General features: G+C 41.8%; 1 protein-coding gene, 1 long non-coding RNA gene and 1 other non-coding gene across 4 annotated transcripts; 1 reads left to right on the top strand and 2 right to left on the bottom strand.

The window, feature by feature from the left end:
* Positions 1-66,721: 66,721 nt before the first annotated feature.
* On the bottom strand, positions 66,722-72,900 carry LOC130143839 (uncharacterized). Of its 2 annotated transcripts, XR_008819896.1 has the most exons (3): positions 72,693-72,889; positions 70,876-71,169; positions 66,722-67,089 (listed from the first exon to the last, which is right to left on the bottom strand). It is a non-coding gene; the product is annotated as an uncharacterized LOC130143839 (long non-coding RNA). The 2 variants fall into 2 exon arrangements; XR_008819895.1 differs by lacking the exon at positions 66,722-67,089 and having other exon boundaries at positions 67,431-71,169; positions 72,693-72,900.
* A 57,759-nt stretch (positions 72,901-130,659) lies between these two features.
* FAT4 (FAT atypical cadherin 4) lies at positions 130,660-281,872 on the top strand. The gene is given in 19 exon segments (XM_056325024.1): positions 130,660-131,734; positions 131,736-136,370; positions 209,927-210,058; positions 214,129-214,390; positions 216,899-217,249; positions 221,433-222,355; positions 223,112-223,286; positions 240,211-240,391; positions 244,715-244,965; positions 247,879-252,228; positions 259,487-259,591; positions 261,288-261,595; positions 265,419-265,504; positions 266,643-266,822; positions 267,709-267,833; positions 268,966-269,183; positions 273,886-274,147; positions 278,380-279,995; positions 279,997-281,872. Coding segments are annotated over 19 exon segments (15,084 nt in total). The 5' UTR covers positions 130,660-131,077; the 3' UTR covers positions 280,264-281,872.
* On the bottom strand, positions 146,093-146,164 carry TRNAE-UUC (transfer RNA glutamic acid (anticodon UUC)). The gene has a single exon. It is a non-coding gene; the product is annotated as a tRNA-Glu (tRNA).
* Positions 281,873-288,358: the final 6,486 nt, after the last annotated feature.

The raw sequence follows: 288,358 nt of genomic DNA, 5'->3' as shown, positions 1-288,358 counted from the left end.
AGTAGAGCAGTTTGTTGGAAACCACCTTTCTGAGGATGGGGACTAAAGAGGAAGCTGGCCGAGAGCCTCTGTGACTTTAGGAAAGAAGCAGAGGGCCATCTGCCACAGCCACCAGCTGGCTGGCAGCCTCCCGAGGTCATGGGGACAAAGGGGGAGTCCTCTCCTCTCCCTGGGACTGAAAGGGGAGAGGTGGTCCTCTCCCACCATAATGGGGGAGTATTGATTGTTGGCTGGTGGGGGTGGGATCACCTTCTATCGAAGTGCCTTGCCATGCAGGAGGGTTACATAAATCAGGGCAGAATCCCGAAGATGTTTAAGGACATGTAATAGCTTTGCTTTCCCCTGGCACACAGAGATTTAGCTCTTGTCCTAGACACGGCAAATTTAGAGTGGCGGCAGCCAGAGATGCTGCGGCAGTGTTTTGTCAGGCGTGTCAACCCCCAGCCTTCAAAGCACTGGCAGAAATGGATGCTGTCAAACCAGGTATGTTTTGACATCAGAGAGCTGCCCCTGGCTGCTGTTTGCAGAGGGAAGACGTTGACCTTTTGATGAACAGCTTTGATATTGAGTCTATGAAGAGCAATACCTCTTTCTTTCTATAGGGAGATTTCTCCCAAACCCAGTGCTTGGACTTACTTCTCACTGAACAAAATTGCACCCATACAACAAGCAAAAGGGCAAGGCCCTCTTGTGAGGACAACCTTGATTTATGATTATGTTCCCAAATTAAAATTATGAGTGATTCAGGCATGCTGCCATTTCTCTGTGAGGACTCTAATCATCAGGTGTTTGTGAAACCTGAATGTTTCAGGGATTGCACGATGAGTTATTATCAGTCAAACAGTTTCTATCAGAAAGTATAATTTATAATCAGAGCTCTCTGTTCCTTCTTCAGATGCTTCAGTCATGCAGGTGGGACAAAAACAGCACATGAGGTCAATGGCTAATCACACAGCCACCCATGAGGCAATCTTTTATTATTCATCCAAACTGTTCTGAGCATATTTATTAACAAATACCTGCTATCATGATCAGCTCACCAATGAGTCACTTCCAGTCTGGATAATTTTCAGAAGAAAGGGAAAGGACAGTGGAAGAATTGTAATTGCAATATGATGAGAGTACCTCCCACCTTCCCCTCCCTTGCCACTACGGGAGCTCAAAGGGGTAATTGGATATTCATGTAGGAATAGCTTTTTTGAAGAGGCGTCACAGTTACTGAGGTGGTTCAGAAACGTTACAGATAAACATGAAGAGGAGGGAGTCTTTGGAAGAAACAATTATCGGCACAGGACGTAACAGTGCAAGGGAAATTTGTCCGTGCATAGCATAAGGAAAGTAAAATTACATAGCAGGAACAGGTGACAAGAAGCACATGAAATCAAAAGCTACCTCCATGGGTGATAAAATTTGGCATTACTATCAATGTGAGCTATGTAGCCAGTTAATTGCCATAATAGGCTAATATGGGGGTTAGCTACCCCTGTCAAACATACAAGTTACTCAAAAGAATGAGCAATTACCTCAAAGATTTAGGTGTCTTTCTGAGGTCCCTGTCAATCCTTTATTTGTGAATATATTTTTGATGTAAAAGTTAACCCTTTTCTTTGTAGAATGTCAAATGAGAAAGTGATTCCTATTGTATACGGTATGCAAGAAGTACTGCAAATATTTATTTCAATGTTAAAACATGATTTCCTGTGTTTCCACTGTGATTAACTGAAAATACACTAGGATTTAAAAAAAAATTGAGCTCATAGTACCAGCATGATTTTTGTTGTCCATGTCTGCATTTCCTTGTTTCACATTACAGGTTTTGTGCAGTCATTTCCAGAGTTTCCTAATGGCAATTTTTCTTCCTGGAAGACCACGGTACCTCAGTGAGTTGAGTTGCATGACAATATTCCTTAATTTTAGATCTGATCAGATCTGATCAATTGTTTCTGATACAGAAATAAGTCTTTTCTATGACCAGTAAGAAAGAAAGACCAGGTAGAATCATTGGCTGCATTAGAGTGCATCACAGAAATTAACTGAAGCAAGAAGCTAGAGAGAAGAAAAGGTATATTGGGCAAGCCAATTGTCTCTGTGCCACCTTCCTTTCCCTTTTTATCCCTGATAACCCTGAAAAGTTGTTTCTCCGTCTAAGCACCAGCCAGGTACAGCATAAGCAGAAATCGGATGAAGTGTGCAGCACCTGGCGACATTTCTGAACCTTGAGCTGAAATGACAACTGCAAAAGGACCAGAAGGGAAGTGCAATTTCTACAAGAGAATCCCTGTCACGCTGGCTAATTAATGCCTCCAGCACGTGGACCCCTGTCCCTATCTCACTGGGCAGGAGCTGAAGTTGTCAGCTCATTTGGGGCAAGTCGCTGCGAGGGTTATGAGGCTGTTATATCCTCTGCAGTTTTGTCATGTCATTTGCAACCCAGGACAGTATTGTCAGCGCATGGGGGCAGGGGGAAGTGTTGGAAAACAAGAGAACAGAAAAGCAAAATCACATAGCAGTGAGAGGTAACAAGAAACATATGAAAATGAAAACTACCTCCATGTATGTCAATATTTGCCATCTCCAGCAGTATGACCTCCAGAACAAAGGCGACGGGTTCCCTGCTGCTTAGTGACAGAAACGAAAACAAACATTTCCTACAACCCAAGCCTGGCTGCAGTGCTTGCAAGTAATCTCTTATTTATATATTCTGCTCAGAGGATAACCTTAGCTCTAGAAACGCCTGGCATTTCAGCAGAACAAGCCCCTCTTTGGGAGGCGCACAATAGCCAGGCACCAGGCATGGAGCTCCCTGCTGTGTGCTGCAGGAAGGGCTGTGATTTCCCTTCTTGCTTTTTCTGCATTTGCAGGGGTATTACTCCTTATTCATGAAAACAAAAGAAGGAATACAGTGCATATGTTTCCATCTTCTTCTCCCCTACTTCAGCGTATTTAGCAATTCCCGTGAGATCCCATGCTGGGGAGATGACTTCTCGCCTTCATTCTCCTATGGAAAATGCATTTGTAGGATCATTCCCAGCAAATTAGTCAAATCAATGACTTGGTTGTCATTAGATGAGAATGTAAGACAAAATCTCATCTTTTACATTGCGTCCCCCGAAAGCACAACTGCCTGATGAAAATGCTTTCAATCAAATAGTACCTGAGGGTGAGATCTGGTGGTACTTCCAATGGACCCTCATCCCCCACTCCACAGTCCCTCTCTTCCCTGTCACACGTGCCCACTCCCCCATGAGCACTCATGCCCTGAGCAGCTACAAACCTGTGTCTCTTCTTGGAAAAGGTTTTGGCTGCTTTAGCTCCCTAACCTGCCTCAAACCTAGCCACGTGAGTTGTAGGGACATGTGGCCAAGGGACAGAGGAATGTGGGACAGCAGCGGCCCTGCCTTGCCCTGCCCCACAGCACTGGGAAGCAGCACCTCATGCTCCATCCACATCTCTGCCCGCATGTCCCCGAGCAGACTGCTTGGCCTCTGGCAGCAGTGATGAAATTCAGGAGAAGGGTTGCTCCCCAGCCTGCGTGGGAGCCACTGCTGTCACGCTGAACATCACGCAACAATTATGCAGGCTCCTGCTCGCTCACTGCTCCCGACGTGGAGCCTCCCCCTTATTTTGCTGCCTCCCCCTTATTTTGCTGCCGTGCTACGCACAGAGATAAAGTCTTTCGGCATGTGTTTCCTAAGTGCTCTTCAAGGCTGGGTATTAGGGATTGGAATAAATAACAATGGTGTATAAAAAGTGGGTGGCAGGGTGAGAAATGAAAGAAAAATACTTCATTTCCCCACTGCCCCAGTTTCTGATTTCCGAGCAGCCCCTGCAGCGTGTCCCCAGCGTGGGAGCGATGTGGATGTGGGAGATGTTTGAAGAAAGCTGGTCTCCGTGCATCAGCTTTTTTCTGTGCACCTGCCTGGGGTTGCCGAGTGGGTTAGGCTAACTTCTCCATTTGGGATCAGTTCAACCAGAGGACAGCCCCATTGGTATTCTTGTCACCGAGGCATTTATTCCTCCACCTCTCGGGGTGAGGGACACCTCGACTAGGGGCAGTTGCTGCCCTAGGCTGGCCGTGCACAGGGTGATGGAGAGGATGCCACACACCCAGTGTTCCTGCACACCCAGTGTCCCTCAGCTTTCTGCGAAAGGGCAGTGCGGGAAGATGGATTCATTTGCAAATGTAAATACTGGCTGTCAGAGAGGGCAAGGGATTAGCTTTACATATGAAGAGAGAGGTGGCACTGCATGCTGTCAGGCTCATTAGGGAAGCAGGGCCCGTGTAGCTGGGCCTTTGGTAATGATCTACCCACTCCATCCTTCCTTTGTCTCTTTAACAGCCCTCCCGCTCAAGCCAGACTCCCTGGGTTTTGACGCTTTCCTTTCAAAAAATTACAGCTCTGATTCATTTTAAGACAGGTCAAGAAATCAAATACGCATGCAAGGATCTGTACAATATGAGTTGTACTTCTTTTTACGGTAAATCTAGATGCCTGTCAAGCCACTTCAACACCGAAAGGAAAATAGCATGGGTGAGGGTGCTCACCGTGTGCACACCACAGCCACCACCCATCATGGGTCATCCCGTGGTGCGTGGCACTGACACATGGAGGATCTGTGCATAGTCTGGCACATCCCTCAGCCAAAGCAAGAGCAAGCGAGGTAAAATGCATGGAATCAAGCCTCTTCCTCACATCCCTCACCTAGGTCCAGGCTCTCAGGGAAAAGCAATTCAGATAGGAGATAAGACGGCCCTAAAGGCACAGTTTCATAGCTCAAGCAATCAGAGATTGCTGCTGCTGAAAGATGCCCCCCCGTGCTCCTCTCTAACCCTGGCCATTCCCTTCCATCCCCAGCCTTGGATCAGCCACTGCACTTGCATGTTTGTGCAACAGACGGGATCAGCTCACAGACCCAGCCAAAAATCAGACCTGTGGATTTCAGCAGGATCAACGGGCTGATTGCATTCCTAGTACAGCCACCTGATTGAACGCAGAATACTCAGTGTGAGCACGCAGCAGGAGGTGCGAGAGTGCCGGTGGGAATGGATGGAGAGTCTGCATTCAGCATCAGGTGACTGCATCCTGAGACATAACAGCAAAAGCTAAATTACCTTGACAGGAACTCACATCTTGGGCTCAGCGGGTGCTTCAGGGCCAGAACAGCCGTGGTACAGAAACACACCTGGGAATTTCACCATCTGACTCCTGAATCAAGCCCATAACTTTAGCCAAACCCCAATACAATATTTAAACAAAAAACCAGTATCATACTAATTACCACTAGAGCTGTGGAACACTGGATTCCCCTGCTCTGCAGTTTCTTTCTCATTCAAATTCCTTACTTCTCCACTGGTATTTACACTAATGTAAAACCAAAATTCTCTTTTTAGAAGTCTTCTGTAAAAATTAGCTGAAAGCTGGCCAAGATTCAAATACTTTTGGATGGCACACATGCACGCCATGCCGTGCTTGCATTCCCCCTTGTCACGAGTGCACACCAGGAAGCCACACTGGAGAGCGGCTTTGCTTTAGAGCTCGTTGGATCCTGCCATGGGCTCAGGGGAGGCTCCAGCCTTCTCCATCAGACTCTACTGTTTCCACCTCAGCCCTGGCGGGGCTTGAATGCCAGTTTCCAAGTACTAAAAATAATATTTATGCCATACCTTAGCACCTTGCAAGCCTTTCTAGAGAAGCATGGGTACACACACTGCTAACATAGTAACAGTCTCACTAATATAGTGACTAAGAAAGTCACCAACTTTCTGTCTTTTACTCTCTATGTTTGATATTGGAAGAGTTTATATTGAGCATGCAGTATGTGTTGTGCTTACTAGGCAGGGAAATGGGTGCTGGATGAGCTTCTGTTCTCCTTTCCCTATGTACCGGGAGGAGATTGCACTCCAGGCTTCTTTGCAAACCTTTGATTTTTAACAGAGACTAGGCTCTTCATAGTGGGAATGAGAGGAAGAGAATTAAAATCTTTTTTCTAGCCTTTCAATAAATGTGTGCAGAAGGTTTTCTATTAAAAGTCCCTTTTCACATTCACAGAGGAATTTGCATTTGCATGCTTCCACGCTCAGGAAGCCCGTGGTTTCATCACCTCATCTTTCTGACTGTGAGAGTGGGGTCATGATGCCAGGTTTAACTAACTGTAGCTTCTCATCCCATAAGAGAGAAAGTTTCATTATTTTTGTTAACAACAGCACATTTGCGTGCAAATACCACATTCAGGCGCAAACAATAGTATGTAGCAGAATATAAATTTTCTATAACAAGTCATGCAAACAAGACATCATTCACATTAGAGCTCAGACAAGAATACATTAAAATACAGGCAAAATAACCAAGTGACTTGTAGATTGCTATATTGATGGGTTTATTTTATTTATTATTCCTTCCACTCTGGCTTTGAGCTCATAAAGCTCTTTTATGCACCTCCCTGCACTGAGAAAGAAAATAATTGTATTTACTAGGAGAAAAGGATACTATATTACATCCCAGACCACCTAAGACATTTTCTTGTTTCTGGAGGTTCTATAAATTGACTTTATATCACCTTGAAAATATTTTAATAGATAAATGCATTAAAATTATTCTTCCACCTGCAGCAAACAACATGGCAAAAAAAAATAATATATCTGCATTCAATAGCAGTGCTCTCTGAAGACTGCTAAGAGTCTGGATAGTGCCATTGCTTTTGTGAGAGGAGACAAGCAATAAAAAGGTCAGAACTGTGCAAAGAGTACAAAATAAACGGAAAGCACAGCAGTTCAAGGTTTTATCTAATTTTCATTTAGTTTTTCCTAGAAAGGGTAAGAGCTTCAAAATACAATGGAAGTTTGTCCAAGACTTGAATTTAGCTAATCTTTTACAACATATGATTATCTTTTCTTAATTCAATGACTTTTCACTCTCGTGCCCTTTTGTTCTTCTGGTCCTTGGTGTTCAGCATGCTCCGTTACCATGAGGAAATACAGAAGCAGGAAATATGAGGAACTTAATTGAATTGCAAACCTCCTTAGAAATCCATGCAATCTACCCTTGCAATCCAAAAGTCATTCAGGACTCTGCCAACCAGCTTTTGGATCCATATCTCAAATGGACACTGCCATTTTCATCTGCTAGGTTTTTTTCTCCCTTTCCAATCTTCCTTTCCTGTAAGAGGAGCTAGGCTTTCCATAGTGTACAAGTAGATTTTCTTGGCCAGTAAAATGCAGCCTGGGTTTGGTTTAATTTTGGTTGTCCTGAAAAAGTGTCTGTTTTACTCAGCTGAAGAGAGATGGAGAATTTTTCCAGCATCCTGTCTTTTAAATTCAGGAAGTCTGCTAGAAATTAAAAATTGCAAAACCTGAGCTAAGTGGTAAATTACTGGAGTTGATTCCTATCTCATGGAAAACCGAGCAGCATTTTGGTTTGGTTTGGATGAATTTGGCCATCTTTGCTGGGTTTTGTATTGCTTCACAAAAACCCCCTTCTGTTTTGGGAAAGCACTCTGCACCAGGGCTGTGATGGGTACCTCCAGTCTGTGCCAGCATGGCAGTTGCCACCACTGTGCCAGCACAACACTGGAAGAAGCTGTCCATCTCCCATCACCTGGGCTGCCTCCCCCACTCTCCTTTCAGTGTTTTTCTGCCAGTCACTGTCCCAAATTTAATGGAAACCATCTCCTCTTCACTAGCCACTGCAGTGAAAAAGGGGAGAACTTGGTCAAACTGTGGACACAAGAGCTGCTGCTCTCCAGCGACGTGCCCTCCCACAGCCAGCACCGTGCTGTCCCATACCATGGCTACTATTTCATCTCACCCTTCAGAGGTATATAAAAACAAGGCATATCTTTCAAGCTTTGAACTTTAATTAAACAGGTGTGGGCTACACAGTGCAAATATTTCCTTTCACCCAGGCCACTAGCTGGAAGAAAGTGAAATCTAGAGCAGGTGTTATTTGTGCTCTCCTCCCTTTAGGGCTTTGCTGCAACTGTTCGGTTTATCCCATCCACTCTCTGTTCTGCTATCCATAGCTACAGTTAAATGTAATTTTTCAAGATTGAGAAGGAAGCCTTTTGCACTGGGGAGGCTGGTAGCCTCGCTGGAAAAACAAATTGATTTGGTGAAACTAACGTTTGCTAAATATCTTGCTGCTGTAAGGCTATGTGATCATGAAATCTTAATAAAAGCATGAATTACTGTCAATAATGCAAAAATGTCTCTGGGGTGTCCTCTGAACCAGTGTGTGTGATAGGCATCCAAAGCCAGAAATGATCAGTTTTAATGATGACATGGCTTGTTAGACTTACATTTCACATGAACATCCCTGAGGAAAATAAAGAAGCAGGTAACTGCTTTTGTGGAGCATCCTGGGGCAGCACACCATATATCCCAGCAAAACCCACATCGTTCACATGTGGCATTTCAGCTCAATCTGAGGCAAATAGGCATCTTTAACGCACCTGACCCTGCCCAGCACACCTGAGTAAATCTAGCCTGCAGGTCTCTGCATCCTGCTTCAATCAGGCCAGACTCATTCAGGGCCAGATCCTCAAGAGGAAGAGATATTTCAGCAGGAATTAAAGACTTTCTGCGCCTCTTAAATACAAACTTTGTTCCTGTTCTTATATCTACCTGCTCTTACAGTTTTGGAGGGTGCCTGGGGGCAGGGGGTGGTTTTTCAGTGTTGAACAGTGGCATAATTTCTATTTGTTTTGTGAGAGATGGTAAAGATAAGTATCAAAAGCCAGAGCTGACACTATCCCTGTTTAATCATACATGATGCTTATCTCACTCTGCATCAAAATGATGCAGATTCCCTTGTACAAATGCCTTTTGAAATGAACCGTAATCTAGCCCTCCTTGACTTTTAAGCAAAAAAGATAAGACTGGGAATCCAAGACCATCCAGGGTTTCTGAAAATCCCAAGTATTGATAAAAATCACCTTTTTATTTTATTAATTTGGCATTTCAAACAACAACGTTTGAGAGCCGACCCCTATGTTTCGTTATTCACCAGTTTTCAAAAGGAAATAACTTTAAACTTATTCCCTGTTAAATAAAAGTTAATCCTACACAAAGAATAAAGACTTGGCTGTGAAAGTGGGTTTTGCCCTGCTTATCCGTCTCCTGGGGGGAAAAATGTAATATAAATGCATCAAGAACTCAATATAAGAGTCTAAGTCTGCAAATACCTGCACCAGCATTTATATGTGAAAAGTAAGATTCTGGCCCAGCAAAAATTGGTGGGATTTCTCCCCTCAGCTCCAACAAGGTCATTGTTTCTCCCTGTGAACAGTCACGCTAAATGAGAAGGACTGTGCATAATCAGCTACTCCACAAATGCAACTATTTGCAAGGGATTGTGCCCATGTTTTTAATTCTCTCCTAAATTAAAGATTAATTATTTCCAAGTGTCAATTTTATTATCTTGTTAATTTGTCTGTGTATGAATCACCATGCCAGCTGGGCACATGATAATGTAAGCACCACTCATTTTAAAAAGGGCTCAACCAAGCAAAATGCTGAACATCCTTTGCGGAGATTAAGTTCTTTGAAGGAGTAGAGGCGGCTCAGCAGCAGCAGCAGCCGGCGGGGCAGCCAGCGTTGAATCCCCAGCCATCCCCAGCACAGGGCTGCATTAGCAAAGCTGCAAGAGCGATCTCCTGGTGTGAAATTCTGAGCAAGTTTCTGGCTGAAACATTAAGAGCAAAAGGAGGAGGATACCATGAAGGTTTTCCAGGTTACGTTGAAAGGGGATTGTGTTTTCTTGTTTCATAAGCAGGTAATAAAGTGTTTGCAGAGTCAGGAGGGAAGATCGCAGGCAGTCTGCTTTCTTTGCATGAAGTCCAACCTACGTTCTGCCCCACATCTTTATCATTCACACACTATGTCAGAAAAAAGAGTGGTTATTGACTTAAGCACATGCAGCATTTAAAGCCAGAACTGGAAACCAGTGCCATCCAGTCATGCTCTGCTGTTTCCCAGATGGAAACTGGCAGGAACATAATGCCTTCAGCTTCAGGTGAGCTGCAAAATGTGGAACAAGACAGGCTTTGAGGGAACTATCATCATTCCCGTTTGTGGCAGAAGCACCGAGCAGTCTGGCAAAATGAATCTTAATTTAGACAGAACAAATCCAACCTGGCTTTAAGAAGAGAAAAACTAGATTCATGACAGTTTAAGTTTATTTTAAGCCATTGCCAGGCCACATCTCAGCATTTTCCTTAAAACTTTCGTATGAAATGGCATGTCATGTGCTGTGCCTCACAAACAGCTGCAGCTTCCCTGTAAATATTTTATATGACTTCGATTAAACATCTGTTTTGTTGGCACGCTGCAGCCCATGCTTGACCTTGACTCCTGTCAGAACAATGTGCACCTCAGGGCATTTCAGTTTCTGAAATCGCGTTCAAATAAATCACTAACTTCATAAACGGGGACATCTCACCATCGGATATAAATGTTAAATGGATCTTCTCCAGGAAGGGCAGTCTGGTGGAGTAAGACTTCCCTTTACACGTACTCGTGTTCAGCTTCAACAAACACGTGCAACACATACGACAGCAATATGCAGGAACAGAAGGTGTCCATCTTCTTGAAGAAGCAAGGCCTGAATGGGAACTGACTGGTGCAGGTCTCTTCCCAAGGAAATCAAAACAAGCATCCAGAATGTGAGAGCTTCAGAAATAGCATCTTTCTGCTGCTCGGTAGGGAGTGAAGTTATTTGCTGCCCCCATTAAAATTATCTTATACTCTCACTGTAATGGTTTTGATGTTGTTCTGCCCAGGTGAAGATAAAGTGGATTCCTCACCCCCGCCCCCCCCCCGACTTTGATTTAATACCAGACAAAATACTTAAAAGTGGCGACACTCATGCTGTGTGTATCAAAATGGAAACAGAGGAAGAAGTGACGAGCTCTGTTAGAGAAGAGCAAAAGATTACAAGAGGAGAGTTATGAAAATGAAGAGAAATAAATGGGATGCAGACACAGTTTGCCACAATAGGCAAATCAAGCTGCCAGCCTCCACAGCACTTGGCATTTGTCTGACCAAATTTTCCCAATAATTCAAATTACGGATCTGGATTCTTACTTCAGGACTCAACACCTCTGTTAGGTCAGCAGAGAAGATGGAAACTGTGGATCAAGGATCAGAGCCAGCTCTGCCTGTGTCTCGAGATGCCTGACAGCAGACACATTTACAGGGCTGGTTCACAGCCCGCGCACAGAGTCAGCAGGCAAGTCGCAAAGAGTTAGGTGTCAAGAACTGAAAATCTGTAAACTTCAGAAAATAATCACGTGCTTAACAGCAATCCTGAATATGCTTAAAAATAGATGTTTCTCTGACCTGGAAGCTGATGAGCCCCATGTCTGTCGCTCGGAGACTTCCGAACGCATTCCTGATGAAAACTGCTGTTAGCAGCAATGCAAGTGCAGGGGCAGGCGTTCCGTGAAATTGGACCAATGACACTGTTTTTCTTATGACGATGAATCCTCATTAACTCTTGCTGATTGTGATGGAGAGCCAGCAGAAAACTTCACTGAACTTAGGGGGAAAAAAAGACAAAGAATGAAAAGGAGGCATATTTGATAGTCTCTGGTAGTGAAACCCGGTGGTTCAGCTTTGGTGCCTTGGATGGAGGAGGAATTAGCCTAGTAACTTACATAAAATCTTAATGCGCTGCTAACAAGCAGAGGTAAGTTGAAAAAGATGACATGGAAAGGTCTTTTGCCTTGTGTTTTATCTCTAAATCCCATCACATCTAATGCGTGGAATGAAGCCTGGTGCTACCACACAGCTGGTTGGCTTTAGCCGTGCCCAGCCACTGCTCGTGTTTCCTTACCGCACCGCCCTGCGCTGCTGCGCCCAGCCCTTACTGCAAGCCTGGCACCTGCTCAAAAACTGCTTTTGTGTTTGCATGTGAGGCGCATCCAGTAACACGGCTGATGGCTGTGGTCTGGGAAAGTAATTACAGCTATTATGTGACATCACCAGTTAAGATTCCTGGTCATTAAAGTCTAATAATAAAGGCCAGGTTGTTCTAGTAGTGGATTTTGCCTAAATCAATACAGACATTATTTGTGACCTCTCCTTCAGCTTCCAGGCAACCTGTTTCACCTATTTAAATCTAGTCAACAAAGTGATGGCAAGGGAGGTCACGAACCTCACGGGCCTCAGCTCTCCTTTCTCTGCCCAAGCCCTCCTGGGGAAATAAACGCTGCAAATGCCGATGGAAACAGCAAAAGATTCACTCGTATGGAAAAGATCCCTCCCTCCAAAGAAAAATATGCTTATTCAAAGGGAAATTCTGCTATGGGACTTCTCAGAACAGGAGGTGCTAAGTGCAAGGTGAGCAGTGTGAATTCAGTGAGGCTGGCAGGTCAAAAATTTGAGTTATCCAAGAACAGAGAAACAGTTTTGGGAAATAATCCAGCGTCTCTCTTTTACTTAGCCTTCAGGCAACTAAGCTTTCTGATCCTAGTGGGCCTAGCCAGGTCCACACATGAAACTCATAAAACACCAGGCAAGGGATGTTGCAGGCAGGACTCCCTGAGGTTTGGTGGTGGTGGGGTGGCAGAAGTCTCCAGGTGGTCCTTTACCTTTATGGGAAGGTGCTGGTGCTGGGGCTGTTCATGTAGCTGAGCATCTGGCTGTCCATGGCCATCCCTGTCAGCTGTCTTCCTCCTGCGTTTCAACACTCAGGAGTTCATATCTGCCCTGCTTGCGTGTGCAGAAGAATGAAGAGAGCACTAAGTCTTAAGAGCTAAAATGAAAAGGAGGAGAAACCACCTTCCCTATGGAAAGCAGCCAGGAGAAACTGAAATTACTGGTTTCTGCAGTGCTGGAGAGCTCGAGCAGCCTCTCGTTTGTGGTCGTTCTTCACAGTTTCTGAGAACTGGAGGCAGGTGGTGCTGGGCGATGCTCTGCTTGCCATGTTCTTCTCCCATGGATGGTTTCTGGGTGTCTCCCCGTGTCACACTGTGCTCTGGCCCTCTTTCACCAGCCAGGTGACCATTGCCCCAGAAAAATGGATGGCCACTGAAACACTTCATCTTAGTCCCTTGGAGAAGTGTTGATGGGCTGTCTGAAAGGTTTTACCACAGAGCAACACGGGCTAAAAAGTCAAAGGTTGCCCAGGCACACGCTAAGCTTTACCCGCGTGATGTTACTGCTTCCCATTGCCCCGCCTGCATCTTTAGGCTGCCTGGGTGGTGGGCTCAGGGGCTGCTGCCTGCTGGCTCAGATGCCTGCAGAGCCTACGGCTTGTCAGCCTCCTCAGCCTGCCTTTGGCTTGCAACAAATCATCGGGTTCATGACTTCATGAAATGGGTCACACACTTCAGCAGGTCAGAGGAGACAGAGCCTTGGCAGGGCTCTGCAGGGGAAAATTTTGGGCTGCCTGCCTGACTCTTTGGGACCTGGCTTATCTTGCTGTTCGTCTTCATCTCCTTCAGAAGCTTAGGAGGAAACTACTAGAACATCTTCTCCCACACCGCTCTATATTTTTTTTTTTTTACTTTTTTTTTTTAACTCTTTTATTTTTTATTATTTATTTTATAATCAGAAATTCCTCCATGGACATGTTGAATATTTTTACTGGGGGAGCACCTTTTATATTTTTGGTATAAGGAAGAGAGGTCATGCCTCTCATTCCTAGTCTGGTAATGGGTACAACCACCCCATTGGGCAAGTCTTCCTACAGTCCTTGGGCACTGACAGGACACATTCTTTAGCTTTCGTATAGCAGGTTAGAAGCATTTCAAGTGCTGTGCTTCCTACTTGTCATAAATTTGGAAGGTATAAGGTCCTGAGTAGATGAGCATTTGCATACTGAGTCCTCAGCGCTTGCTGCAGCTTCAAATCCCCAGGAGGGCAAAGCCCTGCACCACAACAGGGGCTTTATGTGTGAAACAGCTAGGGGGGTTTCAGGTGATGAAAGGAGAGATGTGCGTACTTGCCCCTGATGTTATATGGTTATACACACACTTGCTAAGAAAGCTAGATCTGTGTTAGACCTGTTAGCAGATTTATGGCTTGCTTTGCAATGCTGTAGGTTATTCGGAGCACAGCACAGTAGCTTCCTGTGCTGTTATTTTGAAGCAGATTTTCTTTTACCATCGATCACAGAAGCCGTCTGTAAGCTGAGATCTTTCCATGGCTTAAGTCTTGATGTGAGGGCTCAGCCGGACCCCTACATCCAAGGAAAGATATGTGCTCTGCTCTGTGGGGGGGTGGTAAAAATAAAGTCAACATAAGCTGTTTGTCCTTGAACAACTTCAACAGTTTCAATTTCCTAGCAACAGAAAACTTTGCCCATGACACAAATGACAGTTGCCCTTCAATTTAGTGAGGAAATGGTTCCTCCATGCTCCAAATAAGATTTGTATGCCTGTGCCCTACATTCCTATAGGGTGCAATATACCACTTTAGGGATGCTCTTGCTAATCAGTGTGCAGCTGCGAGTAGAAGTGCTTTCACCTGGTATCTTGGAAAACATATTGTACATGTAAAATGTATACTCAGTTTATAACCTAGAAATGCATCTCTGCCTTCAAATGTATATCTTAAAAAAGAAAAAAAAAAGAGAATGAACCTTAGTATAAAACTTCAAGTCCTGGTTAAAATCTCTTAGAAAGATACAGAGGAATGGCAGCATCAGAAACTGCTACAAAGACAGGGTGAATCTTTGCATCTAAGTGTTTGTCCCTTTCATTTTTTTGGCGGCAGAGCCTACATTGCCAGAGTAGGGAATGAATTCTTTCCTCATGGCTGGTTGAGTGGGCCCAGATACTTTTTAAAAATTATTTGTAAGTCAGCAAGTCCAAAATCAGTTCCTCCTAATAATCTGCCTCTGTCCTTTGCTTAACACAGGACAAATGGATGTTCCCAGTTCCTACACATCACATTTTATAAGGGATTATTATGAGAAAAGCTTATTAATCTTGTCAAGTTGTTCAGAACAGTGTTTGAAGGATTATTTAACAGCAGGTTCTTTCTTTTCCCCCCCTCTTATCTATTTTATGCCTTTTCTGTTTGCTCAGCAGTTTACAACCTTAGTCATGGTACGTTGCACCTCCCATAGAAATAACGGTGCTTTCAGTGACAAGCATTTGACATGCTACACGGAGCAAATATAGGAAAAGGTAGGGCTAACAGGGTACCAGGGCAAAGATAGGGACAGCTTTGCTTTTCTTCACATGCTAGGAGAGTGAACAGAGAATTTTAATTACCTGAAGTTTTTGCAAATGAGGTTTGGATTAGTTTTGGTGGCAGTTTTATTAAGGTAAGTATTTTTCTTTCTTTTTTTTTTTTATATATATATATATATGTATATCTATATAGGCTGTATATATGTATCTTTCCGCAGGTTTCTGTCCTTTCTCAGCTCTTTGGCTGTCCTATGTATCTTGCAGTCTGCCTTACCAGTAATCCATCTTTCTTCTTTCAAAAACACCCTCCACCTGGGCCTTCTCCCAAACTACTTATAGTCTGTCATGGGAATCGCATCTAATAATTTCTCACCTTTATAATGTGCCAGTTTGAGAGGGTTCATTTCTCATATGCTTGATAAAGCTGGTTTCAACTAGAAAAAAACAGAGATTGCGGGTTCACAGATACCGAAAGGAGATGTCATTAGGTGTGCTAGAACTGAGATTTATCAAAAACAACTGGAATTTGTAACCACACTCAGTTATGATCTATGAGGATCCATAATATTTTTTACCAGCAAGAAAACATATGTCCTGTAAATGAGCCACCTCAAAGTCAGAAATAGTTGAATATCTGAGTGTAGAGTAGCATTAATTTCACTGTTTTATTAATTAAAGACTAACTGCTATCACCCCGTGCTCAGGAAGGTGCTTTGATCTAACTGTATGTCTGAGATATGAAAGTTAAATGATAAATGGCATTTAACACATCTGATAGGTATGTTTTACAGAGAAGAACTACAAAGAGATTATAGCAATAATTTGTGTTTCCTTTCTGGTGTGGTCTGAAATATCTTTTATCGTGGGAGGTGTATGGTAATGGAGAAGGGCTAAGTACTGCCATCAATTCATCATCAGGTGTCCTTCCTGTCTGTCAATCACAAACCTTTGTCAAGAAACTGAAGAAACAAAAGGAGTTGATAATTGTGGAAAAAAAAAACAACCCACAACTATCATGATGAAATAAAGCTTTAAAACAGCATAGGTATCAGTGATGGGTAATTTGATTCTGTGTCAGAATGTGATCTGATCATGCTATAGAAAATCAAAATCTATCCTGGTGAGCATAGATGGTTGCGTTTCAGGTGGCTTGGCTGGCCAGATCACATTTCATCCCAAGCCTAATCAATATGGCTGTGTGTTTACACATGTATGTACATATGCATGCACATCTGTATGCGTGTGTGTGTGTTTACATACATATACACTCCGTAGACAGAACTCCAGCTCCTTAAGTGGTGAGTTTGTTACCCATTGCCTTCCTCCTGATGATTTCTTCTTCCTCGCCCATTGCACAGAGGCACCAGCCTGCCAGGTCCAAGAAGAGGCAGTGGGGAAACCAGGTGTCCACAGGTCCTGCCCTAGCAGTTCTCCCCCACTTCCATCAGCCCAGCCCCTCTGCGATCACCCTGCTGTACCCAAGCCACGACTGCCTGCAGCTCCCCAAAATACCGAAATTAACTGTGGGGAAAACCACATATATCCCTAATTCACAAGACACTGAGTTACTGATTTGAGAGCAGCTTTCTGATACCACCTTTATGGAAGGGAAAGAACAAAAAAAAAGGTTGCAGATTGTTTTGGCCTCAAGAAATAAATCTGATGCTTTATAGATTTTCATGAGGTCTCCCGTTGTTCTCTTTTTGCAAATTACTCTGTTTCTGCTTTCTGTGGAGCTGTACGTACATTTTTCCCTTAAGATAGCCAGCTTTTTCTTTAGTGGAACTAAGGGGTCATAACTCTAGCTATGTGGCAAAGAAGCAGACAAATATCTGAAGTCCTCTGATTAATATACATATATCACTGAGTTTCAGGCCAGAAAGAGCATTATTCAAAATTACAAGCCTCCAGCTTAAAGAATAGCTAACAGAAATGCTGACAGAAACTAAAGCTGCTCTAATAGCAAGAGAGTGCAAACAACCAAAAATTTGTATGCCCGTGAACTATTAATTATTCTGCCTTGGAAGGATTAAAAAGGACTTCTAACTGACCCAAGTTCTGCTTTGAAAACAGAGAGAGAAATACAGTATCCCCTGAGTCCCTGACTAGTTTAAGTACGTATTTGTTAAATTTAAGACCTGCCAAAAACCAGCTATTATTTTCTAGCTGCTTTGTACCCAGCAGCTTCTTATAAGAAGTGACTTATGGAACATTTCAGGGCTTTTATACCAGCAACAATAACCATCATAAAACTTGTGGAATATGATATTAGGCTGAAATATCCGCAGCATATGTTCTGACAACATTTTGTATAACAGCAGAAGTCCTATTAAGGGTTTTGATACAATTAATAATGCCATTAAAAATCCCTGAAATAGCATTAAATTTGATAGACATTCTGTGAATACAAATAATGTAAGGTATTGTTAGCTTTCATTATTAAAGTCAAGAATTATTTAAAACACTTGTGCAGACTTTTCTGGTAACACAAGAACTGCATATAAAGAGTTCAATGTCAGAGAAGTATTAGGCTCCTTTTAATCTTTACAACAATTGAAATAATTAATTTACTAACTCATTTGGACTATGACAATTCCAGCTATTAATCTCACTCTGCTTTTCATCTGGCTTTGAGTAGACATTTAGCAATTTCCACCCCAGAAAAAAAATACTAATTTAAAAAAAAAAACCTGTCTCAAGGAGGGGGTTTGGTAACAAAGCCCACGCTGGCTTAGGGGACTGTATCTGAAATCTGTCAGGGAGGAAGCCCCACCTTAACACGGTGCAACCACTACAGCTGCTGCCACAGACCAGTTTGCAATGGGTTTGGAAGGATTTGGGCTGGCTGACTGGTGGCTGCACTTGTGCTCTCTGAATCTCCCACCAACTGTGAACAAAATCATGGTAGGAAGAGCTGGACTTCTTGTGGAAGAAATGCAGAGACCATCTTTGTAGCTGCGATGACGGAGAGTTGCCATCAATCACAAATCAGTATTTGTATGTCCTGAAAGGAGTTAGTTAGCGTGCTCAATCAGGGCTGCGATGGACAGGAAGGAAGATTTATGCAGCTCTTCTTTGGCATGTGGAATTCAAACAAAGCAAACAGGCAGAAATTGATTTCTGAGACTGACAAGCAGTCTGGAACACTGTTTAAATAAATCAGTGCATTAGTGATACAAATCGATTCATCAGCACAAGTAAAAACAGGTCCAATCTTCAGCCTTCTGCAATTCCTTTTTTTGTTTGCTTGTTTCTTTGGTGTTTTTTTGTTTTGTTTTGTTTTGTTTTTTGTTTGTTTGTTTTTTAATCCAGGCATTTTCTGAAAACTAATTTTTGGCCAGAAAACTAGAGATGATATTACTTTTGATATGGGCTACATTTTAATTTTATTTCTTTATTTCTTTCTTTTACACCTAGTGCTTCAGCACTTACGCAGTGGTGGCAGTAAAATGAATAGCTGTGCTTGGGAGCATCTGCCCCTATCCTCAGGCAGGGCAGCCCTTCCCCAGGCAGCAGCAAGGCGTGCGGGTGGGCACCTGCCTCCCACCGGGCAGGAGAGACCCTCAGCCTGGCTCCAGCTCCCCATCTGTGGATACTAAGGCAAGGAACTCCCACGACAGAAATGGGGAGAGTGTCGGAGCCAGGAGCCACCACAAGCCAGAAGTGGGGGCAGATGTGCCGAGGCTTTGTGAAGCTCAGTCTGGAAACAAGCTATTTCTTGACCCATCGAGAATCCAGAAGAAAGCTAGTCTGTTAGAAGGGAACCGCTGAAATTATTCCTCATCTGGTACAAGGTTTTGCTATTTAGATGGGAGCCAGCTAGAGGGACACGATTGCAACTGCTTGAGTAGGCCTACACATTTGGCATGGCATGGCATGAGACTGAGTTTCAGCAGTGGGTGGCTGGGAGGAGAAGGGAGCCTGGCTTCATGAAGATGGTCCACAGCCTAACTGCAATGGCAGCTACCGAGTGATCTTGAAGAAAAGATGATCTCCGCTGGATGTCTGTCCCCACCACAGCAGCTACCAGGGCTGGTGCTGGAAGCCTCATCGCCATTGAGGGTCATACTCAACTATCAACCAAAGATGTTTCCTCTTGGCAAACGCTCTCCGCAGCCTAGCTTTGAGGCCCATGAATAACTAGATTAGGACAAAACAGCAAAACAACGAAACCCTCCAGGTCTTCTATTCACCAGCAATAGCACAGCTGCTCAGGCCGTAACAGCTGCGTGGGCAGCGCTGTCAATGAGGGTCCAACATTCTGCCAAACCATTGTAAACAATAGATGAGATGTATACTGCTGCACTCGGACTGACACCGCCTTGGCATCAGCACAGCTGGAGGAGGGAGGCAGTGGTTTTGCCTGCCATATCGCACCTCTGAGGTGCAAGAACACTTCAGCTTTCACAAAAGTAAGATGCGCCTCCTTCCAAAGAAGTAATTTTTTAGTGGTACAGTCCTCTCGAACCTTATTTTTCTCAAATGCTTCTATGTTCACCCTCTTTTTGCTCTTCCCAGGCAATGTGAAGCTGTTCTAAAAGAAAATGGCATTTTTCCCCCACTGCTCTGAAATTCTGGGAAGTGTTTTCTGTTTCAAAAATTGCTTGTTGGGATTGTAAATTCAAATTATTGCCATACATTATGGCTTTTTTTGGCAGCGGAGCAGAACCACAGAGCCCAGTAACGTATTTCATCCCGGGGAACATATCAAACATATATATGTACAGTAAGCTAGCTGTGAGAAAAATTGAGCCTCTGTGTGCCACTAATCACAATGAGCATTGATATGCAAAAAGAAGACCTTTTCAGAGGCTCACCGGAGTGAAGAGCAGTGGTAGAATGGTATTGTGGAGAAGAGAGAAGTTTACTTTCCATAGATCCTATAAGTAACCCTAACCAGCTAGATGAAACATGCTATATCACATACCATGAAGGAGACAAATCAATGGTAGAAGCCCTGATCAGCATGAGCTGCTTGCAAAGACATTTAAAGCAAATGCAAAGGGAAGGCTTCAGCTTTCGGGAGGTTTGCTCCGTGGGAGGTACCGTATTTGAACAAATTATTAAGGGCCCAAGTAACGAGGGATAAGGCTGTGCTCAGGAAGCTATGTCTGGAGGCTTTTAAAGGGGGCACACAGGGAGCTCATCAGCCCTCAGCTATGCCCAGGGTAAGTGCAAATTGAGGGCCTTGAGGGTACCTTTGCAGAGAGAATGGTTCAAATAACGTGAAGGGCAAGAGGAGAAACCAATAACTTATGAGCCACTGGCACTAATAAAACCTGAAAGAATTCAAATCGAAAAGGAGCCTTTGGCCTGAGTCCACGGATCTCATGTCTTTATTTATGAGAGGTCATTGCTAACTGAAACTCACCATAAAACACCCCCTGCCATGGCCAAAAAGGGTCTAGCAAATCTCTTTCTCTCTTCACAGCCTGGAGCACAGAGATAATCTCTCTACAGACACACTGGAGACCATTTACCCTGATCACATTCCCTGCATTTTTATCCCTTTCCTTCAGATTTGGTTAATGGCTTTCTCTCTGTGGATGTTCTGAGCAGATGTTCTGCATACCTGTCTGTCGTGTGGATATGCTACCAGCAATTATTTGGAAGCAATAGTAGCATTCTTTTTCTGTTCTAGATGCTCAGAAAGCCAGCCCTGCAAATCCCTTGAATGCATGTCACTGGGGTGATTTATCCCTATCAGAGTTAGATGAGACCATTTTCATAAAACCACTGGCCAAAATCACGGGTGACCTAGTTTTAACTAAGGAAACCTAGATTGCAGGAGAACAAGCACAGTTGCCTGTGATTACAGTGCTTTGTCCTCTGCTTGTGGTTCTTTTTTGAATAGTGAAACCAGCTTTATAGGAAACAGTTCATTATTTCTTATCAACAGCAAGAATTCAAAGGGAAATCAAAGGATGGAAAGTGGCCAGCAGGTTTACTAGGTTCATCCTCTTTGTTTGAGTGAAACAGCCCTTTTGCAGCCTCATCTTCCCAGGCTACCGCTCCCTGCAGCATGTGGGGGTGATGAATGTGTGCTGCACACATCAGCACCAGGTAGCACCTGGAGAGAGGTGCAAGGGAACCCAAGGAGATGCCCTCACCTCCCCAGCCAGGGGGTTGCCATCTCCAGCTGTTCTCCACCACCAGTAAGGGGTCAGGAAGATGAAATAAAGCCATTCTTTGGCTATAGTTTAGGTGATGCCCTTACTTGGCAGATGTGGTCCTTTATTACACAGGAGCCATGCCCATCCTTATTCCATTTCTTGTTATTCATAGCTGCCCTGGGCATAGTTAAGGGGCAATTTTCACACTCTAGTAAATGGAGAAACACTAAGTGTCCCCAGGAATCACTGAGGTCACAGAAAAGTTTTTAAGTTGCCAGGACAGAAAATTGGATGGGGAGGAGAAAATGTGCTCTGACTCTTCCCTTCACCATCAAGACTAGGCATAATTTAGGCTGCCTGTTTTTTTCAGGTATGATGCAGTCATTGGTCTCACGTGATTTATCCCACACAGGATGACAGAATGGATCACAAGAAGAATGGCTTCAAGTCAGGATCCCAGCCCAACTGTTTTTCTAATTCAGTTATCAAAGCATTTTATTCTTCTGGGCTTTCAAGTCTTCCATAGCTAAGAGCTCCAAATCACACTTGGGGTGCAAAATGCACTCATTTTGCATCTTTGTAGGTGAAACGCTGAACTACCATTGAGCTCTCACTTTGATTTTTCTAATCCCAGAATCTACAGAGTGATGGGATCCAAGCGTGGAGACTGGGGCTGCCCCACACGTGGTCTTATAGGCTCCAGGAATTAGAAACGTGCAGAACAAAATGGAAGTCATTACTGCTACAGTGTTTTGCTACTCAAACACCTTAGGGAAAGGCATGGCCAGAAGGCAGCATGGCCATTTCACAAAAGCCTTGGCCATGGACTGCTGCCCATCAGTCCTGTGCGTCTGAAGAAGACCTGACCAACAGCAGTGCGACCTGTGCATTGGAATATAATATCCAGTGTTATCTACTCATTTTGGATATATTTCATTAATCCCCTAGTAATGCTTTGCAGCGTGACTATTCTTAATAAGAAACCTTAATTCTGGTGTGGGAACGAAATACTAGCGGAGGGAGACATATGTGACTACAGCTCCAGCAAGCTGGGCAACATACTGTGCCATATTGCAGAAAGTATCTGCTGAAGTAAAACTATTTCTACTTGCAAGATCAAACAAACCAACTCTTTTCAAATGGCCCACACAAATATGGAAGAGTTTATTTTATGATATTTTGAGGCTTATGAAATCAAATTGGTATCAAAGGAACTGGCTTGATATTAATGAAGAAAAACAGAAAAATGAGATCTACAGTATCATACATAAACTAGGTAGACCTATTGTATATGCTGCTATACGTGTACGTGCATCTTTAAAGAAGCAGTCACAAATTCACTGAACCAGCACAATACAAAGCACTGGCACCTCCATTTTATACAGAAAGAGTGAAACTGAGGCAGAAGGGCAGTGACATCTTCAGTGTCACTCTGCCGCGCAGCTAGTAATAAGGATAAAACCTCCTCTCATAATTCCCTCTCTCACATGGGGAGTGCTTTCTTGTCGCAGCACTATCCAAACTAGTCATCTGCACCAAGGCTTTTACCACCCCAGACCAGGTTAACTTCAATAAGTAGATCCCGCCCCTCGCCCCAGCACAGCCACCAACCCCCCACAAGGTTTCAACAGTCCATCTACTGTCCGTGCTGTTTCTTCATACCCTTCAGGCCACTCCACCCTGCTTCTTGCCTCTGCTGCATCCTTCTCCTTCTCCTTCTCCCTCCCTCTCCCCCCCTCCCTCCCCCCTCTTGCTTGTGAAGCCAACCCACAGCTGTATATTATCAATGTTAATTAACCTGCCTTCATTCCTCTATAATTCCTCTAGACTTTCTCATGCCTTTTCCTCAAATATTTGATTAATCAAGTTCTGCTGCAGCTCTGGCTTTATTAGCCTATAAAGAGCATCTTTATAGGTTCTGGAATACCTTTGCAGCTCTTCAGTCAGGAAGGATTATTCATTCTTACGGCAAGGGAGCGGACTTGTCGTTCCTCCAGCTCATCAAGACTGCTACAGCCACCGCTCTCCCAGTTATGGGTGAGAACAGTAATAAGAATAAATTTTTTTTTAATCCTGTCATGGATTCAAATGCCCCTTATCCAGTCTAAGCAGAAACAGTGATAGCTTCCAAGTTACATACTTAAATAGACGCATTTTGTATATTTAAGAGATAAATTTGCTTTCCGCTGCGGGGGGACAGGACTTAATATCACTTTATGCTTCTCAGGGGAAAGTAAGTTAACCTCCATTAGAAACAGATCTGGTCCGTCATGGCTACATGCATGGTCCACCAAGTTACACAAGAGGAACCAAATGGCACAGTTGTCTCTAGATCCTATGAAACTGTCAGAACAACTAGCAAAGTACAATTATTCATGATTTGCAGTTTTTTTATTTACAATAATATTTTGCATAACAAATAAATGAGAATTTTTAAATCTGCTTGTGGACAAATGCATGGGTATGAAAACTGGGCAGGCTCATCCAGTAAATAATTTAGTTGATGAATTAAATGTTCATCACCAGTACTAGAAAGCAAGATAAGTCTTTGTTTGCAATCCTCGTATTATTTTTGGTTTTTAATGATGGTTCCAAGCCATAAGCGTATGTGTAGACTTTAAACATCTGTGAGGGATTGTTTTCACCCCTTGAATTTTACTTCAATCTATGACAAAAATAGGAAGTACTTTGCAAAGTATACATCTAAACACACAGACTGAGGACACTCGATGTTTCAGTGACTTGGATCTTGGACTTTGATCAAAAAAATCAGATCAGGAAAACATTTATGGGGAACAGGTTTGGATCTGTGCAAATCGTGTCGAAAATGTAAAACAATATATTATTATTGATAGTAGTATTATTGATATTATTATTATTGATATTATTATTGTTGTTATCATCATATCATCATCATCTCTTTTGAATAATGGGCAAAAAATGTATGCTCAAAATCACCAGTTTGTTGCTACAGGTCATTAAAAGCAAAGCATGTTTGCAGGTTACTTCTTTATCGTAATGCAAGAAGCTGAAGTTCCTGGGCAGCACTGCTCCTGAGGAATAATGACTCATTTGCCAGAGGAAAAAAGGTCAGAAGAAAAAGCTGTTCTGTGAGGCCCTGTGGGACACTACCACTAAAAGAAAGGACCACCCCAAACCTCACCTCCGGCAAGTGAGTGTGATGCTTTTTTGATTTGCCTCCTTGGTATCAACACATAACAGCACGTGCATTTAAAAACTTACTTCTGCCAAAGCAGAGTACTGTCCTGCGTCCACAGTTCTGGCCTCAGAGGACAAAAGGGGTAACAACCCCCCCTCATCTGACAGTTGTTAATGATGTAGTTTAAATGAGCCGTTGGAAAAGATGAGTTTACACCATCGGAGGGCCAGGTAAGACCTGGGGTAGTCAGGAAGCTCCAGAAGTTCAGGCTGAGGACTTCATGAACACCTCGCTTGAACACAGACCCGCCAGACACAGGGTGCTGCTGACGGGGAGCAGAGCCAGGGTTAGCTGTGCCTTCCAGCTGCTCAGACAACGATGCTGTTTTCATAAGCCATGCAGGAGAAATCGCCCCCATTTATCCAAGATGGAAAAGTGTACACACAAAAAAAAGGCTCCTGGCAGAGTTATCCAAAGCCTGAAATCTTGATTTTGTGATTTGCTGCAAGATTTCTGAAATTTCAAAGAAGTCAATAGTTTAACCCAGGTCAAGTGACTTTGTTTTTATTTACTGTTACACAAGAGCTTCTTTTTGGAGAGCAATACAGATTTTTACAAATATTTTGTCCAGGCAAACATTTGATGATAATTACTAAGAAAAAAAAAATATTATCAGAAATAATTTTCCCTCTCCAGGGGAGGAAAAAAAAAGCATTTTATTTTTGTGGGAAATAGTTGAAACATGAGGCAAAAGTGTTAAGCATTTTGTTTTGTAAAGCTGTCAGAAATGTGGTGTTTTATTGCTTTTGGCCCTAGCATACATTGTTTTCCATCTCCACTGCTCATGTTTCAGCACATACAACCTTACACAATATGATATGTGTGTAACTTTGGTATCTTATGTAATATGAAATTCCAGAGAACGAGGATGGGATGACTCAGGGAGATGAACCACAGCCAGGAGAACACAAGAGGACAAGACAGCCACAGCTGGCCAGGAGAAGACAAGCTCTCCTACTTCTAAAGCGTGGTGCGCTGTAACACTCCACGGGACTACCAAGGAACAAAGCCCATGAGATGTATGGTGGCTTCTGCTCACCACAAACCTCCTGCAGGACTGCAAAGAGGCATTAGAAGTTTACGTGTTTTGCAGCAGTTGCTCTCTGCAGCATCCTAAAGGTGGGCTTTCTGAGGAGGACCGCACAAATCTTGCAGCTTTCGATGTGAACAGCAGCGATCAGCTGTCACCCCTGACCACCGCCTCTGAAGTAGCCGAGGCTCAAAGAAGTATTCACGTGTTTCATAGGCAGCAGCTTATTCCTGGGTCAGCCGTAACCTTTTCCTGCTTGTAACAATGCCGGCTGCTCTGCGGTCATCTCCAGCTGAAGAGGGCTTGTGTGTATTTTGCTTCAGTCCATCACCATATGAATAGGAAATGCAGTCTGCAAGTACAGAGCAAAAACCTGTGTGTTGGGTGATCTGGTGGAAATCGGGCCAGCTCTGGTATTGGCTTTGTTATTGGTGTTCTAGTTCAAGAACAGAATCTTACTTGTTGGGGCTGATTTTCATAAAATATTTTTTTTAAGGATTTATATTCCTTCTTCAGGTATTGATTTAAAGGACTGAGAGAGGTTTGGGCCATTGCATTAAATATATTAACATGTAGTTTTGAGAATATTTCTGGGCACGTATGCTAAATTTGAATATTCAACGTACTTGCAAAATTGCAAGTATAAATCAAATAACAATGAAAGTGTTTCCTCAGGCCAATGGTTTTAAGTGCTCTCAACAGCTGGAAAAAGTGCAGACTCTTTGCTATGCAGAATTGGCGTGTATAGATTTGGAGCATAGACAGACCTTTGCTAAACTACAGTGATCTGTCATGTTTAAATGTGTTTGCTGTTAGCAGGGCACGAGCATGCTTTGATTACCACCGTGTTCTGAAAAAAAGAAAACTGCTCATATTGGGAAAGGCAAGAAGAAAAGCTCTTAGGAACCAGCTTAAGTTAGAAGGAGGAGTTACGGTGTCATCTCCGGTATTTTCTGGTTTGACATTTCAGAGCTTTTTTTTAGAGAACTGGACAAGAAATTAGCAAAATATTTAAGAATTCACGAAAGCGCATGACGTTCAGAGTGAAATTTAGGACTGCAGCACATGAAGCTTTTTAAATTATTTATTTAGTTCATTATCAATCTTAGCAGTTAAAAATAACTTTTTCAACATAAATACTGCTGCCCCACCAGGCTTGGATCCCCACAGGTGCTGGGCTGTGGCTGCAGCCCATGGGCATGGTAGGAGCCAGTCCCCACCTCCCTGTGTCCCTGGAGGTGCCATAGCCCCATGGCACTCCACCGGGGGGTGGGCTGAGGGGGAGCTGGGCTGCCGGGGGGATAAAGCTCCCCCGGGTGGGGAAGACAGAATCATAGAATCATTTAGGTTGGAAAAGACATTTAAGATCATCAAGGACTGCCAAATCGGCTGCTAAACCATGTCCTTAAGCACCAGAGTTTTAAACATTTCCAGGGATGATTCCACCACCTCCCTGGGCTGCCTGTTCCAGTGCTTGACCACCACATGGAACAAAATACAAGAAGCTGTGAACTACCAGGCCATTACCAACCCTACTTCGAGTCTCCAGGGTATCTCATGTGGCTGGCTAGATGAGAAATCCAGCCAGATTGCAGAATGAATTAGACTAAGGCTTGCTAATTTTACGGCGCAGTACATAGTCTGAGGGTCACTCTCCGGAACATCTAGCTCCTACAGCTTGACTTGCATATTTCACCTTCTGTGAAGCAAGACGTTTGCGCTACTTCCACCAGAAACATTCCTTAAGGCGTGCCACTCCAAAAAAACTTTTGAGTTCAAATGATCATAGTTTTGCAAGTATCTGTTCAGTCGCCGGCGTGTGAGGAGAGGACCGGGGTGCCGTGTGGAGACAGCCCCCGTGCAGACCCCCTTCACCAACGAGGTGCAGCGCCTAGGCAGAGAAAGGCACACACCTGCCGCACGCCGAACCTCTGCTGGAGGTATGATGCTGTGGAACGTTTAGCAATTGTCCTGAAGCCAGAGAAATCAGCATGTGACCATCAGTAAAAGGACCCGAAGAGCACAATGGCACAGCCAAATGGGTCTCTGGTGTTTCCCAGGCTGTGCGGAGAGTGCGGTGAGTCCTGGGGGAGGAGCTGGGTCAGTAAAAAGCAACAGGACACAACTATTTCTGCCAAAGGGAGTGGGGAGAAGAGGGGGACATGGGCACAGACTTTTAGTGAACTCTTGGATATTAAAGCTGCCGAGGTTTTCTCTTGACAGAAAGTGAGAATGGCTGTCGACTTCCTTACAGGGCAGAGATGCCCGTGAGCAGAGCTCTGCACAGGACCAGCATCACAACCACTTCGTGTACAGGCAGGATGGCACTGCAGTGTACTTACTTCGGGTTTAAAATAATGATGGCTACTTCATTAGCTGCCATAGCCACATATCTCATCTTCACACAGTGGTCATTGTACTTGAATTTAAGAGACACTTTAATAACACAGATTAATTCATTATCAGTGGGTTTACACCCTGCTTTAAAAAGTGAAAGCGTATGTGCTTTCTGCTCATAAACAAACATGTTCGTAATGGGCAGACGGTTGCAGGAGATGAAAGTAGATACTAAGTCAAAGATATTTTTCTTTGGTTATAATGCACATGGGAATTAGGAATAATGAATATGTCCTGGCACTTTGATAGGAGTCTGGGGAGAAAAACTGCCAAATGCAGTACTGAAAAACAACGGCAAAATATTTATCATTTTCAGCAACATGCATATGCTCAGTTTAACTATGTAAATAGCCTTAAATACAAAAGTCTTACATAATAAGTCAAAATAATTCCTGTATTCTTATTGTCAACACAAACAAAAACCAGATTGTGAGCAGTTCTGTTCCTTTCTTTATTCTAATGATGTTTCTAAGTGCTACAGGTATTCATTATCTAAACTTAGGGGGCAAAAAAAAAAAATGAGCTGGTAGGCAGAATCCAAGTAATATCTTCATTTTCTCATAATTTTTCTTTCCTTTGAACCTTGACAGTCATTTGTTTTCCTTTCCAACATGTAGCTGTAAACCGGTTTAGCAGATACAAAAAAAATTTTCTTAAATTTAGCAGAGGACAATAATGAATTGGTTTTATATGCCTATAAAACAACTTGAGTCTGTGGGCATCTTGAAATAATGGTGTCAATTAGGATCTATAATGTATTCTGGGAGATATCATGAGAAATGTGGCAGCAAAATCATTTTTTCCTTTCAAAATTATCACCTGCAATATGCAATAAAATGCTAGGATGTACTCATAAAGGAGCCATTGCAGTATCCTCCCTAATATATATGCAAATATTTCATCACTTTGAAACTTTGAGGCACACAAGAAAGCTGTTAGAAATTAACATCAGCTTCCAGTTGCCATATAAATCAAAGCAACAGCTCTCCTCTAAATAAAGTACCTGCTTAGGGAAGTAAGCTACTTGATTAAATGCTGATGGGAATCGGCCCTGCTCGGCACCATTGCCGTTGACAGGCAGAGGCTGGCTCTCATCCTTCTTTGCAAATGTCGTGATGTCTGCCATCGCTGCTAGAATGCCTTGCCATGTTCTCACCTTGAGACTTTCACCTTTGCAAGGTGAGAACTTTTGCAGTTTAAAGGACATTATCGCCCTCTTTGGCCACTGCACTAAACCAAGTACATTGTTCTGGGGGAAACCCAGAAGGTGGGAATGGATTAAAATACCCCGGTTAAAGCCCTTTCTGAAAACCTCTGAAATCATGGGCAGTGATTCTGCTCTTTGTACCAAAAAGCATAATAATTCTGCAGGAGACTTCACCTTTCACAGCAGCAGGAGGCAGCAGGATGCCTACCCACAGTAACGCATTTCTGAAATAAAGCAGCCTGAAGGAAGTGATCAATGTTTTTCCAAAGTTTGTTTAAGTTGGAAAAAATTACCTATTTTTTTCACAACAAAATGATTAGAGAGAAGGTTGTGCAGAAAGTCAGGAAAGTCAAATTACGTTGGTGTTCAATGTGGTGCTGCAATGGGCAGCGTCCATTCAGGAGCAGCAGTTGCTCAAGTAGCAGCTTATTTTTCAAGGTGCATAAAGTATTCTTGCCCTCAGAGGATGGAGAAAATGACCATTAAATCTCTGAGGGAGGACTGTAAATGAGAAATCATTTGTTCCCAACCAGATGGGAAAGCATAGAAAAATGGGACATTCATTTTAACAGGTGGCAAGCACCAAAATATAGAGATTGTGCATAAAACTCATTTTCAGTTGTCCTCCCGTGTATGCATACTTTTCTATGCATAAGCAGCCTTTTTATCCATCCCTTCCAGATGAATGTTGAAAACAACGTCTAGTTCTGTACGGAACTCAGAAACTCCAGCCAGCTAATGAACAAAGTGGTTTTGCAGCCTGCAGTTTGTCCTGCCTGCTGTCTGGTGTTGCCTTGCCACCCTCTGTTTCTTAAAAAAACCCTAAATGGCATTGTGGGCATAGAAATGGACACTACAACAGCTCATCTGAGCTCCTGCCCCGCTAACGCAGACGTGCTCCCTATTGACAAGCAAGTGTATTCTCCTTCTAGTCTAACTTTAAATGTGTCAAGTAGTGAGGCTCTGGTTTATTTCACAGGATAATTGATTTCACTGTCAGAAACAGAGCTGAGAAAATAACTCGTGGCAAATAATGCATTCAATGAATAAGGTTTCTTCCCTTGCCTGTGCTCATCCTGCTAGCAGATCATGAGTCCCTTGACTGTATTCGGTCTTCGGCGTGTTTTGTACACTGGTTTGCCAACAGGCAGACCACCGCTTATTGCAGGTGCGTTCTTCCAGGGCTGCTTTCGCTGGTTATTCACAAAATTTCCTTGCTGGACACAAAACGCGTATTCAGCAGGAGGATCTGAGCAAACCACCAAGGCTCATGATCTGTCAGGTAAAGAAAAAAGAGGAGGAAATGTGAGTGAAGAGCCAAAGGCAGGAAGAGTCTTATTGATGAGAACACACATGGGATATAAGCTGTTCTCCAATGCCTCCCTCGGCTGTATGTTCACCACCATGAAGACAGGTGGTTTGCTGAGGCAGCCTTCTTGACATCCAGCAAGGGTTCTTACTGAACCCCTGTCACTGTGCATCATCATCACTCCTCTGTTCATGTGAACACTGTATAGAGCCCAGAATTCTGTACTACTTCACATCTATTTAAGACAGGGACTCTAATTACTAGACCCTGGATTTGACTCTCAGATCTTTTGGCCCATAGTATCTCTGAAAATGTTCAAAAGCACAACATGTTAAGCAAAAAAAAACCCCAAACAACAAAAACAAAAAAAAAAACAAAAACCACCAACTTCTGCATACTGTGACATTTCGGAAAAGGAACCATTTTTGCAAATAAATGTTGAACATTTTAAAGCTAAACTCCAAGGAAAGTTGCACCATGTGCTGAAGTTCTACTCTGCTTTCCAAAAAAGATTAAAAGCAGAGATCTGCTTTGCACTGGGGAGTATGTTTACATATTCTCTGTGAGTTATATAGCATAGAAAATGTTTCCCATTAAGCAACTGTCATTGAAAGATCACAACTGCTCTCCAAGATCTAACGTTTCTTTGCTTTGCCTCTCTGGGAAAAAATTTATGATGTGCGCGCTCCCCACACAAGCCACGATGTTGCCGATTCCTCAGATGAGATACCTTATTCTTGGGCAGACGTAAGGGGGAAATGGTAGGAGAGCAGCAAGGTTACCAGTACTGAGGAGCAGTGTCTTCAGCTTTAACTTGGTCTTATGAAAAGCAAAACATGCAGGAGAGGAAAGAAAGAAGAAATGCAGGTTTGGCTTCAGCCAGACAAGCATACATGGTTTATTAGCCAGTGCAGAGCCACAGCAATAGGAAGGAATAGCTGCTCCTACCAGCAGCATGGAAAGTCTGGCAGTGTGGTGGCTGGCATTAACTGCTTTTATATTCCTTCATGGGAACAGCTCCTATCTCAGTCCTGCTGACTGCAAACAATTGCAGGGAATTTCATGCTTTGAAGAACTATAATAATGCCTTTGTATGTGCTTATACTATGGGGGGGGAAAAAGGAGAAGCAAGCTCCTTGCTTTCAAGTTAGGGATGAGTGCTGGGTAACAGTAGAAATGGACCCTGTGGAAATAATTCAGGTGATATATTTTGTTCCCACAAGGATGCCTCGTTTAGAAATTACTTCCAGATCCTGCACTGCTGTGGTGAATTACCTACTCCCCCAGAAAGCCCCCAGAAACATGACTGATTGGTAGGAGCAAGCTCCACTGTGGTCTTCAGCTCTCTGCTTCGCTCCCCACCTCCCATGTCCACCTCTGGTGACACAGCCTTGCTGCTTGGCAGGGAAGCACCAGGCACAGGCCACAGGCTACACTGGCTGGAATTCCTAGCAGGGAGGCAGAATCCATGGAAAGGGCTTTTGGGGTTTTTGGTTTAAGCGCTGAAGTATTTTAGAGTATTTCCATAAAGTGGAAAAAGCTAATGTACGCAACAAAAAGCAGGTACCACCAGCCCATTAGCGGGCAGCAGCTGGCATTGTTTAGTTATGTCCCCAGTATTTATTACCTACAGTAGCACCCAACATGCACATCCCTCTTACCAGGCAGTCCTTGCTGTGTGCAGCTCATAACCAGACTGGCAGATCGATATGCAGACTCTGAGAAGAGAAATTATTACAGGGTCCCAAGTGTGGGACAGAGGTAGCTCCCCCTGCACAAGAACAGGGGAAACACGAAGTGCTGGTTCTCAGGCTTGTGGAGACTTTAAGAACCAAAAGGACGACAGCGTAGCAATGAATTTGCAGGACAGTTTCACATCTTTTGTTCTGCTTCCCTTTTATTAGATAAGTGTCAAGCATTTGAAGAAAGATTTTTGAGTAGGCACAGCTTTTTCTCTGTATACCCACCAGGGCTTGTGCTGGCACAACACATTAAGTGTGCATACAGACTGTAACGTGGTGCGCAGAGTGGAAGAAAGAAAAAATCTATTCCTTCCATGACATTTCCCCATTGTAAAAGCTCCCAGACTTTTATCATACTTTTTGATACCAGTAAAAACCACCAGTCTGGATGACAAAATCAGAATGTCCTCACTTCTTCCCCTGCGCTTGAACGCTACCAAGTCCTTGACAGGACAGGGTACGGAGTAACAGTGCAATATAACTGCCCTGTATGGATGTTGGTAAGGCGGCTATGCCAGAGCCAAAGCTTCGTAGCAGTCCCAAAAGGATCTGTGAGCAAGTGCAGGCTTTTGTATCTGTAGCCTTTTGCAACCTGCACAGGCAAAATTCCACTCGAGTGATTCCTTCTGAAGACCTGCTGTTTGTAAAATCCATTCAGAGCTATGAATTTCAATGAGAACATTTTGTTGTGTGCTAGGCAGCCAACACCTCACCTGGCTTTTCAGGGATAATTAAGCCAGTTAGCTTACCTAATGGGATGGCTGAACCTAGAGAGTTTAAAGGGTATGTTTGGATAAGCATATAAAGCTTATTCCAGCTCCTGAGCCAACAAGAAATTGCACTCCCAGCCTTGCTAGAATGATTGTTTCTAGCTCCTGGGGGCTGGGCACATTTTCCTCAGCATCATCTTTTGTCCGGCTATCCTCTAAACAAAATATGACTGTAAACCCCTGCAGAAAGTCTAAATCTAGCACATCTGAAAATTACTAGCACTCTAGTTTGTCCCTAACTACCTCTTTCACCACTAATCACTAACCTTTGACTAAGTACAAAAAGTTCTTCAGTGTTACCCACTGTGCTTTCTGCCCCTGCCCTGTCTTGCCACTCAAATGTTATTTCCATTGCAGTGGATCAAAACAATCAAGGTAATGGGAAGAAGTGGTTTATTAATGTGGTACCCATGGCATTTAAAAAAAAAATAAACAACAGCCTGAACAAAAATCAAAAGGTGGAAAAAATAACAAATTTTTTATTGCAGGAAGCACACAGATGAGGGAAATAGCTCTGGAGGAAGCATAAAGACATATCATTTTTAGAGAAAAGAAGAGACATGCAATCTGCTACATGATTTGAGGCTTTTTGTTTGAATGACGCTGAGCAACCCTTCTTTTTAGCTGATGCCTAGGAATACAAATTGTCTACTAAATATCTGCAGCTGCAGTCTGTTCTGCTATTGAAACGGTTGCAGAATGTCACTGCTATTTGCTTTGTATAGATGAGCGAAGGGGGAAGGGTTCAAAGGCAGACAAAGACCACGGTAGCGTTGCTGAGACCTGTGTATCAAGCCTGTGGTTTTTAACATTTCCTTTTCAGTTTACCTGCCCCTCATGGTTTATTCAATAAGAGGAAGAGAAGTGGCAGCACAAGGATAACTGAACCGCCTGGGCTTGGTCAGACCCGTACTCATTTTAAGATAATTATTATTTACTACTTGCAATATAGTAGGATGTAGAAGCTCTGGTCATGGCCCAAGATCATCTTTTTCAGGGGACAAATGCAGACTAAGGCAATGTAACCTTTTAAAGGACTAAAGATTTATTGATTTTTTTAAGAATGTCTGTAGTATGCAAAGTGTATTCCATAATGCAGCAGATCACATTATAAATAACACACAAATAGCATACTGGAAGCCAAACAGAATGCAAAGCACAGCTTTATCAAAAGCTAGAAAGCGTCATAGCACGCAAAAAAGATCACACTGAGCCTCAAGATACAGAACTCATATGACCCTCTGGGATTAGGTATGACGTGCATCTTTCACCTTCAAATATCAGTGGTTAGCAAGAGGAGTAAGGGAGTCATAGCAAGGTTATATGCTGTCACGTTGCCAAAGTTAGGGCTTTCCTTTGAGTCCATCTTATCTGTAATTCATGGTTGCTGGGAAACCAAAATCACTTCTTTTTGAAAAGAGTGAATCAATTATAATACAATGTTAGACAACAAGGCAAAGATCAAACAGTCGCATTTTTAACATTTTTCTATAGTGATTTAAAATGCAATAGCTGTGTTGGGCCACACAGAGGAATACTGTTCCTTTAGGATCGTGTATGCCATGTGTGTGTGGAAATCTCAAAACACACAATGTTCCTCTTCAGCTCTGATTTCCTTCATTTAATATCAAATAATATTACCACTGTTCAGCCCTGAAGAGTGTGAATTCCACTGTCTTCCCACTGCCTTCATGAGGGACAAGGGCTTTGTTCTGTCTGACTTTGAGGGACACACTTCCCCACAGTACCTAGTTGTCTGAATAGATGGATGAGAAGGCAAGGTGAACGACTTCAGGAAACAGAAACTTTGAATCATTTTAGCTACCTGTATTTATCAGAAAAAAATCTAAATAACAAACTGAACCTGCAGCTAACAAAAATCTCTCCAATTCAAGGCACTCTTTAGTCACATTTTAAAATCTAGATATTATGTTACTCAGACACACTTGGAACAATTTGGGTTGTGTTTTGAACAGCTAATCAACTAAATTATTATACTTGAGTTCTACAAATCAGACCTAGAGTCACAAAAAAATACTCCCCAGTTGCATCATGCATGTGTAACACTTTGAGTTGGTGATATTATGATTAATAATAGATTTGAATGTTCATTTCCTTTATTTTTCATAGTAAACATATTATTGAAATATAGCTTATCAGCTACATGTAGTACCATGAGTACAGATTTTTGTAATAAAAATGACAGCTGAAGTGCTATTGCCAGAAATGTGCAGTTCCATGAAAATAACGGTATGTTTCAGACTCTTGTGTTTCACAGCAGGAGAGGGATGGGAGTAAAGAAGTAAAAAAGAGGGATGGATCAAATCAGAGGCAAAAAAGACACACAAAGATGCTGAAAGGTGGGTAAATATGTTAAAAGAAAACCGCAATGGCTTGGTAAACATTAGACTAGTCTCTTGCTTTTGAATGTAACATGCACAGAAACAGGTTGAAATGAATGCCCATTTCCTGAAGGTTTTTCTGGTTTAGGTGAGTCTTTGTGGATATACTAACAGCATGACAGGGTCAGGGTGGTGTCATATCTGAGCATTAAGTGCAGTCACTGATACGTGTGCTCCTTTATGCTGACAGAACAGGGCTTGACAAGTTTCACTGCATTTCGGCTCTGTTGGTTGATTAAGACATCTTTGCAGGAGGAATCATCTCCACAGTGTTTGATTGAGTGTGATTTGCCCTTATGCCACAGTACTGCAGTCAGTATGAAACCGCCGTTGTCTTCCATTAAAGCGCTCATCTCCATCCCTGCCCTGTCTGACCTGAAGGGAATAAGGTGAAGTTCTGAGAGTTTCTCTCTTTACAGAGATTTCATCATCCTCTGTATTACCGCACATGAGAGAAGTTCAACAAAGACAAGGGAGCCCTGGAATAATTTACTGAAGAAAGCATGTAATAACAGCAAGAGTTACAAGTTTTCTCTATTTTTAAATATATTGCTTGTTGCCAGTAATATTTCTTATGGTAATATTAGGAACAATTCTTAAGCCAGTGTAATTTTTTAAAATGCAGCTGTGAGCTGTTTTTTCTCTCTCCTGCAACTGATATTTCTTTTTACTATTAATAGTATTTTGCCTTCTTTTAAGCCCATGAGAACTGCAGAGCCATTCATAAGTATCAATGACCTGATTTCTGAGAGCAGTTACTGAAATTGTGCATAATTTGGGGTTCTGTGCCCACATGTGTCTGAAAGCCATCTTCAGCCATGCAAAACTCAGGTCTGCAGCTGCAACCACCTCTGAGAGTCCTCTGCAACCAAGTGAAAGAGTTGGGCACCTCTAAATGCCAGTGCAACGTATAAAATATACCCGTAAGTGATACACTGAAGGTGCTTACCTCTCCTTGTGACTACAGAGAAGGCTAGGATATGAGTGACACAGAGCCTAGGCAGCTGACTTGGACTAAATGTTTATTTTTTTAGTGCTTTTAATGTTAGAGGTAGGTGAGGAGTCACATCCTGATTCACCATATGTTCACTTATTCCGAGACTGTATAAAAGGCGATCTGGCTGGAATAATAGTTCTGCTTTCCCATCTTGTGTATGTGGAAATCTGCACTTAAATTTAACTTATTTAAATTTAACTTAAACTAATTTATTGCTTCTAGTGTTTTATTTCAAATATAATCACACTTATATCAGACAGGTGCCAAGCATTTTATTAAACCTCATATGGAAACAGTTCAAAGTGGTTATAGGTGACACACTGAAAATTGATTTTTCCTTAGCTGAAGGAAAGCAAAACAATTACTGTTGTAACTATTGAATGTTTGAACATTAGCATGTTTTTAAAAACATATAGTTAGTTTATGGTGTTGCTACTTATCTCAGAAAGGCAGTTCTGCTGGCAATTTGGCTATTAGGAGCTGCTGAAAAGAAATTAAGATTTGGTTTCAGCAACGTTGAAACAAAACCATCTGAAGGGATTAATTGATTCCACACTGTAACATAACTGTTCATTCAGCAGCTCTTTTTTATATCATTTCTTTAAAATTAAGACCGAATTTCAGCTGTCAAAATGAACAGCTCACAAGGACTGCAGAATGGCCTGCCTGGGACTGCAGGGACCACCCCAGCATCAGGGATTAAACTCACCTCTAGTTTAGCAGGGATTTGTATGGGCTCCCAGAGTGCAGGGCAGTGCCAGCATGTTTAGGGCAACAAGCTGCTGATGATGCTGGGATGCTGGGGAATAGCTGGGGCTGCCGCTGCCAGTGGACCCTGTCAAGGAAATAGCTTCTTTTTATTTGAAATAAACCCTGGTGTTACGTTCCTTCACAGTCATATACTTTGGTTGAAGTTAGAGGGCACTTCACGTATCCGTGGGTGCTGTTTACAGGTCTTTGATTATGTGTGGTTCCCAAAATAACCTGTACAAAATGCTCTCTTACAGAACCTGGCCCCATCAAATCTGCTGAATGGGGATTTCTATCAAGCATAGCTATATCTTTGCTTCATGCAACAAGCAATTCTCGTTATTTTACCCATCCTAAATAGACATATTTCACATATGAAATGCGAAACTGCTCAGAGCAACAGCATCCTCCCGTTGTATGAAGTACTTGGATATTTATTTACTTACAGTAAAAGCATGGAATGGGTAAAAAGTCTGGATCTGGCTTATGAAAAGTTTTTGACTGCAGAGAAGATATCTGTAAATATGACACTTGATGGTTTCACTTAAATAAAAAAATATTTAACAATGATTAATGAATTCTGACCCATCTATTATACCTATATTATTTAAGTATTTTATAAATTAACCAGAAAACCTCACCACGTAACATAAAAACAAGTCAGATAATTAAACCTGCGAGAAACTGGTCAGTCTGAATGTGTAAACAACTTTGATGTTACTGACAAGCATACCAAAGGTGCTTTTTCAGTTGAAAATAATAGTTTAATTGAAAGAGTGACTTTCTGAAAAGATATAATTTCTCTTGAGAAAAAAAAAAAAAAAAAAGCATATTCTGATAAACCTTCATAACCGTTTTTGTTTGCAGATTTTTTTACAGAGGTGCTCTGGGGCTGCTGCTCACCAGACCCCACTGCTGGCCACCCCCTCCCCCCCTTCCCCCCCACCGCTAAGGTGTATATCCATGTTAAACCTGGTGCTTTAAATCTGGGTTTCCTTCTCTTTGCCACTTTTTTTCTGCAGGTGTTTTTCCCTAGTATTCGAAGAACTTCTGTTTATTTCCCTTTTGGATTTTAAACCAGCACTTTGGAGCAGTAACCGTATTATTTGCTCCACTGATTGGCTGCATGAAGCTGTTACAGACATTTTATTCAGTAAAGGCAGCTGGCTAGGCAAAGGCAACGTTAACTACTATCATAGCTATAAAAATAAAACAGAGTTTAAGATCATAACTGTAGCAATAACCTTGCCCTAATAGTATAAAACAAAATAGGACCCATTATGGATTTTTTGGTTTTATTACCATCTGTCACAATTTCCATTTTGGATGATTCTGGAACAGTTTCATAATCTCTTCACACTAAACAAGCTTGGAATAAAATGCAAGTCAGAAGGAAAGGAGGTAGTGTTAAACCAACTTGTCCTAGCAAGTGCAAACATTGGCATCATGGTCTTGGTTTATTTCTTCCTGTCCTTTAGGACAATGGCATACGGTCTCCATTCCAGCGACAGTGTATGAGTCGGGAAGCAGGGAACAGCACAGAGGCACAGAGCATTTCTGTTTGAGTAAAACTTGGAATCACACCAAAACAGAAGTACAGAAAGTAAATCATCTTACCTCTGTCCAATGCCAACAGGCATTTCTGAAGAGTTTTGGGTTATTCTTCCTATTACCTAGGATTTGTCTTTTACCTTATCCTTCCTATTACCTAATTTGTCTTATTGTCCCAATATTTACTGATCACCAGAGGAGATCTCTGTCCTCTTTCTTCCCTCTATGCCACTTTCTTTCCATAGTGAGAAGGTCCTTCAGGTAGCAGGGCTCAGCAATAGGATCTCCACAACATGTCAAAACTACTTTTAGTGTCACTGTGAAGGTCCTAGCAGAGAATCTAGGATCTCCTATGGGCAACTAGGGAAGGTACTCTGACTCTGGACCAGGATAAGCAGAGGTATCAAAAAACATTATGCCTGAAGAAACTTACTTTTCTAGAGCTCTGCATTTTATACCAGAGGTAGCTAGAAGGGATGTGATAAAAAGACCGTATTATTCTATAAGAAACAATATACTTTTGCTTTTTAAATGCCAATACTATTCAAAAGAACTACATGAAAACTAGTGAAAGGATCATAATATGATATGTGGGAAGAAGCCAGCCTAGCTTTTGCAAATGGCAAGTGTGAACCACGTGTCTACCTGAGTTTTGGAGAGGGTGGTTGACAATGTCACTGACTATATTGAGATGAATGATCTGGCCAGAAGAAAAGCAAAGGGACAGCTTCCACAGCAGAAGAGGTCCTCCCGGATGTGATGCTTTGTTGTATCCCCATTGTGATTTTGGGGATATCATTTCCCAATTGATACACCAGCACTGCATCCCACCTGGCCGCTGCTCTGGCTGCACCAAAAAACTACCATCTGCAGCTGCTTTGTGAAGCAGTCCAGATCACACCAGGGACTGACCCATCCTCTTTATTATCTACTGCTTCATCAGTCTTTGGGCCACCTGGAGACTAGATTTGCCATGCTTTTAAGGTTTGCTGTCCAGGACACTGTTACATGGCACACAGCCATGTACATTCTGGCCATGCTCGGGCTGCCCACTGTGAAGACCTACCAGAAATCCTGCCGCTAGCGAAGGGACCCAGCTTGTAATTAAAGAGCTGTATCATACCTATCAATACTGACCCCACTTAAGCCAAGGCCACTGTATAAATTTCTGCCATCAAATCTATATCCATTAGGAGTATGCAAAACTGTGGGTTGTGATTTACCCTTACACCAGCTGAAGAGCCCAGCATAGATGGAATTATACTCCTCTCTCTCTCCTCTCTCTCTCTTTCTCTCTCTCTCTCCATATATATATATATATAAGTTTGAATCTATCTGGTTTCTACCTACAAGAGACTGCAAGCTGCTGTGGGAAAAGCATAGCTGGAATAATCTAACTACAGATACAGAGATTTTTGATAGCATGGCTAGGTAGTTCTAGCTATGCTGGCATTAATTTTTTGGTGTGTTGGTACAGAAAGGCTGTCACAGAATGTGAAAACAGTCCTTAGCAATCCCCCAAAATAGGAAACTAAAGGTTTTTAGTATAAGCATTTGTCACCAGACTAAAATGTCCTCATCTGGACAGGTCCCTGCAAAATTTGTTTATTTCTGTTGAAATTATTTTAACATTACAAGGTTTGTTTTTGAGAAATTATTTTAAATGTGAGATCACTTAGTTGCTGGCAAACTGAGCTATAGTAATTTTTTATTTATTTTTTTTTACATATATTTTTAATTCATGTTTTCACTGATTCTTCTTTCCCAAAGAAAGGAATTAATATACTGTAACTGTAGAGAATTACCTTGACTTTATCTTTTCCTTTTCTAACAAAATCAATCTGGAATTGGAGAACTTGTTATCACCAGGAGGAGTTTTCAAGTACCACTAAATGTAGGAGTGAAACAGAGCATTTGGGCAGAGGTCCCTGAAACAAAGTAAGGCAGCTGCTGACCTGTCAGTATAAAATATCCTACAAATGCGTAAATGTGTGACATATGTTCATTGGAACATTTTTGACATCATTTTGGCTCAGCATACTGTGCATATCTTTCCCTAAATGCTACATATAAAGTCTTGTTTAATATTCACAGAATTGTGTATCATATCCCAAAAGCATAAATTAAAGAGACAATATTTCTCTGTCATTAAATGTTTATGTCTTAAAATATGGATTCAAGGTTAAAATCATTTCCCAATTGACACACCAAAAACATCACAGAAAATATACATACATGTATATTTAAAAAGTCAGTTAAATGCTGTATGTTGCAGTGGCAGAAGAAAATTAATCATTTTTGTAGCAACTGAGAAAACTTGGTGCTCAGTTTGCAGCAGTTGTAGAAGTTGAGGGAAATCTGGCTGTTCTTTCTCTTAAATGATTAATTGAGCAGCATTGTCAGCATTACATCTAGCACACAGTGCTTTCTGAAGAAGGCTTGAAATTCACTTCTTCCTGCAGCAAAACTCTTATTATTGAATAATTTATCTCCTTCTCTCCAAGTTCCAGTTTGCCCACTCAAAACAGAAAAACGCTCTGAAGAACCAGGTATTTCCATCCAGTGACCACCTCCTTCCAAAGACGTTGGCAGATCACAGCTATCCCCAAAGAAACCCAAACAAATCCCCAAAGTATGAGGCAGCCCACAAGCTGCCAGTACGCAAAGGGGCAGGGCGGGGGCAGAGGGGGAGAGGATGGGAATTCGGAGAAGCCTGACCCGGAGCGGAGCACACTAGCAAAGCTTTTCCAAGGTGTGCACCCCATGCCTGGCAGAGGGGGCAAGCGTTGCTCACATCCATCACAAGGAGAGTCCCCTCGCTGAGGTTGACACTTCTCGCTTGGCTTTGACCATGCTTTAGTGCTATCACCCAAGCCATGAGCATCTTTCTCCTACCAGCGTTTGCAATGGGTTTGTTCATAGAAGGAAAATGGCTGGCAGGGGCCAAGAGGTGCTTGGTGGTGGGGTGTGGGGTCACACAGACTCTCTGCCTTACACTGGGGGATGGAAGCATAACCTTTGTCTGATGGCTGCATTTGGTTGCACCCAAAAAGCCGCCTCTCCGAGGTCTGCTGGCAACACTTGCTCCCGACTGGGAGCAGGGGCTCCATCCACCCCATACTATGCTTCCCCTCTGCTGCTGCCACCGGGTCAGGGCTCTCGGGCTGCCCACCAATTACCCCTGACAAGGCATAAATAATGCATTATTAACATAGCGAGAAAATTATTTGCATGCTGTATGCCAAATTTTATTTGTTTACCTTTCCAGACTCGAGCTGAATTTTAACAATCCACTTCACTTTGGACCAGGAAGCCTTGTCAGAAAAGTAGCAAGATACATAGCGTGGGTCTTCAGAGGGAAGAAATATAAATTTTGTTTGGCATTTTTTTTTATGTTCTAAAGATCTTAATGTTTTACAAAGAGATAAATTACATACTATTTTTTTTTATATGAGTCATGATATTGTATTTGTATGATCTATACTGCTAAATAAGTTTATGTCCAGAAACTATTTCTGAATCTACTGTTATTTATCCAGTATGATGTTATTTCAGCCAGGAACAAAGCTGCTACACAGTACACTATCGTCATCAATAAGTTGAATCAATATGTTTCCAAAAATTATTTCAGAAGCTGCAGTTCCCATTGCAATTTTCTGTGGATGTTTTGGTACAAATTCCACTAGCAGAAACAGTTGCACAAATTGTGAGAGCCAGCGGGTGAGTTCTGGATCCATCTTGTGGGTTTGGTTTCTGTGCTTACTCCCAGACCATGGCGGGGACATGGGAGAGTGACATTTGCCGCAGTGAGAATCATCCCCGGAGCATCAGCACCTTCACCTGATCAAGAATATAGCCTTATCTACGTGGAAAAAAGATAAATGAAACCCTTAATTCAAGCAATAACTGGCTTTTTCAATCAGGCCACACATTTGTGATTTAATTTGATACAGCTGCAAAGTTCTCTTGTCATTTATTAGTTGTGGAACTTCCAAAAAAATGTACAGAATGAGAAAGATACTAAAAATTGCTTACAGTGAGTAGAAATACAATTTAATTCTATATTGGTATCGGCTGTATGTGTCACTCAGTGCCAATGGAAAATGTTATATCTTTTCTTTTCATGCTTATTATTAAGAAAAGTCAGACAAGAGACATTATTCACAAAGTCTCATTCAGCTCATACTGCCGTGAAAAGCAAGATGACAGCAATTAAACCAGGTTGATGCTGTAAGCCCCCTTCTGCTTCACTGTATGAACAGCCAGCCAGAAAAGTCGCTCCTGGACAGTACATGCTCCAGAGGGCAAACCTGGAGAAGGACAGCTACACCATGAATATCTTGTGTAAGTAAATGAAATAAAAGGAACAAACAAACAAACAAAATTGAGCCTTCCCAAAGCCCTCTGAAAATAAGAACGCAAAATTACTCTGAAAGTCAATTTCAAGCACTTTGGAAAGAACTAGAAGGAAGGTAAAATCCTCTGCAGCCTTCATTTGGTCAGCATTTATTTACCTTGACATTTAATTGCTATATATTTTGTATATTTATTACTCGGCTAAGCTAACCAGTAGCACTTCTATACAGCAGCCTCCAGACGCTGCAGTCTTCATTGTTCTCAGTACAGTAGGAAGAGCTGGTGACAATCTCTGCCCATTCATAGAGAACAACATGGGTGTTTATTTGTTTCCTTAAGAATTTAAGAATTATTTTCTCCTTAAGAATAAGCTTTCTTCACAGCAGGGTATATGTTATATGCTGGAAGCAGTTGCAAATCACCCATTTCCATAATATTTAGAATTGTACATACTATGTTATACAGTTGACTGCTAATAGTAAAAAGTAACTAAAATTTCTTAGTGTAGGCAGAGGGCTAAAGCTAATAAGACAACAGAATTCCTAAGCTCTTTTAAAGGAAAAAAGAGTGTGCAGGGTGCCAAGGGAAGAGTTAAAGGATGTATGGTCTCTACCTTACTGCAAAAGGAATGAGATAAATTCTGATTTTTGAAGTTTGCCTAAATAGCTATGAAGGTTTACCCATTCTTTTCTTAAGGTTTACTTCTGTAGAAAAACTGACTTTTAAGGACAAGGTCTTGCTGGAGAAATTGCAGGGCAAAAGCAGAGAGCCCTTCTTATGTAGCAGGTCACATTCTGTGATCATTATAGTCCTTTCTGCTACTAAAATAAAGCAGTTAAATGTACTCAGATTTAGCAGGCAGTTTATGAAGTGCTTTGACTGCCTCATGTAGCAAAAGCTGTAATGAAGATTATCCGATATTATCTTAACAGAGACAGACAGTGATACGGCCGCATGTACACTGAGAGCTGAGGGTGTGTATTGCACAAATACGTGCTAATGAGGCTCCTCGGGCTTCCTTTGCCCTTTGCCTTCTCAGTGCCCAGCATTTCTCCTTCTCACCCGGAAATCATCCCTGAAAAATTCAAGGCCAAGGGGAACTAATAACCTAATTGAAAACAAAGCCCCATTGAGGAAAAGGATCAGTACATTTTACTCAATTAGAGTCTATGCTTGACACTGTGAGCCATAATTTATCTGGGAAAAATGTGCCTGTAGTTACCCAGCAGCCCTTCAAACTGACCTGCATCCTTGGGGAATGAATTTTGTTCTTGCATTCCTTTGAATCTATCTGCTGAACGTTGCTGATGGCACGAAGGCGAAGTTTGGGGACTGCAGCTCTTTTCATTTGTCTCGATGTTGTCTGCCATAAATATTGTTGCCTACGTGGTGGCTGTGAGGCCACTAACCTCAGGAGAGGTCCCACAGCCACATGAGAACAAATCATAACAGTGACTGTTAATGAACTGACTTCTCAGCATCTGTGGGCTATAAGGTCAACTTAACAGAAAAAAGGGAATCAGCAAAACATTCCGTAACACCTAAATATAGATTTGTTATTTGAGGTCAGCTCATTGTCAAAGCACCGCTTGTTAGGTCACCACTTCATCCTCTGGCTGATGGAGATGGTCAGGACCTCTTCTGAAGCTATTACTTTCTCCGGTCCCACTCTTTACAGTATTTAACACCCCTAAATCTCTAAAAAGCACACTTAGGAATACTGCTGCTTTTCTACCGATAGCCTGTCTCTGTGGTTGCTTGGAACTAGACACCTTTGGGCATCTGGCCTTTGTAATACCAGTTATATCAGTCACAGAGGGACACCCGCACCTGACACGGGCTTACAGTGCATGCAGGGACACCTCTAGACGATGAGCTGTCAAGCTCCTCGGTGCCTGAGGGATATCACCTATGCCACCAGTACAGGAGCTGCATATATAAGTGTCAGTTTTTAGCAGCTGAATTAAAGGCACTTCACCGGTTAAATGACAACAATGTGTGGACAGAAGTTTCAGGATTAGTACAGAAGAAAATTTCATCCTCAAGATCCAGGTACATGGCAGAACAAGTGTACACAGTTACTGGGCAGGGTGGGTGTGAAGAGTTACATTTTTGCTTTGTAAAGAAATTTTAAAGAGTTTTCAAAATGTCATTCAAAGTTCAGCTATACCTTAGAAAAACTACAGCTTGAATTCATTCATGAGCAATCACTTTGGTCAGTTTTTTGTTAATATAAAACTCTTCCCAAGCACATACATTTCCAGTACGGGACAAAGATCAGAGGCTGAAGTTGTTTAGGTGGCAGAGAGCAAAAGTTTAACCATTTCTTAACTTGTCACATACATGGCATGAAGGCTTACAAAGCTCTTTAGCACATCACTGTTTTGGTTTTCATCTCACGTTCATTGTTTCTGGGTTTTTTTTTTTTTCCCTCTAATTACGTTTTTTTAGATGAGGGTGATATTCTGCCATTTAGCCTACACATTGTTCCAATTGATGTCCTACTTATCAGGAAGGGACAGTGTATTTAAGAGTTAAACATCTGAGCTAACCGTTATTCACATATCCTTCCTGTGTGTTGGCTACCTCCACACCCATACATAATTTTCCCCTTCCCCGTACCCTTTCCTCTCTCTTGTCCTTTCTCCCCAGTTTTCCTGTTTGATTCCCTTTATTGTCCCATTTACCGCGTCTCTCTGACTCACTCTCAGGCTCCTTTTGTGTCACTGAATAGTGAAAAAACATTTGCTCCTCACACCATCACCTTCACAGAGCCCTTCACTGTTAGTGTCCACTTGGAGGCAAAACAGACTTTTACTGTAAGAAGCTGCGAAGCCCTGTAACCAAACCAGCACTCAGCCCACACGGCCACTGCCTCCTTGTATCGGGGTATATTCAGGCTTAGAGTTTAGTAAAATACTTTACTTTGGAGGATTCGAAGTTTTGCTGGGCTGGGAGTTCTGCGAGGGCAAGAAGCTTTGGGTTATCAGGGAGAGTCTCATTAAAAAAACAAACAAACAAAAAAACAAAACAACCATGAACGCTTCACTAAATGGGTGGTCAAGCACTAGAACAGTCTGCCCACAGATGTGGTGAAATCTCCATCCCTGGAAGTGTTCAAAAAACATATAGATGTGGTGCTTAGGGACATGGTTTAGTGGTGGACTTGGCAGTCCTGGGTTAATGGTTGAACTTGGTGATCTTAAAGGTCTTTTCCAACCTAAATGATTTTCTGATCTTATGATTCTGTAAAGCATATTTACACATCCTCATCCTGCTCCTTGGGGTTGGCTACGGCAACTGGGAATTATCTCCATGTGTTCTAGCTAATATGGCAGTAATTTCTTCACTGAGTGGTGGAGAATAGACAACTGTAACTTATACATCAACGGATCTGAGGATTTAAGTCATGGATCTTAGAAGAAGGGATGGATTGTTTTGGCCAAGCATTTTTAGCAAAAAAAGTAGGCATCTGTAGCCACAGTAAAATACTCAGTGACCTTGCACTTGATGTATGTGCTCTTTCAAAAAGAAAGACAAAACCCCTCAAAACATGGAAAAAATAAAATGCTTCACTTAAATATAGTATCAACACACCTGTATGCCTTTCACTTTTTACTAGGTAAAGGCTGAAAAATTTCTTATGTTTCTTTTTAAAAAATCCTTTATATGGTACGTGGGGTGCCACTGCTGCTGGTGCTGGTGACAGAAATCACAAATATGGCCTGTTCAGAAGAAAAACAAACCAGCTTTATTCCTTGCAAAAGTTATGGCAACCACCAGGATCCCACCACCGCTGTCCATGCCATGTGCTTCTCTGCTTTCACGGGGAAGGATTTCTTTTCCTGTTCTTCTCATCCATTAGCAGGTACATCAGCTGTTGCTCATTGCCATCTTCTCCTGTGAAGTCATACCACAAAAAGCAGCTTGTACGTCCCTTCGAGGCTTCCTGCCAGACTCTGCCTCCTTCACCTGGTGTACCCATCCTGTTCACTCCTTTCCCTTCCTTCACCCAGGCAATATCCCTCCCTGTACCGAATGATCTCCAAACTCTGCTTTGCAGCAACAGAAGCAAAACTAGCTAACATTCAGCAAAGATGAAGAAACCCTAGCAAGGGATCACACTACCACAGGTGCTCTGTGTGCTCCACCCTCCTGTAGGTCTCTCCTGGGATTCAGTCACAAGAGGCAAAAGGTCGAAGCTTAGTTTGTGTGAATCATTACGGTCCAGACCTGAACTTCGTAAGCCTACCAGTAAAAGAGAAAATTCTCCAAAGATAACATGTTTTCTTTTCCTGCTTATGAGTCTGCTAAGGTCTTGTAGGACAACCTGCGGACATGTGGCTCTCGAGGGGACCTGCTCCCTGTCAGGTTCTAGTGGGCTGGTAGAGAATCCAACTCCCCTGCTACGCTGCCTGCCAAAGGCTGCCCGAGGTAGAGTGTCAGGTGAAGTGCTCGCCATAGGATGAAAAGAAGATAAATGTGCTCTATCACTCCATTGTGTTTATTGATCACACTCAGGTTGTGCTGCCTTGAAGACAAATAGCCCAGAAACCTAAGACAAGAACAATCTTTATATGTCTCTGTATATATATGAAATATAGATTTGCAGACTTCACGCATATAATGAAAACTTTATGCAGGTTGGACAGTATTATTCCTAGTCTTGTGAATTGCTCTTGTACTGTAAACAGCTGCATCCCTTGCTGTGTCTCTGAGAGTAAATCACACAACCCTCAAGATGATTTCATATTTTAACAATCCTCTTTTCCTGTTGTATGGCTGGGAGGGACTTCCTACATTTCATGTAATCAACATGCAAATTTGAGCGCTTCCCATAAAATCCTGCAGTAAACAGGATATGTTTGCTCTAAACAGATTTCAACCAGTAACAATTCACTATAAATTCAGCTAGCATCAACAAACTGTTATTTTCCCTCATGTTCCTCTAACATCTCTTTCATGGTGCAGAACAACAGGAGAAAATTGCTGCTATTTGTCCCCAGATTGAAGTGTTTAAGCAAAGCTAAAGACACTGTCTACCAATAATGAGAGTACTCTGGGAGTCAACTACATTCTTTTCCATTGTAAATGTAAAGTAGTAAATGGAATTACAACTGGAATCAATTGGATTCAGTAAGAGTTGTTCATAGGTATTGCAGAAAACTGAAATGGGAATAACTTATTAGAAGTTTACTACTTGAGATAAAAAGCAATTTCACAGAAGCTATGTTTGCTGAAGTGTACTAATGGAGTATAGATAATACAGATGTTTAGCACGTCATTTAAATAATTGTCCCAAAGGTTGACCCTGCCACTATGTAAGAAAGGAAAAGTAAATTAAAGGGGAATTTCCAATTTTACACATGCTGAAATTCCTACCTGCTAGTTCTCAGTGATGAAGATAGGGATAATAACACAATAAAGAAGCCATAAACACAGCAAAAGAATCTTCACACAACAGATTTAATACTGTGTAAGGCTGGGACATGGCAATAAATCTCACTAGGCATTTACACAATGCAGATTAAAATACATACTGTCCTGATTCATAAGCTGCTGTTTTGAGAGAAATACTTCCAGACACACAGTTTTTTTAGTTTCTAAGTGGTCTTACCATGGGCTAAAAGAACAAAGTAGATGCTCTAAGAAAATGTCAACAGTAACTTGGGCACCAAACCGGCGCCACATTAAGATGGTTTGAGACACTGATCAACAGTTGGCAGAGCAATAAGAGGGTGACAAAATGGGTTGATTTATTTTAAAGAGAACCTAAACATTGTGTTAATGTTGACAGTTGACAGTGAAAACACTGCTGAAAATTGAGTGTGAGACAGAGGTTTTCTCGATAGCCACAGGATGTCCTTGGAACGGAGTCTGCATCTCAATGAGCTGGATGCCACTCGCAGTACATTAGAAAGAAATTACTTAGGATTGAATGTAATTATAATGTCAGGGTAGTTTCTAGTTGGAGATCCATTGTTGCGGTTGGGACCCATGTCATACTGAGGAAAAATTAGCTTGCTTACAAATGCACAGCAGATCATTTCCAGACCAAACATGAGGATTTTCTCCACCTTTCTTCTTCCTCCCACTGTTTCTTTTTGTTTAAAGCACAGCTATAAAGACTCACATCTCATCACAGCTGCTTTTGTGAGGACAGCTAATGAGCTGGGGCTGGATGAGAAAAAAACACGGTGGAAATGGGGTCACGGAGAGGTTAAACTTCATGAATTTATTCATTGGGATTCAGCTCACACCCTCCTGAAATGAGATGTCATCATTAAAATTGTGGATGGCACCCTTGCACAATGATGCTTCGTGACAAGCTGTTAGAAAGACATGAAGGAAATAGTTTTCATTTAGACTTTAATACATCACTGTGATAAGAAAACAAGCCCAAATTGAACAAACAATGTCAGAAAAGTCCTGAAAACAATCTATCTATGTAAGATGTTTGTAGGGAAGAAATGTTCCAATTTCATTTTAAAAAGATTAAAAAAGCAAAGAACTTGACATTATTTTCTTTTCTACTTTTCTGGAATTACAGCTGTGAGACATGAATAACACAGCTATCCTGGAAATAAAAATATTTTTTTATTTCATCCCAGTACCTTTGATAGAGCAGAAATGTTGGGTGGGTGTTTTTAACAGAAGCAAATAACCTAATTGTTTGAAATGGATAAAAAACAGAGTTACAATCAATTGTGATGGAGTCTGAAAGGTACAGACTAATTGGAGGTATGACCCGGAGCTGAGCTAGCCTGTTTCAACGCATGGTCTCACAGCAGTGGATGGTGACTCAAAGGACCATCCTGTCCTCTGACCCAAGGCAGAAATCAGCCAAATCTGGGTCAGTTCTGACAGGTGCTGTCCTGGCTTCTTCATAAAGGCTCATCATCTTCCCCCAAAAAACTGGTTTAGTGCATTATTTTCTTCTGCTATTAGATGCTTTTCAAGTGGTTAAATGAAACCTTCCTTGCTGTAGCCTTGCTGAGACCATTACTTCAAGTCTAATCCATAATAACCCCTTTCCTCTTTTGGCTTCTGTATATAGAAACTGTTGTCTTATCCCACCCTCAGTTTTCTGTCCCTGTAGCTTGCCACATGTCTCTCTCAGGCACATTTCAGGGTCTCTTCTGGCTCCCATTCCCCTCTGAATTTGCCCTTGGTTCCCATCTATCTCAAAGCCACCACTGCAGGCATAGTTTCTAGCCGGACCTCACCAGAGGAGAGGAAAGGTTACCTGTCTCACAGCCTAAACCCCTATTTGTACAACTGAGGATAGTGTTTGCACCTTGTGAAACAACACACTATTCACCTCTGGTTTACCATCAAACAGGAAACATTTCTGCCACACTGCTGCCTACCAGCATGCTCCTGACTCGCATTTGCACAGCTGGCCGCTAGCTTGCTTCATGGGTTAACTACCACTTGTCCCTGTTGAATATCCTCTTATTTGCTGCAAAACCAGACCTGCATTGTGGGAAGATCATTCTGAATTTGAATCCCATCACTTCCAGCCCTTCCTGGCTGGGAAGTGCACTCTGCAAATCTAATTAGCCTACTCTTTATTCATATACCCAGGTTACTATAACTGGATGTCTCAGTTATGAATGGTATTTTTCCAACCATCCTTGAAGGCTGCCTTTTTTTTAGAGAATTTATGGGACTCTGACTCTAACCAAGTTGATCACAGAAATGTTGTTAGCTCATTGGTGAGATTTACAGCCTGCTAACTACTCCATAACATGGTAAATACAGTACTGCTGGGCTACCGAGGAGTCCACCACAGCAGAAAACTGACAGCAGTTTCTGTTCCTTTCTCAAGCCTCTTTTCTCTGGCTGTGAAAAAAAACCAAACCAAACCAAACCAAACCAAAACACAAAACAAAAAAAAAAAAAACCAGCTTGGTCTGCGATCTAAAAAGAGAGTCAAGTTTTAATAAAATGGAAATTTTCCATTTAAAGGTAAAGCTCAAACCTCTAGTGCTATGCTTTAAACATATAAAGGAAGTCAGGTCTGAATAAATACTGTGGAATGCTAAACAGGATTTCTATCAAACAATAACAAAATGCCCTACAGGAGAGTCTACTTGCTGATTATTCTCCAGTGCTGTATAATTACCATCCATTTTATCATAACTCTCCAATTTGGAACAGCCTTGATTTTACAACTGAGAAAACAACATATAGGAGAAGACAAAGTCCCATGAGATACTGATTTTATTGGCAAGGAAGGGATGCATGCACATGTCCAGTAGATAAACTACGCTAAAAATTTATTTTAATGAAACTGAGATTTCCTGGAAAAAAAATCTTATCATTTTCTAGCAGAACCTATGGCACTTTCTCTGCTTCTCATTGGTGATGTTTCTGCTTCCATTTTGCATTACTCTAGAATAGATTGACTTTCTGGATAGCCCTTGCCACCACATTTCATTGTGTCACAGCATTTTTGTACTCCTAAGCTTTTGAAGACATTGCTATACACTTACTGTTGGATCCTTTCTTTTCTAATCAGCTACCTAGGGAAAGATATACAGACTGTAAACCAAATCCTCTTTTCTCATCTTAGAGTCAAAACATAAATCCTGAGATGATGAAAAACCCCCATAATCGTCTGTGACATTAGCTGTAAGTGATAATATATCTGAATACAAGAAACTTTTTAAGCAGAGCATATTAGCAGAGCTCCAATACTGAGAAGTACAAAGTACCAGACGGACTGTTCCTGCCTTTGGAAAAAACACCTTACACACTGAGAAGAAGCTATTTCTCTCTCATCTCAGTACATTTACTGACTATAACTGCATAACTTTAAGTAAGATGGCCACAAAATGCAGGTTCTTTTAGTAGTACTTTGGCTTATGTGACTTTTTTCAGAATACCGTATGAGCTGGGTTTCTTTAGGCTCAAGCAAACAGATCAAAAAATTTGGTGCAGAGGCAGAAGTAAAAACTGACCTAGAAAATATTACATAAATGGAGCTGCAAACACTGATCTTAGTGAAAACCTGGAGGGAAATGCCAGCCACAATTACACATTACCCTGAAAAGAACAAAGCAAACATTTTTTCCCTAGAGCTACCACAGTATCTATTCTGCATCTATAGGAATATGGTATGGTTTATATTCCAGGTGTCCTCAGTTCAGTCACTTCACTCCTGAACTTCAGACATTCAATCCACAATTTGTTCCATACAGGTGGACAAGTGCAAGTGACAGAGTTACGCTGATTGTGACAAATTAGTTCATTTGCTTGCAGTTGCTGTCAAGTATTACTTGGAGGCTGAGGTGAATGGAAAGTTGAACAACTAAGATTTTCCAAGTAAATAGCAAAAACTTGCAGACATAAGCCCGCAAAAGCTCAACTGCATGATGGCAGCAGGGGACAAACTGCTATCCAAAATACTGAAAACAACTAGGGCAAGGAAAAGGTCATGTATCAAAGAAGAAAATTTTGGGGAAAGTTATGGCTGAGATTCTCCTGGAAGACCTAGTTCTGCCAAGGGCTCTGTTTGAAGTGGGCAGCTGGTAAGTAGCACACGAAGTGAGGTACAGGAATGTCATAAAATCACTTCTTTATTTTGAATAATTGCACTTTTCCCACAAAAAATTATGTTGTTTTTAATGCAGCAGGCACTCCTACATGCCAAACTAGAGCAAGTCAAAACCAGCAAAAGCCCATATGCCACTTCGTCTAAGAAAGGCAAGATAAGGCTTTTCATAACCTCATTGACATCATCCAGTCCCTCTGAAGGCACTGCTTGTGGTTTTTTGCGTTTGAAACCCTGTCCTTATTTCAGGCACAGCCTGTAGGGACAGAAGGAAGGTAGCTGTGCTATGTGGCTGTGGTGCGATGCCAAGGTGAGGCTTTCTGTTCTGCTGCTTGATAGTTCAGTCCCTCGCTGCTGTATGCTGATACTAGGCACAGAACACGTACGTTGATGTTTAAGCATTTCACAACGATGCCTTTCATACTTTGGTAGAAGTTACCTCTGCATTAAGGCTCCTGACCCAAATCCATAATCCTGATCTGTGTTTCCTCCAAGAGGAAAAAAAAATGTTTGCATAATAAAGATATGCCTGACCTCAGATCTTAATCTGGAGAGACAAGAATCAGAAGGCAGGGCTCTGGAATGACAAGAACTAGTTCATATTCTCATTTCTGGCCACAGCTCTGTGACTGGAGGGAGTAGTTTTGTCCCTGTGTGCCTTGCTTTCTCCGTGTAAATAGAGGTAATAATGCTTACCCTGGCAAAGGTAATTTGAGGTCTATCACCAAAGGCTGCTATAAACATTTATAATTGCCTGGGAAGGCCTGTGTTTTGTTTCCTAGAGAATAGCCAGGATACGCAGCTTCTACATAGCTTTCAGATGTTTACACATGGCTGTCCAAATTAGCCCATTGTTAGTACAAATCTTATGAGGTCGTTGGGAACGTCCATATATTTTTTGTCCTTTAGTGTGCACTGTAATTAAACTGCAAATACAGGCAGAAGCCCCTGTTTGGAGTTCCTGCCACTGTTTCTCTGTTACAGTGAATTTCTACACCAGGTGCCCTGTTGCAGCATAGGGGACCTGCGTGGGAAAAGCAAAGAGGGAAAGAGGCACCTGAGCAAAGACAGAATTTCTTACAGCCCTGCTACATCTCTCCGGGAGCCGGGCCCCTAGGGGCAGACCCTTCTCTCCATGCCCAGCTCTCCTAAAGGGAGCCCGAGACCCTTGTGGGCTACATGGTGCCTCTGCATGATGCCACCTGGGTACCGGCTTGCTGTCACCACTACCTGCTCTTCAGCTCAGCCTTGCTCTCTACTGTGTGAATCTGAACTTTTTATCTCAAAGAAAACCCCACACATCTTTATCCAGGGGAATATTATTTACCTGGCAGAGGAGTGGGCTGATGTCTGTGGCAGCCCTTTGTGGGTTGGCTGCTGGTGGCGATTCCTTTCTCAGCTGCTGCAGTTGGTACGGCTAGCCCTGCCTGAGTCACTAACCCCCGGCTGGATACACAGGATGCAAACCCTGCATTACAGGAACTTTGTCAGCTAGGTACACAGTCTTTCTTCTTTCTCGAACTTTGAAGTGGTTTTGCGGTCATACAAAACCTCTTTAGTCAGCACAGCTTCCCTGCCAAGCAGCAAAGTAGTTTTGGGGATCAGGGATGGAGTATCAAGAAAGACAGAAACTGCACTTTTGCATTCATTTGGGAATTACATGTTCATCTGTTCATATTCCTGCAAAGTGGGAAGTGTCTCAAAATTCACTTAGAAGAGCCACCATCTTCGGCTGTTTCCATCTCAGACTGCACTGACTCCAGCCTCTGTGCCCACAGCTGTAACACAGAGCTGAGTCAAGAAGCTGCAGCTGGGGGTACAGACTGCCAGCACACACCACAGAGGCTGGTTCCTTATTGCCCTCCTTCTTCTCTACAATATAAAAGATCCCACATGCCAATTTCTGAGTCCCAAAAACTGGTTCTGCTTGTGGAAATTACCTAATCCTAGGTCTCACTAAACTGGGAAGCCCACTGCTTCCCATTTGGGGGCTCTCTGACAAGGCAAGCAAATAGGACACTCTGCAATGGCTTTGCTACGTACAGACACTTCTATCAAAGTCAAAAGGCATATGCAGATTAAGAAAAAGTAACAAAGCCTGCCTGGAAAAGCATTTTACTAACCCTGAACACCCATTGAGTTTAGAGCAGTCATTTCAGGGGATCCATTTGGTAGACTTCCTTACTCAGTCTCACCTTTTGTTTATCTCTTATATTGAGATAGATCCCCTCTTTCTAAATTTGCAGTGCCTTTCATCAAACAAGGCACAGTCACTTCAAGTCCCTTTAAGGGATCCGTACCTTGGTTGCTGGGGAGAAAAAGAGAAGAAAATAAAAATGGAAAAGCTTTCTTGGGTAGATGTATTGAGCAATACTGGTGCATTTGACTATGTGGTCTTCCAGGTTCGTAACACTTGATCTCAAATTCCAGTTCACTTTTGTAAACGTTTGTGAGAAGTGTAGTCCAACAAGAAGAGGGGGAGGGAAAAAAAAAAAAAAAAAGAAAGAAAAAAATAGAGCTGCCCACGTAGCCCACTGCTTGCAGAGTAATATGGAACTTTAACCTAAGGAAAGTCTCCAAATTCCTGGCTCTTCATCTAAACATAAAGTACCACCTCTATCTTTAAAATTACTATTTATTTTTATTACTGTATTACTTAAGGATTGATTCATGGACCTGAAATGCTGTGTAGTTCTTTAGGAAATACATGCAGAACAACAGAGCTAGTTGTTGCAGCAAAGAGATGATCTTAAAGGCTCAGAGAAAAAAGGTTAAAATGCAAAAACTTTATTCCCAGTCTCTTTTAACTCAATCATTTTTCTCATTTCAAATGTTCAAGAAACAGTCTCTTGTTTTATGTAGCTGATTAGTCGATGTTTCTGTCACATTATAATCTGTGATGTGATATAGATTTATATATGAGAAAGCTGTCCATATGCAATCTATGTGTGTGAAAGCTCTGAGTAGATTCATTTACCTTCAGAAGATTGCATTGGCCTAACAAGTTCACACTGACAAGAAATTCATTCTGCTTGATTTTCAGGACAGCCAGATTTTTACACATCATGAAATACAACAGGGAGCAGCTGCTTTTTCTGCTACTTCTGATGGTACAAATAGAAGAAAAAGGGTGATGAGGCTTCAAATAACAGCCACAAGTGCCTGTAAGTTGATCTTTCTTTTTATTTTTTTATTTCATCTCTCTTGATTTGGAATTCAAAGGAAATCAAACACCCAGTGCCTCACCTGAGGTACACTCACCCACGTGCACAAGGCCGCAAGGCAAACAGGGGTATGTCCTGTTCCATGGAGACAAGCAGTGTCGTGTCCTCAGGGTCGGGCAAGGCCTGAGCAGGGTCCCGTGCCCTGTTCAGGCAGAGGGCTCTGCTCCCATCCCACTGCACCCTCCCAGTGGCCGTGGTGCCATCTGCTTCACATTACCCACTTCTTTAGAGTTATAAATAAAAACCTCTGCTGAAAAGCAGATAGAAGTCATAACCAGGTTTTCAGTGCTAGAGGTGAGGACGTACGATAGCTGCTGTGCCATTTGATACCTGCATGATACTGAGCATAGCCATGGTGGGACAGCTGGTGGGATAGCCCCCACCATAAGAAGGACATGGACCTGTTGCGGCGAGTCCAGAGGGGGCCGGGAAGGTGACCAGGGGCTGGAGCCCCCTCCGATGAGCACAGGGAGGGAGCTGGGGCTGTTCAGCCCGGACAAGAGAGGGCTCCGGGGAGGCCTTACAGCGGCCTGCCGGTGCCTAAAGGGCCTACAGGAGAGCTGGAGGGGGCTTTTGGCAGGGGCCTGTGGCGACAGGACAAGGGGGAATGGCTTCAAGCTGAAAGAGGGCGGATTTAGATTAGATACTGGGAAGAAATTCTTTGCTGTGAGGGTGGTGAGGCACTGGCCCAGGCTGCCCAGAGCAGCTGTGGGTGCCCCATCCCTGGCAGTGCCCAAGGCCAGGCTGGATGGGGCTGGGAGCAACCTGGTCTGGTGGGAGGTGTCCCTGCCCATGGCAGGAGGTTGGAACTAGATGGTCTTTAAGGTCCTTTCCAACCCAAACCGCTTTATGATTCTATGATAGCACTTACTAGCTCCAAAAGCTTAAGCTGCCTTCCTCATCTTAGAAGACTTCTCGTGAGGCGTATATCTTCTTAGCAATAGTGTTTCTTCTGCTATCAAACCTACTCATTATTATTACTCCTGCTCCTCTGATTTGAATGGATTTACACCAAAGAATAAAATCCCTCAAAGTTTTAAAGCACTAAACACACTAAAAGACAAAAAAAAGCTTCCTAAAGAAACAAAAATGTGATTCTCTGAATATTTTGTCCTGCCATACAAAAGAACATAGTGGTTGTTAAAAATCAACATCCTGGAGACTAAAGCCAGCTTGCCAAGTGGTGGCAAGAGGTGTCAGCTTGGAAAGTCTCTCACGTGGCTCCACCAATACTCTTGGCCTTCAGCAAGAAGAGAACACCTCTGAACATGGCAAAGCTGGTTGACAAGATGACCCAGCATGGCTATATCTGTCTTCAAACAGCAGCAGGCCTGAAACAGTGCTCTGGTTGAGAGCTAATGTCCACCCGGTCAAGAGTTGAGGTCCATTTTTATAAGGCAGAGCCTGGTGCCCCTGCTGCTACCATACCTGCCTGTCCTCCCAATTCATAGGGTGAGGAGGTTTGGTTCAGTGTTAGCTCTGCTTTCAACAGCTGATTTCAGCAACATCTCCTCACTGGTCTTGTTTTTAATCCGTCTGAAGGCAGCTACTTTTGTTTTCCCCTGTACTGCAGACAGGATGCTCAAACCAATGGTGCAGCACATAAAAGGGATGTATTTGGACATTAACCCAGGCCCCTGCCAGGGTACCACTCTTCCTTGGCTTGTCCCAGGGCACAGACCTTTGGCCATCCTGGCTGGTTGACCTCCGTGCAGATGCACCATGTGAGAATTGACCCATGGCCCAGCCGGGGCTTGCCTCTGACAGGCAAATGCTTCTGGGGTTGACAGCATCTCTGCCCCTGCAGCTGATCTTCTGATGGCAGCCAGCTGCTCGGCGCCAGCTGTCCTGGCACAGCTGTGGGGAATTATTTCATACAAAACTGCACTTTGGAAGTGCTCTGGATACATTTTTTTCAAGCCAAGGAGAATACTCTCCTTCAAACAGGACTTTGAATTCTAAGTAATGTCACTTGCCTTTATAGCAAAAGATGACAGTTAATAGGATGGCAAAGTTCATACGCTACCCTATAATTAAAAAACAAGGGGGAAGACAGACCACTTAAAAGGGTTTCCCACTGTGACAAATACTGTGGATAATAACATTTTCGCACTGCTGTAAAATGCTACTACTTTGGTTGTAAATTCTCCAGCAAGGGTAATGAGTAGTATAGTTAAGTCTTTCATTTGTTTTGTTTTCTGATGCCCAGTCTTTCCTGAAAATGAGAGCACAATGTGTGCATTGCTTGATCAATTGATCCAAAATATATCTTAAAGAAACAGCTTTGCTTCCCCTCCACTGTGTAATTTCAGTTGCTTAATTAAAGCAATATCATTTGCATTTCTGAGGTATGTGACTTTTGGTCTTCACAAATGAATACCATGTCCGTGATTTAATTCTAGTCTTCTTTCTCTAGCATCTCGCTTTCCAGATCTTTCTTTACATTGGCTTCAATTCATTTCAAATTTTATGTTATTTTTATTTTCAATTGAGTGTCTCAAACACTCCCATCCTCTCCTTCCACCATAAATTTTTGTGGCAGTGACCAACAACTTTCCTCATCTGCCAGCAGTCTCTTAGCACAAAACCCTAGGTGAAGCCCACTTCAAAGGAGATAGCATTTCAAACCATAATGGGTTCAACCTTCATATTCCTCTTGCACCTATGTTAACCTCAGAGTATAGCAAATTCACGGCTTGTTTCTTTTTTTTTGTCCAAAGTATAATGAAAGGGGCCCCTCCTCCCATCCTCCTATTTCCCCCTGAGATTAATTGAAATGCAGCCCTCTAAACCTCCACTAATTTGTTTTGAAGCCAGCTATTTCCTCAAACAGTTGCAGAAGATGAAAGCTGTTGATAGGAGCTGCAATTTGTTTTTTTTTTTCTGTTCCATTGCTACATGCCACTGAAATCCCTGGCTTTGCTCCCGTATCTCTTGACACATGTATCTGAGGTACCATGGATAAAAACCACAAGGCTCAAATACACATTCATTTGACCTGCAAGGTTTGCTTTGCTTTCCGCTGAAGAGTTCAGTAATGGGCCGTGAATGCAGCAGCAGAGGAGGTGGGAGCGAGGAGCAGGGGTTTTAACGTTTAAGGTTATCATTTCACATGCCACTTCAGGGGTCGGATTTTTCCACCCTTTCCTGAGCACCTGGAAAGCAGGCAGCTGCTGAGTCAACGCTCGCAGAGCCCGGCTGCGGTGGTGTCCACATGCGAGGCAGGCAGGACAGAGGGCTCTCTGCTTCAACTTGCAAAAAGACCCCAATTACAAGACACATCTGGAATTCAGGGTAGAATAGGGAATAATCTTACCAAGTCATTGATTGGGAGATTAAAACTCCCCTTTAATATGTGCGTGGTAGTATTCTCTACACATGACTGGGTTGCTTGGACAAAGCTCTTGCTCCTTTTCTTTTTGTCACTGCAGTTAGCTTGATTTCACCTGAGTCATTCTCATTCTTTGCATGGTATGTTCTGCTTATGCTTGCTGCCAAATTTACATCCTAAGTCGGTTGTGTCAAACATTTCTGTGCAATTTTATTTTTTTTTCCTTCTCAAATGTAGATGTTTTCTTTCTGGGACTGAATCCCAATTTCCAATTTCCTTCTGTTTATTGTTGTCCTCAGTTTTTGGCTTGTTTGGGGTGAGGGATTTCCACAGTCCTGTTGGTGCTGGGGGAAGCTGAACTGAAACTGATCTAGTATTTAATGGATGTACTATGGTTTTTTTCATCAGCTTTCTACACAGCCGACATTTAAAAACTACATTAAACCTACATTTCTAAAACCTTTCAGAGGTCTGTAAAAATTACCCATTGCACTCATTTATTTGCTGCATGAGGTTTTTATTTTATTTGTTTTTTTGTGTGCTGGTCTAGTACTTTGCATCTCAATGCTCCTGTTAGTGAAAGATAAAGGGGGCATCTATGGGCCACATAAGCAGGGAGACATGTAGCCACCAGGCTCTGTCTGAATCATGGGGGGTTTTTTTCCTGCTTTTGTTTCCACTGGCCTTGGCAGTGTTCATAGCCCAAGAGAGTCTGTAAGAAAATGTCTTCAAAGTGCTATTCGGTTGCTGCTTGGCTGCATTTGTCTATGGGGTTTTTGGCCATCACTGATGCCTTGACTTAAGAATTACTGAAAACTACCATCAATTTCTAATGAGTAAGACTTTACCAAGCAGGTTTTTTAACAAAGAACAACAAAACCCACTTTTCTCTCTACCCCAGCTGCTTTTGATCCCATTGAATGCTGTCAAATGGGTTAGAGTCATGCATGAAGTTTGTCACTTCTGAGTTGCTGACAGTACCTACCTCAATGTACTACACACTATGAATTTTAAACGATTTTATTGAAAAAAACCAAAATTATTGAAGTATTGCCATCTGTTATGTAGTACTATTCTTCCCACTGGCAACTGGAAAAAACAAGACAAAGTGGCTGCATCTTGCCATTAGAATTTTTATTTCTGGGAAGTACAAACATTTCAGTTGCTGAATAAAAGTAGTCACTATACTATATTCAGCCCATCTATTCCAGCACAAATTTGATACTAAAATGCAGCTTCCCATTTATGGCTGGCTGTGCTTTTACATACATAAATATGTGAGAGGAATAATTTTTCTGTAGACTCACCATCATATAAAAACTTCTTAGCAGACAAACCCATCCTCCTTGTCTTCCAGCTTTCTCAAGGACACTGTTCATTGTACATGTGCCCTCTCGTTTCTCAGCATGTTTCCATCAATACTGAAGGACCATACACAATGACTGTTCCACATTATACGATCCATCAAGGACCTATCCATGGGTCCACACCAACGGGAGGTATAACATCTCACTTAGGGATTCCTTCAGTATCCAGATGACTCCTCAAGGTTATATTTAGTGTGGTACTGAAGGCTTTTTCCAAGATATCTTTTCCTTAGAGGAGAATAATCAAGCAAAATATTAGATCTCTTGGCAAAAGTCAAGTCTGAGTATCAGAAATGTCTTTACCACTTACTGTGAAGAACACTTACAATAAAATAACCACCCCAAGCCCAACAGCAGCACATCACACGCTTTAGACCATTTTTCCAAAAGCCATAAGTAAGAAAATATACTCATTGGGGATGGCATCTGTGTGTTAAGATACTAAAAGAAGTTACTTTTTGTTTTGGTTTTAACCTTCAAACCCACTACAAATTAGGGTACCATATGAAGTGGTAAAATGGAGAAGGTCCATTTTAATTTAGTCTCTCTGCCTGATCCACACTAGAACGCTGAGTTATTTTCTTAGGAGACCAATTCTTTGAGAATTGTACTCAACTGCCTGCTAAGCTGGGAAATAGAGAGCCAATGTCACCTTTTATTTTATTTACTTATTTATCTGTCAGTGGTGCAGGGATCTGGGGATACAGTCACTCCAAACTTTTCAGAATATTTTCTTAGCCATGATTTAGAAATCAAATCCTCAAATACCTCTTTTTTTTTTTTTTTTTTTTTTTTAATCACAAACTAAGTATGATTTTTTGAAAGGAAAAAAAATATTTACAAATGTTTAAAATTTTTAAAAGCTGTAAATCATACCTCCTAGAGATACCTTTCGGCATTTGTAGTCCAGATCACAAGGTTTTGCCATGACTCTTCAGAGGCCACCTGTGCTGTGCTGGCCTAGCGTTTGGACTAGATGAGTAATAAAATGGTAGATTGTTAAAACATTAACCTGACTGACAAGCAGTTCTTAATTCCGCATAAATCAGTAGTTACCTTTCATGCTTGTAACAAAATTTTGTGTGAAACACCTTGGATTGGGATTTTGAGATGCAGTTGTTCCCAGTCTTTATATTTTGATCTGTCCACCTGACTGTGTTTTAACATTTAATGCTTTGTTTCAACATTCAGGCTTGCTATTTCAGAACCAAATGGCCTGAAAAGATTATTTAAATTAATAATGAACAGTTATTTCTTCTTATTATTCAAGGAGACTGCAACATAGTATGTATTTTAACACCAAGGGGGTTTATTTAATGAAATTACTGTGCTAGTAGTATAATTATGACAAAATCACAGTTTGGGGATACTTAATTATTTTTGTTACTGTATATGTATATAATGCAAGGCTTTGCACTGACCTTCCGTGTGGCTTTTATATGCTCTGAATTGACCACATCTTCCTTCCCCTGATTAATGCACATTGATTTGCAAGTCTGTCTATCATTTTTAAGATTTAACTTTAAAAAGGTTGCCTGGCATCACTGTGAGCAAGCCCACTCCATGCCTTTTTATCAGAGAGAATCATCACGAAGGAGGAATTGCAGGAATCCCACTCTGGGCTCTGCTAGCCATTAAAGCTTGACCTGTGACTCCACGGCATTCCTCATGTCTCCTCTGCAGTCATTCCTTTGCTGCTACAGAAACTCCCAGGTATTGCTGGTAGCAATGGCCAGCTGCTTTGATCACCTGCCTTGCAAGGCACACTTGCTATAGAGGAAAATTATGTACACTGTTCCACACAGCTACAAAAGCAAAACTATGTGTTTTCTTCAGCTTCTTCCTAAGTCAATAGTCCCTAAAATACAAGTACAAGAAGTTCAGGCATTATTTGGAGTATATCTACATGGTGGGGAAGATGCTCAGCTGGTAGGATTGCTTTAGAGGCACGATGACTGTGAGAAAAATTAGGATCTGCCCCATCCCTTCTTGCAGGGGATTTCTCTGTGCTGTGTTACTACTGCAGTTTAGTTATCATGGGAAAGGTGGCAAAGATTTCTTTTTCCTTAAACACTGGAAACAAAAATACTTATTTCCCTTCCTGAACTAACATCTTCTAGTGAATAAATCAACTTCATTTCAAAGGCTTATCCCCAAGCTTGTTGCATATCTTCTATTAGATTTTTCACATACTCATTTTTTTTTAGGTTTTGTATCCTTTATATAGCTGCATGGATATTTACATAACCATATGATAATTTTTTTTTTTTATACTCTTTAATTATTTTTTTTAAACTTGGTTTGGTACTTCATTCTGTGAACATAACCTTATAAATGCTACTGAGAAATAAACCAAAACAAATTACATGGGGAACAGAGCCTTAGTAGTGCCAAGATTTTCTTTTCTGCATTGCACATGCAGTTTTTCTAGTTAATTAAGAACAAACACGCACATAGCACAACTAGCTCCTGCAACATGAATTTCATTTCCTTGAAGCTAAATAAAGCCCAAACAAAACTGTTCTTGTTACAATTCTGATCTTCAAAGGAGTTTATTTATTTCCTTTTATAGGTCTGGACAGCCTTGAGCTCTCTGTGTTTAGATTAAATCAGCTCAAGAAAGAATCCTCCTGTCCCTCTTATCTCTAAACAATGCTGAAATGGGAACGATACCTCAGGATTAAAGCTGAAATCAGTGGGATTAAATGGAAAGAGGTTGCCAAGAAGCAAGACTAGCCCTGGCCTAGACTCCCACGCCTGGAGCCCCTGCAGGTCTCTGGCACTGGGCAAGCAGCTGGGAACAATGTCATTGTTCCCTGTTTATTTACTGGAAGGGGCATCTGTTCAAAACATGCTAACAAGCAAGTAACACTTCAACACACATGAACGTTGTTGGATCTGTATGATGCATTCAATAACCTTCTTCGTCTTCTCTTTCTTTGTCTTAAAACTGCACATCCAAATTACAAAATTGAGACCATTTTTGTCCACTACATTCTCATTTGTAGAGAGTTTATATCCCCTGCAGATTACTAAAACACAAATCACAGCATCAAGTCTAACTTTTTGATGAGCCACAGATAGGCCTAAGTTTTTCTTCCCAGTATTGAAAAAAGTTTGTTAAACCTGTAAGCTGCCCACAGTGTAAGAAAATATTATCATTTCTTTTCCCTAAAAATTGGGTTTGTTATGTTGATGGTGGAGAAATGAAGCCAGCTCAGGGGTGAGGAATGGTGGGTGTCTGGTGGAGCTGTGCTGGTGTAAGGACGCCAGAGGTAACATACGGAGGGGCACTACAGTCAAAGAGGTCACCTGGCATGTATTTCCCGCTTCAGCATAGCAATGATGTATTTGGGATACTTTGGCATGACGAAACTTTGCCTCTAATAGCTCAGGTGAGGACAGGCAATTGTGTGAAGGCTAGAATGAAAGAGTAAGGGAACACGTATTTCAAAGCATGGTATCTTCCTGTTGCCTACTGGGATTGTTCAATCATTTTTATATGCATTTTAAAATAGAATGGTATGTGGAAAGTTCAGTTTTCATTGCAAGATATAGTCTGTGTAGAATGAACTTCAGTTCAGACAAAGGGTCCCTGAAACTTAATAGCCTTTGCCCTCTGTCCTGTAGCTCCTGGCTAACACCAGAGTGCTCTTTTCTATCACCACTAAAAGCTCAACTGCTCACCTAAAGCAGACCATCTGGCTAGACTGCTTGTAAACTCAATTTTCATGATTGGATAGAAAACGTTACTCATAATAATGCTATTTACAAAGCCCTTTATTACATTCTGGTTCTTTCTATGCTGTCAGTTAAGAGACTAGCTGAGATTGTCTTTGATGGATGAGCTGTAGTTTATAATCCAGGGTCTACCTTCCCTCTAAGGTTTGAAAATGTCAGTTGCGAAATCACCCTGGAAGCCAGGGGAGACACCACATATAAATATTAGAAAGGAAATTACAGTATAACACAATATTGCAATAACCCCACATTACCAGTGCTTATTCCTAGTATGCTGCCATTGCTGTTTCTTCCAGTGAGGAGCAATTGTGTGGACCAAGCTGCTGCCTTGTCTCCTGTGTAAAACACCGACTGCGAGATCTCCCTTGCCTAATCCTAGAGTTTTCCAGCCTGCTCCCTGGCTTTCATAATTTTCCATGAACAATTCTCCAGTAAATACCTGCTCTAGGAGAACCTGCTTTAGCAGAGGGTTGAAGTAGATGATCCCCAGATGTTCTCTTCAACCCTGGCCATCTTGTGATTTTGTGAAAACTGAAGTGTTGAATACTCATGGAAAGCAATCACTGTAAGGGTGTAAGCATGACTGAGAGAAAATTGCTATAACTTGAACTAATAAAAGGAGGAATTTACACCTGTGTCCATTGTCAAGACTGTGCACAACACTCAAACTGACATGGTGTATGTGCACCATATCTTGGCTTATCTGGGGAAAACCCACCCTATGCATGAAAGAAATGCTGCACTGGTTCTCAGTGCTCAGGTAAAAATAACAATTTTTAGTGTCTGAGCAACACTCATTCTCCTTCTGATATACTAGATACTGATTCTTAAAATCAGAAGAACAAGATCTCCTGAAAAAAATAAAAGAGAGTGGTTATGAAAATGTGGTCAGACTGCTCACTTATAGGAGTATGCACTCAGATGAGTGTATACGAGCATATACAGCAGAATATACGCCCTCTGGCACATATGGCAGCTGGTGTCTCATACCCTCGGCTTCTCTCTGAGCAGTTCCTGCAGTGGCTGCTGGTGCTAGACCAGCAGTGTGTGAGCAACCACTGCCTTCGCACGAGGTGAGGCTCAAAATTTTTTCCCTTGCCAGTAAGAGGAAGAAAATAAACTAGTTTAAATAATTCTCTGATAGGATGCAGGTCATGCTGCTGGCATACTTACACTGAACTGCTTTTTATGCAATTAAAATAAGTAAATAATAAATAAATTGGATTGCTAGTAGTAAACAAAGTAAAACAATGTTTACCAAGAAAATTATGATTACTTATTCTCTGAATTCTGTTTAGGAGGAAGAACCCTGCAAAGAAGACAATGATAATTTTATTTGAAATGAAGATTGGCTATAATTGTATTTTAATATTTTTGGAACTGGTTTGGGTAGATAGAAGATTGCCTACATTAACTTATACTGGATAAATTTTCAATTGTTAAAATAAACATTTGAATTAAAATAATATGAAGTATGGTGAAAACATGCTACACAAAAACTGTATGTACAGCCCAATATTTTTTTCCCCCTTGTTGAACAGGGAACTATATCTGCCACTGCTCTGTGATGAGCACTGGCCAGGAGAAACAGAAAACTGGCATCAGGACAGTGCTGTGTTGAAAGGGCTGTGCTTAAAAGAACAGGAGGTTAATGAGATCCTTGATATTTTAGTACCTGAGAAGAACATACTACTCACAGAAAACCTGTTAAGTTATTTGTAAGGTATGTAGAAAAGGGACTCATTCTCCTCAGACTACACCTGTATGTGAGGAATTCTGTTCTGAAAAAGCCAAAAGTCATTTCTTTTAACGAAAGCAATGCTTAATTTATATAGATAGAGTATTTCTAAACCACTTTCATTTCCATTTATCATTATTATTGTCACAGGTTAGCTGATCTTCGGTAGTATTGAAAAGCCAGTAAAAATGAACATCTCTACCAAGCCTGTCACTAATTTATACCATCCTACTGGGCATGTTTTGCAGGTTGTCTGCCTCTTAATCTCTTCTTATAATTGCAGAAATAATTGTACTTTCCCTCCTTTGCACAGTACTTTCAGATCCAGAGGTGAAAGTACTATAAAAGCATTAAGTGTTATCTTACCAGTGGCAAGTATATTAAAAATTACTTTAAAACTTGCATGGAGAAAATGTTGCCAAACCTGAATGTACTTTTTATTGCATCCTTTTCATATTACACAGGCAATAATGTATCTGTAATAAAGCTGAAACACATTACTTCTTTTTTTATTGATGTAGTTTTGCAATTAGTTCCACGATATAGCTCGGGAGACAAATGGCACTGATAAAAGTATTTAGCTGTTTCATCTTCAGCATGCATGACAGTTCAAACATTACTGAATTTACAACCGTCCTCTGGGAATACAGATTGGCCACGAGCTGCTGGTGTGGTGCACCTTCCTGGAGAAGTCATTCTTGTTTTGCTCTGGGCTGTCCCAGCACCACCAGCACCACCACCACAACCACCCTCCACTACCCACCCACCCCCCGCCCCACTCTGGAGGCTGTGAAAGCCACATAACCCACCCATGAAATGGACCGCTTGTTTTTCTACTGCTGAAAAGCAGGAAAAGTCAGATGTGGACGGGAAACATTTCCAAAAGACAAAGTTAGTCACAAGGAAGGTTTGAGCGTGATAACCCAGAGGAGGAAATCCTATCAGTGTGAGCAAAAGCTAGAATAAACAAGTCACTGCAAATACTTCTTTCCCCTTTAATAAATATTTGCCTGAGGCCATCAACCTTGCTTGAACTGGACCCATATTTGATAGCGCAGACCATTCCTCTGTCTTAAAGCTGAAAAGTGGTTTTGCTTGTTTTAGAAGTCAGAGCTTGCAAACCTGTTTGCACACAGGCTTTTCTGCCCTGTAAATCAGCAAGAAATCAACAGTTATCACTCAGGTATATTATCAAAATCTAATTACATGGTCTCTATTCTTTTTAATTGAAGCTAGTTAGTGAATATTTATTCTTTGTCCCTCTGTCCCAGCCCACCACTCAAAATAGTTTCTGAAAAGTGATGCTGATCGCAGCACCCAGAGCCATGTGCCCCTGAGGGGACAGACAAGCCAGCCTTTGGCAGTTTACAGCCATACCACCATGCCATGCTCATCACTGATGATTCAAAAGAGTTTAGGTGACATGTTCCTCCACTTTATTTGTCTTAAAGACACTGTTTGCTCTATAGGGAAGAAATAAGTCAAATATTCCTCTGGCCCAAATTTCTCATTTAATGTTTAGGCACGTTCAGTTTTATTGTGCTTAGGTACACAGGATGAAGAGTGGGAACAAACCTGAGAAGCACTGAGAACGGTTATTACCAGTCGCAATGTATCCTCATTCACCTTTGCTTTCTGAGCTTTCTACCCAAATACCAGACCCCATCCTATGGGATCCTGACTACTTGGTGTTGCAAAAGATCTCTGGCCAGCAGAAAGCATTGGGATATTTCCAGCCTGCACTTGGCTTTGGAGTATTTTCAGAGACATCAGCTTCTTTGGCATCTGCTGCAAGATTATTTCCTTGTACCATGTATCTGTAACTACGTGGTCTCAATGTACAAATGTACAAGTTATCAGTATTTGAAGCCCCAAAGCGACAGTAGCCATCATCTCAAGTTTGGAGAAGGGTCCGTTTGACTTCAGAAACAAGCATGGCAATTCTTTCTCAGCTCCTGCAAGGTAACATCGCAATTGCACAGAACGTGCTTCCCTTTGTGCTGTAAAACACAAAGTAGCTGATAGCTTGCAAGGAAACTGCCTGGATTGCTGATAAACAGAAACTACAACAGTCATGTTTTCCCTACACTGATGCTGCTGGAGCACTGACTTTTAAAAAATGTAGTGCTCCTATTTGTAATGCAGTGTTTCACACAACCAAATATTACACAGAAAACGCAGCAAAGGTGTTATAACTCTATGTGAGAGATTCAGTAAAACATATTATGTCCTAAAGGCTAAAGAAAACATGGCACAAATTGCCTGGCTGTCTGAGAGCCAAGGTGTTTAGTAATTTTCTTATCTCGAACTGTGTCCTGTACATGGGGCGTAAAAAAGACTCGGTCACCAACAGAGTTTGCAGCTTAAAATGCCACCACCATCTATTGTAGCTGAGGAAAGGGTGTTACAGGCTTGTGCTTCACAAGGAACCCAAGGGGGAAATTCTCAGGTCCCAAAACTTTGAGTGCTGTCACATCTGCTACCTGACTGTACACAGCAATTCCCAAAGTCTTTGGCTTTGCTATGAGTGTTGGTGTTCACGTATCTCCATCTCCCTTGGACCACTCACAGGAGCAGAGTAGGCAAGCTCCCCAAACATGAAAGAATGTCTGCAAATAGACAACTGCAAACTTTCACTAAGTCATGCATACCCTAACCACTGACATATCCGTATGCTTTGGCCTCCTCCAAGCCATGGCAGGATGCCCACAGCTGTGCTCGTTTGATACTTGAGCCACCAGGAATAAAAATACTGAAAACAGAACACCTGTATGTTCATATAGAGGTATGGATCTAGCTTTCTTTTCACTAAACTCAAAATAAACATCAGCTTTGACTTCCACAGTGTGTGGCACAGGTATAGATCTGGATGTTTAAGAGGAACAAGCTTTCTTTAGCATTTTTCCACTGCTGTATTACTTACTATTTTAATCTGTTTCTTAGTGAGCTCCCAGTGCATCCAAAAAGCAAGAACAGTCTTTCTGTGGCTAATCTAGTGACCATAAATTCTCAGACCGTAGTGAAATCTTGTGTGACCTCATGGATAAAGTGTTTGCTTCATATTTTGAAGGTCATAAATTCAAATCCTGTTAATAGTCTTCTTTTATTAAATGTCTCATAGCTTATTTTCAGCAGTATAATTACACACTAGGTCAGTTAATTATTACTGAATTCCTCCAGCAACAACAAAAAGGGCAAACTACCCACTAAAAAAAACCTTATAAAGTAATACTTACAAAATGATTAGCAATTTAAACAATCCAATTAAATGAGACAATTAAGTTTAAGTAGATTCCTCATTAGAGTAATTTTCTGTACTCATAACTGTACAGAAGTCTTATAGGGCTTTTTGGGAACTGGGGAGTTTGATGCATTTCCATGGATGTAAGTGTGCCATGACTGGGGCTCATATGTATGTATCTGATGAAAGAATTTGGCTGGGGAAATTTATAAACACACGTGTGGGAGCTCTGGGTCAGAGAGAGAGATCTATTTAATAGAATCTTGTTTAACTTATTGAAAGACATACCACAGGCCTTTCCTGAGTTTTTTGGGAAGTACAGCCCTATTCCATACTATAAGAGCAAATGACACCTTGTTTGGAATCTAAGTTTCTTTAAGATGTGAGAACATAATACAGATAAAAATTGCTTTCTGGGGAACTTTATGGTTGTACATCAAAATTAATGTGCTGCTTCATTAACTAGCTGTAACATTTTGCATGGAAACACCTTGTCTTTCCTGACTTGGGGGAGCATCCATTCGTTTTTCAGGGCTCAGCAGCAATGCTTTTGCTTACATTGAATAATGCTTGGCAGAATGAATAATAACCCAGGGAAAATGCTTGTGACGTAAAGTACAGCCATGCGTTAGAAAGCCAGTCTGCATCTTTTTAGGTGTTAAAGAGATTTCTGATTATTACTTGTGCTTTATTTCCTGGTACCCTCTTTCTTTGTAAGTGTTGGATAATTGCGGTGATGCCAGACAGCGTGGAAATGACAAATTATTCAAGCCACCCCTTGGGCAAGCTTGCTCAGGGAAGGCAAGCCCGACATGCCCACTGCTGGCTGTGGTTTCTGGGGGGACACAGATGAGACCATAAGAGCTCTGCGTTCACCTTCAGGCATGTGCCAAGAGAAAAGTACAAAGCTGGGGAGAACAATTTGTCATTGCCCCGGAGGATCGCAGCTCTGCCAGCAAAGCGCAGTGTGGGAGGGCTGAGGCACTTCTTCCCAAAGGAAGGAAGCCTGCAAAAAGGCAGACTAGCCCTGAAGGGGCTTTTGTACCTGTATAAAAGTGGACAGTTTTATATTTAAAGAGTAGGTTTGGATGTGACAATTTTATCTTAACGTGTCAGAATTTTAAAAGAAATAGAGTGGCATGAATAAGAAAACAAATGCATTCCTTCCAGAGGTGACTTTCAAACTAAAGCCAGGACCATTTGTCTTGAAGCTCATTTCACATTAGGAAGTGTTTCTCACGATATGTTAAACCCTAAGGGGATGCTAAGATGAAAAATGTGTTTTAATTATTTTGTATGGGTTAAACAAAGGAACTTGAAATGTTATCTCTGCTTTCTACAGCAATCCATGCATGAAATGAAGAGAATTTTACAATACACAGCAAGAGAGCTAGAGTACCAGCAGTACAATGAGGTTCAAATCCAGCACAGCCCTCAGCACTGGGGGAAGAGGGCAGCCACTTTTCTGTGTAAGAATAATCCCACGAGATTCCCTGGTAAGGTTTATGTACAAGACATACATGTATCTTTGCAGATAGGTTGCCTTGTAAATTAAAGATGGAATAAATTGTAAATAGCAGATATGAATGTATGAGAGCAAGTCGAATTTACCAATTGTAACACCACATTGTTCCACAGGTGAGAGTTTACCTTCCCTATCTATGATATATTAAAATACTTCGTTATACCCACCACGTGGAACATAATGCCTGAGGCAGGGAAAGATGTGCTGTGAGGTAGCCTCATGTGTGCTTTCCTTCTCTGGGGCAAAAATGAACCTCTGTTGTAGTCTTAAGTTTATCCTCCTGCATGGCTGCAGCCAAAGAAACTGAATATTTCCTTCTTCCAGACAGCTGGCTAGTTTGGCAGTCGGGATTGACCTTATGCATACAGCAGAGGATGAAATAACACTTGAAAAGTGTTCAGTGATGAAGAACTCATCATGCTGAGCTGTGCTACAGAGGCTCTGAGGTCTTGATTTGAGATCTGGAGATAATAGGAAAGAAATACCGATAAGCTGAGGATAGTAAATGACACTTCAGTGTGCTCTCTTGGAAGACAAGAGCTATTTTTGCACACCTCTATACTGCCATACACAAATCTGCAATCAGTAAAGGTAACCTTAATGCTGTATTTTCATTGCAAACTTAAAAACACCTGTTATATCCCAGAGGTATAGAACACAGCCCATGTATTTAATGAAGATTTATTTAGCTTGTGCACTGAGACGATTTCTGATCTTTTCAACTTAATCAAAATGTAGATTTATCAGTTACTAACTTATTCATAAAATCTACTGTCAGAAATTTTAATTTGCAGCATGCTACTTAAAGAAATCTTCTTTGTTACTTACATGATTGAATGCAAAGCGCTCACTCTTTAGTTTCCAGAGTTTTTTTTCTTATTCTTATTGTAATTAAGAAATTAGGGATGATAGTCCAATAGCTAAATAGTGCTCATGAGTAACTAGAAACCAAGATTGCCCATTAGAATAGAACCCAGGAAAATTATTCATCCAGCTATTTTATTGGACATTCAATTAAGAAAACCATATGATAATATTTTTTTTTGTTCCTATGTTTTATTTCTCATTTCTTGTTTCTGTTCCCTAAACCATAATTGACAAAGGCTGAAAGGAAGAAAGTTTAGTAAAATCGGTGCACAAGCATATTATATCCAGAAATGCTTTTAAACTCATCTGGGTTTCTTTAGTCTTGGCTTAATCTTGACTGAGGTTTTAGGATATATTATCTACTGCCAAAAAAGAGTCCTAAACACTGTAAACGGAAAATGGCATTCTGCCCTTCTCCCAGCTCCAGAAAACCCAAGTGAAATCTAGAGCAGCCATATAGTCTTACAAAGCAAAAGTCTGAATAATGGTCTTATCAAAATCAATGATTATACTCCTCTGTCAAACTGTGACCACGATTATGGCTCCCTGAGAATAAATTTGTTTTCAATTTTCAATGATCTGTGTTTATTTTTTAATACAGTTTGAATTCGATGAATGGTTTCAAAGAAATGAAAAAGTAATGAAAAGTTAATTAGCCCAAGCAGCGCAGAAGAGCAATTAGCACTCCATTGCTCCTTGCAGAACGACAGTGCATCTTTGGAAAACTTCAGAAAAATAGCAGCAAATGGCATTTCCAGCCTTTTTGCTATATAAGGAAAGAAAGCATACTAAAAAAAAAATACTAATGTTGCAATTTAAAGAATGATTGCATTAGGCTTTCAGACATTAGGCCTTTATGAAAGATGTTATTTACTCTGTATCCACTAGTGCTTTTGCTCATCATAGTAAGATGCAGAGATCAAAGATAGCAGGCTGATGTGGGATGCAATAGATGTCAGCAAGGAAAAAAACATACCAGGAGAACAGGAGCAGTCAGCTTTACTGTACTTGCATGAATAAAGTTAGATACACATGTGTGCAGGTTTGGGCCCAGATACATACACGGGTTTAAAAACATTGAATTAAAGGCATAAAAGGAGTTAATAAAGCCACTTACTGTGCACTGAGTAGAGGTTTGCTCATGATAGGTAGTTCATAGGTTGCAAGCATTTGAAAAGCCTCACAAATGCCTGTCATTAGTCATCTACCTTTAGACAGCCCTTAGCACTGGGTGTATTTTTGTTTATTTGGTTTGAGCTTTGTTTACATGCTCTGTTTTGCTACTGTGCCACCCATAGAAATCTCTCATCTGCTATCCCCAAAGAACAAATAGCACAGCAAAGTAAATATGTAACGTGAGAGGGGAAAAATAAAAATGGGAGAGGCCACAGATACATTTGATATGACAAAAAAGGGATCATGAGCTGAATTTCAGCTCAGCAAGAGCACTGCTTGCTTAATAATTACCTCTGACCTACTGCATTGGATTTCCAGCCTAAAAGCTGCCACCTTTCAGATAAACCAACCTCAGAATGTCATCAAGCAATGCAAAAGTGAACTATACAGGAAAACTTAAGAATTTGTCTCAACAAATGAAAAAGTAGGACTGAAGCATGCAAAATAGGTGAGGAGCACACAGAAATGGGAAAATCAAGCTGTTCTATGTCTCGAATCAGGGCTGCATGCTGGACTCTAGGTTTCAGAAACAGCCAGAGACTTTTGGAAGGATTTGTACTGTGTCAGGCAAGACTCCCCACATGGACGCCTGTTCCCCACATCCTTTACCAAAACTCCCAGCAGTTTCTATAGATGTTTCAGCAGTAAGGAAACAACAGGAACAGCTGCTCGGGAAATGAGAAACTTTTGTTCTCAGGAAAATGCTTCAGGATGCCAAACTGGAGGATACTGAGCATTGGCTTTTTTGCTAGCCTCAGAGGTGCAGTGAAATGTGCCTTCTGATAGAAAAAAATAATGCAGGCAAAGCACTTACATAAATGGGCCCTAGGAATGGGATAAAACCTCGCTCCTGCTAAAATCAATGGGCACAGGGCCACTGACTGCCCTTTGGATGGAGTTCTGCTGCTGGGACAAGGGAAGTCAATTCACTTATTGACACAAAGAATAACTTTCTATTATATTGGTCTTCAATGGACTATTTATAGATATAAAGCGTTTCAGATAGTATTAATGTCATTCATAACCAGTGTGTCCTAAAGCTCCCTAGAAACTCACAGCCCTAAACTGTTTAAATCAGCAGCAGTCTTTAAATGCAACAGAGTTCTCCCTGGCTTACAAGTACGGAAGATGGAAGTTTGTAGCAGAAAACAGGATTGACATTTTGTAGTCACTGCATGAAAACCTTCAGTAATGGCAAATAACAGAAATTAGGGTAAACAAAAGTGTGTGCATTTGTAGAGGTATGTACAACACGCCTCAGGGGTGCTGTGAGCACAGAAATGAAGTCCAAGTGACTCAGCATCCAAGACAAGCACATTTATCTCTGGTACTGCACACATGTTCATTGTTCTACCTGTACAATGGCATATTATATTGTGACCAGAGTATTAGGGTAGAAGCGTTTACATGTCTTTAATATATACAGCCCATTTGTGTAGCGAGTATTTCATTGTTTTCGTGTCAATAGCATATACAGTTACTCTGTTAGTATCGTTATTTCTCTCTGTGGTGATCTGCAACTGGTTTCAGAGTTTCAGCGTACATCTCATACAGTGACTGCAGACAGAAGTATAACCAGCTTCTTTGACTCCTTCATTAACTTTCAACCTTCAGTTTCCTATTTCCTATGTGACTGTCACAAAATAAATACCAACTCCATGGCCACTGGTATGCAATAATCCTGGAACCCTTTGGTGTGCCCTACTACAGGAAAAAAGGAAACGGGTTTTTAACTCCTTGAGAACTGAATCATCACCAGCTTGTGAAAGCGTAAACAGCGGTAAGCACAAAGGAAGAGCAAAAATGAAAAACAAGTTTGTGGAGACAGAAAAGCCCATACTGCAAAGCAATGAACGCATTTCAGAGGTGAGAGAATCTAGGAAGACTCACGTCTGAAGGCGGTGTTAAAACAACAGCATGAACAAGGGCATAGGAAGGGAAACCCCAAACAAACCCAGTATTTTAGATTTTGGCTTTCTTTTAATCCAGTAACATGCCAATTGTTAACAACAGTTTTTAAAACACTGCTTTACTCAGGAAAACCCTTAAAACCTGGTGAGCTTTGATAGGCAACATTCTTTTAAAGCAAACCTGAGCTAACAGTTTGAAGTGAAATAACAGAAGCCTGAATTAAAATTCTGGAAAGGTTGCAGGTTAGGTCAGTGGGCTTACTGTCCCCTAGAAAATAAGTGTTGCTTTCAGATATCTACTGCAACAGAGTAAGCATGACCTCAGCTTATGATAGGATATTCTCCCAGTAAATTGAAGATGAGGCTTCCAGACCATCCTCCACATGCTTTCAGATGTTTTTCTTGCGATATGGCTGAAAAATCTTACGAAGAAGAGATTTTCCTCTAGGGCTGTGACCTAGAAACTAAGATACAAAGTCATCTTCCTATTTGCTTCCTTTCTAGGCAAGGGAGCCCTGGGAACAGAGCTAGGGAACAGGCTGTTGTGGCTACTAGGTTTCCCTTATCGTTATTAGAGCTGCTTTGACAAGAGGAGTCATGCTCTTCTGAAGTTTCTGAAGCCTTTCAGTGCTTTCTCCCATAGTGCTGCTTCTCCACATCAGCCTAGAAGCCTACAGGAAATTTAGAGTCTGCTCCAAATATGAGGGACTTGAATCCAAGTTTATTACAAAGAACAGTCTAATCAGAGCATCTGACTGACTGCCTACAAGTACCACTTCTAGGTCCTTGATACACTTTCCTGCAGGTACACCCTGCCACACAGCCTTACTGTGACTACAACAGAAAACACTTAGCTGTAACTAAAATGTTAGAACAAAACCCTTTACACCAGGCTTTAAAACAAAAAAAGTATCACAAACACAACTAAATACAAACAAGTTAAAGACATAGTCATTACCAAAAATAAGCCTAATAGCTGCTAGGAACCAATAGCCCCACTATTATAAGAGACTCCTCACCAGCAGCTAACAAAAAACCCCAAACCTAAAAACATTTCTTGCCCTGAACTCCTCTTTTAAGGATTTTCAGCCCCTGAGCTCCACCCACCATCCCAGGTGAAAGGCATAAGTTCTTGAATCACAGTATAGATGTTGTGATATATAAATAGTGCACCTGGGGCAGAGAAGAAAAAAAGGTAACATTTGTGTCTGAAGATGTGTTAACAGCAGAGAAGATCTAGTATATAGTGATGCACCTGAGACTGGATGAAGAAAGGGAGAAGGTGAGTTTATTATATTTCCATAAGAAAACAGGAAAAAGCATAGGATATGTAAAATTAATTACTTTAACCTACTTTTTCTTGTGGGAGTGAATTCTAGTACTAGGATAAGAGGGCCTTCTGTATTTCTTGATTTGATATAGCATTAAATATTTAGTGAGACTAAAGGTGTTTTACATGGTGAGCGGTAACTCCTGTGATTGCTTTTGAGGAAAAAAGAAAGAAGAGCTAAGGAATAGTAGTAGTAATAGAACGGTGAGAAGTATTTTATGCAACTTTCTAAGCTTTTTTATAAACTTATGCTATGAGGTGTCTGAAGACTATGTTTTACAGATCCATTCAACATTTGCTTAACCCACTGTGATTCTTAGGCTATATAACAACTTTTAAAGATGCAGCCAAAACTAAATACAGAATTTCACTGATACAGTGAAAGATGTACTGCTTCTTCACGGTTTTGCTGCTCATTCCAATGTCCCTTGACCTTATGGTATTAAGCTGTAAAACAGCTTTTACAAAGATGCAGACTTAAAGAAATATTACAAAGCCCTCATTGTAAATGTAAATATCTGAGGTTTATGTTCTATGCATAAATGGTATTTTTGTTATGATCCAAAAATGTATAAAAATAAAAGATGATTATGAGAAGTGACTAGGCTATTAAAGCCATATTTCTGCAGTAAAGTATTTGCATAAACATGCTAGAAATTCACTGGAGTTCAAATACAGCGTGATCATGACCAGTGTAATTAAATTACAAATTAAAATATGTGAACCATCTGCACTGCAATGTGAATCATAGTACTACATTGGGAATATCGATGATGAGCTTTGTATTATGTAGTAAAATAAAATCTACCAAAGCTCTACCTATTTTCCAGTCCCTTCAACAGTTGCAATCAGTAGAGCATTCCCCTTGGCCTTGTCTAACTTATTACTGAGTGTTACACTTCTGTGGCTCTATAATTCCCTTAAAGGCTTTGCAAAAGGACAGGTGGTTTTCAATGGTTTATTAAAAGGCTTTTTGAAAGGGAAGGGGAAAAAAAAACCCTGAGTTGGCATCGTTTGAATATTGGATGCCACCTAATTTTGAAAATAGAGATGACAAAGGGTCAGGACTCTGGAGAAGCACACTAGGGAAGTCAACTAGGCTAATACAGGAGTCAGAATGCTATTTTGTCCAATATTGCTTAGATGTGCCTGTAAACTTTTTTCAGGCCTAAGTTACCTTATAGATACAAAGGAAATTTGAACCATGCTGCATGGGCACACGATCTTTTCTTGTCACCCCATCCAAAAGACACCAAAACTATCCTGGAGACGTGCTGCTATGTCCAGCAGGACTCCTCTTCCTGACCCTTCTTGAGACGGAAAAAGAAAAGAGGTTTTACAGGCAATCTCTTTGTAAAACTTTTAATTTAAAAACCAACAAAGCATTGGAAGCTGGTGCAGAATTAATTGATACTGCATCAGATATCCCTATGTCATGCAATAACATTACAGGACAATCTTGGTGAACCAAGAAACTAAACACCAAAGGTGTGACAGCAGTCCTAGATGACTAATTCAGCTGTGGAGACTGTATCTAGATCAAAACTTTATTTCCATTCAAAACCTGTGCAAAAGATAAATGATATACTAGCTAACTTCCAGTAACTTGAGTGAACTGGGTAAAATCAGTTATGAGCAGAATCTCACTAAAGCAATAAATTGCTGTAAGATGCTGCAGATCTAAAAAATCCATTAACAGTGATGCATGTCTAGTTCCTGCAGCACATCACTGACAATTGACAGCTCCAGTATCGCACCCTCTGAGGGGATTCCTGTTACCTATACTAGCTGGGAACTGTGGTCCTATGTGGCCAGTTAGCTCGAGGAACACCACAGCCAAGGCCATCCATGAAGAGTACTTTTGGATTGGATCTGTAAAACACGCATGTGTCTCACAGAGAAAGTCTAAAATACACTTGTATTGAAAATCCCAGTTGATAACTTCCTTTTCATAATCAATACAGCAAATTACACAGAAGTTGTTAAAAGGAATATAATAGTTATTGCTTCCTACTACCTGTAGAGTAGTATGCTGGTACGAGAGTGTGGTTTTAGTAGTTTAATCAGTTATTTGCACCTGATGTTCATCCTTTTGGATGCATTTAGAAATATTTGCCATGGGACAATTTCTTTACACCTAAATGGTCCTATTTTGGTTGACTAAATATTTTCTATAGGACTAGGAGTGTAGAGTATATCCCACTAATGTTTCTTTTGCTATGACAAACTTACCTGCATTTTTATCAATTCTTAAACATAAGTCACAGGCTATTTATTATTCTTAACTTGAGAACATTAAAAAACATCAACCTGGTCTACATCCTTCTTTCTATTTTACATGAAGAATAAGAAAACTTAAACGTGTGTCTTCAGTGTGAAATATGAAGGTATTAGACCAATTTTATTAAAAATTTATTGTTTGTTTGGAACAATTATACTTGCCATAGCTCATTGACATTATCATGCATGATTTGCATCTCTAATAAATAATGTATATTCCAACTAGTCTGAAACTCCTGAACAAAGATGATGAACTCCCAAAGGACTGCTGGCAGATAGAAATTTAATATAAAAAAATATATAAATGTCTTAACTTACTAGTTTATACTTTAATGAGGGTATCTGAACAAGGTCCCTATGTGCCATACTTCTTCCTGTTGTTCAGATCTTGCCTTTCAATAGCTCTCTGAGCTAAAGTAGCGATGCAATATAGCTTTGCTTGATAGAAACAATCTTTCAGAATTATTACAGTCTGGTTTTGCTACATTTAATATTCAGCTTTATATTAAATCATGTAATGATGTCATTATCAGTTTGTTAAAAATAAAAAAGAGCTGTCATGAAACAGTCTTATGAACTGATTCCAGCCACAAGCTTTTGTTTTTCACCTCTGGGATATGAACCTCCAAAAACCACAAAGAGCAGGCGATTGTAAGTACTGGGCCTCCCGGGTAGGTCTAAAAGCACCTTCCCTATTCTGGGGAGGTTTTCATATGCATGTTCATATTGTGTCTTCCTGCAAAGCCAAATCAGAGCTGGCACATTCAGTTATAATGCAGTGCTCTTATACAATTTTTTTGACCAAGGCTGTTATTGCACCTGTGTAGGAAGGCTGCAACATCAAAGGCAACACATGAAAGGGAGGAAGAAAAACCCAATAAATTTAGGGATTTGATTATTTGTGTAAATCATCATAGATACGGCATCTTTCTTTGATGTAGCCAGCACAGAAAAGGTTGGAAGGTCATACTTAAATGTAAACTGCTTTCCAGCTTCTGCATTGGTCCTCCTTCAGAGCAAGATTTTGGTGTGATCTGGTGTGAAAGCTCCCCCCTTTCATCCTTCCCTGCTTTCATCATTTCCATGCAGAGGGATTGCTCGCTCATTGCTTATGCAGCTGCTGGAGAGAGCAGTACCTAAAGATGTTGGTGTATAGTCCAGTCTACCTTTTGGTACACTGAGATCTTCAAACTAGCCCTCCAAATACAGATTATGAAAGGATGTTCCAATAAAACTGAAATCTGCCTGCTGAAATGTCTTGAAAACTGAGCTAGAAGCACCACAATGAAGTGATGGTTCTTGCGAAACCAGGCTCCTGCTGGAGACAGGCAGGTTGTGAAGGTGCTCTGAACCTGGGAGATGCAGTCTGGGCTCCTCTTTCTGCTGAGAAGCAGCCTAATCCTGAATGTCACTGCAGTGCCTCTAATCCCCAATCTCGCCTGTATCAGAGTGGGAATATCGCTTTTGCATCAATAAACAGTACATTAAAAAGCTTAATAGTGTTCAGAATCTTATATAAAAACCATTTGGTGTTTTAATCCTACTTGATCAAGATAACTATAGCTCACTTGCTTAAGCTAATTAGCTGGGAGAGTGTTATCAATGTCTGCCAAATAGCATGGAGTTTTACGCAGACTAAGGTCTCAATTAAAAGAACTATGTAAAATCTCACATTTCTGGCCCATGCCAAAATAGCATTGCCTGACTTTACAAGTTTGGTGCAGCTAGGTTTACATGAGCTGTGATGCTTCTCTTTGATGTCATGTGTGACATTACAATCTGCAAGGCAAGTTTTCTACAGGAGCCCTAGAAAGCCGTGATTTCAGATTGCAACTCGGGCATACTTTGGACTCACTGCTGCAAACTTCCGCTTGTGAAAGAAATGTCAATGAAGTCAAGGTGAATTGAGTGAAACAGATTTTACAATCACACTTTTAAAAGTCTGATCCTGTTCTTGCATCTGAGTAATTTCTTATGCTGCAAAACATCAGTCTTCCTGATGTTTTTAGTTTTTAACTAAAAGGCATCTTTCAAATACAGAATTTCAAGGCTGTTTCTCTCCTCAGTTTAATGAGGAGGGGATTTTAGGGCTGTGAACTTGAAGGAATGAAGATGTTTCTAAAGTGGAACTTTCTAGCCTCTTTGTCGTTATTATTCTATAGGTATGGCTGAAGTGTCAGTCACTTTGGGGAAGCAGTATGTCCAAGCTCAAGTCAAATTGTTTCTGTGAATTGGGCAGATAATTAGAGAAAAGCATAGAAGTACTGGCAAATTACCCATAGGATATCACAGTCATCTATCCCATGGGGCTGTTGAGTGGATTAACTAGTAATGCTTGGAGAAATAGTCACAATTAATGTATTTTATTAGCTTGATTTTTTAAAATTATTTTTCCCCCATGAAATTGCCTAAGAGAAGCCTATGGATTTTTAAAAGTGCATGTAAGTGGGATAAGAGTCTGCATTTCAAGTGCTTACCTACCTAAGCAACCTTCCTGTCTGCCCTGTCGCATAGAAATTGTGCAGACTACCGTCCCAAAATGATGTTGGAAATCATAGAATGACTTGCATTGGAAGGGAACTCAAGATCATCTTGTTCTAATCCCCCTGCCGTGGGCACATATCCCCCTCTTCCCTCACCTGCCTTCTGAATCCGACAGCAAATGGGGGGAGCTGGCTCTCACCTACCTGAGACTATAACATCCCCAGTCCTGCCCAGCTCTTGGACATGTATATGGGTCTTGCTATCAGAGAGGATGGTTGTTTGCTCACCCTGCAGAGTTTGTTGTGTAATACTCCATTCCATAATTCTTTCCAACAGAGAACAGTGATGTCTTTCAGTAGCTTGTGTGTCAAGAGACTGAATTTTGCCTTTAACATGTTAGTGATAAGCTGCTGCAGGCAATGACCTATCCACTTAACTCAATGAAGATGACTTGGAAAAAAAATAAAATACCAGAGGTGATGACTTCAGGACAAAAAAAAAAAAACAAACAAAAAAACACACACATACATTCTTAGAGTAGTATTTGAGCCTATACTATGGGGGGAAACAGATGATATTTCAGATCAGACTAGCAGTGACTTATAGATACTGTAATGTTTCAATCCAGAATTCCAGGCAGCTGTGAAAGGAAACTGCTGTTTCCTATCCCATAATAATGCATTATTACCTTAAAAATACTTCAAATGCACCCAGAGGCAAAGAAAATTGCCCTACATCTTGAATATGGGTTATGCACAGAGTACATAAAGAACACTTTTCCTGGTTTATCTTAATAAGTATGTTTCATATAGGTTTGGTTCATTGAGAAAAAAGGACTTTCTGCCCTTTTACATCAATTTTAATTGTGCTGATCCATATGGACTGGAATGCATGTGGAAGCCTCTGGTATGGCAGAGAAAAATGCATTATGTTTTCCTTGTATGCATGTGACCTTCTAAAGCACAGTAATAGGAAAGAAATTACATCTGCATCACAGGTTTTGTATTCCATAGCAATACATAGAAACTGCACATAAGTCTCATGTGGTGGAGCAAGGGATTAAATAATATGCGTGAAAACAGATCAGTCACTATCACTTTGGAGAAAATACCCCTTGGTTTCAGAAGGAATCGGGCTCTTTAACACCTATGGGAGGGCAGTGTGTTGGGGAGGGGGATTACAGTTCTTGAGTCAATTGCCCAGGATTAATTTTTTGATTCCTTGAAAATTGCATCTAGGAAAAATGTGATATGGCATGTTTGTTTGGTTTTATTTCTGGCAAAGCTGTTTATTCTCATGTGAACGTCTCATTAAAGGTAAGATCCAGGTGTAATTCCCAGAGGACTGAAACGGAACCCACGGCAAGGAAACTGCCTCACGCATACACTCTTTCCCAGCCCTGGGAAACGGCAGCGGGGCACTGAGTGCACACATTTGGAATCCTTCTCGCTCTCATCAAAAAACATCTGATGAGCTCCATCGTGGGATTAAGAGAACACGTTAAGAAAGCCTATCGTAATATGAAAGCGATGAAGCCTTTCTCTGAACATCTGTATGCATAGTGCGAGTGTCGTTACTCAGCAGCAGGCGTGTAGAAGGGAAGGGGAGCTAACCTCCCCATGAGCCCAGCTGCGGCATTTATTCCAGCACAGACCCTGGGCTCCTGTGCAGGGATCCTTCATATCTCAGCACAGCTTAAGTTAGCAGTGCTAATTGTGACAAGGTTCCCAAACCTTGGAAGGGGATGCTGCTCCAGTGGACAGGTCTCCAAGCGCTCTCGGAGAAAGCGCCGCCTTGGAGATTGCCAGTCTGCCCCTGTTCTACTGCACATTGCTTACACTGATTAGTTTTGATGGATGAATTGCTTTGGAAATAGTATTAGGCATCAGTGCATTCAAAGTGAGGCTTTCATTCCCTTATGGACGTGATTATCCTCATCCTCCTTTTGGCAGCATTTTGTCAGAGTGGCGGCTCGCGCAGAAGGGCAGGAGGGGGGAAGCTGGACGCTCAGCCCTCGTGAGCCAGCACAGTCGGAGCTGGGGCTGTTCACCATATTGTGCAAATCCGAGAGGGCTGACAACATCAAATAAAGTATTGCAAATTACATTAGCAGTACTCCAGGTAGCAGGTTTTGAAATATCCGGTGACTGATGCATATGAATGACTAAAACCATTAGCTTTTCCTACTAATATTTCCACTAATGATTTCCAATTGGTTTCTCTAACAAGGAAAGCCACGCTAGGGAAGTGAAAACAAAACCGTTTGGTCTGTGCTGGGTAAAGCTCTTCAGCTGGAGAAAATGGTACAGTGTTAGTAATTGGATCTTTTCTCTTTCCTTTTTTTTTCCCTGAAAGCATACAGGAAAATTGACAAAAGCAGCCGACTAATAATTGGCTTTGTGTCAATGTTCTGTATGTAGCACTGAAGAGACAAAATCCTTCTTGAAAGCCCTAAGGCAAGCTGCAGGGATGCAGCATGGCCACTTTGTGTCTGCTCCTTCAGCCGCTGGGCTGCCACAGCAGCTGTTACCTTCTGCATCTCCGAAGAAGCCTTTCCCAGCTAATTGTTTTGCATAAACACAAAGGGACTTTTCCCTCAAATCTCCCCTCAAAGGCAGCCTTTTAAAAGCTGGCAAGAAGCCTACCTCTCCACTCACTAAGCAGGGCTTTTTGTGGGACCCCTTTCTGCTCTGCTGCAGATTTGCTTTTACAGCCCCACCACCTTGCACTGGTTCTCTGTGTGGGGTAAATTCAGTCAGGTAGTTCGGCTGTGACATCTTTTTTGTGTGTGCATATGTCTCTGTGTCTGCGTAACACTGCCGGCTTCAGCAAAATGGCTTGATCATAGGTAGGTCTGTATGTGACAGCTAACATCCAGATTTTTTTTCTGTCCGACAGCCCTCCCCTGAGCATCTTCCCACCTTTGGGTGAACCTCTGCAGTCTGCTCTGCTGTGGCAGCTCCTAGGTGCACAAACAGTTTCAGAAGTAGGTATGGATGTAGTCATGTCAAAAAAGCTGGTTTTCCAAAGACTGTTTTATATTTGTGCTTAACGTTATCAGAAACCAAACCTTCTCTTTATGCCTTGCCCATATGGATGTACAATAAAGCTGTATCCACTTCCTTTCTTCTTACACACATATAACTGAAAACCAAATCAGGATTTAATCTGCCTGGTGTAATGCCTGCTTTCTGATATAGTAGGCATCAAGTTATTTTTAAGTTCTCTGCAAAATTCTCTTGAACCTGCAGTTTTCCCCTTGATAAGCTTCTGGCTCATCCAAAGGCATCATGTGGGTTAAGCTGTGGTCTGTGCTGCTGCCTCAAACATCGGTGCCATCGGGTTAACTGGCTCTTCCTTCCAAGTGATGCTCTTTGCCTGCACCTCCCCGGTTTGCTGCTTCCTCCAGCTTTTGTAGGGGTCTGTGACTCTTCTCTGCAGACCCTTTGCTGGTCAGGGCTGCTCTCATCACAAATGAAAAAATGAAATATATCCATTGCATTTTTTTTCTGAGCTCTCCATTCCAAAGCATCCCAACCGAACAGGAAGTGCTATTAAGCACCTTGTCCCTGTTAGAGCAAAAGTTGAAATGCTGCTGTTTTCAGTAGAGCTGATGTTTTGATTTTTCCACCAGCTGTACAGCATTGACCAGATTAGCACTCCTTTGTAATCAATACACTGAATTCTAAATTTTGTGCCTCTCTGATCAGATCCCCATATCGCTCCAGGCTTCATGGATTTGCTTCCCCTGTGGCTCCTGCACAGACGAAGTAGCCAGATCTATTAGCCACGCACAGCAAAAATGAAGATGCTCCTGTTCATGCCATGAAGTAAGACTGTTCAGCAATTAGCTAAAGGGGACCAGGTGGGGCACGATTAAAGTGGATGGGCTAGAAGCAGTGTCCTGTTGGGGTGGCGTTGATCTGTGTGTATGACAGGCACGCAGGTCAGCAGGGTGGGAGCACGGGTTTTCTGTCTCACTGATGGTTTCTCTCTTTGCACTTGCACAAGCTAGCCGCTGGGAGAAGGGAGGAGTGCTGCGGCTTCTTCAAACCCTGTCCTGTACAGGTAACAATCTACCTTCAGTAGTTTCACTGCTCTTGTGGGCTCCTTCTCTTCTCAGCCTATTTGGCAAGCCATTTAGTTTTGCCTCACAAGCCAATAGCTGGCCTCTGGGCTGTCACTTGGACCCTGAAACAGCTCATGATACTTCTCTCAGGACCATTTAACCGAAACGTGTTAACCATGTCCTGGGTTGAGAAATCACATCTGCTTATGTGTATGTAAAACTGTCGCCATCCCTGAAATGACTAACTATACATTTCTGCTGTTCCTAAAGGTGCTGTGCAGTGCTCCTGGCTCAGGTCAGCTGCCTCATCAGGACAGAGGAGGCTGAACATCACCATTACTCAGGTACTCTACAGAGGAGAACAGCACTGGATAAATACAAAATTATCATTTGGGTGTTCATGTAATGGGTTTAATTATCAGAGTTCATCACTGGGCCCTGTAGATGGATGTTGCTTTAAAGTTGCAACTTCTCAGACTTGAAAGAAACCTTGGGAACAACGTTGATTCACCCAAGGAGGGAACACGATGGTGAGTGTGGAAGTGCCAAAGGCCAGACCCTGGGAGTTACAGCCGTGATGCTTTGTGCCCCGAGGCTGGGAAGGCACAGGGGAGGCAGCACGGATCCGGGCTGCACCATTCCCTGCTGCAGTGTTCCCCAGATCCAGCCCCAGCTGTACCCAGTGACTGTACCCAGGAGCTCCGGCCAAAGGGGACCGCTGGTAGCCTTTGCCCCGCTCAAGTGACTAGGTCCTGGCTGCCAGGGGCAGCCCCTTCAGCCTGGAACGAGCCACTGGCTTCTCAAGTTACCTTATTTATGATTATGTCTCAGAGCCGTAATTTAAAAAAAGCTCAAGCAGACGTATCCAGTTAATCTGATAAAATGTCAAAATACTTCTGTGTACAAGATAATCATCTGCAGGCTTCCTACAAGTGCTCTTTCAGAATAATGGCAGCCTTGTTCAAAGAAAATACCTGGATAAACCAGCACCTTTTGAGGCAGGTAATCATCTGGAAGATAGTCTGATAAAATGACCTTACATATTAGAAATGACCTGTAGCTCCTTCTGCAGAAGAACTCCCCACAAACAAATACTTGCATATCGGTATCACCAAAATTAAATGAGAATCCATCTGTTGTATGTAAAAACGTATGTAGACCGTTTGCCTTCGGTGCAGCTATGTCTCCTTTCGCTAGATGAGACTATGAACAGGTGTAATTAGAAACTGTGCCCTGAGAGGCCGTGTTAGGCAGGGCAGAAAAAGGTGATGGCTGGCTGGACCACCTCTTCTTGTATTTGCCAAATGCCTCTATGCTTATGTTTTTAATTTCTTCTAAGAATACCAAACCTAAACAGTGAGCTGAAATTTTCCCTGCTGGAGGTCAGCTTTCCAGTGGTTTTATTTACTGTTTACTCCAACAGAAACAGTTTGGTAATTCTGAGTAGGAGAAAATAAAGTATTTTATCTTAATAATTAATTCTGTCAGTCCTTTTAAAAACACCAGATAAAAAGACTGCTCCTTTTTTGAGGCAAAACATTTATATTTAAAGACGGAATGACCTCTCTATAGCAAGAGAAATTTTTTTGCTTTTGACATGACAGCGTCAGTAGTATTAAACCATTATTTAGAACAGTGCAATAAGTAGTATTACCTCATTTCCATTCAAACTGCTTCTCTTCTCTCATTTCAGCCCTTTATGGACAAAGAGATACAAGGCAACAAGGCATGTAAGAACTGTAGATTGGGATGAGTCCTTGCTGTAAGGCATAGCTTCAAACATGACTTTCTCCATTTCAACCTTAGGCTAGGTTTTTATCCCACTTCTTCCCTATGCAAATTGTTAACAGTGCAACAATAGCAAGGATTAAAAAAAACCCAAAAATAAGAGTTTCAAAAAGGTGAGTATTTTGCTTCAGGAGCTTCCTCTAAATCAGAGGCTGCCTTGCAGGCATTTTGTAATTGTCTGTTGTAGGTTTTCCTGCACCTCCATCTCCCATCAGAGACAGGGTATGATTGATCAGAACCAGGAGGATGATTGTATTAACTTTATTTTGAAGTTCGTTTTGAGCTGAAAGTGGAAACTTGAGACAATCTTCATGGTATTAGGAAGCTAAGGAGAGTTGCTTTATAAAACTCTGAATTGAATTTAAAGCCTGGTCTCTTCTTTTTCAAATTGTCGTTTTCCCCGACCACCTTCTCTTTTTTTATGAACAAAAGCTTGTAAGGTGATCGCTTTCAGTATACTATAATGATTCTGGGAGGAAGATATTTCAGTGTCAAATGTGCCACGCAGAAGCAAAAAAACATATTCCAATGAAGAATCTTCAAATTTAAAACAACCCTTTCCCTAGGTGCTTGGGGGGTAATGGTTCAATTCTTCACACAGGAGAATAACATCTTTTTAGTGTTTTAGATGTCCTGATAAACAATAGATTATAAGCCTAAACCCTGTATGATTCTCACATCTGTGTCATTAAAGATGAAGTGCCTCAGACCAGAGGTAGCAAATGAAGACTTTTTAATATTTCATGTGCAGTGGAAGTTTCAGAAAGCCTGGCTTAGATGCAATTTATTCTTTTTCTTTGCAAGAAGAGCTTTCAGTTTGGGGGGAAGTTTTACATCTTTTCCATGTTGTTTTGGATTTTTCTGTTTCCCTTTCATTACCACGGTCACCTAATTACTCCCTGTACATGTGTGTTTCCTCTTCACCCCCCCACCATCTCTCTGCTGCATCCTTTCTGGGTTTCCCCTTCCATTTGTTTTCTGCTTCAGCCCCACTTCTGGGCCTACTGATCCCTATGTCCTTGTCCTAATTTCTTTTCCAGACTGAACTCATTTCCTTTCTTGGCCATATTTCTCCTGACCCAGTCCAAGCTTCCTTTACACCTGCCCAGAGCTATTTTCCTGCCAAACCCAAACTACAGTAATCATGCTATGAAAGTCTCTTAAAAAAAGGCCAAATACTGGAAGATGCAGAAAATGGTTGCGTTGTACGCTGTGTTGCTCTGCACTTATACAGCTTCTGGTGATCCAAGTATGGGTGCCAGTGAAGACCGTAGCAGCTATCGGGTAGCATGTATCCCAAAAACATTTCTGGGCATAAAAGGACGGATGCAAAGTTTCAGTAAATTCGTGTAGCTCACTTGTGATAATAAAATGATATTTTATACCAGATGTGGATTTGATCCCTGGAGGAGCAAGATACTAGAGATTATGAAACAAAGCACAGTGGTTTGCTGGTTTGTTTGTTTTGAGTGCAGTAATCTTCAACAGCTTTGTTTCGCATTACAATGACATTACTGCCATGTCTGTACTTCATCCCATGGAAAAAATTTATCCCAGCCTTTTCTGTTTTGTTCTGAGCAAGAACTTCTCCATTTACACTGCCCTTTTCTGTTTCCTGTCTCGCACTTGGAATTTTGGTTTCTTTACTCGCTTTAATTTAAAAGTCCCCTAAAGGCCGGTCAAGCACTAAGCATTAACCTTGCTAAGATCTGGGTTTGACCAGAACTTGTAAATTTTCATTCCTCGTAGCCTCCCTTGCTTTAAAACTAGCTAGTGCAGTGTTTCCTACATTGCTAGCTCTACAAAAAAAGCTTCATAGGAAATAAGTTACTATCAGAAGTTACTTCATGGTATTCAAATTGTGAAAGGAGTCTGTAGTCAAAGATTAGCTTTTGTTTTAGATCTGGCTGGACTAACAGGAAAGACATACAGAAAACGGCCCTCCACACGCCCACATACTATAAGGTGTATGTAATCCAAGGAGTCGTGGTGGCTACAGATGGTAATGTATGTTGCAGCCCTAGTGTCGCAGGCTGTGATCTTGCCACACAGTAATGTAGCTCTCGGGGCTGGTCTGCCTTTGGGAAACTTCCAAAGAAAACCTAAGTGTTATAATAAGTGACGCTGGTGATTTAAGAGGTGGCATTTCCCTTTCTGTATTAATCTTGAGCCAATGCCCCAGCATGATGCTAAAGAGGATTATGTTTCTAGAGGTGTTATGCTTTGGAGGAGATGCAAAATGGTGATCCATTGCTCATGTCGTTATTTTCTGTCATTCTGTGATACTCTATGTGGAAGTTTTGCTCCTTAAAAGGCAGTGTAGGGGCAATTGTATTGCTGCGATAATTTGTTTCACATTTGTGTTAGGTCTTGGAATAGTTAGTGCAATATTATTTTCTTATGGTGTGTCATACGTATTAAATGTGGGCTATGGCCACTGCTTCTTGGTGATCTTTAATGAATAGGGAGGAACGTCCATAAGACTCACTTGCAGAATGCAGTTTGTGTGTAACCAAGGGCACTTGCTAACCCTACATTTTATATAGCCAGCTGAAGTTTCAAACCTTAGTTCTTGCATCATTTTCTCAAGGTATTCATATACACATATGCAAACCATGCTCCTGAATGCAGGTAGGTGCTTCCTTGTGCAAGTAGTTACTTTGACTCGATGCGCTTAAATGTTTTTTTTTATTTTTTTTTTTCTCAACTGTTTCGAGATGCATCTGATGGCTTTGTCTGGGAACACATCCTAGCACATTCTGTGTATTGAGAGACAGATAATAAATAGTTGGGGAAAACACAGTCACTTTCACAGGGAGTCTAATAACTGCTCCCTGTTGGTGGTATCTGTAAGATACAGATGTGGGGAACAGCAAGGGGTCCTAATACTGACAGCAAGAGAAATAAAGGTAGTTACAAGCCAAATATCTTTTTTTCCCATCTGAAAGGACAGCTGTACTACTGGAAAAGACTAAATGACAAAGTCAGGTAAACACTGATTTCACACTTATTTCCTGCTGTCACATAGAATCTAACAGGGTTGTGCTTTCAGTATTCCCCCCTCCCCCAAACGCATGCTGAATTTGATAGAATACCTCCTGTTGGACTACATGTCCTGTATATTCCCTCTAACTACTTCAGCACCTCTGTGATGAAGATCAGCTGTATCACATCCCAGATGGTTACAGAGTAGCCAACATCTCACTCAAACCTCATCTTTCTTCTTGGCACTTGAAGGTTGGGGGATGTTTTTGAAACTGCTTTCTTTCCCTCCAGTTACAAATGACCAGCTCTCTTCCAGCCCCTGTAAGTTGTCAGTTCCTCTGGGCTGCAAGTCCAGAAAGTTCTAGTGAAGAAAACCTCAGGGTATGAAACCCCTGTGGAACGGGGGGTTTGTTTGCTTCATATTGCAGACTTTACCCAGCATCAGGGTTATGGGCTAAAAGCACAGAGCAAGGCAAGTCAGGATGAAGAGTACTTGCAGAGCCAGCTGCAAGACTTAAAAAAAAAAAAACAAAAAAAAAAAAAAAAAAAAAAAAAAAAACAAAAAAAAACACCAAAAAAACACACACACACAAAAACCCACCACAACCTGGGGGGAAAAGAAAACAAACACAAACAGCCCAGTCTTGAGCAAAGATTAATCAATCAGCAGGCAGCAATCATGACTGTTATATATAAATGGAGCCATGGCAATTAAGCTTGCAACTTCTTTTTTTTTTTTTTTTTTTTTTTAAACGTGGCTGGAGAAGAGGTTTTAAGTCGTGGTGTTCCAAACAAAACCCACCCTCCTCCTGTTTTTAACACATTTTCTTTCTGAAACTTTTACTTCTTCCAAAAATGAGTTTGCCTCCATATGTCATAGCTGTTCCCAAGGAAAGATGTCTGATAGTATTAAGACATGTACATGAAACATTTGGGCTGTGATACACATTTGAATATCATACGGTTTACTGCCCTCTGTCACCGTACAAAACTGGGATGATATTTTTAGATGTATACCTCATCAGCTGTGACTTTCCTAGAAATCCAAGGTGCAAACCATCTTAGTACACTGCCCCAGGAGCAGAGGTCGAATCCTCATCTGTTTTCCTTGGTAAACAGCACTGACTCTGCAGCTAGGATGCGCTATGGTAGGCTGACACAGGTCTGCTTTCTGGAGGGGAGCAAAGGTGCTACCTTTGTCCAGTGCACTCGCCCATCTGCTTGCTGTCCTTCTTTCTTCTACAATGCAGGAAAGAAATACAGGGTAAAAAATTCAGTCTGTCAAACGACTACGATAGCAGATGGACAGGCCGATGTTGGACACTAAAGCAGACATAGAATGTGTTATACTTAATAACTGAAAATGTTATGACACCTTCTTTTCGCCTTGCCACTTCAATCTTAGTTCACAAAAACCTTTACACAATGAACACGTGGAGTTCCAACCAGATCAAATGGCAACATTAACGGTTAATGTAAATCAAAATGTGATATCTTGGAAGCAAAAAACCTTTTATAACATAATAGCTATATTTATAATAGCAGAGAAAACCCCCAAATATAGGAAAAGAATCCTGCTTATAAACCTATGGCTAGACCCAAGAAAATCCTTGATCACCGTTAAGGCAATTCCAGATTTTCACGTGTCAGCCTCCATTATGCTGTTTCTTAGGCTGTAGGAAATTCCACTTACATCATTGACTTCCTGCCACTGTGGAAAATAGGTTTTGGTAATGGCTTAAAGTTAGAATTAACCCTCATCTGCCTTGTTCTCTTAACCATACCAGTTTAATTACCCAGAAATTATTAGTGCAGTCTATTTCTTTTTCCTCTTTTCATTCCCCAGAATTTCCCCTCTATCAAACAAAACCAAGTTTTTGCAAGACAGAGCAAAAGTAGGATTTAAAGCAGTTAATGCTGCTCAGAGCAAAAACCTCCCTCGGTCTACAAGCTATACCAGCCACAGGGAATCCCTAGACTGGAGGGAATATTGTTGATTTCTACCGTCGAGAACGGTGATGCTCATTTGCAGAGCTTTAAGGGCCAGTAATAACGCCTGCGTTGCTTAAGCAGGCAGGAAAGCCACTGTTTCTCAGAATTTCATCCAAAATGCAGGCACAAAAGTGAGATTAGGATTGCTGCTGTGTGCCAGAGATGCCAGGTAGGAGCTGCCCTTTTTGCTGACTGCCTTTTGACAGTTTCCAGAGGTATCGAGTAGCTGCTACAGCTGTGAGAAGTTTCTGCTGGTTAAGGATGTGGCAACGACCTTCAATGAACTAGTTGGGGAGAGATTTTTACCTCTTGGAGGGACACGTGTGGCTGAAGCATAATGAATTGATAGAGGTGGCTTTAGGTCTTGTGTTTCATCCCCCCTTCTCAGTCTCACTGCGCACGACAACATGTATTTGTTGCTCCTGTCTGGCAAGCATAAGAAACAGAGAAAAGGGGATGATCCTGATGGTACCGGCAGCAATTTGTGCTTTTTGCAGTAGTTCATGTATTTATAATGTTATCAGGGATAATACCTGAAGGCAACACAACAGCAAGGGCAGCTGATCTTCTTATCCCTTTGACTGCTGAGAAGAGATTCAGAGCCTAAAATGGCAAACATTATCTTTCCTTGAGAGTAATTGCTTGCTTGGTTTTACATTCATACCCCTAATGATGTATTTCAGGAAGGTAATGGCTTCTTACCTCAGGTCTGAAATAAATATTTGTGGGGGGTTTAAATGAGCATTTTGCAACTCTCTCCCCATTTCCAAGTGAGGATACTTCCACACAAGGAAGTGGAGGAGGTATCACGCTCATCCATTCACATTCCCACTTTTGGTTTTGTTTTTTCATCTGATGGACTTGCCCGAAGCTCGTTCCAAGGGCAGCGATTTCCAGCCCAGGGTATATTCTTATTTACTCAGATTATTGTGCTGAGAGAAATGCCCTGCTGTGATATCAAATGAGAAGAAAACTAAGAGGGAGATTTGATTAATGAGCTGCCTGCTGATGTGGGGATGCGTGGGCAGATTAGGCACAAGAGCAGAATTACCCAGCTAAACTTAAGTGCCGAGAGCTTCTCAAAGTGTTAGGATATTTGTATAAGTTTCAAGCTCTAGACTGGCATCTTAATTCAAGATCTTGGATGGAGCTTGTTAATAGTGAAACTTGGAGGCTTTGCCATTTGTCAGCTTACATGGTTAGCAATTAGCCATCAGAGTGAAGTCCTATTTATTGTAATTAAATTTGTGTCAAAATGCATGTGTTCATTACCTGTGGAAAACACTGACAAACAGCATACATTTTTACTGGAAGTACTATTGAACACCCTGTTTTTTGTCAAGGTATTCCCTTCTGATGTTATTACAAATTCCCCTACTGCTTGCTGTTGTCTCTTTCACCTTAACGTGCTTTGAGGGGACTGAACGAGGATGGCACAAATTTGAGGGCTTTCTCTTTTTAGCATCTCTGTGAACACACCTGAATACTTACCAAATCTCATTCAGCAAAAGTAAATAATATGTAACTTTAATATTCGTGTTCATAGTCATAAATACCATAATGTATATCTATTTATACTTCAGTAGTGTCAGTGACAGCAAAGCAAGGGAAATGTTTTAAATGAGCTGTCTGATTTAGCCTTACCTAGGCACAAAGTTCGTTAGTAGTAACGTACAACTCTTTGGGACCCTGTTGATGCTGCCCTGGACGATGTGGAACAGTTGTCACCTTCAGAAGGTGAATTGTAAAGACTGTCTGTTGATTGTACATTGATCCAGACCACTCACTTTGTTTAATTCCAGGGAAAATCAAGTTTTGTTTGCGAGTCAAGGCTGAGGACGATTTTTTTTTCCTATATGCTTTGATTCTTAGGGGAAAAAACTACACTGAATTCCCCTTTCAGACCATTCTCAAAAAAAAAAAAAAAAAAAAAAAAAAAAAAAAAAAAAAAAGTAGGGTCATTTAGATAGGATGATCACAGAAAAGTATTCATGGGAGGTGTCTCCTTTCAGTGAAACCCTTTTCCTGAGCTTAGACATCATGTAGGTATTACATGCATTCAAGAATTCAAAAGTCAACAAAACCTACCCCTCTCCCAAACATTATTCTTTCCACTCCCCTCTCACCAGCTGGAAACAGGCAGATCACTAGCTTTGATGCCTAGGTGGTAGAAAAATATCCATCTGCAAATGCTGATAGGGACATACTGTCATAGCAATAGGCAGATATTCACTCCCCCACCAGACCAGCCTGTGCTCTGAATGACCACTTTACTGCTAGAAAGCAAGAATTTTACCAGAAAAGGGACTTGGTGATGAAAAACGTAGAAACACACTAAGGGAAAGTCTAATTGACCTAAAGGACATTCTTTTTCAGCCAAATCTGAAGTGAGCTAACAAACGTCCCTCATGAGGAATTGCACGTCAGCCTTTCTTGTCCCAGGGCTCCCTGACCTGTCTCTGTGTGGAGAGCAGGGTATGCGCCCCAAGGTTTATAAAACCTTCCCCCACTTATTCAGAATCGTGTCACTGCTAGGCTTGGAGAAAAGGTGTATGTAGTGATAACCATTGTATTTTTAACATCCCAATCTACAGCACACCTCAAAGTGTCCTTTGAGGTTTCTTATGAAACCTGGGGTGCACTCACCCTTGGGCCACCTACAACCCTGAGCAGAGAGGTCCTTCCAGCACCTCGCTCTGACTCCTGCTCTTTCTGCCCCTGCAATTCCAAGTCACCTGCTCAGCCCAGAAGTGCTCCCCAAACGCTCGTACAAGAAAGCCACCAACAAGGAAACTTGAAGCTGCTGCTGTGCAAGTCCCTGCAAACCGTGGTTTAGCCTAGCATCCTCCTGGCTTTTCAGCTCTTTCCTTATAGCCTCCTGTTTTCCCTTTTCATCCCAGGAGCCATTGACAAAGGCAGAATACAGGGAATTTTTTTCTTTCGGGTAAATATATCACCTCTTTATGAAATCAGACCAGACCTTTAATAGAACTGATCCCCCTTCATTTAAACAACAGGCAGCCAGCAGGTACAGCGTTACTGCTCTTCATAATTGTAAAAAAGCTTGCATAGTATAACACAAATTGGCTCCCAGGAGTCATAGAGACTAAACATAATGGTCCATCAACTCTAATGCAGTTCATACCAAGCACTTTTAAAGAAAATTAGAGGAGGGAGTTAAAAATCCTGCATCACACAGCTACCTGCTTGAACTGCTCTCCTAAATAACATTTTTTTCCTAGGTTTATACACTGAATTGCAACAGTTCCCTTCTGTACCTGTTATTTTCTTGGGTAGGGGAATGTCTTTTTCTAAAATGTTCTGATCTTTCTTTCAGTAAGAAAAAATGCTATCTTTTAAACCATGCTAATCTTCTCAAAATGTCTTGGGACAAGTTCCACCTGTCACTGAGTGAACACGTGTCTCCTTTTAAACATGGCAAAGGTAAACCCATCATCCACTGAATTCCCCTGGCCATTATTTTTGTGTTTGTAAGAATGGGCAAGCCTAGCTTACCTCCCTTACGTCCTTCTTTGTTCTGCTCAGTTGCATGTTTTCTTTTAGTTATCTTCGCCCGAAAGTAAGGGGGCCAGCCTCAGTCACGCAGGACAGCCGTCCCTAACCCTGCGTGCCCACGCCAGGGCCATTTGCAGGCTGACCTGAAGGCACTTGTCCTGCTGCAAGATACATTCCCATCTCCTTGTGCCCCAAACATAACAGCAATTTCTTTAAAATAAGAGTATCGCATTTGCTCCCTTCAAAGGAGCAGCTTCTTGCCTTTCCCATTTCTAACCCTCCTCTCCCAGCCAGCCTGACATTTGAAAAGAGAAGCAGCACTTCACTTTAATTGTGGCTTTTTGACGTGAGTAGCATATAGAGTATTTTGTAAAATAGCACAGAAGACCATAAAGCTTTAGAAAAAGGCTTCCTATTTATTGCAGAACACCTTGTTCTCCTGTTAGTGCAAAGACCAAAAGACACAAAGACCCTCTTTCCCTCTAATCAGGTTACAGCATCACAATATGGCTCTCTTTATAGGGGTCATTAGATCTTTTCTTTGGGGAAGAGAGTTCTTCCCATAGCTTTGGTGAATTAACTCTTTTGTCTGTAACAGAAGGTGCTTCCCTCAAGCAAGCTTTTTTAGGCTCTACAGAGCAATCTCAACTGCCTGGAAGTTGTGTGTTTATTTTACTCCCTTTGTTTGCAGAAATACTTACTTTCTGAAGAGAAGCTACAGAAACTTCACGCTACCTCGAGTGTCTGTCTTTGCATAGTGGCTCGTTGTTCATATGCCGCTAGGTCTCTGAAGAAATTTGGAATAACTATCACAACATTCAAACAGCATTAAACTTTCCAGGAAGGCTGTCAATGAAAATTCTCCGATGCCTGTTACCTAACCTGAGTCCTGGATGCTAAAGGCGATGTGTTTGAATTTCTATCCACTAAAGCATCAATTTTAAGAAGGCATGCTTTTCAAATTAAAAACTTGTCTTTGTTCAGTCAAGTGGTGTATGTATTGGTTATTGTATGTATTGGGTTTGTTTGTGATTTGCAACTTCTTTTCTCGCCAGACGAGCTGCCACAACTTAGCTGCCACATAGGAGCACCGCAACCCGCTGGCAGCACTCCACAGCTGGGGTTAAGCTCTAAAGAAGATAAATATAGAGATATATAAAGATAGATCTGTGCAGGTTAGAAAAGCCCTTTGCTAAAACTTGCCGTCGAGAAATCCGTAACAGAAAGTTGCTGTTACAGGCTCTTATTCACCTGCTCTTCATGTCTGAAGAACTCTTCTACAAAACCCTTTCTTGCATTGAAAAATACTAAATGTGCTTCTGAATTGAGATTTGCATGTCTGCTACAATTAAGAGTAGGAAAATAAAAACTCTCCATGCTTTTTATCTTGGGGCTCCTTCATTACTGAAGCGGTGTTTCCCTGCGAAGCCAGAGCACTGCAACAAAGCAACTTCTTTCTGAGAGAGGGGGGAAAAATATGATTAAGCAGGCAGAGGAGGTGTTTTGAGAGATCTGCAGTGACCTTGGACTAGGCAGCAGTCTCCAGGAGGGAAGCAACCCAGTCACCCCGCCAGCATGTGGCTGTATGACAATTAACAGATTTTACCATAGCCCAGATGTTATCTGCAAGGGGAATAATATCTCATTGTGTTATACCCAGAGGGTATAAAACTCGCTCATGCCATCCATATATATTCACTGTAGCAAACAGGGAGAGATCCAAGCTGTTAAATTCTTTGCCTGTGCTCTGTCGCTGCAGAATGGTTGGGCGAAGCTGGCTGGCCACAGAGGCTGCAGAAGACGGATGCCTGGTGGGACGCAGGGGAGGGAGACCAGTCCCTTGGTCACCCCACTGGCCCCCCACAGCTGGCCCTGCCATGGTTTGAAGACAAAGCCAAGCGGTGCTGAGCAGGACCAGTGATGGGGAAAGGTCCCCATGTAGATGCAGGGAGCTGCCCCCCACCCGGGAAGTGTGGGGCCGGAGGGGCAGGCCAGCTCCCTGCCCCCACCTGCCCCAACCCCCTCCATGGCTGTCCTGCTCTCGGCCAGGACAGAGCTAATTCTCTTCTCAGTAGCTGGTGCAGCGCTGTGGTTTGCATTTGGTGTGAGAACAAGGCTGATAACACACCGATGCTTTTAGTTGTTGCTGGATGATGTTTATACCAAACCAAGGACCTCTCTGTTTCTCTGGCCCTGCCAGCGAGAGGGCTGGAGGGGCACAAGAGACTGGGAGGGGACACGGCCAGGACAGCCAACCCGAACTGGCCAAAGGGATGTTCCATACCATAGAACATCATGCTCGGTATATAAATTGGGGGGTGGGTTTGCCAGAAGCTGCCAATCACTGCTGGGGGACTGGCTGGGCATCGGTCACCACCTGCAACTGTGTTGTGCATCGCTTCAGGGGTTTTTTCCCCTTCCCTTTGGACTTTATTCCTCTCCCCTTCTCTCTTCTTTCCATTACAATTGTTGTTGATATCATTATCATTATTTCATTTTAATCATTAAATTGTTCTTATCTCAACCCATGAGTTTTACCTTTTTCCCCGTTCTCTTCCCCATCCCACCAGGGGAGGGGGAGAAGTCACTGAGCGCCTGCGTGGTACTTACTTGCCAGCTGGGGTTAAACCACAACATCACTCACCCCCTCCCACCCTCCGCAGTAACAGCCCTACCATGGCCATGGTTTTGGAGAGGAACTAGAAGGATCATTGCTAGGGAACACCACTCCTCATTCCCCTCCTTCTCCCCACTCTGTCTGGCAGGAAACCCTGCTGCTGTCAGTCCCTGCCTGTAACATTTTAACTTCTGGCTTTCGCCAGTTCCAAGAGTACCAAGCGCTCTCCCTGCTGGGAAAGTCCAGATTTGGATTGCAGCTGTCGGTTAAAAATCTACCAACCCCTACTGTATACTTTACACTGTTCAGTGGACAGCAAAAAAAGGGGTTAAATATGTCCAGAAGAAGATGGGAAAGAAAAACTGAAGCAGCTGACTAATTATGTATTATTTTTAAGCAAAAACGATGTAGCTGTTAAATGTGCCCTACTCAGTATTTTCCACAAAGCCAGAGTAAGATGATGACATCTATGTTAAGGTTGAAACATCCAGTAGTTCAGTCATAAAAATACGTCACAAAATCCCAGATGATCACAGTAGGGTACCAGGGGGTACAGCCCCCTGTGACCACAGGGACCACCACCCACACGTGATTTGGATGAGCAGCCTGGAGGGAAGAGACCTTCAGCCACCAGGCTGGGCAGGTTAAGTTTTTGCAATCCCCACTCCTTTTCTAGGTAACTTGGGGTTTATCTGGGTCTGCTACTTTATTGTTATTATTATTTTTTTTAATGTGGCTTTAGAGGTCAATCACATTTCCATATTCACATCAAAATGGTTTTGAACATTAAAGGAGCAAGGATAATTGGAATCTACAGGATCCTTTATTTTTGATGGCAGTACTTGTCACAAATGAAATCTGTCTTCTTTGCCTCTCTCTCACTCTTTTTTGCATATGCATCTCTAATGCATTACTTTTTTTTTTTTTTGCAATTTTAATAACACTTTGAAAAAATCAAATAACAGTACAAATTGAATGTTGCTTCAAAATTATTCCTGAGACATCATGACATTCCAAAAATGTTTTAACCTTCTGAAAAGTATTGGCTGCTACTCAATGTTCTGCTCAACTTTGTTATCACAGGCAGAAATGCATGATTTCTCTTCCTTGAAGCTAGTCTAATTCTTCTTGTATGTTATCAGGTCGCCTTCCTCCAGGAAATTAATCTTTGTCCCTTGTGTGAAGGAAATTTTCTCCTTCCTAGATCATACTGAAAAAAAATTTTAGTGGTTTCTAGAAAATTTAAGACTCCTGTTTCTGCACTTTAACTTCAATTTCAGCAATTTTATGAGCTTTTCTTTTCTTTCTTTATTTTTTCTCCCCCCCCCAAAAAAAAAAAAAAAAATTACAATGGCTTTACTTGTGGGTTTTTTAACTTGTTCAATTGCAATCTTAAAAACATTATTTTAAGGATCATTGGGAGAGCCTTTTTGTTATTTCTCTTTACCTTCAATTGTACATACCTTCAGTATAGATCTCACTATTCTGCTCTTCCAGATTGTTAAGCTGCTTCGACCTTCATCATCTTGTTCCATTTGATTTATTTCCCGCACACCTGAATTTGCTAAATAGTCTGCCCAGCCTTGTCTTAATTAGCAGCTTCTGGGCCGAGCAGTTATATAATTTAACTTATTATTATTCCTTGTACTTTAGGACTTTTATTGCTGCCTTTGTGCAACATCTGAGCTTTGACTCTGCTGTCCACTTTTAAAACTGGGATGAGGATGCTGTCGGGATTGCATTAGGAGAAGTAACAATGGTAACATGCAGAAGCTTCAGCTGAAGCTGGGACCCTCTGTAGATGGTGTGCACTGTTTTTGAAATGTCTTCTGTGAAAAGTGAAAGCAGACAAATCAGATGAGGAAACAGCGGTAAAAAGAGGTGATGTCATCAGGCTTTATTACTGTCTCTGCAAGGAAGAAGATGCCGTTCTCCAGACTCCTAATTTTGTACCAAGCTTTTGATCATGCTTCCTCCTGATAATGTGTTTTGCTAGCAAACGATATTAATTATTATGTCATAAGCTGAATGACCCAAAGCAAACAGATCAAATCCAGCCTGGCAGCAGAAAATAAACAAGAAAGCCATGGCAACACAACTGAAAAAGTAGCGGGCTGCTCTTGAAAAGTCTTTTCAAAACTGATATTGCCACGTTGTGCTCATTCAGTAACCTTTTAAAGAACAATCCTCTTTTGCCAAATATTATTTTGGCAGAAAAACTTAGGGAATAAATCAATAAATCTAGCAACATCTAAGAGCCTTTTGCAGAGTATTTGCTTCCACTCACACCCCCTCCTTACCCCACTCTCTCAGTGCACACTCCTGGCTTTTGTTTGTTTCACATAATAAATAATAGGGTTAATCGGTAGCATGCTAGTAGTCAGAACCTGCTATGGCACCAGGCTCATGTGAGATGCTGACTCCAATGTCTGTTGGATGTAGAATGGCCTGCTTGGCTGCTGGCAGCCCATCAAAGCCTGTGTGGCATGTCCCCTCCACGGGGCGGGTACGGTGGCCGACAGGGAACTCTGCATCGCACGCAGTGCAGAAGTAGAGCCGTCCACTGATCGCATCTCCCCCTGCGGCATGAATACCACTGTAGTGGTTTTTGATCGGGGAAGATGTATGGGCATCATTTATTTACGGCAAGTTTGATATATTGAAATATGTCAAACACAAGCCACTGCCTTTGGAGTCATCCAAGGACTTAAGCTTGAGTGTGTAGCTGAGCATGCAACAAATCAGCCAGCACAGAGAAACTGCACAAGCACCAGCACAGAGACAGCAAGGAGCCGTTCTAGGTTCTGAATGAAGTCAAGACCAGCGCATGTTCTTTTCATAAACCCGCTGATCTTCACAGTGGTTAAAAATATAGCTGTAGACACTGAGACATACTGCTAACCTTTGTAAAGTACCTAAGAATAACTGAATAACTGTCTCCCCTAAACGTAACCACTACAACAAAAATCAGCTTTAAAGCTGTCTTTGGACCTACAGGTATTTGGTCTACGTTTGTGCTGATGTCAATGAAAATATCCATAAGTAAGGCCTGTTAGCAATAGGCTACAACAAGGTGTGCATTTATTGGGGTAACAGCCAGTTATAAAAGTAGGAATGCAGGTGGATATTTCTAGATCCAGGCCTGGTGGGGAGGGCAAGATGAGGAGGAAATGTCTACCTGCCTTATCCTAAGCGTCATTTTAACACCAGCATTATTGAGCAGCACCAAGCTGCTCCCACCTTGGTTCTGGGTGACAGTCATCTTTTTTTGTGCTCCGCAATTTCATACTGTAGTTATTTGAAGACAGAAGTTATCTCAGGACTAATAAGTCTTCTTTCCACAGTCGCAATCCTTTTTGAATCTTGGTGAAAACACAGAAAAAAAGAGTATATTCTACTTCTTAATCAGGAAAAAAAGCAATTCAAACCAAAGAGAAAAGGACACTTTTTCCTTCACAGCTGCCGCCATCTTTCCCAGTAAGACAGCTTTACTGTTTCAGTCTGTTGCATTTATTATATTTACTTTCTTCCCCAGATTCATTCATTATCACAGGTAGCCTGAGATTTACCTCTTGATCTCAAAACAAGCTACCAGAATACCTGGGGGAAATAAATGTTCTGAAATTACAGTGTTTCTGGTGAAATCGGTGCTGTTATTGTCTTTACTATTGTTTTTTCAGGGTTTTGGGGTTTTTTTTGTGGTTGTGGGGTTTTTTTGTTTTGTTTTGTTTGTTTGTTGTTTGCGGGTTTTTTTGAGGGAGGGGGGGAGATAAAGTAAACCACTCATCAAAATCTTAATTTATCTAGACATCATTTGAGTTGCAGTCACAAAAACAAAACACTTTTTTTGTAAAGAAGTGTTTAATGGTGGTGAACCAATCTTTTAGCTGTTGCAAATAGTCATAGATTCTGACTTCTCAATAGCTGTCCCCTTCTAAACCAACTAATGCACACGTCGAAGTCAAAGGATGGGGTAGACCACTTGGGAGCTCACATTTCCATGACAATTTTGTCTGTTCTACTGTTGGCCTCACTTAAAACACCTAGGAAGAAGGAAATTCATCACCACGACATCAAAACTTCTGGCTCTGTAATATACCCTACCAGTATTTATTTTTCTGTGCTGCTCATCTTTATACATCAGACTTACTGAGGTGTTTTTCTGTGTGTTTCCTTCCTTCTTCTTCTGCATATGAGTCTAAAAGCGAACACTTCTTTCTCAGGCCTATGGCAGTTGATTTTCCTTTTCTGGGGGAACTACAGAAGTGGTGAATTATGACAGAATAGTTGTAGCTACAAAAATAAAAATTTCTGATAATAGTTTCTTCATTATCTTGTCTTCTGCAGCATGAATACAAAATCCATAGCTTCTGTTACAAAGAGAGAGATGTTTGTTGATAGGCAAACAAAAGAATAACCTTAGCTTGGAAATAATATAATCTATTAGCAAGTCACCAAACTCTTACACTGACAACAGACAAGTAATCGATGCTTTGTCTATGATTTGCAAAACAAAGCAGTTGTATTAAAATAAGAACTACATTTATTCACTTTCATTTCTTACATGTTGCTTCAATATTTGGAGCCACATACATTTTTTTTAAAAAAAAAGGAGGAGAGAAAAAAAAAAAAAAAAGAGAAGCAAACTGGAAAGCTGTAAGCTTGCCAATAGCTTCCCAGACCTCAACTTTAAAATCAGCTCTCTGCAACTAGGTGAGAAATAATTTATTGTTTTACTGGATTATGCAGATGTTGAAAATATCATGAGGTTTTCTTGGTTCCACTGAGTCCTGCTAGGCTGCTTGGGCTCGCCTCCACAGTACTGGGATTTGGCCAGCCTGGTTTTCTTGGACTCTTTGATGTTCATATGCTCTGTTGGGCTTCCTGGGATTTGCTCCTTCCTGATTAGAAAAAAATAAGTACTTTCCCAAGCCCATCAATTCCTGGCACTTCTCTGAGCCGTGAGTCACAGGAGGCTAATTGAATCAGTGGTGCTCAATTCCCTCCATCCTGAGACCTGCCCCCAGCCCCAGCAGCCAGCACCAGCCTCAGGGAATTGCAGCTGGGAGCTGCTGATATGCTGGATATGTACAGAAGAAAACAGAAAGAAGAATGATTCTGTGTAAGAAGGAGTGAAACGGTGACAGTTAAGTGGCACCTGAGCAAACGTTTACTGCAAAGTGGGAATAATGCATGTTTATGAGGGCTACTCTTTGGGATTTTTTTCAGACTGAAACAGATTTCACACCTCCTTGTTTATACATTCCTTGCCATCTATGCCCGAGCTTGCTGCATCTCCTATACGTTGCGCTGTCATTGTTTTGAACTGTAGAGGCAGGTGCCCCACAGCAGTAGGTCCAGCCAGAGCAGCCTCGGAAGGGCCACTGGGAAGCATGGCTGGAGCAGTAAGCTCCGGAGATGCTCTGGTCTGCAGAAGGCAGGCTAGGTAATACTCCCAAAAAGATTGTTGTCAGCATCTTTCCATGCTAGCTGATTTTCACAGCTCCTGTGGTAGCTGTCACACTTCTCAAAAGAGAAAGGAAAATGCCTCTGTCTGGAGACTGAGCTGTGCAGAGCCCCTGAGATGGAGATCAGACCACAAGTCTCCACCTGCCAGGCAGCGGTGCAGCCATGAGGGCAGGCAGTCATGTTCCTTCTTGCAAGCTCCCATTGAAGAGAAGTACAGACAGATTTTGCAACACCTTTGATTACAGTTTCTAAAGTTTACAGAGAAGCCAAAACACACAAATGATATAAAACAACGAGAGAAGCTGGATCTTCATGTTTAGCATGAAGTTTGCACTGGAGTCGTGTGTCTGGAAGGCAAATGAGACCTTCTGGAGGGTTTTGCCGGGGCATGCCCTTTGAGCACACGTCCTCCTCCTCCTAGAAGGCTGGATTGCAGGCACTCGCTCGTTCTCAGGTAGTGCCACAATTTCTTTACACCCAACAGCCTAGAGGAGAAAAATATGTCAGCTGTGACTATCTAAAGAAAAGCCCTGTTGATTTACATTTAAATGCAGCTGTCACTTGCTGGTTATAGCCAGTAAAGCAAAGGCAATAGGACACGGTACTAAAACACTGCAGGGCGCTTGTACTTTGACGTGCTTGCAAAGCACCCAGCTCTGCTGCTCTCCAAACAGCACAAGGTGCCAGGAAGAAAATGAGTGGCAATGAATGCACCAACACCGGAGCCGTATCCTTCCAATATGCTGTTGGTGAGGGGTACGAGCAAAACCCACCCAGCTCCAGGGTGGTCCTAGGGGCTCCATTTGCTTGCAGGGAATGGGGGGACTCAGCTGCGGAGGAGAGCAGGCTGCACGGAGGGAGCCGCAGCTGCTCTCACCCTGGCTCCCTCTCCGTGTCCTATGTCAGCGCTCGCACGCATAAAGCACCATTGTTCACAGGCAAAAAAATTGCCAGGGGAGCACTGGACAGTATCGCTGCCTCACAGCGTCAGAAACCACACGTGTTCCCTCTCCCACCCACGCCCGCACACATGCAAACAGGCATCCCGAGCGTCCCACTGACAGGCACGGAGAGGAGTATCCCAGTGTCCCAAAGCACCGCTGACTTCAGGCTGTCCCCCAACAAGCTCCCGGGGATGGCTCAGGCTCTCGGAGGGGTGGGATGCGATGGACACCCCCACTGGGGGTACTCCAGCCAGCACATCCCAGCTCAGCAGTGACCTAGAAGAAAAAAACCTGTGTAATAGCTGAGTGAATATCTGGTATTAAACCGCAGAGCTAACTCACTACTTTTTTCGTATCTCACTTGGGATGGAATATTGGATTTTTACATGTGGTTCTGGGGGGTTTCGAGCCCTCTGAAACATTTGTGAGTGTAGAGTGACATGTACCAACGATAAAAGGGAATAATTCCCCGGTGCTAGTTTTTAATTCTGTACATAACAAACACTTCTTTCTTTGGTATTTCTTTCAACTCCATTTTTGAAGTTGATTTATATCTGCCTCTATTTTGCTCCAGTTTCAATCTTCTGGCGGCGTTCCTTGCCAAACCAGCCTAATGCCCACATGCGCCCCATTCAGCTGCGTGCTGCTGTATAGGCAGAAGTACATGTTTTTCTGGGCTGAGCTTTGTTTGCCAAATCTGGGCCTGTTTTCACAGATAATGACTTCCTTTTTGTCTCCTTCTCCTTCTGTGTGCCTTTTTTCTACACACGGTCATTTCAAAATGTAACGTGACCCTCATACATCATTTTTATCAGCCTTATAAACCCAGCATTATATGGCGTATGATGTATGTAAATTCATGCACCTAGAGGCAGCGAGGGAAAAAAAAATCTTTTCGTTCTCTGTCAGGAACAAAGGATGCCTCTATGTCATTCAGAGTCAAGGTTTTTTCTATCTGCAACTATTAGCTACAACAGTCCTATATTTCGGATAAAAATGGAAATACCTTCTTTTAAAGAGGCCATAATTAATTTCTGCATTTTTTCAAATGTTAAGATTCTGACATTCTCTTTCACGGTAACTTTTCCTTTTGAAATGTATTTTTCTGCAGTACTATAAACCCCTTTAAATCAAAATCTTAAAAAAAGCAATTGACCAAAAAAATTTCACGTTTTCCATTCACAGAATACTTGAAGCTTTTTTCTCACTGGTAATGAAAAAATGTTCTGGAGAAATGCAGAAATATATTTTTCGAGTAGTATTCATCCTAGTCATATTTGTAGAATTGCATCTGTGTGCTAGACACAGAACCACCACTACCGAGTTCTTGGTGAGGGGACCTTGGCCATTGAGTCATAGAATGGTTTGGCTTGGAAGAGACCTTAAAGATCATCTAGTTCCAACCCCAAAGCACTCAGCTTTGCCATGGTAGCCAACCACAGTTAAAAGTTGGAAACTCGTTTTGCAAGAAGAGAGTTAGTTTAGTTAGGGGCACCCCAAGAATGATGGGGAAGTTTTACCAAGTGTCAGAAATTCTCAGCGTGCTGTGAGAAAGCCCATACCAGCCACCCGCACGGCTGAAGAACAAGCTGTAGGACATTGCTGGACACCAGCAAAGGATCCCCCGTCACCGGCAGGTCCTGCAGTGCTGCACAGAGGAAAAGTCAGGTCTCAGCATTACAAAAGCACATGGGACTATGAGGTTTCAGTTCGTTATGTTATACCCCCGTCTATTGATACTCCCTGATAGCATCTGGGATTTCTGAGCACTACAGGGACTTTTCTAAATGAAGTCGCCTCAGCGTTGTTGGTCCTAGACTGGATACGCCGAGGCAGACAACTGATAAGGGACCTACAAGCTTGACATCAATACACAGTTGCGCTGTCATAACAATGCAACCTCAGCCTCTAGGTTACAACTTCTCAGAAATAAAGAATGCTCATTAGGGTGAAAGATAATTGGGAGTGGTTTCCTCGAAAGGAGAGCCACTCCAGGCAGCTGCAGTGTCGAGAGCAGGCCTTCACAACGGTGGCATTGTTTAGAAGCCATTGACGTCTGCAAACAAAAATCTATTTAACTCAGTGTTACAATCTAAGAAAAAATTACCAGGAATCTGTTATCCTTCCGCTCCAAGCAGAGTTGACCGAGATTCAGCAAAACTACCTACATCTGTAGATAAAAGAAGGTTATGTTTCTGAGGGCGTTAATACGAATGCCACAGATTTCCTTTGAGGTATTTTATCCTCCTGCAGTAGATGTGTGACTAGGCTATATTGGCAAATATCACAAGTCATGTAAGGCCAGAGCAGGAGAAATATTTTTCTGCAATGACTGCAATGCAGAATACCGTGGTGTCTTTTCATTTTAAAACGCTTATATTTAGGTTTAAATGAAAACATTTCTTTGAAATTCCTAATCATCATGCATCTCTCAAATTCTTCAAATTTTACAGGCACAAGATGAAGCCATTTTTTAAAAGAGGGTCTACCTAGATCTGCATAAACAGTGTTTAACATACAAACAAGTGCCTCTAATATACAGACACAGAGATAGGTAATCTTTGCCCTAGAGCTCTTTATTTAAAATTCAAAAAGCAGTCTGAAAGACCTGCAAGCCAAGCAAAAATACCTCAGATCTGTCAGTTTTATCAATAATGATGCTACAGTGGAGACTGCAACCACGCTTTTTGGGCCGCATCCTGCACTTGCGTAACGTCAAGTGTAATTCCCCTTTGTTGACTTTTACACCATTGGGTATTTTAGATCCTTCATTCTGAAGGTAGAGAACAATTAATAACTGGTTATTAGAAACTTTATTGGCCTAATGTGTGACAGAAGCTGTTACAGCATGGCCTACATTCTTACAGGCTGGATGAACTGGGACATTCGTGGCATTATACTACAACTGAGCCCTTTTGTGTCACAGCCCAGGTCAATACTGATCAGTAATTAGCACCTCTGAGGGAAGTTTCCACCAAGAGAGCAATTACAGGGACAGCAGCTCAACCCTCCCTCCCTGATGGCTCTCTCCAGAACCTGAAAGAAACATATTTGTGAGATCACATGTTACATTTTTCAACGGCATTACATACGTTGCATGCCAACTGGACCACAGTTGCACATCAGTAGTTCCAGTATGCTTAACTGCCTAGACCATGGAGAGCAAGGCAGCCCTTGTACCGCTGAATCATTTTCCTCTGCCATCCCTGCTGTTTCGGTAGAGCAATCTTCTTGCCTTAATTCTCGTCTCATGCCTATGGAATTCCCATCTAAAGAAAAATTCACTCATGATTTTGTATGTATGCTAAATGAAATTCCTTGCTAACAAATACCAAGACAAACAAAAGCTTTTCACGTGCAAAGGGGCAATTAAAACATGAATTACGACATCAGGATGTCTAACTACATGCACAGGGTGTGCATCTATGTAGGTCTACTTCGTCCTTTTTAAGTTAAGGTGAAGCTGAATTTTCTTACCAAATGGAAAAAAAAAAAAGGGGGGGGGGGGAGGGGCAGGCAGACGGATGGATGGACACTGTTAAATAGACACAATTATGTCCATATTTATTCTAACTCCTTTTCCCCCTCTTTCTCTCCCCTACCTTCAAGAGCCCCCTCTCTTCCTTCCTCCCTCTCCCACTGTCTCTGTGACCTACATTACAGCCAAAAATTGAAAAGACAGAAGTGAACAAAGCTATAGGAAACCTCTGCATGTTTCAAATTGCAAAGCAACGAGAATTCAGTGCCTCTGTGGAACCAACGTCTTTTTCAGTTTTAGAATTACAAGATTTGCAGGTATGCACGTTTCCTTGTCAGCAAGAAAAAAATATGTAGCTGGAAAAAAGTCCTTGATAGCCACCAGTTGCACATCAGTTGCTCCAGTATGCTTAACACTTGGTAAACAGAGAGGTAGAAGCGAGGTACATATTAGGTTTTTTTTATCACAAATAATTGTAATTATGAGAAGAAAAGGTATTATGCTATTTAGACAATTATTTCCTTTTCTGTTCCTGAGGGATTTTTCAAATGCTCATTCTGAAATGAGAAACAACAACAACAACAAAGAAAACAAAAAGGAAATTCTTTAATCCCATCCTTTACTCTTAATCCAATCCATGTGACACAGAATAAATTAATTAAAGACGAAGTTTATATCTGAGATGGCACTTTCCAGTTCTTGGTTGGAGAGTTGCACTGCCTGGGCTGACCAGGGTGGACGTTTTCCTCCACGGTTACACAGCACATGCCATGGCACCGCCTCACAAAGCCAGCCGGATCGAACTCTGTTCAGGGATAGCTAGGTCTACGCCTGGCAAAAGCACATTTTTTTGCATTTTCAGCTTCCATTCTATTAATTATGGAGTTTTATGGGCTGCTGTGGACAAATTATGCTCCTTTTTATGAAATCTAGATTTTATCTTCTCTTATTCCCTCTTGGGAAGTGTTAATGGATACAAAAAGGAAGGATTACAGTGACGGTAACGCCACACTGGGAAACCCTCACAGCATAAATTTCCGAGCCAATCTAGATATTAAAGCAGCCCCTATCTCCTGCTGTTCCAATCCTGCCAGATTTACAAGATGCTCCTCAGCCGACCATACATTGTTGAGGAGTTCTCGGGGTAAACGTGGGCTACTGCAGTCTCCTGCTATACAAGAGAGATGACCGAGCTGAAACTGCTGTGACAGCAGCCAGCTCCTTTCATTGCCATTTCCAACTCCTGCCTGAATCCAAAGGAGGTGCCTTTCCCATCCCTCCTGTAATCACAGACAACGCACCCTGAAGACTGTGAGAGGTGTTTGCCAGCTCCGGGATTTGCCATCTATAATGGTAGCTTTTGCCTATCTTCCCCTAAGCCTGACGCTACAATACCCTTGCACTCTTAAATGAGAACAGAGAATTTCTTAAATCACCTTTTAGTCAGAAAAAAACAAGGTGAGGATGTGGAGCCCAGGGACTTCGACAGTACCTGTGGCTGGTAGATGGAGATAGTAGGAGAAGCTCTCTAACCTTTGGGTAGCCTGCTCTTCAGCCTCGAAGCGTGACTCGATGATTGAACATCATCACCGCATTTCATTTGGCTTTTGAACATGCAGATTATGCTTTGGCACGGCAGAAATCAGCGTGCCTGAGTGCCAGCCACAGAACAAACTGCCACACCTGAGCCTGTGAGGGAAAAAGGGCACGTAGATTTAGCTGGCTACCCAACGGGAACCAGGAGGGGAAACAAATAAGAGCACAAATAGAAATAAGCACTCATCGATCTCTGAAAGACTGATAAAACTGATTTAGTTTTATCAATATCTATTGCTAACTCATCATGGACAGTGGGAATATCATCACAGAATGAACGTGACTGAAGGCGTCAGATAATCTGGGCAGCTCAAAGGATCAGGGCGACTCTAATTACAAGTGCTTGATCCCATCCAAAGATAGTGCTTTCTTTCAGCCCCCCTGCTCAGGAGGTGGAGCAATACACACTCCAGGCTACATTCCTCCTCTACATACAGTGTACGAGCTAAGATACTGCAAGTTGTGTCCAGTATTTGCATCAAACAGAGTAAAGCATGCTGCTTGCTTATTAATTAGCATAGAAATTTAATACTGGCTGGTTTATTGGCTTACAAATACATTTTGGCAATTACAAGAACCTACTGGATATACCCACAAGGTGAAAGCCTGGGAATTTTTCCATTTATTTAAATAAAGCCAAGATTGACCTCAATTCAGTATAAGGAAGATGAACATTTTATCTTCTTAGGCATCTCTCAGTATTTTGAAACATTTTCTCTTACATGTAGTACTTCACATATGAATATGTACCGCATTTTATGGTAAGCTCTTGGTTTGTTTAATCTTATCTGTATTTTATTTTTTAATTTACAATAACTGGACATATGGAAATGCTTGGAAATAGATGAATTTGCATAAGGTCAGTGTTGTTCCACATTTTGTTCACTTAAGAAATGATGGCAAATATGCTAGTGAAATTTGTGCTCAAATAATCTCTGGTGTTCTGCTACATTTAAAAAATGCAATACTCCTGTTCCTCTCTGTTCACAGTAGATTTCATGTTATCCTCACAGCCCTTATTACCAAATATAATTTGTTTTTCCAGATTCTGATGCCAGATGCTATTATGTTGGAAAGCACTTGATATACATAAGTGTAACAGCCAATTCTATAAAACGTTTCATGGTTTCCCATGTTCCCATGCAGCACTGACAACATTTTGTTAATTAGGAAAATCAAGTTTGCCCAAGGAGGGAGAAAGGCTTGTCAATATTAATGATGGCAAGATCTTTCTCTCATCGTGTGAATCACACATTTCATAATAAGAACCGCAGAATGATATTTTTTGGAGCACAGAAAGAAAATCAGTTTTGCCAGACACCCACTGAACAAGGACAGAGAGGGGCTCTGCGGACTATGATGAGCAAAGTATTTGTTGTCTGAAGTGGACATATGGCAGCACAAGCTTTCAGACGTGATTTCGGGCTCTAAGAGGAATGCTGAGAAAGCTCTGCTCTAAAGTACTGGTTAAAGTGGACCTAGCAGTGAATATAACAGGGCGTTTCATTTCTGTGACACAGCATTCCTGAGAATATCCGAATCCAAGATGAAATTTGGCTCAACTGGGTTAACTTTAAATGTGAAAGGAAGATGCTGATGTCCAATTAGCAGACACACAGAGGAGAGAGCTCTGTAAAACAATAAAAGTGCAGCTGCCCCACTGGCACCGAGGTGATGCCAGGAAGATCCGAGCATATGAGCTGCTCTGCAGGGCTAATGCACAACGTGGAGTCCACAGGGCATGTGATCATTGATGCCTTCTTTCCCTTCCCCCTCCTCCCACACACACACACACACACAAAAGAAGAGGGTTATCAGAAGCTATCAGCAAGGCTCTAAGGAAATACACCAACTTGGAAAACAGAAAGGAATCAAGATGTATGGAGGGTACCGAGCACTGCCTTTACATACATTGTAGGAAATGAGTGAATAGTGCAGGTGGACAATAAACAGGAGGAACCTTAGTGAAAGCAATTCATACAGCACTTGCTCTGTACTGTGAACAGATTTTGAAATCAACGTTGATAGCAGAGCGAGGATCTGTGTTATTTTTCACCTGGAGAGTTCATTGTTCGGGAACAAAGGGATGCAGGACCAGCCAGGCGCACGGGGTCTCGGCGGTACCTCCTGTGGGCGCAGGGTGGGGAAAGCCTCCGCAGCCTTCCCGAAATTACAGGCGCCTGCTTCAGTGCAGGAGGTGTCATGTCCACCCAGAGCATGCAAATCCACCTGCAGCAACCACTGCAAAGCAAAGTACTCTTCCAGTTTGCAGCGCACCACACTTATGCCACAAGTTTATTTTACAATGAAAAAATGCATGTGGACTAAAGCGGCGCTTCCTAGTGAAAACGGAGTCAGTTTGCTTGACAGCAAACTGCTATAGACCAAAGATAATGGTAATCAAGGATTATAAACTATTATTCTAATAATCCGTTATAAATTATTATTTTTCTACATTTAGTCATCATTCCCTATCTATTATGTATCCTCCAGAATATCCCATTTGACGGTGGTGAGAAAGCTAGTGTACGTGGATTTTGCTTGCTGCTGAATTTAATTGTGCCTTATGGGGATTCCCTTTTGTCAATGGTTAGTTGGATATTGATCTACATAACTGGAAGACCTTTTATTTTATTTTTTTTTTAAACAATTGATCTATAAACAAACATTTGCAAGGAAGCACACTAGACAAGGAGAGCTTTCATCTTTCAAAATTCTGCCAGTAAAAAGCCTACTAATAATCTGTAGATGTCTTAGACCATGTCCTTTGCTGATGGAGAAGTTTGGAAACGATGTCAGGGGGTGAACTGGAGTCAGAGTTGTTGTTTGGCGTTTTTTTTATTTTTTTTTTATAAGACATCCCATCATTTTTGTGGCGCACAACAGGTGCAGGGAAGATTATTCAGCCGAGGGCAGAAAGACCTAATCATAGGGCTGCTGTTTAGCCAGGTACCACCTTGATTATCCAAATGTCATGGGGACACTGAATATGTTTGCCTAATTAAGGCCTTGGCTAATGGTGGTGCTTTTAAATGTAATTAATAGCTTTCTGGGGATACAATTATTCTGAAAAACAAGGAGATGGTGGTAATTGAGGTTCAGATAACTGTGGTAGAACAAACAAGAGCTAGCATGAAACGAGTGAAGAATTATGTGAAATATTAATTAGTGAATAAATATGAAGTTATCACTCATTTTTAAGGATACCATCAAAACATATGAGCAGATGAATTGCAGTCACAATATGTGTTAAATTTAACAGAAAGTATGAAAGCAAAATTACATTTACAAAATGAAAAAAAAAAAAAAAAAAGAAGTGTTACGTTAGATTTTAGAAAAGCAACTGACAAATTCATTCCATCGTTTAATTAACAGTTTTCCTTCTTTCTCATTTGAGAGGCGGTCATTCGCACTTTGTTCAAGGTTCCTTCCTATATGTGTAACAGAAATCAGACACTTTCTTCCAGTAGAATTTGCATGTCTCAAATGATGTATGTGATTCAAGCCAGCTTTTACTGTCTCTTCAAGACAAAAACAATAAAAAAAACACCACAACAACAAAAACTCGAGTAAACTTCAAAACGACTTGCAAATATCCTGCAAACATGCAAAACACAGCCCTCCTCTCAGAGAAGCGAGACTGCACCTGCACCGAAGGCCAAGCCTGGCAGGGGCCGCCAGGCACTGGGCGGACAAGGGCCTTTCCCCGAACACAGCGGCCGGGAGCGGCGGCCGCAGCCGGCGGGGCCGGGCCGGGGCCGGGCAGGGCCGCGCTGGGCGCACCGCCCGCCCCTCCGCTGGCGCCGGGGAGCGGAGGGGGGCACGCAGAAAGATGGCTTTGTGTCCAGCCGTTTGGAAATATAGTCCATCTTTTCATATGCTCAGATCTAGGCAGAGACAGCGAGAGGGGATTTACATAGATGCTCCAAGAAAATACCAAGGGTATTAGGTTTTTTTTCAAAATCTTTAACTTTTTTTCCCCCTTTTAGAAAATAACAGAGAGCTACTGTACCCTGCTGAGACCAACATCTGTGCAGACAATTAAACCCTTTTAGACTCCGAGCAGGGGAAACTCAGAGGAACTGGCCCTTTTCTACTACATCCTCTGAAGGATTACAGTTAAAGAAAAGATTTTGCAAATAGCTAGGCACATGCATAATTACAGAGAGGTCCCGCTGATTTGTTTTTAAATAAATTTGGTTAACAATCAGGTTTTATTTTCTGAAAAATACTTACTGATATTGGCACTTGGACCTGAAATGCAGCTCTAACATCTCTGTTGTGTACCCCCTTTGGTAGGAAGCCAGATCTAAGATGACAGAATAAGCAGCTGAACAAGTCCTTGGGTTTTATTCTTCAAATTTCACAGGAAATAATTTATTAAAACTTGATTCATGGCAATGTGATGCCAAAAGCTCATTATGCAGCATTCTAGTTTTCTTCTTTAAGTGTCCTTTATTTTCCTTTACTTTTTTTTGTTATTTAGCTAGGGTTGGGCAAGCGATACAGAATATTTCTGTGAGGTATTTTCTCTAATTAAAGTTTATACCTGGGATTATAGTTAAGAAAGGGGCTCCAAGCAAGGAAGGATGCCATTGTGGGTGGTATGGGTGGTTTAAATGCAGAGCGAGTTCAGTCCCTGCTCTGGAGGGCTCAAAATCTAGATGAAGAAGGTGAGTGGTGAGAGAGGAAACTGAAACGGAGAGTTCTGCAGAAGAAAGATGAATGAAAAAGACACAACTGCAGATACAATTTTAATAGCACTTTCTGCTGAAAAATGCTTGTGTTGAAATTATTCTGACCCAGGGCTGTGTACTAACCGCTTTCAGGGCCAATCACTGTACATGCTTCCTCATGCACATACCATTCTGTAGAAACAGAAGTCCATACATTTATCAGATTACATGTCGTTCTGGGAAATGCCCACCAACAATTTCAGGTTTCCAGGCAAACAGGCAGATTAGCTGTGGTTCCCCTTCCCTGCACCTCTCCTGCCAGCCTGCGCCTTCTCTTGTGCCGCTGGAAGGAATTCCAAAGAACAGGTGGGTGCTTTCCACACAGTGGTTTTGGCAGTGCTTTGGTTCACTTTGATATGTAGAGGTAACACTGAGAAAAAGTACGCTCTGGGAAACATGTGCTGCCTTCAACTGGAGATAACAGCATGTGACACTTCTATCACAGACAGGATGCCTTAACAAAATCTGATCCGTCAAGGTTTAACTCCTTGGCATACATACAGTGCAAGATGCAGATGTTGCCTCTTACAACACCATGTGTTGTGTTTGTTTACGTTTTTCTGTTGTTTTGTTTTGTTGTTTTTTTTTTTTAAAGCCTTGTACTAATGGCACAGTATCAGCAAACAAGTTTTACACCGTTTCTAAATTGTCAAACCCAATACAATTCTGTACATATAGCTTCAGGTTTGTAACAGCCTAAGAAACCCGGATTGCAGAGATGCATGCAAGAACAGTTTGTTTCCCGAGCTCCACACAGAGACTTTCAAAACTGATTTGCCCTGCAAGGCTAGAAACATAAGCATAGCAGTTCACTCTAACACCAAAAAATCAAAATTATTCCACAGATTTCCAATAGAAAATGGACAATGACAGACATTAAGACAAGTCAGGCTATTTTTCATGGATTTTCAATAAACATACCTACAACAGGAACAGTTCAATCGTGAGAAACTCCAGGGCAAGGAAGGGGACTATCTCGTTGCTGAGGCACTGCACCTGGCTCTCTGCCCCAGCAGCCTTTCATCCTTCTTCCCAACACCCACATTTCCATGCTACAGAAATCTGGGAGCAAAAGCTGCCAAAAGCCGTGCTGTTCCTTGGCCAGGGGCTGGGTGATGGCCACAGAAAGACCACCAGGTCCACAGCATGCTGGTCTCTTCCTCCAGGCATGTTTGGCAAGGGCGAGGAAGCTGCACCCAACCAAAGGCTTCTCTGCCTTCACAGGTCTTCTGCATCCCTTCCACACTTTGCCTCCTGTTTTAAGGTCATCATTTTGTCTGGGAAGTTATAAAGTAAATTTGAAGGCAGAAGATAAGGTCCCACCACATAGCCTGCACTGTCACCTGGACAGAGTATACACACTGGGGTATAGCTGGCTACAAACCTTGTTGTCTGCAAACTGGAGCTGGGCTGGCCGGAGCACCCCCAGAGAGAACAGAAGCTCAGATAGGAAGAAAGGTTTGCTTATAAACAGAGGCAAATCTTTCTTTCTGAAAGTGTGATTATGCTTCATATTTAAACATACACCTCCAATCCAGCCTGGTACGCAATAACGCTGTGATATCAATGGTGATGATTTCAAGAGGCACCAAAACTGCAGCGATGAAAATGTTTATTTCAGTGTGAGAATATGAGCTTTCTTAATATTTAGCATGTATTTAAATATTTGTTTCAAAATGTGGCTCAGATTATAAAGACATGTTTTAAAGCAAATAACTTTAATTAGGTTTGCACACTGGGTTAACTCCATAACATTTAAGATTTATAGAACATATAATTATGAGTGTTCGTCTACTAAATGATCATGAAATGAAAGGATGCTCCTGCAAAAGCAGAAATAGTCAAAACTTAGAGACCTGCAGTGCCTCCCCACAGCTAAGCATGTGCTGTCCCTGCTCTGGGAGAGGAGTCCGCTGACCAAGGGACCCTCTGTTCTCAGGTGCATTGTGTATGAAGGAATTAGTTATGTTTGTTTTTATGAAGGCACCAAACTTTGATGTGCCTTTTTTCCTACTGTGCCTCAAAATAGTGACTCTTAAATCAAATACAATCTTTTTGGTGATGGACACATTAGAAAGGGGGTTCTGGTAGGTTTGCTTTGTGAAGAAGCTAATCCTTTTGGTTCCTCCACTAAAGTCCAAACTCAGACAGGCCAAATGGAAATGGAAAGGTGCCTGCATGGCTCCAAGTGTCACACACAGGCTGTCCATCGCTGCTGCAACGCCAGCTTTTACTGGCTTTTGCCAGTGCTTCACAGGAATAGGGGCAGCTTTAAACTTTTCTCTCTTCAGCGTGAGTTTTGCTTTACAATTCCTACTGATTCCTGGGCCTGACACATTCTGGAAGCATGATGGGGGGTAATGGAAAAAGTCACAATAACAGAAACGTCAGCAGAAACATCATAAGTGGAGACTTTCATTCTCATTACTTCAAAATTAAATGGAAGCAGTAAACAGAGAATGGGTCAAATGTAATGGTCAGCGGCTTTTCCATATGGATAGCGATTCCTCAAGGAAGTGAAGCAGTTCAGCCTCAAATACAGTTCTCATACAAATAAATAAAAGCCCCACCCTTGCTAATACAGGTGATCTTGTACAAAAGCAAAAGCTTCAAGTAAGCATTTATTCTGAAATCATGCAAAGAGTGTATACTGCAGTCCGTAAATAGTGTATTGCCTAAGGAAAATCAAGGCAGATATTTTAGTAATTGCCACTCCAAGAGCATTTCCAATAATGAAGAGGTGTAAAAGAAATGCTCGCTGCACTTGTTCTCCCTCTTCTGGTGTTCTGTTCCTTGGCAGAGATGGACACACAGACATCTATACACATCTACGTGAAGTTTTGCGTACCAGAGAGGTTTATTATTAAGGTATCTGAAACCTGAGACGTCAAAGAGCATCCAATGGACTTTGCTCTCTGTGCAGGGCAGTGCTCCGAGGGGAGGCTTTGGCTTCTTGCTGTGCTTGACAGCTCTGCAGGAACACGTGCTTTCTCTGCATGGACGCATATGGAGAGCAGGCACCAGGGAAGGCATTAACACAGAGGTACCTAAATGCATGAAATCAGCCCCGGTATAATTCGGTTAGGCGTGATTGTAGCTGTGATGTAAGAGCTGCAGAACAAAAGATTCTCATTTTATCATTTGTAAGAATGAAAGGATCTTTGTTACACATTTTGCCAGTTGGTGTCGGACAAGGAATACACCTGCTGGTGTTCCTCCTTGATGCAACAAACTAAGGTCATTGCTGACTTTTGTGATGGAGGCCACAGCTATGGATTCAACACACAGGGAAAAAAAAGGCTTATAAATAGGACACAAACACAGAATCTATGTGGCTTCTTTATATTTTCTTGTCTCCACATGCAACATTTAACTCCAGATGATTAGGCCTGCTCAGCCCTTCATTAGCCCTGGTACCCGACAGAGGTTATTCGCTTTCTCAGTGAAAATCAGCCCTTTCAGATCCCATTAATGTGATGTGTGTTGTCAGACCTCAGGCAGGAATGTCACAATGGGAGTCTGAGCTGCCTTGATCACTACCTGGGTAGTGTGGCCACTGCCCTGGATTTAGCTGCAAAATCCTCAGAGGATTTTAAGACTCCACTGATGACTTCTCCTCAGTGTTAATGACTCAGTCTTGATACTTGTCACTGGGTGCAAGATCACTGGATCCTAGCACAAATCACAGTGATAAATAAAATTCAGAAAAATTACCCATATCCACTGAAGTTTTGCACTCAGTAACAACCAAGAAATTATTTCCTGGTTAAAAACAAAACAAAACAAAAAAAATAACAAACAAAACTAGCATGACAAAGGAGCTGACTTTATATAAACACTATGAATGCAATGCTGGAAAAGCCCTTATTTCCCAGGAAATTCAAATCTAGGTATGTGGGAAGCAGAAGCTACTTTAGCAGCTGTTGGTTCATCCTATAATTAGCCAATATGACCACAATGAGCACCAGTACTATTTGGCTGATACAGCTCTTTTAGTGGAACAGCAATATTTGACGAAGTGGGGGACTCATTCTGCGTGTCAAATTTCTTTATTTCTTCGTGACATTTCAATGGCAAAGATTATACTCAAACCCAATGTTTGAAAGGAAAGCCTTATTTGCAGCAAATACTGCTGCTGAACTTAATCACCAATTTACCGTTACATTTTAAAGTAAAAACTTAATTGATGCCAGTTCCTATATATTATTTGACTTCATTTATAATTTGGTAGACTTACCATAACTTTCATATACAATCTATTTTTTATCTCCCTTTGATCTTTAGATTTATTTTAATAATGATGCACATTTCCAAACCACAAAAACATGTTAAGAATTTTATAGAATTTGGTAGGAAAAAAATAAATACTTTATAACCAGTGTTGAGGTTACCAGCAACCCCTAGATATTCTTTCTTTGATAAGTACTGTCTGCTGATCTTACATAAGACATTTGATACAGCTTTCTTTCTGACTGTACATTGTTAACCTCCCTATGAAATAAATTTCTGTCTCATACTCAATCCTATAACACTGTGCATCAAAATGATTTGGCACAGATCTCATGTTAGTCAGGTCCAAGTCAATCAAGTAAACAATACTGTAAATGGATAGACCTATTGGACAGGCTTTACACGCCCAAGAGACCAGTTGCTCAGAAGGAGGGGTAAGCAGTTTCCGATGAATTAGTTGCCTGATTGTGTCTCTGCACCGGAATAGATATAATTTAATGAGAAACAGCTTCTCTGTTTGAGGTCCAGTCAGTTACAGCAGGACTAACCCAAGTACATTAAGTGATGGTAAGGCTAACTTTCCATTTCAGTTCATGTTATATTGCATTTTCTGGAGTGCTCCTGTATGTATCCAGACACACATATGAACATCTTGAACAGATTTCAAGAGAAAAATCCTTATTTTGCCCAGTTCCAGGTTAATCCTTCATTTTGGCGTTTTCAAATTCCTCTTATGCTTCAAAGGGCAGCTCTGTACAGAAAGGTTAGAAGAATATTCTGCTAATCAGGGTTTGCTTATTGCTTCTCAGAGTGCTGTTCCCAGGAGTAGCTGTTGGTGTTCCACACATAGTAAGGTGTCTGCCATGACCAGGGCAGGGCTTGCAGTAGAAAGCGGCTCTCAACCACCCTTCACTCGGGACTCAGCCAACCTTTAAAGGAAATATTTCTTACCTTTTTCTTTTTGGTGAAGCTAACCTTAAAAACGTGAGTGCAAAGAGTGTCGTGTGGCTTTTCCTCAGGAAGCCCACTATTGTTTCAGGGATGCCCTGGTACCCCCAGCAGATATCATCTCGCTGTAACCACGCTATTACAAAGGTCAAAGCATTGCTCCTGAAGTCCCGCACTGTTATTCCCTGGGAGAGGAGTTTGCAGCCCTGCAGGGGGGTGAGGGAGCTGGCACACCAGGGGACTTGGGGCCGTAGCGCTGCCACCAGCATCACCAGTGACTCCCTCCCACATCCACCTGGCTGTCCTGTCTGTGAGGAGGCGAAACTGTGGGGTGCCACAGAGGCATCACAGCTGCTTCTCCAGTGATGAGGAATCATTTCTTATTTACTGTTACCTGATGTGAGTTCTGGCTTCATTTTACAATTCCCACTCAGCACTCTGTTATATTTTACCTCAGAGTAATGAAGGTGCTTTTTAGGATGACATTAAGTCGTGATATAAAGTGACTGTGCCTTACCCTTAGGGTCCCTTCATAATATGTTAGAAATTCAATATTACTGGCATTTTTTTGAAAACAAAAATTCTACTTTAGTTCATCTATGAAAGATGAAACGTTTAATTAACATAAAACACGATGTATTTTGCCTTCTGTACAGCCTAAAGGCTCCAAGGTTTTTCTTTTTAGTATCAAAAAGCCTTCACAGTAAATCACCATACGATACTAGGAGTAAAGACATAAAAGTCTTGTTCTGTGTTATTCCAAGCCTGATTTAATTCTGAGATATTTTTTTTTTTTTTAATTGAGTGTGAAATATAGTAATTTGCTTTATGGCAACGTAGGATCAGGCCTACATACCACTTACATCCCAGGCAACTCAGTACAGAGCATACATGCTTGGGTGCTTCACAGTTTTTCTAAGGTATTTTAAAAAAACCAAATGATGATGGAGATGGTGTTTCCCCCCTTGCCTGTGCATTCCTGAATGTTATAAAGATACTCTTTCTTACTGAAATTTAGTTCCTGCTGTTTCTTGGCAGTTTATTACCTATTAGCAACTTGGGTTGAGCAACAAAGTATCCCAATGATGAGTCTGAGGAGATAATCAGCAGGGGCTGAGCCTTGTTAACTGTCGTGGCAGCAACAGCTCAACAGGCGCTCCGTTATTTGGGTTTATAAGCAGCTGTAACTAAAATCCTGTAGAAAGGGTTGAGGTTTAGGTTGCTTTAGGGGTGGGGTGTTGTTTTGGTGTGTGGTGGTTGTTTTTTGTTGTTTGGGTTTTTTTTTTGTGTGTGTGTGTTTTGTGGGGTTTTTGTTTGCTGGGTTTTTTTTTGGTTTTGTTTGTTTGTTTGTTTTTTCCTTGGTCTTTCTCTACAGCATCTGACCAGAGGATTGCAGGATGCTGGGAAGCAGGAGCTGCTGCTGGGTGATGCTTTCAGCTCTCCAAATTGGTAGTGTAATGGCTACTGGAGACAGCCCTTGCAAACACATAAATGATGGTAATGTACATCAACAATATTTCTAACAGGACCTTTTCCTAGCTTTTCTTGCTTTATCCTCTAATTATACCTGTGCTGAGATAGCTGCCATTGCAGGCTAAATTTATACCAGAATTTTATTCCTCTGAGCAATTTTTATATTAATGGCTTTACTGCTTTAAGCACTGTATTTGAAACATTATGGCTACTCTTTCTCTTCCTTAAACAAATGGTGTGATGACAAGAGAGTCAGTAAAGCACCACTTAGCATCAGAGCAGATTTAACGTTCAGATTTGTAGATTTGCAGAGCTGCTTTACTGGATAATAGGCTGTATTTCTGGTTTAGAGACAGGTGGTGTTTTTTTAATGAAGACTTAGTAAAAGTCCAGCAGCCTCAGAGTAACTGATGTACTAAGCTGTATTACAGATTTACTGGAATAAAGACAAATAGTCAATTTTCCCAATGTCTTGTTGCCAGTAGTTGCATCCCGTTACTAAACACACCAGATGAGACAACTGCATCCAGAATATGGTATACAGATGCTTGAAAGAGTAATGAGATGCATCTATTTGCTTTCTTTCAAATAGATGACAAAGGCTAAGTAAGAAACAAAAAGCTTTCCAAATGTTTACACAGACTGGGGGGGGGGGGGGGGGGGGGGGCGGTGGTGGGGAGGGGGAAGATTGAAATTGAGCTTCTGGGACATTAGCAAAATTAGTTAATAATTAGTTAACAATGCTATGTCTTTGTGGTCCAGGCAGCAGTAACTCAGTGCAGATTATCTTCTCAGCTGAACTCTACCATCTTGTGGGTTCCCAGGAAATTACAGTTTCGGGATCAAAATAATCTTTAGTAAATTTTTCAGTTTAAACTTGTTGAAAGCATTGCGATTTTTTTTATAACTAAGTTCATACAATGAACAGAACGCTATTAAAGCTCTTCTTTAATTTGCATTTTCCATCTGTGACTTTCCAAGCCGTTATAATATCTATACATCCCACATATTCCAGTATTTTCTAGTTATTTTACAAACTTCATCTGTGGAAGTCTTACACTGAAAATAGAAAAGAGGATGAGGCAAACCTGTTGCTACTTAGGCTTTTAAATCTTGTGGCAAAGAAATCAGAAGAACAAAACTTAAAAGAAACATTAGCAGTCACCTTGAGAATCCCTCTTCTTTCTCCTGCCTAGTTCAGTTGTCCTTAAGTGCCAGAGATGCAGTACAGGCTTGTTTGGTTTTTTTGAAACTGCAGGATTTCTACTTGTTCAGGGGGGGTTCTGTGCTGTGTTTTGTTTGGTTTTGTCCTGGTTTTTGGTTGGTTTGGTTTTTTTTTTTGGTTTATCTTCAGATGTGATGGAAATCTTCGGTTTGTTTGATGGGGTTCTGATTTTGAGTGGGATAATGCTGAATTTAACACTTGAATTGTAGAGGAGGTTTCTAAAAAAAACCTTTGTAAATGTGGCAGCTGCTGACTTCAGCAGGGTTTTACCAACAGCCAGGCCATAAGCTATTAAAAAAAAGACTCGTAATTAAAAAAAGTCATAGCCACCCTATACAGTTAAGTTCACTGCCAAGTACTCCAGCTGTTAAGGTAAAAGGAAAGCATACTGTTGCAGACAGGTGTTGAAAAATAAAACTACCAAGTTCAGACCAGTGTATTCCTAAGCTATAAAACATGGCTGGAGAACATTTTGGTGTTTTTCTCAAAGCACAGTGAGTCTATCAAGTGCTAGTATCAAAAGACCGATGCAGCTCTCATTAATGTGATTGGGAAGACAACAGAGAATTGAATCAGACCTGAAAGAGCTGATACTGCTGTACCTATCTGGGATGACAGGATCCTCAGCAACACATTATAACTATTCCAGTTGAAACTCTTTAGCGTCAGAGCAAGTAAAACTTGAATGTTATGAGGACTAAACATGGCATATCAATAACAGGGCTCCATGATGTTATTATCTGTTTTGCTCTTTATATAATGACACACTCTGCTTACAGCTGTAGCAAGCTCCCTCCCAGGCTTGGTGGGAGACAAGTGCACAGTTGCAGCAAGGCAAGGAAGAAATAACTTGCTTCTGCCAGCTGGTTCTGTAACAAGTGAAAAGTGGGTGTGCACATTGAAAATAATGCTGCCTGTGTCTGCAGGTATGATTTCCCGTATCATATAAATTTCCAGAAAGATTTTCTGTGTTGAGGTCATAGCTCTGAGCCCCATGACCGTGTTTATCGAAAGGTCCTAGGCAGAGTTGATGATGATGAGAGCTCTGGCAGCCAGCTCTCCCTCTCTTTTCCAGAGGCAGTAGCAATCACGTACCTTCACACTTAGAGATTTTACAGCATGTCTTTCAACTCATGACATGTGGACCTTGGGAGACCCATGAATGACTGCTGAAAGTCCCCGTGAAAGGCAATTGTGCGAAAGCAACCCTCTTGTCAGGAGTCTCAAATTATCTGTGGTTATACTGCTGCTTTGCTTGCTCTTGGCTATAGGCTGGCTTGTGTTATTTCTAACTCGCCTGCCACCCTGCAGTTGGCCACCTGTGCTCAGATCTCTGTTTTTATGCAGAATAATAATGAATAAGGTTGGGTTCAACACCTATTGATTGAAATCAATATTTTTCTGCCTCAATGACTGCTATATTGCCTCCTGAGGGGAAAAAAAAATCTAATAATATTTCATTCCTATAACATCAGATGAGAAAACAATGGAGAAGAGGTGTTTTCCACTCCATCAGCCCCTAAGTGAAATGCATAGTGGTGTTAGAAATTTGAATGCAGTTAGTAAAAGGAGCCAATGGAGAGAAAGCTCAGTAAAAGAACAAAAAAGAATTAGATTTAATCATTCATCAAAGAGATGCTGCACCCTCTTAAGAAAGAAATGTCTCAAAATGAGACAGAGGAATAAGACAAATCCATTTTCAGATAAAAAGCTAGGAGAATATTCTAGGAAGTAAAGAAACTGACTGAGAAGCTGGTAAAAGAGTGGGAAATTCTTATCCTTTGCAACTGTATAATTACCAGAATACATCTAATAAAACTCGCCTTTGCCATCAAGCTTTTTAGTGGGAAATTCACAATTTCATTGTAAGACCTAGCATTTCTGATTACCATGCTACTTGGGGGCCTGAAATAACACTTTGGGTGTGCGTGTGTTGTTAGGGGTAGAAAGCAGGTTCCAAAACGTGCCTGTGATAAACCAGCCTGAAGCCTGATCTTTTGCACTGCTTTGAGGATGTTCGCAGTTCTCAAGCAATGTGGTTGTCATAGCACCTCCAATAAAGTCCTGCCAGAACAGAGAAATACCACCTTTGAGGGGTTTTATAGGCCAATAAAAGAAGCTGGCTTGGACTGGTATCGAGACATGGAATAAGGCTTTAACAGCAACAAGTAAAGAATTATTGAATGTTGCTTTATGTAAGTAGTGACAAGAACGGTCCTATGGTAAAAACTCCTGGAAAAATTCATGCTAGACCACTGATGAGGAAAACATTGGTTGTCTTCAAACATACAAAAAAAGGAGAGGAATAGAACAAAAAGCAATATTTACTGTACAAGTCGAGAACTGCAGCTCTTGTCTTGACTGCTGTGAAATGATGCAGTTTTATAAAACACACAAAACCTTACTGAGCTACATAACAGGGAATCTACACTGTCCTGTCTGAAATCATTCCCTCCCCAAAATGGTCAAATAAAGATAAATCTCCCCAAACAAAAAGAGCGGAGACAATCAACCTCAAACATGGACACCTACAAATGCAACTTAAATCCTAGCTCCAGTATCGAATGCTAGTTTAGATGCCTATATTGGTCATAAAATTAGGCTTATTGACTTTGCATTAGCACTAAGATTATAAGGCAGCATGGCTTGAAGAAATGATTGATACATGTTGATATAAGTATGTGCTTTAAGTTTTGACTGAGCTATAATTCTGCAAGGAAAACAAATATTTTTAACTGCTTTCAATGGTCTGAAAGATAGCCTCCATTCTTGGCAGCTGCTGCGGACTCACTGTATAATTTGTCTCTTTTCACAGCATCAGATGGCTGAGTACAATAATGTCAGCAAAGCAGCTATTCTGGATTCTGTGCATTAAAAGAAAGAAAGGGGGGAAAGGACAGTATTAGAATAATTGTTGGCTTCCAGGACCTGGAACGCTCATTTTAAACAGATCCTTGAATGTATAAATGGAATACTAAAAGACAGTTATTAACATTATATACTTTTACAGGCTGGAGAGGACAAACTGGTTAGTCTGTTGTCTGTCATACAGAAATGCAAGGCTCCTGTGGCACACAAGCACAGAATTAAAGCACCGAATGCCAAGCTGGTTTGCAATGTACTTAAAAATAGGATTTATTGAAGAAATAAACAAGAAAATCTAATAAAAATAGTTTGATATCGGTTTTGTGAGTAGTGATACTAGGGTTCTTTACAGTATTTAATTTAATCCCGTATGAATCCTGATAAAATATCCCTGCTCAGAGAGCAGTCTGTGTTCAATACAGTAACACAAGTGGACCCACAGACCTAAAAAAAAAAAAAAAAAGTTCATGAATTATCCTCATTCTGTTAAGGTGTTTTTAGTGGCTCTGCCAGCCATGATGTAGTCTTGGTCAAATACCTTTGCAGACCTTTATCAATGGTCTAGAAGGAAATAATTCTGATAAAAACATCAGCCAACAGCAAAATGTGTGGTGTAGCAAAAGGATAAGTCAGTTATTCAGAGCAATTTGGAATGCTTTTTGACTGAGATACAGCACACCCCACAGGAAAACATAAAACTGAGTGGTTATGTCCCCAGAGACGCTGCATTATTGGTTATCTTTATCTACTGGAAAGCTGAATTCAGACCAAGATGCATTTTAATACAGCATAAAGTTGTGTATATAGGAAAAAAGAGCACAGCTCACACCGAGAGGGGAGCTGTTGGTGTATCTCTGGGACATGCTAAGATTTCAGACGGGTATCCGCCTGACTTCCTGACTACAAAGTTCCCCAGCACAGTGCGGTGAGAAGTTAATGGATTCGATTGCTACACACAGGAGTACAGGAATCTCTTCCTGGAGTCCTGCCATGACTTTTCCTTGATATATCATCCTAGTGAAACTAGAAACTCCTTCCTGGGAAGACCTCGACAGGCCTCTGAACAGCTTCCAGTTCCACCATGTGCCCTTGCAAGGAAGACATTAGGCAGGTGAGAAGATCAAGTCCATCCTAAAAGGACTCTGGTATCTTTTATCACAAATGAAGCTGGGGTCTGTAGATGATGACAGAACCATTTAGGTTAGAAAAGACCTGTAAGATCATAGAATCCATTGTAAACTGTAATGATCTAAGTGTGGGCAAGGTTCCAGCTGCCTGCAAGAAATAATGAAAATGCCCAGTGCCAAGTCCCAGGTTCCTCAGGAGTGCGGTGCATCAAACGGGGCTTTTGTGGTCTCGCCAAGTACAAAACACAGAAACCTACCTGCCAGATCTGCTGAAATCGTAACTGGTTCCTATTCAGGCTGTAGAATAAAATCCTTTGCCTGTTGTAATACCCGACTATAAGCACGAGACCTCTGAGGACTGTGTGAGATGATGGGTACACATCCAATTTTAATTTAGCTTACACAGGAAGGAAACATGCTTAAACATTGTCTTTCTGCCCTACCATGCTTTTCATTTCATTCATCAGCTCTCTGCTTGCTTTCTGTGCCTCTTGCTTTCTCTGCTCTACTTTCTGTGCCTTCCAGTACAACATTTCAGCAGTATCGTTGGCTGCTTTGGGCAAAACAGCATTGGAAACACATTAAATGTGACAGCCAGATGTGTTGATCTGTTGACACTGGACACTGTGAGGTAGCTATTAAGATTTTTTGCAGTGGAGTGTGAACTGGGTGGTGCTGGGATTAGATTGCTTTTTCTGTATCTGGAGGTGAAAGCCTGATGAAGTGTTGGGCTGTGTTATCAACAAAGCTGTAGGCAAGAGGAAAAGTGCAAAATGACCTTTTCTTCACTTTCTTTCTGTTCTTACAAGTCGTGAGTGGTGGAACACTTCCTAGCATAGCCTTAACTGTCTAAATTTATTTGTTTTAATCTAGAAGGGGTCAAACCTCTACCCATGTTGTGGGTAGAGTAATTCCACTGACATGAGCAGAGCTACTCTAGACTTAGGCTAATGCAATGTGAAGTAGAAGTTGGCTTAGGATGTCTCTCTGTCATGGTTTACTCATAGGCTTTAAGATTACAGAGGGGAAACAGATCCACACTGAAAGTTTCCAGTGAGCTTCAGGGAAGGATCTGGGGAGTTTCCCTGAGTTTTAAAACCTCTCTTCTTTTTTTTTCTTCCCCCTCTCTCTTTATTACCCTCATGCTAAGCAAAAACAAACAACAACAACAACAAAAAAAACCAAAACAAACTCTATTAAAGTTCCCAGAATTTTGATTTTTTGAAGCAGTTCGGGTAGCACTTCCACTGGAGATGGTCACAGTTTCCACAGGCTTTAGTTCTTTAGGAGCTTCCCTACGCCAACAAAATCCCAGGTTTGTTTCAGTTTCAGTCTGAATAACAAGGACAAACACTGCTGAAGGTGATGGTTGATTTTTCTCCTGCTTCCTACCCCAGCAAGTGCCTCAGAACTACTCTTATCTCGAGGCAAGATGGGGAGCCCTTACGCAGCTGGCACTGTTCTCTGCGACTCAGGGCACTCGCTGGCCATGATCCTGTGGCTAGCAATCAAGCTTTCCTTAACGGCTTTTTGGTTTTGTTTTGTTTTTTTTTTTTCTTTTTCTTTTTCTTTCCTGGAATGTCCTGTCTTTTTGCTACTGATATGTGAAATAATGTAGCATTTGTGATATCCACAGTCACATCCACATCTTCACATAAACAAACTGTTCATCTTTCAGGGGGCAAAATTATGGGCAGTGACAGACGAGAGAACCTATCTCAAGCGATTTACCACACTGCTCTGTTAACTCACTGAAAACATGTCTGGCTGACAGTAGCAGTGACAACATAGGCAGGTTTGTGTTGGTTTATATCTACCATAGCTGCTTAATTTTCAATGTTTTTTTTTTTTTCTTAGCCATTAAAATATTTTCTCCAAAATAAAAAAGAATACCTTAAAATTATTATTCTTAAAACATCTCCTACCTATGGATACGTTTGAAATAGAAGCTCACATTAAAAATAGAATACAACTGCAATGAGAATATTATGATATTTTTTTTTTTTTTTTGCCTGAAATTGTTTCGGTAACTGAAAATTGGCTGTAAAGTTTTATATAATTTCTGTAAATTATTTGATTGAAAAAATACTTTCTGAATACTATGAGATGGGATTTTGATATACTGAAACACTTCAGGAATTTAAAAGTTGGTGGTTTTTTTTTCTTTTGTAGGTAGCTTATATCTAGAAATAACACCTAAGCTAGCTTTACATCTACAGATACAAGAAGCTTAAGCAATGCTGTTTCTGAAACCACCTGATGATATTTAAAGTCATCGTATAAGATCAGTGATATAATTCCAAATAGTAAATTACACTGTCTGTAAGCTGACAAATAGATAGTTTTATTCATTTTATGTAAATTGCAAAATTTTGCAGTGTATCATTTTGTGTTAATATAATGCAAGGGGCACGTGTCATAATTCTGGTATCCAATATTGACAGGCATTATTTGCAAGTGTCTAGAATAGAATAAACCTGGTGCTTTAACACCTATTGTCTAGATATTCTCTTGTTTTCTAGACAGTCTCTTTTCCAGAATTTTATGCAATTTGCCTACCTCAGATGTACAGCATGTAAAAGGCTGATGCTGAGTTTTAGTATGTTTGAATTTGCTTACTTTTGTACCAGTATTTTTCATTTGGGCATTTGAGAGAAGAATCCAGAGGAAAGTGCAAACTGTGGGCACAGAAAAGCTTGAACAACGGTAGACCAAGATTGTGTCTGTTCCACACACAAAATATACTTGATTAATGATGTATTCTGACCTAGTCGTTAGTAGGACCAAAATCCTTCCAGGGGGGTGTCAGAACACCCAGCGTGTTTTTCAGTACTGTGTTTTTGACTTCGAACTCAAGTTTAGCGGGCAGATGTGAAAAATCCCAGGCAGTGAGAAACACCTGTAGAGGCAAACGGTTGAAGAGTTATCCTGGCTAAGGCTGATGCTGGCGTATGCTGGTAATCCTCCCTCTTCACCCCATACAATCTTTTTCTTTTTGCGAATGGAGTAGTACCGTTGTTTTCTGCTGATTCCGAACACCTCATCTCGAGTAGGGGCATCTTTGTGGTGGAAATAGAGCAGCCACCCAGCTCCGCAGGGCTTGCTGCAGGCACGGCTCGGTGCGCGCCGGTAGATGGAGTAACACATCAAAGAACCGGTGCAGACCTGAACAGCGGTACGTGATCCCGGCAGCCAGGCAGGGCCCGCGGTCACTTGTCGCATCGCTTTACCGTCGCGCTCCTTGCAAGAGGAAAGGAGGCGTTTCCACTAACAGTTTGTAGGTAAATTTGCTGTTTCCTACAGAGCCGTCCAGGGCGGCTAGAAAAAGCCGAGCACTTTCAGGCACAAACGTCCTTCTCCGTGTCGGCAGCAGATGCTGGAAGGTGCAAAACTAAACACCGGCTGAGGGCAGCCGCGTCCGGGAGGGGGGGTCCCGGCGGTGGCACGGGGTGCCCGTGCACAGGGAGGGGTGCTGGGCATCAGCGCTCCCACCCGCCGTGCCACGGGGCCGTGCGCTGGCCGTGGCGGGGGGCTCCTCGCCCGACGGAGAGGGGGTTTGCGGGAGCTGATGGCCCGAGGCACCTCGTTGCCTTAGGTGACGGTACCGGGCAGGGGCAGGAACCACCGCTTCGCCCCTACTAACCCGGTCAAGGCTGCCGCTACTGTTTGTTTGATCTTCCTTTTGAAATCCCATCGGGGGGTGGGGGGGCAAAGTACGACATGGGCGTGACACAAACTGCCTTTGACACCTTATCCTCACAGTTCTTCCAACCCCACATTACTCGTACGCTCTCCTAGTATCTTTTCACCTAACTTCTCTCTTTTCTTACTTTTTCCTGTTGGAAAATCCACTGCCGGGTTCATAAACTACTTCACGGGGAGAAAGAAACTCCGTATTTGCTGATTTCGTTACGTGGCTGGGCTGCGTGTGCCCGGTCAGTTGCACTGCTGCCCCCAGGCTGGCGACCGCCGCGCTGGCATCCCTGCTCGCGCTGGGGTGTCACCGAACTCGGCATCAGCCTGTTGCCCCCGCTGGCCGCGGGGCCGTCCCTGCCCTGGCTCCCGGCGGGATTAGGGCTCTCCGCGCTGCTTGCAGCGGGTCGGGACGGAGCAAGGTGTGGGCTGGCGGGCGGGCGGCGACCTCACCCAGACCGAGGGCGCATTTTCCATGTGATGCTCCTGCATCCCTGCGATGCTTCACTCCCCCCGCCCCCCGCCCGGGACAGCGAGCCCCCCCGTCCCGTCCCGGCTCACCGGGCGGGCGGCGGGCAGCAGAGGGCGCTCTCGGCCCGCGCTTGGAGCGCGGCGGGGCCCGGGGCTGCCGGCACCGCGCTGCCGCTTGCGCTCCGTGTCCCGGGAAGTTTACCGCTGCACAGCGGAGCATCTTCGCGGGGATAACGTGTCGCGCCCCCCGCGCAGCCCATAAGTTCCTTACAGACCCGCTTTAAAAACGCGGCGCGGCGCGGCCGCCCGTCGCCACGACCCTCGCCGTGCGGGGCAGGCGCGACACCGCCCCTCCTCGGCCCGACCGGGGCGAGGCGGGGGGTCCCCGCCGCCCCGACCCCCTCCGCACTGCACGCGGGAGCGGGCGGGGGGGCTGCGCCTCCCTCCCGGGACAGCCGGATGGGCACAGCCCCCCCGCCCTGCCCCGCCGCCTCCCCCGGGCGCAGGGGCCGGGGCGGACCCCCAGGTGCGCGGGGTGGCGGGGCCCCCGCCGGGCGGGGCGGGGCAGTGGGCGGGGCGGCGGCGGGCGGGGCGGCCAATGGGAGGCCGGGGGGGGAGCCGGCCCCGGGCGTCAAGAGGGAAGGGATCAATGAGCGCAGGGCAAAGTTGGGGCCGGGCGGCGGCGAGCGCTGCGGCCCTGGATTACAAACCCGGCGGCGCCGCGCACCGCCGCTGAGCACCGCCGCTGAGCGCCCGCGCCCGGGCATGGTGGCGGGGCGGCGGCCGCTGAGGAGCGGCGGAGCGCGGGGCTCCCGGCGGTAGCGACGGCGGCTGGTGAGCGGCGATGCGGCGCGGCGCCCCCGGCCGCCCCCCAGCCCCGGAGCGGCGGCGGGAGGAGCGGCGGCGGCAGGAGCGGCAGCGGCGGAGCGCCCCGTGAGCGCGGCGCGCCGGCGGGTCTGCTCCCGTCCGCGGCGGGACAGGGCGAGCGGAGCCTCCGCGGGTGAGGAGAGCGGGCGGGAAAGCGGGAGCGGGGGGAGGCGGATCCCCGGGGGGCGCCGCCGGGAGCAGCGGCCTCGGGGCGCCGTCCCCCCCGGGGCGCCATGGGCCGCCCCGCCGCCGGCCGCGGGGCCCCGCTGCTACCGCTGCTGCTGCTGCCGCCGCTGCTGCTGCTGCTGCCGCTGGGCGCCGCCGCGGAGCCCCGCCAGGTCTTCCGGGTGCTGGAGGAGCAGCCGCCCGGCACCTGGGTGGGCACCATCGCCACCCGGCCCGGCTTCACCTACCGCCTGAGCGAGCACCATGCCCTCTTCTCCATCAACGGCACCTCGGGCGCCCTGCACACCCGCGCCACCATCGACCGCGAGAGCCTGGCTAGCGACGTGGTGGACCTGGTGGTGCTCTCCAGCCAGCCCACCTACCCCAGCGAGGTGCGGGTCCTGGTGCTCGACCTCAATGACAACGCGCCCGTCTTCCCCGACCCCTCCATCGTGGTGACTTTCAAGGAGGACACGGGCAGCGGGCGCCAGCTTATCCTGGACACGGCCACCGACGCCGACAGCGGCACCAACGGCGTAGACCACGGCTCCTACCGCATCGTGGCCGGCAACGAGGAGGGACGTTTCCGGCTCAACATCACTCTCAACCCCAGCGGTGAAGGAGCTTTCTTGCACCTGGTTTCCAGGGGTGGGCTGGACCGGGAGGCCACCCCCAGCTACCAGCTGTTGGTGCAGGTGGAGGACAAGGGCGAGCCCCGTCGGCGGGGGGTACCTTCAGGTCAACGTCACCGTCCAGGACATCAATGATAACCCACCCGTCTTCAGCCAGACTCTTTACCAGGCACGAGTGCCCGAGGATGCGCCTGTTGGGGCCAGTGTTCTCCAGGTCGCTGCAGCTGATGCTGATGAAGGCACCAACGCTGACATCCGCTACCGCCTGGAAGGAGGTGATGGCAGCGGTGGCGGCGGGGAGGGGGCTGGCAGCCTCCCGTTTGAGGTGGACCCTGAGAGCGGGGTGATCCGCATCCGGGAGCGCTTGGACTATGAGATGCGACAGCAGTACTCGCTGACGGTGCAGGCCATGGACCGAGGGGTGCCAGCACTGAGCGGCCGGGCTGAGGCACTCATCCGCCTGCTCGATGTCAATGACAATGAGCCCCGGGTAAAGTTTCGCTATTTCCCAGCCACCTCCCGCTTTGCCTCCGTGGACGAGAATGCAGCCCCCGGCACAGTGGTGGCCCTGCTGACAGTGAGCGATGCAGACTCCCCTGCAGCCAACGGGAACATCTCTGTGTCAATCCTGGCAGGAAACGAGCAGCAGCACTTTGAGGTGCACAGCAGTAAGGTACCCAACCTCAGCCTTATAAAGGTAGCAGCTGCGTTGGACCGGGAGCGCATCCCGGCCTATAACCTGACAGTGGCAGTGGCGGATAACTATGGAGCCCTGCCGGCACCACCGGGCTCCCCAACTTCTGCCTTTTCCCCTGATGGGGTGGTGACAGCTCCTGTCAGCCGCTCCTCTGTAGCTAGCCTGGTGATTTTTGTGAATGACATTAATGACCACCCTCCAGTCTTTGGGCAGTCGGTCTACAGGGTGAACATCAGTGAGGAGGTGCCCCTGGGCAGCTACGTGCGGGGCCTGAGTGCCACGGACCGTGACTCGGGCCTCAATGCCAACCTCAAATACAGCATCGTCTCGGGAAATGAGCTTGGCTGGTTTCGCATCAGCGAACACAGCGGGTTGGTCACCACAGCCGGCCCAGAGGGCAGCACCACTGGGCATGCCATGGGCACGTCCATCTCCAGCGGGCTGGACCGGGAGACTGCTTCTCAGGTGGTGCTCAATATCAGTGCCCGTGACCAGGGGGTGCAGCCCAAGTTCTCCTATGCCCAGTTGGTGGTGACCATCCTGGATGTCAATGACAACAAACCTCGCTTTAGTCAACCCGAGGGCTACCAGGTGTCCCTGGCTGAAAACTCCCCGTCGGGGACTGAGCTGCTGGTCCTGAGCGCTACAGATGGGGACCTGGGGGACAATGGGACTGTCCGCTTCTCCCTGCAGGAAGCTGAGCCAGTGGTGGCAGCAGTTGGCCCCTCCTCGGTGACCCCTCGCCGGATCTTTCGCTTAGATCCTGTGTCGGGCAAGCTCAGCACTGTCTCGCAGCTGGACCGGGAGGAGCAGGCATACTTCTCCCTGCAGGTCCTGGCCACTGATTTAGGCTCTCCTCCCCTTTCTTCGATAGCCCGAGTTAACGTGAGCCTCCTGGATGTGAATGACAATAGCCCTGTGTTTTATCCTGTTCAGTATTTTGCCCATATCCAAGAGAATGAGCCAGCTGGGACCTATGTGACCACAGTGTCTGCCACAGACCCTGATCTGGGACCCAATGGGACAGTCAAGTACAGCATCTCTGCTGGAGACACCTCTAGGTTTCAGGTCCATGGCCAGACAGGGGTCATCACAACAAAAATAGCCCTTGACAGGGAGGAGAAAACTGCTTACCAGTTGCAGATCGTGGCTACTGATGGTGGCCATCTTCAGTCACAGAACCAAGCCATTGTCACCATCACTGTCTTGGACACCCAGGACAATCCACCAGTTTTCAGCCAGGGCGTGTACAGTTTTGTTGTCTTTGAAAATGTTGCCCTGGGTTACCATGTAGGTACTGTTTTCGCTTCCACCATGGACCTCAACACCAACATCAGTTACCTTATTACAACAGGTGACCAAAGGGGCGTGTTTGCCATCAACAGGGTGACGGGACAGATCACCACAGCTAGTATTATTGACAGGGAGGAGCAAGCGTTTTACCAGCTGAAGGTAGTTGCTAGTGGTGGGGTGATAACTGGTGATGCTGTGGTTAATATAACCGTCAAAGATTTAAATGACAATTCCCCACACTTTATTCATGTGGTGGAAAGTGTAAATGTGGTTGAAAACTGGAAAGCTGGGCATGCCATATTCCAGGCCAAAGCTGTTGATCCTGATGAAGGTGTTAATGGCATGGTCCTTTACAGCCTTAAGCAAAACCCAAAGGGCTTGTTCTTGATCAATGAGCAAACGGGTGCCATAAGCTTAATAGGGCCGCTTGACATAAATGCTGGGTCTTACCAGGTTGAAATCCTGGCCTCGGATATGGGGGTGCCGCAGCTGTCCTCGAACTTTATCCTGACTGTCTCTGTTCACGATGTAAATGATAACCCACCTGCGTTCGACCAGCTTTCCTATGAAATTACTATTTTGGAGTCAGAGCCTGTGAATTCCAGGTTCTTTAAGGTGCAGGCTTCCGACAAAGACTCGGGAGTGAACGGTGAAATAGCTTACAGCATAATTGAAGGAAATACTGGGGATGCCTTTGGCATATTCCCAGATGGTCAGCTGTATATAAAAAGTGAACTGGACCGTGAACTTCAGGAAAGATATATTTTACTGGTTGTTGCCTCTGACAGAGCAGTAGAACCACTCAATGCTACCGTAAATGTTACTGTAATTCTGGAGGATGTGAATGATAACAGGCCCCTGTTCAACAGCACCAACTACGTATTTTATTTTGAAGAGGAGCAGAGGGGTGGATCCTATGTAGGTAAAATAAATGCTGTAGATAAAGACTTTGGGCCAAATGGTGAAGTCAGATATTCATTTGAGCATATGCAGCCAGATTTTGAGCTGAACGCGGTAACAGGGGAAATAAGAAGCACTCATCAGTTTGACAGAGAAGCTCTTATGAGACAAAGGGGAGCTGCGGTATTTAGTCTCACGGTAATAGCAACAGACCAGGGACTGCCAAAGCCTCTAAAAGACCAGGCAACTGTACAAATCTACATGAAAGACATCAATGATAATGCCCCCAAATTTTTGAAAGATCTTTACCAAGCTACTATATCAGAGTTGGCAGCAAATCTGACACAGGTGCTGAGAGTTTCTGCCTCAGATGTTGATGAAGGGGTTAATGGATTGATTCACTACTCTGTAATCAAGGGGAATGAAGAAAAACAGTTTGCGATAGATAGTAGCACAGGCCAAGTGACGTTAGTAGGCAAACTAGATCATGAAGCTACTGCGTCATATTCGCTTGTCATCCAAGCGGTAGACTCTGGAGCAGTTTCCCTAAGCTCAACTTGCATGTTGAGCATTGATGTGCTGGATGAAAATGACAACAGTCCTTCCTTCCCTAAATCAACCTTGTTAGTGGATGTCTTGGAAAACATGAGAGTTGGTGAACTTGTGTCATCTGTCACTGCCACTGACTCAGATTCAGGTGACAATGCTGACCTCCACTACAGCATTACGGGGACAAACAATCATGGGACCTTTAGCATCAGTCCCAACACTGGTAGTATTTTTCTTGCAAAGAAACTGGACTTTGAGACACAGTCTCTATATAAGCTAAATATAACAGCAAAAGACCAAGGAAGGCCACCACGGTCATCTACAATGTCAGTGGTAATACATGTTAGGGATTTCAATGACAACCCTCCCAATTTTCCTCCAGGGGACATCTTTAAATCTATTGTTGAGAACGTTCCTGTTGGTAGCTCTGTTATTTCTGTGACTGCTCACGATCCGGATGCAGATATTAATGGGCAGCTGACGTACGCAATCATTCAACAGATGCCAAGGGGTAATCATTTCCGTATAGATGAAGTGAGAGGGACAATATTTACCAACGCTGAAATAGATCGTGAGTTTGCTAATCTCTTTGAATTAACAGTCAAAGCCACCGACCAGGCGGTTCCTGTGGAGTCCAGACGATTTGCTTTGAAGAATGTGACCATTTTGGTGACGGACCAAAATGACAATGTTCCTGTGTTCGTATCGCAAAATGCTCTCGCAGCCGACCCCTCGGCTGTGATCGGTTCCATCCTGACGACCATTATTGCTGCGGATCCTGATGAGGGTGCCAATGGGGAAGTGGAATATGAAATAGTCAATGGAGATACCGAAACCTTTATTGTGGATCGCTACAGTGGAGACTTAAGAGTAGCGTCAGCTTTGGTGCCTTCTCAACTCATATACAATCTCATAGTTTCTGCCACGGATCTTGGCCCTGAAAGGAGAAAATCCACCACCGAGATGACTATAATTCTGCAAGGGGTCGATGGGCCTGTTTTCACTCAGCCAAAGTACATAACCATCTTAAAAGAAGGCGAGCCCATTGGGACAAACGTGATCTCTATCGAAGCAGCGAGTCCGCGGGGCTCTGAAGCTCAGGTGGAATACTACATTGTGTCTGTCCGATGCGAAGATAAGAGTCTTGGGCGCCTCTTCACCATTGGGCGCCATACTGGTGTCATCCAGACCGCTGCCATCTTGGACAGGGAGCAAGGAGCGCGCCTCTACTTGGTGGATGTTTATGCCATTGAAAAGTCGTCTGTTTTGCCTCGCACGCAACGAGCAGAGGTAAAGCTTTAATTCAGTAATTACTACCTGTTTGCTTTCTAAACGAACCATTTTGTGTATTTGTTGTTAGCTGTTTTACAGATGGTAGCACACTGCAAAAGACCTGAAAGTTAAGGCTGCTGATAACCTTTCAATTAGTCTGCCTCAATCTGTTTCTCTCAAAGCTGCCTCTAGAAATTTGAGAGAGGCTTAGGCGTAGTGCATAAATTTGGCTTCTGTAGGCACAATCTCGGTCAGATGAATTGTAGATACTAAGTACTTCAGCTGCTAAAAGTTGTAATAATGGACGTTTTGGAGTTTTACGTGCCTTCTCATTTTAACAATTGTTAATTGTTTTAAATCTTCCTATTCCTATGTGAATATATATATATGTTTAACTGAACTGCTTTCACTACAGTCATTGTGTCAGTATTTATCTGAGAACAGGTCAGTAGGGGATTGCTCTCTGACCAGCTCACCTGGTGTCTCAAGTCTTGGGTGTGCTTGGCATCCCTGCCGGGTTAAGTCCCTCAGATAGGTCTCCTCCTGCATGTTTGATTTATGTTACTTCTTTGCCCTTACTGTTGACTATAAAAATGGCCTTGTTTCTGTCCTTGGATGTGACAGATGGTAAAAGTGTAACATGTGAGCTGGCAACCTTTCTTATCACAAAACCTTGACTGAAGGGTCTTTAATGTTCTCTGCGTGAGCAGCTTCAGGAGCAAAGGGTGGAAAGCGAGTTGAAACATCATCTGTGAAGTATCAGTGTTTTATTTGCTGTGTCTGGTAATTGAGCCACAGAGCTGATAGTTTACACCATTCTTGCTGCCTTCTGCAGGACTACTGAGAAGCCTGGTGCGGCAGGGAGCCTCGTGTTTGTTTTTCAGTTGCACCATCTTCTGGAGCTGCCTTCTGCACTTCACTGGGAGCCATTTCACTTGCAGGTCCTGGCACTTTGGGGCTGGCACTGCTGAGTGGGTCAACCAGCAGAGGATGCTGGTAGTGCGTGGCAGTTCAGGCGTTTCCCTCACGAGCCAAACGTATTGCCTCAGTATCGCATAGCCCTATGCATCCCAGGCGTTACTCTCCAGCTATACTTCCTCGTAGGAATTATGTCTTAGTTCTGAGCCACAAAGCATACTGTGGTGGTTTGGGTGGGTTTTGTTTCTTTTTTTTTTTTTTTTTTTGATTTTAGCAGATGTGGTATTTCTGATTCTCACTTGGCAGCTGTAGCTTTTTTCTTCCTAGCCACTTCATCATTGTTTTACTGTGGCTTAAGTATGTTCTGTACAGGTATGAAACCTCACTGTCCTATACTCTCTGGTGCTCTACAAAGTAATTGTTGAGGCAGAGAGTTTGAGCACTGTTCTCAAAGATAGAATTCTTAGCACGTATGGGAGAGCTCATCTTGGTGTGTGTGCTACGTGCTGTTGATTACCATGTTTTGAGGAACAGTAGTGTACTGGAAAATTGCTTGTTCTAGTGGTGCTGCTGGTTTAAATAATTCATGCTGTTCTTATGAGAAGATTCCTCTTATATAGGTCTTTGTACCACTGCTGGTATTTGTAAAAGATTTAACCTTTGTAATTTTTTCTAATTATTACTATGTTAAATTTTGTCTTGGTAGACCGTTGTTTTGAGGGTTAAGCCTTTGTCAGTGAGTATTTGGATTGTAATCCCTCAACTTTGAGTCTGCCTGCATGACCAAAGAGTTCCTTGACTGTAGAAGGACTTACAGGAGACCCTATGGTTGCAATAGTCTTGCACATTGTAAAAGTAATTAATGTGACTATTTGGTGAGCAAGGAGGAGAACCGCCATTGAAACTTTAAACAAATTTTACATTGTTGAATACAAACCACTCCTGAAATCAAAAGCAAATGTTTTATTCTGTTAAGAACATTGAAAGCAATAGTTGGGAGCTAGGATTTCCTATTACTACTTGTATCTTTATAGTTTCTAAAATGCTGCTTCTCCCAAATGTAATTAGCTTACTGTGCTTTTTTAGAAATACATTATAAATTATAATCAGCTATCAACTTTAAAAAACATAACCATATGCAGTCTTTCTCTTGACTGATTGAATTTCTCTGGAATGGCTTTTGCTGTCCCACACTTGAACAAGAACTACTACAGTGGCATTCTTTGTGCAAGCTGACTGTCAGTGGGTGCTGAATAAGCAATGCAGCTTTTTTCCATGTTGCTTTTGGATGGCAACTTTTTTGGTTTGGTTTGATGTATGCAGGGCACATGTTTTGGTCTTCGAATTTGCTGCCAATCTTCTTTCATAAAAAAACAGCCAGTACCCAAATATGTAAACACAATCTCTTACCTTTGGAAACCCACCTTAAAGCACACTCCTGCTAAAGTCTTTGTGTATCATGTGTAATTCAGAAGGTTTAATGTTTCAGTCCAGTCCTGGTTTTTCAGGTGATGGCTTGAGCAGTGGTATAACCAGAACACCAATGAAGGACAATGAATGTTCACAAACCTATAGAATATCTAAAGCCATAAAACTTAAGCATTCTTTTGCCCATAATGTCTACAACATATATATATATATATATACACATGGCCAGATGAAAACTGACCGATTTTTAGATTCCCCCTTGAGAAGCAAGTTGTAAAGCATTGATGCAGATGTGCAGACAAAGCCTAATAAGTCTGGTACCACCCTACCTGACAGCTTTCTGAACAGATAAACTGGATATAAGTTTGGTTTGGTTTTGGTTTGTTTGTTGGCTGTTTTATTGTTTTGGTTTTTTTTTTCTTTTTTGGGAGGATGGTGTGTTTGGTGGTAGTTTTTGTTTGTAGGGGGGTTTTTTTGTGAGGAAAAGTCTTGAATATTGTGTATTTTCTTTCTTCCCTTATGAAGAGTATGTTGGGGTTTGTTTCTGAATGTAGGTAAAGGGGAAAACATTAATAGGATATGATTAAAAACTTCTGCGTTCTTCTTCACTGCCTGCTATGCCTCCTGCCCTGATGCCAGACATCATCTTAATTGCTCTGTGGCATGCGAGTGAGCCACTGAGCACTCAGAGCCACGTGGTGTTAAACTTGCTGGCTGAGATTGATGAAGACAGCAGCAGTAGGAAAAAAGCTAATAGATTTTTTGTCTAATGTAGACTTCAGGAATGGTTATGGGTGGTAGATACCTGGTGTGAAATAGAGATATTTACAGCTTTGAAACAGTGACTAGGCTTTGTCTAGCCAGCAGGCAGTATAAAAGAGCAGGCTTCATGAAACCACTTGCTTTAGAAGTGAATCAATCCTTGTCCTTGGGAAATGGTGTGATTCCCCCCCCCAAAAAAAATTCTGACACTAAACTCCACCTTTGTTGTTCTTGTTTTGTTAATAATATCATCTACATTGGAAAGATCTGCCCAGTGCTACAACTGAAAAAGGCTTTTACCAGTCTTTCTCATCCATCCCTGGGGTTTGCCCCATAGGATCAGACTATAGATCCCCTGATTGCGTAGCTACTGGGGTTTATGCTAGCCCTTTCTGCAGCGAGGGCGGGAGGGAAGAGCTATGCAGTGGAAGGGCTATGGTGAATCCCCTTCGGATCCCAAAGCAGCTGTCCTGCCTCCAAACTGAACCTTTACATTGTATTTTCAGTAAAACATAAACATAGGAGGCAAAGAACAGTTTGTTTATTTACAGTTTGTGGATTAGTTTTTTTAGGGCTAGGTTTCATATTTGTGTATGTTTCGTGTTTGTTGTTACTATATGGAGAGAAAGTGGGAGGGGCGGTCCGAAAAGTGCGAGTAGCTGGGTAAAGCTTTGTGCTCAAAGCACCAAATGCTTTGAGATTTGCAAAGAAAACCCAGGTGCTCGTTCCATTGTATGTCACAGCTTTTTGATATTGGTGATTTAATTTGAAGGCTTTTGTAAAAATTATTTTGGACTTCTAGCCTTATTTCTGTGTAATCTCCAGTGACAAACCAGACGATTTGACATTGTGTGAACGTGCTCTGTGATCAGTCTTAGTTTTTCCTTTCTTGTATTAATGATCAGGTGTTGAACTGTTCTTCTCAGATAAGAAAAAAAAAATAATGTAGGTGTCCTGAAGGGAGCCCTTCTGTTTGCCATTTTACACATTTTTATGTGTTTCTGCTGAAAGAAAAAACTCAGCAATTGCTTAGCTCATTTTCTTGGGTCTCCACATAAATTTGCTTTTAACCTCATCAGGCAGGGCTGAAGGTTTCATCATCATGATTTTGTATTTAATATAGAATGACTAATACGTATTGGCATCACTTGAAAACCATGTGACTTTATTCAATCCTACTTCCCAAAGCAACAATTGTGTATGCTCTGGGATATTTTGGGTGGTCGTATGTTGTACCCTGTTTCTTGGCGGGCAGTAATAATAAGAACCCAGGGACAATACCTCATCTTCTGTGCTGTGTTACTAGGGATTAAACGGAACTAGACAGGATCTTGTTTGCATGTTTAACCCTTCAGTGGGCAGCTTTCTTGAAAGGAGCAGTGGGTTTGCTAGAGACCAGTGGTGCTAACATGTATATCACGTAGGACAAATGAGAGACACTAACAGTTTGGGAGGTGAACTGCTTGTTCAGTTAAACATCTTTCATATCCTTTGGTGCCAAAAAAAACTCGGAATGAAGAAAACTGCTAGGAGACTTTTTGTGCTTTTAGCAGCAAGGCATTTATTTGTGCGCAGGGGAGGAGGTGGTTTGCACCACCGGAACTGCCTCCGAAGCACAGGTGCGAAACAGGCTAATTTATACATTTGACATACATGATTGCAAGAACATTTCATATAGTATTCATGTAATTACAACATCTCATTGCATATTAATGATGGGCAGAGTCTAGGTGGGGCCTGGGCGGAGTTTAGGCGGCATCTTCTTTTGGCATCAATTTTAGAGGGTCATTCCGGCCTTCGGCCTTGCTCAGGTGGTCTTCCTCAGAGTTGAACTTTTCAACTTTTTTTTTTTTCATAAGTGACCCTACCAGGGTCTTGTACAAGCATCTTGCCTAGTTATAATTTTCTTCTATTGATGTGTCTAACTCTACCTAATTTATGATTTCTAGTACCTGGTACAGCGATTTCCAACAGTGGTTTAGGCCTGGGTACAGTGAGCAAGAACAGGGCGATTCAGCTCTACGTGCTATGGTTCCTCAGGAGCCAAGGTGAGCAATCTTGTAAGGCAGGACAGAACTTTTACCTGAGACTTTTCTCAGGTGGATCTTTAGGTTTTTAGGCCTTTTTCCTTTTCACTTTAAATAGATTCCTAGTTTCCAAGGAAGGGAGGGAAGGGTATAAATGAGGAACGTGTATAAACTTGAAAGATTTAGTGATGGTATTGATTTAAAAATGGAAATATTTGGAGAAGCAGACCAGTGATCCTGATAGCACTTTTTACTTGGGAACATTCACATGCTCTTAAAAGAGGGGCGATTGCCTTCATTTTCAGACAGGGAAACATGAGGTACTGTGTTTTCTTTTCCGTTTGTACGTTTGTAGCTGCTTCTTGTGATACATTTCATGACTGGCACTGTTAGGAAGCTTGGGCTTTCAAGTTGGGGGACATTCGTATCTCCCAAATCCATAGTCTAGGCAAAAAAAGCATTCATTCTTTAATCAGGCAAGGTATGATGATTTCAGACAGTGCTTACTGCTGGCATAGTAAAGACCCAGAAATTAATGAAGACAGGCAAGATGAATGGCTTTCTCCTCTTGGAAAGAAAATCATAGGACTTTTCACCTTGATACCATGTGAACTGCAGCCATGGCTGTAAACCGCAATTGCACGATGTAACCAGGTTATGTGGAGCTTTTTGACTCAGCCCAGCCTTGGTCCTGTGGCTTAGCTGGCTCCGTGTCACTCCTGCACCCACCCCATGAGTCCTCGCTGGACCTAGGAGTGAGATAGAGGTACTCAAAACCTGTCTCCTCTGTTGCACATATCTGGTGCGGGGCTCCAGAAACTAAGAGAGACAAAGAAAGGGAAGATGCTGCTAAGCAGGAATGACAGAATACGTTTTGGGAGAGGCTGCCTGAGCCACAGAGGCACGATGCATCCCTTGTGCTGTTTGGGCTGGGTACTGCTTCAGGGATGCGGGGCCGGATGTAACATCCTTTTGAGAGAGGGAAAGGGGTGGATTGGTGGGGCAAAACATTGAAGGTGCTACTTTTCTAACCAAGCTGGCTAACAGTAGAGGGCTTTAAATTTAGTACGAGAGTTTGAAACCCACTTCGAGAAGTCTTATCTGGCATGTCTTGTATTTACCAGTACAAATAAGAACAATGGCGTAGTCCTTGTATTCAAACTATTTATAAATCTTTTTATTCTTCAATGATACATGGCACATTAATTGTAGCTTGACAAAGGAAACTACTTATGAAACATTTGAGTAAACAATGAAAATCTGCTGCCTTGTCCCAGCTCCAAAACCATTTTTTTTCTTCATACTGCTGATATTGCTGATTCTGAGAAACATGCAATTATTTAAGTTATTGCTGTCATTTGCACTGATCTGAAAAGGGATCTTTAAGCTCTTCTTGAACTAGAGCAGGAGATGAATGTGCCTTATGTCAAAAACTGTTCCAAACCAATTTGTGGGTTTTGGTTCAAAGTTGTCACTTTTTTCATCCTCTCTAATTTCTTTAATGATTCTGCCTCGCTACGTTTTCTTAATATCTAAAATTTCTTACTACTTTGCTATCTTAGCAGCCTCTGGGCACTTTTGGATGTGAGGTCATTTCATATTTTTATGTTAAAAATCACTAGACTTTAAAACCAACATTCTTTATTATGGAAAATATTATTTTTCATGTGTCTCTAATGCAAACACTAGAAATAATGGCCAAAAACCAGAGCAAAATTTTCATGTGCTTATTTTTGCTAAGTGTTAAATTCTTCATACCACTCTCTAAATGATTCTTGGGTTCTATTGATGTTAATAAGCAAGTCCTTTTTCATGTAAAATGATACCCCCCAGAGCTGCTGGAGTACAGGCTTCTTTCCACGTGTTAGTGGTAGGTGAAGGAGTTGGTGGCTGTTTATTTAGGAGAATTCCAGAAGCTGGTCACCAAAGCCTGCTTGCCCTCTCAGTGTTGCTAGCTTTTCTGGACTAAGAGTACGTTGTCAGTCGCTCCTGAAAGCTTTGCTATTGTATTTTCCTGTTTCCTGTACGTATCTCGAACCTTGAGACTGCATCTCGTCAGAGGATGTTCGTACCCTTTTGACGGATGGAAGTAGGCTCCAGACATCTCCATGGTCTCTTCTGAGTCTTTTCAGAGGTTGGATTTTGTTGAACTACCACTCCGAGGGCCACTTCCCACCCCTCCAATAACAGGGTGCCTGTTTAATTTATATCAAAGCAACCCCTTAGCATGACATAGTTCTACTGGTATAGTTTGTTTTAACTGTGTCTAGACTAGGGAGTAGCATTACTGTTAAGTCAGTTTGGTTTCTTACCCATGTAATTGTGTCTGTGCAAAACCTGCAAGCCCTAATACTCTTGGGTTCTAATTAGAAAAGAAATTTACGGTGACTAAAATGGAAGTAAAACAAAGAGTATTCCTAACATATTCTTGTAGTCAGGAAGAGTGATGCCAGATCAGTATGGTACATCAGTACCATGCTGATTTGTTCCAGTAAATTTATAGCCTTATTTCACTTTGCCAAGAATAATACCAGATATGTTAGAGAAACTGGGTCTTTGTTTTACTGCAATGTTTCTCTCTATTCTAATAAATTTTATTTTTAATTAGACCCTTAGTCTAGACTGTCACCCAGGTTTGTTTTTGTAGCAATCTATTTTTGTTTACTTCCTCAGAGCCGTAACATACCAAAAGAATAGTAGAACAGATGGAAACTGATAGCTATGATTGCACTGTAAAAATACATATAGTCACATTAGTTAAAGCAAAAGAATTTCAAAGAGCCTATTATGAAGTGGTAATTTATGTGCCAACAGCTATGCAAAAAGTAATGAAAACAAGCGTTTGCCTTTAGCATTTCATATTCTGCAGTCTTCACACATGCACACTGTTAATAGGCTGTTGCTTGTATTGACATAGTGATCTTCAACTAGTGTGTAAGGGTTCTACTATATTTAATGCAGCCATCCAGACATCCAGCTCTACGGGCAGAAAGGTGTGCTCGTGGTAAAAACGTTCAGCAGCCTCTGAGGCTCAGACAGACGGAAGGAGTTTTCAGGGTCCTTCTTCTGGAGATGAGTCATCTTGCAGTGCGTCACCTTCCCCCTTTCTCTACCCTGTTGCCTGGAGGTGGCATCCCCTGGCTGAGTGTGGGATTCCTGCAGCGCCTGTGTCAGGGAAGCTAACTCCAAAGAGCCCCATGAAGTTGATCTGGATCCGCTAATAGAGCTGAAATATGAAGAAGGGATTTTTCTTAGAGATCTTTAAGTGAAACACATCGGAATAGCTTTGAGATGTGCCATATGGCCAGTACATGAAGTATCATCAGCATTAACACAAAATTGTAACTTTCTTGATTTCGTATATCCACATTTTCCAGCCTCATGGCTAGCTGTGCTCTTCTAAATAAGCATGTACATGCATGTGTCAAAATGATTCCCTCTTCAGCCACTCAGTTGGCTGCGCTCGGAAAACAACCAAACAGGGTCAAAGAACGCTGTAGTTTTCTCTGTAGAATCTGCCTGTACTGTTTTTAGTTCTTGTCAGGTACCTACCTGGGCCCCTTCTGAGCAGGAGTCAAGCCCCAGCTTGCCATTATGAGCCAAGAAGTGTGTAAAAGGTGAGGGAAGAGTGGCAGTGTGCCTCTGTGTTAAGTTTTTTAGGACATTCAGAAGTAAGAGGGGCGTACTTGTTTCTTCCATAGTAGCTATGATACAAGATGGGCGATGAAGGTTCAGAGCAGCCATTGTGCATTGTTTGGTGTGCTACGTGTGTGCCTGTGGTGTGCTGTGCTATGCCCCCGGTATCACAGAATGGCCAGGGTTGGGTGGGACCTCTGGAGACCATCTAGTCCACACAGAGCAGGTTGCAGAAAGGCACGTCCAGGTGGGTTTTGAATGTCTCCAGAGGACACTCCACAGCCTCTCTGGGCAGCCTGTCCTAGTGCTCTGCCACCCTCACAGTAAAGTTCTGCCTCATATCCTGAAGGAACAAGTTCTTGTGTCGTGGTTTGTGCCCGTTCCTCTTGTCTTGTCACTGGGCACCACAGAAAAGAGCCTGGCCCCGTCCTCCTGACACTCGCCCTTAAGATACTTCTGTGCTTTGGTAAGATCCCCTGCCAGCCTTCCCCAGGCTGAGCAGCCGCGGGTGTCCCAGCCTGCCCTCCCCCGGGAGGTGCCCAGGCCCCTCACCCCCTGCGCAGCCCCCGCCGGGCCCTCCCCAGCAGCTCCCTGTCTCTGGAACTGGGGAGCCCAGCGCTGGGCACAGCACTCCCGGGGCGGCCTCCCCAGGGCAGAGCCGAGGGGCAGGATCCCCTCCCTGCGCCTGCTGGCCACGCTCCTCCTCACGCCCCCCAGGGCGCCACCGGCCTCCTGGGCCACCGGGGCTGGCTGCCGGCCCAGGGGCAGCTGCTGTGCCCCGGCACTGCCCGGCCCTTCCCCGCAGAGCTGCCTCCCCGCAGGCAGCCCCCAGCCGCTGCTGTGCGTGGGGCTGTGCCCCCCGGGGCAGGGCCCTGCACCGAAGGTGATGAGGTTGGTCTCCGCCCAGCTCTGGCCTGTCCAGGTCTCACTGAATGGCCGCGCAGCCTCCCGGGGTATCAAAACTAATGCTTCCCATACCGGGAGTCGAACCCGGGCCGCCTGGGTGAAAACCAGGAATCCTAACCGCTAGACCATATGGGAGGTGTCAGGTTCAGTTACCTGAACTCCAATGTGTCTGGGCGTCTGTGGTTGGTTTGTTTTTTGAATAAATGCAAGTGCATAAGAGAAGGCTAAAGCTGCACTTTGAAGGATTGACATCGGTAGGTGTCTTCTGGGCCTCTGCAGCACACTGCTGCAGCCTGGCAAGAGGTGAGGTGCTCCTGCCTCCCCGGGAGCTGGGGGTTTGACCCAGCACTGTGCCGTGGTGCCCAGCTGCCGTGCCCTGCCTGGGCATGGATGGCATGTCATCTATGTCTGTCTTAATTCCGTCTGAATGGCACTGACAAAACTGATGAGACAGAGACTTCACGTCTTACAAATTACTTCTGACTCCTTTCCAGGCCCTTTGTTGGATATATCTGTTATGGGGCAGCGTATTAGTACAGAGCATAACCGTTACTGTCACTGATGGGAATGAAGAGTGGATTTACGAGCTGTGCTGTGCAAGTGGCCGCTTTTGGAGGTCCCCATCATAGCTCTGCGATACATTCCTGTCCTCTCTCCCGGAGAGCAGAGCTGGGCCAGCGCTGCGGCACCCGTATGCACGTCCTGCCTTTGGGAGCGGGGTCTGCCGTGCTGCTGCTGGCTTTCTGCCAGGCGTCGGGTGTGGAGCTGCTGTGGGCTGATTCATAGCTCTGCTCTGATATTGCTGCTGATGTGAGTTTAACGTCTAGTGTGAAGCGGAGAATGAACAAAAGACAACTTTTCACTCAGTGAGTTATGCTAGTGAGTGTTAGTTTTAGTTATAAAACCATTTAAGCTTTTTCCTTAAGGATTCCTTTGGAGGTATATTAAATTTTAATGCTTTTGTAGCCTTTTCAAGATGTGTTTTTGTCGAAACTATGAATGAGTAAAATATTAACTTTACAATTTTAAGCAAGTGCATCATATCTAAATGATATTATAAAACCTCTTCCGGTTTTAAGGCAAAAGTTTTATTTTTGGTAGCTGCACCGTTTCTTGAAATATAAGCCAGGAGAAGACTATTAGTTCTAAGTATATGACACATTACCTACCAAAATCTGTAGTCTTCTTTTTAAGCTATGAGCAGCATTTATATCCTGCTTGGATCAAATTAATGTAAATTGCATCCAACACTAGATAGTGCTGAATTAAACTCTGCAATAGCAATTGGCTATCAAAACAAGAATTTGATGCGTAGCTTCCTGAAGTGGCTGGGGAGAGAAAACAAGTTCATATCACGAGGCAGATCTGTGTATTAAGATAGAAAAAGCACCACTTAAAACTCTAAGCTAGAGGTTGGGGTTTGCCACAGGCACTGTGTATGGGGAAATACGTGATTATGTTTCCCTTGCAGTGTACTAGGAGATAAATTGTTCCTTGGAGAGTTAGAGAGAAAACTGAGTCGAGGGCTTTTCATGTCAACTCCTTTTTGGATCATTTTTGATAAATAAGAGAATTCTATGGAAGTAGTTCAGAGGAATAAATAAGATGCCTAGCTATGGTACACATCTGCAGTGTATGTCCTTAAAGCTTGCATTTTCCATAGGGGGTTTCTTCTCTGGTATTACACCAGGTTTCCTGGTGCTTTTCCCCACTCCCATTCTTAATTCTTTTCAATACAACAAATCTTTTTAATCCATCAAAATGTCATGCTGTCTGAAATATGAAGACATGTTGCAATTACAAGGCTGTTCAGAAACAGAAGGCGAACTCAGTAGTTTATTGCGCTCATATTCTTTCGAGACCTGCATTTTTGTTTGTGTATATCTAAATGATTTTTTTTCTGAGCATGATTCTATTCCCTTTGAAAGGTGCCTAATAAAGCTTTTATGCCAGTCTGCTCTGAGAAATGAGTTTGAACCTTTATCATTTCAGTGAACAAATTAATGAAAATCCAGATTTGAACCCCAGTAGGGTCATGTCAGATTGTCTGGAAACTAATTTATGGCGGTGGTGATCTTACTTGAAGTTGAGGTTTTCTTTCCACCATTTCCTCTCTCTGGCAGCACTCTGAACTCCCGCACTTCTAACTTTCGAGGAATCGGCTTGGTTTATTTTATTTTTACATATAAGTTTCTTAACTCCAAATAATTCTTGCAGTCAGCACTGAAAGTTGCAGAGGTTTTATCATCCGTTTATTTCTCCTTGCTGTGCTATCAAGTGGGGTTGCGGTTACTCAGAATAAGGTTAAGCGATTGTGTTGAGTTTGTATTTAATTAAACATAAGCGCCGATACCTTGTTAATTCCAGCCCTGCGATGGACGGACTGAGGGTGCCGCGTGACCTGTGTGCTGGTGGAGAGGGGAGGAAGCGGGAGTGGACTTTTCCTTGCAGGGCAGGACGATACTGGGTAGGAGCAAGCTACGCACATCCCTGCCAAAATACTTGGATCAGACTAAAGGAACACAGATGGCTGAGGCTGATAAAGGTGTCTCTTATTGTTTGTTTGGTTTTCTTTTTTTTTTTTTTTTTTTTTTTTTGGTCTGCTCCGTACTGTTTTGAGTTTGTGTGTGAGAGAGGGGTAAGAGGGGAGGAAGACAACTACATGAATATGTTTATTTTGATACATTTTACAGTGTAGGAAAGGAGTTGTATAAATTCAATACTCCTGCTCGGTAGGATGCCAAAGGCTGGAGCTAAGCCCTCCTTCTAGGTTTCTGTAACAAATGAACAATAATGTCCCCTCAGGGATTTATGTCATGCTGTCTGACCTTCAGTTCTTATCTGCTAATAGAAAAATCCTGATGCATTTCTGAAAGTAGCTCCTAAAAACTGAACTGAGAAAGCTTTGAAGCATGTGGCTGCCTCTGCTCATAACCGACCTCAGTGCTAGCTCTCCTCTTGCATGGCCCCTTTGCATCTCCTTGTTCCTCAGGTCGCTTATTACAATGGTTATTTGTTTCTTACTGTGCTTTATGTGATGCGTGTGTATGTATAAACATGTATATATGTGTGTATACACACATAGGGATAAATAATGTCTTGTCCTCAGAGGAGGTAGTGCCTAAGTCTGTCTGTAGTTTGCTTGGCAGAGGGGGAAGCCGAGCCATGGCAGGACAGGGTCGCATATGGGAAGAGCAAGTCCTGCAGACTCTTGATCTGAGCAAAGTCCAGTTCTTAGCATTTGTTATTTATTGTTGTAGAAATAACTGGTTGCTGCTGTCTAAAAATGGTATGTCTGAACTTTAAAGTTGCTTGCAGAAATAAATCGTTGTCACCAGACGTGGTGGTGGTTGTTCCAAGTCTGTCTGATCTGTTACACCCATGAGCAACACCATCCATCAGGGCAGGGCTGAGGAGAAGGGAGTAGAAGCAAGACCTTTTCTCCCTTCATCTATTTAAAGCAAAGTCTTAAACAGGCAATTTCATTAAAAAGCCTTAAGAAAGATTCGTGTTTTGTAAGTGATGGCAGTAATGTTCTCCTGCTCCTGACAGCTGGAAATCTGCAGGATGTTCTCGCTAGCAAACATGAAAGAAAAATGGTACTTGAGACTTCATGCTAGGGTGAATAAATTTCATTTTGAATATCTTTTTCAATTTGTAGTCATTAAGTTGAGATATTGCAGTTGCTTTTCATAGAAACTAATATGGTTGCAAAGCTGTACTGCTAATGGTATACTGTAAATAACTAAGACCAAACTTCATCCAAAACACTGCTATTTTGGTCTGTTGTCTTCTAAACATTCTTTCTCTTCTTCCTTAATCACCCCATATGTATATGTTTTTAAAACAGACATTGAATTTTTTTTTTTTTTTTTTTTTTGGTGCAGCAAAGCTGCCCAAAACTGATGAAGACAGTGTTTCATTCTGAGACTGTGCTGTAAAAATGAATGTGCTTTGCTGATGCCTTGAGGTCTCACATATGCAAACAGTCTCCTTTATAAATACACCATAATATTATGATTATTAATTGTGGCTACTACTATACAAATAGAAAAATAAATGCAGCCCAACTGTATTCCCTCTGAAAAAAAATATAAAAAAAGCCATTTGTGTGAGCAGGAAAATGCTACTTTTTTTTCTGTGAAAATATATCATTGTTATTACAGCTTTGACTCTGTAAAGGACATATGAGCACGAGAATCTGGAATTTATAAAATAAATTATTACTAACAGTGGACTGGCTTTTCTTTAAGTTATGCTAATTTTCCATCACTGTAACTATATTTTGTTTAATTAAATTACTCTTCATTTACATTGTATAACCAAGCAGAAAATGATGCCCCAAGTAAATAAGACCTTATATTTGGGTAAATTTAAATCTGTATTGAAAGTGACATAGAGTGAGCACTAAACATCTAACAAAAAACTTGCCTTTGCCAAAGAAATAAGGAAATAAAGACATTCTGCAGTCTATAATTAGGCACTTACATGAATGTTGCTCTGTAAAAAGGAATATAAGACAATGGTATTAGAACAGTGCTTCAAGGAAAAGAAGTAACAACAATTTGTGGTGTGAGTGGGCTACACTACAACTTCACGGAGGACGGTTTTGTAGGAGCCTCCATCGAGAAGTCAATTAACTCTAGAAATGAATCTGTAAATATATGCGTTCCTTGCTTTCATATAATTTAAAAATGAAGGGCAGCTTTATCTATTGTTAATTTTGAGTGCTTTCTATTGTGGAAAAGTTTTCAAAAGACAAAAATTAGCTGCTTTGTCTGACCTAAGTCAGAGAGTAGGTACTTGATGTTTAGATAAGCTGCTAAAAAGAATGGAGAAGCCATCTAAAGTAGTTTGGTGGGGGCATGTAGCAACTAAAAAAACAGCCTAAAAAACGCAGACATACCATATTTATTCCAGCCACTAATAGCTGCTTGCACTTATGGAAAGCAAAGAACACATTTTTTTTAAAAAAGAAAAACAACAAAACACCCAAAAAACAAACAAAAGAGGCAGCGCCAAGAAGGTTTGTGTTGATAATGCCCACCTCCATAATCTTACAGGTTTTATCTTAATGAAAATATTATTTCAAGTAATATTTCTTGGGAATAAGAATGGTTCTTTTAGGGGGAAAGAACTAGGCTTAGAAAATGTATTTGTTGAGAAACCTGAGCGTTTGCATGCATAATGACCTAACTACAAAATCATGTTGTCCTCATTCCTCTGGTTAGTTGCTTGGAGACTAGAAGGACTACTAGTGCAAGGCTAACAGAATATGATCTTCTGACAGCACCAAGACTTCTTGTAGGCCACCGCCTGATGTACAGGAAAATGAAATACCTTCTATGTAAAATAAAATGCATGGGCAATCATTGAAAAATGTTGAAGTGCGCGCTGCAGGGAAGGACTTCACCAAAGGCAGATTGAATGGAGCTATTTTCCTCTTCTATTGCTGTCAGGACCAGCAGTCCTTTCAGTTGAGGTGGTGGTAGGTTTTGGAGTCACCTGCAAGCTCTCATCCCCTGCAAGTCTTCTCTCTCATTGTTTTTTTTTGATGTGGGGGCTGTAACACTACGATTGAGGTATTTCTTCATTTGGCTCTCTGGATGCATCTAGCTCTTATGGCTGGCTTCAGATCATGTAACTTTAGCTTTGTAAGACTATAAGATGCTTGTTGAGGCTTCTAGTGTCTGCTCAGCGTAGGACAATAGATCCCCCAGAGACTGTCCTTCAGAGGCAATCAAGAAGGGGAACGTGCCTAGCTATCATGGGACAGGAGACTTGTCCTCCCAAAGTCCCCGAGCTGGGGCCTGTGTGCCTTGCTGAAAGTAAGCCACTGCATCTGAGATTTGGTTAAATTTGGGTAGTGAATCCCCTGGTAGATGCAGGTTTCTGTTTACATCAGGAAATCAGGACCAGCAACTATCAGGAATAGTGACCAGCAAGTGCTTATAGAATGCTTGAGAGCAGGTTGGTGCTAACAGGTCTACTTTCCTGTGGCCCCAAGTTCATCTGTAGTTGGAAGGGTATGAAACAGACCGTGTGTTCAGTGGTTCATACGTTTTTAACCAAGTTTGCATGGCAATGTCCTTTGTAGAAGAAATTTCGTTTCTTAATAGTTTTTAATTATTTTTTTTCGAGAAAGTTGTATTGAAAAGAAAGAATTGCTTTTAGTAGGCTGAAAGATACTTTTGCCCTACTCCAAAATATACTATAACATATACCTAGCTGTTGGTGTATTTCTGCAGTTAAAAACCAGAAGTCTGGTGTTTAGAATAAAGGATTCTGAAACAGAAACGGTGCGTTAGATTTCCTTTGCAACTCCCACAGACGTTGATTAATGGGGACAGTCAGCATGGCTTGCTTTTAGAAAGAAAAAGCTTAATGATTAACTAAGTTCTTTTTCTGTCTCCCCCACTGAGCATATAAAATGCTTATAAAAGAATGTAGAAAAGAGGCAGTTGGAGTTGTTGTTGTTGTGCACAATAGAAACAGAGCCAAATATTTCACAATATACTATATATAGCCAGAAACATTAATTTCCATGTGATAGCTGTCAAGATCTGAATATAATAATGTATGCTCCTAGTCATTCGGTGTTTTTTTGGGGGGAGAAAAGCTGTCATTCTCTCTGGGTTGTAGATAAAGTAACACCTATATAGAACAATGTACGAACGCTTGTTTTTACGTGTGTCGCAACACTGGAATTGAAAACTGGGGATTTGAGAAGTTATTACCAATTCTAAACCAAATGATGTTGCTCCGGCTTGACGTTTCTAAATGCTTAGAGAAAAGTAATGAGACTCGAAGATGTCCCCTCTGTGAATGTGTGAATTTTTTTCATTGGTGTCATCTGGGGAAATGAGAAATTTGTTCTATAAATAAGGGAATGGTAAGGGATCCTGTCTAACGCAGTTGGCAACGTCTGTCATGTTACACTTGTAATCCCACATTGTTGGTGACTGCCAGCGATGGTTGCAGCATGCTGAAACGTGTTAATAAGCATCTCTTGAGTGAAGCCTACACAATATTCGGTATTTCTTTTACCTGAATCAAATTCAACTCTGAAATTACATTTTCAAAACTAATGTATAAAATTTGGGCATACGCTTTTGCAAAACATGTTCTTGAGACTTGTTATATCAAAACTTCTATCTTCGTATTTGTCTCTCGAAAGTGGGATTTGATGTTTATCTAAGGGGATAGTGGGATGACCATGAGTTTCCATTATGCTTTACGGAGCTACTTGCTTTTACATCATACAAGTCTTCCAGATTTATTTAGGAATGCCTCCTTTGCATATTGGAACTTGAAGAGTAGAGGTGCACTCAGGAAGGAATGGTACAGTAAGAAGGTCGATGATCTTGTATGAACTGGATTCAGCAGGAGCAGCGCAATATATGTAATAGATGCAAAGCTTTTGGAGATACCATGAATTGTGGGGCATCACAGTTCTTGCTCCTGTTCAGTGACATCAGCTGCATTTCTCTGTTCTTAATCTCTCTCGAGACCCCCGGCTTACTTTCTGGAAACTGCTCTCTTGGGGAAGTTTTCCCTGTGTTAGCTGATAGTGCTTTGTAAATTGCTGTGATTTTTTTTTTTTCCTCCCACCACCCCCAGCCTCCATCATGTGAAGAAGAGTAGTAGGATATAGCTATATGATTTGCCACAACTTTTAAAATACAAAAGTTTATGTAACTTTGTGGTAATCTTGAATCCATTTAACAGATGTTATGTATAGACTTATGTGAAAGTTACAGCAGGATAAGTGTCAATGTGATGACTTTGATTTATATGTTTTGAAAGATATACCCTTTGTAGAACTACTTTATAAGTATAGAATTGTAGGTTTACACAGTCAAGGTCTGTCAGTAGCTTCCAGCTCAATGTTTTTGTCTTAGGAGTTCCCTGAAAGTCGTTTTCCCTCTTAGTTATTAAACTCAACCAGTGGTAGTCTCATATGTGCCAGCTTGTGCTCACCTAAGTACTTGAAACTTAGTTTTATTTTGATGGATGCTGGAATTAGGCCTCTTATGGCATGTGAGTAGTGTCATCAGAAAAATTTACAGCTTCAAGTCAAAGCCCAACATATACGTTTGGGGGCGTGTTTGCATTATAGACAGATAGGTTTTGTCTGGCTGCCCTGGCTTTCTGAAATATTGGTGGGAAGATGACACCATGGTGTCATGGTGTGGTGGTCTCTCATCTTGAGGATTTACTTTCTTCTGAGGAACGTAAATTCTACTCCAGGCTGATTTGTATTAATTTTTATTGTGGCAGTGGCTTTGTTTTCAGAAAGCAGCCTGCACTGGAGATTGGTATCAAAGCTTTCAGTAAGTTTGGAGTGCCTGGGCATTTCCTAGGACTTGGTTCCTTTTTTGTGCACTTCTTTTGGGTTGAAGGGGTACCTCTGTAAAACTGAACTTTACTCTCAATGGGAAGGGCCATACTGTATCCTTGACATAACTGGAGCCAAAGAATAACTCTATTTTCTCTATAGCCTTCTCTGTGCTGAGATTAATCTATTATTTTTTTTAGCTTTCTGTAAAATTCTGTTATCTCTCCTTATATCTTTTTTAAATAGAGGCTTACATTTTTCTTTATCAAACAATAAAACATGTTCTTATTTTTAAAAACTGAACTTTTGTGTTTAATAGCAATACTTTTGAAGACAGAAATGTTGTAGCGGTCAGGTTTTAACTGTCTTGCAGCAAGTCTTTCAAAAAAATATGAAAGTTATCTAAGGATTTAGTTAGTAGTAAAACTGTTCCCTCATTTCAAATGCAGACCTGCCTGGGTGGATAAGGGGTTCCAGGAATGCAGGGAATGCAGGAATGCAGGTGGATCACAGGGCTTCATGAGAAGCCAAGGTCATCCAGAGCCAGAGCTTCAGTGGTCACTGAGGATGAGCACTTGGCTGATTGCAAAGTGATTTTCCCCAGGCCCAGAGGGCTCCTGTTATTGAGTGCCCTGGCAGGGGAGGCAGATAAACACACGTGTCCTTCTCGCAGAGTATAGAGCACCTCACATAGGAGAGCTGGAGAGGTGTGGTCAGGGCAAGGTGTTAGAAAATGGGATGATACGTCATGTCATCTTCCCTAGGGAAAGAGGTGAAGTGGAGCCCCTGTTCCAGCCAGCCATAATTACTCGCTTACTCGATTTATTTATTTATTTCCGCCCCAGCCTTTGCCCTGGCTCTGAATCCTGTAGCCCGCATCTCCAAAGCATCATCTTGGGAGGCAAGCCAGGCAGGCCATGAGCTCACTGCATGCATGTGCAATGATGCTAGGGAGCGAAGGGGCTTGCCCCGAGGGCTCCCACCATTGCCTGCCTCTCACGCTCGGTTTTGTGAACTACTTGCTAGAGCAGTCTCCCAAAGTGAAATCATTGCAAGGTAATTCCTTCCTTGTGTAAGATCTCAGGCCTTCACATGTGAGGATCGCTTCAAAAGAGTAAGGTAACATATTTTATCTTTAGGAGACAGGTGCTTTTTTTTTTGCCTACTGTTGTGCTCTGGTTTTTTGATGGCACCCATGGGTACTTTACTCTCCTGTTAATTTCCAAATGTTAATTATATATGTGTGCATGTTTATTTTAGTGTGTAGTCATTTGAATTTATTGTTCTTATTTAACAGTTCTTCCTGCTCTGTTATTGGCAGCAGTATTTGATTTACTTCTGTGATTAATTCTTATCCCTTTGAAATCCACGGAGCCTTTAAAAAAGAAGAAAGAAATCCTAACAATAATAGTAGTATTCAAGCTCCTTTGTCTTCATTTTGTTCCAGTGCAGTGGTGGATATTCCAGATTCTCCATGGTAATAGAGAAGTATTTCAGAAGCAAATATCTTGCCAGATCTTTGAATTTTCATTACCATTATTGCTAAGGAGAAAGAGTACTTTATCAGCCATAGGCTTTGTGGCACTAGAACACGGATGTTTAAAGCTGATGCAAATGAGCATTCTCTTTTCATTGTGAAGTTACTGCTGAAGTAGTGCAATTTTTTAAGAACCAAAGATCTTTTCTTAGAAAAACTTCACTGGCATCTCTTTGGTAAGCAAGCGGCGCAATGCATCCCTGGGGTTTCTTACAGGCAGAACAGAAAGATCTCCTTTACTCGGCCTATTTTGTTACTCACGGATTATGTGCATTAGCTGTTATCCCATTATATGGTACATTCATAACTGTTCTGTTCAGGGCCTGAAGTAACCAGGTTGGGACTGTGTGTAGTCCCGCTGACATGAAAAGAGTACAGACAAAATAGAGATGAGTGTTTGGCTACTGCGAGGACAAGTAATCAACCAAAGAGTTTTATTTAAATTCAAGTTCAATGTTTTTTTTCTTCTTGTATGTTTACCTGCCTGACTACTAGTCTTGGGCAGATCATCTTCCCTCTTTGGTTTTACACATCACATCCAGCCTCAGGGGCAAACAAGGAATTAATTTGTTGCTCCTGAAGGTTCTGCCTGATTTTGCAGTGGTGCAAATAAGGGTTGGTTCCTACGCTGTAAATTTTACAAAACCAAGGCTGGAAACCGGGGGGCTTTTCTACGTTAATCAAAGACACAGTCAAGTTGCGGTAACAAGTATATTTCTGTTGCTACAATAATATTGCGTTGCTATTTTGTTCCATTCTCTTTAATTTAATCCCAGAATTTAGGTCCTACTTTGTACTGAGTTTAGAATTGGCACTTGTAACATTAAACCGTTTTAATATCCATATATTCTGCTTAGAGAGTTTGTGGGACACATACATTACCCTCTCAAAAGAAATAATTTTGTGTCTGTTGCCTAAGCTTTCTTAGACCAAAAATAGTTCTTGTTGAGTAAAGGGTAGGAATGAATGCAGAGCACTGTCCTTGACCGGGCTGATTACAGAATACTTCAAATCAAGGATGTTCATCAGGTAAACCGTGAAAGAAGTGTTCTAATAAAAAGGAATGTTTGAAGAGCTTTCATCTCCAGTGAGATTACTTCCATGAGTCAGTTGAAAAACATTCACCTTTGTTCACTGATGTTTAAGAAATTAAGTAGCTTGGAGCTACTTGTTACGTTGTAGTTAATACTTGTTTAACTACCGATTGCATCTATAATATGGAGGATTAATTCTGGGGAAATTATATATGATAGCTAATTTGATATTTAAGGCTTCCTTAATTGCTATGCTAAATGATTATTAACAATGATGAAACTTGGACGGACATGGATCTCAGTCAGTTATGGCTGGGACAAGTATAGTAATGCAAGGCAAAGCACATGGAACTGTCAGCATTTGGATTAATTAACATTAAGTGCCTTTCAAATTTTTTTTTTACTGCTCTCTTCACCAGGCTTTGATGTGCGTTCCTGCCAGCATAAGAATATGCACGTTGATGGGAAGAAGAAAATAATGAACTAGTTCATACAGTTGTGAGAGTTGAGCCTAAATGGCAATATTGCAGTCAGGTCTGTCATGTATGTGTGTCCCTGTATCAGCTAAATATATGGAATAATATATAAGTAAAGGAAAAGGAATTGTTTCTCTTCTTACGGGTTTCATATGCTTAGGAATTTTTATGTTGATGGGTTATTTTTTGAGTCATTCTTTTTATGTAGATACATATTTCAGTCCAAATGGTAGTATCAACTGTGGAAGATCTTAGACATAGCAGAATGCGTGATGTGTTATGTAGAGGACAGCCAAGAAATGAATGTAATCATCCCTGTAATCACCTTTGAGAGCTTTGTATGGCCCTGCTGCTGGAGCTCGTGTCGCTGCTGTGCTCCTGAAGAGGAGGCTGAATCTTCGGATGGATAACGTACTGGTAACTTTTGAAGGTATTGCTGTCTATTCCTTGTAATGCTATCCTGATAGCTTTCTGTCATAGCCTAGGAAATTTAACAAAGAAGCAGAAAAAGGCTACTATAAGGAAGGATAAACTTCTTGTTAAGCTACAATACCGGGCATCGGTCCCAACCTGGACTCTGTCGTGCTAAGGGGATTACTCAGTCTGTGCCATGACAGCTCACCCAAAACATGTTGGAAATATTAGTCTCCTGTTAGTTTAGATTAATGAACTTTAAAAATTCATATTTAGCTGGTTTGGGTAGATGTTGCTAATTTTTCCCCATAGTTTCAGAGGGAAGACACGCAGAAGCATGCCCTGTGGGACGGTACTTGAAACTTCAGCATCTGCCCTGTTAGCGGGGGCCCGGTCACTAAAGGGCAGAGAGCTCCAGTGTTGCCCGTGGTCATATCTAAAGGCAGTTTTCTTCCCCTCTGACCCTTAAATTGCTTTTCCCTGGTCCTTCTTAATGCTTGAGCACACCCATTTATTTTCACAAATCCTACCTTGTAGGTTCTCCCTTTCCCTTTATTCACAGGCTCTTTTGGCAGTAGGAAAATGATCAGTTCTTATTATTTCAATTCTTAATTTTGATTGATCTCGGTTTTTATTACGTTTAAGCAAGGGGAATATTGGTAATAACTGATTCCTAAAGATTAGAAATCTTACTAGTTAGTTACTGTGCTGCTTTGCTGTTTGGTGTAGTTAAAGAGCTCACATCATGAGAATACAATCTCACTACTTGTGCCACGCTATTTCTGAAGCGTAAGATTTTTTTGGTAGGTTTTTCCAACAGGAGTGAGGTTTTATTTAGTTGAAAGCTAAAATGATATTTGTCAGATGGTTTTTGTGAAGGGGGATGTTTCGTTAGAGCAGGACACAGTATTTGTTGGTCCAAAGCAGGTGGAGTAAAGCCCTGAGTTGAGACTGGGTAGAGGTAGGTCTGAAACAGTGTGGAACAAAGGATGATAGTATATGTAGGTTATATTCCTGCAATGCTGAATGCCACTAGGTAGGAAACAGTGAAATAATTTTTTGCAGTGAAGATATATCTGCATCAGCTTCTGCATACCAAGAGCATCAGTCTAATGGGATCTCAGTGTGTGCTTATCAACAGGAGCTGCCCGTCTTCTCTTGTTCTCTGCACTACCTGAACTCAAGTGTGCAAACAGATATCTCCTCTAGTGATACACCTTTACTTTGCTATGCAGTATTTTTTTCCTAAGGTGTAAAAGTTTGTCTTCAGTAAAAACAAAACAAAACCAAAAGAACCCACAACAAACCAAAAAAAAAACCCAACCAACCCAAACCCAAAACCAAACTGCCCCCCCTAAACAAACAAAAAATCCCAACTGAGAAACTATGATGAAATTATTTCCCTAGAAGCATTTAGAAGGACTTGAATAAGCAAAATGGAAGGAAGATGCAGTAGTTAAGACTGCAAAGCATGATGCCCTTCAGAAGAAACCTTGCTGTATGAACGGGGAGAACTGACCAGAGCTGCAGGGTGTTGTACTGGGAGGAACACCAAGTTTTAAGCGTGGAGCATCTGGTGTAACTCTGGAGACAAAACTGAATTGGGGGTGATGCCTGCCTGATAGGAGTGGTAGCGTCTCATGTGAATTAATATATTCAATCAGCTGTGATTCAGGTAACCTTCTGATTAATGACAAAAGATGTCATGCGGATGTAACTTAACTTTCAGTGATTTGTCAATGTCTGCCTGTGTCCTGGAAGTACTGATATGGATAAACAGCATTTCTTAATTAAACTTCATAGATATTTGTCCTTGTCCCCATGTTTCATTACATGTGGGGGTCAACTTCAAATCAATATTTCATATATTTCATTTAAAGTTCAGCTTAAACTGTCACAGATAAAAGCAAGTGCTTTGTTGTCCTTGTAGTATACTATATAAAAGTTTTGGACTGTTTTATCTTACATGAGCCATACCTTCCTGTTTTCAGAGACATAGTTCAGTTGGGTTCTTGTGAGCTGCATGGGATTACTCGTTTCTTAAAGGCAATCAAGTTTCTCTTATTTCACTTGCTGTTGACAAGTGGTGTTTTTTTTTTCGTTGCTTTTTTTTTTTTTAAGTAATGCTCTTAGAAGGTCATTTGACTTTTGAGGGTTATTCACTTCGTTAGCCCGAACACTAAAACCTTGTGTCCTTGGGTTCTGATTAGTGACACTTTAATAAAGTCATTTGAAGTTCAGTAGACTGAATTTTCCACCTTTTCTAATGTTTCTATGGTCACAGGGAAGCGACCTGTATTCAATCTTTTAAATGCAAATCTTTTAAAAGTTAATGTGCAATTTTGTGTACCAGACTTCTTCATGGGTTACAAAAAGTGCCTTTTTTTTTTTTTAAATGGCTACAGCAGTGTCTTTTCTCTTTCTTCTTTGCTTTCCTCCTCTCTTTCTTTCTAGTGATGTGACAGCCAATTGACTAAACTTGGGTCTTTTGGGATAACAAAGGATTGAGAAAAATCTTAAAGGTTTTTATTGCTGCACTTTTTTTTTCTTTTTTTGGCTGGACCAGGGTAGACAAAGGCCTTTCCACTTGATTAGATAATAAGGCTAACGTGGGCTTTGAGTGAAAAATATCTTTGCATTCTGCTCTTCTTTTTCCGCCAACCAAAAAAAAAAAAGGGGGGGGGGGGGGGGGGAAGAGAAAACTATGCCTAATCAGCCACAATTAAATCTTTCATGGTGAACTCACTTTGGAGGAATTAATGCATTTTGTATTGCCTAACAACTCGAGTGAACATTAACAACACGTGAGAACTGAGGGGAAGAAAAATTATGGCTGTCTTTTTTTGGTTCTCAAGGAACAGGGAAGGGCAGGTCATTGACTTGATTTTCATGGGAAGATTGACTCTGGAGCGCTCGCATATCCAGGAGCGGAGCGAGGGGGTATTGACAGCTGGGGTTTGGGGAGGGGAGTGTGCGGGAGCAGTGATTGCGCCATGGCTTGCTGGGGAAAAACAAGGGAAGATGGAAAACAAAGACCGGAGAGGGAACAGTAGCTGCAGTGTACCAGGGCTGAGGGGCTGCTTCTCCTCACTGGTGGATGTGCGTTGCGCTTGGACTTGAACGGTTGTGGTAGAGAAATATTAGTATCATGAAAGGGCTGCCCTTAAGTGAGAAATAGTTTGCTCTTAATGAAGCTGAAGAGGTTGTACCGTGCTCCACCGTGCATGCTGTGAAAGGGTACAGGGGATGCTCATTCAGCCCTTTCATCCTCCTCACTGCTGAAGAACAGCTCATGCCAAAGAAATTTGGGAATCCAGATGTGTTTTCCCAAGATTTCTTAAGAGGTACTATAGACAAAGAACAGTAAGTAAAGGTGTCATTAACGATTATTTTAAAGACCTTTTTCTTCTGATACCTGTTTTGTTTGCACTCTCCGATTAAAAATAACCTGGACACTGAGGTGTGCTCACACAAATACGTTTCCCCTTCAGCTGCGTGGGTCCTGGATTTGACACAGGCATCCAGACAGACCCTTACGCACACCAGGGAAGGCGGATGTTCATGCAGTGTTACCACCCCTTCCCCTCCGAGGGAATCACGCACGCTCCATCCTCTGCTCACAGTACAGCCCTACTGCCTCTGCCATACATGTCCTAGGCCTTTCCTTCCACCCCCCCACTCATGGGTGCTCATTCCCCAAACGCTCACAGCCCTATTGAACTTGCCCACAAGACCTGGGGTCATTGATTGTCTCCTTTTACCTGATTAATCTCTTTCCTTTCTTGTCCCTCCCTCTACCATCATTTCCCACTCGCTGCGTGCCAGCAGCCCTACCCCCTGCCAGGTTTCCTTCTCATGCACTGTTTTTTCCAACATCTTTTCAGGAAGGTTTTGGTCCCTTTTGATCGTCACGTGCAGGTTACAAGATTGTTATTCAAATTAAATAAATTTTTCCTTTACAAAGCCCACACTTAAAGTCGCAATATGTTAAAGCCTAATCTCATGAGGTATTAAAATAACTGAAACCAAACAAAAATGCAAATTATATATGGTTTTGCAGGTAAGGGAAACATGGCAAGAGCCAAAACAAACAAGTTTGGCCCATAAATGCTTCCTGAGAGAAGGCTCATGCCAGTCCTTAAGTCTTTCATCTTGGCATCCAGGCTCTCATCTGAGCCCCAAAATGTGGATACCCCCTGCGGCAGCCAAGCAAACCCCTTTTCTTGCTCACGGTCCCACTGGTTGTGTAGCCCAGTCTTGAAGGTTTCACCACTACGTAAGGAAGTATCACCACCCAAAAGCTCAGAACTAATTTTATTTTTTTTAAAGTACTTAACCGGGTTTTGGCAGCAAAAGCCTTGTCTGCTGCATCAGAAGTTTCTTCAGTTCATTCAACAAATTCAAGTCATTTAGAACTGGGAAACTGATTGGAAGCCAGGAAAAAAATTGAGAAAGCATACTTTCCTTATCTAAAAAAAATGACGAAGCTGTGAGAGAATGAGATCTGCTAATTGTGAGCTTCTGGAGAGCAGGGTGGTGGCAGATGATGGCTGGGTTTTTCCTTCCAGTCTCTGAGGGCAGAGAAAAGGTAACGAGGTAGCTGGCTCACTTATAAGCTTTTGTCTGGCTAGAAAACAATTGGATTTTTTTAATATATTTCTCTATTTATCAGACCCTTTCTTAGCGTATATTGTGGGATTACCACGGTTTCAGTGGCTGTGCCTTCACAGGTGATGACACAGTTAAGTACATCTTCGTAGTCTCATCCTATAGACAAATTTTCATTAATTCTTTTGAATTGCCCATAGTGGGCTTGTGAATATGTGTCAAGATATGTAAGCATATGAAAGCTGTTTGTTTTATTTAGGTGCGTGTATGCTGTTCCTCTGGGATGTGCTACCTCATTTTTCTCTTATTGCAGTACTTGTTACTATTTTGGGGGGGGGGGTATTTGTTTTTTCATTAATTGCTTAGTTATCCTTGTGCAAGTACTTTTATTTTATTTTATTTTTCTTTAAAAAAATCTGAAATTCATCAACTGACTTTTCTTTTTTGGAAAGCTAGTTTTATTGTTCATGCATGTAGCTCTTACACATTTTGACACAGTTGCTCTGAATTCGAACTGCTCTCTGCAATGGCATACAAAAGCTATCCAAAGCACAGTCCACAGTTTTTGATGCTGACTGAAAGCAAACTGACCCACACACCCCAGCATCTAAAAAACCCTGGGGTTAGTGCTGCACAAAGATCACTATAGGAAGTGGCTGAGGTTTTTTGTGGTTTGTGTTTTGTTGGTTTTTTGGTGGTTTTTTTTTTTTTTACCATTGGCTTTTATCTGAATCCCTGCTTTGCTTGAGCTTTAGAAGTCAAATGAGCAGAAGAAATGCAGTAGATGATTTGAGATGTGTGTGGGAAGAATGGAAGCTGAAAGATTGGCTTTCTGAAGGCTTCGCTCAGTTCCTGCCTTCTCAAAGAGACTGTGGGGAGGTTATTCTTCCTGACTGCATCTCTGCAGCAAAATAATTGCCTTGAGGATAGCATTGTGGAAAAACACTTAATTCAGATTATCTTTGTTTTAATGGAGGTTAAAAAAAAAAAAAAACAATGAAAAAGCAGAGGTAGGGAATTGTTTTGGATAAATTTAAGTGCTTTATGGCTAATTTAATAATCAAGAATGGCATCATTAAAATCAAACAAATGTGGATTCCTAAACGTGATGGCTGTAAGTGACATGCTGTATTTCACAAAGCAGCCGTTGTGAGTGCTGGAACATAGCTGTGCTTTGCAACCTCCTCAGTCCGGATGGAAGTGGGGGTCTCCTTGTGCTTTTAATGTGGTGGTGGTGATGAAATGATACAAACGGAGGAGGATGATCAGGTATTAGGGGGTCCTGCTGCACTGGAAGCTCGAGGCAACCTTGTGGGCACTGCAGAGATGGGACTTGAACACAGGCTCTGGGAGCAAATGACTTCTACCTGCTTGAGATACCTCTTGCTGGGTATCTTCCAGTGGTCTGCCTGAAGACCTGGGAGCAAGCCTGGATCCCATGGAGGCATGTGGTGCTCTCCCTAGCACCTGCCAGATCAAATGCTGTCCTTGTCTTAGACCTACAGTGCCTTAATCGATTAGTCCTGGGGAAGCACTTGCAACTGTAATTGGTCTGATCTGTAATCTTATCACCTTGCCCAGCAGATTATCCATTTTTAGCTGATTTGAAGTAATGACCTGATCGCATCAGCAAGCCGATGCTCTCAGGTCACTTCTGCTTCAGCATTTCTATAGCTGCCTCTTTCCTTTCTGGGAGCTCTGTGCTTCTCTAAACCAGGGAAAAGAATTGACTGAAAAAGGAACATCAGGTCAGAAGATGACATTTGAGTGTTCAGAGAAAGCTGTATGTTATTGCTACCTATTCAAGCCAAAAAAAAAAATAATCTGCTTTCATTGAATTCGGAGCTAGTGTATTACGATAAAATGATGGTGCTGTATGTTGTAGATAAACAAATGTAAGGTAGCAACATTACATTAAACACAGCAACATCTGTAAAGAGCTGAAGGCACAAAAAATGAAAAACCCATTCCTGCTAATTAGTATTTCTGCAAGCAACTGCTACTTTAATTCCAAAGCTGTTTTGTAGCATTATGGCTGCTATCCAGTGTGTTTCCTAAGTTGTAGGCCTTTTGTCTGAAGTTAAATGAAAAATTTCAGATCCAACCCATTGTGCATATTTAATGAAAATATTCTAACTGGAGAGTGGGGTGGGAAGTCATTCCTAGACGTGTCTTTATTTGTCAGGACATCAGTGTGACTTCCAGTTACTTGCTACACCTTTGTTTCTGGCCCAATGCAAAAAGTGAGAGCAGAAGCACTTTCATTGCCAGCCCCAGGCTCCAGACCTTACTGCTGGTATTTCTGCACCCTACACTTTGTATTTTTACCCCTTTCTAACCTCTGGAGCACTGAAAGGGTGGAATCTCTGATTTATCACTTCCATTGTTTGTATTAATCTAAGCCTTGAGTGGATCTATTCTCTGTCTTCAGCTTTTATTACTGATCGTTTTCCCAAGTTGCTTGGCACTTTTTTTAGTGGTTATGTGGTTGGATATTGCAGAAACGTAACATGGTGTATTTCTAATTTTTCTGAACTTAGTAGAAGTCCCGTTGCTGTTGGTTGCAGTAGGATTTCATGATGTTGAAGAGTGAGCTGATTATGTAGTTTCTCAACTTTTTCTCTGTTATTAGAGTAAATGGACATATTTCTGCTTGCAATTTGGGATAGACAATTTAGATGATGTAGTTCTTGTAAGTTAGACAGCTTTTATTTAAAATGCATGTAAGTGATTAAGTGGCTTGGCAGGCAGTCAGGATGATTGCTTAAGTACTGCAACTTCACAGTAATTTCAAATGGAAAACCAGCTAGTAATTCAGTGATATCATTGAGAAATATAACATTTTTTCAAAGCAAGCAAAGAAGTTATGCACAAGGGATAGACATCATCCCTGCTTTTGGCCATCACTGGCTCATACATGCTTTGCTCCATGTTAACTGAAAAATGAATGTTGAGTATTTTCTTTAATCAAGTGCAAACTTTGTTTGCTAACGCCCTACAAGGCATTAGAGCCCATCCACCCCAGAATCACAAATTCTTGCTTTGTGCAGTATTAATTGGATTAAGTTGTTACTGTTATCTCTCTGAGAAGAGGAGACAAGCTCTCTCTGGCAATGTTAGTGTGGGAGAGCTTGTTTATATGGAGTGGTTGTGCTTTGTTGTAATTGTTAGGAAGCTAACTAGCAATGCTGGCTTGCCAGTGGTGTTCTATCATTCCACCTACAGAAAACAGTACAGCCTGCGATCCAGAAATCCTTACCATTCACAAGACAAGATGAGCAGTAGCATGGGAAGATTACAGGCACAGAGAAGTGAGTCTTCTGAGTCCTACTCCAGTGCTGTGCCCTAGGCTTGTGTATTATTTTACATTTCTACTGACTTTAATACTGAAGGCACTGTGCAGACCAGTGGAGTGTGGTCCAGCGTGGACTGGAGAATTTCTGTTCTAGCTGCAAAAGCCACCTCGTAGTTGTGCAGTGTTGCTCTAATTGCCTACTGTTCATTTTCAAGGCTAAAATGAATCACTGTCAGGCTTGCGCATAATTCCATGTTTGGTCCTAATGCAGTGGTTGCAGAGCTTGCCTATAAACCACACACACATTTATATCATGGGAAATGTATTTTCTTGAAAACAGTCAAGGGGAAGCTAACAAGCCACAGCTTGCTCCAGTTTTCATCGCGGAAAAGCTTAGTTGTGTAAGTTGTCTCTTAGAAGCTACTGTCTGGAGGCACGGCTCAGTGTGTACCAGGCTAAAGTGTCGTAGGCTTCAGAGAGGGTTGCAGTGGGTCTAGCAGCGGCTGTGCCAAAGGCTCCTGTGGTGGCTGCCCCGGCTGGGCTTTGGGAACAACGGCGGGTTGCGGCTGTCCCTGTGAATCAGAGCGGCTTTTGCCTGGCACAGTTCTCAGGTCTTGTTACTCTTGCAAAAGTAAACCTGTCTAAAATTGGCACGGGCAAGCAGGCAAGAGCCGGGCTGCTTTGTTAAAGAGCTGCCTTGCGTCGCAGCTGCATCCTGTGATTGACGCGGTCGCATCCGGAGAGGAGCAGTCCTGCTGTTTGGATTGTGGGGTGTTTTCTGTCCGTCCGTGTCTCACGGGCTCTTCTTGGTGGGCGTTGCAGACCCCAAGTTGATAAAAGACCTCCCTGTCACCCTGTCCATGTTTGGACTATTTGGGAGATGAGGGCAGCCGCGGCGGTGCTCCAGCTGGCATGCATGGTGGTCTGGTTTCCATACCTCTCCTCCTCCGTACAGCAGTGCACATCCCTAACTCACATCTCCATCAGCCACTTCATCCAGCAACGACTGGAAATACCAATTACTGGATAACTTTGGCTTCCCTTGAGCAAATAACAGATGAGACTTGTGTGTGTTATGTTTAGCAGTGCCACAGCTCTAGGGGAGGGAATGCCAATAGTTAGATGATCCATTTTAATGTGCTTTCAGGTAATGCTTGCTTTGGGGTCAGGGCTTGCTTGCTCTGCATGGTTTACAGATCCATTCTTGCACAGGGCAAGGGCTTTTGGGGTTCCCAGAGGTGGGGGATGCCTTCACCCTCCCTGCCCAGCAGCGGAGGTGACCACTGGTGGGGATGCTTGCTGCATCCCCTGGGGTGATACCCACCCTGGGAGCACTACGCCCATGCTGTGGGCAGAGAGGAGCAACCAGCTCTGAGGGGTTTGGAAAATCCCACCAAGGCATTCCCATAAGTCAAGCAAGCGGCTCTTCGTGGTCCCAAGAGCAGGAGTCAGCCTGAAGGCACGAGCAAGCCTGGTGTTTAACAAGTTGGTGTAATCCATCCCTCAAGCTTTACCAAATGTCACTTAGTGTGGTTTTTGGTCTGTGTGATGTGATGTGTGCTTCCTTAAATTGCATGTATCAAGGGTATCAAGCTAACATTTATGTTTTTTTCTTCCCTGTAAATGAAGGTGTTTCCTGAGAGAGTGCCAAAAAAATTCTCTTTTGTTTGGTAGGAAGTGTTCGTAATGTTAGAGAAATTAAAGCTTTAAGCATTCAATGCCTGTTGAGAACAGTTTGCTCCAGAGAAGATTTCTTAATGGTCTAAACTGTTGAGACACACAAATGCCCTCAGTAATGACAAATTAAGAAAAATGCCTAAGTCGCATACCTAGAAGACAGTTTAGGCAGGAATCTGTTTCTTACACCCAGTTCGTCCAGCTAATCATTTGCCTGTAGTCAGGGGTATTGGGCAACCACTACCAGGTGACAGCACCCTGAGAGGTAAAGCTGTAAGGAAGGGTTTTTCCATAGTGTGGCAGGTTGTATCTGCAGACCGCATTGCTAACGTATCAGTGTTGAACTGAGCTGTGAGGCAATTTGTTGAGGAAAAATCTACTGTGTAACTGAGACAGAAGTGGGGGAACAGGCTAGTTTAACAAACAACTTTTCATCCTCCATCTCACGGGTCTAAAGTACCAACAGAACAATTGACTAAGTAGAGACCAAAAAAAAATTTTATAGTCACCTATATGTATTGCAGAAAAAAATATGTGATGGTACAATCTTTTTATTAACTTGCTTTAACAAACAAACAAAAACAACCAGAAAACCTTGATTTCAGTCCTGAGCAGCACTGCAGCACTACTGTCATTCATCTTTCCATTAGCAAAATGAAATCTTTAGACCCTTCCCCCAGCTAATGTTATTCCTCACATGGTGACAGTCAAAAAACCATTGACAAGCTGCAAATGATGTGTGAAGCAAACTCCAGGATTAAGTTTATAACCTTTCCCCAGGGGGAAAGAATTTGGAGGCAGGAATGAACTCGGGATAGTAAAACAAAAGGGCACAACTGAGATGGATCAGGAAAACTCATACTCATATTTAGCTAAATGAAAAATACTATCCAGTCCTAGTTTATGTGGTGTCCCAGGGGTTTTCCGCCCAGGTATGTAGGACATTATTTTATAGCTCCTTCTCACAGGTTTTACTGCTCTCGCTAATGAGAAACTACATCTCTCTCTCTCTTCAGCTTTGCAGCTGGGATTTGAAAGCACGATAAATAAAATATAAACGGTAGAAGACGGAGGGCTTATGTCCCGTGGATATTTTTGCATCTTGGGTTTCGAAAGGCATGTACCTTCCTCCTGGGGGGTTGTCATTTACTACTGAGTTTGTTGTCGGATGGGTGTTGAATAGGCTTTGGGGGTCTTTAGACACTGTTAAATTTCAGATGTTAATGAAGTGATGGAGCTAGGGACCTCCTTCCCTGCAGTAATCAAAGAAACAGCTAGTTCCTTCACATATCTATAAGATTATTTCCTTTCATCTGCCAGTATTAGTTTCTTTTGAAGTCATTTAATCTTTGCTCCATATAAATTGTGAAAAGTTATTTTAAGCAGCTCAGTGGGCAAAAGGGGGAGTCTTGTGACCCAGCCTTCACAAAAAGAGGTCCAGCCACAGGAGTTAACCCCTGTCACCCTGGCATCTGGTGCTCACCGAGGATGCTTCTAGTTAGCTGGCCCCTGCTGTCAACTGGATGCCAGGGTAAGCTGTGCCCAGACAGAAATGTGGCTTTACTGGAAATAGATAATTGAGGAGAACCAAAATATAAAGTATTTCAAGGCTTGCCAGTACGGCCACTTCTTAAAAAAAAATTAAAAAAAAAAAAAAAAAAAAAAAAGCAAAAGCTTTTTAGAAAGCCAAACAACTTGTGTTGTAAATTGCAGTAATGGGTATAAATTGGGCCTTGGGTAACTCCTAGGAAAGCTGATAGATCCTTTGACGTAAAGTAAGCCTGGAGAGGGGGTTGAAATGGAGTTCAGCCATGCCCACAAAGCGAGCGGTGCACTTGTCATAGATTCACAGAACAGTTTAGGTCGGAAGGGACCTTTAAAGGCCATCTAGTCCAGCCCCCCTGCAGTGAGCTACATCTTCACCTACATCAGGTTGCTCCGTGCCCCGTCCAACCTGGCCTGGAATGTTTCCAGGGATGGGGCATCTGCCACCTCTCTGGGCAACCTCTGCCAATGCTTCACCACCCTCATTGTGAAAAATCTCTTCCTTATACCTACCCTCCTTTAGTTTAAAACCACTACCCCTTGTCCTATCACAACAGGCCCTATGAGAAAGTCTGTCCCCATCTTTCATGTGAGCTCACGTGAGTGCTGAAGGGCCGCAGCAAGGCGCGGTGGTCTGACCAGAGCTGGCTTCCCAGCACTGTTCTATGCGCATATGTTACTCAACAAAGTTTGACACTTGGGCTTTTGGCTTGTTTTTGTTTCCTGACAGCATACTTATGAAAATGAAAAATCATGATAACTTGCTAACGGTTGCCAAAAATGCAGAGAACTCCTATATAAAGCTGAGCTCCATCAGCAGGACGATACAACGGGACAAATTCCTCTTGCCAAATTAAGATGTATGCTTGGAATGAGAGGTCAGGGCCCTGTGTCATTACTCTGTCTGATGCTGCGTTATCACCAATACGATAAATTACTGTCCTCTTCGTGGTTAGCTGTGAGGCGGCAGTGCTTCCCTTCTAGATTTCAGAGCTGTAGATTGTGCTTTGTGTGTCTTCATTTTTAAGGAACTTTTTTTTTTCCTTTTGTTTTTCCCTCTCTGGGTCATTGTATGCTTTTGGCACTACTTCTCCTTCTTGCGTGAGTCACTTCTTTTAAGGAGGGACCGTAGTTCGGAAAGTCCAGAAATGTGCTTTTTCAGGAATTCAAGACAGAAAATATTTGGCAAGGTTTTCTGTTAGATATCCTTTGGAAATATGCTAGTTCAAAAGTAAATATTAAGAAATAAATTCAGGATGAGGGGGAAGAAAAGTTTTAGTAATAGCCAGTCTGTTGCATATAAGAACAAAGTTGTTGGTATCATCTGTCTTTTTAATTGCAAAGCATGAGTTCATATTTTTGTTTCCACCCCTTCTCATGACTCTCGGCACTCACAGCCTGGATTGCAGGCATTCCTGCTGTGTCCACATCAGGGATGATGGAAAGAGGCAACAAATGATCTACAGAAACTAGCCAACTGAATTATGGAAAATATGCAAACACACATTGTCTTCTGCTGTTCCCCCAAGTACAAAAGAGTTCCTTGTAGCTGTAATACCTCCCAGAAATTGAGGACTGGGCTCAGTCCCTGTGAAGCCCAGCAGGCACCAGGAGGGCAGTTTGCTGTGGGCTCTGCGAGGGGGGTGTGAGGGTTCTGCCCTCGCCTCCTCCTGCCCCTTGGAGAAATGTGGGGCTAAGTGTGTCTGTGATCAACAGAGGTGTTACGGCGCAAAGGCTTGGGATGATGTCTTACAATCTTTCCCTTAACTAGGCTTGTGTAAACAGTTTTACTTGCTGCATTTCAGTGAAAGGAGCTTATATTTGAGTATCTGCTTTTATGAGTGTTGTACATCCTGAAAAGAAACTGAGTTCTTGCAGAGCCTGCTGGGGTTTTCCTCCCAAAAGAACTGAAGTATCACCAGTTCTGATTCTTGAAGTTCTCCTTAAAAAGTTGAGGCATACATGTGCAGTCTTTGGACAGTTGATTATACTTGAAAATATGCTTTTGGTTTTTTTATTCCTTTTTTAAAAAACCCTGTGTGTCACCATGCTCTGTAAGTACTCTTCACATCTGAGACTTACTTCATTAAATATTAAAATGTCTTCAGCAGTTGTAGGTAATTCAGCATCTGTCTTTCTTGGTCCTTGACCCCTGGTGTGCTGTGGCTGACCCCTGTCCCCAGTGTCAGAGGATGGTGGTTTCCAGTGACCTGATAGCTGGCTGGTATCTCCAAGCAGTGACCTGAAGGTGAAGAGCTGTAGGCTGCTCCCCAGCTGCCTGCTCTGTCTGGTCTTCTAGCTGGGATGCTTCTATGGGGAAAAAGTGGTGACAACAGGTGATGTTTTACAGGGGTAAAGTAAAACTGCGTGGAGGGAAATTACCCCAAAGTGGAATACTCCAAATAGGAAGCCGACTGAAGACTGATGTTGTTTAGCGCTCTGGAATAGCCCGGTCCCACATCCCAAATATTTTCCCAATAGTCAGTATTAATCCCTGGATGTGATGTTTTGGCCACATTTACGGAACACCACGGTCAAAAAGTCTCACTCTTGTTGAATAACATAATTTCTGTTTGTACATATTGTTGTGTTGGAAGGTTGCATGTCATCCTGTGGCTTTGAGCTGCAATATCCATTAAGTGCTTCCCTATTATTATTTAAACCCTTACACCAGAGAACACGCACATTCCTTAGGCTGTTTCATTCGGGTTTCGGTGTTGTTGCACCTGTTGCTATTGTCTGAGGCAGAAGATGGAGATGATGGTAAAAGCAGATGGAAGCCATGGCCATCCGGAGACGTGGCAGTGGCCAGCTGTGAGATTCCCTGAAGCTTGGCTGAGAAGCTCATGCTGGATGCCTGGTCTTCTTGTTTTCAAACAGGCTTTGTTTTTCCCTTACTGTTTTTTTTGTGGTCCTGTTTTGTAGTAGAAATCAAAAAGCAGATTACTGTTCTCCGTTGGGAGAAAAGAAGGGAAGAAGAGACCTTTGTGCGGATCTTCTTTGGAGGTTATCTCAGATGGTTTTCAGACGATCATAGAAGGGGGCGTGTGCCAAAAAGTTGAATCACTGTTACAGTGTCATACCAGAGGCTTGAGTTTTCCAGAATACTTTTGTGTTGCACATAATGCCCACATCTTAGATGCTGAGCTCTGAAATGTTTCCTCCGTGATCCTGCGGTGCTTTGATGAGAAAAAGTCCTTTTGAATTACAGGGATTGGTTAGCTGTCTTTTAGAAAAATAAATTCCAAGTGGTCTTTGTTAACCACTGAATGATAGGTTATTATGGCATAAAATAGAAGTTCACTTAGACTGCACATTTTTGTTCTGAAATCGGCAGGAGGAGGAAATGCTGATACGGGTGTGTACATGGGAGGAAGATTTATCAAAGAAGCGTACATTCACACACACCCTCTCTTTTTTAAAGTTATGGTCAGTAAATGATAGGCTTACTTCCCTTGTTTTTGAATGCCAAATAAATTTCTAACAAAAGTATTTATATACACATTTCTTTTAAAAATATGAAGCATCACCAGGTCAGTGCAAGGCTTCACTGTCCAGTTTAAAGTGGGAGATGTGGAAACTTCAGGCACAACCTCCAGCCTTTCCTGTCACAGCATCTTTTTTCTCCAGGAAGGGAAGATGGATAATGTGAATTTAACATTTTATTATTGATAGTTTGCTTCTCAGTTTCCTCCCGCTTATTTTAATGCACATCGATTGCAACAGACATTCATTGCAGTTGGCCGGTTTAAATCTTACGGCTGTAACTTTGACCGGCTTTATGGCTTTCTTACTGCTCTGTGTTGAATGAGCCTCATGGTGACAGTGGCAGTGAGCTGGGTGTACGACGTGGTGGCCAGGCCGGTGCCCTGGCAGGCTGGTGCTGGCGGGAGGAGCAGGTCCGTGGCACTGGCTGGTACTGGCTGCCTTGCAGCATAAACGTGTCTTTTCCTGCCTTCTCTGTCATCACAGCACCTTGTGAGATCTTAGAGTTGTTTTTTTTAAAAAATACGGGCAAACACAGAGAAAGGCTAATTGTCCCAAAATACTAGATACCAAGGGAAGTATTTTTCCCCAAACCAAGCAAAAATATATGTATAGAGAGTTTATACTTTATTGGTAGACCTACTAGACGTACGCTATTTGTGTTGTTGAACTCACTGAGACAGTCAGGATGTAGGTTTCAAAGCAAATGAATGTGTATGTGTGCTTGCATAGCCTTCCTTCTTCAGAAACATTCTTCCTGTTTCCTTTTTGGTGTTTCTCCTAAAATTAGTTTATTTCTGGCAGTAGACACAATTGGGTGCTTTTAGATAAAATATTACGAGCAAAGGGGAAAAATGTTACTGGTTTTAGTAGTCTTGCTGTGGGTCTGAGTGATGCTGGTAGCAGCTAATTAGTACCACTTGTTGTTGTACTTGGTGTTGCTGAAGTTGCAGCGTGCTTAACCATAAATGACCAAACCATCTCCTGAAAGGCTTTGTTTGTAACTGAGTTGAATAATCTATAATTCTGCAGAAATGTTTCTTTCTTCAGGCTTTGTTAGGAAGCTTTACATTTTAATGGACAACTATAATTAGTTTTATGGTTACCACTTGTCTAAAGTTTTCAAACTTTTTCTTCCCACCCTTCTGTCCCTAACACCGGTGGCCTTGCGGGGAAGGTGGCCTTGCCGAAGGCAGAAAGCAGGGCTCCCCGTGACCGAGATGTGCCCGCCGTGGCACGGCAGCAGCCCGCGGAGGATGAGCAGTGGGTGTTTGCAAGTGCAGGTCCCCCACACATCCTTGACCGGCTCTGCATCCCCCAGAGAGGGGACACCTCGAGCCCAGTGCACATTGCCCGTGTACTTGGGCATCTGCATCCCCCAGAGAGGGGACACCTCGAGCCCAGTGCACGTTGCCCGTGTAGTTGGGCAGAAGGACCTGGGGGTCCTGAGCAGCTTAGAGTGCCACTTGCATCGGTCATCTCAGAAGTCGTTCGTTTAAAATCATTCGTGTTTGCCTGCCTCGCTACTCTGTTTTAAAATCTCCTCCTCTTTAAAAAAGGGAAAGTGCAAGAAGGTGAGTGAACTAGAACAAAAACTCCAGCGCTCGGTCGGTTGGATCGAGCCGTGTTTTGCTGTACTGCAGCAGGAGCAGCAGAGGGAGCACAAGTTAGCACAGAATTCCTTTTCCAAGGGCTGCGCTGTCATCGCTGATGACATTTTGCTCGACGGATGAAGATCAAGAATGAAAAAAACCCACCCCAGCCTAGTGAGTTTGCCGTAGGACAGGAGGATAGCAACCTTTACATTAAATACGGAGGGGTAGCGAATGAAAATGTATCCTATTACGGCTTCTGTTTTAAATTTTAGGTTTGTGCTCTCCACGCAGCTCCAGGTTGCATGATGTCAGTACGGTTTCATGCCAGGGTGCAGCCAAGGGAAGATTGATGCTGTGCGGTTCTGGAGGGCTGTGGTGCTGCATGGTGTTCTCCTGATAGACCTGAAGCAGCAGATTAATAATTGTAGGTATTGAAAAGGAAAATGATGACGGCAAACAACCGGCCAAGTTATCTTTGGTGGGTGAGATCAGAGCCACAAGCTGGTCAGGCTTTTGCAGCACATAGCAGCCTGACCTGGCCTCCAGGCAGTATTTAAAGCAGAGCTTCATTTTCCTTGAGTTTAAAAACATGTAAAAAATTATAAATGGGTGTTTTTCCTTTACAACAAATGTCTGTTGTAGCCTTTCAGACCTGGGCAGTGTGGGCTGTCTTCATCCACGCAGCCCTTGCCACCTTGCCAGGGCAGACACGTGGGCTTTCAGAGCAGATTGCCGTCACCAATGTCACCAAATAATATTTGTCACTATTGTCTTAACCCTTGGGCCTGCAATTTTGTCAGCTGTTTTTCCCATAATCAAAACTTTGGACAGGATTGAATTTCCTCCTGACAGTCCCCGAAGCAAAGTCCTGAACAGGGTCAAAGAGGAGCTATATTTTTTTTTTTTTCCTCCCCTCCAGGAATTTTAATAAACAAAATGTAAGCTTTAAGTTTCTCCTTCAGATTAGAGATTGCCAATAGCAAATCTTTGCTTTGTTGAATTATTCAGCAGAAGTAAAGGTTATTGAAACGTGTACAGATAGATGGCTGGAGGCCCAGAGCGTTAACTTTAAAAAGCCCTGGCAGCGCTGGGGGCAGGAACCATTTTCGGTCCCGGAGAATAGAAAGGGCAGAAATTTCTTTGTGTGGAAAACATAAACCACTGGTGTACTTTCACAAATTCACCCTTTCCACCTTGCTGTTTTATTTAGCAGTCTGCTTTTTCCAAGGCCACAGCTGACTGTACACCGGAGATAGGCATGGGCCGCTAAGAAGCGAGGAGTTATCTGAGCAGCTCAGGCAGCAAGTTCATTGTTTTCCAGGAACACTTGTTCAACGTGCAATTGCGTAATGCTCGGAGCTGCTGTGCACAAGTTGGATGCACAGATGGTGGCCTTTGTTATTCATTACCTATGAAACTAATTACTCACTCCATAGATTTTTAATGCAAGTTCTTGATAGCTGCTTTTTAAATACCTTCAGAAAGTGGCTATTTATTCTCCTAAGTCTTGATTTTCTTGTTTCGGGGAAGCATCCCTGGTGTATCTTAGTCATAGCTCTCCCTTGGATTTCCACAAGGATCTGAGCACATTAGCTGCTCTTCCCAAAGCTTGGTAAAGTTTTCTGTGCATCAGAGCACCGACCTGCTGCCGCCGTGCCCTGTGGCCATCAAGAGGGCATTAGCTGATGAATAGCTTCAGGCTTTAAGACTGGGGAGGGCACTGTGCTGCCCAGCCTGATGCCCGGCTTTCTCAGGCTACAGAGCTCCTCTGCTAATTAAAATGCATCTCAAAGATACCTAGTTTCTCTAAAAGGAAAGTTTTCCAGCACAAGTAGGAAAACCTCGCCTGCTTTTACTTGTTTCGATGGTTGTTGTTTTTCTTATGGGCAGCCTCATAGCAGAGACTTTAGAACAGAGATGTTAGAACAAGGTGAGATGCTGTCTTTGACTGGAGAATCTGCTTATAAAAACATCTCAGATCTAATGCAGGACCTCTGGCATTATGTATCTGGTACAAAATGTGGTCACCTGCTGTAGTCTGTCTTTTTAAATGACTCCCTTTCCTTTACCAGAAGCAGGGAACTAGAGATCAGAAGCCACAAATAGACATCACCATGGCCATCCCCGTTACCAAGGATGGACAGAAAGGTGACTTTATCTCATGTTAGTACTTTACCCATTTAATACTCTTAAATGCAGTAGTTTTAGGAAAACCTAAAAAATAAAATCTTGCTGATAACGGAGAGGTAATTTTTTTTTTTCTCCTTTGTAAAGGTGTTGGCTATATTTCTGCCATGAATAAGAATATCATCTATCACATGTCTTGGTTTAGTTTCACCCAGCTGTTTTTGATTGAAGAGCTGATCTTGTTTCACAAGCAGGAGAGCTCAGAAGTGATAGAAGTAGCACCCCAAGTGCAAAATACAGAGTCCAGTATCATCTGTAAATTTCCAGCACTGGCTGTTTTTGCTTCTAACCTTTCCTGTTTGTTTAATATAAAAGTTAGAGATTGATCTGTGGCATTTTTGTGTGAGCGAGCTGTGAAGGTTGTTCTCTTCATGTGTGCCTCTGTTTTACCAATATCCTGTGTGGGAAGAGAAGAATGGACATTTGCAACGGAAAACCAGAATCATTGTAATTTGTGACTAAGTTTTTGAGGTGGTTTTTTTTTGAGGTAGACAATGCAAGAAGCAGTATATGACCATATCCACCTGTGAAGATGTAAAATAAATTCAGAACTTTGGGACTGGATTTACACAGACATTTTTGCAATTGAAAGACCTCCCTGCAAATAAGGAGGCAAAGGCAATCAGGTTTGTCACTTCTCATTTCTCTCCATTCTTCTTTTTCATCCCTGAGGAGCAGGGTTTGGGCTCCAGAGCTTTGCTTATGGTCAGTGTTTAGTGATGTTCCCACTGGTGGCTTCACTGGTGTTAAGTGTTGGTAGGTTTGTCTCTGTCAAGTCTCTAGATGCTGGTAGTTAGCTATCACAAGAAACAGCAGAGTGAACAGTTGCACACTTGTAGATCTATTTTTAAATTTTCTTCGATCCAGAGAGTAGTTTGCTTTATCCTAATCCAGTATTCAGTTAATAAATTCCATTGAGGACTTGATCCTGGTTCCGAAATAATTTTCCTGGGTCTTGAAGGACAGGCTATCGAGTGTAGGACTATTTGATGTATCGGAGTGGTACTTGAAACAGCACATATTGTGTTGATTTGAAGAAAAAAAGTGTTGGAAGGAGCTCTCAACTTGTTTCATCTCCAGGAGAGATGGTAGGGGGTGGTTCTTTACACAATTGATGGAGCTGCACAGTAGAGTTCCCCGCCAAAAAGCATTGTTTGCACTAGAAGTCGACATGGGTTCAAGGGGATGTTGGACAATGGTTTAGTGGTGGGCTTGGCAGTCCTGGATTAATGGTTGGACCTGACGATCTCAAAGGTCTTTTGCAATGTAAGTGATTCTATGATTCTATTCTACGATATTATATATAGAAACCACATCCTGCTCAGGAGGCCCTTGAACTGAAAATGTCTGGAAGCTGGGGAAGTGTGTGGAGAGTTATTCTTACATGCATCCCTGTGGTGTGTTTCTTGGTGGTTTTTTGTGGGTTTTGTTTTGTGGGGGTTTTTTTTATCCATGATTTTAGACTTGCCTTTTCAGCCCCAAATTATGGGGGAGGGGAGAAACACAAACAACCCCCAAACCCAGCCATTAAATACATTTTACTAAAGAAATTTTTCCATACATGCTTTTCATAAATCACGTCTTTCACAAATAATAACTGTATGGAATTGAAGTTGGGCTCTTGCTTACAGCAGTATTGAAGGCCTGAGCAGGTGAACCTTTGGTCTGACCCAGTATGATCATTCCCATGCCGTTACGTAGAAGAACAGGCAATTAAAAGATAAGAAAGGCACCAGGAGAGGCACAACCTGACAAGACATTTAAATCACCTGCATTACTTTGGGAGCATCTAGAGGGTAAACAAAACACCAAAGAGCTTTTTGATTGCTGTAGGTCTTTATGATAACCACAACAGTGCTCTGAAAAGAGAATGTTCAAGCAATTGTTGTTGGACTGTTTGTGTTGAAAATTATTTTCACACCTGTTAGGGCAGGAAGACTGTTTCTGTGCCCATCACCTAAATGACATCAAACAAGAGAGGGGATGATGGAGAGGAGATATACCAGCCCTCAGAAACAGGGGGGAATTCTGCAGCTCCGTTTCTTTATTGAATGACAAAAAAAAAAAAAGGTGCTATTTTTGGCTTACTGCATCAAGGGAGGGATTGCTTAGTCACTTGGATAACTTTTTAATAGCGAAGTTATTTATGCCTTGTAAGGGCATGTCCAGGGAGTTTGTGAAATAATTTTTAGTTCATATATTTCTTAAAGTGGTTACAGAAGTGCCTGTCTGGGATACCACAGGTACAGTTGATCCTCTCCTTGGGCATGGAGATGAACCAACTAGTTGATTTCCAGATTTTTCCAGCCTTATTTTTTTGTGCTCGTAATGTAGGATAGAAGAACTTGGCGTTGTTTTTAGGACTGCTAATCCTAGCAGTTGAAAAACTCAGACGTACCCAATTTTTAGGCCAAGCCGAAATATAGTACAATTAATAAATTGCAATTCAAGCTGAAGTGCCCCAAAATAGGAACAAATGTATTCTGAGCTGGAAAATGAATGGTTATGAACGAATTGCTGTTGATGGTAGGAATTTTTTGTATGGTGGCTTACCTTTCTGCATACTAAGTAACTGTTAGTCCTATGAACATTCTAGGTAAACAAAAAAGAGTAACAAGATTGTACTTTTCCCCCCTTTTCCACTTCTCCAGTAGATTTGATAAGAAGCAATGGCTCACTTCTAACCATTTATCTAGCAAATACCTACCTGAGATGTTCTGGTGGTCTGTTAAGGCACATGATTTCTCTGCAGCCCCGGGCATTGCATTGTGCTGGTGAGAACAAGGACTGCCAAAGACAATACTGAGCTGGGATTTCAGATTCGTTTCTTATCCACTGTTGCCTTCTTCATGTGCATCCCTTTTTCATTTAAGAGGATGTGTTTCACAGCGTCAGGAAGCGCAGTGTTTTTCCAGCCCCTGTGTTCATTTCTGAATCTTTTTTGGTCATAATTTCTGTTAATAACGAAAGGTTCATGCCAAGATATATTTTGGTTTTAATTTACAGTTCTTCAGCTGCTGCATAGTGTGTATGGAAAAAAGGGTTTGCCGTTTGCAGTGTGGGGGTACGACAGAAGTGCATCGTTTCAAAAACGTGGGCAGAAGCTGGTTAACTGGCTGCCTTTCTCAGAGCATCTTCTGGAGTGTAAAAGACACCAAGGGTTGCTAAAATATTCATGTACTGCCTTAGCTCTAGGGAGGAGTGATGTCACCTGAAGAGCCTGAGGTGGAGATAAATAAATAAATAATGCACATTCAGAAGCCACTGCTGTTAAGTAAAGGTTGAGCAAGCCACAGGTTTTATTCAGCTAACATGAAGTTTCTTATAAAGTCTGTGAAGTCTACGGCAGGAGATCTTTGATCTTTTGCTGTCAGGGTTTGATCAATATTGTGTAAGGGCATTATACCAATATGTAGATTACAGCTTTAACTCCATAGTGTCAATATTTGCTTTTAAAGCACATGGGTTTTGGAAATGCATGCAGGTATGTATACATACATTAGGTAAAGACAGGAAATAGATTTAAACCCCACAAAGAAAAAAAACCAAACCAAACCTCAGATACTATTTAATTATTCTTTTTTTAATTGTGTTCTAGTCTCTGTTTCTCTGATTAGAAGAGGCTCTCTTCCATCATGTACTCTGTCGCCTAAAATAGTGTTAATAGTTTCAGTCTTGAGTAAAGTAATAATTTAGAAGCTTTATATTTTTGTGTTTTGTCATGGACGTAACTGAAGCTTGAAATCCTAATGTTCTTTACAGGTGGTGTGCCGAAATAGGTGAATACTGTTCTCTGAACTTTACAGATGATAATCTGTCTGCCAGGGACAGATTTCATTAGGAAAGTGATGGGGGTAATTAGAATGAGGGACAGACTTACAGAAATGGGAGACATTTGTTACTAAGAGCCCTATAAAAATATTTCCTTCTGTAAACACAGCTGCTGTATGAAATGTTATTTTAAAATATATTTTAAGTGTCATATAAATGTCTAATTGACAGTTGAGATAGTGCAGAATGTAATCTGTGTGTATAGGTCAGGAAAAGAAAGTGATAATTCAATGACAAGATTGTTTTTGACACAGTAGTCGCAAATTCAAACTTTATGTATGCTTCTTATGCAGAGACTTAGATAATATGTACCATTTCTTATGGGACTTAAATCTTCCAGGACGTTCCTCCTCCCCATAACACTGGTTTCAGCTTCATGAAGAGCCTGTTTAAAACACCGTGCTAGTTGTTTGTGGAGGGGGGTGGGGCAGTGCGTTTGCCTGCATTTTCATGGCCAGCCCTGGCATAAAAGCCTTCAGTTGGCCATGTGTAGATGGCAGCATTTACCTACTGTACGTTCTTCTTACATGGCTTCAGGTGATGGGGATGATTAGTTCTCAGTGCTGGAATAAATATTCTTTCAAAGAAACAATAAGGATAAAAACTGATTTTGTCCCAACAACTGAAATAAACGGGGTATGCAAGTGGGTGAAAGGTGTGTGCACAGCTGACAGACTTTTTGTGTTTGCCAGAAAGACAGCCATCCTGCCACGCCGTGGTGTTTTTTCCACAGGGAAAAAGTTAACAGCACCATCTACCTTTGAGGGTTTGGCTATTTGGGCTAAAACAGGGCAGCACTGCGTGTCGGTGGGTCCTGATGAGAAGCGCTGCCTTGGGACTTCGCCTCTCGGCCATCGTGCCCACAGCGGTGGCTTGCCTTTCCCAGAAACAGCATCGCTCTTGGTTTGGGTCTCATCCGAATCTGCTGTTTTTCACTCTGAAATACGTATGTGAGTGCTCTCCAAACTTTTTTCCACCTATTTGAGGTTTGACCTTTCTATTAAATGGCTTATTTCTTGTTATTCAAGTTTAACCTTAATAACAAATGTAATACAGATATTCTTAGAAATGCCTCTGTAGGATCTTTCTTATTTGTCTAAAAGCATTTTAAGTAATTGTGTGCAGAAGGATTAGACCACCCCCACCACCCCCCAAAAAATAATATGTTGCCATGAAGTCCAGCTTTTGAACAAGTTACAGGTTATGGAAAGTAGACACCATATGGCACAGAATTTGGATGGCTGGCAAGCACCACGCAAGGCAGCCCTCTTCATTTTGCAGCACTAGGAAGACTTTTATAGGAAAATTTTCAAATGGCGTTATTATATGCATATGACCTAGCTTATCCCTCCACTCTGTAAGGTGCTTATAATCTGTTAAATGACTATTACTGTTCCTCCCATCACCTGGCACTAAGCGATCCGTTGCAGGTAGCTCACGAGCAGCGGCTCATGTGCGTCTGAGCAGGTGACTGGCTGCTGTGTGTGTGATGCTGTGAGAAATGCTCTGCGGTGGTTGTAGGGACACCTTTTACTGCAGTAGGCAGTAGGCTCAGCATTAGCCTGAGACAACTAGCCTAGGTCAAATGATAAAGCCATGTTCAGTATGTGCTAGCAAAGATCACAATTCAGTATTCTACTTCTGTAAACCTGGGCTAAGAATGCACAGCACAGACTACCTCTGCCCCAAGGAGTTTGCAGTATAAATAAAGCCATCAGAGCAGAGTGCACTGGGAAAAGCAAAAAGGAAATACCTAAGATTTTTTTTAAAAAAAAATCTTCACATTATTATTATTGTTGACTCATATTTCTGGCTATTATATTAAATATAAAATGAGATGAGAACAAAAACAATACCTGGAAACCCCACAGTGTCCAAAAGTAGGAGGAATCTCACTGTATGGGTTTTTAGTATTATAAGATTTTTATAAGAGTCCATGACTTTGCAAGTTCTGTTGCCATAAGGATTGGCAGTGAAGCATAGTAAAGTAATAAAAGGGCAAGGCGTGGAGCCAAATACTTCTGTTTGTAATTGTGGTGGTGATGTGCAGAGCAGCAGGAAGAGCAAATCAAATACAGATGTTTTCTGTATGAAGTCTTGACTTTTATTGGTGATAGTGCTCAAGGTGGTGTCGACACTGAAATATCCCGGAATAAGGGCTGTTGTTACGCAGTTTAAAAGGGATGCAGGCAAGTATCCTGCGTGCCATGGATGGTGCCATGCTGTAGTCCGAGGCTTCATTTTAGTTGCCCTCTCAGTTTTCTCACTGAGGTCTCTACCAGGTTGCTCTTACCAACTTCTGGTGGTGACTGTTCAACTAAACTCTTTCCTGACCAGTTACGGTATCGCAGGAGAGAGGGGTGGGAGGAACCTGCGTGTTTTCCAGCACCGAGGCAGGGCCTGGTCTGTCTTCATTTTTCCTGGCTGTGGCTTCTCCTGCTCCTTCCTAGACTCGCCTCCCTTCCAACGCTGCAGCGTTTCCTCCTGCTGCCGACCTAAGCTGGTTTTATTACAGTTTAATTCCTCTGGTTTTCAGACATGCAGAACAATTTATTCTCTTTCTCCTTGTGCTTTAAAGCTATTTCCATATCCTTTCTCCCAGTCGTCTTTTTCTAGACTGAATCTCAGCTCTTCAATATCATTCAGCTGGTGGGTCACGTTCAGTGACTATGGTCATCATTGCTTCTCTTTTCTGAGCTCTTTCCTTTGCATCTTCCTATTGTGGTTTTCTGTACTACACTTTCATCCGAGTGCTGTAGCTAAGGTAAGCCTATGAGTAGCAGAACAGGAGGCTTATTTCTCATGCCATGTGCACGGCATGCATGGTTTTATGCCCTAGCATGTTGTTTGTCTTTCCTACAGCTGGGGCACAATATTGGCTTGTGTTCAGATGGAACGACCCCCTTTAACAGAAAGATGCAACATCTGTGGCTTTTCCCTTATACTCACGGTCACTGCAGGAAATTCGGTCTGTTTTACACAGCTGGCTTTCTGCTGGTTTTTATCTCTTGGTGGTCTTCTAGGTGCCCATGAGCCCTTTCTTTGGTTGTCTAGGTGGCATCTTTCTCCTTTTGCATTCCTCTAGAAAAAAAGTCTACATAAAGTCTCATGTCAATGGTTTGGGAATGAGCAGGTAATCTTTCCGCCTTCCTTCCTTTGCTTCTCCTTCAGGACTGATCCATCACGACATGGAAACAATGCTGGGTCATAACTGTTCTCCAGAAGGGACATATTAAACAGCTCATGCCTCCCATGTCTGAAGCATATGTTGGAAGGGCCCTTGTAAAACGTCAGGATATATTGACTATGTGTAGCTGTCATGCTGCGTTGCCCACAGTGTTGCCTGCTTGCTCGGGAAGGATATTGAAGCATGCATGGAAGAGCAATAAACATTATGAGAAGAATGCAGGTAGAGAATAAGGCCAATGAAGAAAGCCTAAGGGAGCTAGTTAATTTTTCAGTGGTTAGAAGACAGACGCCTTAGCTGTGGTAGTTAATCTGCCTACTTACATACAGAGAGACATGTATTAACAGCAGTGGAATAAAAGTAGCAAGGCTAGGCAGTGACATTTGTTGTCCTTGGAAGGCAATAGATTCCTGGAAAACTCTGCCTTCTTTGGCACCACCTCTGCCCCTAGTAGCTAGAAGAGGAGGGGATGAATTCTGGGCGAGTTGGGAGTGATAACAGGTGATCTTTTCTTCGTCTGTACCTAAGGAAGCAGCAGACCATGCAAATCCCACATTCCAGTGTGCAAGTAGGTGAGCACCCTGCCAAGGAAAGCAGTATTAGACTCTACCCAGATAAGTCAGATTTAATTAATACTGTTGCATCAATACACCCATAGTAATGTTAACTCAGCCCATTTATAACTGTGCAGCTACATTTTGAGTGAGCAACAAACAATGGAAGAGATCTCACAGCCTTTTCCAAAAGATGGGATATGGTAGCTTTTAGAAGTTGCACTGCAAAGGTGTGTGCCACCGCTGCTTCAGTGGGACGAGAGCACAGGTGGTATAAATTGCACATCTGGCAAATATTTGGACCTACTCTGCTTGGTTCACATGTTCTTGGCAGAGCCGAGACTGAAACAGGTAAAAGTTCTTGTTTGCCAGCCCTGAAATAATCTCAGGAGTGGGCACCCAGAGAGGGAGCGGCCATTCCCGCAGGACACCGCTCTGCCTGGAGCTGAGAGCAAGGAACAAACAGGTGGTCTCGTTACATACTGAAAATATTTTACCTTGTTTGAAATCATCTTTCTGAGATTTTATGTAGGCTCTGAGGGTATTCAGTAGCTTTCAGCTCTGAGGTATGTCACATTCAAACTCCCACTGAAGTTCCTTGGTTATCCCTCCCTCCTACTGAGATCCCCCTGCAGCCGGTCAAGGTTTGCGCTGAGCGGTTCATTTGATACCTTCAGAAACCTTCTGCCTAAAATATCAGGGAGGGTTAATGCTGACAGCTCTCTCTGTTTAAAATGTGGTGCTTTGGTTTTTCTGACCATAAACTTTTTGTTTTGAGGAGACTTCTTACTAAAGTATTTTTAACAGAAGATTTTTATTAAATTCTTTCTTTGTAAAACACCATTGCTAGCCAATGAATACTTATGATGAGTGTCTCCAATAGAGATTTTTCTTTTGCTAATATGTGCGTGGAAGGTGGCTCTTCCAGCTTCACACAAACCTTTTTGTATCTGAAAACATAACATAAAGCCCAGTCCTACTGCACACACCTTCTTTAAACTGAACTTTTGTCCGGTTAGCTTAGTCCCATCAGTGGGTTCATGCCCACTAAGTGAACTTATTGTATATTTTTTTCATTTGGCTTGAAGTTGTGAGATGATCTCTGGTCATGTTTGTAAGGTTATTGTTGACTGTGCTGCGCAGGTACACGCAAGCACATGAGAAGGCTTAAGAGCAGATGCTATAATTACAGAATTACAGATGTACTATTTCTTGGCTTTAAGATGTGCATGGATAAATTGTTAGGGATTAAATTTACCTTTTTTTTGTTCTTTTTCCTTTCTTATTAATCTGCACCCTGTATTTTCCAGTAGGGTCTGCTGAGAGAATGGCTCACACTAAAGCGCTGCCCTGGATCCACTGGATTTTAAGGCTATATCTGGTAGCAAATGCAGTAACAACCTGGTTTTTTTTCTCTTGTGCATCGACTCTGTAAAAGTTATCTAGGTTACTGGAGCATTTGGCACTTGGCAAGCATTGCCTGGCCCAATGCCAAATGAGGGACACAACTTTTGTCACTGTGGTGCATAAGTTGTACAAATAAGAAGATTTTTATGCCTACAGGAAAAAATATGTCAATTGAAATTCTTAGTCACCTTTTCTTAGTCACATTGTAGAGAAACAAGATGATATCATAGCCATTGTACAGAGTTACACAATTCGGAGGGGCATGTGGTAAGATAAATCTTCTTAGCCTTATTTTGTTACGCAGTCGCTGTTTTCTGTTTTGTAGCAGATGACTAACATAATGGACCGCTTTCTGCTGTAGTTACTGGAGTCAATAGAATTTACACCAGCAGGAATTTTGATGTAATTTAATTATGTTTTTCAATACCAGGAAATAAGCTCAAGCTTGTATGAAAAATATTGAAGCTCTGCTCTGTTCCTGTGTAGGCTGATGATATTATTTGTCAAAGTGATTATTGAATTTGTGGTGTTAATAGAGTTACTCTTAGTAAGATGCACACATAAGCTTACCAAAAAAATCAGAGGAGCTGAGGTGTCTTTGTACATAAATTAGCAAATTTGATAAGCTACGGTGCTATAAAGTGTGTGGTACATTAAGCTAAATGAGGAAGTACCAGTGAAGTCAATGACTGTACAGTACAAAAGTTAGTGCAGAATTTGATATGCTTTCTGCGATGATTTTATTGGCTCAGCAATGTATCTGTAATGTTGTAGCTGTGTGTTAAGTTAAAGAGCTGCAAATAGCGGCAATCATGGTTTGCATCACACTTTCTAAGTCTGCAAAGTAGGAAGTTACTAAAACTGCACTATATTCCAAGCCCAAGAACTAAAAGTTTAAAGTTCTTCAAGCTTTTACTGAAATAGAAGGGATAAATGTGATTTTGAAGCTGTATGCGTAATCTTAGTGATCTTTCATGGAAAGTAAGTTATGATAATATGCTTCATAAGCAGCTTTCTCAAGCTGTTCTGACGTTTGTGGTGGTTTACCAGGGACAACTATAAATGTAGCACAATACTTTTAACTAACATTAATGCAAGAAGGATGTCTTCATATGTATCAAACTACTTTAGATAATTATCTGTTAGTAGAAAATCGGTTTAGGATTCCTATTTGCATTTGTACTGTTCATTAAGTACATGTTCATGAGCCTGAAAAACAAGAAATGAGAAGGAGTTGTGGCAGCAGGTATGGATTTGCCAGAAGTGCCAACAGGACTTTCATGCCCTGGGCTTGTGGATCATATCTCCTGGGTTTGGGGATGTCCAGGCTGCCCGAGACCCCACAGGGTGCCCAAAGGGATGTCAGAGCTGTTGGGCTCCCCTGGTGAGTTCAATGGTCAGTTCTGCTCGGCTGTGCCCCGGCATGCTGTGCCATGCGTGTGGGCTTGCTTTGTAAGGCTTTCCTTCGTAAGATTTTTTTTCGTTGGCTTGTTCTCCTCTGAGGGCTAAGATGGGAGAAGTTTGAAAACCGACACAGGGTATAATTATCATAGGCTTCAATTGTGGCTTTGCATCCACTCGACATGAAAGGTATTGCTGTCTGACGTCTGCAGATCGTGGGGGAAATGAAAGGGGTTTGCTTTGCCTGGTTCCCTCCAGCTCTGGGTCAGACCTATTTTGCAGCTGGGCCTGCGTGGGAAGGATGGAGGCAGGAGGGAGAAGCAGCCCCACAGCTCGGCCACCGGCACACAGGGGCAGGTTGGGGCTGCTCTCCCATCCAAGCGTAATGTCACTATCAAGCCCAGAGAAATAAATGATTCCCCATGCTTTTGTGTGGCCCCTTGCTCCAGGGTGGCAGAGCAGGATCGGAAATGCAACGTCTTCTGCCATACGCTTCCCAGAGTGCTCGCAGAGGTGTGGAGGCATCACTTCAGTATGTACAGACAAGCTTTTTGGAAACCTCCTCCTGCCTGCCGTGATCTGAAATGATTGCACAAAATCAGCAAGGCTAATGTCACTGTTAGTTACAAAGAAGGGCGGGCAGGAGGAATAACATTGACTAAAACCAACTGGGCAAAATTAATACTGAAAAAATCTTAAACCTGCTTCTCACCCGTCTTCAACAGTGTTACAACAAACAAGTTTAGACAGGAAGAAAGTTAATTTCACTAGGTGTCCAACTACTAAACATAAATACAGCAGGCATTGTTTATTCTGAATTCACAGAAGCTATTGTAACCATTAGTAATCTTAACACTTGGCAAAGCACGTCCTCGCCCTTACTTTGCGATACCTTACTGAAACAAGTGGGTAGACAGTAAATTGCTTAAAGTGTAACCTATTAAAGAAAAGCACATTGCGAGCAATTGTTGGTTTTAATTTACTCCATGAAAGCAAACTGTTTATAAATATTTTTTTTCTTGTTTGCCTTTATATAATGTCATCATAGCTCTAGCAGTTTAAGTTGCTGTATGCTCTTCACTGTCTGTAGGTGTGACCATACCGAGGATGACTCTCTAGCAAGATAGAGTTTTCTTCCTCCTCTTTTCCACTTTTATCCAACAGTAGTCCAAGAGACTGTGACGCTTACTATGAGCTGGTAAATCAGATTTACTTTGTTTAGTTGCATTTTTATATTGTTTACACAAAATCAGGTGCTTTGGGTATTTGTTTGGGATTTTTTTCCCGGTTGAGTCACTAGGCATTAGTGATTCCCCGGGTTTTGGTGTGCATAAGAGAGGTGCAAGGGAAATTTTCCTTGAAATGGAGAGAGTGGGAAGAGGCAATGTTTAGCCATACCGTGCATAGTGTTTATTACCTCATTTAACTGAATATGACCAGATGTGTTTCTACATGGCTTTGTTTCCAGGTCTTGCATTTATTCTTCTTTTGAAGTTAACTACCGCAACTAAATGTTCTCTAAAACTGTTAGGTGCACACGTGCCAGTTAGAGGGGTATGATGCAGCTTTTCATTTGCCGGGAGTGAGTTGTCTTCACAAGTTGGGGAAGAAAGTTAGTTTCCTTCCCTGGGGGGAAAAAAATATGCACAAAGATCTGTATTTCTCAGCTTGTGAAGTATACAAGATTGTCTATTTATGAAATACCTCTTGAGGATGAAGGTGTCTTGTAAGGTTCTGGTTTGGATTAAACTTCTTGCAGTTTAACACCTATTTTCTTCTGATGGTCAGCTTTTCTAATAGGCAGCAAAGTGGTCCTCCAAGGCTAAAAGAGTTTCCTCAGATGAGAGACCTTGACTAAACATACAACCTCACCCCTGATACTTGGTGTCTTACTGTTCTGATTCCAGCCCTGAATCTCTAGGGCATCACAGGCTCTGGAAAAGCAGCTGTTAAATCTGGGAGCTGAGCAAGGCAGGCAGCTGAGGAGCGCAGACTCAAATGAGAAAGTTTGGCTACGCTGACCGCAGCGTGCAGGAAGCTGGCGCATCCTATTAAATATCAACCTGCATGCTGAAAATGAGGAGATAGCTGTCACTGGAGGTGGGAGGGATGGTAAAACGTTTCCTTTTTGCTGGTGATGTAAAAAGAAGGATAATTAGAATCATAGAATGGTTTGGGTTGGAAAGGACCTTAAAGATTGCCTTGTTCCACCCCCCCTGCCATGGGCAGGGGCACCTTCCACTAGACCAGGTTGTTCCAAGCCCCGTCCAACCTGGCCCTGAACACTGCCAGGGATGGGGCATCCACAACTTGTCTGGGCAACAAATTAATTTATAATTAATAGGCCAGTTTTAAGCCAGTTTTAATTCCCAGGGAATTCAATCTCCACCTGGCTGGAGGAGATGCCACATTATGTCAGCGCTCTTAAGTGTGAAGCAGATAAATGTTGGTATGTGTTGTGGTAGCTGGGTTTTCTCCGTTCCATTCACTTCATCATTTTCAATATATAAAATTGGTTAGAAAGTGTATTGCATGGACCATTTGTGCAGTTGCAGCTGGACTGTCACCAGAATATTAGCAAGCTGCACCTCATTTTTAGTAGTGGAGGAGACTGTCGGAGCAGTAACTTCTCGTGAAAACTTTCTGTTCATGCTGAAGCATGTCCGTTTGTCAACCTTGCTTTCAACAGTAAATGCCAGAGAAAACTATCGAATGGTTTCAATAGAGTGTGAATGAATAAGTTCAAATATGGCATGACAGGGATATTTTTCTGGTTCTGAAAGTTCTAGATCATCAATATATGTAGAGGCGCAGAAAATTAAGATAAAGCAACATCAGAGTTGAGCCTTTGTTTTTGACCAGTGCGTTGAGATGCGCCGTTGCCTACATAAGAGTTTTATTTGAGGGTGCTCGCTGTTGCTTCAGAAGACTAAAGATGCAGGAACTCGGGGGGGCATTGCTGCAAGCCAAGTGCTAGGAAAATGAGTTGTTAATGTCCCAGTTGTCTCCTGCCTGCTTCATATCTCCTGAACTTTATATCAGCCTTTCCCAGTGGAAAGAAATGACAAGAGGGAAGGGGATCATCCCAGTTGCAGTCAACGCAGGTGAACTTGTGAGTTGGGTATGCTAGTGGATATTTTGTGTTTGATTTGAGATTCAAAGTTAAATCCAACTCCAGAGGCATTCCCAATTTCTTCAAGCCACGTGGTGGAGACCTTGGGACTGGTGGACAAAAGGGCTGTAATGGAGCTAAGCTTTGTAGAAAACAAGGCTGTGTGACTTAACTGGAACTTTTCAAATTAGCACATTCTTTCCTTACCATGAGAGCTTTTTTTCCATGGATTCATTGTTTTGAAACAAATATCCATGACTGTTTTCTAGCAAAGAGAAAGATTTGGCTGAATAAAGTTATCCAGCTTCTCAGCCCCGTCCTGACTCTCTTCTGAACATGAACACCAAGTTGTGTGCTTGCTTGCCTGGTAGCAGCCCAGACCCTGATTTGGATGTTCGTTACTTTTCTGTGCATGTTTCTGTGAGCTGTCATTAACAAGTTTGCAGTTTTACTGTTGTCTCAAGATCGGGAGTTAGCAAAGATGATTAAAATGGTGGTGGATTCCATTGCTCAAAGAAGTCCTCTCTGTTGCATTCAAGGGGTAACGGACTGCAAAATAGAAATACCACAGCTAGAAGAAAGGAATAGATTTCCTATAGCATTTATTAAGGGGAGGCAAACTGTAGGTTCTGGTGGTCCAGACGGGAGAACTGTTACGTTTCTTCTGGTCTTATTAATTCTGACATATTTGAGGGGTTTGCATTGATGCACAAAGAGGTTTTGATTAACCCTTTTAACTTCCCTGTATCATAGGCTCATTTTAATTAATTTGACAGTGCTTACCAAGTACATTAGTCTGTGCCACATGTGCAAAGAAAGGCATTAACCTTGCTGGAGCCTTTCAGGATTTGTTTCGGGGTAACTGAAAACAGCATGTGAATCCAGTCATCAATTAGCATTGCTGCAAATATTTACCCTTCATTTCTTTTTACTGTTGTTATTTTAACCTGAATTACTGTAATCATAACCTGTAACTTTCTCCCTGAAGCTTAGTGCAAGTAGTTACAGCATTTTGCATATCATCTCATTGGGAAATTACCATTGCCTGGCTGGAAAGCATATGTGAATTACTGGGCTTCAAGAAGGAAGCAAGCTGCTGTGCGTGTTTTTGTTAACGCCTGTGTAAGGAATGTGTTTGAAAAAAATGCACAGGAATAGTTATCAGGAAGATGTTTTGACTATATCAGCAATTTATATTTGATCATTTTTAGAAATAACTTCTTAGAAATACCTTCTTTTGAGATGGAATCTAACATGTCAGCAAATGGCACGCAGCAGGATGTGTTGTTGATTTCTAAAGCACAAGCGAAAGGTAAAGGTGCCTCTAAAAAGGCATTCAAATACTGTATCGACAACTCTGTGAATAAGCAGATAGAAACTACAAAGCAAAATAATGTATTTTGAAGTTATGAGAAACTTCTATTAACCTTAAGATTTGTAAGTCAGGATGGTAACATGAATCTATTTTTAGTTTATTTTTAACGTTAAGTGCACCACAGTCAGCAGATACTTGAAAACAACCTGACATATTTGGTTCTGTTGCAGAAAATAGTTTCCTGGCTATTTTTAATTTCTGCATCATTAATACTAATTTTTATGAGTTTCTGGTCACTTGCACAGTTAGCCCATCCCATAGCTAATGATGAGAGGGCTGAGGACCAGGCTGTGTATGATAAATTTACTGTATTTGTTTCAGTTTCAAAGCTTTCCATTCCCTGCCTGTTTCATGACCAATTCTCATTTATTGCATGCTACCAAATGTAAGAGATGAGTATATTTCTAAAGTACTGTAGAAAGTGAGCAGCACTTCTTAACTTCTTTATCTGTAGCTATCAAAAATTCCCTGTGGAAAGTCATTTTAAATTATGTTGGCCTGGAAGATGAAGATATTAATAGTTACGAATATAACTGTAAGGTAAAGGTATAGTGTAGGTTAGGGACAGATTTTTTCCAGCCTGGCAGGTGCTTACCTTTTGACACACTGTATTTGCAGAGGCATTTACAACTTAGGGCTTTCATTGCATCCATTAGGTTTGAACAAATTAACATACATCTCCTAAGCATCAAAACTGACCCTGTCTCAAATAGAAATGTTGGTGACTCAATCAAATATGAGCATGTCCAGTTTCTGAGATACAGCAAACAAGATTCCTTTAAAAGCTTGGCGAGTGGTGGTGGATTAATGAGAGTGCTGGTACTTGTCAAAACTCCCCTTGAGTATCTAAAATGAGATGCAGCTTGGTTTTAAAGCAACTGTGGTTAAATCTAATTTGTCTTGTTCTGTACTAACTTCAACCAAATACCGTCCATCTAAAGTTACTCACAAGACTTGTGTCAGACTGTTCTGTGCAGTCTGAATAGGCGCAAGGTGCTTATAAAACTGTAGTTCATTAAAGTTGATGCCAGTTTTCCCTGATCACCAGTTTTGTTCTTCATCACGCTTGTACGTGTAAGTTTTCTCACAATTTGCTATCATTTATTCAGCTATTAAAGAATAATGATACTTTTATAGTACGTGGTATTAGGGCATTATGATAAAAATTGCTAGATACATCTCAATTTATTATACCATAGTTTGATAGAAAAATGAAATGCCTTTTAATTCAACAGTGGGTTGAACATGATATTGTCCTTTAGGCTTTGAATTTGATTGAAATTTATCTGTGAAGGGGGCAAACTGAACACTGGCTATATAACTCTTAGAATTTCATATGGCACCTTGCTAGGCAGGAATAGTCCTTTTACTTCTGCTGTTTTCAAGGCTCTTAGTATTATTGGTCTTTAATTCAGGATTAATGGGTTTAAATGCCAGTTAAATATCGAAGATTAAATGAAAGGCAACAGATATGCTACTTTTTCTTTACTCTTTGAGGTGTTTACTAATTTCATTCAAATGTTTCAGACTTAAATTCATCAGGTTCTGACAGCTAGGCTTGAAATATAGATCACGTTGTAGAGCAGTGGTTCTAAGTCACTAAATGCAGAATTCACAAGGAATTTTCAGAAACGCTAATGATTACAGGTTTAAGCTATTATGTGTTTTTTAGTTTGTGGTGATCTCAGTTAAGATGCTGGATATTGTTTAGGAAAACACAAGTATGATTGCTAGCAAATTAACTGAGCCAGTTCTCAGTGAGTTTTTGCTTTGACTTGCTTCTTCAAAGGGCATTTGTCCACATAGGAACCGAGTAAATCGTGGGAAAACGCTGCAAAACATTTAATATATTCTGAAATTGTGCATGTCTGTATATGTATTTACTTAATGGCCTAGGAGTGTAATAGTGTCCACAGACTGGGATTTTTTTTTAATCTGTAAATAGAAAAGCTTGACAAACTTCTGTCTGCTCATTTTTGTATATAATTGGGGAATGGGGAGAACTGTAGCTAGATTATTTCACTGTTATGATCATCATGGCAGCAATAGACAGTGAATAAACTTTGTGTGGTAGTACATTTTTATGGTAGTTTTACAAATATAAAGTTACTATGTGATTAATTTCTGATCTTTCTGCTGCTTGCAAACTGGATTTTCAAATTGCGGCACCTCTTTTTTAGGTGATGTACCTTAGGATTCCAAAATGAGGATACTCTTTTATTTTACCGTCCCTTGAAGTATGTTCTGTATTAATAGCATCTTCTGCTTCTCTGTACTATATTTTGGTCACAGAAATCACTGAAGGAATGACTGTGTTGTACCCATGCTTTGGGCGCTTTTTTGGGGCTGAGAGCGAGACAGAGATTTTTTGTGAGAGGTTTCCTTCCTCCCTTTGTCGCTGCTGTCCATGCAGCTTTTAGATAGTGTCATTCCGACTGTGAAAATGAGGAATGATGAGGGCTTAAGCCGGCAGTCAGATCTGCCATCAACTGCACTGTACAAAACATATCACCTTATTTCTCTGTCCCTTATTTTTGCCCCTGGAAGACAAATTCATTAATAATTTTACTACTACAAAGATGCCTTTAGTCATGTTTGAGAAGTCTGCTGGAAGTTTGTAGTAGGCATCTATTGATAAATGCAAAAATTGATGCTATTAATTTCTCACAAATGCTAATAGTGCTTTTCAAACAGTATGTTTCTGGATAGGTATTTATATTTTCAATTATAGAATGCTTTTAAACAGAGCATCTGCATCTCTGCTTCCTATGCAATTACTTGTAGTACGAGAAACAAATCCCTGTAAAGCACACTATGATGTCTTTGAGGCATAACGCTCTCCCAGTTGCCCTATCACCACCTGTTCATTATGAAATTATGTTAGTAATTATGTTGTTGTCAACATTAACACTATGAGCTAGCAGAGGCTTCTGAGTTGTTGCCATTGTTTAATTATTCAGAACTCTTTGCCTGCTTTGTTTTCCTTCTTTCCACTGCTTGATGGCTTTCTCAGGAAGCTTTTAGGATTATTACATTTGTACCTAGAAAATAATTTTTTACATAAAGGTTTTCCTCTGGCATTCTTCTACATTATACTGAGGGGAAAAAAGAAATAAACTGTGTCCTACTCTGTAAGGATCAAACCAGGCTGAGACTGAGGAATTTTACGGGGGGGGTGGTGGTGGAAACATACAAATGGAGGGGGGAAATGCAGCATTATTCTCTAGACCTCTCCATGATGCCCTGATTTGTTGCTGTAATTTTCTTACTAAGGGTCAATATATGACTTCCTTTGGTTTAAGATTTTCATTTTTCCTACCCTCTGTTCTCCTGCCCTTTAAAATAATATGATCATTTCACTGTAAACCATTCCATTTTTGCCTGCAAAATACTTTTTTCTTGACTGTTTGTAAAACTATTGAAATGCTTCAATGGTGAACATACAATGAATGATCATCCTCTAATCTGTTCCACATGGATAGGGGGCCACTTTGTACATCCAGTACATAGAACTTCTTGATTCAGTTAAACGCAGCAAAACTGATGCTGTTGCAGTTTAACCTACAGGATCACTGAGAAAAACCGTATGTTTCTTAACAATTGCGTGGCACAGCATAAATACGCTATTGGAGACATGACATACATTATCATCTGTGAAGAATGGAGAAGCAAAATGAAGGATTAATGCACAGAAATTGAGTTTCGGTTCAATCTTCCAATGAAAGCATTGTACCTTCTAGTTGTATATTTAAGGGTGCTTAAACTCTGTGAGATTTTCTGCATCTTTTATGGTTACATTTGAACATTCATTCTGATTTCTTTTTTCTTTTTCTTTAATCCCCCACCCCCACCCGAGTATTTTTTAAGAGGGAACTGGTGATTCTCAGCCCTACTAAAATTCATCCCATACGTTTTTAAACAGAGGCTTGTCGTAATGACCAGTGGTGGTGAACTTTCAAAGGATCAAAGAGTTGGCATGACAAGGATAACAACTAAAAACCCAAGTGCTATAATGCAAGGGATAGCTGTGTCACTTTAGTCAGGACATCAGACAGGGACCTGAGCAAGAAAAGTCTCTTTGGTTTCACTTGTGCTCGAAATACCATGAGAACCATTTTCTTGTGGTATTTCTGCATCCTGCCACACTAAAATTAAGATATGCAGAAATGCCAGTATATTTCTTTCTTCTCCCCCCCCCCCCCCCCCCCCCCCCCCCCGCTTTTTAAAGTTTGCTAAGATTATCAAAAGTTCAAATTAGTTTTGACTTGATTGAAAGGAGGCTTTGGTGTGGTCCTTCCTTGTCTGGAGCAGTCCAACTGGCCCTTCCTAACAGCTGTGTTTGTATTATAATTGTCGACTGCTGGTGGTATTTCTGACTCAGTAATCAGGACTTGCTTAAGACTATCCACAAGAAAACCACGTTCTTCTAATGTCCTTTGGGAGCAGGTGGCTGTGAAGGGTCCCCAGGTCAGTCATGGTGTGTCCCATAAGGGAGCTGCAGGACAGTGTGTACCATTAGGCGTTCACCTCTGCCTTCTCCTCCCAGGCAGCCCAGAATTGTACTACACTAAAGGCAGAAAAAAACCCAAAGAAGCATATCAATCAACCCTTTGAGGAAGGAATTAACCACAGAAACTGCCAAATAAGCTCACTCTGCTCATGTATTGTATATACGTATGTCTGCTGTCTCTCTTTGCTCTTCCCTTAAGGTGTCATCTTTGAACGCATTGAAGTCAGTGAGAGTATGGCTGTGATGTAAAGCCATCGGTATCGGGGGAAAGAGCTGTAATATAGCACTTGGGTATCAATAGAGGATTTGGACTATTAAAAGTTCTCATTATGGACTGTAGTGGCCAGAGAGTGTAACTTCATAGGTTGATGTAGGTTCTACATATAAGGAAATATGTAGCAGATATTTAGGAACCCATAAAAGTAAAATCTCTGAATTTATGCTCAAATAAAACACTTCATATTCTTTATTAAGGAAGATGACTGTAAGAATCCCACATAAGCACACTGCTCCAGATATTCCAGCTATTTCTGTGAAAGCCTGTTTTCTTTTGCTTTTTCTTCAGTGTGCAAGGTCATGGATAGATATTTACAGAAGTGAGGAAATGAGAAGTTTGAAAGGTACCTTTTAGTTAGTCTGTAATGCTTGATTTTTAAAAATTATTCCATCTCAAATCCGAGGTCCAACAGCTGAGTAAGAAAATTCAAAAGATAAGTGTGGGAAACTAAATTGTCATTGGCTGACATGAAGGATTTTGTAAACTGAGCTTCAGCTACCTTCCCCATTCCCAGGCCAAAAAATGGTGTTATTCAGCACATGTCTGTTTGCTGATCAAAGTTTGTAGTTATATGTAAATTTGAATCTTCACAGTTTGGTAAAGATCTAGTATCTTTGTCTCTATTCAGCTTCAAAAAGCTGCAAAACCTCATCGCTAGAAACAGCAATTTCTTAAGGAGGGATAATGTAGACCGACTAAATGTTGTTGGGCAGAAAATCTAAGCATTGGAGGCATGTGGGACTTTCTTTTTTGTTTGGGTATATAAATTGGTCTAATACATCCCGCAGCAGCCTACTGTTAGCAAGAATGACTAATTGTAGTAGCGGTGGTGTAGTCATGATTGACCAAAAAGATAACTGGAGTAATTTTTGCATGAAAATTCAGCTGCCTAAACAGAGATTCTGATGTATGGGAGAAAGGTGGGTAAAGGAGGGCTGGTGTGCCCAGAAAATTGACGTTCTTGGCTGTTTTGCTCAATTTTTATGAGGTGAGCAGGGAAAGCAGCATAACTCTATATTTTAAAAGATACAGATTTGGAAAGAAAAGAGAAACAGAAGGATTTCCTTCGCCAAAGATAGTTTCCCCAAACCTGCAACGTTGCAGGGTTAATCTTTTTCATCATTTGCAAGACCTAAGATGAGCATGAAAAGCCTTTGAGGTGGGGGCCAAGGAACGGTAGTGGATTCCAAGTGCTTACCTTCACAAGCTCTCAACCCACCGTTGTGCATTTTGATGTTCTTTTCCCAAGCTGATAGTACTCATGGAGCTGGTGTTTCCTCCAGGAGGAGGAGAGAGGCCTTCCCAGCCAGTTCTCAACTGCCTGACCCCATGGTGGAGCAATGCTTCTGCTGCCTTTGGTGACTTGGGGGACATTGCTCGGTCACGCTGCACCAGTGGACCCCAGATGAATTCATGTGTTCCCATCTTGGAAAAGCCAGACAGCTCAGGTTTAACTCCTGTCATAGCCATTGTACAGCTCCCCATCATGGACACTTGGGGGCTGTTGTGTGGGTCCCACAAATAAAGTCCCATTTGTTTCTAAATGTCCCCTTATCTGCTAGGGCAGCAGCCTTGTGTCTCTCCTTGACAATTTTCAGTGAGACCAAGGGTGAAGTTGGATGAATCAAAGTTGACCCTGTTGTAGCCTTCCCAGGACTAGCATTTGCCTCCAAAATGTTCAGGAGAACGTACAATACTTTAAGTCCTATGTGACCTGTGTTTGTTTGAGCAGACCTGCCGTGGCTTTGGCAGCCATACAGAAGGTGGGAGCGGCAGGGGAATCTGCAGCGTGTGGCCGGGTGGTGTGGAGTCACTGGCACTCAGCAAGCTCATCTTAACAGACCTCTTTGTGATCCTCTGAGTACCCAGAGCTCGCCCAGCTGGCAGAGGAGATCCCGCCACCATAGCCTTGATGGTCAGCTGGGTCAGCTGAGGGCAGCCACAATGAGAAGGTCCATCTGTGGCCACATAAAAAAGCCTTTCTGGCTGCAAGTGGCCCGTGGCCATAGGGAGGGAACCCACCCCGCCCCTGATGCTGCAGGAGCAGATACAAAGCAGCCGCAGAAGGCTGCAGTCTGCAAATGAGGAATAAGGTGATGATGGCGTTTCCCTGGAATTTGTAGGAGGATGCAAAAATTTGGAATTTCTAGCCCTTGCAGTTCCCTGCTAGCAGCCCGCTTGATGCTCTGGGAAAAAAGCTTTTGGGCATTTTTAGAAAATGGCTCAGTTCTTCTAAATGCGAACCTGGAAAGCAACATTTTGGCCTCGTGTGTTTTAATTGCTAAAATCTATTTAGACTCATATAGTGTTTCTTCTCAGAAAGGTGCCACTATAAAACCCTCTTAATGCTGCAAAACATCAGTCAGCATTCAGTCCTATATCTTTAATTAATTCCCTTCCACTCACAGGAAAAAACGGTGATTTCTGAAGTGACTATAGCAATGCTTTTTCTACTGTGGCCCTGGGTAGAGAGCTTTTCTTCTCTGTTTGGGCAGCCTTCAGTGGTGGAGTTATCCTATTGTCCTGATGGCTGAATGTGTCTTAGATGTCACACCTGTGAGTTTAATTAGGTGATTTATTTAATATAGAGGTGTGACATTCCCATCCTTGAACTGTTAATGCTTACTTTTTCTGTCTTTATCCTTCTTTTTTTTTTTTTTTTTTCTGGCATGGACAGAAGTGTTCTTACCAATTCAATCCATTTCTTATTACATGGCAGTAGACTTCATTTAATTAAATGCAAAGGTATAAACTAAATGGTTCCCAAATGTATAATGTTTTAAGTATTTAACAAAAAAAACCCCCCAAAACAACAAAAAAACTAAAAAGAAAGAAAAAAACACCCTCACTAGCAAGTGTTTGCCAAGTGTTTGTATTGCTTTGGCAGGTATTTGGAATAGGTTTTGTAACTGGAGGTACTGCTAGATACAGAAGAATTAATGCTTTTATGAGAAAATCACCTCTTTTGTCTGGGGAAATGACATAGGATCACATGTGTGCGCATGTCCCGGTAGGGAAGGGTAGGCAGTGAATGGATAGGTGGAAGAGTGTTTTCTGGTCCCTGCAGTGGCCAAGCAGTGCTGCTGACTCAGGGCTCCAGGGGCAGATGGAGCCGCTTTGCTCTCCCTGCCCTCCTCGCCATGCACCGTGCCCCGATGGCAGCACAAGATGCAATTGCACCTCCTAACATGTGCTGTGTGCCGTAGTAAACGGGTCTTTCTGATACCCGTAGCGGTTGCTGAAGTGCATAGCCCTATGGTGCTCCCCAGGTGAGCGCGTTTTCATGTTGAGATTACAAACTGGGCGATGCATGCACTCTGGGTATGCTGGACTAACTGAATGCAGTGCTGCCTGAGCTCTAACTTGTATGGCAAACCTCTCTGAGATGTTGTTCCAGCGCAGACTGGAAAACTGATCCTCTCCAGTTGTGGGAAGAGTCATAGTTCATGTCAGCTTCTCCAGGAAAGATGTGCCTTGCCTGCCCCAGCTGCCTGGGCTGCGCCATCGGGACCAGCTGGGTGAGGAGAGGAGACATGCAACAGCTCTGCCATGTCCCTGTGCCCGCTCTGAGCAGGTAGGCTGGCGTGGCAAGCTGGCCTTTGTCATATGCATGTATACATACACATGCACACACGGGTGCCATATGCAGTTGGAGCAGCTTATGGTCCTCGGTGCCAGCACAGTTACGCGTCCGTCCCACCGGGCTGCTGTTTCTGGGCGGACCTGGGAGAGGTCCTAGTATGTTAGATGGCCCTGTTGAAATGGAGTTCAAAATAACTTACTCGAACAATCAATCTCTTTTTTAAACTGTATGAATATTGACTGAGCTACACATGTTACTCATTTACCAGTACTGACAAAATAACCTGTATTTCATTATGGGTTTTGTGGTGAAGGGGCGGGGGGGAAACATGACTGCTTGTGGCATTTTTTATCAGTTTTATTCCTTGTACCACTTGGATTTTTATCTCTCATATATTGTGAAGTTGGATTATTTGGGGTTTACATATATATGATTATGCATGTTTTGATGTGTGTTTTAAAAAGTGTGCTGTTACTTTCTTATATTAGCCAAGGTTTGAGTAGTGCATTCCTCAACCCAGTCTTAATTCCCTCTTGTTGCATGTGAGACCATGCCTCTTTTTAGAGAGCAGTAAATGATGTAGCGCTTAAACAATTACTTAAAAATATTGATTTCAGGAAGAGTGGGAATGACAACGTGGCTTGCTTTGCCTTTAGAAAAACATTTTTTACTGTTCTGGCTTTAGAAACGATGGAATCAGCCCCCAAAGCCTTACTCATCGGTACCACACTGCATCCTCAGCTAGCCTTTGCAGGTGTCTCAGGACTGGGAGCGGAGGTACCAATGTGGTGTCCTGGCTAGCGATCTTCTGCTGGGTCAGCAGAAGTAGTCACCTTTGCTAGAGGAATGCCACCAGCTGTGGCTGCTTGCATATAACGCGCCCGAGCAATAAGGAATTGGTAGTTGAAACATAGCCTGAATTGTTTGCTTCGCTTGCATTTGAGTATCCAACCCTTCCTTTCCCTGTGCCCTGGGGTGCGTAACAGGACATCGTGACAAATCTTTGCCTGGAGTGACCTGATGGGGTATCTGAACACATGAATGGCTTGGTTGAAGTGGAGAGAGTCAGTCGGGGAAGCCCAGAGAGCATCTTTGCTTCTGGCTTCGGACCCGGGAGCTGCTGAGCAGCAGGGGTGAGCCCCCGGCTCCAGTGCTTGTTTCATTAGTGGCTGTGTCAGGATACTGCTGGTGGCCCCTTCCGCGATGTACGGTATGCCTGCCAGGGGCAAGTGCTGCAAAGAATAGTTTCTAGAAGTTTATTTCTGTGTGCTGCTTGGGCGTTTATTCATCCATTACTATGAGCATGTAGAGCAACACAATTTATCAGCCACATGTGTTTACTCATAGGCTAATAATGCCGTTTCCCATGTCTCTGGTTTTAATGAGCATTATGCCCAGATACTGATGGACCCCTAGCACGAATGGATAAATCATCCTGCATGTCTGCTAAAACCGGTATTTGCAGCTCTCTCACATGAACGAGTCATTTCTTTTCAGTGGCGTTATCATCTGGGCTTTGCCGAAAAGTTCGATGTAACCACAGTAGGTAGCGTGTTTCCAGACAATGCCTTATTGTCTGCACAGGCTGGACGCAGAGACCTTGCATACCTACTTAGAATCAAGATTAAATTACCAACCTTTTTGGCATTTTTATGTAAAATGTTCTTTATTATGGTCTTCTCATAGCTGAAGCATGAGTCACTTGCAAGCCATAATAGATTTTGGCTATGCTGCATGATGAAGTGTTCTGGATGCAGTGAAACATTTAATCAAGACTCCAGGCAGTGCAACTCCCAGTGGTCACCTTAACAAAAAAAAAAAAAAAAAAAGGGGGGTGGGGGGGGTGACAGTGGGAAGAAAGAAAAAACAAATTATGGCGCCTTTTCTTTGCAGCACAAAGAAATTACATCTTCTTAACTGAAATTTTACATAATGATGAAAATGGATTTACACCCAATTTAGACTAGATATAAGGAAGAAAATTTTCTTGACGGTGGTGAAACACTGGCAGAGGTTGCCCAGAGAGGTGGCAGATGCCCCATCCCTGGGGACATTCAAGGTCAGTTTGGATGGGGCTCTGAGCAACCTGATCGAGTTGAAGATGTCCCTGCTCACTGCAGGGCGGTTTGGGCTAGATGGCCTTTAAATGGCTCTGCCAACCAAACTGTTCTGTGATTCTATGATTTTTCTGGTAGTGTCAGTTAAATCCCTGAGTTTTTGAAAGCACTCTGATTTCCTGGCATTTTTTAGAAAATACTGATGCTTTATGTAATTGTAAATTTATATATATATATAAATTACATAAATAAATTTATGTAATTGGTTGCAAAACGTCAGATTGCCTTACTAAACTGTACTTTACCATTTTAACTCCTGGGAAGTTACACAGTGTTAAAATACTGGAATTAGAACCCACAGATTAAAATTAGCTGGGTAACTCCAACATTACATATAAATCTTATTAACCATGTTTCCATGCATGTTTATTTAATGGTGAAAATTAAACATTGACAAAATGCATTGAGCCCTAAGTTTCCAAACGATTAGAAGGCTGGTAATCAGTAGTAATTCCTGGTTTTGCGAAGGAGAAAGAAATATTTCTATAATCCCTGTTCCGTATGGGCTCAAACTGTTGTCTTTTCCTGGGTTAACGTTTATTCTGCGTTGGGGTGCTTGGAGTGGGCAGTTGTGTAGCCCTGGGCAACTTCCACATCCTCTCTTTTATTAAGGTACCCTTATGCTCAGACATCAAAATTAAGTTTTGTGCCCTCATCAGCTTCTGCAGAGAGATCCTAATTGTCCAAGGTCTAAGCATATGGCTGACACGTGTTTATTGCCTAAGTGCTCGTCACCGTCACTTAAAATTAGGGACTTTGCCTGAAATGGACTAGAAGGAGTTTGGATTATATTCACCTCATTGATTTTTGTTGTTGCGTTTTTGTGTTGTTTCTTTTAAAGATGTTACTCCAAAAGTCAAAGATCAAGTGACTGCTGCTGCCCCATGACATTCAAACATGTCTTTTCTTTCCAAATAGCACCTTTTTAGAGGTGGGTTTTTTTCACATTTTCTCCCCAGCTGCAATCTTACCGCTGTTAATAGTGGGACTCTTAACAACTTTGTTTTTCTATTTAACAGGTTTGCTGGCCTGCAGCACAATAGACTAATGTGATTTTTATTGTACTAGCATGCACTGGGATTGTTTGCATCCTGGAAAATGGGATATTCAGCTGCCTCGTTCAGCCTCTGTCTGAGCAAAAGCTATTGCCTTGTCCCAAGACATTTACTTTATAAATGGGCTTTCCGTCTTGTTGTGGAAATTATAAATATGCATGCTCTGTAGTTCAGGTTTTCCACCTTCCTGAGCTCTGCTATTATTGGTTATCCAAGTAATTTTAAAACATAAGTGTTTATTTTTCGTCCCCACACTTACTGTTTCCCAGTATTTTAGTTAGGGCAAGGTGGGAAACTGGTTCAGGGTAGCTTATGGGTTTTTATCATTATTAGGAACATTATTATAGAGATTTTCTAGGAACATCTGATTTCTTTTCCAAAAAGGATTTTTCTTCTTTTCTTTCTGGAAATGCATTTTTGCTTGCTTGTACTCTGGTAATCTTTCTGTTCCCTTGCCTTCACGGTTTGGAGGAAGCATGCACGTGCTGGTCCTGCAGACAGTTTAACTGTAACTTGGCTGATGTGAGTAGCCAATATGATTACTCACATCAACAAAAAAAGGAATCCACACATACATATGCCTTTTTCGGGATTAGTGAAGCATTATTTTCTGGATGAACAAAAAGGCTAAAGTGCTGGAGGCAGAAGAAAAATTATTAGCGTTGGCCAGTTTTTTCAGTCAGTTACATGGGTGTGATGAATTAATAGTTGAATTTTTCTTTTTTACGATTGTGAATGATATTGTTTAGAATATTTAACAAGGGATAGGGAATAGACTCCTTTCACTTTTATTCTGTTAAATTTGGTAACACACCTCCATGGTGTCCAGTGAAGAAGAAGCTCCTTAATTTTTTTAATGTGAAGGGTCATATAATGGCTTCAGCATAAACACAAGTCTACAGGCAATGTGTGGCAATGCTGCTTGTAGATTATTACATGGTATCTCTTGAGAGAGGCAGTGAAACTCACATCAGAAAGCAAGGGGAAGAAGAATGACTCAACAACCTCTAAACTGAAAGAAAAGCTGTTGCCTTTCCACTCTGTTTGATCTTTAATCAAATAGCCGTAGCGTTTGAAGAAGTATCGAACGTGTGAGACATCTGGGAGTTCCTTTCTTCTTAGGTCGTGTTCTGTCTATAGATCTCCGATCGAGCATGTAATGCGGACAGGGTGGCTGCAAGCAAGAATTACTGTGTGTGTTTGGGGACTCCCGGTGAAACTTGCTGCTGCCACATGAGCTCATTCAAGTTTCTTGTGGCATCTATTTTTCCCCTCATTTTCGTTCAATAGATGGAAGAACTTTAGAAAAAATATTCTGTCTATAAACCCTCCTCACCTTGAAATAAAAGAAAAAGAAATGTTAATAAGTGCAATAAAACAGAGGGATAGGTTCTTGCCAAATGAGCCCATTGGTTTATAGAAGGTGTTACGATCGGATAGAATTTGGCACGTTGCCTTCCAGTGCAATGTTTTATTTTACATACCTTTGTAGCTCATAAACCCAGTAAGTTTGGTCACTAAAATAATTTCTTGTTCCAGAATAAAACTCTCATGTTAAGCTTTTTATGTTGAGCATGGAATTTGTCTAGCCTTTCAGTAATAATTGCCTGGGGCACTGGTGTTTTTGAAGTGGATTGGTTCTTTTGCCCTAAGAAATGAAATTTTGTCTTTGAGCAACTGTTCCTTAATTCAACAAATTACTTTGAATAAGAATAGATTATTCAAATGCAAACTCATATTCATTTTGGTTAACAAAAAAAAAAAAAGACCTTTTTTTCTTGGTTTCCATCATAATTTTCTCCTTCACCTCCCCCAGAATAAATTGTTTTCAGAACTGTGTACAAAGTATGAAACTACTGAAGACTTGACATTGCAGCATCACTTTCTGTGTAAAGTGTCTCTTTCACAGAATCCTCATGAATGCCATCAGTTGATGCTCAAAGAGAGCATTTTGTACTTTCTTCAAAGTAAAGACATTTTGAAGCAGCAGTTGAATTTCCCAGTGACATTTTGCGTTCAGGTTCCTGCCCTAAATGCTTCAATAGATACTGTACGCTTTAGGAAGGGAGGTTCTGGTATGATTTCTAATATCTGTTAAGACCTGAGGTTTGCCTGAATGAAGAAAAGAACTCTTATTTTTCTTACATCTACATGTAAAGTAAATTGAGGCAAAACCGTGTGAGGTGAGTGCTGCCCTGCCTCAATCTTTTCTGAATTTGTTTATGGAGAAAAATACACAAAAGACTAATTTGAGCAGCAAATATGAATCTTAAGAAGATAAAGGTAATTAATACTTGCTCAGCTTTGTACATGTCTATGACAGCAGGCTGCAGCAATTTAATTGTTGCAGATGAGGATGGGTTGGCCCTCTGTGATAGTGGCAGGGGCATGGCATCATTGTCAGAATGTTACTAAGCCTGCAGAATGAGAAATTTGATTCAGACATGGGGAAATTTATGGTATTGACCCGCTACTTTTGCTAATCTATGAGTTGTTGTATGTCTGTATTTTTGCATCTTAATTTAATATAGGTTGACTCAACATAAAACACACACAAACAAACAAAACCTACCCAAAGATAGTTTACATAGAAATTTATATGTAAAATTGTTGTGGTTTTTTTTATAGGACATAGTAAATAAGTAGTGTATTTTTATGCAGAATAAACTGTGAGGGAAAGCTTTAATTTGCAGTCTTTTTTCTAGACATATTAAACGTGATGAAAAAGCATTATGTTAGAATTTATACAAAAGTAGGGTGATTGTTGTGGAGTTTTACATACATATGTACGTGGTTAGAACAAAGCTTTCTGATTCCTTCATTTCGCTTTGAAGAAACAAAGTAAGGCAACATTTTGAATCTATTAATCAGTTTTCCGTCCCAGGCTTAACAGACTTAGAAGTGTCTGTGACTATTTATGTTCCCATGGCTTCTGCAGGAATTCAAGGCTGTTAGAGGAGCAAAGCCCACATCAGTGCCTGGACCACCAGAGAGAGCAATTTAGACAACTACAAGGTGTGGGCAAACATGCGTCGCTACCTTGGCTGCTGCTATATTTTATTATGTTTGAGTCCTCTGAGTGAAAGTAAGAAGTTTTGGGTCCTTTATTATAGGTACTGTTGATATAAATGGAAATAGAGGATTTATCAGATGGAAAGTTGTGGAAGTTTTTGGTTAGAGACTAGCCATAGTGCTTCGAGCGGTCCAAGGACTGCTCTCAGGTGACAGATTCGTGCACCTGGCTTGCATCCTGGAGTCACATGAACTGATGGGTTTGAGGTGAGTCAAGAATATTCCCTCTGTTGGATAGATTTGGAGAAGGGAGGGGTGGTTATTACTTTTCATGTAACCTGGGCACGTTGCTGCCTACAGTGATACAGGCGTTATCACCTAATGAGTCCTTCCCATTCCAGGGACCAAGGTTTGGACAAATCCCGTAAGATTATTTATTTATTTATTTATTTATTTATTTATTTATTTATTTATTTATTTATTTATTTATTTATTTATTTATTTATTTATTTATTTATTTATTTATTTATTTATTCCTGTAGCATATTTCAGGTTTAGAGGTCTTTGGTTTCCTAGATATTTATTCTTGTACTTGCTGTTGTCGCTGGTGGGTGTTTTGTCATTGGTGTACGCTGAGAGCACAGCACATGTTCTGTAGACCCTTCTGAACACGATGCCCATGGTACAGATGACCAGTATTACTGCCATGAGCACCTTGTCTTGCCTTCATTAAGTCTGAGGCAGAATTGCACGCAATTACTAATTGGTAGCATACGATACTAATCAATCTCTGTATTTCAAGAATCAGTGATACACGTTGATATCTTTATGCAAATGTAATGTGGGATTGGAAAGATAGAGGCAGTTGGGTGGTGAGAGATGTAGTTTAAATGTTTGATTAAAGCTTTGTGGGTTATTTTTTTGTCTCATCCCTCCCCAGTAAAGATGTGATAAGACGTGCTTAAATCTTCCAGTGACCAAAGGTGGAAGACTTTGTGCTTGTGGTTGTCCAGTAGGCTTCTGCTTTGGGTTGGAACTTCTGAAATAATTTTGAAGTGACATGAATTTCTGAACTCCTGATTAGAAGACTGGACATTCAATTTATACGTTAACTCATTCAGGATGTATACTTTCTAAAATGAGGCCTTTGGCATAAAACATAATGGACTCTTTTGTTTTGGGGAAAATGTGAAGATTTTTCTCAAGGTTTTTCTTAGAGATGTATTCCTTGAGTGAAATTTCTGCAAACAGGCACATCCCAGGATCTTATTCCGTAGGTTTGGGTTATTGCGTGTAAGCCGAAGTCATAAGTTATAGGAGAAGTAGAAAGATAGCTTTACATAGGGATGCTAATTAGACTTAGCCAACAATGAATTATGAAGCAATATGCATTACCTAAGCCCTGTGGATAAATAGTAAATCATGGTGAAAATGTTCTTTAAAAATATTGTGGTCTCTTTCTAAAAAATTCTCTTCCTTATTTGAGAATTTCTTATTTTACCACTAACTAAAGCACGTCTTCAGTATAAAGTGCAGTGTCTTTGTTTACTTGTGAGCTGAATTTTAAGGATAAAATTACTTTCTCTATTTTTTTTTTTCAGTTCTTGGGAATCTGACTTTATAATTAATTTATTTTGTCCTGCAACCCTTAGCCATCTGTATTCTTGGATTCTGATTATTTTACGTTATGCAAGCTGTAGGCAATACACAGCTCCTAACCCAAACCCCCAGAAGTTGTCATATATTTTTCATAGGATTCTTACAAAAGGCAATCTCTCATCACGAAAATGAGTTCTGGTGGTGAAATGTCACCTGCAGCTGAAACATTAGCTGTGCGTGACATATATGGTACCAATAAATAAATTGCAAAGCTGTGCAGCTGCTTTACCTTGAAACCGTATCTGGGGAAATGCTATACCTTGAGCAGAAGAGCATACGTGGTTTGCTGTGCCAGGTCGTGGGGCAGGACCCGCCTGGCAAGAATAGCGTCTCTCCCGTTTCTGTGATTAATTGTCGCCCAGATGCAGCAGTCGCCATGAAAACCGACCTAGGCTGGTTTATTCCCTGAAAGTTTGTGTCTGGTTTGTTAGTTGTCGAAGCCTGTGGTGCTCCAGTCAGCTCTTCTTGTGCTCCTGTTGTCAGGGATTTAAATTTAATGATAAATCTGTCTCAGGCCGTAAAGTGTTTTGTGTACCATTTGTGAACGGTCAAAGGAATTAAATAAAGAAATAATGGCCTCCTGTGAAAGGTCATGTAAAGCCTATAGGACCAGGGGTTTGTCTGCACTTCCAGCAGCTATATCTATAATATGAATGTAATCTTTCCTCTGCTTTTAAAAACACTGCAGTTCTCTCTAATGCTGTGGAAACGTTCTGGCAGGGTGATGGTAACAGTAACCTACTGTGGGCATAAATACTGAACACAAAATGAGGGGGCGGGGCGGAGGGGAGAATAAAGCTTGCTTACTTGAGGTGGCTGAGGATGGCACCAGGTGGAAGGTGTCTCCCTGTGTGGCATATATAATACCCAGAGACCAACGTAGCCATAATGTGTTGACAATGGTCTAGATCTCTCCACCCTCTGAAGAAATCCTCTTGGAGGAAAAATGCTTATCAGGGAAACAGCCGAGCTCCTCGCAGCCTTCTCTGCATTAGAAACATCCTCTGCAACAGAAGAGATGGGTGTGTTGGGATCAAGTATACTCGCAGAGTACTTACATGTCTACAGCAGTTTATAGGTTTGGGGTCTTTGACGGAGGACAGTAGCACAACACGCCAGATCTGTTCCATCACGAAGCCTAGCACTGGTGGCAATGTTAGCCTTTCTCAAACAGTTGCCTTTGGGAGGAAGGAGCAATGGAGCATCATTCAGGACGTGGTCTCAGGAAGCACCTAGAGACCCATGACCCTGGGGTGCAGCCGCTGAGGGCTCAGGGAAAGATGCAGCAGGTGAGCCCGGGTGACTAGGTTGTTCTGTGGGCACAGCCAAGCCTCTGTCACCAAGTGCTTATCTTTGGGATCATCCTGGTCATCAAGCCAGAGTGACTTGCCAATTGGTGGTCTGTATGAAAATAGAAAGAAACAAGAAAATATTATGGCAGGCGACTAGAAATAGTAGAAATCGTAGACTTCAGATGGCCAGAAATATCTGTGCCGATTATAGCCAGAGCAGCCTAACCTGTCTATTTTCGACAAAGTGCAGGGAGATAGATTCCTTGTGGGTAATGACATGGCAGGTACCGTAGTATAAATAATACGTTGTCTGTCATTCTAGGTATCTTCCATAGCTTTGCCTCCCTGTGCAACAGCCCCATCTCCCCTTCTCTATTCCTCGATGAACAACGAAGACAGACTTCCTTCAGCTACTCGGCTTTCTCATTTAGCGGGTCTTCAGAGTTTGGTGGCCATTTAATATTTTGGGTCCAAAACAAGCCTTTTTCCCCCCTGATAAATGTAAACCAGCTGTGTCCTCTCTTTCCTTCTTTCTTTTTTGGAATATTACATGTCATACCTGGTGACGAGGGAAAATGGAGCTCTGAAGCTTTTTGAATTAGCGTCAGCAGGGCAGCAATTTTGCTTATGTAAAACTAGAAATAAAGAACACACAACAACCCTTCAGGAACTGTCATTACTGCTTGGAAAAGCATACAAATATTGCACGTAAAAAGAACATTTGTCTACGTGTGTGTAGGCAAGGAGAGTAGATGCTAGTGGGTGCTTCTAAAGTAACGTTTAATGTTTGCAATTAGAGGAGAGCTTAGAGAGAGAGAGAGTAAAACGAGATTATTTTTGTTAAAAAAACTTAAAGTGCAAGGGTGTTTTTTCCCCCCTTGGAAGGGGAAGTTGCCAATATATAAACATTTCAGAGAGAATTTTACACCACCTCATCTTTATGTCAGGCAGCATTTAATGGTTGAACGATCTCCTGCTCCGGGACTTGGCAGCTGTCCTCCAGGGGCCGACTTTGAGGATTACAATGACAGTCTATCAGTGGATCTTTTCCAATATAAACTAGACTAGGACCATTTAAAATCAGTTGCTATCAACAAGTCAAATTAACTTTATTTATGTTAGAGGCTTGCCTATGAGTATTTTATAACAATGTGGAATTTTAATATCCGCAGGGGCTATTCTTATTGGTGGTGTGATTTGGGAATGTTCTAATTTGTGTGATTAAGAACAATTTACCTGATTTCTTTCAAAATTATGCGATTTGTAACATTCAGGTCCAATCAGTGTCTAACTCGGCGCTCACGCAACTTTTTCTGATTCCTGCTTTTTACAGGTGGAAATAACACTTCAGGATATCAATGACAACCCACCAGTATTCCCCACAGATACGCTTGATCTGACCGTAGAAGAGAACATAGGAGATGGGTCTAAAATATTGCAGCTGACAGCCATGGATGCTGATGAGGTAGGAGCATGGTTTCTTATTTGCATAGCTGTGTTAAAAAAACTATTCTGGAAATGGATGTTTTTACTAATTCCCTTGCTCCTTCCATGAGAACTTGGCCTTGGGAATCACTGTGGTCATGCTTTAAACTGCATTTGGCCCTTTTACAAAACTGTGTTTGTCATCATGGAGTCACAAGAGGTGCACACACACGAGCAAGTGAGACAAATACTCTATTACTTGAATGCTGCTCGCTGCTTTGTATGTAAGGAGTTAATATTTTCCTTACATCTTTTAATGAGCGGTTCTGCTAAGTGCAAAAAATTGCCTACATTTTGGTTTTAGATGGTCTTGTTATCAGTCTCATCTGACGCCATACCTTGTGACTTGGTGAAGGTGCTGGACTGCCCAGCTTGTGATAAAGATTTATTGACATTTAATTTAAGGCACAGCTTGAGTTCTAAACTAACTTTGAAGCAGAGATGTTGTAGTTGAGCCCAGTTTCAAGGTGTCCAATGGAATTAACGTGAGACGAGCCTTGGAGAACAAGAAAACTTCTGACGGTGCCTAATTGCCCTTTGGCTGTACTTATTACCAATTTTATCCTTTCTTAAAGAAGGTCTTCACCAAAAAGAGGGGGAAAGAAACAATGCTGGAATACATGCTCTGTACATGAACCTGTTTGCAAAATAGTTCTACCTGCTTAGATTCATTACTGCGAGGACACTGCAACTAAGGATCTATTAAGAAACTAGCAAAAGGCTTTGAGCAACTGACGTTAAACAGTTGGCCAGTCACTTCATGAGGGATATTGCAGTCTTGTTGTACGTGTTAGGCAAATATATCTACATATAATTTGATGTATGCATTTGTTTTGGAAAGTAAGTTATGAGAATGTTTATCATATTGTTTCATTCACTTGAACTGATTCTTTCCACTGGGGAAAAGCCTAAAAAGTCAATATAAGCATTCAGAGAAGTTGTGTTGTCACTAAAATATAGGGTTACATTTGACAACGAGCAATCCTTGCATTCAAATAATAAGGTAATTTAACCTCCTCAGGAGAATTTTATTTCTGACCTTTTTTGTGTTAGCTTGGTTAGTCGTCCTGTGACTTTTAATCGATGTACTTAATCTTACTACTGCAGAGGGAACCACTGGAACACCCCCAGGAATGGTATGAATGTGATCATGAACTTTTTGTTCTTCCCTTTATTTTCTGGTAGCAGCCTGACACACAGACAAAAAATAGAATTTTGGATATGTGCATATCTGTAACAAAAATTCTAGCTGTTCGTCTTCAGATTAGGAAGAAGTAAATACTGAACAACCACTCTCTGCTGTGATATGGCAAACAGATGTCTAAGATGTTAACAATATATTATGCTTCAGCCTCTTTTGACCATTCCTAAACTGCACCTAATATGTTATCCGTTCTGAAGCACTCCATCCAGTGGGAATTGATTTGTTACCTTAGACAGAAATCAGTCAATCTTTTTATAAAAAAGGATGATTTCAATTTCCCTACCAGAACATTTGTAACCCAAACCCTTTACAAAGAGTCTGAGGGTTTTTAGCAGTGCAGTTTAGGGTTGCAATACTTCTCCCCCCTCCTTTTTGAGGGCACGGTGAGCGCTCCTTGTTTTACATATAATATTCATGCGAGGTTACATTTTTCTGGCTTCTTTCTTTGCACACACACAACCCATATATGCAGCTCAGTAAAATGACATGCTGCCTTTGCTACGTGCACAGATGCTCTCGGAATCACAGTTTTAGCTTCAGTAGGGTAAGTGACAGAACAGAGGTGTACAAGAATCTCTCTTGTAAATGCTTTAAAATGGTACGGTGAAGGCAGCAAATTTCAAGCCCTTGTCTGTTACAATATGGACATCATAGAGATCTGAGAAAAGACGTAAAGCCATTCTTTAGGTGCTAAGTGGTCACTTTAACAATTGCAACAGTTTCTAGCACTTTGCAACTTTTTAAAGTCAGTTGTTGGTGGGAAATTTCTATACAGATTTTTAGTAAGTTTTACTTATCTGTATCTCGTTCTGCCTCTCACCTAAATCACCCAAAGTTACAACTTTGATTAAAGCAGCATCACGCCTGGCTGTAGTTTTAGCTGTGCTCTATTGGGAGGACACTGGCTAGTCAAGCAAGCAGTGATGAATATGGTCATCTCTGAAATCTTAAATTCTCATCAGATTTTTTTGATCTGATGATCAGGCCATCAGATGTTTTTGATGAGCCACACAATTAGGGGGAAGTGTGTGACCTCCCCCAGGTACACCTGAACACACAGATGCTGTGTATGCTGAAGCACTGCATGCTGCTCTTCAGGGCTGGGCACCTGTAGAACCTTGTTTTCTTTCTAAATTTCATTTTATCAGTTAGCTCAGTCCAACTCTTTGAAACAACACCCCAGAGAAAAAGTTTGGCACGAGGCACTCTCATAAGGTCAGGTAACTAAAGCTTGTCTCTCATCTCACAAATACGAGCAGGTGTTTATCTCTGTTAATTTGCTTTTTTAGGCAAGAGTGTTTGAAACAGCGATAGAATTTCTGTCTCCCTGATCTCTTTGATCTGTTGTTCACTGCAGAAGTGCTACTTGTGTGCCAGCAGCAGGTTTCAGCTGTGGAACCTGAGCTCTGCCCTGGCACCAGGGCAGGGCACGGTAAATACCTGCTCACCCACCAAAACACACTGCGGGCACAGTCAGCGTGTGGGGATGTAGGCACATGTGTCCAATGTTGGCAGGTACCAAACCTTCGGTGCCCTTCAGCCTGCCTTGGAAAAAGAAGGACGTGACTCCAGGATTGTTAGGTCTCTCTCTGTTTTCCCTTAACAACCAAAGTTGGCCTGCTAAATTTTGATAATAATATAAAAATAAATTCAGAAGCAAAATTTATAGCTGAGTACTGGCTTTTGGGGGAGATGTCACCCAAGCTGGTGCTGCGCGCCTCTATCCCTTGGACCACCCTCTGGGTGCAGCAGTCCCTGCACAACCCGTCCCCAGGAGGTGGATGAATAGGGAGCTCAAGTAGCATCCCTTTTTCTAGGAAACCTCAGTCCTCCTTAGAGCTAAGAGCTGTAGTAAGGTTGATCAGTTTGCTTGTTAATAGTCAATGATGCAGACTGGATGCAGGGGACTTCTCGTGGTTTGTGACAGGGCAGGGCTGAGGCAAAACGCACTGTGTCAATATTTTTTGGATGGAAGCTTCCATATTTTTTTTCCTAAGTTTTAAATTCAACCTTTAAGTGGGGGGAAGTGATCAGTTTTCTACATAACGTTTATTTTCCTTAATTTTCTTTTTTAACAGAAATGCGCAAAGTCCATATGAAACCATTTTTTCCAAGGACAAATGAGATACTTTGACTCAAAAGCAAATGCTTTCGACTTCCAGCGCAACCCAAGAGATCATAACTGTGATTTTAATGACACATGATTTTTCGCTGCGGGGCTGTTTATTTACAGGGGTAAATGTACTTCCATGTAGAAACTGGCCTTTGAGGGGCTGCTGCAGGCATGGCTCCCATGAGTTTCTCCCGCCCAGGAGCTGCAGCTCTTGCCATGCATGCTGGCTGATGGAGCTGCCGCATGGCTGCCCCTGGTCCTCCCTCCTTTCATCCCTCCCTCTCCTCTTCCCTCCATCCTGCCTCCAGAAAGCGAGAAAGGCAGAGCTGATCTCACTGGCAGGCATTTAATTTAACCTTTGAACATAAAACAAGAAGAATAAACACTGATCCCTGTTAAGAGGGAAGATGTTGCACTGCTCAGTGATGCTGGCTTGAAATTCAAACAGGTATCAGAGCTTTATGGCACTGACTGGATGCGATCCTTTCGTGAACAGTGGAGCAAAAAGTATCCGAGTAATCTTGTCATTTCATGTCTCATAAATAAAAAATGTGTGCGTATGTGTCTATACTGGAGAAATGAAGGGAGTGGACAAGAAGGCTGTTTATTGAAGGAAACAGTTATGAAAAATATTTGCCGAGTACAGTTACTGGAACAATTCTTGTGTTACTGAAAATTACGATGTGGTTTTCCTGGCAAATAAGTTGATTTGACCACTTCTGTTTTTACTTAGGGAGCCAATGCCCTCGTCACATACACTATTATCAGCGGTGCGGATGATAGCTTCCACATTGACCCCGAGTCAGGAGATCTGATAGCCACCAAGCGCCTGGACCGGGAGCGCCGCTCCAAGTACTCCTTGCTGGTTCGTGCTGATGATGGCCTGCAGTCCTCAGACATGAGAATAAACATCACTGTTAGCGATGTGAATGACCATATTCCCAAATTCTCCAAGCCAGTGTATTCCTTTGACATCCCGGAAGATGCCACTCCAGGTGAATAGGAAATGGCCCTAAAATGGGCTGAATTTCTTCTTTTCGCTCATCCACAGGGACTTGAGGGGGAGGGGTAGCAGACCTGTCTGACTTGGACAGGAGGCAGAAGATGCTGAAGGCAGCTATTGGATGGGGCAGGGAAATGCCGGGAATCGTGCCATGCCTAAAGCCTGCTTGCTGGGAAATCTGTATCACTAGTGAGGTCAAATATATTTTCAATGGGAAGTAGAGAAATGATTGCCACTCAAATAAATAAATCCTAGGTGCAGAACAGGCATTACACCTGTATCCCAGTGTAAGCCTCTGAGTGCAACTACTTAAAAAATAGCTAACAGAAAAGTAGGGAGAGGCATGATTTACAGGATACAAAGAGTATAACCTGTCATGAAGATGTAATGGTGATGCCAGTATTGATTTAGTAAGCTGTCTCCAGTGAATGTGACTTACACGACTTCATTCATCAAGTGTGGGATCACAGAATGGGTGACCATTGAGCAGCCGCTAGTATACTGATTCTGTAAGAATATTCCCTACACGTGCTCAGCTACTAACCCTACCACCGTGTTTCTTTGATCTTGTCTTTGACTCCTGGTTTTGACAAAGTTTTTGTAGAAAATCTAAGCCTTAGATAATTAATTCTGGTTCCTAAATATGATCACTGACCTCTTCAGCTGGGTTTTTTTAACCTGCTTTTAAAGCTAGTTTCATATGCAAAAGTGTTTTGATATGTAAAAGTTAGGTTGTAAGCTAGAAAATACTTAGACCAAAAAGAGGTGTTCAAACCCAGTGCTATATTATATGCCTCCAGGTGGGAAATGAATATTACTTGCAATAAAACGTTTCCAGTCTTTTATACAGACTGCCAGTATGAAAGCAGTATCTAACGGCGTTAGTAACTGAAGCATCTTTGAAGCTTGTTCTAAAACAAGAATAAACAAAGGAGATTGAAATGACATGGTGATAGCTTTCAAGCTTTTATTAGGACTTTGACTTATAAGCGTGGGAGGCTCAGCTTGGGACAACCAAGATTACCCCCATGCTTCCAACTTTTGCACTCTGTCCCACAGTCACATCTGCAAAATTCAGTGGTGTTTTGTGTTAAAGGATTGCGGTGCGATCAGCTGTGCCTCAGAAATCTGATCTGGAAGTCATGGAGATGTCTGTTTAGCATGGGATGGTTTGGCTGCTGATCCCCAGCTAAGCTCGTCTCTCTTGTCACTCCGAGTCCTGAGGCTCACTCTGTTTTAGCAGGAATAACGCTGGAAACAGTGAGCGTGATTACCTCCACGTTAAGATGAGGCTCCTTTCTTTAATCATTTGTGGGAGTACGCTTGTGCCTTATACCCTCTACACGGTCCCAGAGCAGCGGGCAGGCTCATCCAGAGGGGAGGTGCTGCCGGCTTTCCCCTTTGGGGCTTCGCTCTCTATCCCAGAGGGTTATCCCTGTTCCCCTTGCAGTCTGGCCGCCGGGATGGGGAGTTGTACCTTCCCCGAACCCTCAGCAAGGCGCTCCGCTGACCTCCCCTGACCCTGCCGTACTGCAAACTGGCTGGAGGGCTGATAATCCCATCCAGCTTCAGGACGGCCCCCTTCACCAATTAACACACAACCCTTCACCAATTAATGCACAATCAGAAATGCTAAAGCATGAGCTAATCAAATGGATGTAAAAGATACCAGCAGATTCAGCTGGATTAAAGTTGTAGCACTTTTCTCCGTTTTGGTGATAAGCAGTTTTTGTTGTCACGTTGCTCAAAAATAGTTAGCTGTGCCGCAGCACTTGTAATTCATCTGGTTCCATGAAAATGAAATTAAATGATTAATTTTCTTGGAAATTACCTGGTCTTAATTATAATTAATGTTATAAATACTAAAAAGTGACACTTCATTTCCAAACTTTAGTTGAGATAGGTCAGCCATGCAAACGCAGCTATGCAGAAATGAAAACAATGGCACAGATTCACAAAGAGTTGAATTTCAGAAAACAGTGAAGAACGGACCCCTATAAGGTTTCTGGTTTTCTAACCGCAGTTACCCTGTGAAGGCACTTTTTCAAAAAGTAGAGCTGGGATGTTTGGTTTGTACTGACATTTTGGTTTCTGCATTCAGAAAGAAATACCCAGAAGGTTTCAGAACTCGTATTTGTCTGTGGGGAGGAAGGGGGGTTCTTTGAGTCATGGAAAGAAAATACCTAGCAGGAGAAAAGGTATTTTTGCCCCAGTTGATATCTAATCTGGACCTGTTAAGATAAAGCCAAATATTCCTGACCATTTCTGTTTGGTTTTTTTCTTTTTTTTAGTAGTCCTTTAAAAGAAACATCACACTGAATACTGTTCCTTTCAGCTTTGAAAAACCTATCATGGTATTGAGTCATACAACACCCAGGCTTGAATTTTTACCGAAGGATACCTCTTCTTCTACAGAGCAGCTTGATGATGAGCTGGGTCTGACCACACCAGTGGGCTGCCTGTTGCCAGTGCTTGATTTTGCTATCCTGTTTCTGTGCAGGTTCCTTAGTGGCAGCCATTCTCGCCACTGATGACGACTCTGGTGTCAACGGGGAAATCACATACAGCGTAAGTGAAGATGATGAAGAAGGTATCTTCTTCCTGAACCCCGTTACTGGAGTCTTCAACCTGACTCGTGCGCTGGACTACGAAGCACAGCAGTATTACATTCTCACCGTCCGTGCAGAAGATGGGGGAGGCCAATTTACTACCATCAGAGTGTACTTCAATATATTGGACATCAACGATAACCCACCAGTGTTCAGCATGACCTCATATAGCACTTCTGTGATGGAGAACCTGTCTCCAGGATCCGCTATTCTCAACTGCAGTGTCACTGATGCAGATGATGGTAGGTGTTCCCTCATATTCTACATCTCTGATGATAAATATGTATTTCACCTTAGTGACACATTAGAAGACCTAGTAGAAAGGGCAAATTAAGGGTATTCTTAGGGTGCCATCATATGCTTAAATTCACTGCATGTTGTGTAAATAAACTTGTTTTTCTCATATTTCACATTAGGTTTAAGTGGGTGGTTTGTTCCTTGTTTTTATTTGTGATAAATCAAAAATATAGTCAAATACTGCTTTTAACTTCTGTTGTGGAAATGAGTTGTGGAGCTGTAGTTTTACCTAGAGAATGTTACAGCAGTTGAACACCATGGTTTCTCCCCTGGCATTTTTTTGCACATTGAAATTAGACTTAAATGTTCTTGCAGATTGTTTTGTTTGGGTTTTTTTTCTTAAAGTTTATTATATATTCTAGATAAGGTTTTCACAATATGAGACATCATCTGCAATAGTCTCAAATGTACTGTAACTTTTATAGTGTATCATGAAGAGAATTGCGGTCTACAGAGTATTGATAGTAGATGTAAAAAATGATTAGCAGAGATCATCGGAAAATTTCTCATTAAAATAAGCTTTAATCTTGGGGTTATTTATGGCATCTAGAAGGTGTTAATGCGTTGGAGTGTAAAAGATACAATCTTTATAGCTTGCTTAACTGTTTTGCCATACAGTTGATGTCCAAGCAAGATTAATTATAGAATATGGCCGTAAAATACATAAAAGTGACTCCATAGCATATTTCATTTTCTTTGGTGTCCACAGACATTAGTCAGTGTGACTTAATACAAAATTATTCATAACGCTCATAGTGACTTTACAGGTGAAGGTTATTTTTGTGACATGTTAGGCAACCTTGTCTCCTCTCAACTTGACACTAGCTCAGCAAAGCCCATAGAAATTTCTAAAACTGAAGTGTGTGCTTCAAACACAAAGCACCTACATGCTTTGAGGAATCCCATTTGCTGCACCTAAAGTGACTGAACTGATTAAGATTATTCTGTAGAAGTTTTTCCTCAGGAAGTGCCGAGTTGTTGAACTCAAACATTTTTGTGGGAATGTAATTTTTGTGCTGTTGGATAGAACTTTCCATGGTAAAAATTGTTCAAGTAGTTTTGAGATCTAACTGAGAAAGTGAGTGAGATGACATTCCATAAGATAAGCCAACAAGTCAGAAATTATAACTTGGTGGCACCGGCTATTCTTGCATGGATCTCCCTTCCTCACCACTCTTGTTAAAGCTTTGATTTTAAGTAGACTAACTGTAAGTTGGAGGAGGAACTTGTGCTTGCATTATGCCTATCCAGGGAAGGGATTGCTCCTTCAGACCTGTAGATAAATGGGTTTGTGTCTAATCTCTCTTCTCTTTTATTTCTGGTGTTCCTATTAGGGGTGCAATGCTTGGTTTCAGATATTTTTGGAAGTTAATTTCGCTTAACCATAATGGGTCTGTTTTCCTTTTCACTTGCACCTCATACATTAATTTCCATCTGCACGCAGCAGACTTGAACTATATCATAGCACTGACGTATCGTTTTACATTCATCATGCACTCAATTATCAAGGAAGCAAATGGGTATTTGAGGAGCAATGCAGTGACAAGTCAGATATCTTGCCTTTTTATTTTCTGGCACACTTACTTTTCTATCAGGCTGGATTTAAAATTAATGGGGCAGAAATTTCATTCCAAGAGCGTGCCAGGTTGAGTTCCCCCACAGGACTGTAACTTCAGCAAATGTTATGATCTATTGGTGTTTCTGTTTCAAGCCCAAACTTGTTCTCCTGTGTTGTCTTATATTTATCTAGAGTACAGAAATGGCTAGTACTATCCTCCTCTGCACAGATAACACACTCAATGCACACAAATACAATTTCATTGATTATTTATGTTATATGATCCCATAGTTTGAAGGAGCTCTGAAAGGACATTGTTTTATAATGAGGGTATACCTCCTCTTTTAGGATAAACACTGATAAAAGACAAAAACATAGTGATAGTGAAACTGTTCCCATTGTCATTTTCTTGTTCAACACCCCCCTTGGGAAACCGTAGCTGTTTATCTCAGCTTTGACAGTTTCCTATACAGATGTATAGTAAACATCAGCTACAGCTCTTGTCTATTTACAAAGCAATAAAGAACTCAGTTTCCTTAAACGTATTCATTTTGAGATTCAGATTTGAATATTTTCCACGTCAAGTAACACGGAAAATCTCAGGGCAAAGCACATACTTCTGAAGGAAGATGGGAGTAAGATGATTTGGGTGGGGTGGTGGTGTCTCATTAATAAATACATAAAAATGGAAAAAACCACCTATAAAAATCATCATTAAATTGGTGGCTTCATAGAGTTTTATCAGGTTGGCCCTCAGATTAAATAAACCCAATGCTCAGCTCCAAACCTGGGGAGAGGGAATGGATGAGATGCACAATGCCAGCTTGGCATGCTGTGTCTGAAAAAGAATAGTTCATTGTCTGGCAATCCTGGCTCCACTGATACTTAGTCAACTCTTCTGCTTCACGGTTTAGTCTATATAAGCATTAGCAGCACCAAAACCTAGGAGAATACAGGACAAGGAATGAGAAGGTATATGGAGGTGAGATAAAGAAGAACTAGCAGCACATTTTATAGGACCACCACCACCATACAAAACACTGGGGAGCGGGGAAAAGAGTATTTTTAAAGTAATTTTCTTCTGTAAAATCTATTTCCTACCCATCTCCAAAGTCAATTGACAAAAATCTTGAATTGACAGAAAGTACTTTACTGAAATTAGAAGACTTTCATCCATATAATTAGTCATTTGAAAATACATTTGAACAAAAATAGACTAGCATTAGACTTTCAAAGTGCTTCGCTTGATTAAAGTAATGTAGAAACACTAATATCTGGCATATAATGTATTAATTTCTTTAATTGCATTAAAATATTTTGTCTTTCACGTTTGGTTCTATTTATTTTATAATTAAGTTCCTATAAAAGAAGAGGAGAGAGGGAAAGATGCCAATTAGAGGAACTGCTGGGCGAAAGACAAGTAAGACCAGAGTTCCCAAGTCTGAGCATAATCAGCAGCAGAGATTAATAAATCTAACGCAGGAATAATTTTATTATCAGAGCAATTCAGACAGAAAAGAGCTTCTGAGTAAAAATGACAAAACGCACAGCAAAGTAGTCAGGTACTTAGACAGCTTGGTTTCTTTACGTGAAAAAGCAGGTTTGAGGGGTAAATTAGTAGCGAATGGTCTGTTAATCTAGTGACCCTAGATCACAGTCTTTATGACCCAAAACAAGAAAGCAAAAGTTTTCAGAATTAATTAAAATAGGAGAAGGAGTAAGATTGATATAGATATAGTTATATACAAGAGAAGACTCATTTCAGTCAGGTGTTCCCGAGACTTAGTTGTTTAGGGTGAGCTCTGGAGTTGAAGTGGCAGCATACGTTTGTTTCCTGTTATGGCGTATTTAAGGCCATTTCACAGCCTTGTCAAGATTCAGAATACGTTTCCCTTACCAGAATTATGAATCTCTCCCTTGACCGTAATTGCTAGTTATGTTTCAATCATAAGATGATGGCTGTTCATCTGATATTTTGGAATACCATGCCGTATATGGGAAGCATACCTCTCCCCAGTATTCACTCTTGGCTTGCTCCGGCTAGGCTTGGGAGTTTCTTCTTGTGGCTTTTTTTAATTATGTGGCAGAATTCAGGAAATAATTACATTAATAATAATGTTGGTTAGTTGAACTGGGGAGAACAGAGGAAAACAGCTGTTCAGTGAGCAGCAGAACTCAAGTCTTCATTTCTGAAGGAAAATCCCCCAAAACCTTTATCCCTGACATTGCAGTTGGGAAATAATTGCACGTGTTGTCACCGTGCAGCTCCTGCTGAATGAAATGCAGAGAGGAGCTCTGCCAGCCATTCCCTCTGCAGCCACTTCAATTGACATCCTTCCCTCTCTTGCTCTTCAACTCTTGTCAGAAAATAATAATTTCAAAGGCTTCTGCTCCACTGTGAAACTTGTCTGAAATTGACTGATGGATTCAAAAAAGGTGATGAGGAGGCTGAATGGGCAGCACGATCACACAGTCCTCATTTCCATAGGAAATGAGGCCAGAAATATTTATATTTAGGTCAGTGGGATGAAGTCATGTTCTCTACCTTTCTTCTCCCCCCACCCCCCCAGGCTCCAACTCGCAGCTGTCCTTCAGCATCGCGTCCGGGGACAGCGCGGGGCAGTTCGGCATTGATGACAGCGGGGTGCTGAGCATCAGGCAGCCTTTGGACCGGGAAAGCCAGTCTTTCTACAGCCTCGTCGTGCAGGTCCACGATATGGCCCCTCTCCCTGCCTCCAGGTACACAAGCACTGCCCAAGTTTCAATTATTCTGCTGGACGTGAACGACAGCCCTCCCAGCTTTATCTCCCCGAAGCTGACCTACGTCCCAGAAAACACACCAATAGATACGATTGTGTTCAAAGCGCAGGCGACCGATCCCGACAGCGGTCCGAACAGCTACATTGAATACAGTCTGCTCCGGCCTCTGGGAAACAAGTTCAGCATCGGCACTATTGACGGTGAAGTGAGGCTTACTGGGGAGCTCGACAGAGAAGCCGTGTCCAACTACACCTTGACTGTGGTAGCCACCGACAAGGGCCAGCCATCCCTTTCCTCATCGACGGATGTGGTGGTTATAGTCCTGGACATTAATGACAATAACCCACTTTTTGCCCAAAAGCTTTATAAAGTCGAGGTGCGGGAAGATACTCTGACAGGGACGGATTTAATCCATGTGTTTGCTACAGATGGAGACGAAGGTACAAACGGGCAGGTCCGCTATGCCATTGTGAACGGAGATGCCAGTAATGAGTTTCGGATAGATTCTGTGACAGGGGTGATAACGGTTGCCAAGCCTTTGGACAGAGAGAAAAAGCCCTCCTATACGCTGACTGTTCAGTCGGCTGACCGCGGGAGCAGCCCCAGGACGGACACCACGACAGTCAGTATTATTCTGAAGGATGTCAATGATTATATCCCCACGTTTGAACTTTCTCCCTACTCTGTGAACGTCCCTGAGAATTTAGAGACGCTCCCAAAAGTTATTCTTCAGGTGAGAACATTCAGCAGATAAATACATATCTCCTCCTAACATTATAAGCGTGCCTCAGTGGATGATGTGAAGGTATAATGTAGTGTCTTTCCTCCAAAATTAACAATTGAAAATTTGCCCCTTGGCTGTAATCTAACATCCACTGGTTTTTGGCTTGTTTTAACTTTTGTGGGGTGGGGTGTTTTGGTTTTTTGTTTTTTTGTTGTTGTTGTTTGGGTTTTTTTTTAACCAAAAGTTTACGTTATGCTGTGGAGGATTGTTTGTGTCTTCCCTACCTATCTTCCTACGCTGGGACTTTAAGAGTTTGCTGTATCTCTCATCTCAGTCTCAACTTTCAGGCAACAAATCTATCAGTCTGATCATTGCCTACATGGGATGAGGCTCTGTGCCAAGCACTGAAAGAGCACTAAATGGATTCAGCCGGCAGGACATGCAATGCCTTCTTTGATACGGAGCTCAGGCTATACCAGATCATCTGTGGTCTTCACTGAGCCCCAACACGCTCATTACTGTATTCATACTTAAGAAAAATAAGTATTCAACTATTTAATATTTTCCAGCTATGATTTAAGTCCATCATCAGTGTTAAGTAATTTTTACAACTACAGCTAATTTATACTAGCATTTGGATTAATTCAATCCGTTTGTTTGGTTTATTTTCTTAGAGAATATTTCCTCTATCCCAATGAAATTTTGCAGACCCTGCACTCCTCGGTTCTTGGTATTTGTTCCCACCTGTTTGCACTGCTTTTCTAGGTTGTGGCAAGGGATGATGATCAGGGCCTAAACAGCAAGCTTACTTACGTGCTGGTGGCTGGAAATGAAGAAGGAGCCTTTACTCTCTCGGCCAGCGGGGAGCTGCGCTTGGTGCAGAGCTTGGACCGGGAGACGAAGGAGCAGTACGTGCTGCTGATCACTGCTGCTGATGCAGGTAAAGCAGATAGGCGATCTCTTCTGGGGAAATCTCGTCACTTGAAAACATTGCATTCTGGATAGAAAAGTATTTTCATGGTGGTCTGAAACTTTAGTAGACAGAGATTGGTACCCTAGTTTCGGTTTTGATCTCTGAGGGGAGAGCTGGGTTTACCTGATGTCAGGGAGAGTTTGGTTTCTGGAAATCAGGATTTATCCTTATGACTAGTTATCTAGTATTACTAGGACTCGCTACAGATCTAGGCAGATTGATTTTTGCCCTGCAGTAGTAAGTGGTCCTACCTAGGTCATAAGAGCTTCATGCATGGCAATAAAAACCAATATAAATGGCAATAAAACCCAATATAGTGTTATCATCAGAAATGTGCAGACAGGTCCGCTCAATGGCCAGAAAGCAGCTGTGGACTACTAAGTTAATCTTACTGAAATCTTACTTTTCAACGTTTTAATTTTCTGCTTTGCTCAGCATCCAGTCGTATGTTTACTCCAGAATCCCAAACGTATTCCAGCTTCCCTCAGTTTTAAACAGGACGTGAATTCTTGTTATGAAGATTAATTACACTTTCACTTGAGGTGTCCGAGCACAAAATTTTGGTTTCAGATTTTGGTATGAATATTAGTAACGGAGACATCTGCATCATTCTGGACCGATCTCCGGTCCCCTACAGTCTGATGGATTTAATTTACTGCAGAACTTGTTCTTACTTTCTGATAATAAAAATAGAAGCAAACCCAACTTGTTGACAAGTGGATACAATTTTGTTTTCTGCTGTATTGTGTGCAGTATCTCGTGTCAGTGACAGTATCTATGACTTATATTTTCCTATTGCGGCAGCGCTCAGGTATTTCACAGTCTGAGCACAGCTGAAGCTGCGAAACAATTTTAGGATTTGATGTATCATTTGTCTTGTACTTTGGCTAGCGATACTGTATGCTTTGTATTTTTTCCACTGGCTTTCCATTACTCTATAGCCACAAACTGCTCACTTATGACTTGGACTTGCTTGGGCTTGAATGTCCTTACGTTCCTTCAGAAGCTGAGGCTGGATTTGTAAGGGAAAGCAGATCCTTCATGTCTGTTTACTCTGCCAGTCCAAGTTGGCAGGAGCCAGTTAGGACTGTACAGAACTTATTAGCTCTACAGACAAAATACCCAGAGACTGAACTGATGAGGGGTGTCATGCAACCAAGAATTATTGTCCTTCTTGGAAGAAGAAGGGGAGCAAGAGGTCAGTTGTACCCCATACCTAGCATAATGTTTACACATTATCCCGAGAGTTTGACGAGAGCACAATCTTTGTCTAGACTCTGGTCCCTAAAAAATACAAAATCCAGGAGATTTACCCAACCATACCAAAAGAAAATATTTATTTGTTGGGAAATTCCTGAGTTTCAGATAATCCAGGGGTGTGCATGGGGCTATTGTTGTTAAGGGGCTGAGAAGAGCAGCAGCATGTTTTATTGGTTCCTGTGTTTAAACATGTAGATATGATGCTGATTAAACACTGTTTGAAGCTGTTGGGGTTTTTAATTTGCTGTGTTCTTATAAAGCTAACTCACAAGTTATTATTCCCTCCTATCAGTGTTAAAAGGTACTAGCAAAAGTGCTCAGAAGCAGATGTTCAGTAGTAACTTTAAGCTAAATTTGACTGTTCTACTGTGTTTAAGTTTACAGTCTGACTAATCCACAGTTAGTGTGATTTGGTACAGTTTTCAGCCACCCTGATGAATAATGTTAGATAACATCTTCTGATTAGACTTGTCTAAATTTATGCCATCAGAGAATACATGTAAAACTAAGTTAGTCATGATTTATCTAAACTTAAAACATCACAGGAAAGTGTCCAGCTTCAGTAGAAGTCAGTGCTAGAACTTTCCTTGATTTCATGGAAGCAGGATGTGGACCACAGTCATGGTAGATACTTAAATTAAATTAAATTAAATACATTACAAACTTAAGAAATTCTAGGGGATCCCTGTTATGTTTGAATTAGTCATACTGAGTTTAAGCAGTCTAGATGGTAAAGAACACTGGCATACAATTCATTGGGGATGTCTTAAAAACCCATGTTTGTCACAATGATGTGGAACAAAGGGACCAAGTTACAGATGCTGGGATTTCTGTCGAGCTGCATCTCAAATTTTGTATTACTATAAATTACATTATCATACATAGAGCGCACATGTACTTCTGTAGACATTTGGCAGCTGAGTTAGAAAAATAATGTGTGGGAGGAAGCTTTGCTAAAAGAGTTGCAGTGTATCAGAAGAAGAATATATTTTTTAAAAATGAAATATTTTTTGAAAATATTACAAAATATTACAAAAGCTACCAGTATGGGTGTATGATGGATATCCAGATGGTAACAGTGACCTTTGCTAGTCAGTGCCTGCATCATTAAATTGGGTAGTTCTGGTCCTACTAGCAGAAAGATGGCAATGACACAGTCTTGATACGGGTAAGAAAAGTGTTTTCAATATTATGTTCTTGAGCAACTGCTAAATGTTTGTAAAACAAACTCTGACAGATGTGTCCAGTTCTTTGTCTAATGAAACTATTCCTTTAGAGTGTCTTTGTATTTTTTTGATAATGCTTAGAAAGAAGGATTTTGTGTAGAGAATTCAACCAGAAACACACACATAACACAGGTAGTAAACTCTGTAGGAAAGCAGTGCTTGCCAAAATGCTGAAGAAAGCAGGCTTGTCTGAAATTATCCATATCCATATTATCTTTGAAAATAAATCAAGGCAAAGGTATTATACTTTGCACTTTGAGTTTGGCTTTTATTAGCTGTAATAAAGTCTTTTGGATTGTCTTTAGCAGGCCGAGCAACAGTCTTGCCATATATGGTGCATCTTATTTAGGTTTTGGGGTTTTTCTTTTACAGATAAAAATCATGGTAGACATCCAGATGCAGTTAACTCTGGGAACTGTCTGGGTAGCACATTAAGGGCAAAATTCTGTCTGTCCATCCTGCTTCCCATTTTCCTTCATATCTGCATCTCAGTTTTAATAGGCTACACTGACTGGTTTAAAATATTAAAAGACTATACCCTGCTCATATAGAAGAGTATGCCAAATCTTTCCTTTCTCTCAAGGAAGCAGACACAACACATACTTAAAAGCACATTTAGACAGAAGTACTGATGGATTCCCGATTTGGTTTTGGCCATCTTCCTGATCTCCCTATACATAATCAAGGATTTCTTACTTATCTTATGTTTATTATCAGTTCATCGACTTGTGACTGTGGTTCTTACAGTGTTATGCTAGCCTGTGCACAGAGAAGTTGGAAGAAGTATTTTTAATTTTTCATTATTTTTATCTAGAGGTATCAGCTTAAAGTACTGAAAACAATCTGTGGCCTCAGAAGGGGCAGTGGCTTTGGGTAATGGTGGTTATTTCATCCTCAGTACCTCGTGGGTTTTATAGCATGTATTGGCAGCACATGTGCTGAGTCTGTCTGTGGCAGGGGAAGGATTAGGACATGGCGAAGCAGCAGCCCGCGTGGTGCTGAGCTGGCAGGGCTGCATGGGGTGTGGTACCTTGTCATGAGATGGAAGTGTGTTTCCAGACCCCCAGTCTCAGTCCTGGGCATGTGATAGGAGCTATTGAGTTATTAAGAGTTGAGATGCTCATAAGCATGCTGGGCAGGTCAGGTGGGGATGGCTGGCGGAACCACAGGCACCAGTGGTGGAAATTCGGGCAGTTGATGCACAAATGTTTTCCCAAGCAAAAGCTTCCCTCAGGCCCAGAGAAGTCAGCTGTGATATATGCATCGTCCTGGCTCCAGCCCAACTATTCCTTGGCCTCGCCTGCTAATCCTCCACCTGGTCCTCAGGGTAGATCTTTGGTCGGCAGAGAGTCTTCTCCCTGTGCTGGGGGAGGAAAAAGCCTGATAAACCATTTTCTGTCATTGGGCTCAGAGATTTGTGGTCATGCAGCCTGCTTCATGTCCAGTTTCCACAAGACAGTCTGCACAGAGGTTCTTGATTTCAGCCGTGTTTTATCATCACTCTTCCCTCGCTTCTGCACTTCCACCCTGCTCTAACTCCCGCTGGGTCTCAGACACTGGGCTGCCACTCTGGGCAGTGGGGATTTACTAAGACACACAAAGCGCCCATCGCCAGGAATATTCAGCATCTTCCAGAGCTGTGTACCTGGGGCTTTGGTCAAGGAATAAAATATAATTCAAGCCCAAAGTTCAGCCACCCCAATTTCGAGCCCCTCTTGCAGCACAATCTGTAAGACTAGAGTGCATGAATTATAAATACAATGACAGGCAAAATGATGGGCTGTGGAATAACATGATAGTGTTTAGGTTGCAGATGCTCCCCCAAAATGACTGCTAACATAAACACCAAGAAACCTACATGCAGCTATTTGAATGTGTCTTCATGGGTCTGTTTCTACCACATAAATCATTAGCTTCACTATACCTTTCTTCATGGCAAAATGGTTGGGAAAAGAGACTTTGTAATTTTTTTTAATTTTTTTTTTCCACCCTATCTGGTGGGGATGCAGCACTGGGTAAACATTCAGCTCTGGCAGCATGACAAGAACCGGTGCAGCTGCTTTTATCATCCCTGTCTTTAACTCTTTGAGCAATTTTCTGGACAAATGTTAGCATTCCAACAGTCCTCCTCCTTTTATTTATTTGTTGCAGGGATGTCAAGTAGCACATCTGGAAGCCTGCTAGCGGCCCAGGACTACTGTTTAAATAAACTGCAACCACCATCTCTCGATTCAGTTGTTCAGAATGGCATGTTGCCACAATAAAACCAAAATCAAAATGTGATGTTTCTAATGAGAAGTGTGTTCCTGTGGGGTTTTGTTTTGTTGGGGTTTTTTTGTTTGTTTGTTTGTTTTGTTTTGTTTTTTTAAATAAATAATCTATTTACTGATTTGGGTAAATAGTTCTGAAAGAAATGAGTCAGTGGACTGATTATTATATTTAGTTAACTGTTCTTTGTATACATCCCTGGCCTGTATGAAAAACAGCCATATGTTTTCTCTTTAGAAAATGTTGGTCCTTGACTTATGCATTCTTTTCTTCAAGAATGCAGGAGGGCAACCAAGCAGAGAGGTTATATCCTTCTCAGGAATTCTCTTCCGAGATAGGTTTTTGGTTCCCTTCAATCCTAAAATCAAATAAAACCTGACAATGTAGTTGTTTTGTTGTGGGGTTTTTTTTATTATTTTTTACACATTTTAAGATTTTTTCCCAGTTTGGCGTAAAGCACCGCTCTTTTCCAGTAATCATAAGAAAGTCTTGAGGGTTAACACTGTGTGAGGTTTATGTGACTGGGCTTAAAGACATTTATACTCATCCTGTTTTCTTAGCATACACCGCAGTTCTACTTAGCAGGCAATCTACAGTGTGAAAAAGATGTTGCCTGAAAAGAATTAGTCGTATTTTTAAAACCAATTCAGCTGTCTTTAAATTTTGATGCTGTCAAAACAAGCAAGCAAATTTCAGTTAGAAATGTCCTGGTTTGCATGCTTTCTGTGCTGTGTCTAAATATACACATCGCTTCGGGCTTCAGTGAGCGAACTGAAGCTGATGTATGCTTACCTTGGTGCTTAGCAGTTTGCATAATGATTCTCTCTTCTATGGTCTTATTTTGTGCCACAGCTGTTTCAAAATGAATATTGGTTTCTGTCCCAGCTCCATTTATTTCCTTGCCCTTATGGAAACTCGTCCTTGTGTGGGTGTTGTCTACTTGAGTCTAGTTTTACTGGTTTACTATTTTACGACTTTTTTACTTTTGCTCTTTTAATACCAGTACTGAAACTATCATTTAAGTAGTTCTGCGTGATCTTTTGATTTATTTCTAAATCGCACAGCGGGAGGACTGAAATGGCGACAGACTCATCAGTGCGTTCATAGTGTTCGTTTTGTCTTAGTGTCATCTAAAATCAGGAGAGAAGAGAGCTGAGACTGGCTTTTTGTAACTGTGGGAAGCTAATCGCAGGATCGCACCCTTTCACAGAGCCTGGAAAGTTAGCACTTTTCAATTTTTCTCTAGAAGAAAAAGCTCAAAAAGCTATTTAGAAGGTGTGTTTATGGCAAAGTCATTCTGATGTCCCCTAAAGAGTAATTGTCAAGGAAGAGAGTGTACCCACACCTATATGTTGTGACATATTTACCCCCTAAAGGGGATGAGGGCTTTAGCCCATCCCTTCAGAGAACTGCCCGGTGAGATGTGCAGCCCAGCCCCAGAATGCCGTTTGAGGGATTTAATCTTCGATTTGGAGTTAAACCTTCATTATTAGATCACTATTTTCAAAATAGTTCAGCGAGAGCCTCTGGGCTAAATCCAGGCATATATGTTCTCTGGGGTGGGGTGCGGGAGAGATGTCTATGCAGGTTGGCAAAGGGCTCAGGCTGGCCAGCGCAAGCTGAAAGATCTATGAAAACAACCGAAGTTTTTCAGCCGGGTTAAAATAATGGACAGAACTCCAATTTTGAGACCAAGTCAAATTGATGGTGGATTTTATTTGGACAAGGCAAGCAGAGTTAGAAATATATATTAGATGTAGTTCAGGCATGCTTGTCGACTTTTAGAAAAGTCCTCAATTTAAGTGCACGCCTCTCAATTCAAACATTTTTCCGCTGTGTGATTCCCTTTCTGCTCTCTGTTGGGATTGTGGAGAATCCAGTGAGTAATTGATGGGTTTATTTAGGATGGGATGAACTGCTTCTAGCCGAGGTTTGTTGGGTGAGCTGTTCTCTATTTCACTGCATTCAACAAAAGGAAAAGAAGGCAAATTATTTTAAATACTGTAAGGTCCTCTAATTTGTGGTTGGTTATTTATATATATGTGTGTGTGTATATATATATATATAAATCAACCAATAACTAAACTATAGCCTTTAGAAGTAGTATTCTTCAGAAACAGATCTTCAGAGATTTTACCTTGACAGAGACAGAGGCAAGAAGGTTCAAAAATTGGGTGTAGGAAGAGAGCCAGCTATGGCACAGCTCATGTGGGAGGGGGGCATCAAGCACAGTGTATGCATGTTTCTGCTTTGCAATGTCAAAACCTGCGGACTATCCACGCAAAAATAGAGTGTTGTTGTTCAGGTCCAAGTGATGTTAGAGGAGAGCCTCATAGGTTCCATCTCAGTGTGGTTTCAAATTCTATATTTGTTTTGTTGGCTGGTTTGGTGGGGTTTTTTTTGTAACGGACAAGCAGAATTGTACTGATTAATGTAATTCTCCTCTTTAGGAAAGCATAAGATAAGATGTAGTAACACAGCCAAAAGTTTTAATTGCTCTACAGATGTTCTTGAAATTAATAGTTGAAAATATCAAGTTTTATTAAGTAACTAAATCTTTTGCCTCTTTGCACCCCTCATAAGTAAAAGAAATACAGACTATTGGTGAAAACATTATTGTTTATTAAGAATTTTTGGTTAGTCGTAAATATTGGTGAGAACTGTTGTCTCTTTTAAGGAACATAATTTTATGGTGCCTAAAAAGGCTGAGCATAGGTGATGATCTTTCTTATTCTATCGAGTTACCTCATCACTAATGAGGTATACAGGAACATCCAGAAATTCAGTGTTCTTTCTCATTATCCAGAGTTTCGTACAAGAATTCTGTAAAAATAACAAAGGAGAAAAATAAAGGGCTACAAATACCAGCTTTGCCAGGGTTATGTGTGCCATGAACTGTCAAAGCTCATTTATGCTCCTTCTTAAAGGGTTAATCTGATAAAAAGCAATTAGCGTCGTCTTTGATGAAGGATTACAGATTTGTCTGATTAGACCTTTAAATATTTTCAGTCATAAATGATAAAAGTATTGATCTATGTTAAGTGGAGATCAACTGTACTACGTACTGTACTGTATGGAAGACATAGTTCAAACAAGTTCTTACCACTTTTTCGGGTGGGTTATCTATTTGGTAGGGACATTTTTTCTCCTTTATTTCCACCCATGTTGGGATGGAAATTTCCATCACACAGCTGGGAGAAAGTCCCTTCTTGCTTTCGTTGAAATAGCATTGTTTTCTCAAGCTGTGTGATTGTATCATCTTAATTTCTTGAATGTCATCCCCACGTTCACAGAAAACTCATGAGCACGTACTGTAACGTGTAGCAAATATGCATGGGATGCAAGCACTTGGGGGGCCTGCTGAAATTAGCGTGAGGTTCGTTAAACAAACCAGTTATTGTCCTCATCCTCAGTCTCATCTCGCATGCATGGTCTTAAGACCGACGTCTCCTCTCAGCCCTACCACTGTTTCAGTACAGCTTTGCCGTATGTATGTCAGAGAGTCAGTTAAGCACTGTTACCAGTAAAGAGTGTACTGTGACCGTATAGAGAGGGGGTGATGAAGAAGTGGGAAATGAACATACAAAATATCCCAGAGAAATTCAGGTTTTATTAAAATTTGGCATGGTACAGAAAAACATTGCGCAGTATTGATCCAAATGCATGAAAAGGTGACTGTCGGATCTTTAAGCTTTCACTGTTGTCCTGGCTTTTTTGGGGACCTCCCCCTGTCTATATATAAAAAAAAATATTTCATAATTTCTTGGTGTTAGTTTGGGGGTGGGGTGGGGAAGGGAGTGGGCATATCTCTTTGAAAAAAAGCTTCAGGTTCAGGTAGATTTATTTAAACTGGAAAACAAGCTAGAATATGGTGATATGATGCTTAGTATCTAGGGTTTAGTAGGCAATAGAAAATTTCAAGGAAGAAAGAATTGTCAGTTTATTATTTTTCAAGCTCTTACACTCCTGTCACTTCATTCATCCATCTTGCTATGATTAGTTTGGAAGTTTTAAATGAAAATCAATTTAAAATTGTTGTCCTTCCTTGACATTACTTTTATATGAAATTCTATTTCAAATGTGCTAATGAGTTCACTGACTGTAATCTGTTTTGCAGAAGAACAAAATAACTAGAGTAGTCATTATGCTGTGCAATTTCTCAGACTTTGAGAAATACTAAGATTTTTCCAGTCTTGGTGATCTGAAACCATTTTTTAAATTAAACGTTACACCCTATAAATTGAAAGTCTGCTAGCTCATTCTTCAAATATAAAGCTACAATTTCAGGAAGCCTTAATTGCAAGGATAAAACAAGTAAAACATGCACATATGGTCTGAACACTTATCCTGCTGGTTAATCTTCACTATTTATACAGGGTGTTTTTAGAGCATAATTCAAAATCATGCATTACAGGAATTTCGCTGTGGGATATTCAGGAGTCACAAGCAGTCAAAAATCGCCTTAGTCAGCAGTCCCCGCAGGAGCCAGCTTCTCTATTTTTTCTGTTTACAGCAATAACTTATAACAAGGAGAAGTAATTTGGTGGGTTTAAGAAAATATTTTTTTGAATGTCTCTGCCTTTCTTTTAAGTTGCAGTTCCACTGTTTAAATCTTACTCTGGTCACCAGAGGCTTTAGCAGCGCACGCGGCCATGCCTACCCTCCCAGCGCTGCTCCCTGCGCGGGCACGGGGAGATGCACCCATATGCCCAGCCATTTGCCAGCTGTAAGCATATATTCAGCTGTGAAGAATTTTCCTTAAAGATTCATTTTCTGAAACATAGTTGGAAGAAGGCCACTTCTTGCTCTGGAAAAAAAAAAAAAATGCGGTTCTGCCAAGCCGTCTGCAATACCTGCGTGTGTCGTTTCTGAGCGCCATCCCCAAAGACCTGTACCTTTGGTATGAATAGGTTATAAACGTGTGTCAAGGGGGTTATGGCACATGGGATTGGTGCTTGTGCCTTTCGTGGAAGGAGAACGAAACCTGACAGCCACAAGTCGCTTTTGTCAGCAGCCCTGTATCCAGTGTACGTGGTGGGCAGTGGAGCAGGGCTCTTTCAGCCTTTCCTTCGTACGTTTTGAAATTTGCCAAACAAAAGCAGCAATGGGGGAACATGCTAAACTGGAGGAATATATTAGCTACCATTTTTCAGATGCAGAAGTGATAAGTTTATGATAAAGCGCGTGTGTATGTGTAGAAACAGATTGCTACATGGAACAGCTTGAAGTTGTGCTAAATATATACTATGCTTTTGCTTTATTGCACGTGTCTTGTCCTCGCTCTGAATCTGTGTTCCAGTAGGTCCAGCTCAGTAATAGTGCTGCAGCTTTTTTTTTTTTTTTTTCCCTCTCTGGGTAAACAGGTGCAGGTAAATTGTTCTGATGAGCAGATCAGAGGAAAAGAACAGGGATAAGGTTATGTGTATACTCACCAGAGGACTTAAAATTGTGTCTGTGTGTGTGTGTGCAAGTAAGTCCCATCCTTTCTCAACAGAACATTAAATGTATTGCAATGTTGTGAAACTGCAAAGCTTAGTGAATTTGTAGAATGCGCTTGTCAGGAATTTAAAAATCATATGGATAACACCTGATGAGAAATCCCATCTCACATCACTATTTGGGACAAAGGTTTCTTTTGCACTGTCAAAGCACACATAAGTATTTGTGTTTGTGCATGTGCATCAGCCTAAGCATGGCTAGACATGTCATTGCTTGAACAAGGTTGGACTCTTCTCTAGTGATATTTTTTTTAAAAAAAATATTTTTTACTTTTGATGCCTCGTCTTCCCAAATTTAGGTCTGTTTGCTCCCAGCTTGTTTAGGCTGAGAGATGAGGGAAAATATTGAGTTTTCTAATATCTGATGTAGTACAGATTTTTTTTTTTTTTTTCTTGTCAGATAGTCCTTGCACAACTGCAGATCTATCCCAACATTTCCCTTCAGTTATTTAAGACTTAGTATGGAAACCTGCAGTGAAAAATTGAGTAAGAGGAAACCAAAACACAAACCACATACCCAGCCAGGACAAATATTTGTGGTGCAATCTTTTTAAAAGAACTACTTATTTTTCTCATTTCGCCTATGCACTTCCTTTTGTGTTCTTGATAAACAAGTTAATTTAAGGTCATCTGCATTTCAAATCAAGCTTCACGTGCACGAGAAATCCAAAGTGTAACGCAAACTAGTTGAATTTGAACTTACTGTATTTATTGTAAAACTCAGCAGTTGTTTTTAAAACTCAGCACACTGTCTGCATTTAAATGCATTTAGAAAGATTGGCCATTTTACTGTGAGAAAGGCCTTGTTTACTTGAGTGAAAAAGTTAATGCTCTGTAATAAGACATGCAACTTCTAGTCCTGGGACTCATTCACCGAGTGTTTGACTGGGGAAGTGAAATCCGCTTTGTTGCAAAGCAACACATTTCAGTGAAGCAAAAATTCCATTTCTGTTAAATCGCTTTCCAATTTTCAGGATAATGATGTGTTTAATTTACCACAAAACATGGTAAACTGCCTGCAGCATCAGTTTTGATTAGTCATTTAGATTCATTTTATTTAATTTTAATCCTTTTTTTTATTATTTCTTTTTTGTGAAATGTATCTGTAGGTTGTTTTGCTTAGGTTTATTGTTAGCGTTCTAGCACTTAATTTTGATATTTTAATGCTGGCACAACCTTTGAGTTCCTGGTTTCTGAAAAGAATGATAGTTTTACTGTCTGCTGTGTTAACCATGGCACAGGCAGGACCCAAAAGCCATTAAAGCTTCAGACAATATGTGGATAACGTGCTGCACACGTTCTCCTATTTCTAATTTTTACTGTGAGCCATACAGTACCACACAGCTGAGATAATTTCCAAGAGCATCATCTTTTCCTGAGCTTTCTTGAAGAACGTAAATGGCTCTGCAAGTTTCCTCTGCTTGTTCGCTTTTACTACCACAGTCCACTCTGATCATGCCCCACTCCTCCTGGTGTCTGGCTATGGTGTGGAGAGCTGAACAGCCACTGGAGCAGATGGTGCCACGTGTTTGGGGGTTACAGGGAGCCGAGACAGCTTATGTCCCCTGTTCCCCAGGACAAGGGTGGGGGAAGATAGCGGGTGGTGCTCCCTTCTTTTAAGGCTGCACGAGTAGGCTAAGGCAAAAGTGAAAAGAGTCTTTAGGTGCACCACTTGTAAATGACTGTGTGGCTAGTAAGCCTTAGCATAAATTAGGGGAATAAGTGATTTATGATGAATTCACCCAGAAATGTGGATTGTCCTCTCTTTTCTGGTTATCCTGCATTTGAGAAGTAGAAATTGTCAGGTGAAATATTTCTTCCCACTGTCCCCTTTCTGCATTTAGTTTCCTTTCTTCTTCTTGCATTGCTGCACGTAGCCAATATTTTTCGTCCACTTTCTCCTGGATGGGGGGAAAAAAAAGTCGAGAGGGCTCGTTCTAACTTCTAAGCTGACGCATTGCTGGTATCATTGTGTTTTTGTGGCGATCAGCCACAAACAAGTGCTGCTGAACGGGGCAGAAAACCAGCTTGTAGGTCTTCGCCAGTCCTACATTTGGGAGAAGAGAGGTCCTGCCCCTGTGCTGCTGCCTGCCCGCCCCACAGTCCCCCATGGCTGTTTCTTCATGTCACCTCCTCAAGCATCCACACAGAGAGGGGAGCCACAGCCCAGCGCTGCCCAAGCCCTTGGTGGCCTCTCGTCACCTCCCCCTGTAACTCATCCTCCACCGTGAGCCTCCAAAGAGCAAGCTCCCAAGGTCTGCTCCTTCTCTTCAACCCCAGACACATGTTTACTTGCAGATGTAAGCAAAAAGCTTAAATTGTTGGAAGAACATCCGTGGGAAGCAATTTTCTTCCTGAACTCAGCGTTACTATTTTGACAGTATCCCAGGTTAATCTTTATTTCAGCAATGACGTGTGGACATTTGTGGAACTGTCTGCTTAATGTATATGTACAGCTGTCACCGAGAAAATAAACCATTCAGTTCACAGAAACAGAACGCAGCACACAGCGATGAGAAATTCAAAACAATAATAATATATTCATGTCATTGTCTTTTACAATTTAAAGACCTGATATTCACTGAACAATCAATCCAATCTCTGCCACTTAGTTCGCATCGTTAACTTTATGTTCTCAGGTTATTCATCATTAGATGGTTCCTTCCTTCCTCTGTCTTTCTAGGAAACTTTTTTTTCAACATGGATATCCTAAGCTTCTGTGAGGCATTTTTGGGATTTGAAAAAAAAAAAACAACCAACCACAAAACCCTAGCAGTAGTATAGCACTAGAGGAATGCTTTAAAATAATAGGTGTCTGACAAAAATATAGTCAAAGAAATAGCTTCTGCTGAAAAATAATTCAGACCTTTATGAAAAAATGGTAGACATTTTAGTGCAAGTTCACTAAGGGTCAAGTGTGTGTGTGTGGACGTTTGTGGCTCTAACCCTCACGGCTGTTTGTAGGACTATTTAGACTACTATAGACTGTGTACAGCAATTTTATATAGGTTATAACATGTCTGTTTTACTAAAAACAGTTTGGGGGCATCTTGAGGGTTTGACTAATGTTGCAGTATTTACCCCAAATTTACTACACTTATGCAAAATATTAAGTGCAGTTTGAAGAAAAAAGGGGTGATGCTGGAGCGTAATAAGAATAACTGACTTGGGGAAGATTTGCTATCGAAGCAAAACTAAGAAATCTGGGAACTCAGCCTGACCATGGAAACTACTTCTCTCACCACAAATATGACATGTACATTTTATGAAACCTATTTATTACCAGGGGCCAAATTCTGTGGTCCTTATGCAAGCACAACTTTCAATGAGCGTTCACTGAGGATGGTAGAATTTGGCCCCTAGCTATTTCTTTTCCATAGAAAATTACTTCATTTGTAATTTCCTCTTCTTATATTTCTCAGTAACTGCAGAAATATGAGCTAGTCATTTAATTTCAAGTGGATAAATGCTTTGAGGACTCTGTGAAATTGCAACTTTATCTTTCAGTGTAATAGAATAAAGGAGTAAATTTGTGGACGTGATGTTTTACTTAGAGGAAAAAAACATGGTTGGATAACTACATACACAGGAAACCAATGTAAATATGTGAGTTTTTCCATCTAAGTAAAATAAGAAAGACTTTGGGTTTTCAACTGAAGAGCAGTGACCTGGGGTGTTACAAACAGCTGAATTAATATTGGAGTTCTGGGATGTTTCTGTGAGGACAACACAGCCACAAGCCAGCGCTGGATGAGATCGGGGGTACTTACATTACCCTAGCTAATTGTATTAGTATGGTGCTCAGCCTTGGCAGGTATGTTCACTTCTCTGAGGCTAATATAAATACATCCAGACTGCCCTGTACAGTGCCTTGTAAATGCATCCAGCAGGGAAGCGGAGCTGGAAATATGGCATGGAATATATAGGGGGGCTGAGGCGAGGGCTGGGGGTGGCTCTTGGAGCGTGCGTTTGGTACCCTGCAAATTCATGCTCCTCAGAGAGGAGAGGGGGAGTCAGGGCTGGTTGGAGCCAAATGGCTGAATCAAAAGACGCTGCTGTCAGTGTAATCCTGAGCAGAAGAATCTATCTATTGCCCTTACGCAGCTATTACACCTGGCATCCCTCTTAACCATTTCCATTATGTGACCAAAGATTTAATAGCCATGCAGGAGAAAGCACAAACCCATTGCAGTGTTTTGGTGTTAGCCTGTGTCCACACGGTGCTTTGCCAGCAGGCATGGACGTGTTCTCCTCGTCCTCCTCTCTTCACCAGCTTCATGAGCATAGCTAGCACGGCACCAAGCCCAAGGTCAGCGCTGCCGGCCGGGACAGGACCAGCCTGCAGAGCTGCACGGGATCTAGCCCCATCACCCCAGTGTGGGGTCACCTCTAAAGGTGCTGCCACTGCAGTTGTTTTCTGTGAGTAAGCCCACAACGTGGCTTTTCCAGCATTGGCTCTTTGTCTTAGGAAATAACTTTAAAACAATGAGTTTCAGGTTTTAGCTGTGAGTTACCTTTCTTTTCCAGACTGAATAACGTTACTGATGCTCGTTGAACGTGACTTACCCAAGATTAATTCCTGAATAATGTATAAATTGTTTAATCACCTGTGAAACTTTCAACTTTTCATTTCATTAGCTGCGAGATGAATGTCGATTAAATGTGGTTGGAAGGCCAGAGCTTGATGACACATGCAGCAAACACCACTGAGGACTCTGTTTCATTTAATGCAGTAATAATAAACACTCCATGGGCAATATTTCAGCTATCAAGAACGCTTTTACAGTCTTTTCTATCTATACGTGTTTGGCTAAATGACAAAATTGAGGGGGGTGGGGGTGGGGGAGCAAAAAATGAGTCAGACTTATTGCCTTAATGTAACCTTCCTGGCTGAAAGTATATTAATTGGCAAAATGAATTACCTCAGACTAGAGCGGAGAAAGGCCTCCATTGTGCGCAGCCGTGGCGTGAAACGTATACTCTTTGGCTTGTACGTTCTTTCCTCAGCGGCATGATCCGTCCAGTCTGATCAGCAGGCTTCAAAGTCAGCCTTGCGAGATTGATAGCACCTTACGGTTGGAAGCTCTTTCATTCAGTTTGGTTGGGCCTTAAGCCAAGTTACTTTGAAGTATTTTGCGGTGAAAAACATCCTTCCCATGCAGAAGCTGCTCCCAGCTTCTTCCCACATTGCGGCATGGTACTTCTTCAAACTGCAAGGGTTAACGTGAGGAAATGAGTCGTTATTTCTCCTTTTATACAAGAGCTCCATGTCTGGAGCCCTTGCTAGGACCACATGAGACCCACGAGCAGAGCCTGCTTCCTTCCCAGCCCTAAGGTTGAGGTCCAGCAATAACCTCAGGTAGCAGCGTCCCGATCGTCTGCTGGGTGGGAAGGACTAGGGCAGTCGCAGGGGGGCTGGCTATGTTTCTTCAAACGACAGCTCCATGTAATAAGCTTGCCTTGCACGAAGGACTCGGACTCGAACCAGTCTCTGGCCCAAACCATTCATTATCATCACTTTTTTCCCAGTCTGGCAAACACTGTAATTGTCTCCGTTTGAGATGGAAGGGGAGAACGACACAATCTTGGGCAAAATAGGCATGGTCATCATCTGTCTTTTGAGTAAAAGAGGCCATAACTGATGTGTTTTATGCTCTGCTGTCACTCTCTCCTCTTTCTGTTACGTGTTCAAAGAAAGAAGCGATCCCCTTTTTTTCAGGGACCCTCAGTGAAGAATTTGGTTAGCAGAAGATGTCTTGCTGATTCTTGGCTGAAGAAAATAAGTGTAATAAACTGTCAAAACTAACATGAACTTGTAAAACTCTTCATTGTCTTTTTTATTGGATTTGCTGAAGGAAGAGCTTAGGAGAATAAATACCAAAAGATCGCACATGAATAAGCATGCTATTTCTCACTGGTTGCTGCTCCTCGGAATTAAGTATTAGAATAACAAGAAGGATGAGAGCTGTAGGTTAAACCAGTTCAGTCGGATTTCCTGTAAGTCAGCATCCCATCCGAGCGAGCGTTATTTGCTGTTATAGGTGGTTGCTTCTATGGAGAAATTGAATCTGAACGGGGCTGGAGACTGTGCAACCTTCTCACCCACTTAGAGGAGGTCTCCCCAGGTCAGGGGTGTGACCGGCAGTGGAAAAGCCATGCGGAAAGCTGGGGTTTGCCGCTGTTCCCACTCTATTTGTTCTGCGGATAAATAAATTGAGGGCTGGAGTCTTCACGGCTGTCAGTTTGCCACCTTTGAATGTCTTCTTTTAGAGAAATAGGAAAGTCAACCGCATGCTCAAATTAGTCCTAATTGTTACAGGAAGACTTCTGAGTGGTTCCAAGACCATCTTTTTCCACTGAGCTTGTATTACAAGATATTTCTGGAATTAGATGGAGCAAGAAAAAGAACAACTTTTTTTTTTTTTTTTTTTTTTCTTTCACAGCTTGTACATTATGTTAAGGTGCCTTTGAAACAAACCTTTGAAACAAATCTGACCCTGTCCTGTACGTTGAATTGGCTTTCTTGCTCTGTGAACTGTGACATGTTCAAGTGCTAGGCTTTAAATTAGGGATGGCAGACTTTGGATTAGCATGGTGGTATTTGTAACCTCTAGCATTTTGTATCCCACTTTCCTGCAGGATCTCCTGCCCTCACTGGCACTGGAACCATTGCTGTCACGGTGGATGATGTCAATGACAATGTCCCCACATTTGCCTTTAACGTATATTCTGCCACTGTATCGGAGGATGCTCCTACGGGGACAGATATTTTGCTTGTAAATTCCTCAGATGCTGATGCTTCTACAAATGCTGTTATTAGGTAGGTCATTTACTGTTGCTACATGTAATATTGCCTCATAACTTGCCTGAAGATTTTTTTTCCCCCGTGTCCATCACCAACATGCCATAAAACTGTAAGACACAAAAGGACGGCTGCACCTGTATAGCTAACTTATTTCGGCAAATTTGGGGTTTTTTGTTGTTTATAGGCTTTTAGAATTATGTTAAGGACAAATAAAGCTGCAGTGTCATTTTAGGTTTTTACTAAGTGAAAAGCAAATGAGTTTAACTTGCCTCTGAGTGCAATTTTTTATAGACTAGATTTATATTTCTCAATAAGCATAGATGAATTTGAAATTATTTTTTTTAAAAAAAAAGAAGAAAGGCTGAAACTATAAATAGTGTCTTAAATGGATTAAGCACTTCAGCTTGCAGTCTTTATATATAGGTCTTCTGCATAAAGGAATACGGTATTAGCTGTGAATGATCATCATTACTAGCTGCCATCAGCTTGTGTAGCCTTTGTTGGAAAGGCTTTTGCCTGTTATTTAGTATAGCTTTTAGAGTCGAGGACATGTAAGGAAGGATATAGTTAACAGGTATAATACCGATCTTTTAAAAGTATTCCTGAAGCTAGAAACCATTGTTCCTGGAGGCTGGCAGGCTTCTTAAATACTAATTGAAGGAGCTTTCAGGCTTCTTAAATACTAATTGAAGAAGCCTTCAGGAAGGGATTGGTGGGGAAGAGGAAGATGTAGTTTTCAAACATCATTAACAGATTTGCTACAAAAGCTGACTTGGAGGCAGAGTTATTTTTTTTTTCCCCTTACTAACGTTTAAATGAAACCGCTCACCCTAAAATAAGTGAAGTTGGTCTAGTCATAAACTTGATTTTTAAGCTAGGCAAATCTGGAAATCAGTATCACTCTCTTGCATAAAAAAATGTCCAAAGTTGTGGATGGTATTAATTTTGTGAAAGCATACATACATTTGGGGAAAGATTCAGTACTTTATTTGAGACCTTAAATGGTTTTTCAAACCTAACTGTAGTTTACATGACTGCTTATGCAGACTTGGATGCATTTATAGTCAATTAGCCAGGCAGGTACAGTATCACCCAGCATGGACGCTGCAGACCACTGTCAACAGCAAACACTGCCTGCCTTGCTGCCGCATTCACATCTTCTCGTGTAGTAAGCAATTTTCACTGAAAGCCAACATATTCCTTGGGTAAATTCATGATCAGTTTTATGATCATTAGCAACAGTTAATGTCTTCAGTTTAGAATACAAAGTGCACAAGGCAAGGCTTAAAGTTTGTCCCATTCAGAAAACCAGTAAAAAGTTAGAATTTGGCATTTTTGCTTTAAATGCCAGTGGTTTGCAGAGCTCAGTTGATGCAACTTAACTGGGCACTGGTCTAAACACTGGCCATTCCCAGTTTCACAGACAAGAGTAATGAAGATGTTGAGTGGCAGTGACAAGCAGAAGATTATCCACTGAGGACTGATGCATTGCGAATGGAACACAAAGCAGATTTGTATAAGTTATTAATTGGAAGGACACGTAGGTAATCTCATCACATTTACACTGCAAACACCTATATCTCTGTTTCCAAACTCACAGAACAGGATATAAAAGTAATTTCTTTATTTACTTGTGTTAGTTCACCTCAGTTCATTCTTCAAAGTGCTTAAGAATATCACTGTGGTTGTTCTTTTTTTTTTTAAAAAAAAAGGAAGTAAAATAACCCAGAAGTATGTTATGGCAAAGCAAGTTTGTATGAAATGCTGTAATATTTTCTTTCCAACTAGCTACAAGCCAAAAATAGAAACTTGATGTTTTGGCATCTTTAAATATTTGAAAAGCATCCAGAATTACCATTTATTTAATTGTGAAACAATGAAGCTTTTAATTCTATTCACTCTTACTGTAAGAAACTATTTCTGGCAAGCTCTCTTAGAAAAAAGAATTCCATACAAAGCATGAATTATTGCAATGATTGCATCCCATATTCAGAAATTATCAGTGCTCTGGAGTTTCTTTAGTGTGGGTGAATTGCTTTAATATCTCTGCCATTAGCCTTTGTCATTCACTCAGTGCCTCATAGTAGAATAGTTGATGATGTTGGTTTTTTTTCTTTGTAAGTAGCTATTTAAAAATTGTTTTCAGGGTTTGTTTTTAGACTCAGCAACATACTTCGTTTTTCTTGGACAGAATTTGTCCAGATTCAGCATTGAGAGTAATGTAACTCTTAAAATATAACTGGTATTATGAAACTGGCAAAAGCCAGAAGGACCAGAACACATAAGGTCTTCTTATCAGAGGTGCTGAGCACTCAGAACTCCCTTTCAGTCTTGTTAGATCCTGTTTTGAAATCAAACCTTAGGTTTCCAAAGATGATATGTAAAATCCTCTGCTAAAATTTTCATGTAAAGTCAAAAAATGGACTGTGTTATGCAAGAAGCAAACAATATTCTGCAAAACTGTAACGTGTCCTGATGTGCAGGGTCTTTTTCTCTTACTTCTGGTGATAACCTGTGAAGTCATTAAAGGAGGCTGATGAAGTTGTTAAAGGCAATGAGCGCTTGAGTGGCCTTGTTAAAAGATAGCATAGGTAAGAGGGGTCAGCACAGACTAGTCAAAAGGCCAGGTTTTAAGCACTTCAGTCAAATTCCTTTTGTGTCAGTTGTCACCATTAAAGTTTCAGGGGTGTTTGGGGTTTTGTTTTTGGCTTGTGCTTGGAAATTTTCAGTAACAATGCTGAGGCACGCTTAACATTGTCCAGTTGGTTTGTGTGCAGTTGTGCTCAGATATAACTCAGAATATCCTATGGCAAATGTAATTTGTCTTTATCCTCTTTTTTTTTTTTTTAAAAAAAAAAAAAGTTTTCATAGCATCTTTCCAATGCTAAAGCTTGAGGTGGAAATACAGAAGAGAAAGTCTGTGTCTTCTGCAACACCTCACACAGGGTTAAAACATTGCAAATCACAGATGAAATTTGCTCATGCTGCTCGTATTTAGGGAGATTTAACTGCTGCTTTAGGCTTTGTGCATATTCTTTCCACCCTAGATGCACATTGCTGTGGCTGGAGGATAATTACATATGGCCATCATATTATATCATAATTAAGCAATTAAAGTCTGCTCATGGCATTCTGTAGAGATTAATGACTGAACAGGAGAAGTTGCCACAGCTTATTACGCAGGCTGGCTATCAGTCCTCTAGGTAAAGCTTCTGGCCAGTGTTATTATTTCTGTCATAACCTGCTCTGATTTTAAAAGGCGAAGATAGGAACATTACTCTCTTTCATAAAAGCCATTTTCTTCTGAATCTTTTATAGAACCATAGACCTCAAAAAAAGCTGCTGCTGCGCTGTACCAGGCTTCTCTGAAAGAACCATGCTAATCACAGCTGTGCTGGTTTTGGTCGGGGTTATAATATGGGATATGGAAATAGTTCATTTTAGCCAGGTTTTGTTTTGTTTTGTAGAAAACCCGTTATCTGTATTAACTAAAAATGTAATATTAACCAATTGCCTTTAAAAATATGGCCCAGTGCTTCACGTTTCTTTGAGATCCGTTCTGTATGAACACAAGCTGGGTGAGCATTGGAAGAGAGAGGGGCGAGTTCACTGTGCTAATAAGCCAGAGGTAGCTCATATGATGCACTGCAGTAAGCACACGATCAGTTCTTATCAAATCACATTTTTGCACACACTCAACAGATGTGTGCAGGTACGTATACACCAATCAAGGGTGAAATTCTGGTCCCAATTATCCTGTTAACGTAGCTCCGTTAACGTGGCTACTAATTTGCTATGTTACTGTAGATTAACATTGAAGTCTTGAATGGCAAAACTTAGCTCAGGATCAGCAAACAATATGAGTTATACATCCTCATATTATTTTGTAAAATTTTCATCCTTTTATTTCAGAAAATAGTATTTTTTTCTGATTATTCTGCAGATTCAGGTAACAGCTATGTCAGCTTCTTGGAATAGCACTTAATGCATTAGCCCAGGGAAATCGGTACTAGAGGATGTCTCCAGCAGGCAATTTTGGGGGTATGGCCACCTGTACTTCCAAATGTACTAAGGTTCAGTCTGCTTCTCATCTATTAGAAATCTATCTGCGTTAAGCAACTACGCTTGGAAATCCTCAGAAATGTCATTTATGACAGGTCTCAAAATATGGAAGAGAAAAAATGTGAACACAGATGGACAGTTAGACAAAAATCCGTGTGCTGATACCCATCGGCATGGTGGTCTGAAGTGTATAGAAAATTGTTATTATCTTAAGACAGCAGGCTGCCTTATGAAATGCTAATCAAATTTTTGTTCCTTGTTTTTTCTTTCAAACAGCTATAGGCTTACCGGTGGCAATTCGCAATTCACAATCAACCCATCAACAGGACAAATCATCACCAGTGCTCTCCTCGATCGAGAGGCAAGAGAGAACTACACTTTGGTGGTGGTGGCAAGTGATGGGGGCTTCCCCAGGGCTCTCTCCAGTTCCACCAGCGTGCTTGTCTCCGTCGCCGATGTGAATGACAACCCGCCCAAATTTCAACACCACCCCTATGTCACCCATGTCCCATCACCTACCACTTCAGGTAACCTGATCAGTAGCAGTGCTTGGAGTACTTCAGACTGCACAAGCATCTTAATGAAAATGCAAAGCTGTGTCACAAGAAATGTTTCTGAAATGTTCCTCTGCAGCTGTTTTCCAGGTTTCGTTATCTTCATGTTGCATGCGAATGAATAATGGCGAGGGTCAATATATCACCTGCAATTTAGCAATGTGTGTGGTTTTTTTTTTTAGTTTGTTCCTTCCATCCAAATTCAATTCTTTTCCTGCAGTTATGTAAAGAAGACATAGTCTAAATGAGCACCCACTCAAACAAGTTACTAAACTATTTTGCCAGAGTCAAGAGGGCAATGGCCTCTTTTTTTCCCTCTGAAAGTCTCCCCCTGCATGTAGATTTTCTTTTTCCAGACTGAAGAATTCTTAAAGAGGATTTTGTAAACCTCTTCCAAAAAGGCCATATCTACATCAGACGTTAATGGTGTTGCCTTTCCTTGAGCCAAGTAGTGAAGTAAAATAAAATAAAATAAAATAAAAGTCAAGCAGCAAGCTTCCTTTTGTGGAACCTACACCCAAATTAAAATGACTTCACTCAATGTAGGAGCTAATTCCTGATTCAGTTTATATTCAAACAAGCTTGGTAAATAAATACATTAGAATTAGGTAAGTTCAAAATACTAATATTTTTTTTATTTGCAGAATTGGCATTGCAAAGGGTAAGAAAGCAGAACGTGGGCATTTGCATGTTGATGGAGAGAATTTACTGAGAGATTCTGCTATTTTGAGATGTATTTTCTTTTAATGGACTAATACCAGGACCTCCACTATCTCAAAACAGTAAAAGGATTTTATATGATCACTGTATTACCACAGATTCACCAAACTGCAGTCAGAGTGGTTGGCTGTGGAAGTTGGCAACGCTGTGTGTTTTCAGATGCATACACATACATGGAAATGTGATGCCTATAGAAAGGTTTCCAAGACAAGTGGTTTACAAAACAATTTTTTCTTTTAGAAAGAAAAAAAAAAAAAAGGGCTTATTTCCATGTTTTGAGTTTTCTCTCTAAATTATAAACAATTGCAAATACTTCTCCTTTTTATGGAAGAATGAATCTGTTTACATTTCTGCCATGTTTCCAGAACAGCGTTATGAAATTATTTTATTATTGCATTGGTGAATCTTTGTGTATTCTGGCCAGGGCACAGTGCCTTTGTGCAGTTGTTTTTGGAGTGCTTCTTTAAATGCTTTTAATGAGGAGTGCACACAGGTTTAACTCATGTTTTCTGGCAATATCTTCTTGGGTGCTTTTTGTTTGAAACCCGTTATAGCTAAAAACATATAGAACAGCTAAGCTATGTTTGCTCTGGTTCTAACTTAGCAAAAACCTAGGGATGCATGTGCTTTTGTATTTGCAGCTTCCACAGTTGATAGTCACTGTTGTTTAAAAGGAAATGTCAGTATCTTTTCACATTATTTTGAAAGGCTGTTGACAATGATGTTACTAGCAGGCATGACATCCATTAAAAAAAAACAAAAAAACCCAAACAACAACTTTATTGCAGTCCAATGTAGCATCTGACAATTCCAAGAAAAAGAACAAACCCTCATAACATGATCAAGACTTTTGCTTTTATTCCAATCACAGAATATCTAGTGTACATTTTGAAATAAAAAGCTTAATTTCTTTGTTATTTTTTAATCAAGTTTAAAAGGGGGAGTTACTAGTAATAATAATAATAATAATAATAATATAGTTTAACTGAAGTAAAAATCTTAATTTTTTTCCTGTCCCATTTCTCACAGGGGTTTGAATACTGTTCTTATCTAAATATGCCATGCCCTGGAGTACAAATCATTGCACATGACAAACGGTGACATGAAGTACAGCTTTAAGGGGATGCTGTCAAAGTCATTCCTGCCTGTAAATGATTTTGCCTTAAGAGGTCGAAAACAACATGACTTTTATACAGAAGTGGGTATTTTCTAAATTTCAGTACCAGTGAAACATCAACAGAGTGTTCTGCAAATCAGTTGGACAGTGTCAAATTTGAAAGACGTGCCGTGCATTAGATCTGTAAAGTTGGTACAAAAGAGCACCCTGCATTCTCCTTGCAGATATAGAAGATGATGCAAATGGTGTCCCTATAGTTAAACTTGTATGCAAAGCATAAATTCAAAAGACCTGAAACATAGTATATTCATGTTATTGCACTAGTGTGCAATAGTTTTCTACATGATTTTACTCTGTCTCAGAGGATCAGCATGCTTTTAAAAACGTAGTCCCCATTAGTTACTGTCCTCAAAATACTTTTACAAAATCAGAAGCAAGGAGCTGTTAGGGATGAAGGAGCAGCATCTAGGGAATAGGAGGAAAAGGGGCTGCAAGGGAAGTTGGGTGTGTAGGGTAAATGTCCATGAATGCTGCCTGTTCATTTACATAACCTTAATAGTTGTTGAATTCCAGGTGGGTTTGGGTTGTTTTGTTTGGGGGGTTTTTTTGGTTTTGTTTTTGTTTTTTTACATGGATAATAAACTATGAGTAATTTAATAAAATCAAAATAACATTTAATATTATTAGATTTATGGCTTTCATAATGTGAATGTTCTAGAAATGGGATGGTAGACTTGCAAACACTTGCAGGTCCATTTTCCAGTGCAGATGAGTGTGCAGCCACTGACATCTTGTACATGCATTTCTCTGAATGCAGTGACCTACTTTTTAAACCCAGACTTTTTGGCTGTGTGCGTGTCTTGCAGGCTCATAAACTCACTTACCCCTTGTTGAACTTACCATCTTGTGAAAAAAGCAGTTCATTTTCAGTGCAGCCTAAGGAAGAGCGTACTGCTGCAAGACATGCTTCTGAGCGAAAAGCTGGTATCATGTTTCCCGCAATCGGTGCATTCATTAAAGAACCGCCCTAACTTTCTCCTCTGTTTCAGGCTCATTCGTGTTCGCTGTGACTGTCACCGATGCAGATGCCGGCTCCAACGCTGAGCTCCATTATTCACTTGTGGGGAAAAACTCCGAGAAATTCCACATTGATCCAGCGAGGGGGGCGATCCTGGCTGCAAACCCACTGGCAGGAGAGTCCGAAGTCACCATTTCTGTTCATGTTAGGGACGGCGGCCGGTACCCCAAGACAGACTCTACAACTGTCACCGTGAGGTTTGTGAACAGAGCAGAATTTCCTCGTGTTCAAGCAGATCAGGAGACCTTCACATTTCCTGAAAACCAAGCAGTCGGTACGCTTGTCACCACCGTCTCTGGATCTTCAGCCAGAGGAGGCTCCTTGTCTTACTACATCGCCAGTGGTAACCTGGGCAGCACCTTCCTGGTGGACCAGGTGACAGGACAGCTTTCTGTTGGGCGGGCTTTAGATTTTGAAGCCATACAGAAATACGTGGTTTGGATCGAGGCCAGAGATACAGGCTTTCCTCCCTTTTCCTCGTATAAGAAACTGGAAGTGACGGTGATAGATGTCAATGATAACGCGCCAGAGTTTAAGCAAGATCCCTTCATTGCAGAAATAGTGGAGAACCTGTCCCCACGGAAGATACTGACGGTGGCTGCAGTCGACAGGGACAGTGGTCTAAATGGACAGCTAAATTACGAAATAATCGAGGGCAATACAGAAAATAGTTTCAGTATCAATCGAGCCACTGGTGAGATCAGAAGCATCAGGCCCTTGGACAGGGAGAAATTGTCTCGATACACACTAACCATAAAAGCTTCGGATAAAGGCACCCCGCTCCAGAGCACAACCGTCAAAGTTATCATTAATATTTTAGATGAAAATGACAATGCTCCAAGGTTTTCCCAGATATTCAGTGCCTCCGTGCCTGAAAATGCACCTCTGGGTTTTACAGTAACCCAAGTCACAACGTCAGATGAAGACATTGGGGTGAACGCGGTCAGCAGGTACTCCATAAGGGATACAAGTCTCCCATTCACCATAAATCCCAGCACCGGGGACATCACCATCAGCAGACCATTAAACAGGGAGGACACAGACCGCTACAGGATCAGGGTCTCTGCGCATGACTCTGGGTGGACAGTGAGCACGGATGTCACCATATTTGTCATGGATGTCAATGACAACGCCCCACGATTTACAAAGCCATCCTATTACCTGGAGTGTCCCGAGCTTCCTGGGATTGGGTTGAAGGTCAGCCAGGTTTCAGCCACCGATCCCGATGAAGGGTCAAACGGTCAAGTCTTCTACTTCATAAAATCCCAGTCTGAGTTCTTCCGAATTAATGCGACCACAGGGGAAATTTTCAACAAGCAGTATTTAAGGTACCAGAACTCCAGCGGTTCAAGCAATGTCAACATTAATAGGCACAGCTTCATCGTTACTTCTTCAGACCGCGGTAGTCCTCCGTTAATGAGCGAGACAACCGTCACCATTAACATAGTAGACAGCAACGACAACGCACCACTGTTCCTCGCTCATAAATATTTTACTCCTGTTACTAAGAATGTGAGGGTCGGCACAAACTTAATTAAAGTTACTGCGGTGGATGACAAAGACTTTGGCTTGAATTCTGAAGTGGAGTACTTTATATCTGATGAAAGCAAAACTAATAAGTTCAGACTGGACAGGAGTACAGGCTGGATTTCTGTGTCATCTTCACTAATGGCTGATTTGAACAGAAACTTTCTGTTTAAAGTGAAAGCAAAAGATAAAGGTAATCCTCCACTCTCCTCCGAGGTAGCTGTTGAAATAGTAGTAACAGAGGAAAATTACCATACACCTGAGTTTTCTCAAAGCCGCATGAGTGTTACTGTCCCAGAGAGTCACTCTGTTGGTACAGTGGTCCGGACGGTTTCAGCCAGAGACAGAGATGCCGCTATGAACGGGTTAATCAGATATAATATTTCCTCTGGAAATGAGGCTGGTATCTTTGCTATTAATACAACTACCGGTACACTGACACTAGCAAAACCACTTGATTTTGAGTTATGCCAAAAGCATGAGCTAGTTGTTACCGCCACGGATGGAGGATGGGTGGCCAGAACAGGCTACTGCAGTGTCACTGTTAATGTCATTGATGTGAATGATAATTCTCCAGCATTCAGCCCTGAGGACTACTTTCCCAACGTGTTAGAAAATGCCCCCAGTGGGACAACTGTTATTTGTTTAAATGCCACTGATGCTGACTCTGGACCTAACGCTGTGGTTGCATATGCTATTCAGTCCTCAGATAGCGACCTCTTTGTCATTGACCCCAATACAGGAACGATCACCACCCAGGGCTTTTTAGATTATGAAACAAAACAAAGTTACCATTTAACAGTCAAGGCTTTTAATGTTCCAGATGAAGAGAGGTGCAGCTTTGCTAGTGTCAACATCCAGTTAGAAGGGACAAATGAATATGTGCCCCGTTTTGTGTCCAAGCTTTATTATTTTGAGGTTTCTGAGGCAGCCTCCAAAGGTACTGTTGTAGGAGAAGTTTTTGCAAGTGATCGTGATATGGGAACTGATGGAGAAGTCCACTACCTTATCTTTGGCAGCAGCAGAAAGAAAGGCTTCCAGATAGATGAGAAAAGCGGCCAGATCTACGTTTCAGGACCTCTCGACAGAGAAAAAGAAGAACGAATCTCTTTGAAAGTCCTAGCAAAAAATTTTGGGAGCATTCGCGGAGCAGATATAGATGAAGTGACTGTTAATATCACTATACTGGATGCCAACGATCCTCCTGTTTTTACCTTAGGAACCTACAATATACGAATCAGCGAGGGCGTTCCTCCAGGCACCCATGTGACATTTGTGAGTGCCTTTGATTCAGATTCTGTACCGAGCTGGAGCCGGTTTTCTTACTTCATTGGGTCTGGCAATGACAACAGCGCCTTTTCCATCAACCCACAGACAGGACAGGTGACGGTCACTGCAGAGCTGGATCGAGAAACATTGCCTGTGTACAACCTGTCTGTGCTGGCCATCGACTCGGGAACGCCGTCTGCTACAGGAAGCGCCTCTTTATTGGTCACTTTGGAAGATATCAATGACAATGGCCCTACCTTGTCCACCAGCCAAGGAGAAGTGATGGAGAACAACCGCGCGGGAACTCTTGTGATGACGCTTCAGTCATCTGATCCTGATCTGCCTCCAAACCAAGGTCCCTTTACGTATTACTTGCTCAGCACTGGCCCAGCAACCAGCTACTTCAGCCTTAGCACCGCTGGCGTGCTGACAACGACGAGAGAGATTGACAGGGAGCAAATCAGTGATTTCTACCTGTCAGTGATTACAAGAGACTCTGGTGTTCCTCAGATGTCTTCCACAGGAACTGTGCAGATCAGGGTAATAGATCAAAACGACAACCCGTCTCAGCCCAGAACAGTAGAAATCTTTGTTCACTACTATGGCAACCTCTTCCCAGGTGGAATTTTGGGCAATGTAAAGCCACAGGATCCAGATGTCCTAGACAGCTTCCAGTGCTCCCTCACCTCAGGAGTTGCTAGCCTCTTCAGCATTCCCGGGGGTACCTGCGACCTGCACTCGCAGGCAAGGTCCACGGATGGCACATTTGACCTGGCCGTCCTCAGCAATGACGGGTTGCACGGTGCCGTCACCAGCAGCGTCCGGATTTTCTTCACAGGCTTCAGCAACGCCACCATTGACAACAGCATCCTCCTCCGCCTGAGTGCCCACAGCGTGCGGGATTTCCTGACAAATCACTATCTCCACTTCTTACGCATCGCCAGCTCCCAGCTGACGGGGCTCGGCACTGCCGTCCAGCTTTATGGGCTGTACGAGGAGAGCAACCACACCTTCCTAATGGCGGCTGTCAAACGTGGCAACAACCAGTACGTGAATCCCAGTGGCGTGGCCACCTTCTTTGAGAGCATTAAAGATGTCCTCTTCCGCCAGAGCGGGGTGCGGATCGAGGCCGTGGACCACGACTGGTGCCTGCAGAGCCCCTGCCAGAATGGAGGGAGCTGCCTGAGGAGGTTGGCGGTGAGCCCGGCTCTGAAGAGCCGCGAGAGTGTCCCCGTCATTATCGTGGCCAACGAGCCCCTCCGGCCCTTCGTGTGCAGGTGCATGCCAGGGTACGATGGGAATCTGTGCGAAACGGACATCAATGAGTGCCTGCCTTCCCCCTGCCACAACGACGGGACTTGCCACAACTTGGTGGGGGGCTTCTCGTGCAGTTGCCCAGAGGGCTTCACTGGCATGGCCTGTGAGAGGGACATCAACGAGTGCCTTTGCAACCCGTGCAAAAACGGCGCTGCCTGCCAGAATTTCCCAGGAAGCTTCAACTGTGTTTGTAAAACTGGGTATACAGGTATGCTTTTACTTCTTGTGTAGATGGAGGAGGGCAGAAACGTGCCTTTTTAGTGCAAGACTGTATGAAGATGAGCATCCCCGATAGGTGAAGAGGTCATACCCAATGTGGTATTCGTAGTTGTGAAAACTCAGAAGACCAGGTGCCCCGCGGTATTATTTCGTTTCAGCTCTGTCCTCAGGCAAGTCGCACTTACCTGATTTGCATTAGAACAGAAAGACTTTCAAAAAGAGGTATTTTAATTTATTAAATATGTAGGAACCGTTTCCAGTGCTTAATTTTTCTGTTCGTGTTACTGTAATGCATTTCGCGGTAGCATTTCAGGTCTGCTAAGACCGTGCCAAGCAAGAAAATCGGCCTCTGCCCCAAATTGCTTACAGTCACACAAGACAGAAAACAGATGAAGGATATGGGAAAAAACAGAATTCAGGCAAAATGATCAAGCATGTCTGTTCTGTATTTTGTCCCTTTTTCTTTTTTTTTTTTTTTCATTAACAGCAGAAATGTCTGCAGCATTCCTACCTGCCCTGAGTATTTTTTTCTCTAATATCTATTACACCTTCAAACATAACATTTTATACCTAGAAAAGCAGGGTGATGTTTGCCGTTGTCATCAGTATGATATGGAAGAAAGGTCTGGACAATATTAACTATTGCTTTTGGCCACTTTTTGCAGACATCATAACAAACCTCTAACCAAAGCCTAGGTAAGGCTTTCAGGATGTTTTCTAAGGAGTATTTCTGTGCAGCAGGTGCCCCAGGGAGCCCAGGTTGGCACAGCCGTGCTCATTACATTGTGGCTATTCAGGCTTGCCATCACTGCCCCCAAAACTCATTTGTAACCAGCGGAGTGGTCAGGAGGGGCAATTGTTTTGTTTTGTTTTGTTTCTTAAACCAGATTAGTACAGGGGATGTGATACACATTATTGCAAAGGAGAAAGTTAATTTCATAATAAAGGTTTAACTACTTCATTTAAAGCACAGCTACACCAGTGGGTACATATTCAGCACAAAAGGTCTGTTGGTATAAAGGACACTGATGGGATCTTTTGTGTGATGCTCACAAACATACTACTGAGCCTCAGGTCAGGAGCAATTATTGTTAACTGACAAGCAGTTCTAATTAAGTTACCAATCCAGGATTTTATTTCATGTGGAATTAGTACATCAAATTATTTTGCCATGAGCATGGCACAGTAATTCTAGGGCGCCTATGCCCTGTAACTCTTTAGGTTGTTAGCACCAGAGATTACATGGGCATATGTTTGCTGTTACAATGAAGTAAAACACTTCATTAACTCTAGCAGCATACTATAGTATAAGCCTCTAGCCTGTAATTTGAAACATTAAAGAAATGTCCAGCTAATTTTTTTCTGGTATTAAAGCTCATATCTTAATGTTCAACCTTTATGTCAGCTAAAAATCAAGCTCTACATGTGACAAGCTCAAAAAAAAGAATATTTTAACTAAGAAAATGTGATGAAAGACTCTTACGGTTTGAAGTGTTGGATTTCTTTCACGCCATGAATTAAATGTGGCATCTGATACGAGCTTTCTTAAACTCCTTGTCAACACAAATAACTTCAAAATAGACTGCCACTGAGGCAGACGTTTCTATTTGGGAGTCAGATCTTTTTGGATTAGTTGCAGAATCAAGAATTATTTAAATGGCTGGAGATTAATTGATAGAGACAGAAAAAATATGGCACTAAAATATGTAATTAAAACCCATAAACTCTTCAGAGTTTAATATCAGCAGAGCTGGTTAGATAAGATCACAGTTAATATTCAGTATATTTAGACATTTTATGTCTGCAAAAGCATATTTGAAATTCTGCAAATTTAATCTTCAATAGGTTCTGCAAACAAATGTCAGAATACAGACTGAGAATGCTTGACATAGAGACTATTATGGCATTATTATACTGTCAACAGACGGAGAACACAGCTGCTTGGGCATTTAATCCTGATTCGTATATGATAAAAGATAGCCATGATGAATGTAAAAACAAATCTTGAAACTGTTTCTTTACAAATAGAAAACTTAAGTGCCTCAGCAAAAAAGAAAAAAATAATCTGAAATAGTGGCTTTCTAATTCAGTTTACCATATACATAGCTTTACTGCTTCTCTTGGAATGAAAGTATAGTCTTATAATTGAATTTGCATGCTTGGTAAAAAAATATTTACATGGCACTGCATAAAAGTAAAAAATAGTATTTTCTGAGACAGACTCTCTGTTCACTGTAAATTAGGGTACCTGAGCTGTAGACCTTTATAATGGCCTACCTGAAAACTGAGAGTCTTACTTTTCCTTGATTTATTATGTTTTGTCAGCTGCGTTTCACTTCATCATGCTGCAAAGGTAATACAGTTCTTTTCACTGAATAGGATTATAAAGACTGATTACCTCAGAGCAACATCATTAGGGTTTAAACAATCTGTTATAATTACATCTCTTAATGATGATCAGGTTTGTTTTTAAAATAATCACTTTCTGGAGGGAATACACTTTGTGATTTACAGTAGTTGTCTGCCCTTCCTTTGAACCCTTCATTTCCTGTTTTCCAGGACTCATTAAGATGAAGGAATGTCGGTTTGTGAAATTGTTTCAATTGCAAGATTAAAATATTAGAATGACCACTTTAAAAGATGGACACAGAGAACCACAAAAACTGAAACTCTCAAATCAGTTGAAATCTAACCTGAGAGCATTCAGCTGGTATCTGTTCCTGTTACATTTTTCAATTAAAAAAAAAATAATTGCAGGAAGTTAGATTTTTGCAGAAGCCCCTGCATGTGATATCATCAGCTTGAGGTGATGAATGATAAATGCTGAATGTTGTCTGTTATCAATTATTGAGTGTTACCCTAATTTTCAAGGTCTTCAGAAAAAGATCTTTCTGACACAAAAATTAATACCCCGGATCTTTCAGTATTTCAGCTCAGAAGACATCTATAAACTCAACAGAACATTACTCTTAAATTTGTGTTGTAAAGCTTAAATCAGCAGGCTGTAGTAGAAAGTGACCTTGGGAAACCACAACTGCTCTCGTTTTGTAAGCTTAAGATAATTGGCATTATCTTTCTGGAAAGCATAAAACTGAGGACTTGGGTTCAGATGAGGATGCTTTTATGCATAGTGGCAGTTTCTCACCCTCTTCAATCTAGTAAGGTTCCTTGAACGATTTGTTTTATCTGTGCAAGAGAGAATTTCAAAATACCTAGTACTTGTGTAAATTCTCTGCTCAAGAAAAACAGCCCTCTCAAAAACTCCTTTTTTGGGGGGTTGTGGTTGTGGTTTTGGTTTGTTTCTTTTTAATCTCTCAACAAAAACTAGTATCTAAATACAAGCATTGTATCTTAGGCAGAACAGCAAAAACAATGGGCTTGCAAGCTATGTTTTGTTATTCCAAATCTAAATCTTTAGTAACACACCTTACTGTGTCTGTAACCCATGAAATTGGTAGGACATCAGGCTGGACGTCACTCTTTTACATTTTTATTTACAATACACACTTTTATTTACAATAAAAGAGTGAACACGCTCTTTTATTAAGGTACTGGAAAGCTAGCATGAGCATGCTGCAAGGGAGATAACGGAAAGTGGTAGGACAACCTGCTGCCACCTTGGATGGCTCTACTTGCTAGAAGATTAAGGTGTTAAAAGAAAAAAGTCAAAGTTTAGTATAAATTGCAGGCCCAAGTACAATGTAACTGGTATCACAGCAACTTACCTGGAGGAATCCCCACGGTCAAGAAAAGAGAGAGCAGAGAAAAGCCCTGCTGGGTAAAGCCCTGAGCAACCTGATCCAACTTTGAAGGTTGCCTTGTTTGAATGGGAGGTGGACATCATGACTTCCAGGGTCCCTCCAGCCTAACTTTTTCCATTATTTCTGGAGTATATATCCTTGTTAAGAGGTCTAGGAAGATCCACTTCTGGAGATCAAGTCTGGGCAATGCTGATAGAGGGGGAAGTAGCAGCACAGGAGGAACGTGGTTTGGATGAAAATGGAAGAGTAAGAAATGTGCAGTTTGAACACCCCACCAGTGTGGAGTTGTCTGTCAACTCTGAAAACCAGGTGCTGATAGAAACTCACCGGATCTCAGCAGAGTAACCAATGCAGGCTGCCAATAGCTGGAAACATGGAGACCTTTCCTTAGAGGATGGACGAGGAGTGCACGAGTTTCCATCTCGGAGGAGTCTAAGGAGGGACTGACCAAAGATCTGAAGGTAGCAGGAAATTTGGATTAATTGATGAAGTTCAGGATTCTGCAGAAAAGAGGGAGTGAGGCTTTGTAGGAGCAACTCTCTTCAGAAGAAGATGATGTAAGATAATTGGTAGGTAAGATTGCCTGGAGGGATACACATAGGAGAAGTAGTTCAGGAAGGCTGGAATCTTTTAGAAGAAAGAAGTGGTATAAATAAAAATTATCTTAAAGCAGGAACGAAAGATGGATTTCTTTAAGAGTTTTAGGTGGTCCATACCAGAATTATTTCTTTTTTAATTAAAAGTGAGTTATATACTAAATAAAAATAAGTTTCTGTTCTTTTGGTAGTTACATGACATTACATTATACTGTTTATCTACTTATTTATTTATCAGTTTCTAGTTTATAACTTTTATCGTATGTTTACCAGTTTTTTTAAATTATCTTGCTTTATCAAAGTGATTTATTTTAAATTTGTATACAGAACAACTAGAACAGTATTCCCAAGTTATGCTTTTGTCCTGCCGCTATCTGGCTGAAGGACTCTTGCTTTCTAGGATATGCATGCTTAAGATGCATTTGAAGAGGAAAAATAAGCTGCGATCTTTTGTTGTATTGTTACTCCAAATGTAGATAAATATATTTTTTCCCAGGTCCTTAGCACTCCAGTGAACGGCAAAGAACAGCCAACATTTCTTCATTTGACATAAACAGAAGTTTTAATAGCTCTGATGAATTTTTAAATCAGAGTATTCAACTTCTGTTGCATCAAAACAGTCAGAATAATTGCAAACAGGGCCTGTTGCCATAGGCCAAGGATGAATGGTTTTAAACTAGAAGAGGGTACGTTTAGACTAGATATAAGGAACGTGTTTTTCATGATGAAGGCAGTGAAGCACTGACAGAGGTTGCCCAGAGAGGTGGCAGATGCCCCATCCCTGGGAACATTCAAGGTCAGGTTGGACGGGGCTCTGAGCAACCTGATGTAGGTGAAGATGTCCCTGCTCGCTGCAGGGGGGCTGGACTAGATGGCCTTTAAAGGTCCCTTCCAACCCAACCCATTCTGTGATTCTAAACACACCTTGTAATCAGTTTCATCAATTGTTTGAATAATCGTTAAATACAGAGATGTTTGTATTACTGGGTAAAATATGTGCAGCTAAAATAAATATCCGTATTCTGTTGCTGACTTGGCAAATAAGCCAGATTTAATGTTAGCTGAGAAAAATAATTTAGACTGAATTGCAAAAAAACAAGTCTTATTAGCTACGCTTGATTTTTGTGAAAACTAAGAAACATCACTGAGCTATTTTAAGCATCTCTGCCTCATTCCTGCTACATGTTCTGCTCAGTAAGTCAAAGATCTGTACTATGTACCACAATTTTAAAAGAAAACAACAAAATCTAACATAAAAAATTAGCTCATCCTCCAGTCATGCCCATTAGCGAATAAAATACAAATACATACCCCCAAAGCATAATTAGATTCAGACACTGGAAATGTTTCCTGGATTTATGGTGAATCTACAAGTTACATACTAACCACAGGAATCCTCCAGCGCTTGGTTTCCATCCTACTCGTAGTCACACATGGAGGGCTGCTGCTCACGCGGAAGAACGGCCCCCAGACTTCTTTAGGATAAACAGAAAAGTTGGGGGGAGGGTGTGTGTGTGTATGTGTGTGTGTGTGAAGAGGTTTTCTTAGTTAGGTGACTGAAGTTGTGAAATTCTGAAAAAGCAAGCAGTTAATATAGCACAGTCCTAATTTTCTGCAGTTTTAGGGACCAGCAGTCCCTAAGGACTGCATGTTGTGCAGTGCTGTCATGTGAGGTATATGAATTGTAAGATGCATGTGACATATAAGAATGGACACACTCTATGCAAGCTCATCTTGTACTTTTAACTTATAACGTATATTGTATTTATTAATGTATTAAGATATATTTATATGATGTGAGGAATAAAATAATTAATTATCACTGCGATAAGAAGCATTAAGGCAGTCTTAGGCTTTTCTGTGTGTATATATCCTGGCCTACGCGAAGTTCGAGGAGGAGTCTGGAAGAGCGTGGCTGATTTGACCAGTTTTTGCAGAGAAACATGAGGGACACACATGATGACACTTTCAAGTTTTTGCTGAGCAGGCAGCGAAGGCCGGCACTGCTGGCAGGAGAAAGGCAGGTACCAGGAGTGGAAGTGTTGCTAACTGGATAAAAGCTAAGCAACGAAGAACTTCGAAGTGAAGACCAATACTTTTGTAGTTAATCTTTCCATACAGAGAAAATTTTAGTTTTGAACAAAGAATCCCCTTGTCAGTATTCAGCATCTGTTAAAATCTTCACTTTTTTCTTTTGGTTCCCTTCCTTGTTGAAATGAATTAGGTGTTTTCAATTTATTCTCCAGTGAATAATATTTACCACACGTGACAGTGTCTGCTTAGGAAAGGACTGTACCCAGGATAACTTGTTTTAGCTCCAGAGGACTGTGGTCCTTCTGAGTCAGGAAGGACTGTAATTGTAATTGATGAAGAAAAATAAGAAAAATAATATATAATGTACAATAGCAGCCTGTGTTCAGCATGCCATGTTCATACAGGGTCCAGCAAGGGCTGCCTGTATCTCCTTCACACTAATGAGTACGTTGCGTTCAACAGGGAGAAAAAAATTCATTTTTTTTTTTCCTTTTAGTTCAGCATCTCCTTTCATGTCATGATCTCTCTTTTATGGATAACAGTTAATAAAAAAACCCAAACAAACAAAAAAGTATCAACCAAACCACCAGTGTCTATATGAGGTAATTACAATCAGACACTTGAAAAGTGAAGTTAATTCCTCTGGGCTGTGTGTTGTGCCTGTGTCAGGGCTGGGAGCCCAGCATCGTGTCTGTGTTTGCTCCCTCCATCCAATGGCCACAGCTGGTCCCTGGCACACTCCCTCCTAGCTATGCATTGAGCATTGATTCATAAGCTTGTTACCTACGTACCAGCCTGACCTTCCTATTGACCTGAATACTCTGACCTGGAAATTGCTTCTATTCCCTAATCCCAGGGAAAACATGCGACTCCACTGTGAATTACTGCGAGTGCAACCCCTGTTTCAATGGTGGATCCTGCCAGAGCGGGGTGGAGGGGTATTACTGCCACTGCCCCTTCGGTGAGTACGCTTCTCCTCTCTGCTGATCTTCCCTTTCCTTATTAATATTTCTCAAATCGCTCTTTATTTTTACCCGCATAAAAGTGATGGGTTTATAGATACATGGGTTTATAGGTATATGGGTTTATGGTACATGGATCCTGGTCCATGGGCAGGTGTGAGTCATCTCCTGGCCCTGTCCTCTCCATTTTTCCCCAGCTGTAAGAGGGAGAAGCTGATATTCCCACCACCATGGTGGTAGATGGAAGCAGGTGGCAGCAGTGGGGGGTCACTGTGGCTGCTGGGGAGGGCACGCTGAGGGCTTTGAGCAGTGCCGGCTCTCCTGCCTAATAAAAGACACTTGTTATTAGTCTGTTATTATATAAATATTATATATATATATATATAAGAGTAAGGCTATCGTAAATGACATCAGTATTCTTGCATCCTACACACTCACAAACTGCAAGGATGTCGTTGTAATATTAAATTGGGAAAAGGGACTTGGGGGTGATACTGAGTGAAGAGGGTTGGTTTCCTTTTGAGAAATTTGCATAATTTGTCAAAATATCTGTAAAACATGAATGAGAGAGCACCCACATTTTTCTGCCTGTGAGGAGCACAACATTAGAAATTGGCTTTTTTATATTTGGTAGATTTGATTAGGAGAGCCAGACCAAATCAAAGCAGCTTTGTTATCCCACACCAGTACTTGCCCAGTCAATTTATTGTACGTTAACAAAGTTCTGAGTTCCAAAGCCAGAGTGCTATTCTGAGAATTAGAGAAGCATGTAGCACTGCCTAGATAGTTTAATAACAATTATAATTTAATTATCCCAAACCTGGTTTGTGGAATTAACCCAATAAAGACATAAAACAACACAGACGTTTTAAAGTACCATGTATAATTGCAGCAAGATTGGTTCTGAATGCATATTAATCCAGAATTGTCACTGTTCGTGCAGAAAAGCATGAACATAAATGCAACAGATTAATCAAAACCCAAATAAACCTGGGAAAGCATATTTATTCTTATTTCCTTTGTTTTACATTTCCTCAGAGTTTATTAATTTCCTATACAGTCAAGGTCCATTGTAAATGTAACTGACATTCATAAATCATGTAAATTTTTTCTCATTGTCACTGTAGTAAAGATATCAAGGGAAACTGTATGACAGATCTCAAAAGAAATATGTAGAATGCACCAAAATATTCAGATCAATAAAAACATGAGAAGGCATAATGTTTTAATCACACATATGCTTGTATCACAAGTATAAAAAAAAATGAACCACCGATTGAGAAATTGTTCAGATAACAGTTATAAAGAGAAAAATAAGCTCAGGTTCCAAATTTATTTCCATAACTGGATTAACAAATGCCTGATGATAACTAACAACCATATCTGACATAGCTGTCAAACTCACTTTTTTTTTTTCTAAAGAAACCATAGAGCTTAATGAAATGTACTTTGTTTTTCAATAGATATAACTGTAGTTTTTAACTCAGTTTTTAAGATTAGATATAGATACTGCAACACCCACCTGTGGGTAATAGGATTCTTCTGTTCAAGTTGCATATTTTTAGTCACACGTTCGAGGTTTCTTGAAGAGCCTGTGTGTCATGGCCCTATCTAGAGCAAGCACATCAGTCCTTCGTGTCTGGGGGAATGCAGAGTGAGGAAAAAACCTGTCTGATACCGGATTTTATTTTCCAGGTGTTTTTGGGAATCATTGTGAATTGAACAGTTACGGATTTGAAGAGTTGTCGTATATGGAGTTTCCCAGTATGGATCCAAACAATAATTACATCTATATAAAGTTTGCCACTATAAAAAGTAATGCCTTAATGTTGTATAACTATGATAACCAAACCGGAGAGCGGGCGGAATTTCTGGCCCTGGAAATAGTAGACGAGAGGCTGAGATTCTCCTACAATCTTGGCAGTGGCACGTACAAGCTTACCACAACTAAGAAGGTGTCTGATGGACAATTTCACACAGTTATTGCCCGGAGGGCTGGAATGGTAAGAAATGCTAAAATGAGAATTTAAGACAAGTTCAGCCAAGTCACTTTGGCTTCCACATGAACTCAGAGGAACATAAAATTAGTAACGTTGCGTTTGCTAGCAGAAACTCCAACTTTGGAAAAAACTTCCCACATTTCTGTCTTACTCCAGCTGACTCAAAGACCTATAATGGTTTGTTTAGTATGATGGTGATAAATAATAATTAAAAAAACACGTGTAATGCCCTGTACTGTAAAAGTGAAATAAATTGCTACACGTGAGGCTAATTACCTGATGCAGATTACAGGGATGAATATCAGAGAAGGCTAATTAACCATGGTAGCTACAAAAAGCCTCAAAATAATTTTTCTAAACATTTGGAAAATAGAAGTGGACAAACTTGAAATTCCAAACATCCCTGACCTTGTTGAGCTAGTTCAGAGATTTTACCAACCTTGTCAGACTGGTAACCTGTTTTTCCTCGGTAGCGTACATGTAAAAAGTTCAAAGGTGCTACAATGAGAAGGCTTTTTTGGGGCAGAAGGGAGTGAGCTACTTTTCTCTTTGTCCCCCAGAAAGAATCTGAGGGGAGGAATTCTGCCAAAAACTGGACTGGGACAACTGATTGCCATATGCCTGCTACTCTGACCCCTCTCCTGCCTTTGTGGTTTTGGATTTTTTTTCCAGTAGATGTTTTCTATTCCTCTTCTCTCCTTTTTTAATAATATTTCCAGAGCAGAACATAAACCAAATGCTCTTTGAGTTCAAGCCAAGCTTTTTGACTCCACAGTGTTTGCGTTAGAAGTGAAATCAAATCTATTTGCCATCCATAATCAGTAACTATTGCCCAACAGCTCCTTTCTCAGACAGAAATGGCTAGCACACGTGGAATCCCATATTCTTCCCATGTTTGAAATTACAGTCATATAAGAATTATATATGGTTGGGGCTCCACATTTTGTTTTCTCTATTTCAAGCCAGAAGTGAGGTAGGGAATAAAGGAATAAACTGTTCTACCCAGTGTGGCTCCCCCTGAGTCCTTGTAGAGGTTTCCCATCACAAACTGCTGCGGAAGGCAGTGCTGCTGACATACAGCCCTTTTTAAGCTGCTCTGCTCAGAGCACGCTGCTGAAGAGCTTCAGGTATGGGGTGAGATGTCCATAGGCACAGCTGTCCCAAGAGCAGCAGAGGGATTTACGACTTTATTGTTTGAAGTTCTTTATAGGACCAGGGTTAATTCCTGACCTTCCTAATGGAGGGTTTTTTTCTCTCTCTTCGAGAGCCTTGAGCCTGGACTGCATTTCAGTTGCATGGGGCAACACCCGATTTCTCCCTTTATTGAAGGCGGGGGGGAATGCTTTAGACTTCAGCTGGATTTGCAAAGCCAATTTGTGTGTGTTAGCAGGAGTTACATATACAAATAAGATGAAGGATAATTGTGATGTTGAGTAATGACTTTGTTTTATTGTGTCTTAATATCAGATAGTTAATAATTTGCATCACAGCTTCCAAATGTTAAAGCCTGAAGGGCACCTAAATCTTGAAAGGCACCAGGTTCCCATTTTAGTAACTAAATTAGTGTGGTATTTCCATCAGTAAGACGTAAATGGCTCACTATAGGAGCACACATTAAAAATTGCAACAAATAAATGAAATACACATAAGAAAAAATAGAGCAGGAAAATGTTTTACTTGCAGATATTGCAGAGGGCTGGACTATAGAAGTGATAACAGAAAAAAAGACTCTTTACAGAAGTTTTCAGTTATGAATACTTCAGCAATTGAATGCAATGAAGGACAGCAAACATCTAAGACAACCTATACCTGTGTGATTATTACTTTTTAAAAATGTTTAAACCTTCTCAGTAATGTCAGCTGTTTACAAACACAGTATGTGAAAAGAATCGCCTGTGTCTTAGATATTTCTGCTGCAGGAAAAATGTCTCCCAGGTGCCCAGAACTGTATAAAATAGCCCCCCTTCAGGATTCCAAATCTGTCATTTCCTACAGCACAGTGGGATTTTATCGGAAACTGGTAAAATCATTAAGTTGTCAGTCCTGAGCTATTGCAGAGTGACAGGATAGAAAGTCTCATAATGCGGCAAGGTAACCGTAGAGTAATGCTTAAGTAACAAGCAGGAACATTTGACTAACATTAGAAAATAAATTGTGTGAACTCTGGTCCAAGTAAAATACATTCTCAAATATCTAGCCCTTCAGCTGGGGCTGTAGCTTGGCTTTAACAGCACATAGCGATGTAAGTTAGGGAGATTATGCTGATTGAGCTAAGAACAAAAAACTCATTTCATTTTTTTGTTGTTGATATTCTGAAGGAAAATATGTTTGCATGTGATGGCATACAGACCAACCAGCTTATTATTCTTTCTATGAATTGTTTCATTTATACAGGGCTATAATCTGCTTTGGAACTGCAGACTGGTGTTTCTCGGGAGAAGCAGTTTGCTCATTATGTATGGAAAGAAAGTCAAGATAAGCTTTCATTAAAAACAGCAAATTGAACAATTTAGGCGTACTGTTAGGGCATGATTTAGGGCTAAGAGCTATGGATTTATTTTGTCAATACAACGTGTCAGCTCACAGTATATATTTGGAAATAGCATGGACAATCTACAGGGATTTCAACAGGACGTTGTTAGTGAACTTAGTTGCAGGCAGGAAAAAAAGCCATTGCAGAGTAATGACGTACTGATAGCTATTGCTGTTTGCTCAGCTCCTGTAGAGTAATCTAAATCAAAATATAAACCAAGGCATTTTTAAAAGTGGCGTTTGATTTAAATTTGCTGTAAAACTGTACCACACATCCAGTTGAAACGTGAGAAGCTGATACATACAATTTGGAGATTAGGTTCATTTTCCTGAAAATTTGTGTTAAGGAATAGCTAACCTTCAGGGCTGGTGTTTTGTTGTTTTTGTCCCAGCGCATCTGTTATTAATCAATTGCTGTGGGTAGAATTCTTTGCTAAATAAGGAATAAAATAAAAAAAAATCCCTTTATAATCATCAGGAATTATTTCATGATTTTAGTGAAAGCTTTGGTTAGACTTTTAGAGAGATTATAAATAAAAGTGCCATGATTTCCTTTAGTGTAAATGGCTGATGGGTAATGAGGCAACCCCATTGTCTGGGGTTTGATGGCTTGGAGATAATAGAGAGGAAGACTGCTCTGAGTGCTGGTGATGCCTGGTACTTCTCTCAATGTCAGCTTGGTCCCACTGTAGGTATCCACGTTTCACCCATATCAGCTGACATCCCTCATGACATATATCAGCCTAAGGGTTACCCTAATCAAATCCACTTGGTTACTCTTTGAGTATTAGTGAGCAGTTGGTTATTATTTTTACCTAGTAATTTCAGCGTTTGCATTCCCAGCTTTTGTAACGCGCTCTTTGTGAAGTTCAAGCAATATGTTTAATGTCACGGTCAAGCCCCTGAAGGAGTGCCCTTTGTGCTCAGAGGGAGCAGCTCTCTATTCAGATCAAGAGTAAGATACGGTATGAGCCAAAATAACTGCAGTTTCAAGGAGTAAAGCAAACAAACACAAAAGAAGCCCTACTCAAATCTAAAAACTCTGTTAACTGATTCTCTGTATGAAGCAGTCAATTAGCTCAGTCTCTGGTAATATCCACATCTTGGTCTTTGCTGTCTTGATGCAGAATGCAGTTGATCAGTGGCTGTGAAGGACCCTGCGATCCCAAGTGACATAGTAATATACAAGTGCTCCGTTCTAGCCAAGTCCTTGGTATAATATGTTTAATATTTAACGTGGTTGGAGACTACAGCCTTGTAAGATTCAACATATCTGTGCATGTGGCTTTTGCAGGCAGCATCACTGACGGTGGATTCCTGCTCTGAGGACCAGGAGCCAGGCTACTGCACTGTTAGCAATGTTGCTGTTTCTACCGACTGGTAAATAATTCTTCATGTTGGGAGGGGTTATTTGGAGTGAAACAAAAAGTAAAATGAAAAAGTAATCACCCTCTAAAGCCAGAGAAAGTTGCAGTATTGATGAGATGCCCTTAGCCAGCCTCGAGCAAGGGACAGATAGCCTGGCTGCACTCCTTCAGAGGCATATAAAGGCGAGGCCCCAAGCAATGTTTTCTCTCATCTTTGCAGAAGCAAGTTAAATTTTCTGCGTGTACTGCTACTTGCTAACTCAAGCTACTTTTCTGCATAGAGTTTGTTCATGAGAAGGTGTTCGTTCAGAAATTCTTGTTCTCAATTCCATCTCTGTCCCTAGGCTCTGGTGGCACACGAGGAATATATGGCCATGGGTAGTCTGCACTGTGGTGTAAACAGGAATGAGCCTTATTGCCTAATGATTTGAGATCTTGTATTTATGTATTTTTTAAAACTGTACCTCTCATTTCCTGTAAAGGTGTAAGAAATAACATCACCCGATCGCTGCTTTCTTAAAAAAAAAAAAAAAAAAAAAAAAAAAAAAAAGAGTACTTACTTTGACATTGTTTTGAGTAATTTCCAGATGGCATCTTTTATCGTTTTCATTTCTTAAACATTGGCCAGTACAGACAAAAAAACCTCATTTTTTGTGTTTACCATAACTGACTCAGAAGCCTTTTTGTTGCATTTTTAGATACTTTTTGGAAATAACAGTAACTTTAATCCCAGTCACTTTGGCGAATATCTCTACAATAATCACATACTTCCTGTCACACGTGGTTTACCCGCTAGCAAAGATGTTCTATCTTTGTAACGTAATGAATCCATCTTCCAGCTATTTAAATATCATCTACAATTTAAACGATAATTGAGTAGAAGACCTTATTTGTTATGATTTCAAGCACGCTGCTCAGTCAAGTGAATAAAAATTTTGACATGCAATAACTGAGTGTGAGTTTAGAGTCATGCCCATTATAACTGTGAGTTCAAGCGCTACTGATCTCTCTGTCTCCCCTTCTAAATATAAAATAAAAATCTTGGAATAGACATTTTAGCTGCAGACTGTAGCACATGGTTACAGTTCCAGTGTTGACATCACTGTCTTAATGTCTGATACTGATAAATTATTTTTCTGACTCTTTCATAGGACTCTTGATGTACAACCAAATCGAGTTACTGTTGGTGGCATCAGATCTGTAGAGCCCATCCTTCAAAGGAGAGGACAGGTGGAAAGCCATGATTTTGTGGGCTGTATAATGGAGTTTGCAGTCAATGGACGTCCCCTGGAGCCCAGCCAGGCTTTGGCAGCTCAAGGAATCTTAGATCAGTACGTCTGCTATATATGGTATCGAATGGACTGCGTTTACAGTAAAGGAAACCATCATGAAAAATCAGATGCTATTCTGTTCAGACACTGTCAGATATTTCTTGTTAAAAAATTACCGCAGAGTTTATTGTAAGGTGTGAAAAATGTAGGAAGAAAGTGAATTTGGATGAAAGGTTCACAAAAGATTACAGAGGCTTCGAAAAAGCAACATCATTATATTTCTATTGCCAATTATTATTAATGTTGCTTTGCAAGCTGAAATAGCATAGCCCTGATATTGGGTTTCTTTACAAATTCCACCTGGGTCTGACTGTACTTGTGCTGTCTGCTAACCCTCTACTTCTCCCTCTTGTTTTTTTTTTTAATCCACAATGCCTGTTCTATCACTTTGCCTTTCAAGTATCACTGAATTTCCCTCATATTCTCCGAGTGGTCTTTCAGAAATGATGAACTTTCTGATTCTATTGTTTTTTCCATCTCGGTATTTGAAGTTACAGTTGTAGCAATAATGTCAGTCACTCATCCAAACTTGCTAGCTCACCCTTCCCCTCTCAGCCCTCAAGTTTGCCCTGTTCGTTGTGATATGAAGTCTCTGGAGGTCTGCAGTGTAAAAAGCGCCTAAAAGAGTTTTGTCTTCTCTTGTGTAACAGATAATGGGAGTTTCATTGGCTCTGAATTCCTTTCTCTTTTGTAAGGCTATTATAACTTGATGCTGAAAATTGGGATCTGTTCAGAAACACGAGCTGTCTATGGAGAAGACCCTCTCCATTTTTGCATCTCTTGAGGGAAGAAAGGGACTATTGTTCAACACAGGACACTTCACAGCACATTTGCTCCGCTTATTCGTGTGCATATAATTCAGCATCTATTTGCTGATTTGTTTCAGGTGTCCCAGACTGGAAGGCGCTTGCACAACCAGCCCCTGCCAACATGGTGGCACCTGCGTTGATCACTGGTCATGGCAGCAGTGTTACTGTAAAGATGGACTGACGGGAAAGCACTGTGAAAAATGTATGGAGAGGGTTTTACTGTCTTCCTTTTTAATGTACACCTAACTATGGTTTATAAAAATGCCATTAAGAGTTCCTTTTCAGGAGCATGGAGGAATGAATTTTATAAAATAATGAAAACAGGTGGCATGCTTGCCTCTTAAATAATTTTGAAGGAAAAGTCCACAATGGACTGTTGTCCTTTCGTGAGCTAAAAATAGTAACAAGTTACATGTATTATGTCTTCTGGTCTGTATATCACATTTCAGGTAACTTGCACTCATTTAAAACTACTGCTTCCCAATAATGTATGATCAGCTATCCCATAGGAGGGATTTGTCTGGGAGGTAAGAGGGTACAGGAAAACCCTTCCCTTCACATAAACATTGTATGCATGTGCTTATGGCTTCTCGAAACTGTAGGCCTTTTTACTAAATGACCGACAGATTATACACAAGAAAATATGGTAAATGTAAATGAAAACAAGCCATTTACACTCTGGGGTTATTAACTCACATATGGATAGCTCTGTAAATCAATATGAGATTGTCAGGGAGAGCAAAGTGATTTATTTCCATGTAGTTGTACTATAATGATGGGGCTTTGTTTTCTTACATGTCCCATTATTGTTTAGCTGATTTATATGTTTTTATTGCACCAGTTTACAAAAGAATTTAGCCATAATTTTAACAGCATTTGGTAGTCAATGCTCTGCCATTTTTTATTCTTTTTTTTTTAATGCTGTAACAAGTAGAAAGTCATTATCTCTGCCCTGAAGAGCTTACAGTTCAATATATCATGAAACTGTGCTTGCAGTAATGGAAACAGTAACATCCCTGGGAAGGAATTACAGTTCTGAGAGCCAAATTTTTTTCTCTACTCCCTCACTTGTTCCCTGGCGAGTTTTAATTTACTATTGACTGATAGCAGTAGTAAATTACTAGCACACTCCCACTCTCAAACACACATTCTGGTTGAAGCCAAAGGACAGAGGGGCTGAGATCGCCATTCATTCCTGCTTCCCCCCCCCCCCCCCCCCCCCGACCTGCTCTGAACTTGATCTCTGCTCTGGAAGAAAACGGTTGGTTTTAGGCAGGTGATCGCCATAGCTGTGAACGAGCTGTGCACTCAGTACTTCCCCATCCTTGTCCCAGATATTACTGCCGACACTGCCTTATCGTTAGAAGGCAAAGGACGACTTGACTATCACATGAACCCAAACAAGAAGCGAGAATACATGATGAGACACAGCAGGCGAGGTGCTGGCCCCGGCCCCCCGAATGCAGACCGCTTGGAAGTGAAGTTCAGGACAAGAAGCGAGAACGGTATTTTAGTTCACGTCCAGGAAAGCAGCAACTTCACTACTGTGAAGGTAAGGTTACAGCTAACGCTCGCTTTGATTTGATTGGACTGCCTTATGCAGAGTGATCAAAATCACATTTTTCCATTACTCTTGCTGTTTCCTTTATAAAATATTGGGTCTTTAACCAGGGCTAGGCACTGCTCCAGTATCATTCATCTTCTCAACAATTCCCTTGCTATTTGCCAAGGTATCAGAAGATCTTGATGGTTTTGTATCTAATCAGTTTTGTCTAGACTCCAAATAGTGACTGTTTTAAGGCAAGAGCGGTATTCAATGCCATATTTGTTATCAACATAAAGTTACACTCTACAGACCAAATCGTTCCATTATTGGCCTTTTATCTTCTGATTTTTTGGGCCTTGAACTCAGGCCGTCCTTAAGCTAACAAACAATTGCCAAAAAGTTTCATTAATTCCTACCAGCATGGCTCATGCTTATCAAACTAGGAAGTGAGGGATAACTTGAATTCACAAGGTTACCCGTAGACCAATGTCAATATCAAATTATTTTGAGATACATAGCTGAATTAATGCTTCAAATGCCACACAGTTTTGTTTTTTTCCCAAAGAGTTTATTGCTGCAGAAGTTACCTTTCTCAAGAGAAAGCGAAGGTTCAGTTCCTGGCTATGACTCAGTCCATTTACTCATAACTCTAAATGAGTACAGCAGTGATGTTGGCAAGCCCCTTTATTGGGTTGGTGGAAGCTCCAAGTTTCCTTGACTGCTGTAAGGCTTTCCAAGTTTTTTGTCCCTGACTTTTAAAGAAACTCATACAGAAATTCACACTTTCTAAGCTTCAGCCCCATGGATATTCTCCACCTGCCTGATCAGAGGTACAAAGCTTCCCTGACACACCGGCTGCATTTGAGAAGTGAGGCTGCATTACTTCCCCAGCGTATGCTTTTACCACATCATCTGATAGGAAGTTTCTGCCTCAGTTGTATTAGCAGATAAGATCTCATTATTTTGAGTTGTGGATAGAAAAAAACAAATGCTACCTTTTTCTCCCTACTAGAATTTGCTAGGTCAGCTCTACAAGCATTATTAAAAAAAAAAAAAAGAAAAAAGAAAAAAGAAAAGAGAGAGTTGCCTTTCCTGGCTGAAAGCACCAGTGGTGTGTTTATGCAAACACTCTTGTTATTGTTAATATCGGTGAAGTTATACAAGCACGCAGAGGGTGTCAGGTCCCAGATCCAGCTGTGCAAGGGCAAAGAGCAGAGGTTTGCCTAGTAACAGATGCAGAAGTTTGAGGGAGAAGGAGTAACATCACTGTGCCGACTGTTGCCAAGAAGTTCCCAGATGATGCTAGTTAATAAAACTGTAATAATTTAACTGTAGTTAGTATGATGTGGCTTCTGCATTGCCACTTATACCTGGAGTAGGTATCACAAGCAGCACTTCCCTCAGCGGTGGCCCAAGATGTCAGTGAAGCCACCCCATGTGTAGGTCTCCATAGCATCTCAGTCTTCCCCCAGTGCAGATGAGCATTAGGGACTTTGGTTTACAACTGTTGTCAGTCTTCAAAACAGACAATTTTATAACTTGATTTTGGGGTCTCTTAATATGTTCGTTATCCAAAGAGTAAGCATTCAGAGAAACCCTGCCATGTGTTTTCAATATTAAACTGTGCTCGGGAAAAGTTCCGAGTCCTGTGCCTACTTCCATGGCTCCGCATTTTTCCTCTTGTAGTTAACTGGTTTTGATGTAGCTGGGATTGGGGCAAAATTAGAGAAATGGTAATAAAGCAGACCCATTGACACTGTGAGCAGCTGATTCACTGAATGATAGGTGTAAACTTCCCCCAGAGAACCCGCGAGAGGTCTTTATGATATAAAGGGATCCTTAATCCAGGAGAAATACAAAACCTAACAGATTAAATTCAGATGGAAAATGCACACCCCACGCCCGACCCACCAAAAAGAAGAGGGTAGGGGATTCCTTATTAGTAAAGCTCTTTGTCAACGGCTTATTTTCCTACAACTACACATTGCAGCTAGTTCAGTTAGAAGTAATGGGATAAATACAGCAGGGTAAAGGTGAAATTACCTGCCTTGGTTGAGTTGAAAATCTCACCTAAAGTCAGATTAAATTAGCGTGACAGTAGCTCTAAGATCTATGAATTGTACGGGTAGAGAATGTGCATTACATGTTACCTATACGAACGAACGTATGCGTATGTTAGGGTGGTGGGGCACAGCTGTGGGTGCCCCATCCCTGTAGATGTTCCAGACCAGGTTGGATGGAGCTTGGGGCAACCTGGTCTGGTGGAACGTGTCCCTGCCCACGGCAGGGGGGCAGCATGGACTTAGGTATGTTTAAAGGTCCCTTCCAACCCAAACCATTCTGTTATTCAATGCACATACGGAGTTCCAGGAATAAATCAGAATGTAACTCTTTTAAGTGATATCTCATCCTACGGGCTATAAATCTGTTAAGATAAAGGCTAGGGCTTAGATTTAAGACAAATATGAAGCAATTTGCTCAGTAAAGGAGACTCAGAATATTAGTAATGTTGAATCATCCTTGTAGTTAGGAATATGTTTGCTTTAGTGGTTCGTTCTTTTCATTATATTCTACTTGTCAGTTGCTTTGCCATTTAAATAAAACCCAGGAATGGGTGTTACTCAATACTGTCAGCATCAGCATTTGTTTCAAATTTAGAAATATATTGTGCTTCAAGAAACCGAGAAGATCACTCCTTATTTTTTCCTGGTGGAAGAAGTCATGGACTGGTCTTGTCTCTGGAAATTTCATTTTCCAAATGCCACTAGCATATTATTTATGAGTCTGTTAGCATTAGTCATATGCAATTTTAAAGAAACAGAAATAGAGCTAGAGTCGTAAATCAGTATGGAAAATAGAAGCTGCTGACAGGTAAATAATTCTATAATTCTTCTCTAATATGGAATTAAAAATTATGAATCTGTGCTTATCCTTTCCGTAAGCTTAGAGGATATTGTTTGATACAGTATATTTCTTTTTGTTTACATAAAGACCAAAACAGAAGGCAGTATTTTCATGGAGCATAAAAGACAAAATTAGACTAACAAACCAATTACAGCTTACAGACATAAATATATGTATTTATTCAGTCCAGTTAATCTTTTTATAAATATTTTTGATTGTAACAAATGGGTTTTAATATGTTACAATAGTCTTTGTGACTGCATTTCCAAATGTGGGATTTTCTTTGGACTGTGTGATAGTTTAGCTGTATGCCACTTGTGTTTGCCAGTAAAAAAAACATCCTATCTCTCAGGGGCAGCTTTATCAGAGTCCCTCAAACAACACATTTTCAACTAGTCCAAATTATTGCACTTCATGTCTGAAGTGTGTGCATGTATTAACCGTTGTATTTCCCAATCCAAATGGAATACATGTTAGACACATGCAGTTCAGGCTGCTGCCAAGACGTGAGCGTGGTCTTACAGCCATATTAAAGCTGATGTGTATGAACAAAGTGCTCGGCTTGCATCACTGAAGAAGTAAATCCAGAGGATTTAACAGTTTCTGGAAACGAGAGCAGCATTCTTGTAGCCGGTGTGTCACCTCACAGTTCTTCCCAGGTGAACATTATTTTTCCTGGAACAAACATGCAAGGCTTAGTGAGTTTTCAGCAAACCTGGGGCTCCAACCTTTCCTGGACTATGCGTGTGCACGTTCTGCATGCTCGCGTTACGGAGCATGGACCGGCTGAGCTGCAGCAAGGAACACAGGAGGGAAAACAGGCATCTGTCTGAACATGTATGACCAAATTGTGTAGAGTGTGGAAGGAAACTTGGAGAACTACCCTGTATGAGCTGCACACAAGTCTGTATGCCCTTAGGAGGTCAGCTGACATACCTGACTTTTATGCAATATCTGAGAAGCTGGCAGGCTTGGATGTTGTTTTTTTTAAAAAAAATCCTGTATCTTAAATGCAAAATTTGTGCTGATCTCATGTTGGGATCATTTAATAGTGACCTAGTAAGAGATTTGAAATCCTGCATCTCATGATTCAGTAGAATCCTGAGGCATCATTCCTAGAGGAAAAGCCAAAAATTTTTTCTTGGAATTTAGTAGTACCTTTTTTTTCTGAGCATCTCACAAATGTAAAAGCAGTTTGCTCAAGTAAGCGGAGTTAGAAAATTCACACGAAATAATAAATTTTGCAGCTCTTCTAAAAGGTTTCTAAAATACGACTATATTTCTGCAAAATGCAAATTATCAGAAAAATCAGATAAATGGGAACCTTGCTTAAGCCCTGCTAGGCCTATGTATGCCTAGTGTGTCATAATGGAAACTGGATGCCATTTGGGGGGGGCAAGGACAACATCTATTTACTCTACAAAGTATTTTCCACACTTGCATTGAAGAAGCAGAAAGAATTATTCTTTTATTGGTTAAATGTTTTGTCATGTGCATGCCCTATTGCTGGCCTCTCAGTAGGTTTTCCTCTTATGAGATTAGTCAGGGAATGAGTGGGTGGCAGCTCTAAAGATTGCTAAAGATGCAATGTTTTATTTAATGGCAGCCAAAGTTTTAGTACTAAATAATTAATGCATTTTTAGCACAAAACAATTGTTTGGGGAAAAATGCACCCAGGCTTATTACAACCAAAGCTGCGTGTTACTGTAGCTGTACTGAACAGGCATTACATTGGTTATCTGCGTATAGGAGTGGTTCTGTGTATATCGTTTTAAAATGATGCATTTTGTATTCTTCTGATCAGATAAAAGGTGGGAAAGTGCATTACATATCTGATGCTGGAATTGCTGGGAAAGTGGAAAGAAATATCCCAGAAGTGTACACTGCAGACGGTCAGTGGCATTCGGTACTCATTGAGAAGAACGGGTCTGCTACTATCCTGTCTGTTGACAAGACTCATAGTCGAGACATTCTCCATGCCACACAAGACTTCGGTGGACTAAATGTTCTTACAATTTCTTTGGGAGGAATCCCATCAAGCCAGCCTTTCAAGAGCACAGTTGCAGGTAATTTATATATATATATATATATTTAATATAGTGCACATAAGAACATTTGAACAGACGAAGGGTCTCTGTTTGTTCAAAGGTTGCAGAAAGTGCTGTAATTCTTTATCAGTACCATTCTTTGCCAGAAAACCGGCAATTTGAATGACTTAAGGATTGCAGACTTTGTTCCTTCAGTACGCTTTGCAGCCTTGTTTCCAAAAGCAGGCACTCCATCTGCAGGGCTTTTTGGAGGCCGGGGGTGGGTTTGCTTGCTTATCTGTAAATCAGTTATAATTTTTTTATGCTAATGGAGAAGAAAGGGTCTATTCTTTACCTGGATCAGAATCTGGAAAATGGAGGCAAATCTTTCACTTGGGCAAAAATGCTAAATGAGAACTTTGTCTCTGTAGGGGTTTGGTAAGTACTGCAGGATTTAGCCTGTTATTAATATGATTAAAATATTTCCCGAAACTCCAACTTCCTTCTGCTTTATCCTGCTGTCAAATGAAGAATAGGATTTATTTCTGAGCAACAGAAACCAAGGACAATAAGGAACCACCCTCTGACCGATGTCTAGCTGTTAAGAAGTAAAACAATCTCCCTTAAGAGTTGAAGCAACTGTCTTAAACCCTGGCAAAAGAAGTAGATAACATATATTTGATATCATTCCCCTAGCAATAAGTAAAGATGGAAGTGATTTTTAGCTACAAACTGTGAGATACTCCAGACAATGCAGGCGTAGGTTTCACAGAGTTTTTATACTGAAAAATCTTCCTCACATCAAGAATTGTGACCAGGTAAAGTATCTTTGAGTGGAGCAAATTCACATTTCATGTTTGTGTATTGTGAATTCATATGAAATGTGGTATGAAATAGTATGGGTTTACCCTTTTTTACATGTATGTTTTACGAGCAGCATATGCATGGAAAAATTGGAGGCTTTTAGGAAATCTGGAACAAAGAAAATTGAGGACACTTAACTTCTCACCACTGCCCGATGCTGTGGCAGACAAATTAGGAATGTCTGGCTTCCATTAGGAATACACAATCCAAAATCTCTTATTCATATGATTTTATTTTATTTTAATATTGGACTACATTGTGTACAACATACCAAGGATTTACAAGGGGGTGGTATAAAACTCTGCATGAACCCAGACTCAAAAATTATCTGCAGTCCTGTTAAAGGCAGACAAAAACATTCGCGGGTAAGAGTCCCAGGGCTGTGAAGCTGGTATATCCAATATCGTTTTCAAACCCAGGTAGACCTGACAAAATCCCGATTGCTGTTTATCACATCACTGTTGCAAGGGACCACCAAGCACGCTGCAAGGTAATTGTCCATTTTGCTTGGGCTCCCACCTGAACCCAAATCCTCAATTTCCTCTTTATTTAGGAATGTAAAAACAGGAGAAAATGACAATACAAGTAATGCTGAAAGAAAACACATCTCTTTTGGAATGGAAGTAATAAAGAAATAGCATGCTTGCAAAACTAGAGAAGGCTCGTTTGTGTGCCTTTAGACCCCATGACTTGCATCTCTCAGTGGAACGTGTTTGATGGTGATACCCAGTCGTATTCAATTTCTGACATCAGAGGGTGTTCAAATTTTAAAGCAATGTGCTTTGAAGATTATAAATCTGTAATATCATAATATTTGAGTATATTTACTATTTCATGACTGAGTGAATATTCACAACAGTTGTCTCTATGCTACCCATTTTTACAGAGATGTCCACAATTATTCACAAAGTTACCATTTCCTAGTAGTGGCTGTTCTTCCTTTCCAGCAATACATTTGCAGAAATGAACCTTACTCTGACACTACTAATGCATGGAAAAATTGCTCCTGTTTGTTTCACCCAAGTGCAATGCTTCCGAACTGAGTAGTGGCACTTTCCTTCTCCTCGTTGATTATTTTTAGGGATAAGAGCTGATAGAATTGGTCCTGAATAATATCCTCCTGTAAACCTGGCACCATGCAGGACATCCTAAGGAGAGCCCATCAGAAGTAAAGGAGAAATAAACACGTTTCCTACAGCAACCGCACATGTGGACGCTGAGAGCATAACTTGCAAACACATCTCCGCGTACCATTTTGACAGCTCCTAGCAGAGGTCAGCATAAGGTTGCACTACCCTAAAACCCTTGCAGAAAGACAAAGTCTGGGGAACTCAGAGAATTATTAGTCTAGCAAAAGGCTGGATTTTCCTGCAACCTCACATGCAACCACCGCACAAAGGCCAGGAATAATCCCATCTCCCTGGGCTCTCACAGCACGGAACCTCGGCGTTACCACTGGCGGGGCAGCACTACAACCAAGCTATGGGAAGTTTGGCAAAAGGCCACTCAAGGTTCAGAGACACGGAAGTATTGCCATGATTTTAGGAGACAGTAGGACAGGAGGCTTAGCTGAAGCACGCTAGGCAACTTCAGGTCAGAACAGGGGAATCTGGAAGGCACACAAGCAAAGGGGAATGCAAGCTAATGTTTTCTGCTAGCACAGCCGAGCCAGCTGCGCACAGGTTTCTCTGCGTGGAAGAGAAGTTTTAGAAATATGGGAAAATTTAGAAACAAAAGCAATTAAGTATATTGAATGAAGTCGTTAGAAGGAATATTTGCTCAAATTCATTTTAAAGACATTAAATACTATTAGAATAGATGTTTCCCTGTGGCAACCATTTGAATTATTGGCTTATTTACTGAAGAATGGAGCCTTTCATTTAGCTTCAGCGAAATGGGTCTATAAATTGAAAATGAGTCAGTTTAACAATATATTTTTAGAAAACATGATGTTTCTGCAAAATCTAATCATTTGTTCATTGCTTAGTATTTAGGCAAAAAAAAATTGCTTCAAGGGGGAACTACATTACAATAAAGATCTGAGAATATAACCTTCAGACTTCCTTCGACGAGTCTATCTGTAAGATAAGCACGCTACAATCACAGAAGTATCTGTTTGCATTGCAAACCTCAAGTCTAATCTGCTCAGTGAGTTAAGTCTTCGTGTGAGCAAACTTTTTTTTAACCAAAATGCATCTTTTAATTTCGTTATGTGTTATGTTTTTTCCACAATTCGAACTTTATTCCCAGTCTCCAAGCTTGAGGTAGATACTGCCTAATCGAGCAGTAGTTCATTCTCCTGCATGGCCTTGAATATAATTCTTGAAAGCCAGATCAGAATTTCAAACTATGTTTAGGCTTCTGCTTACAAGTCCCTGTTTTTTTTTTCATATTTAATGAAAGCAATGGGAGTGCAAATTTTGTTACAGGCCTTCTAGAAAACATGTTATTTCAGCATCTTATTTATAGGGTTTAACACGTTTTATTTACTCACCTAAGAATATTTTCGTTGCTTTGAAATCTTAGTGTTGAAGTTAAAAGCCATGTTCTCTTTCAAAATTCTTATTTGGCAGACTTAAAAGAACCAAATACTTTTTGCAGGATATGTCAGTATCATCTGTGTAAGTGCCATGCATAAATCTTCAGATAAATTTTGTAATTACTTTCTTATCTTTAATCTCTATTTCTATGCACAGCTTAGATGTGAAAATCATTAGTTTTAAAAGGTACATGTGTAGAAGTTATGTCAGAAGCTCCAGGTGTGACCAGCCTTTACTTAATCTCATTCTGCTTAGAAGCAGATTTCAGTTCCTATATAATACAAGCCCCAATAACTTCTCAAAATTTTATGAACAAAACAGCTATTACAACCTAAGAGGAAATATTGAACAGAAACAACATAACATTCTTTACACCCTAAAGGATTCAGTACAGATGATCAGGTTACTGGAACATCTGTGAATGGGCCATCCTTCTAGTGGAAGAAATTAAGTGACTCAGATCCTGCACTGTTACATGGTTAATATTGCACATATTTTTACATTAATCACAACACAAGGTGAAAATGTGGGGAAGCAACTGTAAGCTCAGTGCATGTAAGATTCAGTTGTGAAAATACGGCAGCTTCACATGTGTAACTAGCAGTGTGATTTACCCTAGACACTGCTTAAAACCATGAAATAAGGCTGTCGCCACCACTGTAGCATTGGGTTTTCCATTTTGTTGCTCTTGTGTTTGTGTTTCCCCTTTCATTTCAGGGGGCAAGAGGCATACCACAGGTCTTGTCATCTGCTGATCCAAAAGGTTTCCCCTCTAGCATCACATTGGTGCTCAGAGTGTCGTTGGCATCTCTTGGTGGCACACACCCTGCGTTCAGGTCCTGACGTGACTGTTGCTTTTTCTCCTAGGCTTCGACGGCTGCATTTCCTACATCAAGTACGGCAGGGAGAGCCTTCCCTTCACTGGCAAGCACAACCTCGCCACTCTCTCCAAAACGGACCCCTCGGTGAAGATTGGCTGCCGCGGTCCCAACGTCTGCGCCAGCAGTCCCTGCTGGGGCGAGCTGATGTGCATCAATCAGTGGCACGCTTACCAGTGCGTCCCGCCGGGCGCCTGTGCCTCCAGCCCCTGCCAAAATGGGGGTAGCTGTGAGCCCGGGGCGCACACCGGCTTCACCTGCAGCTGCCCCGAGGCATATGCAGGACAGATGTGCGAGGCGGTGGTGGCATGCCTGGGGGTCTCATGCGCCCCAGGCCACGAGTGTAGAGCGGGGATCAATGGTGGCCACACCTGCCTGCCTGCCCCGCACCCCACCGAGCTGTCCCTGCCCCTCTGGGCTGTGCCAGCTATTGTGGGCAGCTGCGCGACAGTCCTGGCACTGCTGGTCCTCAGCCTCATCCTCTGCAACCAGTGTCGAGGAAAGAAGTCAAAAGCCCCAAAAGAGGAGAAGAAAACAAAGGAGAAGAAGAAAAAAGGGAGCGAGAATGTGGCGTTTGATGACCCTGACAACATCCCACCCTATGGCGATGACATGACCGTCAGGAAGCAGCCTGAAGGGAACCCGAAACCCGACATCATTGAACGAGAAAACCCGTATCTCATCTATGATGAAACTGACATCCCACATGCCACGGAGACAGTCCCCAGTGCCCCGCTGGCTTCCCCTGAGCCCGAGATCGAGCACTACGACATCGACAATGCCAGCAGCATTGCCCCATCAGATGCCGACATCATCCAGCACTACAAGCAATTCCGGAGCCATACCCCCAAGTTCTCTATCCAGAGGCACAGCCCCCTGGGCTTCGCGCGGCAGTCCCCCATGCCCCTGGGAGCCAGCAGCTTGACCTACCAGCCCGCCTATGGGCAGGGCTTGAGGACAACATCTCTAAGCCACTCGGCATGTCCTACTCCCAACCCCCTGTCTCGGCACAGCCCCGCGCCCTTCTCCAAATCATCGACCTTCTATAGGCACAGCCCGGCGAGGGAGCTACACCTCGCCATAAGGGAAGGGAGCCCGCTGGAGATGCACAGCGATGTCTGCCAGCCCGGCATTTTTAACTACGCCACTCGGCTGGGGAGAAGAAGTAAGAGTCCACAGACCATGGCGAGCCACGGCTCCCGACCAGGAAGCCGCCTGAAGCAGCCCATTGGGCAGATCCCTTTGGAAACTGCTCCTCCGGTGGGGCTGTCCATTGAAGAGGTGGAGAGACTGAACACCCCTCGCCCCAGAAACCCCAGCATCTGCAGCGCAGACCATGGCCGGTCCTCTTCTGAGGAGGACTGCAGAAGGCCCCTGTCCCGGACGAGGAACCCAGCCGATGGCATTCCCGCACCCGAGTCCTCCTCTGACAGTGACTCCCACGAGTCCTTCACCTGCTCGGAGATGGAGTACGACAGGGATAAGCCCATAGCGTACACCTCCAGGATGCCCAAGTTATCCCAGGTCAATGAGTCCGATGCGGATGACGAGGACAACTACGGCGCCAGGCTGAAGCCCCGGCGATACCCTGGCCGCCGAGGCGAGGGGGGGGCCGGTGGGGGCACAGGCGACCGCTGCCAGCATGGGGGAGAGCTCCCTGCCCATGAAGCTGGGGCAGCAAGCGGGAAGCTTCAACTGGGATAACCTCTTGAACTGGGGCCCGGGCTTTGGGCATTATGTGGATGTTTTCAAAGATTTGGCATCACTTCCTGAAAAAACAGCAGCAGCAGCAGCAGCAGCAGCGAGTGAAGACGGCAAGGGTGGTACAACAAAGCCTGTTTCCAAGGATGGGGAAGCAGAACAGTATGTATAGGGTTTCTCTCCTGGTATTGCCCCAGCGCAAAGCCACGGGGACTGGTCAAACCGTTATATGGTTGTAGAAAAGCAAAGGTCAGCATTTGAACCCCAGGCCAGTTTGGTTGGAGGAGACTTTAAAAATAATAACCATTATGCTGCTGAAAGAGACTTAAAACATTTTTAATTTAATTATGCTTGGGTGAATTTATTTCTCCTGCATGCATTGTATTTGAAAACAAGATATTCGGCATGCAGCCTTTGAAAAGGTTTCCTATTTACCATTGTTTGGTTTGTGATTCTTAAATTAATAATGCTTTGATCTGAAAATGAACTAATTTTTTTTTTTTAATTGTGAAGGATGTGCATATTGTCTCCAGTTACTAACATGTTTTACGATGCAAGAGTATTGAGGATTTAATTTTCCTGAGGAAGTGCATGGAAGGATGGTAAATGAAGGAATTTCAGTAGTAAGGTGTCTCAGAAAACACAGTTACCATATCCTGCAGTTGCTCACATGTGACTTTATGGATGAAATCAGCTTGAATAATTGCTGGCAACAGTGCTGTAAGTCTTATTCCATACAAGAGGTGCTAGAAGCAGCTCGAGCCAGCCAGCACTTTAGGAGTTTGGTTTTTTTAATTTTCAGCTTGTTTATTTGTTTGTTGGTTTGGTTTTTTCCCTTCCCCCCCCCCCCCCCCTTTTTTTTTTCTTGTTTGTTTTTGTTATTTTTCCCTTTTTTGACAAAGTTGTGTGAGAGCTTCTGAATCTCTATGAAATGTTTTGGGATGCTTAAGCCCAGACCCTGCCCGCCCCCCCAGTGCTTCCAGTGAGAGGGGAGCGACTGGCGTTTGCCAGCCCTAGCCCAGCCAAGCAGCCTGGCTTGCAGCAGCGGCAGCAGCTCTGGTCAGCGGGAGTGAGGGGGGAAAAACCCCCACTTTCTGCATCTCCTGGGCAATCATCTCAGCTGTGCTGCTGCTGCAGCCCGTGCCTCTCCCCAGATTTCGCTCTCCCGTCTGTGCTATGGAAAGGTAGGAAAAACACTTACCTACCTCACAGGGGTGTTGTGAGGACTAATTAGTTAACTCGTCTGAAGTGCTTAGACATTATAAAGCACTATAATAAGTATTATCGTAATTATTATTAAAGCACTGCCTAGCCTTTGTGACCTTGGAGTGGCATTTTCTGCATTATATGATTTTCTATGATGGAAACTGAAGAATTATTTATTGTATAGAAGATTACTGCACTCTAGCATTATGGAGTGGATATGAGGGAAAACTACTTGTAGATTCATTAATGTAGCTTACTGTTTGTCCCAAATTCCCTGATGTTTTAAGTAAAGTAGAACCTCACAAAGTCCTTACATCTTCATGCAGATCTGATGAAACTATCATACTGTGTAAAAACTTCAATTTTTTTTTTTACCTAAGCTGTGTTTTTATATCAATATTTTCCTATGCTGAATAGTTTTCTTACTTTCAGGGAAGGTAAGAAAAATACTTTTTTTACATTTGTTACTTATGTAACATCCATATTTTTCACATTTTGATAAAATTGTAACATACTGTATGCTTTCTACCTGTAAATGCCAATAATAGAATTAAAATATTTATTTAAAATCTTTAGTGTGTGTTATTGCAAACCTTTCGTCTTTTCTCTCTAACTTCCACTCCTTGCCCTTCACTTGCACTAGCTTCTTATTCAGAAAATGGGCTTTAAGAAGGAAGGTGATGATGTAACATTATGCATTCAGAGCTCATTCACAGTGAAGGCAGTACTAGAATTGCTGTGGAAATGGAGTGACTCTCTCTGCAGACGGGCAGCACAAGCCCAGTGCGCTTCTTGAAGACCCCCCCGAGCCCAGTGCCGTTGTCCCATACAAAGGGATGAATTTCACCAAGGCTGAGGGAAGCATTCAGCCTATCCCTCTTGTATTTCACGAGTGACCTTGCTATGGTTGAAGAACAGCAGGCTTCACCTATCTCGGGAAGATGGAGAAGAGATGGTATTGTGACACTATTGAGCCTAGGACTACGTCAGAAAGTACAAAATCTACTTTCAGATTTCTAATAACACAATAAAATTGTGTTTTAGTCCATAGGGGTTTATTAGTAGCAGCTGGATTTGCATTTATTAACCAAGACTTCCACCTCTGCTTGAAGCTGAAGCTTTCCAGGACATAGATAGTTAAGAGTGTGAGAATAAGAGTTTTCTTTAATAAATCAGGAGTTGAACAATAAATAACTGCATTCCTGTATATTTATAAAAGAATAAATCAAACTTGGACAACTTGTTCGAGAATGCAACAAGTGAAAAAGTTAAGGCTGCAGCAGGAGGTGAGTTCTGAGGTTACACTTTGAATTAGTGGTATTTTGTTTAAAGAACTCAGAAAAAGAGCAATTTGATGGGTTTTTTTTATCTGTTAGTTAGTTGTTTTGGATTTTTTTGGTCAGCTTGTCTCAGAACCGGCAATGAGGAACTGGCTTGCTTTGGCTACAAATGCTGCCAACTTCATCTTGCCCCACAACAGTGAAAAGATAATGGGCCAAAGTAGCCCACATTTGTAAGTAAGTAGTTTCATCTGAAATAACAAGAGATCCGCAAATGTTTTCAGCATTTGAGAAGCTGCTGTAATTAAACATCTGTTAAAAAGCTGTATGTTTAGTTTGAATATTATCCTTTAATACAAGCTGTACCACATCCAAGCAGTGATTTCAATAACACATGAAAACTTGGACAAATGAAATCTTTTAAATGTAACACCAAACATATTGAGAACTGCATTATGCCAGTTAAGCATTGTGAGCCTGTGAAAAAGTTTTGTTAAAGGAAAATAGTACGCAATATGGACTTACACAAAATTTGTGTCATAACTTTAATGCAGTTTACAGTTTATTGAGTTGTAATACATTCCTCTAAATTTTGACACTTTCATGATAGAAGTATAGCTTACTGATTTCCTTGTTTCCCCGTTTCTGAAAAGCACAAAGATGTTTTTGACACTTAAACATATGATCCATTTTTGCCTTTTTTGAAATTCTTGCATGATGAGGATCAGAAAAGGTTTCCAAGTGAATCATGTGAAGCGGTCGTCCAAAGTTATTAGAGTTGTGAGGAATGAGCTGCATAATTCCCGTGGTTCGTCATTGGAACTGCATGATCCTGTTTCAAGATCTGGGACATATTATAAGTCACCAATATGTGGAAAGGACAAGAGCCTGCACTGCTCACTTCAGTGCACGGGAGCCTCCAAACACATCTCATGTCAGCAATTTGACTTGGCGACCTATCTTTCTGCTAGTAGCTTGCAGGGAGGCGCTCCTGTTTCTTTCCTGTGGGATGAGGGAGAGGAGTGTGCCACTGTCCACCTTCTTCTAGAGGGCTACAGCTCCATTGTCGTTGCCATCTCAGATGGGCATGTTTTATCCTGGTGAGTAATCAGACAAAAATGGACCAGGGATAAGGCAGATTTACTCGGCATTCTCTTGTATACCTATGAAAAGCAAAGCACAGTCAGGTTTTTAAGTACTGTAATTTCCGCTTGGGGGATAAATTACTAAAAGAAGTGAAATGCAGATTTGTCTGATTCAAGACCTTCCAATATTTTTCATCAAAGTTAATATGTTTTAAACCCCACAAAATTAATAGAAAGGCACGCTACATTAAAAAGTAACGTAAAGTCCCACATTCTGGTCAAAACACACACTATTGACAAGCAGACGACGAGTCTGCGTTGCAGGCCACAGCCTGTGTCAAAGAGTATCAGCAGAGCAAAACCCAGCTGGAGCTGCATTACTCCAGTCTGGAAATGGGAAGGCTTGGTTTGGGAAGGGGTTGCGGGATCTCACTGATGCTTTCAAAAACAGGAGACTGAGCCAGACGTTCCTCAGAGTTGCACGGCAAAAGGACTAGAGCTTTCGGTGGTCATAAGGTAAATTCCCATTGGATTTGTTTGAAATTATTCTGGCAATGGGAGCAGTTAGGTGCTGGAAGAGATTGCTCAGCGGTGTTGTGGCATCCCTGTCCCTGGAAACAGTCAAAACTTGCTTGAACAACACACCGTTGAACCTCATCTAGCTTCATAGCTGGCCTTGTTTTGAGCAGGGCGTTGGACGACAGGACCTCCATTGGTGTCTCCCAACCTGAACGATCCTGTGACTCCAGGTATGTCCAGCACCCTCCATTTCCTTGTCCTGTTGTCATAGAAAGAAATGGGTGAGACATGCTGGCCAGGGGCACCACTCCTCTCGCACCAATACATTTGAAGGCCTTTCTATCGGAGTCACAAATGAGGAGTGCAAAGAGCACCTTGAGCTGATATCAGCAAATTAGCTTCACTGCGGTAATTTACTGTATTTCACTTATTTCTTCTGTGCAACATTGACCGTATTTAATTTTTGCCAGCCAGCTCCTACAGGTGATAATCTCAAGTGCCCCTGAGATGATGTATTGTGCGCTTTTACTGATCACCTCCTGTGCCACTTCAAGAGTACTGTCCTTTTTGTTGTATTGTAGTTTATATTTCTGAAGTGTAGAATTCAAATTATAATATTGTCTTTCAGTGTAAGTATTTAATTTTAAAATGTTGCTATGTAAAGGGCACTTTCTTAACTGAAATCCATAAAAGACACCTAATAAATGTTTTCTGTTGTGGATCTTTTGAAATTTGGGAAGGAGAATGAGGAGAAAAAGGTGATTAAGAAAAAAGTGCTCTTTTTTGAAGTAGGACTGAAGGAAGAAGAAAGTGAAAAGGTTGATTGATCTCTCTGCTTTCTCATACTGGCATTTGACTTGTTCACCCTTTTATCCTTTTCCATGTCCAGCTATGTACTCATTCAACAATCTTTGCTCTGTGAAGTCAGTGCTTTGTTCATCCCAATGTGCTCACTTTGGTTTTCTATAAATGACACTTAATGAGGATGACTGACAGCATGTGTTCAGGTTGTCGATGAGCATGACAGCCTGTCTTGTTTTAAAATTTGGATATTTGCACTCAGTTGGCCTTTCCTATGTTTTCATAGAATCATAGATAGAATGGCTTGGGTTGGAAGGGACCTTGAAGATCCCCTAGTTCAAACCCCCCTGCCATGGGCAGGGACATCTTCCCCACTAGGCCAGGTTGCTCCCAGCCCCGTCCAGCCTGGCCTGGGACACTGCCAGGGATGGGGCACCCACAGCTGCTCTGGGCAGCCTGGGCCAGTGCCTCACCGCCCTCACAGCAAAGAATTTCTTCCTAATATATAATCTAAATCCACCCTCTTTCACTCTTTCAGTTTAAAGCTCATCCCCCTTGTCCTATCACTACAGGTCCTACTAAAAAAGGCGGGGGTTTTTTTGGTTTTGGTTTGTTGGGGGTTTTTTTGGTGTGAACCTCACCTTTCATTCAGCCAAGCCTTACAAGGGCTTTTTTTGGCAAACAAATCCGATTGGATTCTTAGTCATTTTTACAGCCTTGTATTTTTTTCCAGTGACTTCCAGGAATCATCATCCTTCTGTACTGAGATGAGCAGCAGTGAACAGCGTGTTTCTAAGCTGACTTTAGTGTTTAAAAGTACCTTTATCCCTGGTCTTCACAAAGTAAATTCTCAACAGAATCACTGTTCAATTTTAAAGCCCTGTGTATTTCATTTGGGAGCATTTAAAAAAAAAAAAAAAAAAAAAAAAGTAAAAAATAGCATTGTAGTAGCAGCAGGCGAATTTTTGAACAATTTCTAAAATGTAAGGGGAAGAGTCTACAAAAGCAGTGCTAGAAGGTTTGGCAACCTGCTAAAACAAAACCACCACGGGGCATTTCAGTTGACTGCATTCTCCATTGGGATGCAAACAGTAAGAAGCGTGTCCGCCGCTAATGATGAGTAGTGCTGGATGTTTAACCAGCTAACGACGAGGTGCCCTCAGCAGAGATTGTGTAGAAGCCTCCTTGTGCAGGGTACCGGGCAGACCTGGCCACCTTGCAGACCTCAGCCGGGACCTGCTTCTGACAGCACCCGAGGCCAGAGGCTTTTGCAGCATGCTTTGGGTTGTCCAAGAGCCCTTGCTGAGGGGAAGTTCAAAAGCAATACTATCTTTTGCTCAGACCAAAGTGATGAGCTGGTTTCCAGGGGCTGCTCTGAAGTAATTCCGCATGGATGACCAAAATCTGTTCCTCTAATTTGCCATTTATTGGTAGGGAAGAAAAAGGCGCTCAGTCTGTGGTTCTGAGGAAGTATTTTGTTTTGGGGGATGGAGGCAATTTTCAGAAGTTTCCACCAATGTGGTTCGAGCTCCTCGCACCCTTTTTCAGCTGAGAACTCACGAAGGGCTTACGGGAGGACCCTGCACGGCGCCTTATGTCAGTCCAACAGCCGCGTGCTCTGCCTGTTCTTTGTGGTCATCATGGATCATATTGTGGCTGCTTGTAGCTCTGTCATCCCCTCTCTTACACGATCTGCCTGCTTCTCTGCTTTCAGCATGGGTCAAAAGGACGATCCAGCAAGGTGTTGCTTTCCCCTCTCCCTTACAAATGGAAAGCACAACTAGCAATAGGTGGTGAAAGAGTAGAAATGGCTCCTCCTAACCACCGGTAAACAGGAATGCTGCAGTAAATGCATTTCACTAATTTAAATCCTTTCAGAGCGAGCATTTTCAGGGAGTCATCAAACAGCATCAGCAAGAAGAAAATGAAGAAGAAAGCCCCACAGCTGAAAATTTGTTTAAGTCAGGACAAATCATCAGCATACCAATTAAAAGCCAAAATCTTTACAGTCTTTCTAGAGTTCTGCCTGAGCCCCAAGGACAACGTGTGATATTTCAGGTAACTGATATGTGTCAAATACTGCACTAAAACTGTCAAGGGAAGAAAGTGAGACAGCTCAGGGTGGAAATCAGAAAGCAGTAGCCACTGAAGTTCAGAAAGTTGAGTGTGAAAAGGTGTGCCAGACTGAAAAGCTAAAAGTAGAAGATGAGATCGAGGGAGCAGCAAGAGAAGACCATGATGGAATGAAAATTTTATATATTTTCCTCAAGGACTCCCACTCTCATCAAACACCCTCATTACCACCATCAGCATACACGAACTGTTCAGGTGTGTGTGATCGGCAACTATTGTGCAGCCTGAAAAAAAAAAAAAAAAGAAGTCAACAGAAACTCTTTTTACAAAGGAGGATGGTTTTATGCACGCATGCATAAATTGATGCGTGCACATAACAACATATGTGTGTAGACATTTATGAACATGCTTTCCATATGGCAATTAATACCTTCCAAATTCCCTGGCAAGACTCCATGATTAGAAAACAGATTAGCAGCCTCTCCACCCCCAATAATAAAAAAACAAGCCACTGTTCCATATAATTATGTGCATTCTCTTAAAATACTGTGACTCTTTGTGCAGCCCATCAGACAAGGAGTAAGGAAAATAAACAGGTCCCTGTCTTGCCGTTTGTTGGTTTATTTCCCCTGAGTCTTTTAAAAGCCAGAGTCTGATTTAGTAACTAGTGTTTGTTCTTGCATATCTTGCGCAATTAGCTAAAACAGCAAATTAGGGAATAAGAAATAAACATTAATATAAAAAACCAAACATTAATATAAAAGAACATATACCAGATGAGAAATGGATATTGTTGAGTCATTCAAAAAGCATACTTTGGTGTAATGATCTAGAATGCTTCCAAATATGCATTGTAATTTCCTTTAAAACAACTCCCTCTTAATAATCTAAGTCTTTATTAAAACAGTTTGTTAAACCTTGGCAAAGACACTGACAGCATCATTTTATAAGAATTCCTTGTATTTTGTAGAAAGCTAAGTGAGAACTAGAATGGTTTGTCTGTCTTAAAACAACTGCTGGTAAGCGTATTAAAAAGCAAAAGGAACAATTTAAAAGCATTTGTTTGCACCTGTAGAAATCATTGCAATCATCAAAACAGGCTGGACTTCGCAGAGCTGCATAATATCATGCGGCAGAGAAGACCGTTTTTGTGATGATGTGGAGATAAGGCAGGTAAGACCTCCCTGCTTTGTAGAAGGGAGTTACAATTGACAAGGCACGTTATTAGGAAGAAAGTTACTACACCACAGTGCCAGAGGCAGGACGCTGGTTTTGAGAAAGAGCAGCGAGCTCTGATACAGAA

The sequence above is a fragment of the Falco biarmicus genome, chromosome 1 (genome assembly GCF_023638135.1).
Source record: "Falco biarmicus isolate bFalBia1 chromosome 1, bFalBia1.pri, whole genome shotgun sequence".
In the NCBI taxonomy this organism is placed as follows: domain Eukaryota; kingdom Metazoa; phylum Chordata; class Aves; order Falconiformes; family Falconidae; genus Falco; species Falco biarmicus.
This window is presented reverse-complemented; position numbering and strand designations above follow the sequence as displayed.